We start from the raw sequence: 283,289 nt of genomic DNA, 5'->3' as shown, positions 1-283,289 counted from the left end.
CTAAGCTGGGGGGCTCTCCCATGAGAGTCAGAGTTTGATTGTCCTCTGCAGGTCTAAGAAACCACAGAACCAGGTCTGAAATACAGCTTGGTTTGAGTGCTGCTCCTAATCTCTGCCTGGTGCTAACAGGGTGTTGAGGGATTTTTTGCTTTGTGCTCAGCTAACAACATCCAGATTGTTTTGCTGCTGGAGCAGGAGCTCCCCATGCTGAAGGCTCCGTGCAGTAATCAAACCATGACCTTGTAACAGAGACATCCCCATTTCCCATTGTCTCATGCTCATCCTTCTCTGTCCTGCCCAGGTCATTTAGAGAGCAGGATGTGGCAGGGAATGTCAAGCACTGGGAGAAGCTGCAGGTTTCCCTTTATGTCAGGACTGGGAAAAGCTGTAACAGGCGACATCTGTGGCAAAATGCAAGTTTCTGCCGTCCGAAAATTGAGTGGCTCACTGGAGGACAACAACTCTCCAATAAAGACACGCTATTCACATGGAAAGTTCTGTGCTGAGATAAAAGGTGGAAACTCTCCATGTGTCTGTCCCAGCCTGCTGAACAATTCAGAAGGAGTTCAGCTGGATACTGAACGTGCTGCTCAGGACCTCACACAGAGACCAAGGGAGGAAACCCTTTCTATTATACTTCTTGCAGCACCTTCAAAAGAATTAAGCTATGTCTGACTGCTGAAAGAAATCCCTTGCTGAGCTGAGGAGTGAAATTGGCCAGTACAGAACATCCGTCCTCTTAATTAGGGCTACATACATCCAAAAAAAAATGAATTTATCTGAGCTCTCTTGTGTTTTCTTCCACACTGATTCTTTTAAAATCTGTGTGTCTGCACAGAGGCAGGTGTGGATGTCAGCAGGTAGTTTTGGGAATTTTCTTACAGGATGTTTTTGATTTACATTGCCAGATTGGCATCTCTTGATTTCTGATTTTGAAAAGGGATCTCATTATATCTAACGCCCGAGCCAAGAGAGGATTCAAAACAATGCAAGGATGGAAGCCAGAGCCTGAGCTCTGTCTGGGCACCAAGAGCCAGTGGTGAATGAGATCCAGCCCACTTAGCAGAGATTTGGGATAGGAGAGAGCCTGGATGTCCCCCTCAGGCCAGCTGGGTGACAGAACCATGTGCACTGAGGGATATCAAAGGCAGCTCTTCCAGACAAAGCCCAGTCTTCAATAGTTCCAAATATTGCTGTCTATCTTCAGCCAGCTCTAGATAAGCTTTTATCAGAGGTAAAGTGGGATTTTCTATGGCTTGTTCAACCCTGAACTTTGCATAAGGAAAGACAAGAAAAACTCTTTGCCTTCTCATAGCAAACTCCTTCAGAGCAGCAGCGTCATCCAGCAAATGCATCTCCGAAATCCTTGCAGATCTGGAAATCCAAAACTTTTTAAGGAATTGTGCAGCAGCATTACTGACTGCAGGGATGCTCCCTGCCTGCCCAGATCCCTGCTCAGCCCCTGGCTCCTGCAGAGAGCTGGGGCTGAGGGGGCAGCACAGCTCGAGGTGACACCAGCAGCTATTCTGGAGAGCACTGACATCCCCAGGGCTGTCGTGAGCAGCTGGAGCTATTTCAGAGCTCTAAAGGCTTTTGCCTGGGATATCATTAAACGTCCTTGCCAAAGCGCTCCTGGCCTCAGAGGAGCCTCAGCAGGGCGGGGAAGTTCACTGGTAATGGGATGTGGGATGTGGAGGTTAAAGGGTCCAAAAAGGAAACCCTACACAGGCGTGATGCTGATACACATCTGGCCTTTCCTCTGCCTTGTGCAGGGTTTGCAGGTGTCTCTGACAGGCCCTTGAGCTATGAATTTGGTATTTCTGGAGGTAGGCAGGATATTTGTTATGGGAAACCGTCTGCCTCTGGGGCTACAGGCAGGCAGAGCTCAAACTGGGAGAGGTGCAGCCACAAAATCAAAGTGCTTAGCCCTGGCCAAGTCTTTGTGGGTCAGAGCAGGGCATCAGCCACGAGCTGTGGCTGTTTCAGTGTCATGTGTGAAGGGTGGGATTTGCAATGGCATGTGCCTTTTAGGTGGTTTTCTTGGTGTCCACGCTGACACCTAACCCAAACCCAAACCCAAAACCTAACCCTAATCCTAACCCAAACCCAAACCCAAATCTGAACCCTAGCCCAAACCCAAACCCTAGCATTCTGGAGAAATGGAGGAATAACACCAGCAGCTCACAGAAGCCTCTTTGGAGACAAAAGATTTTGGGGCAGCCACGCCCCGGAGGGAGCTGGCACAAGGGAGCAGCGGGCAAGAACCGCAGCTGGGCAGTCCCGCCCAGAGGAATTGTTTGGGATTTGGGATTCCAGCAGTCCCCTGGGCACACGGCTGTGCCCAAAGAGGAGCCTCTCCCCCAGACTGAGAACCATTCTGCCTCGTAATTAACAGGATCGTGCGTTTGGAGGTTTCCCGGTGATTTTGTCAGTGGGATGCAGCACTCACACGAGTGCTTCCCTAATAGCATTCATCTGCTTCATTTATACCTCATATCCAACAAAGCTGGTTAAGAGTAAAGGCTTTATATTCTTCTTTACAGGCCTTTCCAAATGGTCAGGGGCCACTTAACATTGACCTCTGCCAGGCTTTGCGAGGGCTTGGGGCCAGATGCTTAAAGGGAGTCACCTGTCTGTGTTTAGGGTTGCTTTTGATCTTTTATTTCACTCTATAAATTCCCAGCAGAGCTCGCTGGTAGCAAACATCTGGCACAGTTTTTCCTGCTCAGGCAAGGAATGAATCCAATATTGAAACCCCAGATTTGGTGTCTTCCTGTAAAACTGGCCATAAAATAAGCCCGTGAGTGAGGGGGTGAATCATCTGCATCCAGGGTTGCCCTTCCAGAGATGCTAAAAGTTCTTCTATTTGTTGATTTTCGTATTCACCCCTCAGGACTGGCACACTGAGGGACTCCTTTTCCTGCTAATCCATGTGGGGAGCAGCCCCAGTTGCTGGATTAGGCAAGGGAAGAAAGTAACAATGATAAGATTGCTGTTCTAGGACACCCTACACAGAGCAGAGGTTGAGGGGTGACCACACAGGGACAAAGGATCCCTCACTGCTGGGGAGCACAGCACAACCTGGGGCTCTCCCTGCTTTTCATGGGGCAGGTTCAGCTGAGGGAAGCTGAACCAGGGCTGTGGTTTCTCCATGCTCATATTCACAACAAAACCACTCTGGATTCACTTGGCTTTTTCTGATTTCCTAAGAGTGAGTGCAAGTGGGGCAGATGAGCCCCCGGGCTGAGCCTCTGTCAGGCAGCCAGAGTATCAGGGGAGGAGTTTATTATTAGATCATTTTTTAGGGGGGACACAAAGCAGCTGGAACCTTCCCACTGGATTAGATAACATAAAAAAATCTCTAATAACCCCCAGAAAACCATTGCCCTTTGCTGCTGACAATAGAACCTGTGCAGAGCTGGCAAGGAAACAGCACCCGGAAAAGGAATTGCAGCAACCCCTGGCATGAAGGTGCTGGGATTATATCCAGCTAAAATGAGTCACCTCGTGCTGCTGCAGTGCTGTGCTCTGAGGAAACTCTCTTTGATAGAATCTTTCTTTAAAAGTCAGATCTTTCCTCTGGGAAAAGGCAAGTCTTGACTTAGGCTGACCTACCTTGTTTTTGGCTAGAAAAAGATCTTTTTCCTTGGCTGCCCCGTGACTTTCACTCACAACCTCCTGAGAACATTTTTAGAAATCATTATTTAAGTCATCCCAATCAGGCATCATGAATCCTGGTTCCAAAAACCGGTTTTATTGCCCTAAGCTGATAAAATTCCTATCCTTTCATTCAGATACATCTTCCTGGCTGTAACAAACGATGCTGAGGGCTCCACAGGCCCCGGGGAGGTGCTCAAATCTCGCCCGTGTTCTTGCACTATCATCTGACAGCAATTTATGGTACTGCAGGGTTTGCCTTATTGAAACCATTTGTGGGATGGAAATTTGCAGAGATTCTTTCACAGGGGGTGACTCTTTGCTCAGTGGTGATGTTTGGAGAAATCTCACTCACAATCCTTGAAGGCAGCAGGAATTTGGTGTGAGGAACTTCACCACAAATCTTGAAGCAGAGAAATCTTGACTTAGTAATGCTCTGCAGATTCCTTGGACAAACACATGTTAAAGAATTATTTTAGCTGCTGGCCTGCTGAATGCCCAAGATTTCACATAAGCTGGACCCAAATACAGCTAAGATATTGCAATAATTCAATTATGCCTCATACCATCATCACTTATTGCTCTGTGCAGAGGACAGACACTCCCTATGGATGTACCATTACCAGAGGGAACTGCTCCACTTGGAGTAAACTATTTTAGCCCTACTGCTTTGTGTGGAAAAGATGTAGTTTAAGAGAAAATTGCAATTTTTTTCTTCCTTTTGATAATTGTTTTTAAATCACAATACATCATCAAATACCTGGCATTTGAATTACACTACTCAGAAACCTGCTTACGAGTAAATTTTAAATTTCTAATTATTGCCATTGGCTGTGTTTGTAAGGACCTGTGTCTGATGCCTAAAATTTCTCCACAAGCTGCCCAAAATGCTTTACACTAATGGCTGTAGCCATGAACCTGCCAATGTTAAAGAAGAAATTCTTCAAAAAGTCAAGGCTGTTTCTCTTCTTTTTGTCTAAATGGGCCATCCAAAAGTGAACTTGGTAAGGCAGGAATTGCTCTGTAGTGGACAAAAAATGCCTCCATAAGTGAGGTCTCTCATGTTTTAGGTTTCACTGAACCCCAAATGGAAGGATAAAGTGGATAAGAATGGCAAAAATGATGTCCTGGAATTGTCCTGTGACAACACAGCGCAGCCAGGGACTGCCAAGAAGATGCATATGCAGAAAAGGGGAGAAAAATATTTTTTCCAGCATTGCCAGGGGAGTTTTTCTTAACCTTGCAAAAAAATATACAATGCCTTGCCTAGCTTCCAACAGAGACTGGAGGTAGAAGCATGTGAGGAATGGAGATGGGTGGCAGGAAGAATTCATGAAAGAGGTGTATGCAGGATGAGTTAAATTCCATAAGTGTTATAACATCCACTTTCATTTTGATGTGAAGACCGTGACCAGCTGTTGAATTTTGATCCTGCAGGATTCTCACTTCTTCCATATACAATCCATGGATTTCAAGGCACAGACCCTGTTTTTTTCCCAGATAAATGTCACAACTGTGTATCTGCAAAAATAAAGGCCAGTAAATAGTGTCTGAAGTAGCTATTAATCTTTGGAATTAGTTGCTCCAAGTCCAGATTGCAAGTATATGAAACAACAAAAAATGGAATTAATTTAGGGAGATTTATCGTGAGCAGTTGTTTCACGGTGGTTTGGGTTTCAGCGAGAGCACAGATCAGTGAAATATCAGCACAAAGACATAAATTAAGTAGGAATACTCCAAGGAAAAATCTTGTTTATTCTGTGCAAGCAGCTCTGTCATTTGTCACCTCAGAGCACAGGAGTCAGGGCATGAGTGGGAGCTCCTGGATGTGCCTGAGAGGTGCAGATATTAATACTGAAACAAACCGGGGAGCTGTGTTTGTGAAAGGGATTGGAGGATCCTGCAGTGTCAGACAAAGCCCTCTGAGCAGTAAAAGACCAAGTCAGAGGTGGAACAGGTCGCAGTGTTATGGCAGTGATTCATTCCTCTCTGGATGGACTGAAGCTGTCTGAGTGTGCCTTTCACTAATTGCAGCACAGCTGCCGATTTCAGATGGTGCTTGGATGAGATCTGGGTGGAGGCGACAGTGACCTGCAGGTGCTGAGCTCTGCCAGCATTCAAAGGTGACACTTCTGTCCTTAGGGAGTCACTTTTCCATGGGCTGACCTGTGAGCTGCCCACAGTTACCATTAAATGAAGAGAGAAGCCTGAGGAAAATTACCTCCTTGAAGGAAAACTGGGCTAAATTCTGTTTTCAATGCGTGACTGCAGCTCTGGGGGAGAGGGGAGCTGTGAAATGGGGCAGAGCAGGTGACAGGGACCTGGATCTGTGCTCCCTGCAGGGACAGCCTTCTCAGCAGCCAGGTGCAGGGTGAAGCCTCTGTAGCACAAAATGCTCTCTAGCCCAAGTGCTCTCCCCCTGTCCCCTCCTGTGCCTGAAACAGCCGTGACATGGGGCCACCTCAAACCCTGTCAGCCCCCAAAACCCCGCTCGCACCTATGGGAATGACTGTATGGATCAAGCAGGGACAGGTTTATAAAAAACACAGCAATGCAGGGTCATTGCATCCCCACAGGGATCCCCTCTCAGGCTCCTGCCCCCAGAGCTCCTTTGGGAATCCCCAGACCGTGCAGAGGCGAGGCACTTGCGCTGTCCCACTGGGATCCCCCACCCTGTACCTCTGCAGCTGTGAGGGAAGTGACCATCTCCACTTTAACTCTTCATTCCCTTTCTCTCCATAAGAGTAACCCCTGCTTCTACTTCCCAGCAAAATTCCCTGGCATGAATTGAGCAGATTTTGTTACTAAGAACCTTTTTATAGCAGTAAAGATATAGAGAGGACAGCCCAAAGCACAGTTACTGCTGGAAAACCTTTAGGAACCTTAATTTAAAATAAATCAAAAATATTCCCTTAAATACTGAGCTTTTTAAGGCACATCTTGCTCTTTTTTCAGATTTCCATCATCATATTCTGGCAAGCTTCAAGATTAAATCCTTTGGCTTCGACCTGCGTGCAGCTAGTGACACTTGGGCGTGGATCAAAGTGAATTTCCACCACTTTCAGGTATAAGGAATAATTGGGAGATTTTTTTTTTGTGTGTCCACAGGGTATAACACTCCTCTGCAGACCCATTTTAGATAAAAATTAAATCCAGTGCATCTAGCAAGGCTCCTCTGCTCAGCAGGGCTGCAGCCGGGGTGAAGTGAAGGCAAACAGGGTTTAGTGTCTGTATCTCGACAAGTTTTGTGGTTCTGTTCCTTCCTTCATTCAGGTGGAGGCTCTACAAGCTGCTGGAGGAGAAATTCAGGGGGAATGAGAAAATAAACAGCCCCCGAGCCCTGAGCAGCCCTCCCGATGTCTGTAAGAGTATATAAATGCAGATATACGTATTTATACACATGGATGTAACAGCTGCCTCGCTCTTCTAGCTCTCCTTCTGCACCTGCCTCTGTCTCCATCCCAGGCAGGATGCTGGGCTGCTTTCAGCCTGACTTCACGAGTCCTTTCCCATCCTCCAGGCACTGGATGTCCATGGAAATGTCCAAATCCCCACGTCCACTCCTTCCGTCCCTCCCATTGTCAGGCCCAGCCTGACTCATGTCCCCTTCCTTGCTTTCTCTGTGCTGGTGTAATTTCCAAACCACCTTCCTTCCCTATTCCACACCCCAATTTATATTTTCCCAGCGGTCACGTCTTTCCCCTCCTTCAAAACCGCTTTCAGAAAACCAGCGTCACCTCGGTTTAATGAGAGCCCCTGGATGTTTATCATGTCGTTAAATCATTTCCTTCAAGTGGCCTCAGATGAAGTTATCACTGTCAAAACGTGATGCAAACGCTCAGTAGGAAGCACACAAAGGGAGATCCCAGGCTCTTGGGAAGTTTGGGTGAACTGTTTGCAAAACTGTGCCGAGCCCACCCCTCCGAGACCTTTATTTCCCCCTGCGGCAGCTGTCATCTGATCCCACGCTTTGGCTCTGAATGGGGCTCTTGGAGGATGCCAGATGTTGGGAACAAAGGTCTAAAAATAATCTTTCCAAGTAATCTTCCCGTCCATCACTCAAGGAGAGCGTGAGCTTTGTGTGAACATGTGAGCCGAGAACCTGATCTAACTTAAAGAAGTTCAACAGCAGCCCCCGGCTTCTGCCTGTGGGCTCCTCTCCTTTTTTTTTTTTTTTTTTTTTTTTTTTTTTTTTTTTTTTTTTTCTTTTTTTTTCCTTCTTTCTTTTTTTTTTTCTTTCCCTTCCCTTCCCCTTTTCCCTTCCCAGAAGCTGCGCAGGGAAAAGCGGCTCTCGGAGCGCTCAGCCCTCGTCTCTCCCTCCCTCCCTCCACGTCTCCCTCCCTCCTTGCCAAGCCTCGGAACCGCCCGAATCCCGAGAGCCGGGCTCTTTATTCCATCTCTCCCTGGAAAAAAACACCGGGTTCCAGGCTGCTGCCAGAGATGCGTTTCTGTAGGAAGATCTTGGCTGCAGCCTTGTGTGTCCTGGTTCTGCTGCCGGAGCCGGGCAGTGCCAGGACTCTCTGGAAACGCGCTCTGCTGAAAATGACGGAGAAATACGATGTGAGTAAGGCTGGGGGGATTTTTGAGGCGAGCTGGGGATGCTCGCAGGGAAAGGGGAGTTTTCCTTACGCGTTTTGGGATCAGGAGTGTTTGGATCGGCGGGCTGGCTCTGTGGAGCAGGGATTCCTGAAGTTTTCCCAGGCTGCATGGAACTTTTGCCACCTAGCTGCTGCAGGGGGAAGCTTGGGAAGCGCTCGGAGCAGGGAGAGAGCTTTGGGATGGCACCGCTTTCCCTGGAAACTCCCCAGGGCAGCCAGGGAAAAGTGACCGGGGGGATGGGGGATGCAAACCCCGCGTGTCCGGGGATGGGTTTAGTGGAAGATAATGGGATTTATTGCTTGGAGCAGGGAGGGTTCCCTGCCCAGCCCCTGTGCTGCCTTTTGGGGTAACTTTGGGGAAATGGTGGCATTGCCCACGGGTTCTGTAAGGCACAGAGCCCTCACCCCACAGTGCCAGAGCTGCGTGCCCATCACCCTGCAGGGTGGCGATCCCAGAGATCCATCCCCATGGCTGTGCCGTGCCTGGCACATTCCCTGCGGGCAGAGCTGCTGCCCACGCTCGGTGGCACCATCTGTGCCTGCTCTTGGCAGCCTTCAGGCTCCACAGGGCACTGAGCATAACTCCCAAATCCACATGGATCACCAGTGCTGGAACTGGAACTGGCACAGCCACGAGTTACTGGGAGCCATGGGGATGGTGCCAGGTCTTGCCCTGGGCCAAACGGCTGCTAGAGATGGCCACAGAGGAAATGGAAATTGGAAAAAGAAGGAAAATAATTTGATAGCTTGAATTTTAGGACCTGCTGTTTAAAAAAGAAAAAAAAAAAGGCTATAAATTTGAAATTTTTACTTGATCCATTCAAGTTCCCTTAGAAACCAGCACTGAGCCAAGGTTTCTGCCCCTTGAGTTGCTTGGGTGCAAGCCCCAAATAAGTCTGATTGCATCTTCCAACCATTGCATGTGTGTAAACAGCACCTTGGTATCACAGGCTTATTCCTCCATCTATTTTCTGCAGCTTTTAATTCAAAAAGGATGTTTTTATGCCCATGACTTTTCAAGTGATGTTTGTGCATGGCAACGTTTGGTTTGTGCAATTGCTGACTCAGAATTGTGACACACATCCCTTGCCCCTGATGAGCAAACTGAAATTCTGTCTTGTCTCCTTGAAATTTTGCAGAAAAACATTGTTCTGGTATTTGAAAGTCACCTCAAGATTTTGTAAGAAATCTATATAGTTTTTCTTGGGATAGGGTATCTGGTTTGCATTTGAACTGGAAAATGGTGATATAAAGAGCTGCATTTCTTGCAAAAACACTCACTGGAAAGTGCATTTATATGGATGTTCTTCTGCCATATTTCAATGTGAAGCTCAAATTTAATAAGATCTGTGAGGTGAATGACCCAGGGAGATCGGACAGAAGCAGAACAGGAATTTACATGTTGATCTTCAGATAAGGAGCCCTGCCGAGGCAGAGCCGGCTCCCCTGAGGATATATCCTCTTCTTTCAACCTGCACTTCTTCAAAGGGCTGTTTTTCCTGGCAGCCCTGAATCCAGGTGCTACTGATCTGGCAAGCTCAGCTAGAATTGTTCATATTGACAGAAACATTGATCCAGGGAAAACAGAAAATGCTTTTCTTCTCCTCAAAAGCTTGTCAGGGGGAAAGCGTCTGCTCTCCATCCTCTTCTGCACCAGAGTCCGTTCTGGCAGCCCCTCTGGTTTCTCAGAGGATGTTTTCTTTCCTACCAAATGCTGTGTGTTCCCTGCAGTTGGAAAACCAGAGTCTGGGGGCAGAGCAGCTGATTTGTGAGTCACTTGGATAGAGGGATGACAGATGGAGGTGCTTATGGACACGTGCAGCCACATGGGGCATGGGCCACAGACATCCCTGTGGGACCCCAAAGGACATGGGGGAGGGAGCTTTGTGTGGTCTGAGTCCAGAAAATCTGAGGCTACAGCAGGAGGAGTGTGTCCAGAAAAATGTTGGATGCAGAATGACGGGCAGGTGTGAGGATGAGGAGCTGGCTTGGGGTCTCATTCACCCTGAGGAAGGGTGTTGGTTGGCAAGGAGGGGTCAAGTGTGAATGGAGAAGGGAGAAACAGGGATTGCAGTGAGGAGAAAAACCTGGCAGTCACAATAGGATGCAGGAGCTGGGCTTTAAAAAAATCCATATATTTTACAGAGGGACACTTGTCAAGTTTAGTGATTTGCAGCTGATGTTCTGCAGCCCCTGCACTCCACGGACTGTTCCCAAGGGGCAGAGGGAGGGAGCTACCTGGGAGTGGGCTTCAGTTCATTATAAAACACCCATCGTGTCTGTTGGAAAAAACTGGGCCAGTCTGGATTTCATTCCACTGTCAACTACAGCAAGTGTTTTAGAAAAATCCCAGCCTCCTTTTAAAGTTTTCCAAAAATTAAGAATTCCTCACAGCTGCTGTAATACTCTTCCAACAGTTTATTTACCCTCCAGCAGCCATCTGTCATAAATCAGCCCTGGGGGACCCTCTTTGTGCCCCAGGAGATTTCTGGCCCCCAAATTCTCAGAGTAACCTGTGAGCAGAGCAGCCTCAGCCTCTCCTTTGGAACCTGCACACAGACAAACATTTTTCTGTATTTCCTGCTTTCCAGCCTTTTAATCATTATTGTGCATCTTCTTGGAGCCCACCCCAGCTCTGCAGCATTCTTCCAGCTGCAAACAGCAGAACCAAAGAGACAAATCCCGAGCCAGCAACAGGAGATTATTCCCATTGCTTTGGTCTTCTCCTTCAGATTGTTTAAGCTGCGCTCAGTCTGTTTGCCACTTTGATCATCACTGAAGGGTGATTTTCCAGCTCTTTAATGGAAATACTGAAGGATTCAAAATTCCCCCTGAGTGTGTATTTTTTCAGAGGGAAGGTGTTTTATGACCACTCTTTGGGAATACCTGCCAGGGCCTGAGCTGCTGGTGGGAGGCTGAAATAAACCTCATGTGTCATCTCGAGGGCTCCATGCAGAATATGAATTAGCAGAGAGCTGTGCTTTGACACAAGCTCAGGGACCAGTTCCAGGCACAAATAACAGAATAGATGTGGGAATTTTGGGAGACAGCTGCATCCCCCAGTTACTGTTGAAATTATGGCTGAGACTGAGTGATCCCATCCAGATTTTTCCTCATTTTTGTTGATTTCCATGGTTCCTCACCTGAACTCTGTAGTTTATCCCTTTACTTTGTTTCTGGCTATCTCTAAGGCAGATATTGTCATTAAATGATTTAATGAGTCTCCCTGGGCAACAGAAATTTACCTCCTGCACTGAAAAATGTTAAAGAATTTTTTACTGTCGCCACAATCCGCAAAGATAATAAATCAGAACCAAACTGTGAATGTTGAGAGAGCTTTTAAAAACCCTTGTAACCTAAACCTGGAGATGTCCTTAACCAGGTTATTTTGGAAAACGAGGGAATCTTGTTTTATGCACACATAAACAAGGGGGTTTCATTAAACCAAATATGCAAAATGTTATTATTTTGAAAGAAATGAGTTGTGAGCAATAGGTGACCAGAAAAAATGGGCAGGGAGGTCATGAGGTACAAAGTTATTTGGCTACAACTGTTATATTGTTCCCCAACGGAAATTTCATTCATGGAGCCAGCTGTTCATTGCAACTTTGGCTTCTTGGTTTCTGAATCATCTGTGAAGCAACTGCAGTAATTGTTTGGTGGTTTTTTCATGGATCCATTATTTGCCACTATTATTTTGGTCACACTTCAGTCTGCAGATGACCTTTTGAATAGAATAGTAAACTGTGACCTTCCAGGATGAACACTCCCTCCAACAAGGAGACCTGTTCAGTGTTTGGAGCTGCACAGATTTATTGTTCAGTGCTCCCTTATATCCAAAAATGATACTTGGGCTGATAATTTTCTCTATTTAAAATCCAGCAACATCCACCCCTCCCCCCTCAAAAAAAAAAAGGTGTATTTTCAATATCTTCCATTTTAAAACATGTTTCAAATTTGGAGTGTTTGCAGCTTTTGAGGAATGGACTAACAATGAGAACTTGCACCTTCAGCATGGAAAATATCATCAAAATTGGGTTTTTCCAAATCTTTTTAGTGGTTTAAACTACCTATCAGTTTACAGGAAAACAATGTCATGAAAGGGTTTTAAAGGAAAAAGTAGAAATTATTTCTTGACATTGGAACAGGGCAGGAGACTGTCATTAGTGAAAATATTAGGAATTCTGTCTCTCTAACACTCCATCTCTGTGCAATGGCCTCTCCTTGGCCAGTTTTTGGGAGAATCCATGTGGGAACAGGCTGTTGCAAAGGCACAGATGCTCCAAAGGAGCCATTGGGGGTTACAGCAATAAAGATGGAGCAGGATATAGAGAGGGATGTTAATCTCACCTCAAATTTCTCCAGAGTCTGGTGGTGAAATTTCCTAGAAACCCCTGGGGGGCAGTTGCACCACGTTTATTCTTGGAATAACAACCCCAGTTTCTCACCACTGATTTTGTAACACACCAGTGACTGGGCCAAGTGTATATTTACACACATTTTTCTGTATTTATGACCCTTACTAGCCTGCTCGTCAGGCCATGGCAGCACCCACTTCACGTTTCTGGCTTGATGCTGATCTCTCTTAAAAGTGCAAACCCAGAAACCACCTTTTGATTTCGTTAGAACTTATAAATAGTTGTTAATAAATCTGAGACTTGAGTGCCCTGAGCACGTTCTGCTGCCCTGGGGAGCTGAGCTGCAGCCTAGAGGTGAGTGGTTGAGCCACAGGTGAGAAAGGAGTGGGCTGGGGTGATTCACTTCTCTGCTGGAGGGATTTGGCTTCTTGCTAAAACAGCACCAGTGTGAAAAATATCTGAACGGTGCCTCATAAATGTTCCTGTGCCTGTTAATCCACTTTACCCCTCTCTTGTCCTGTCAGTGTGCAATGAGCAGCTCAGCTTCTTTCTGCTGCAGTGAAACGTGGCCTCATTTTCTTGGGGCTGAAGCTGGCTCTCACAGATCTCACCCAGAATGTCCCATGATTTAGAAATGGTGTCTAATTTAACAACCCAGAGCTCTGTGGATAAACTGGAAAGGCTCTTCCACTGCTTCCCCATCAAAGTGTTTTTGTGTCATCATCATGAGGATGCCTGGAGTCTTCTCTCTGTTTTCCAGACAAGCATAAAAGACTTTAAAGGATTTTTTTTTTTTTTTCTCAATTATAAAACAAGTTCCACACAGTAATTTACTGATTGATTGGTGTTTCCAAAGTGATGCCTTGAGAGGCTACCTGAAACAGAGGCTAAACAGCATTAAAGGAATAAAGTAGGTATTTATTAAAAGGCCTTCAAGGTATTAAAAGTTACACCTTGGGCCGTACAAGAGCCTGGCCATGGCTCTGCCCAAGATGGACGACAGGTCACGAATTTCCACACTTTTATAAGTTTTTGTCCATTTCCACATTTGGGTTAATTGTCCAATTACAGCTTCAGGTGATGCAGTCCCATCCTCCCACACTGCTCTCCTCAATTCGCTGTTGTTTGCACTTTTTGGGCCTGAAGCTGCAACCATGTCCTTGGTTCTGGGGCTGGAAAAGGACTGTTGTGTCTGCCTGAACTGAAAGGAGAACTTGCTAACTTTATATGGAGTTCAGAGTTATACGCTAATGCAGTACAAAATCTGGAAAATATAAAAGCTAAAACTTAAGGCATCAAAAGCGCTTCACTGAGGGGACCATACAGTGCTGGGGGAGCTGGACGGTTAATCCTCCTCTCTGGCAAATACTCAAAAACCTCTTTGAAACCCCTTTTCCCGCTTCATATGGCGGGATGTTCCGTACTCACGCCAAACCTGATTTCCTTTTCTTCTCTTTGCAAAGGATTATGAGTACCCTCTTCATTCTCACAGTTCCCACTACCAGAAGAACGACCGGTGCCCGCCGCCGCCGCAGAGCCTCCCTGAGCACGCCTGCGAGGTGCCCAGCTGCCGCTCCGACTCCGAGTGCGAGCGCCACAAGCGCTGCTGCTACAACGGCTGCATCTACGCCTGCCTCGAGTCCGTGCAGCCCCCGCCAGGTACAGGGACCCCTGGGCAAAGCGGGACAGAGAGGGGCTTGCAGAGATGGGGGTGGTGGCGGTGATCCCCACGCCCGTTGGGTGTGGGGTGTGAGGCTGCAGTGCGAGTTGGGGGTGGAGTTTGGTTCCACGCTTTTGGTTTCTGGGGTTGAAGAGTGACAAAGGTGTCCAAGGCAAACTCCCACTTGGTCAAATTGTAGAAGTCACTCGAGGCCAGTTCTTTTCCTGGGATGGCATTTTCCATGCCCCATCCCTGCAATCACTGTGTCCAGAGGTTGGATGAGTCTTGGAGCAGCGTGGGATAGTGGAAGGTATCCTGCCCATGGCAGGGCATTGGAATGAGATGATCTTTCCAACCCAAACTAATCTGTGTTCCTGTGTTTCTATATCCAGGAAAAGAGACAATCCCAGCCTGAACTAGTGCTGGCAGAAGTGAGGCAGCCACCTCACCATTCCCTGCCATGGGAATGAGAATGGGAAGCAGCAGCTGCTTGGGCCTCTAGGACACGAGATTCTTGTGGCCCCTGGGTAACATCCATGTCTCCCTTCCCACCAGGACAACACGAGCTGCATATAAGTCAAAATCAGATCAATCCATCAGGCAGCATCCTCACAGGCCCTTAGAGGAAATCCATGACTTCATAACTCTGTGCCCCGTGGTTGCTATATCTTGACACTACAGTCTCTTGTTTCTGTCTTCTGCAGTCTTGGACTGGCTGGTTCAGCCCAAACCCCGCTGGCTGGGAGGCAATGGGTGGCTTTTGGATGGCCCAGAGGAAGTCTTACAAGGTACAGGACATTTCTCTGTCTTCTCTGTAATATCCTTAATCACACAAAGGTCCTGGAGAATAAATCCCTCATACAGAGCTTGCCTGGGATGTTGGGCTGCTGGTATTTGTCTGGAGTTTCCACAGGAATAACTCTGTGTGGTGCTGGGGGCTGCTATCTGGTGCAGTAAATAAATTACTTTTTATGGATATGGATTATCCAGCAGAGCAGTAGGAATGCTGCAGGGGACTGGGTTTGTACCCATTCTTCAAATAATTAGAGATATATCTTCCTCTTAGAAAAAGGCTTTGTCATCATACACATAATTTTTTGCCAGCTTCCTGATAGACCGTGGGTGGACTTGGAACAGGAATCCTTTAATCCAGAGTGGCTTCATCACCCAGATGCCTTGGGCTAGGGCTGTGGCCCTTGGATCTGAAGGTGCTTTGGACAGGAGCCCTGGCAAACTGCTGCAGAGCTGTGTCAAGCTGATGTGAACCTGGGGCATCTGAGTTTGGAGACTGATAATGAGGTTGAGCTTCTCAGGTTCATTCCATAGGGAAAGGGTTTTTAGTTAATTTTTTCCAGTACCTAAAATTGAAATAAGGAGGGAGTGGGGAGGTGGGAAGAGAAGTTTTCTTCTATGAGGCATTCCCAGATGCCACCTGAAGATTTTGAGTTTTTCATGGAAATGTTAACCCATCTTTTGATCAGCTTTTATCTGGATCAGTCAGATCCAGATAGTGCCAATAAATTCCCCTCTTTGTTCTTACACAGATGGTTGTAGACTCGCTGAGCCTCAACTCTCATCTATTATAGAAACTCCAAGTTCTTGAAGAGAAAATTCTGCCTCCAGCTCATTGAAGCTGCACAGCTAGAAATAAGATAAAATAGGTTCCTCTTCATCCATCCTTGTCATGCTTATATTATTTGTTCTTATCTGAACACCTTCGTCTCAGCTTGAGGGAGTAATTAGGGAAGTAAGAACCATCAGTCATGGCATGAGAATTACAGCAGAGGTCCTTGAAATTAAAAATGAGAGGGGTGGAGTGGCCCTGCAGAGTCTGTACATGTAATGGCCACAAACACTGCCCGAGTCCTGCTTCACCTTCCCGTTCTGAGCTGCACTTGCTGCCCATCCTGGGTCAAAGTGACAAAACCTCTGTTTGGGACATGGGGTGGCACTGCCTGAGCCCGCAGTGAGTCACACCTGAGGTTTGGATTCAGCAGCAGGTCCATGGGTGTGGAGCAGAGAACAGAGCAGCACACTGCCAGTGTCCTGCTCACGTTCCCAGACTCCTCACCCGGCCCAGAGCCCGCCTGGGACACATTTATCCCTGCTCGGAGGGAGCGGCCCCATGGAGGGATCATCCTGCACGGTGGGCAGTGGAGATGTCTTTTTGGGCTACCTACAAACAGAAGGCAGACAGAGTTAAGGGAGTAAAAACTGGATATATTTATTGAAGGGCCTTCAGGTAGTTTTTGGGCAGACGAAGCTCCCCCAAGGGCTGCACCCAAAAATGGATGATGGGTCATGGGTTTTCATATTTTTATAAGTTTGGTCCATTTGCATATTGGTTCATCTTCCAATTCCAGCTGCAGGTAATGAGGTCATTTACCCCAAGTTTGCTCCCACACAATTCACTTTTGTTTCCATCTCTGGAGGCCTGAGGCAGCGAGGTGTCCTCGATTCCCAGGCCTGGAGAGGAATTGCTGCGTCTGACCAAAATGTGAAAGCAGCAGCTCACAGTCTGTGTGTTTAGAGTTACACACTACAGAGCTGCAGGATTACAAATAGATGAGAAACAGCCAAGCTAGAGTGCTGAGGGATCAGTGGCGGGTGGTGTTCACGGCCCAGCTGGTGCAGGCCTCGCGCCTGGCTGTGGGGAGGCTCCGTGCAGGGCCCGGGCCCGGCTGTGGGGAGGCTCCGTGCAGGGCCCGGGCCCGGCTGTGGGGAGGCTCCGTGCAGGGCCCGGGCCCGAGCTGGGCCAGGAGGTGCCAGCCCCGTGCTGCCCTCTCGGGCAGGCTCTCAGCCGGGGCTGTGGCTGGGTCCCCACGGGTGCCGCAGCCCTGCTGGCTGTGACCCGCAGGCTTCTCTTGCAGCCGAGGCCTGCAGCACCACGGAGGACGGGGACGAGCCCCTGCACTGCCCCACGGGCTACGAGTGCCACATCATCAACCCTGGCAACACGGCCGAGGGCATCCCCAACAGGGGCCAGTGCATCAAGCTGCGGGGAAACCCAGGTCAGTGGGGACAACCTCCCTCCCTCCCTCCCTCTCCTCCTGCATGCTGGTGTTTGGTAGAACTGTTTGTTCAACTGTTTGGTGCAGGGCAGAACCAGAAAGGAAGGGACCAGGATGCTCCGTGCCAGTGTCCTCTGGTGGTGTGTCTGCATGTGCTCTTACTATACAGCACAAAAACCAAAAATATTTATATGTTACTGCATGCTTCAATGAGAAATCTGGGTTTTAAATTCCAGTTTTCTCTTCTGCGTTTGTTTTCTGCATCTAAAACTTTGTTGCCTTTATTCTGCTGACGCATGTACCCAAAAGAGAATTTCGTACATGCCAAAATATTTTCCAGGAGAGCTCATAACATATTTAGATATTCATTGAATGGTAGGATAAGTACACTGGCACTGGGCTACAAATCATCTCAGTGTACAGATCTGAGACATCAGTTTTGCCATTTGGTCATTGTAAAAACCAGGGGAAGCATCAAACCAGGTCTCTGAGCTGCTTCCAAAGCAGATTAAGGAGTTTTTCCAGGACTTTTGGATCATATATTTTATAACCTTCTCTTAAATAACATCAGTAGTAACCAATGTAATGTAGAGCTGTGGGGATCTTAGACATGAAGGAAGGGCTTAAATAATTATATACATGGCAAACAGAATAACCTAGCTGGAACTTGAATTATGTAAAATACTAAATAGATGACCTGAAATGTTACCCAAATTTTATTTAATTTGGGAAAGCCTCTGATTCCTTGACTTACAGCTGCTGAAAAAATTATAAAATGGTAGTGGCATTATAGCCACTCTTATAGCAAGTGAGTTGTGTCCATGGAGCTCAGTAATCTCAGCAGTTTATAAAAGGTTTATAGCAATCCAAATTACTTCAGCTACAGAGGACTTTAATTTTCCTCATTGTGAGGTTATTATTTCCATATCTCTAATTTCTCTGTGCTGTACACAGAAGGTCAGAGTTTAATACAAAAAATAAAGGCTGACTGGGTATGTTCTCACCATGTACCTTCTTTTCCAGATGGACACAACCTGAGACATAAGTATTACAAGGAATATTTTGGTAAGCTGCTGGCATGAAGTGTTTGTTGTTATTATTAAGCTTTATCATTCTTGCAATGCTTACAAGGAATTTTCTCCTTATGAAATGAAGGTTTGTACATAGAAAAAAGAGATTCTTTATCCTCGGCTCCCTATGCCTTGGTCAGAAGATCTTATTTTAAGATCTACAATTTCCTGACTGTGGACTCTTGAGAACCAGAATTTTCAGCTGTGACAGAATGAGTTAAATGGTGCAGTCTTCTGCCATGGGAACCACCCAGTCCAATAATCTTTTTTTAACTTTTTAAGCATATTTTTGGAACTCTGCTCTTGGCTCAGGACTCTTTGCAGAGGAACACAGAGCTCTGTCAAAAGCAGGGTCCTGGACTGTGGTAAGTGATAAGGGATGGCTGGAGCCCAGTGAATCAGTCCCTCTGTGTTCCCTGAGAGGTGTCAGGTCCCTCTCACAAACCTGGGGCTCAAAGAAAGCAGGAGCATCTCCCACACCTTTCCTCACAGTTTCAAAGCTCCTGGTTTCTCCCTCTTGGATGTGGATCAGATTGGAAGTGACATTCAGGTATAACTAGACAGCATCTTTTATCAAAGATTTACAAACAGACAAATTTGGCTGTAAAACCATGAGAGGATTTCCTTTTCTCTCTTCAAGTGTGAGATATCCCAGCTCTCCCAGAGAACTGCTAAATAATGGGACCAATAAAACTGCACTGTTGAGAGAACCTCGAGAAACCATCTGCCAGAGCCTAACCCAAAACCTGACTTTGCTGATATTTGTTTTACAGGGAGCAATTCCAACAATTTGGTCGGCTATGTGAAAAACCAGCAGAAGCATTTAGGCTAATTGAAGGTGTGCCTGGGTAAGTGCCCTGTGAATAAAGGGAAAGCTGTGAGGAAATAGCTGGTGCTTAGAATGCAATTATTCACAGAAATGATTGTCTGAGGGTGATATTTCCTCTGAGCTGGAGTAAGGACAGCACCTTAAAGCCCTGTACAGGTGCATGAAACACTCTTATTCCACCAGACACACCTGATTTCCTTGCAGAACCTTTGCCTTGTAGGTATTTAGAGGATGAAGTGACTTTAAGGATGGAAAATGATTGGTGTTCCTTAAGACTTTAAACTTTGTGTTTGGGGGCTTCTTCAAACACTGGCGTAACTGGTCCTGCCAGACAAACTAAAAAGCTGTTTATTCTGTACTGACTGCAAAAAGGGTCAGTCTAGCAAATACTTCAGCACATGGGGGGTTTTGTGGGATAATTTTATGTGTGTGAACACTTGTGCTGAGCAGTGGGACCCACTCATGTGAGCAAAAGCACATTTATCTGGCCAGAGCCAAGCCAACAGCAAAAGCTCTGTCCTTTTTATCGGCTTGCATTAGGCAAGAATGAAAATATTTATTATACCAAAAGTTCTGTCCCAAGATGGTTTTCTCAACACTTTCAGCTTCACTTTAAAATGAACTTGGGTTTAGCTGGGAGTTATGAAAACAGAGCAGTTCAGTGTCTTTCTGTACCTACGTCAGGCTGGCTGTTAAGATTACTCAGATACTTAAGGAAAAGTTCTGTGCAAATATCCCAGGAAGGATAAATATTTTAATTCCTCTTACTTTTTTTTTTCCTTTTGTTGTTTGGTTTTCACCCAGCTGGACTACTCTGTCAAGGAATGCTTTACCCAGCAGGTTTCTGGCCCCAGATCTCCACAAGCACATCACCATCATCCCCCTGCCCATCAAAAGAAATTCCATTATCCAAGGAACAGGATGAGTCCAGATTTTAACCCCACCAGGAAGGGGAAAAATATGATCTCCCAAAGGAAACCACACTGTTTATCAGCTGTCCTGCTATAAATGAAATGTAAACACCTCCACACTGTAAGCCACAGTGCCATGATCAGGCTGCTGCCACAGAGCCTGCCCTTCATGTGCTTGTTGTGTGACCAATTCAGATTTCAGGCCTGTGAACACAAACAGTGTTACTAAAGTGACGTCAGAATTCTACCTGAATATCATATCTAAGTTGCTTTAAAATAGGTGAGACTAAAGAGGTTCCCTGGATCAAATCCAGTGCCTGCCTGTCTTAAACAGCTCCTTTAAAGAAGCCTTTTCATCAGCTTAAAATTCAAAAAAACCTGCAAGTTTCTTCTTTTCTTATTTATATCCAGACAAAAAACCAGGCTTGACACACCCACTCTAAATGGCTAAACCTGAAGTCTTAAGAATTTGAGGAAGTTTAAGCTAGGAGCAAAAACAGGTTTATAAATGTTTTTAGGTTACTTTTCTCAGTCTGGTGAGCTGCAGATTGAGAGTTAATAATGGAACAAATTCCTTCCTACAATATCCAGGCAGACACACAAATGCATGCCGGGCTTTGTAATGTGCTGGTTTTAGCCAGCACAGTTAATACTCACAAAATCTGTGGCTTTGTACCTGCAAAACCTCAGCAAGAGGCCTGAAGTCTGCATAATTTGTTAAATGAAAAGCAAACCCAGGATAAATTTGTGTGATGAAAAAGATTGTCTGGCAGATGGGCCACGGCTCCTCAGGAGTCCTGTACCTTTGTGTTCCATAAATCCTTAATGTCTGGATATTTGTATTTGGGCCTCACAGCTTCTTTTAGCTGTTTAGCATTATACAGTGGAAAACACATTTTCTGTTATGGTTTTCCTTTCCTGTGGCAGTTCTGAAGGGACAGTTGCATTTATTGTGGCAAATCAGCCAGAATTGTTTGGCAGAAAAGCCACATTTGCTGCGTGGTTTAGTCCATGTCCCATCTGCATGCATGAAATTAGCATTTTAATTTGCACAGTAGTAGCACTGCATATAAATACCTAGTTCACAAATGTAAGTGCCTACTTCCACTCACAAAATACAGGATTTTTTTTTTCCACTCACTAAATGGTTTAAGCTAAACCCAAGACACCTATAAAACTCTTGATACTTTGCACATGACATTTGCAGCTGGAGAGATGGAAAATGCCAAACTGCTCTTCTGTTTCCTATTCTAAACACAGTCCTCGGTGCTTTACAGAGCAAAGAAACAGCTGAAGGGCTCCACATTTTCCCAAATATCTTCATTTGTTGAACTCACTTTTTTTTCAAAGTGCAAGGTATTAAATGCAGCACCGTGTTTGGACAGAGCTATTTCTAGAATTTTATCCTACAGCTTCCTGCAATAAGATTTTAATTCCTGCTCAGACAAGAGCCACAGAACAAGAGAGTTGTGGAATGGTTTGTGTTGGAAGGGAGTTTAAAGCTCATGACCTTCCACTAGACCAGGTTATCCAGGCTCAAATTTGTATTTAATAGTTCCAATCTGTGTTTAGACCAGCACCTTGCCACGTATCCTACTGCAGCCTCACTCCTTGGTGCTTCTCAGTGAAATAGATCTTCTTCAGCATTACTTTCAGCAGAAAAAAAATCAAATTCTGATTAAATGAGCAAAGCCCTCCAGTGATCTAATCCCCAAAGAGTAAATGCCAAAATGTTCAATTTTAAGCTAAAAAAATTCCTAAAACTTGTGAGGAGCTAGTTGAAAAACTAGTGTTGAGCATTCATAAATTTGAAAGACTAAAACTTCAAATCTCAACCTAATCTCTCAAAGCAGCCCAAAATATGCTTAATTTGAGTAGACACACTCACTTCAGTGTCTGTTTTCTTTGTAGCTGCAGAAGCACGTACCTGACCACCAGGGTGGGGCAGTGCAGGTATTTTCTGCTTGCAAAAGGAATTAAAACAAACCCAAGAACATTGATGAGTTAATAATTCGATGGTGAATTTCTGTTTACTGGGTGTTATCAAAGCCATCGTCCTTCTTCGTGGTGCTATAATGCTCAGGGGGGTTTTTCCAAGTTAATTCAAGTTATTAATTGTCAAACTCAGAAACAAAAGCCACAGAAGGGACTTGTCAAAGTACTGTGTTTTCAACAGTGAAATGCTGAACACTGAAATGGGAAACTCAGACACTGAAACGAAAACACAAAGCAGATGAGCTGTCCTCAGCTGCTCTTCTCTCCAAAGACAGATGCTTTACCAGCAGCACAGTAGGAAATACCTGGTGTAGGTTGTTTTGAACATTTTCATAACCACTTTGCAGTGTGTTTGGTGCTATGATCACCTTCCTGTGTGTCACTGAGTGCTGCCGATGCCCACGGCCTCCCACATCCCCGAGGATCTGTGCAGCCCCAGGCAGCCCCTCCCTGGTTTGTGCCCCCGGTGCTCAGATGTGTTCAGGTTCTGCTTTGGTGCTCAATAAAAAGTGACCAGTCTATTTTTTGACCCTGCTGAGTTTCTGTTGTGCCTTCTTGATGGACTTTTGGCTTTGGATTATGGAAAAAAAAGGATAAATCTTCTAAATTTTAGTTGCTGGGAGAACATAACACAAGTGTAGGGAGACAAAAGTCATTTTGTCCAGTGGAAGGGAGGTGACAGACCCCAAAACGCATCCAGCACCCCGTCCCCTTCCAGAGGTGTCACTGTTGTGGGTCAGACCCTCAGTTCTTGGCCCCTGCACTTGCACTGGCCGCAGAGGAGCTGCTGGACAGCCCTGGGGAGGCTGGGGGTGGTCCCCCAGGGGAAGTGACCCTGTTTGCCCAGGCACCGGGTCAGTGCTGCTGCTGCCAGCTCAGCTGCTTTGGGCTGCACCAGCAGCTGCTCAGGCAGCTTTGCAGGAGCCTCAGAGGGTGGAGAAACCAAGCATGGCAAAGGCCAGAGCTGGGCAGAGCTGGCAGAGGAGAGAGGTTGGGCCGGTTCCAATCTCCACCATCCCACCTGCTCCACCCACCCAGTCCTGCTCTACCTGCTCGTCTGGAGCGGGCAGGAGTCCTCCCAGTGCCTCCCTCCTGCCCTGGGAGCACAGCAGGGACAGGAGCTGCCTGGAGCTGAGCCACGGGGGGACAGCAGCTAGTGCTGGCACTTTGGGAAGGTTTGGGGGGGCTGAGATGGCCCCAGCCAGCACCAGGTGTCAGGGTAGCTCCTCACTGAGTCAGTGAAGTGGTCCTTGGGATCCCTTGGACCTCTCATGGTCCTTGGGATCCCTTGGACCTCCCCATTTGGATGGGGGTGTGCACATAAACTCCTGTCTCCTGCTGGCAAGTGTGACAGGAGCCAAGAATCCTGGCTTTCAAGAGAATGATTTGTTTGGTGAGCACCACAAAATCATGGTTTAATTTCAGCTCATTTCCACACCAATACAAGCAAATTGGGTTTCTGCTGCTGTCGTTTGGTAGTGATCTTCGGGGAAAAAGCACAGTGTGACCTGAGGCAGTGTCTGGAGTGACACTGAAATGCTGTCAGTGCATCCCAGAAACCAACAGCTGGATCAACAGAAGGACTAACAAAATAGATCTTCAAGAAGTCTATACCTACTACCAGAATAACCAGAATAATATAAATAATTGCTGTACTTCTGGCATGCCTGGTTCAGAGGTCTGTGAAGCTCTGTGGTGTAGGAGTGTCTTGGTCACCTTCAGGAAGTTTTCCATGGTTTGCAGAGCAGTGAAGAAGGCTCTGAGGTTTGGACAGCCCATAAAAGAGTTTTTGGAGGCTGAAGGTTTCCCTTTGCTCATGACACAGCAGGGGTTGGTTTGTACAGGGGGTTATTTTCTTCTCCCACCTCACACTGGCTGCACAGGCTGGATTCCCCTCTGGAGGTGGGGTTGGATGAGCCCTGATTGTCTGTCTATGACAAAAGGACTTAAGGCATCATTTAGGATCCTTTAATGGTAAATTAAAAACAAAAAAACACCTTTTTCTGGTGAGTCTCCAGAGGTAAGTGCTATTTCTTCCCATTGTTTTCTCCTTCTTGTTACATTTCCATGCAGAAAAAACAGCAAGAACGACAAGAGAAGCTGTGCAAAACAAAAAAAAAGACCTCCAGAAAGTTTCCCAGACAGAGCTGTGAATGGTGGGCTCGTTCTGCCTAGCCTGAGCCCCCCACCAGGTGACTCTCCCAGTTTAAGCAATGGAAACTGTGCAAAAAGAAACCAAAAGCTCTATTTGAATTCCCTCTTCCTTCCCCATTACACACCTGGGGACAGACCTAAGGATTTTACTCACCCTTTATTGGACAAGATGGAAAAGAACCGTGGCTCTAAACTCTGTTCTTTGCTTTTAAAACCAGGAGCAGCAGAAGTTCTGCCCAGGAAAATCCCAGCACAAAAGTGAAGTGTTTGGAGTTTGGGGTAGCAGCAAACTCCATTCTACCCATGCAGAAGAAGTTTTTTTTCCCTCAAGGTGGCACAAGAGGAACAAAAGTGCAACAAGCCCCGGTTCTGGCAGGGAAGCAGGTGGAGGAGCTGTGAGTTTTGAACTCACTGCATCATATTTTTGGGCTCAGGGGGTCTCAGAGAATGGCTCCTTTGCTATGTGTGTCTTTATAACAGATATTTTCTACTTAAAAGACAAAAAATAAAAAGGTTTTCCAAATTTTCTCCTTAGAACTGGAGTTTTATTATCCAATTAAATAGGAAATACTGTTAGGGCACTGTAATTGGGCTGTGTTATGTTTTTAGAGTGTGAAAATGATAGAGTGAAGAAACACAACTTGTAATAGTGTTGTTTTCTTAGCATTATAGTCCTAATTCAGTTTATTCCCAGCATTTTCTGATCCACGGGGTAGCAAAATACATTAATTTTTCATTAGATTTCCTAACACACAGAAATCAACAGCAGCAAGAAAATGAAACTTGAGTCCATTCAGAAATTTCTCAGAGTGGCAAACAGCAGCATTTTTTTTCCTGCATTTATTCCATCTCATCAAATGTAATTTCCCATAACAGAACTGAGGGAACATAAAGGTGAGAGAGAGGGGCGTGGTCCAGATCCCAAACCACGCTGTTCCTTCCCAGCTGCCAGTTTGCTGGATAATAAACCACCCTGCACTGATTGTTGTGGTGCATTATTATACTCGTCAACATATTTTCCTCCTTTTCTGTGTCCTGTTTGTCTTGGAATTTCTGTCAGTCCCACTCAGGGCATTGTTCCCCCTCCCTAACCCAGGGTGGGGCCTCTTGGCCCTCTGGATTTTGCTCTTGGAGCTCCATGTGTCTCTACAAGCAGCAGGTCTGTGCCAAGGGGATGATGCTAAATGAGGAAAGGATCAGCCTGCTGCTCAATTAGCCACAGTGGCTAACGAGGGCCACGCTGGGGCTGCCCAGGCCATGGGCACACCGTGCACAGCACAGCCCCAGGATGCTCCTCGTGGCCAGCATCTTCATGGATGATGGGCGAGGATCTGGGGTGAGAAAAGGGAAACTTCCTTCCTACCTACCTAGAAAGGGGGAAGACGTTTTCTGTCGCTTTGGTGGCAGGAACACGAGGATTTGGAGTGATCTTGAGATGGTGGTGCCCAGAAACACACTCAGGTGGGCAGGGGAAGGGATTGCCTGCCAGGCAGTGCTGCTGTGCCCTGTCAGGAGCTGGCAGAGCCAGCTGGATGTGCTCCAGCTCCTTGGAAAAGCTGCACAAGGGGGGCACCAGTTCAAGAGCATAAATGAGCTCAGAGAGGTTTCACCTCCTGATTCCTGTACGATAAAGTCCAAATCCCTCTGCATCTGCTCCAAGCCCTGGCTAAGCACCTTACCGAAACCCTGGGCAGGGCCTGGATGTGAGATTCCCGAAAAACAGAGCCCAGCAATATCCCTGGCTCCCTTCCCGTGGGAAGGAGCGCTGTTTCGGTGATGCAGGAACTTCCTCCGATGCCTGACGCACCCAGCTCGGATCCTTGCGAAAGCGTTGCTCAACCCAGGGATCCGGGAAGCCCCGGCTGTGCTTTACAAGGTCCCGGCTCCTTCGGGGCGTTTCCCAATCGCTGTTTTCCCTCAGGCTGGGACGGAGCTCCTCATTCGTGGGTGCTCTCTGTAGCTCCCAGGGGCTCCTCAGCTTTTCCTGCAGCTGCTGAGACCCGGGGGATGCAAACAGGATACACTGAGCGTTTTGGTGAGGGCTGGCCACATTTTGGGTACCACAGGATGTCACAGAGGTCTAAGGGCTTGGTCATGATCCAGAGCAAAATAAATGTGTGGTTTTCTGGATATCATCCTTGGAGGAAACTCTTCTCCTGCAGAAAACTGCACATCTATTTTTCTCTGGCTGGGAATGACTTTTATTCCCTCAGTGCAGTTTTTACTGTCAAAAGAGGATCTTAATCTCCCAGTTTACACCTCAGGGACAATTTAAGAGTAAGTGGATCCCACAGTCACGGTGCCTGGGGGAGAATGTCGGTCTCGTGGGGCAAACCAGAGCGCGATGCTCCCTGACAGGCAGCCATAAATCTTCGGGAATGATGTAACCAGTGACCTTTATCCAGCCTAGAATCACAGAACCAGAGAATATCCCGAGCTGGAAAGGACCCACAGGGATTATTCAAGTCCAGATCTGGACACCGAAGTCCAACCTTAGCTGTGTGTTGGGCTCCAGCACGAATGAAACACTGTGGATTTCATAAACGATCATTACAAATCCCCACATCACACATCCATGCCCCCTCCCTGATGTAAACACTTCTAAACGCCGGCGTTGTGCTGACCGCAGCATTTCCTAAGGAGGACTATCCCAGCCTGGAAGTTTACAAACAGGCTCTGCGGTGCGCGCAACCTGTCCTGCCCCTGCTTCTCTCGCATCCCTGGCCAAACACCTTCCCCATCTCCCCGCCGACGCTCCTCCCGCAGCAATCCTTGGGAGGGCGGAGGAAAAGGCCAGGCCGCTGTTGAGGTGCGGGACAGATGTGCCCGTGTGGCAGCCAGGTGTGTCCGTGTGTCCGTGTCCCAGCCAGGTGTGTCCGTGTCCCAGCCAGATGTGCCCGTGTGGCAGGCAGGTGTGTCCGTGTGTCCGTGTCCCAGCCAGGTGTGCCCGTGTGTCCGTGTCCCAGGCAGGTGTGTCCGTGTCCCAGCCAGATGTGCCCGTGTCCCAGGCAGGTGTGCCCGTGTGGCAGCCAGGTGTGTCCGTGTGGCAGGCAGGTGTGTCCGTGTCCCAGGCAGGTGTGTCCGTGTGTCCGTGTCCCAGGCAGGTGTGTCCGTGTCGCAGCCCGTGTCACACCCCGCAGCCCCCGCGGCTCCTGTGCGCTCACCCCGCCGGGCTCCGGGGAAGGCGTGACTTGGCTGCAGGTGCAGGTGCCTCTCCCTGCAGGTAACCCCGAGCTCCGCGGAGCCGGAGCCAGCCCTGCCGCTGCTCCCAACCCGCGGCGAAGATGGGCGAAGGGATTTTCACCAAACTCTTCCAGAAAAGGTCGCTCCTCCGCTTGGTGCAGAAATATCAGCCCCTGGGAAGCGGCGAGGAAGAGGAGGTGAGGATTTCTCGTGCCTCTCGCCTGGCCGTGCTGCAATAGTTTGTGTAATTTGGGTTGGTTTTGTCTGCTTTGTCCCGCCGGTAACTCGGGATCGCTGCGCTCTCGCTCTCTGCGGGCAGCCGGGGATGAGCTGGGTGCTGCTTGCCAGGGTCACGGAGCCACGGGCAGCCCTGTTTGGACCGTATGCAGTTACCCAAGGGCACAGAGCTGAGGCCCGAATCCTGCCCAGGAGCGGTGTTCCCTGCTCTGAGGAGCTTCCAAGAGCTTGGGAGAGCCCTGGAGTGCCTTGTGAGCTCTGGAGGGTGGGCACAACGGGGGGAATGGGGACCCCAGGGTACCCCTGACCCCAGGGTACCCCTGACCCTCAGGCAGTCAGGGCTGGTAACCAGCAGCCAAGGAGAGTTTTGGCTCAGACCTGCAGAGTCCATGTGGAAATATTGCTTCCCTTCCCTGAAAAATGTTGCTCTGCTGTCCACTCCCTGCTCTCACTGCCTGTCCTCGGTGCAGATGGAGTGGCCAGTGGTGGTTTGGGTGACATATTTGCTGTTCTTCTATGGGTTTTGCCACAAAATCTTCCAATCTGGGATTGTCTGATTATTTGCATGGCACAAGGTTTCCATGGCTCAAGCCCCATTTTTTTCCCACGTGGCAGATTAGTTGGGTGCTCTGCCACGTGAACCCCAATCATCTAATTCCTCCAGCACGCGGGGTTAGCCCTTGCTCCCATCCCAATGGGCTCCATCCACACACCTGGAGAGATTCATGTGCTTTTCCTGACTGACTGAGGCTTTTCCCAAGTATCATTTCAGCTAATCCCATTTTTGGGATCTGTCCTGTGTGGGGTGGGTCAGCGTTACAGGGAGGAGACAGATGAGGCATTGAACTCTTACCCTGTGCAGGGCACCGGGTGATGCTGCTCTGCACTGCTCACCCAGAGCTCAAAATCCCAGGAAAAAAAGATCTTGATGAGGTTACAGAAAGTCCCTGTAACCTGGCTTGGTGGGAAGCTGAGATTTCTGATTGCACGTAGGCAGGAGGCCGTTGGCAATTAGGCTGGCTTGTTCTTAGACTGCACCATTTATGCTGTGCCAAAATAAATAGTGACAGGTAATTACTTCCAAATCTAAACCCCTCTTGAATTTTAGCTCTGGTGCTTGCAGAGTCTGCGTATAACAGGAGAGGGAGGTGAGGAAAGCTTTGGCACGGGGCAGGAAGTAGACAGCACTATAAAATGAAAATAAGAACTTGGTAAATCAAGAACTTTTTCTCAGACTATGATTTAGACTGGTAAATTACTCATTTGTTCCCTACTTGATGGCATTTTGCTTCTTTACTTGAAAGTAGTTGCAGAGCACTTACAACCGTATAAATATTTTGGTCAAAGCACTGTGCTGGGCCATAAAGGTGCGATTCCAGGAGATCTGATGGGACTCCAGGCAGGATAAATGCCCAGACTGGGCTGGGAAGGACAGCCCCAATGCTGTCACTGTGGGGTGATGGCCAGTTCACCTGTGGCCATGGTGTTACCTGGAGATGGCAGGGCACTCACCTGGCACATCAAAGCACACACCCAGCCTGTGTCCAGACTCTGCTGTGCATGCTTGAACTCCTTTCCTGCAGTGCCCCATTCAGAACCAGGGGAATTTTTGTGAGGCTGGTTTACAGTTTACAAGAATTATGTGTTTCCTGCAGAAATCTGAAGAACAAAGATTTTTTCTTCCAAGCATCCCAGCGTGTGTGCACATTCACAGTCACACGTGCCTGTGTGTGTGAAAGTGGGAGAAAATCCTGAGCACTGCTTCCTCACATCCCCCTTTCCCTCTGACCACGTACCAGGATCACCCCAGTGGGCACAGTCCAGGGCAGGATTCCCAAGGGGCTGCAGCTGGGTGCCTCAAATCAGCTTTACTGCAAAACCTGCAAAAAGCCTTTTGAACAATCCAAGGGACGATTTTGAATTTTTTGTCTCAAGCAGGGGGACCAGATCTTTGTTTTGTGTAAAAAACATTGGAATTCTGTTGACAGATGTGCAACAGGGGACTGGGAAATGTGTGGGAGGTGCAGAAATCGTGGTGGAGGTGAGAAAGAGCTGGGAGCTTGGATAGAGAAGCAAGGCAGCCCCTCACCTGAAGCACTGAGGGTTGCTCTAGGCTGTGTTCTGGATTTTGCCTGCACCCTTGGAACATGGGTCTTTTTACCTGCCATGTCTACCCAAAATAAAAAAAAAAAAAAAAAAGAAATGTAAAAGGCTTTGGAGAGAATGGTTTGATTTATTTATTGCATTTTTGGCAGGGATAAAGTTTAATGTTTGGAAGGGCTTCATGTAGACTAAATAAACCAGCCCACTCTGGATTGCAGTCCATTAACTGCAAAATCCAAAGTAACCTAAGACAGGGAAAAGAATATGCAAAACCTCAGCAGAGGCAGAGGTGGGGGAAAATCCCGAGAACTGATATTTTGGGCTGTTTGCCAGAGTACACAAAAAGGGCTGTGTGCTCTGCAGAAAGCCCCACGCTCTCTTTCTTCCACATGGGCTGCTGGGCGGCACAATCGATGGATTGTTCTGGGATGAGGGATGCTCAGCTACCTCCAAGGTGGCTCCCAGCCACACCAGCTGCTCTTTGCAGCCTCCAGTATCTCCTGATCTTGAAAAGCAGTAGATAAACCGATATCTCCCCTTTTGTTATTTCTTCCTGCCCTGCTGTATGGAGTCTGTGCTCTTGTGCCGAAAGGATAAAGGTTATAAAAGTAAATGGATGTTGTGGATAACCCACATCTGCTTTACAAGGTAAATACAAAAGCATTTATAGAAGGTAAATACAAAGCATAAATATGAAAGGGAGGAGAGGTGTGCTCATGAAGGGGTTTGCACAGGACACTGCCTGGTGCCCCACATCCTCGGGGTGTGATGGGATTGGGGCACAGGGGCTCTGCAGAGGCAGCACATGCAGAGGAGGAGGGAGACAGGGCCCCACTGATGCATTTCCAACCTGTGCATTTCAGGGGCTGCTCTGGTGGGAAAAGCTGGGCCACGTTCATGAAGGGAAATCCCTAGGCTCAGCAGTGCAAGCTAGCTCATCCCAATAAAGCTGTTCCTGTCATAACAGCCCCTGGCTGGGAGCAGGGAGCTGCCAGCATTTCTAGAGAAACCACAGAGGGCTCGGCCACATCCAGAGTCTTTGCCATTTATTTCCTCCACACCTTTTTGAAGGTAAATATTGCTGATAGAGCTGGGCCCTGTTGCCTTGCTGCCCCTGGGGACTGCAGGCATGTTATCCTCGTGTCCGGGTCTCTTCCTGCCCTCCAGCTGCTCCCATTAAAATTTAAACTCCTCCAGGGCAGAGCTGTACCTTGATACCTGTGTGTGTGTGTCACCTGCAGCACGGAGGAGCCTGGAGAGGCCACATTAATCAGGGTGGCAGTGAATTCAGGGATGTGTCTATCCATGGCAGTCCTCTGTTTTCTTCCCACTTCCATCTCCCTAAGTGGCTCTTGGGATTTCAGTGGCTGGATGTCAACAAAGCTACAGGGAACTGATGAATTTGTACAGCCAGGACACCCAAACAGGGATATAAATCATGAGTTTTAAACATGGAAGGGGTATTTTTGTCCCTTCTCAAGAGGTCTCTTAAGGAGATGTGGAAATAAGGGTGATGTCCAGTGCTAGGATGGCTCCAAAAGGGGAGCAGCTTCTTTGGGCTATATGGGGTTACCAGCTTGAGGGAAATGTGGGAGCAGAAAAATCCGTGGAGATCTTGGGCAAATTGCTGGGGGTTTGGGAAGGCAGGTTGTTCCTGGGACAAAATGGTTTCTAAATGAGCCCTGCCCAGAGCAAGGGGTCCCAGCAGACTCCTGTGCTTTTCCACTGAGAGCAGGGGCATCCCTTGTGTTGGCAGCTGAGCTGTGGGTCAGGAAATGGCCATAAAAAGAGGCTGCAACAGATGGATATGGCTAAAGCCTGTTCCAGGAGCAGGGCTTAGAGATGCTCTGAGCTCTCCAGAAACACCAAGACTGAAACCAACCCCACAGGAGAACAGCCGAGGACATCTTCTGCATTTATGATTTTCTGCATTTATCCTGGGCTTTAGATTGCAAAGCACTGGATGTTCCTAGAAAGCTCCTGAGTATTCAAGGGAGGGCCAAGCCCCCAAATACCACTGCAGGAGGATGGGCCAGACCTGAGTGCATCCCACAGAAACATTCCAGGGTTCTGGGAGCCGGTGCTAAATGCCTGCCACGTTCTCTGGGGCTTCCTTTCTTAATGAACACACACTCTTGTGCTTTATGAATGAAGGTAAAAGGCAATGGAACTCCTGTCCCTTGGGAAGGGTGAGATTTCTCCCTCTCTGTGTTCAGCCTGTCACAGTGATCACAGTGCCTTCAGCGTGGGCCTGGCACAGATTTGGGGAATGCTGCTGCTCTGGGAGGTGCATTTTAGAGAAGGAGATGAAGGAAATTGAAAGGGAGAGGTTGGGATGCTGTTAAGGGCTTGGGATGCCTGGATGGGGCAGGAAGGGTTGATCCTGCCTGGAGGCAGCTGCAGAGTCAGCAGTGGAGCAAAACAGCCCTGGACACAGGAGGGGAGATCTTGCTTTTCTGTCTGGCTCACATTTCCAGCTCACGTTTTCAGTTCAGTTACTGTGTTTTTTACAAGGGGAAAGTTGTTTTCCTTGCTCTGAGCATCGAGTAGGGGCTGTGAGACACTGGCATGGGACAGAGCTCCTCTCGGGCAGGACACCCCAAACATCACAGACCTGTCCTGATCAGCACCCTGAGCTTCTGTCTCTGGTTCCTCACGGCCTCTCTGCCCCCAGGAGAACGTGCCCCTGCCTCGGAGGCTGCCACCAGGATTAATTAGAGCTGGTATTAGAGCGCTGAGATTCGGGAAGTGCTGTAGGGACTGAAGGTGGCGAGGAGAGGGAAGGGAATGGGATTAAGGGAAGGAGCAAGGAATGCTGCAAAGCTTTAATTAACACTGCTCTCACCTAACGATGGCTTTGCCGTGTTCACACAGCCCGGCCAGGAGTGCGAGCTGACAATAATCGAGCAGGAGAAGGAGGTGGCTGTCCTGCCCCCGAAGGACGCCTGTAAATGCCACAAGGAGGACTTGGCAAGAGCTCTAAATGTAAGGATTTGTCTTTGGGAATGTGGGATCTGCCTGTGGGAAGAGGTGAGCTGCAGAATCAGTCTTTAATTGGCTTGTGAATTCCTGGAGTGCCCAATTCCTCTGCCTTTTTGTGGGATGAATCCTGTCCTTGCCTGGGCTCGAGGGTTCCCACCGTCAGGAAAAGCTTTAGTGCTTGGCTATATTTCATTTTCTGACCTCAGTATTTTTTAAATCCAGGCAGAGTAGATTTTATCCCTTCTGATTTTGTTGCCTTTGAATTTTGTCAGGGTGTATTAATTTTTACTTTCTTTTTAAATACACAGTGCAACCAGAAATTACTTTTTTTCTTTTAATGCTTTAGATTTCTAATTTGTCATCTATGATATAATTTCTCCCTTCTGGAAATATAGTTTGTTTTTTTTTTAATTACCCTGTGCTTACTTTATGGGTTTCTGTGGTAGTTGATGGTAATATTTTATAGTTTAACAAAATTACATATCTAAAGAGAAAAACAACAGATTTATTTTTGCATGTGGGACTGAGCCGTGAAGATCTTGCCTAGTATGCTTATAGGGGTTTAATATAAATTTGATATAATAAGTTTTCTAGAACTATAATAGGAACTGTTTGGGTTGGGGTTGGGGTTTTTTCCCCTCTAGGTTGATTTACAGACTGGACTCTCTGAGTTTTCTGTGCTCCAGCGCCGGTCAAAACACGGCTGGAATGAATTTTCAGTAGAGAACACAGAGCCAATATGGAAGAAATATCTGGACCAGGTAAGGATTTTCTGCACAGATCCTCATTTCTTGGCAAAACCAAAACCTGGCTGGGTTGCTCTGAGTGTGTGTTTGCAATGAAATATTCAGGGTTTCTGCTTCCAGAGACTGAGCCTTGGAACAGGCTGTGCCCTGGACACAGGAACTGCTCCTTCTCCTGGCAAAACCATTGTGAGTTCCTCTGCAGCTCACTGAGGGTGCAGATAACATCTTCAAACAGAAATGAACCTTTTTATCTCCACACAACCCACAAATCAAACCCTGCAGATCAGGGCCCTGATTGCTGGAGCATATTTATTCCCTTTAAGGCAAGTGATAACGTCATGAGAGGCTTGAGGAGAGCCAGTGGCAGCTGGAAGATGCTCTGATTTTGGCTGTCCCTCCAGAAAACGGAAAGCTGTGGAGCTGAGGGGAGTTTTAGGGTCTCTATCAGTGATACACCAGTGCCATAAATGGTGCCATGTGCTGTTGACATCCACAACTGCCCCCAAAAGCCAGGCAGAAGGTGATAACTATTTCCTTCTCTTTCCCCAGACAAGTTATTCTTGAATTCTGTTTTTATTATTATTTCTCATCAGTGTTTTATGTATCTTTCACCTCTCTTTGAGAGCTTTTAACCAGACAAGAAGGGCCTTTTGTTTATTTGTTTGGTTCTATTTTTCATTTCCAACCAGTGATTTGACTGATCTTGTTTAGTTGAATCACAAGGATTTGAGTTGCTTTGAAAGACTTCAATTTTATTTCATGGTTTATCCCTTTTTTTTTTTTATGTGATTGATATTCTTTAAGCTTTTGGTAATCATCATTAAATCTTCCCAAGGATTTTTTTATTCCTGATAAAAAATGAGATGGTGTTTTTTCTTCTGCTCAGCCTTAAGAGCCAGTTTCTCCTACAGGGACACCAGAGGGATTCTTTGGTGCATCTCTGATCCTCCTGCAACCTTTTGGTGCCTCTGGTCCTGCACTTGAGCATCAGCCCTCAGCAGCCCCTTGCTGTGGCTTTGTCCAGCTGCTATTTTTGTAAACATCCCCTTTGCCTTGGTTTTCTAAAGAGAAATGGAGGGACTTTCACCTTTGGATCCAGCCAGGAATAAATTTAAGCCCTGGCTTTCCTACTGAGCATCACCACACATCTGTTGCACAAAGCAGGCAGATTTATCTTTTTAAGTCCTTTCCATCAATTCCCACATCAGTTAAACAGAGCTGTAATTTTCTCAGGTAAGAAAAGGGGCCTCAAAATCTCTGTTTAACAGTGAAACAAGTGAGCACCTGATTCCCACAGCCCTGGGTCCAGTGAAGATTTGAGGAGATTAATTAAAGAAGAAATGAAAAAGAAGAAAAAGAGGATTTCTGGTTTCAGATTCTAAAAATACAGTAAACTTTTTGTTTGTCCTTATTGTGCACCTAAGAAGCTTTTGGAATCAGCTCTGTGCTGTGTGCCTGCAAAGGGGAGCACTGCCTGTGCAAAAAGGGGAAAAGTGGGGAGATTGGTGTGTTTTGGTGTGAACTTTGTCCTGCTGGTCCCCAAGGCCACGTGGGGCCAGGAAGCACAGAAACCTGGCCACGATGCAAGGAGTGTCCCTGCAGCCAAACTGCACAGGGACCCTTCCTGGTGGGGTCTGCAGCCAGCTCAGCACCTCTCATCCCACACATTTCTTGTCTTCTCAGTTCAAAAACCCCCTCATCCTCCTGCTGCTGGCCTCAGCTTTAGTCAGTGTCATCACCAAGGAGTACGAGGACGCCGCGAGCATCACCATGGTGGGTATCACCTGTCCTGGGTCACCCTGGTATGTGACACCTGTCCTTTGTCCCCATGGTGGGTGTCCCCTGTCCCCTGTCCCCATGGTGGGTGTCCCCTGTCCCCTGTCCCCATGGTGGGTGTCCCCTGTCCCCATGGTGGGTGTCCCCTGTCCCCTGTCCCCGTGCTGGTGGCCCCAGCCCATCTCTCAGTGCCCACACGTGTACCTTCCCTCTGTTCCCAGGCTGTGCTCATCGTGGTCACCGTGGCCTTCATCCAGGTGGGTTCTGCAGGGCTCTGCTCCGTGGCCATGGCTGCCAGGAAAGAGACCTCTCCTGTAACTCGTCCTTGTCCTTTTGAAAGGAATATCGCTCGGAAAAGTCTCTGGAAGAGCTCAACAAGCTGGTGCCCCCCGAGTGCAACTGGTGAGATGTGGCTGCAGCAGGGGGTCAGCAGGGAGTGGGGCTGAGAGGGCAGGACAAGCAGAAGAAGAAAATTATTCCAGGCTGTTGTGCACACAATGAGAAGAACCCGGTCTCGGGAGGGGTGGCAACGTGAATGGGTGCAGCTCCAGGTCACAGGGAAAAGGGATGAAATAATCAGTATTGATCAGAAATTATTTGTTTAATTATTAGGGAAAAAATTAGAAAAAATAGAAATAAGGAGTAGGCACCCTGTGGAATTGAATAAGTGCTACGAGACAGGAGGGCCCCAGAAAAATCCTGCTGTACATCCCTGCAGCATCCTGTGTGTCGCTGTCTGCCTGGGCAGGAAAAACCTCACCTGTGTATATATTTTTTGGCTTTAGGGTATTTTTTCCCCCCAAGAGATGGGCACAAAGCATCCCCTGAGTGCAGGTGGGATGGGGTTCCTGTCCTACCTGTGCTGCACACACGTGTGTGTGACAGGCACAGCCAGGTCACAGCCCATGGAGCAGCTGCAGGGTGCCTCAGACACCGCTCTCCCCACAGCTTTGATGTTTGTTATCAGTGCTGAAGATGACAAGAAAAGTTTTTCCTATTTGTGTCTTTGCAAATCAGTTTTGTTGCTGCCAACAGAAATAAGTTGTGAGGCTCAGAGAAGCCTTGCCCTGCCAAAGAGGTGTGGGGTTTTCCTCTGGTCCAAAGTTCACCCTGGAGCTTACAAACCCCAATGTTGGGTCTTTGTTTATTTATGATAGGACACCAGAAGCATCCAACTGCCTGGAAGGCTCCACTTTGAATGCAATAGTGGAATGCCAGGGGTAATTCTAGCTTTAAAAAGCCTCTTTTTAGGTTCAAGAATCTGCAATTCATTATTTAAAGCATGAAAGCACAACTTCTTATTGCTCCTCTACTGTATAATGTTGAAATCACTTCTGAAATGTAAATCACCCATAACCTGTTTATGAATTAAAACCGAGCCCAAACTGAACATAATCCTCTGCTCAGTGGTATGAAGATTTTCTGTTCTTATTTACATTGGAAGTTCTCTGGGGCAAGGCTTCTTGCTCTCTTGCCAGCCACATTCCCAAGCTTGCAGAAGGAATAAAAACATCACAGCCTGGTTCCCTTTCTCCTTTTTTCCATTTGCCTCATGCAGCTTAAGGGAAGGAAAACTGCAGCACCTTCTAGCACGAGAGCTGGTGCCTGGAGATATCATCTACCTGTCTGTGGGCGACAGGGTTCCTGCAGACCTCCGGCTCATCGAGGTAAATACAGCTGCAAACGAGCCTGGCTGGGAAATTCCTTGTTTTAACAGTGCCAGAAATGTGTCTTTATAATTAGGTTACAGATCTGCTGGTGGATGAATCCAGTTTTACTGGAGAAGCTGAGCCTTGCAACAAGACTGACGGTGTGCTGCTGGAAGCTGGGGACATCACCACGCTGAGCAATGTGGTTTTCATGGGGACCCTGGTGCGGTACGGGAAGGGAAAAGTGAGTCCTGACATCACTGATCATTTCCTGAGTGTTAATTACAGATTCCTTTGGTGTGGGCATGGAGTGACAGGAAAAGGTGAATGACAGAGGGCAGGGTTAAATGGGATATTGGGAAGGAATCCTTCCCTGTGAGGGCCTGGCACAGCTGTCCAGAGCAGCTGTGGCCGCCCCTGGATCCCTGGAAGTGCCCAAGGCCAGGCTGGACAGGGCTTGGAGCACCCTGGGATGGTGGAAGGTGTCCCTGCCATGGCAGGGGGTGGAACAAGGTGGGCTTAATGTCCCTTCCAACCCAAACCAGCCTGGGGTCCTCTAGATTTTTCCACCTCCATCTCTCTTTTCCCTTTTTCAGGGCGTGGTTATTGGCACGGGTGAAAATTCCCAGTTTGGCGAGGTGTTCAAGATGATGCAGGCTGAGGAGGTAACACAGTCCCTGTCTGGGGAAATTTTGGATGTCCTGGATGAAAGTCTGTGGGCAGGAGCAGTGGCAGGATTCAATGCACTGGGTTCAGTCCTGCTCCTGCCACAAAATGCCACAAAATGTGAGTGAGGGACAAGTGTCTGCAGGGAAGGACAGGGCAGGCTCTGCCTGTTGGAGGGTCGAGGGTGGGAAGAGCCCAAGGCAGCTGCAGGCAGCAGGTATGGACAGCCAGGCCTGTGTGGGTCACTCACTCGGGGCTGAGCAGCTCCTCACCCCACACAACAGCCCAAGGAGAACCAGCAATCTGATTTTTCCAGACTCCCAAGACACCTCTGCAGAAGAGCATGGACAGGCTGGGGAAGCAGCTCACCCTGTTCTCCTTTGGGATAATCGGTGAGTGGGGTGCCAGGCTCACACTGGCACGGCTGGCTGTGGGACCCCTCTGCTCTCCCAAAAGCACTCGTGGGTCTGGCTTCCCTGGGCTTTGCAGTTTGCTTGTACAACAACAGCTAAAACACGTTAGGGATTTTTGAAATTCTTTTTTTGATCAGATCATTTGTCCCCCCCAGGTTTGATAATGCTCATTGGCTGGTGGCAGGGGAAGCGTCTCCTCAGCATGTTCACCATTGGAGTCAGGTGAGAACTGGAGAGCCCTTTTCTCTTTGATTTCCAATAAAATGTCCCAAGGAATTCCCTGTTCAAAACAATGGACATTTCACATATGAGATCTTGAGTAAAACTTTTCATAAATAGATATTTCTCATGCACTGGCAAAATTAATGTGAGGTTTAAACAGAGTGGAGAAAAACAAAACCAAGCTTGTGGGTTTATTTAATTTTGTAAACTGTTATCTTGAAAATCTTCACTGGCATCTCTACCTCATCCCGCTGTGAATGTCCTTTCCTATCTGTGCTATGAATTTAGTGGGAGTGAACCAGCAGCAAATATTACTCTTTTCCTACTGGATTTACATCCCAAGAAAGGAATGCACATCTCATACAGCATAAAAAAACATGCACAGCTTCTTAACCAAACACGATAAAAAATGGCTTTTCAGTAGTGCCCATAAAACCTGTTAACTTGGTGTTGTCATGGCTCTAAAATCAATTCTTAAAAACAAGTGTTCTGTGGAAAGCCAAAGAACAGAGAAGCCAAAGTGACTCAGTGCCACCTTCCTGTCACCCAGGGGGATGTGGTGGCAAAGAAAAGTGGTTAATCCTGAGTTTTGGAGGGCAGATTATGGTTTTGTAAGGTCTCGTTTTGCACATGCCTAGAAGCATTCAGAGTTTACCAAGGAATAGCTAATATTGGATATACAGACTGTGGCTGGATTTTTCCAGCATATCAGGTGTTGCAGGTTTTGGTGGTGGGGACATTTGGGGAGCTGGTTCTGACCCCCCAATGTGGGGTAAGAGAGGAGGTGAAGGCCAGGAGCCAGTGGCTAACATGTGAGCCCTGATGCCAAGGAATATTCAACTCCCATCCTCAGAAAGTTAAATAAATGAAATTAAATCCAGCCTCTAAATCCCTGCTTAGCCAGAAATTACTGCTCTTTGGCAATGTAAAGAAGGAAAATAACCTCTCTGTCAAAATCATCCAGGAAAAGGTCAAAGGGCTGGATAAATATCCCACTTTTGTGTTTGCAGTGTGCCAGGGGTCCCAGTGGTTATCCCCTTCAGACCCTCAGGAAAACTCAGCCCTGGGAATGTCCCTTTGGCACCTTTGGGTCAGTACTCGTGGTCTGGTCCCCGTGTTGAGGCTGTTGTGTCTCTGCTGTCCCCAGCCTGGCCGTGGCTGCCATCCCCGAGGGCCTTCCCATCGTGGTCACCGTCACCCTGGTGCTGGGAGTGCTGCGCATGGCCAAGAAAAAGGTGATTGTGAAGAAGCTGCCCATAGTAGAAACCCTAGGTAAGGCTGCAAAGGGGGCCCAAGGCTTGGTTACCTGCCAGGATCCAAAATCTGAGCTGGACAGCCACAGGCTGGCCTCGGGAGCCTTGGTCTGATCCAGAAATATTAATTTGGAACAGGCTTACTGGGACAGAGCAACCCACTCAGAATTAAATATGTTTTCTACCCTGTGTTTCTCACCCTTTTCCCTTGTTTTGGTGGTATGAACACAAACATTTGCTTGGAACGGTGCAACCCAGCCCACAGCAAGCAGAGCCCCTCTGCAGACACACAGTGGGTTAAAATCTTTGTTCCTCCTTCCTCTCCATGCTCTGGGATCCTCCTGCAGATCCACCTTGTCCACTTCTTCAGTTTTTTTGGATAAAAAACCTCCCAGTCCCTCAAGTCAAGCTTGGCAGCATGAATAAAGCCATTTATCCCTCTGCAGGCTGGGTGGCCATCTCCCTGATACCCAAAAAGTCACGGAGAGAGGAGCAGAGGGGACCTTCAGAAGGCGTCCAGCACATCCTCACAGCTGCAGGGCACAACAAACCGGGATGGAATTGTCCTTCCACCTCCCCTTACCTTTAATTTGTCCCTTACTCCCAGGTGGCTGTACTCCAGGCTTGGCTGCTGTGCCCTGGCTCAGGGTAGCAGGGATCTGGAGGGGCAGACACGGTGTCTGTCTAGCACCACTCATTAAATGCACAATAAATACCAAACCTGCTCCGTGCACCTCCCAAAATCTGCTGCATGGCCAGATCCTGCAGCTAAAACCTGTCCTCGTGGGAACTGCTATTGTTTGAGCTGCCCTTGTTTGTTCTGCAGTTAAGGAATCTTATCACCCTGATTTTATTGTCTCTGCCCTGACCCAGGATATCTGAAACAGCTTTTCCCTCATGAGGGAATTTGTTCTGGTAGGGCTGCGCCCGCAGAGGCGGAACTGCAGGTGCAGAAAAGGCACAGCCAAAACTGTCAGACTTCTGAGAAGGAGAAAAACAATACTTCTTTGATGATTTTTTTATTATTTAATTAATTAAAATTATTTTTTTATTATTTTTATTATTCAATTAATTTAAAAATTAGATATTGTTCTCGGCTAATCCTTCCGAAGTGCGATTCATTTCATTGCAGCCCAATCTGCTTTATTTTCTCTCCAGGCTTTTCCCTGGAGGTCATTGTGCTGATGGGGTCTGTGCCTGAGCACTGTGACCACCTCCAGAGCCAGGGAAGATATTCACACTCAGGAGGGAGCTGGAGCTTGATTCTTGTTTTGTATTAATTTCCCCCCTTCCTGGGAGATGAAATTATCTGCAAAGTGGTGGCTCTGCTACTTCACCCTTTTGTGGTGTTCTGTAAATGGGCTCTGGAAAAGAGTGCTTTACTGGATCAGGACTGGCACAAAGCAGAGCAAAGGAGCAGTTTCTGCCCTTAGATGCCCATCTTTGAGTATTTTTTGTAACAGTCTTTCAGCCATCTCCTGATGGTTGAGGTTGAGGCAGGGAAGGGCTGCTATTCCTGATTTACAGGAACAAGGCTTAATTGGCAGAGTGGGAATTGGATCTGTGTTTTTGGGACACAGCAGCTGCTCTGTTGTGTGATATTGCCACTCAGGAACATTGACCAAGACAATGTGACCCTCTTCAGGTGTGCCCTGCCACACCTCACACCCAAGTGATGCTCACAATGCCCCACTGTGCATCAATCCTTTCCTTCCCTGTTAGGAAGCTCATGCATTCCTTGAACTTTTCTCCCTTTCCCCGGCGCAGTTTAAACAAAATTAGTGAAACCTGCGTTCCTTCTTCTCAATCTGCTTGCTGGGCTGCATTATCTATCAGTTCTGATCAGAGCCATGCCTGCCCCAGGTTGCTGCAATGTCATCTGCTCGGATAAGACGGGCACTCTGACTGCCAACGAGATGACGGTGACCCGGCTGCTGACCTCGGACGGCTGCCAGGCTGAGGTACGGATGAGGAGCTAATCCAGCCTTTCCTGCTGGAACCCAGCAGCACTGAATTTGCCTTTGGTCTGCTTAGACCCAAATGAGGGAGGCTGGCCAGCCCCAAACCAAGCACGTTACATAAAGAGAAGGGATTTTTGCAGCCCTGGGGACAAGCAGAGGCGGGGCTGAGGGTATAAAAACCGCTCAGGTACCACAGAGATGTTCATTGCCATAACCTGCTGTTCCCTGCAGCTCTTATAAATACTGAAACCTGCCACTGGCCCATCTCCTGTAGGAATATTTATTGTAAGAGCAGCTTCCTTCTCTGCTCGGTTCCTTCCTCTATGTGCAAAATGAGGGAAAATGCAAAAAGTGAGGCAGGGACAGGGCAGTCAGCAGGAGGGCAGGGCTTGAACAAACCCAGTGATGCCACTGCTGCCAAAGGTCTGCATCTCTCCCCTGAGCTGCAGGAGACTTCTGGAATCACGACAAACAAGTTCCCTATAGGACAAATTGACTCCTTTTGTCCCCCAAAAGCCATTTTAATGTGATATTGTCACTGTCTGAAGCCTTTCCTTTAAGCATTGCTTTGAGAGAGAAAGAAGAATCCCTGCACTCCTTCAAAATGTAAATTTTCTGGAGTGCAGCCCCCTGCACACATCTGTAGTCCAGCCCTGCCTGGGAAAGGGGAAACTTCCCATCTCTCTCTCCCTCCCTCAGGTCAGTGGGGTGGGCTACAATGGAGAAGGAAATGTTTATCTTCTGCCATCCAAGGAGATCCTTAAAGAGTTCTCCAACATCTCCATTGGGAAACTTGTAGAGGTAAGTATAAATTATGGATCACCTTATCCTAGTCACATTCAATTTTCAGTTGCACAAATAACTTTGGATAATTAGGGGAAAAAAACCACACTTTTGTAATTCTAACATGGACTGTCTTGCTAAAACATTCTCATGGGAAGACTGAGTGTGATGTTATTCCTGAAGCTTAGGAGTGAAAGGCAGTGATCATAAGACATGGAGAGACCAGAGCCATCAGCTTCAGGAGTCAGTGATACTCTGGCTAAAAATACAATTCCAGCAGAAGACAGACCAATACATTTTACCATGTTCAGGTTTTTAATGTGCACAGTTTCTAGACATTAGCCAGCTACACAGTCAGTTTATAAATTTATTGTGATGTTCTCTGGATTTCATGTCAGATTTACATAAAATTTTGAACATTCAGCTGTAGGCTAAAGTGAGTATTTGGTTGGTGAAATGATTTGAGCTGGAATCTCAAATGGAGATTAGGTCTTGTTTTATTCATACTGCACATTACAAACAATAGTAGGAGAGACTGAGCTTTCATTTTCATGATCTATCAAGCTCATTAGCTGTATCTCATGTTTTCTTGATGTTAATTTATCCAAAGCATAACATTTTACCAAAATACTGGTGTGTGTTATGGATTAAGTGGCTTTAGAAAACACAAGGACTGATCTCAAGTGATGCTGCTGCGGGGAAACCTTTTCCCAAAACTTTTGGGATGTGGCTCCTTTCATTCCCCAGTCTCCCATCATTTCATTTAAAGAGATGAAAAAACTGTGACTTCAGCAATGATAAAAACAGCTCAGGCAAACCTGTCCCTTTCTCCAGGCTGGCTGTGTGGTCAATAACGCCGTGATCAGGAAAAACAGTGTGATAGGACAACCCACAGAAGGAGCTCTCATTGCCCTGGCAATGAAGGTAAGATCCTCAGAGTTTAACATTTTTCCTGCAATTCAAATAAATAAATAAACAAAAGCTGGATTTGTGAGGTCTGGCAGCAGAGTGAGACTGCTTTAAATTCCCCCAGACCGGTTTTAGTCCTCGCTTGTCTCCTGTGCCCAAGGTCGCAGATATTACCTCTCCCAGTCAGCCTTTAGTCATGGGCAAACACTTGAGCTCCTGTGCTGACAGCAGTCATTGTCTGGCTTGGTTAATCCTGCAGTTAGGCTGGGTAATGCATTTCTTTTGGGCTCAGACAGGACAGCCTTTTTTATATTTCCTGCACGTGCCAGTGAAGAGTCTCCAGCAGGAAAAGAAGAGTTGAAAAGGGCAGGAACAGATTGCATGGCAGAGGGTCACCCTCATTTTGGGTCATCTGCTGGCTTTTACTTTTTCCTAGCCATGATTATGTAAAACAAGATGGTTTTTTTATGAATATTGCACTCACACTCGCAGGCAGAGCTGTGACACACCTCAAGTGTCACCTCCTCGGTGTCACCCAGCCTGTGGCCTCAGCCCTCCGGTGGGCTGTGAAGCACAGGAGGTCCCTGATGAAATGATGCCCCTGCAAACATCTGGTCTGACCTTCTGCTTTTAAAGCTCATAACTCTCTAGCAGTGAAATCACCATTTTTTAATTTTTTCTTTTTAAACAATGGCATTTAATTTCCCCAAATGCTGAGTCAAAACCTTCCTCCTGCTCTGGAATTCAGTAGCCAAGCAATAGCAGAATATGAGGGAGGCTGTCTTTCCTACTTTTCTTTTTAAGTTTTGGTTTGGTGGGAGCTGGGGACAAAGGTAACCAAAAGCAGCTTCCAGTCTCTCCCACTTCACCTGGAACACCCACACACTCTGCTGGAGCAGGACTGTATTGATTTGGACTGAAAGGTTTTGCTGTGAATTGCTTTCTGAGTGTAATTCATCAGGAAAAAATTCAAAACCACATCCACGATTGACCATTCTGTTATGTTCTGTTTCCTTTCTTCTTTCAAGTGGAGTTGCTGGGAAAAAACCCAGAAAAGAAACCCAGGAATCTGCTGCACCCATTGCTTTGCCATAGGTTTAGGGAATGGACTTGATCCTCCTTTGACCCAAAGCCTCACAAAAAGTCAGGGCAGCTCACTAATTCTTTAAAAACTTATGGCATTTGAAGCTTGATTCAAATGCCAGTTCAATTTATCCTATATCAGGCACACCAAAAGGAAAAAAATGGTTTGAAATATGAATTTTGCTCTCCTCGTGTTTTCTCTTGAGCTCTGTGCTATTTGACAGCCTGGAAAGGCACAGTCAGCAGTCAATCCTTATGATATGGAAAATATATCCAGGTTTTGGCAGTGTCCAGCCTTACAGTGCTCTTTTTGTTTTCCCTTGCATCAGATGGAATTAGCTGACATAAAGGACATTTATGTAAGAAAGAAGGAAATTCCATTCAGCTCTGAGCAGAAGTGGATGGCTGTGAAATGCACACTGAAAAATCAGGTAAAGCAAACAGAGGCAGGGGCTGGTTTCGTGTTTCTAATTGTGCACCTCAACAATGGGCATGAAATGGTATCTCTTCAGCAAATAATGTTTTCAGGAGTTAACTATGTCGGGAGAAAATGGAACAAACCTCAAAATTCCCAGCTTGGGTGGATTTTTAGCTCATAAAACTGTGCTTGAATGGGAGGAGGGAATACTCCTCATACAGTGGTTCGAGCAGGAAAACAAAAGCTCTTCAGAGATAACTGACAGGGAGAGAAAGGCCTAGTGTTTGGGACAAGAGGTTGGCCCTTTATCCCTTACTGGCTTAAGGAGCTCATTTTGGCTGATTTTATGCTCTGGTTTAAAAACTCACCAACCTTTTCATTACCATGCTGTCTGTGAGGGCTGAACATGAAAAATGGCCACAGCAAAAATATCCCATCCCATCCATAATGTATGCTCCTGGGCATCTCTTGAAACAGGTAAAAGAGGAAACGGGATCTTTTCTACCTATAGTTAAAGACTCATTCATTTAAAATGTGCTCCTCTTCTTGGATAAAGCCTACTCTCTCCTTGCTTTAAAGGATCAGGAGGATATTTACTTTATGAAAGGAGCATTTGAAGAAGTTATCCAGCACTGCACTCTGTACAACAGTGGTGGCATCTCGTTGTCACTCACGCCCCAGCAAAAAGCCCTCTACCAGCAGGAAGAAAAGCGGATGGGCTCCTCAGGACTTCGAGGTCAGTCCTTAAGCTTACAAGTTATCTGGCCTAAAACTTTCCTGCTCTGTCCTGGTTAGGATGGGCAGAGGCTCAGTCCTCACACAATCACAGACTGGTTTGGGATGAGGGGACATTAAAGTTCATCTCATTCCCACCCCTGCCATGGGCAGGGACACCTTCCACTGTCCCAGGGTGCTCCAAGTCCCATCCAGCCTGGCCTTGGACACTGCCAGGGATCCAGGGGCAGCCACAGCTGCTCTGGGTAATCTTTGCCAGGGCCTCAACACCTTCACTGGGAATAATTTCTTCCTAATATCCAATCTAAATCTCCCTTGTTTCATCTTAAAGCCCTGAGTTCTTAGGACCACTTTCATGATCTCTTCCCAGCATTTGTCAGAGTGCCAAGGGCTGTGTCTTAGGTCTGCTAGCCGATATTTTTTGTTTTGTTTTGCTGGGTTTAAATTAATGAGTTTGAAAGGAACTGAAAATAAGCCCAGGAAATGTGAATGTTTCTGTTCCATGGAGTGCTGTGGTTGTCTGGGATACGCTCGGGGTGATGCGCTGGAGCGCTTTGTGCTGGGCCCGATCTAAGCACTGCTCTGCCAAGTTTTGGTTTTGGAGAAGACAGCAAAAAAAAGCCACTCTGAAAGGAGTTCCAAACACGGATTTGGGCGCTGAGATTTCTGTTTGAAGCTCGGTTCAATCCTTTGTTAGGCCCAAATCTCTCCATCTCCTGATCCCAACTGCCCACAGGAGTTTTACACGCATGTCACCTCCTTCATCACCAGAAACATCCCCTCAGAACATCTCAGACTTTCACACAGTGACACAAACACCATTCCCAGGTTGTAAGGAGATGAGGACAAGCCTTGGCAGCTGGATCTGGAGGGTGGTGAAGTTAATGGACAGATTCTCCCACCCTGTGTCCTGTGGTTGGGAACTCCTGTGCAGTGCTTGATTTACAATATCCAAATCATCTGCCCTCATGGCAATGGCAAATTACTGCTCTGAAGGGAAGTGATTAATTCAGACAGCTGCTGCAGCTTTTGATTCCATCATCAAAGCAACACTGACATGAACCCCTGGCAAAACATCCTTGAGTGATTTAAGGATGATTGAATGCTAACGGGTGTGCACCAGGAACAGAGACAAAATGTTCAGAGCCTGCATGTTTACATGATGGGAGTTTCACTGGTGTAACTGAATTTACATTTCACATTTTTAGGTTTTAAAAAAAGTGTAAGTTTTTGCAGGAATGGTATTGTTTAACTTACTAGTTTAATAGTATCTGGTTTAATATAACACTGTCCAGATCTAATCTATCTGCATTTAGGGAAGATGTGGTAGACAGCTGAAAATGAGAAAGAAGGAAATCCTAAGAGAAACATGTCAAACAGAAATGCTCTCATTCAGAGAAACTATTATTTAATGGACTGAATTTTTGTGTCTGTCCTGGGGTCATATATATAGACAGTGTCTATATAAGATCTGATTGCAATGACTAAAGGTCTGCTTTTAATGACTTTTTCTGCTGGAAAACGGGCAATTTAATATCTTCTCTAAATATTCCTTTTAAAGCATATCATTAACAATTTACTCTTGTCCTCTTTTTCTCCCCTCTGTTACTAGTCCTTGCTTTGGCTTCAGGTCCAGAACTTGGCAAACTAACATTTCTAGGTCTGGTTGGAATAATTGATCCCCCAAGGGCTGGAGTGAGAGAAGCTGTTCAAGTCCTGTTTGAGTCTGGTGTGGCAGTGAAGATGGTCACTGGAGACGCCCTGGAAACAGCTGTGGCTATAGGTACCAAACTTGTCAGCTTTCCTGGGGGTCTGTGGTATGTCTGTCACATCAGCCAAGTGTTTTATCCCTTAATAACCAACTTTAGCATCATTTTTGTGTGTGCAGTAAAGGCTTTAAAGGTCACTGAGTTTTTGCTTTTGCATTGAAACAAATGTTAAATGGAGTATAGAGCGGCTACGAACTCTGAGCCAAAATCCAGTAAATAGATTCCACTATTTTAGCACCAGAAATGGCAAAATCTCAGTGTAAGGCTCTTAAAATACACAGATAACATTGCTAGGATTATAGAATCCACTAATATTTAGAGTGCTATCTCTTTTCTTTGCAGGACAGAATATTGGTCTGTGCAATGGGAAGCTGAAAGCCATGTCTGGGGAAGAGCTGGACCAACTGGCAGAGGCAGAACTCTCCTCCACTGTCCAAAATGTAATGGCTTTGATTACATAAAAAAAGACCTATTTCCAATAACTTCCATCTAATACGAGATTATATTTTGTCTTTTTTTGTCTTTCAGGTTTCCATTTTCTTCAGAACAAGTCCAAAACACAAATTAAAAATAATAAAGGTACTAAGAGCCTCTGAAATTCATTGTACAGCTCCACAAAAAAGAGAGGGAGGGGAGCCTCAGTTCTCTTGATGATCTGGTCTTCCCCAGCAGCATCAGCTCAAAGTAAAGACCTGTAAAACCCCAACTAGAGCACTGGCACTGTTTCTCTGAAAGTATTAGCTGCGGAATTTGACTTGATGATCCTGGTGGGTCCTTTCCAACTCAGGATATTTTATGATTTTATGGTTTTTCTTGCAAGTCTGGGCCTGGGCATACAAAAGTAAAAAAACTAGTGAGGTATTAGCAGCTATAACATCAGGAGAATAATTTCTGAGGGTTGTATTACCCTCTGCTAACTTCTGCTGGAGTTGTGAGTTTCCCTATACTCCTGAAAAAGCAGTCTCCTAATGGTTGTTCTGAGTTTTGTCCTCAGTGTGGTGCCGAGTGTGTTTTACCCTCAGAGTCAAGCAGAGCTTCTGACCTTTCAGAGCAAAAAGAGCAAAGCAAATAGTACAGACCCTGAAATTGCCAACATGGCTTGTTTGTGCTCTGTGCTCTGCCCACAGGCCTTGCAGAGGGCTGGTGCTGTGGTGGCAATGACAGGGGATGGCGTCAACGATGCCGTGGCCCTGAAATCCGCGGATATCGGGATCGCCATGGGACAAGCGGGGACAGACGTCAGCAAGGAGGCTGCCAACATGATCCTCGTGGATGATGACTTCTCAAAAGTCATGTAGGTTTAGAGATTTCTCTCACTCTTCAGCTCTTTTCTGGCTGCCCACTGCAGAGAGCCTGTTGTGTGAATGGAAGTTCCTGAATGGAAGTGGAGAGCCCCAAGGTGGCTCTGACTCGTCTTTGGTTGCACAAATGACTTCCCTTCCAAGTGGTGCTGACCAAGCCACCTTTCACCTGAAAGCTTTTCTCACTGCTGTAGCTAGCTGGGGATCTGAGAGTACCTAGAAGTCTGGGTAGATCAGGGCTTTTTTTTCTGGTCAAAATTTGGACTCAGTGATCCTGGAGTTTTCCAACCTTTATGGTTCTGCCTCGTACTCTGCCTCATCCAGGAAGCTGAGAGGAAAAACATAATTTGCAATGCTCTGTTGGTTCATAACAACAGGGAGAGTGGGCAGGGTACAGTGAGTATAAAAATAGGGCCCAGGCCTGCTTTATGAACCAGAACCTGGCCACATGACCCAGGTTTTCAGATCTACTCCTTGACAGAGGAATTCTAAGTGAGAAGCTGCACTGACAACCTCCTGAGCTGGGCTCTGAATTTCCACTGAAATAAGGGCTACAAAAGACAATTTGTGTTTTGAGTGTCACGGGGAGCTCAGTGTAAAACAGTGAGTGCTCTTGACTTAATGAACTCCCCTCTCCCTTCCAGGAATGCAATAGAAGAGGGAAAGGGAATATTTTACAACATAAAAAATTTTGTCCGGTTCCAGTTGAGCACGTAAGTTCCTGTTTGCTTCAGCTCCTGTGAAAGCACCTTCGGGGTGAGGCCCTGCAGAATAATATTCTTCTGTGCTTTGCAGGAGTATTTCAGCTTTGAGCCTAATTACCCTGTCAACAGTGCTCAACCTACCAAATCCACTCAATGCTATGCAGATCTTATGGATCAACATCATCATGGATGGGCCACCAGCACAGAGGTATGGAAGAGTTCCATGAGCAAAGTAATCTTGGGTTTAATATGTCTGAATTTGGCCTAGGAACACAAACTGTTGTGATTCCTCATCAGTCATCATCAGTGGCTCAATGAGCTGCACTTTCGTTCCCTCCTGGTCTTGAAAAAAGCACTTCACATTTACTTGAAGTTTTCTGTATTTTCCTGTTTTAAGGTGGAACCATTGAACTGTTCCATTTTTTGGCTAGGAATGGCCTGTTACCCTGAAAATATCAATTGCTGGTAGAATGGCCAGGGAATAGTGGGGATATGCCCCAAAATCACAGGAGTTAGGAACCTCATCCAACGGCTAATTACAGCTACAGCTAAATACAATTACAGAACACTCTCACAGTTAGCTCTCACTCTGGGGTGGGATACTGGTCTGATGATTTAATGTTGGTCCTTATGTCACCTTGCTTGAATATTCATGCTGCATTCCAAAGAACTGCATCCTCCAGCTCCATCCTGCTTTAATTAACACATCCTCCGCTTCTCTTGGAGGCAGTCTGGGGGTTGAACCTGTTGACAGGGACACCATCAAGCAGCCCCCCCGGTGCATCACAGACACCATCCTCAGCAAATCCCTGATCCTGAAAATCTTCATGTCAGCACTCATCATCATCAGCGGAACCCTCTTTGTGTTCTGGAAGGAGGTGAGGGAAATCTGCGCTCAGATCTTGTTTCCATCAGGGTGGGTGGAGCACGAAGTGAGGGCAGTCTCTGAAGGACATGAGAAGGACTTTCTGGAACCCATCCCATGGGGAAGGATCAGTGTGGGTAGAGGGCTGAGAAAGCAGGGTCAGCTCCCAGCTCTGCTCCTGCCTCCCTCTGTTACCTCCAATTTGGTCCTTCCAATCTAGGATGGGAAACCTATTACTAGATGTGACATCAATACTTTAAGGGACTTTTCACCTCTAGCTTTCCATTTTCCCAGCAGAAAATGCCAAGGACAATGGATTGCTGTTGGTACTTTCAGTTTCAGTAATTTACAATGTTCTTTACTCAAAGTCCACATCAGTTTAAGAATTTAAAATACAGTTGATAACATCATAAACTTTAAAATTAGCAGAGAGAACTGAATGCCACCTCTAATAACTAGAACTAGATATACTCCTTTGTTTTACTACCCTTTGATTTGACTGGGCTCATTAAAGGGAACGTTTAATTCTTCTATTGAACTGGCATATTTTTGTAAGGTTAAACTAACCCCTGAATTTTTGTGTGCTTCTAGAATCCAAAAGGAGGCATAACTCCTCGAACCACAACGATGACTTTTACCTGTTTTGTGTTTTTTGACCTCTTCAATGCCCTGACGTGTCGCTCTCAGGTGAGATGGCTCTGTCAGCAGTAATTTCTTGTCTCAAATCACAAACATAAACATTAGAATACCAGCATTTTGCATAGTAAGGGTTTTTCTTAATGTTATTTAAAATAGTATGATTTTTATCAACTTTTTATATGGGTAAAATTATCCATCACAGTTCAAGTGCAACTACACTTTCAATTACATAGCGCTAAGTTTGTGTTTCTGTAACTTAAAAAGTAATGGAGATTAAATGTAAAGAAACAGGGTGACATTTAGCTCCAACAGAGATTGGGAAAAGTTACTTTTTAAACTTTTTTTTTTGGCCTTTTTCTAGACAAAGTTGATATTTGAAATCGGCTTTTTCCGAAACCGCATGTTCTTGTATTCTGTGCTTGGGTCATTTTTGGGACAGCTGGCTGTTATCTACATCCCTCCACTACAAAAGATCTTCCAGACAGAGAATTTAGGAGTGTTAGGTAAGTTGCAAAATAACTAATGGTTTGTTTTGGGTTTTTCTTTTCCTTAAAGTGACTTTAGAAAGCAGCTGCCATTCCCATTTTGCTCTGTTGGCTCCCAACACATCATTGGCAGGGGAAATCGACCAACAACTCCCATCTTTGTATTTACACTTGGCTGTACCCAAATAGCAGTAGTATTTAATATTATCCCAGCTTAGATTCAGAATTTTGATTTACTGCACATAAATGCAAGTAAATTGAGACATGCCAAGATTTTTCAGCTCTGCGTATTTCTCAGATCATTATGAAGACACTCCCTTTGGAAAGAGCTGGGTTCAACTTCAATTTCCCAGCTGAAATGGGACAGATTTTAATTTAAATCCGTGAACTGCACCCTACCACACAGTTACATCTACCTTAGGCTGTTGTAGTGAGCAGGGGGTAGGGATCCCAAATGATTCCTGTTTCCACCCTCCAAGGGGACTGTCCCAGCTGTGGGTGGCCCTTGTGTTGCTGCAGTGGTGTCCCTAATTCTCAGCTGGCAAGGGCACAGCGAGGCCACCACCTCAGGGGTTCAGCAGCACAATTCCCAGCTGCAGAAAGTTCCTGGGCTGTGACTCCTGCCCAGCTGAGCTCACCTCCACTCTCTCCTGTCCCAGACCTGCTGTTCCTCACCGGCCTGGCTTCCTCAGTGTTCGTCGTGTCCGAGCTCGTCAAACTCTGTGAAAAGCGCTGCTGCCACCCAAAGCACACAAAGGGATGTCACAACTGACTGAGACTGCTCTAAAATACACTTGGAACAGAGCTGTGATGCTGGATAATCCCAATCTGTGCTTTGTGACCCACACTTCTTTCCTGAAGGTACTCAAGTGCATCTGCACCCACAGCCCTTGCACCAGAGACTCTTCTACCCACTCCACGTGAGCTGCCTGCAGAAACCTCCAGAGTGGCTCCTGGTTTAAACCAAGAGCAGCTATATTTGTGTAACACTGATCTGTGTTCCAGGAGGCTGTGCTAGTCCCAGGCAAAAGAAGAGTTTCACATCTGTACAGAAAAATCTATTGTGCATAAACTGAGATTTTATTTATTTAAATCAAAATCATTTTGTTAATAAAATTAATGTTAATACATTTTAAAATGTTGCTGACAAGTATCTGAGTGAGACTCGTGATTTAGACACATCCTTTAATGTTTAGTTAGAAGAGTGGATAAGACCTGCTTTGAAGCATTTCTTTTCCTTCAATTTATAGTGTTTGTGGATTCCCAGATACACAGGCCTGACTCAGCAAGGCTTTCAAGGAAGCAGTGGGGAGCTGACAAACAGAGCAAGGAGCTGAAGCGAACCCTCAGCTGTCAGTTTTTGTACCTGTGTGACCGACAGGAGAAAAAGGGAAGGCTGATCAGACCCAACACTCAGCAGTGGATGGATTTAATGGGGAAGGGACTCACTTCCACAAGGGCCTGAGAATAAAGATGAGCCAGGAACAGAGCAGGGATGTGGAGCTTTGCAGTTGGATCACAACTGCACAAAAGGGACTGAGCTGTTCAGATCATAGCTAAGCCCACTGCTCACAAAAGCTTTCTGGACATTTTTAGGTGCATGAGCATGAAGCCCAGATTTCTTAATCGTTAGGTTCAGGTTAAAAGAAAAACTGAGTCTCTCCCAAGCCCATCTTTTACATTTAAAGAACAATTTGGAATAATCCCATCTGCTGGTTGGATCATTAGCATCCTAGTAAATAATGCTTCACTGAGACATTTGCTAAAGTGCCAGTGTCAGTTCTCTTCTTGCCCCAACTTAACACCTTTGAAGAGAAGAGGAAGAGTCTCAGACACAAACTTGTCAAAAAACTACACTTTCAGAGGTCACAATGCTATGCTGATAGTCACAAGATGTTGTTTAAACAGGATTATATTTTGAGTTCATAGTCTAGAAAGAAACAGCTATACTTATTAAAATTCAAAGAAAACCTGGCCATATTGAAATATTTTTGGTGGAGAGTAGCTCTGTACAATTCAGTTTTATTTTTCTTATACCCTTGCAGAGGATTTCAGTTCTCAAAAACAACCTTCTGCCTTGTAATGGAAGCAAAATTAAAGTCTAGCTGTTTATTTTAAGTGCAGAAATTCAACTGTCTCATCCTGTATGCCATCCACATGGGAGTGTTTAATAGGCTTAGTCACTGCTGAGTGAAAAAGACCTTTGAAACTCCTGGTGGGAGTTTGAGAATGTTCAAACAAAAGCTGGTATCACCAACTTACATCATGTAAGACATCATGTACTTACTACTCCTTACACTGTGAAATTTAGTATTATTAATATATATAGAGAACTATACAAAGGTATCAGTGCAATTGAATTGTTCTGATGCTTATTTTTTCCTGTGTGTAACAAACCTGGGAGATGATCTGGTTTCTCTAAGCAAACACAGCATAAAAGGACATTCTCCCAGGCCCTTCACAGCACTCTCAGTACTGGAACAAAGAGCATATAAACGCCCCCAGCATTTGTTCAGGTACTCTACAAAACACACTCCTGAGTCCTAGGATGCCTGGCTGGAGTGCTTTCTTCATGCTCTCCTTTCAAGGCTAAATTCATGTTGTTTAATATAATTTTTAAAAATGAGATCTCTGTTAAGGCACAAGTGCAGATTGTTCAGAAAATTCAAATCTGGCTCCTTATGAAAAACAACAAGTGGGGGGGAAAAAAATCTCATAGAAGAGAACACCAAGGGAAAGAATTTCAAGGAAGGCCACATGAGCAGAAATTACAGAATTCTTTTGTTTTTCTCTGAGGTTTAAAGAAGACAAACGCATGCCAGGACAAAAGGGATTGGACACAGTCCTTTTCCTCAGTAGGAGAAAGACTGACAATCAGAGACATTGATAACCAAACACTTGCTGCTGAGTAGAAATCGGGGTTATTTTTGACAAGTTAATTACACACAGAATTAGCAAGGTTAGACTAATAATTACTGAGAGATGGGAACAATAATTCAAGTAGAAAAAGTCCTGAGTATAAGAGACCTGACAAAACTGGTGCTGACTGGTGAACAGCCATAAAACAGAGCACAAACCCCAACTGCATTTCACATTGTGGGGATTCTTTTCCATCACAGAATAATGATTCATTATGTGGAAATAAAGTGTACAGCAATCTTCTTTAAACATTTTACTGTCATAAAAAAGAGGGTTCTTTTTTTTTTTTTTCCCCCCAAGGTGTCTGCAGATCCTATTCTCAATTAAATGTGGCTGCTTCTCACTCAGCCATTTTTACAGCCTGATCTCTTACTCCAGTCTCATGAAGCTACTAAAGAATGCACCCTCTCTAGAGAATTCTGCTTCTGGAAGTAGGGCCCATTTTTAGGATAAATACGGCTCCAGTGATTCTGGCCTAAGTTTAAAAAGCAGCAGACAAATTTCTACAGAAAGTGATGAAGTGAGATGCTCTAGGGATAGTGTAATACCATAAAACTTGTTGTTGTGTAACTATGTTCTGGACATCCTACAGCTCAGATGGAATTACCTGCTGAAAATCTGACTTAAAAAGTTTGAAAGTTAGTGCTTTAACTGAAGCAATGTAAATTAATAGCACTCTTCATATGGCATCATGTGGACTATTCTGTGCTCACCAGTGTAAGACATCATTACATTTGTAAGCATTGCTGACTAATTTCATTGCATGCAAATAAATATGTGCAGTTGAGGTATCAGCTTTAATCAGTGCCTTGAACAGACTTTATAAATATATGACTATGTACATATCAATTCTCCAGGACAGAAAGCCATACTGTCAATAACTTCTGCTGCTTTTAATTCAGAGTGCAGACATGATCTATGGGGAATGAAAGCAGATTCATATTCAGCTGGAGCTCAGCCATGCCTAATGATTATGACCCCAGTTAATTTTTTTGTCCTCCCCAAACAAAACCCTTCAGGCAGAAGAGTGCTTTAGACCTAAATATTACACAAGTACAAGGCTTAAGCTTTGTCCTAGACAATTAGGTAAATCCAATGGGGGAAAAAATAGGAAAAAAATATCTTCTCCAAGGAACATCATCACCACTTGAAGCAAATAAAAGTAAAGGTTTTTCATGTTACTGTGGCTCCTTTAGTTCTCATCATCATCACCTTCATCCTCCTCCATGGGCTCCCGCAGACCTTCGCTCTGACGGCTTTTTCCAGCCATTTCTAACAAGGCCTGAGCCTGAGGATCCACATCCAGGATACTCTTCTTACCTTTTCTCTTCAAAACAAAATAAAGTACAGTCAATTTAAAATCTCAGTATCAGGCTACAGGGAAGGGACACACTCAAAAGTCTGTAAGTGATGTGGTCTGCAAGCCTGGCACAATGGAGAAGACCTATTTCCAATGTCAAAAGTCACAAAAAAATCTAATTATTTTTACTGCTGCATGTACATAAAATAGCCATAAACTTTTCCTAAGCTGACAGTGAGCTATTTCAAGTTTATTCAGGTTACAAGCCATCCAGGACATCCTGGTTAACTCCACCCCAGTCTGAAGTGCTGATGTGAAGTTTTTAAAGAAGAGATCCAGCTACAATTTGACATTTTCTGTAAACAGTTTGCTCTGTTTGTACTTAGAGCTATGTGTCCAGTGAAGTCAGGGTACATTAATTTAGTACGAAAAGAAGTAAAAATTAAAAAGAAATAAATTTTAAAACCCCAACAAACTGTATAGAGCAGACAGTTTAGTAAGAGAATAAATTGCAGGGATAATGGAGGCTGGAGAGAGGGCTCCTACTTATTCCCAAAAATAAACCAGATGCAGAAGGAAATAGGCATAAACCTATTCACATAAATTTATGACAAAATAATAGTAAATTTAAAGTTACTGATAAAGAAAGCTTTTGGGTGTCTTCCTGAACTACAGATTAGATTTGAGAATTTTCAGTGCTTTTAGAAACTCTGAGTTTTACTGAGCCCCTCCAAGGAGGTTCCTCCCAGAAAGCATTCCTCAGTATCGAAAAGGCCTTCTGAAATTCAAAGTACTGCTATTCTGACTCTATCACCTCATGGCTCCTAATATTTTTTTCTTGTTGGCACCCTCAATAATTCCACTATAGTTTTGCTATTTGGTGCTACAAAACACATAGCACGAAAGGAAAATGTTACTTACTGCAGTGGAGAGACAGTGTTTAAACAGAAAACTGCAACCCTGAGCTTTGCATTCTCATCTTCTGCTGCAACCAGGACACAATTTCACAGGTTCAATTCACAATTTCACCTACCCCTGCACTCTCAGGGGCATCTCCCACCGCCCAGACTTCCATGGCATCCAGTGTAAAATCCTCTTTGGCTGACAGCTGGGGGCTGTTGTAGGTGGTGCATCGAGGTTTGGCTTTGCTGTGGCCCTTCCCATAGTCACTGTCTATCCAGAGCCCAAAGTAGCCATGCTGTCCACCCATCCCCTGCAGAGAAAACCAGCACATTAAACACATCCTGCACAGGGAAAACAGACTGGGAAAGCTAGGAAACATGAGAATAAGCTGCTGTGGTCATTAGTTATGCCACACTTCTGTGGGTAGGTAAAAAAAGGGGATTCTGAGTGAAGCTGGCCCTCTGTACCCACATGTATTATTCCTGAACACAACTAAAAATTTACCTGAGTGGTACTGCCCTACCTCTGTGCTTCACAGAATACAAGTATCTGTGACTTGTGCCAGAAATTAAGCTCCTGGCTTTTGTTTATTCCAGTTCCATTTCAAACAGAGTGGCAGTGCTCAGGTTTGCTGCCTCCTTTCCATTTAGGGAAGTACCTACAGCAACCAATAATGTAACTTTATGTTGTTCACTTTCTCTAGAGCAAATTAATTCCAGCCTGCTGCAATTTCCAAAGTTATGGGCATATAATGCTCCAAAACTGTAAAACATTTCCAAGACAGGTGGTGTGTTGTAGCTCTGCAGAAACTCCTCTGCACCTGGAGAGCTCATTTGTGAACTTGGGTAGGAGGAGCTCCTGCCACTGTCATCACACAGCAGCAGCAGCAGCTACTTGCAACTCCCATTCTGCTGGGCTTTCTCCTCCAAAACTCCAAAAGCAGTTGGTGTGGAAGGGAAAGCAGCCAGTGGAAGAATCCTCATTTACACAGATTGCTGTTTTGTGCTGCTTCAGGCATGCAAATTTCCTCAGAGAATAACAAGTGAAATAAATCTGCTCTCAGAAAGGAAAAAACCCACAAAACACTTCCAAATGCCAGCCACAAATCCAATTTCCAAATCATCATTTCTGAATACTTACAAGTCCATTTGGCATAGTCTGTTGGCCATGGTTTAAATACATGTAGTGGTCATTGTACCCTGTGTATGTGTATACAGCCAGAGTGGGGAAAACAGAAAACAGAAAGCATCTGTTGTCACCTGCAAACAGAGAAACACCTAAGGTCAGACAAGAGATCAAGCAGTAACTTGCCTACAAATAAATTAGAAAAAATAATTTAAGCTGAATAATTCAACGACAGCAGCTGCTATCTCAGAAAGGCAGATGAATCCCATCAAGATTTAGATTTATTTTTTATTCTCAGTGAACTTTGTGCAGTCACAAAAATCAATGCAATTCCAGCCTGAGATCCAAGGGCACAGTCAGAGGCACCACTAGGACATTATGTCACTATGTCACCTACCCCAGACTGCATTATATCACCTAAAAGTGGCCAACTGACAGATCTGTGCAAACTGGTGTGAATGCAGGCATTCCTAGCTCCGACTACATCAATACATAAATCAGTTCAGAGTCGATAATTTGGAGCAATTTTCACCGTGCCCAGTTCAGGAGTCAGAGGCACCTGTGGTGTGCTTGCCCTGTATGCTTTATATGTTTCTCTATCAGGAAAAAATACAAGGAAAGGGATGTGCAATCAGTGTAAAATGATATTACACTAACTGTCTGAAGTGGTAAATTTCAAATAGTCATTTAGGACATGAATTGAGTTTCTAATGTAGCCAGAGTGAGGATTCCCAGCAACCCCAAATACCCACAGCCCATGTTTTTTTCTTCACAAATCCATCACAAACATTGTTTCCAAAGAGTTCTTCAAAAACCCTCTCTTCTCCCCCAGAGTTTTAAGGGAACAAGAAGTTTAGCTTGTCCAAAGAATCCTCTGTCTGTTGGATTTTAGATGGGGAACAAAGACAGTGCACAAATGGCAAGAGGAGGCTCAGGTGTTCCTGATGAAGGACTGCCATCCTGTGGACAAATTATTTAGACACTAATTCATCATCTGTGCTCTACTTCATACATTTTCATTTCATTTTCAACCTAAGCAACTACAGGGCTTGATAGATTTCTCTGAAAACTTGTTCTGTGGTCACTAAGTCCTGCAATTTTAAAAGCCTTATCAAAAAACAAACTATAAATATTAATCACCAACATGCCTGGCTGCCATGCTAAGAATAACTTTGCAAGTGTTTTATACTCTTTGAAAATCAGTGTTCTTTTTGCCACAGACAAATTTGCTTGGAAGTGTAAGAAATGCTTTGGGTCATTAAAGGGACATTATCCATTAAGGGGACAGAATTCTTGTGTTTGTACAAAAACAGGGAATTTACCAGAGATAGTAAAGAAAGAAAAGTGAGTTATACCTTGGAACTGTGGCTTCACCTCCCAGGAGTGAGATGCAAACCCACCAAAGAGGAAACCATCCAAGTCCCTTATGATTACCACACAAGGACCTTTGTTCACTATATGGGCACACAACTGTGAGAAGCTCTCCCCATGGAGCCTGGAGGAAAATAAAAGCTGCCACTTGTGCTGCATCTCTGCAGGCAGGTGGGAGTTGATGTAGATGATGGCTGGGATGTCAAAGAGACTGACAACTCCTCTTCCTTTGATGCCTTTGCAGTGAGGAACCAGGTTGAGGATGTCGTTGGTTTGGTCTGGGAGGGAATGCAGGACTTGAAGGCCTTGCCTGATGACAACGCTGAGGAAAACTGAGATCTGGGGAACTCGGTACACCCAATCCTCAATGACACTTTGGTCAAAATTTGTCTCCAGCAGCTGAGAACCCACGGGTTTTGTCCCATCTAAAGAATAAGACAAGGACAAGAGTAAGTCTCCCTGTCTGGAAAATAATCAGGCAATTTTTAACTGTAAACATAATACTCATTATGATAATGGACAGAAAACCACATGTGAAAGGAGCCAGCAACAGAAAACTGTCAAGTACATTAAACAAATGCAACCACAGAACTGAGAAACCATTACCTGTGGAATTCTTTGGTTGGGTTGTCATGATTTAGAAACACAGATTCCAAACTAGAACTCATGAAAGGTTCTTTACAAGACAGCAAAATCTGTTATTACAACAGTGCAAAGGTAGGTATGCTTTATAAAAGGACATAGTTGAAAGTACATGATAAATTTTATTTAAATAAATATTATTTATTCCTATCATTTGCAAGTCAGGTATTTGCAAAACAGACATGTTCCACAGCAAACTGTGACTTCAGATCAAATCTCACCTGAATTTAGGGGAGAAAGATGGCAAGGTTAAACAAATAAAATTCCAATATCATTTTCTAAGCACTAAGTTTGAAATTTTGGTCTCACCCTTTAAATTCAAAGATGTGACCTAAAAAGAGAAATTCTCATGAGATCAGTGATTGCACAAGCTCTGGGATATGCTGAATCAGGGCTGCTTACCTGGAAGCTTCAATTCTGAGAGCAGCTCAGAAGCCAAAGCTTTGACTCCACTTGAAGAATCCCTCGTATTCTCCAAACTCCAACCTTTCAGCTCCTTCCTGTAGCAGAGTACATGGACTACAGAAGTGATCAGATCCTCTGTGAACTTAAAAGATTAAAACATCACCGTTTTGTTATTTCTTAAGTGAAATTTCTAAGAGCTTTGAAGGATCATCTGAAGATAAAGTCAAGCAGTAGTGATGCTGTAATCCCAAAGGCAGAAACATCTCTTGCCATGACAAGTCAGGAACTACAGAAATGCTATTTCAGTGACATAGGGCTTGAAAAAGATATTTTTTCAATACATTTCATACACGTTACTTCACAAAGCACCTCCATAAAACAGGGAACGAAAGAGGGAAGGGAGGGTCAAGTTTTGCAGTGTAGGAGCTGCTAGTGAATTACTGTTCTGTGATATGTCAAAAGCTACATAGCTGATCCTGCAACTGAAGCTCTAGAAAGCATTTTACTCAGTTCCAGAAGCACCAGCCACACCACAGCCCTTGTGGGGCTCCCTTTAACTATAGCCCTGCTCTCTTACTGTCCCCCCAACACAAATTTAACTGCTCCTTTACCTCTTGGATTTGTTTGCCCTTCAGAGGCCCTCCTGTCTTGGAGATCATTCTCATTATTATGCTAATCTTCTCATCTGCATTCCCTTTTAAGAGGTTTGACATAAAAATTACAAACTGCTCCTTAGCAATCTGCTGACTGAGCCCCGATGATTTGCCAGGCAGATCAATGCTTTTCATTCCATTGTACAAGCGAGCAGTCATTGGCTCTGGCAGCGGCTCCCGGGTGTGTGCCTGCAGTGAGAGAAACAGCAAAAAGCACATTTTACAAACGAGGAACAACTCATGTGTTCCAGTTAATCTGTGCTGACATACAGTCTGTGCAATCAGCAATAAACTTTTGTCAAAGAACTGCTTTGCCAAGATAAAAACTAAAAATCTCTACTTTTACAGTGACTTTTTTAGTGATTTAGGTTGATACTGTTTTTCTAGAAGTGCCACAGACTTCAGAAAACCAACACTGTAAAGTCTTAATAGGATATTAGCAAAGGGTTTCTAGGTGATAACCCTGGTGCAAAGGTTTATAGCTCTGCCAGTAAAACATTCAAAATTGTGTTCTATTTCTGCTTTTGACAGTGGAGATCACTTAAAAACAAAGTGGAGTGTTTTCCATATCTCAGCTTTGTCCTCAAGGCAGTGTTTAACTCTACTAGCATATGTAGAAACAATGATGGAAAATTTCCCCCTGCATAGCAACTAATTGAAGCACAGACCACCTGATTTTTAAAAAGCATCCCTGGTGTTGAGCGAGTCAAAATCAGCACTTATTCATCTGGACTGCATGCTTGGCCCTTTGAATTGAAATCTAGCTGGAATATGTCATCATTCATCAGAGCTCTGTGGGAAAGATCTGACTCTGGATTCAACTTTCAGAGTGTTCAAGATAATTACACAGTTTAAAAATAAATCATCTCAAATGCATGCATACAGGAGGAGGTGATTACCCGGTGTCCTCACTGTGCAGAGATGTGCTCAAGACCTGCCTTGACTCTTCCACACGGGGTGTAGCTCAGTGGGGACTGTGCTGAAATCATTGAAGCCCCACCTGCCTAAAAGCCCAACTCCAGCTCCACTCAGGGGAGCTGCTATTACTGATTCCTGGCTCAATACCACTCTTGGGAAGCCACCTGGGCTGCTCCTATTTGCTGCTAATGGCTGTTGCTGGGCACGAGAGACCCAATATCCTGAGCTCTGTGCTGCTCGCACTGACGTCAGTGCTACAACTCCCATTGATTCCAGCAGCAGCAGAAACAGCAGCCACAGCTTTTCACATCAGAGTGCTCCACAGCGAGGGAGGGATGCTCACAGGGGGTACAGCTGCCTTTGAGAGGCTTTCTAAAAATCCTCCATCAGCCTGAAGTGGGAGAGGCAGCAGGGAACACAACTAAAACATTATACTCAAGGGTTTTTTACTTCACACTGCTGAATTACCTACCCACTCCCTGCCTAATCCCACCACTTCATTGTGCTGCTTCATTTTGCTTCTAGCTATTCCAAAGAGTGGACCTGGGGTGCGAAAAAAGGAGGCGTGCAAAAAAGGAATCCTTAATAACCATCTAACTCACACCTCTGACAGCTTAGAACCCTTGTTTAAAAAGGCTTCATGAAATTACCAAGAGGTTCCTGCTCCACCTGCTTCCCAAGCTATGAAGTGCAGCCAGTCCTGGCCCAGATGTGTAACCTCAGCAGAGCACAGGTGGTAATGCCTGGGGACCTCACCAGTGGTACCAGATTGTTGTTGGATCAAATCTCAGTCCAGGCAAGAGCATTGTCACCTACAAGGTAGAAATGCCATTGCCATTCTCCCTACACCTACAGGAAGTCCTCCAAAAGATTTTCATTTAAGCTGGAAAACAAAAAGGCAGGAAGGGAAAAGGCAAGGATCACACTGATCTAGGGCAAAGTTGGAACTTATGCCAGGTCCCAAACAATTAATAGGCACCAAGGACATTGGATGAATTTGTGATGAAAATCCAGGCAGCAGGAACATCATTTCCAAACTCGGTGTTCCAAAAATTGGTGACAGCTCACGAACAGCCAGGCTGAAGCTGGTCTGTATGCACAGGCATTGCTAAACACCTTAAATTAACCTGCTGCTTTCAATGAGTTTTGACTCCATTATCTGTGTAATATATAGAAAACTGCACTTTACCACTACATTCATTTGGCCACTTAGTTCCTGACTAGCTGAAGTTATTAAGAATCCTAATGACTCATTTTTCTCTTTTCTTGATTAGAAAATGAATTCAAACTTAATCAGAAGCATAATGCATGTTAATTAGCTAAAACAGTGAGCCACAGCTTAATCAAGTCAAATTGAATTCTCTCCTTTTAGTACAAGTGAAGAGATTAGAGACAGTGATATGTCAAGGGAGACAGGCATAACCAAATAAAAACTGACTTTGTGACAGCTTCTCAAGATAATCTGTAAATGATGCCACACTACTCCAGGGGTAAAAATATTCTTCTCATTTTTCACGTTGCTATGAAAATATTTCCGTTCACCCCAGCTTACTTCAGAATCAGGAAAGCTGCAATTGGACCCAAAAGTGCAATTTAAGAGATAAATGTAAACCTGAAAGTCACTACTCTGCTTAAACTGCAAGAAAAAGTTAAATATCCAATCTCCTCCAAAATATGAAAAAATAAATTAAGAAGAGAAATCCTTAAAAAATACTACATCTTTATAGTTTATTTCTGGAATTCCATTCAATGCACTACATCCAAAATATATCATGAATAACAAATTGTCTTGCCTGTAGTGCTGCCAGAGTTACAGTTTTCTTTGCAGCTTTGGGATTTCTTGTTCCAGCTGAGCTGCTCGATCCTGATAAGGTATCGAACAGTCCATCAATTTCAGACTGCTCCTCAGGAAGAAATCTGGAAAGGTGATTCTGATAGGCATTGCTTTCGGCATTCCCCATCTTTTCAACCTGAAACAGAGAAAAAAACATCAAAAGAAACATTAAACACAGAAAGGTATCACAAGGGCCATGAAAGACACATCAAACAGACTAACATACCAGTGCAAGCTTTCCAGGAAAAGAAAATCAGCCTTACAGTAAATTATTAAAACTACTCTTTAGTCTCTGTATTCACCAAGGCTTAATGAACCTGGAGAACATCTGTGAATAGTAACTGTGCTTTAAAAACTGACAGTCTGACAGCTCTTGGCTAAAACCACCCTGGCCACCAATGCAAACCTCAGTCAAGTCTCTATCAGATGGAAAAACCAATATGATCTAACAGTTAAATGAGTTTACACAAAGTGACCGTGAGTTTGACAGCTGGAATACATCCCTAACATGAGGGAAAAGCCTGATAATGGATTAGTTATGACAGATTATGCTGCATCTTTCTGGTGCATTAATGGACTTAAGTTTGCCAATATGATGTGGCACTAAAATACCATCTGGAAAAAGTCTCTGAAAATCCCATGAGAGTGTTGTTTTTTTTTGTGGACACACTACAAAAATAATTTGAAACAAAGGAACAAAAACATTTAGGAACACAGCTCAAGACCCATTAAAAACACACAGATTCATACAAAATCAATAAATCAATCATTGGGAGCTGGTACCCACAGAATTTAAGTTGGCAGTGGAGGTTGGTTTGGAGTTTCCTTGTTTGTTTTACACTTTTAGTGGTACAACTATTTGTCTCAATGTCTCAGGAGTCACCTGCATTACTCAGAGTTGATTTTTAGTGTTGTCTGGGCCATGTCTCCCTGGAGAAGCACAGCACAGACCTAACATCACCTGAAACCCCAAATTACACCATGACCACGGTGACAGCCACCACTGCCAACAGCCTTCCCATCTGTCTGGGGAAGACATAAGTCTGGGTTGACAACATGAAAAAGATCAGATATGGAATAAAAACATCATTTTGTAGGGATTTTCCCTGCAAATTCCATGTCCTTCCTGACAGCTCTCTTTTGTAGACGAGCTCCCCGTGCAGCCCTTCAGCCGCTGCCGAAGGACACACTGCAGAGCCCAATGCAGTATTTCTGTCCTTAACTTTGTTTACCGTAGATAAGAGGCCGGGTTATGTCTGCTTCACCTTCAGGCCTAAAGCCTTGTTTGCCAGAGGAAGATGCCGATCGTGGGGCAAACACCGAAGGGTGAATGAAAACCACTGTAACCTAGAAGACAGACCGCGGAAACGTTGTTAATTTAAGCAGCGAACCGCTGGATAAAGGGGGTCCTCCAAAGCTTCGTTCCCGGTGTGCCCAGCTCTGCTCTGCCCTGCACATCCCTCTGCAGCCGGTGGCAGCAGCTCCCGCCCATCCTGGTGACGAGACGGAGGCTGAGGCTGGGCCTAGCCCCCCGCCCGCCCCTCGCTTACCGGCCCGGCCCCGATAGCCCCCAATGGCCCCGGACTGTGACACCGACCCGGCCCCGATAGCCCCCGATGGCCCCGCGCTGTGACACCGGCCCGGGCCCGGCCGGCGCCATCCGGCACCTCCGCCCGCCCGGCCGGGGCGGAGCGCGGGGCCGGTCCTCGGCCACGGAGAGGGACGGGCGGAGCGAGGCGGGGAAGGGATGGAGGGAGACCGGGAAGGGATGGAGGAAGTGGAGGGAGGCAGGGAAGCAGTGCAGGGAAGCCGGGAAGGCGAGGAGCTGCGGGGTGTCCCCGCGATCCGGAGGGGACGGGCGGGCGGTGCCGCAGCCCGCAGTGGAAGGCGGTGCGGAGGCAGCCTGAGAGCTCCGGAGACCAGCCCGCCTTCATGAGGGGTTCCTCAGCCTTGAGGGGACCCTTCTCTCTAACGGAGCGATTTTCCCTGAGGAAACACTCATTTTTGAGGAAACACTCCACCCTGAGGAAAGTCTCCTTTTTGAGGGAACACTCCACCCTGAGGAAAGTCTCCTTTTTGAGGGAACCGTCCTCCCTGAGACCCTGATTTTCCAGGAACCCTCATCCCTGAGGAGACTTCCTGAGGCATCCCTTTTCCCTGAGGAGACCTTGCTTTCCAGGTAAACCTCCCTGGGGAGACCCTTCATCCTGAGGCATCCCTTTTCCCTCAGCATCCCCGGCCCTAAAACCTGTTTCAAAAAGAGTAAAAGTTCAGAGCTATAGCTGAGACCCCAGCTCCTGTCAGGGCTGAGGTGCCAGGTGTCCTGTGCTGAAGCATTTTTAAAAGCATCCCAAAAAAGTGTCCTGTGAAGGTCCCAGAAAGGTCAGTGGGAGGTGTTGTTGGCCCTGATGTGTGCTGGAAACAACCGGTGGCCTTTGGGAAGGGAAAAGCTGAGAGTCCCTGTGTGTAATAAACACACACAGGTCACTTGCAGGGTAAACACTCAGACTCTGCTGCTGGATTTCAGTGGCAACGGGGAGTGGAAGGAAAGCACAATTTCTCAATGAACAGGCTCAGCTTCTGTCTCCTGACTGGCAAAATCAGGCTGGTCTGAGGCTGAGAGGTAAAAAGGCTGTACATGTGCTAAGGACAAATGCAAGGTCACAGGGACTGGCCATGCCTTCAGTCAGACATGTTAATGCTTGGGAGAAAAATTATAACCTCAGTGGCTGCAAAACTCTGATCCCAGACCTCACTTTTTTTTTCAGATTGGCTACTTTTCATCCCATTTGCATCATTCTTGTTCTTTCAGCCACAGGTGTTGATTCCTGCAGCACACCAAGGCCTTCACATTCATAGCAGTGACACCATTTTTGTCCATGCTTTGCTCTGGTTGATTTTCTTGCAGCCTGAGCTCAGTGTGAAGCCTCCTTCTCCTTCCAAATGGGGGGAGATGGGAAAATTCCCACAAATCTGGTGTTGTGAATATTCCTGCAACGAGGTACCATGGAACAGGTTAGCAGCTTTGACATTTAACTTTTAATTATAGTCTGATCAGTGTGTTCCCAACAGAAAGCAGAAATGTACAAAAGAAAATAATTTAGGGGGAAAAGAATTGTTGCCCAGAGAAGTTATTAATGTCCCATCTCTGATAGTTTTCAAGACCAGGTTGGATGGGGCTTGAAGCACCCTGGCATAGTGTAAGTACAAGTCTGTACTAACCATGGCAGAGCTCTTTTGTTTTGCTCTTTTTCAAGAATGTGTAAAAATCTTGATAAAGTTAAACCACACTTTTTAATTGTGGGGTGTTTTTTTTTAACCTTCAAGGGTGCAAAATTTCATAAAAACCTGTAGAATAGTCTTCTCGTTGCCAGCTCAGGAACAGACTGACCAGAATTCCAAGGGTGAACGCTGTTTCAGATTCTCTCTGATCACCACTAGAGGCACAGGATTACTCAACTCCTGTCTGCAGGGTCAGGACATAGCAAGTGAAAATGAAGGAATTAATGGCATGTTCATATGATGCGAACGCAACTTGCGCTAGAGGAAGGTGTCCCTGCCCGTAGCAGGGTCGAGATGACCATTTTAACTCGAAACAGCTCAAAACATTCTAGGATTCAATGTAATTTCTCTGGAAACTGCTGGAGATGGCTTTGCCCACACGATGGCATCGCATGTTTAGGAAGTTCTCTGTGCAGCCCACACTGCGGGTTTCAACACCGCTCCAAGTGGGTTTAGATTCCCCCGTTTATACACTGTGAGAAGTAAAACCTTGTGTAATAAATCAGTTCGCCCCTTTCCTATTAACTCTGTGTAATGACCATGAGATCAAAACTCGGCTCTTGGTGGAAGTCCCTCCCTGGGCTACATGAACAGGTCCTGGGAAAAGTCTACCGTGTGTTTGGTTTCCATCAGTGTTAATGAACTTCCAGTTGATGCCCAAGGAGAAAAGTGAAACATGCAGAATGAGAAAAACAAAGGTTAACAACGGTTAATCCAAGCTAACTTTTTCCTCTTTAATTTATTTTTAAAGCTTAGTGTTTCTGTGCATGTATTGCTTCACATGCAATTGGATTTTTACATTTGTTTGTTTTACCCGTTGTGTTTCATATTTTATCTCTTTCTGTAGGACCTCTTTTTGGTCTGGAAATACAAGACTAGGGATTCCAGTCCTACTGACCTTGCACTGACAGCCAGCCAGCTAATTCCGATTGACCAGTATCATCTTCACAAACAAATGATGGTTTCATGACCCTTTTTCTCCAACTACTGAGCTCAGAATCAGTCAAAAAGCTACTGAAAGGTACCTGGCCCGGCTTAGCTCAAATTTATCCTCTTTTGTGCGATCCTTGCCCGTTTGTGACAGAGCTGACTGTGAACTGTGGGGTTTGCTTGCCCTGCCCGTCAATCTACCCCGAGCTTCCTTGCTGCTCCTGGATGGCGTTTTGTGACTTGCCTGTGACATTAGGCTGTAACCAGCTCTTAAAGCCACGAGATATTAACACTAAATCGCACAGATTATGTTCCTGCTGCGGGGGAATATCCAGGTCAGAGGCTAAACACCCTTTCAACGCCTTTTTTTTGCACCCAGAGTGTAAAAAGTCAAGCTGGAGGCCTGGTGCATAAGAGCAGCAATTCACGGCTCTCCTTAAATGAGTCCTCACTTCCCCATCTGTATTTTCAGCTACTCAGCAGAGCTAGTTAAGTGTCTTTGTTTTTGCCAGTAAGAAAGAAAGGATACACTAAATGCCTTTTAAGGACATTCAGGAATATACTGGTGTATAAAAAAGAGGAAAAAAACACAAGAAGTTTCTATAAACAATTGTGGGTAATTTTGTGAACCTGGTGTTAGACGTGTGTTTCACTGCAGAGTAAAAAAACAAAGCCATAAAACTCCGAACTATTTTATTTAAAATATTATATACCTTTGACTTTAATAAAATGGAGTAGATTTGGTTTTATTAGTTTGCCAAGACCACAGAAAATTTAGATGACCTTAGTTCCAGGTAATCCTCGTTTCAGTTCAAGTCTCTCAGTTCAGGTTAGTCCCCTTCAGTTAAAATAAATTATTTGAAGATAACAAAATAGAACGTAAATGATGAGCTAAACAGCTGTGCATTTATATCAAGCACATCTGTTTTACCTCAGTTATCTTTTAGTTTCTTTAAAATTATTTTTTCTCCTCTCTTGAGTTGGAACAGAGAAATTTTGCAGCTCATTAGTCTTGTATACATATGTTAAAGTTGTTACCCTCTGGTGTCAGTGATTCAGAATCGTTCTGATTCACCTTTGATATGATTCATACCTCAAACTGAGTTCTCATTGAAGGCCAGCTGAGAAAGGGACCCTGCTGTGCCAAAGACTGTGCAGACAGAGACAGGATCTCTGTTCCAAAGAGCTTATAATTAGCTGCATTCACACATGCAATGAGCAGAACTCCAGCCCTCCCTGCCACAGGCATCTGAGAACTCCAAAAATGGTGTTATCACACCAGAGGCACTCTTCAGCACGGTATTTTGGGGGTATATTCACCTCCTGGGAATGGAAGATTGTAACTATAGGTCAAAATAAGCCGTGAGGTTTCAAGCCTCTTGCAGGCTGGAGTGTAGATAAGCACTGCTGTAAGTCACACGGAGGAAATGTGTCCGCTGCTTTTCACTTCCCAGTTATTACTCAGCATTTCAGTTATGCTGTATTGCAGAACTCTGGCCTTTGCAAAATAGGTCACATTTGAGTTAAAAGAGTTAAATTATGAAAGACCCTCATCCATGTTTTAGGGTCTAGTGAACACAAAAGTCATTTCACCTCTTTTAATGCCATTAGGGTCTGTGTTTCCTGTTTTGATGGAGACATGAAGTTTCACAAGCCATCTGCTTGTCAGTCACAGTGAAATCCTGCAATAATGTTATTTGATGAAGCTAGTTTTAGGCTCAGCCCACTGATCATCTGTAGGGTGACCTCAGCACAAAATTCCTTTGACTTTAAAAGGTATAGTCCAAACTACCCCTGACGCCCTTTGATATCCGTGTTGTTCAGCTCTGCCTGTAACTGGCTGCTGTAGGAGCTGTACCTTCACAATTTCTCACCTGATTTGCCTTCGGGTTTTTGTGGAATTGCCATATAAGGGTAAAAGAAAGTCTGATTCTCACCCGAACTGAGGCCTTAGGTAGTACAAAGGAAGTTCTGGGTTTTGCAAGTCTTTGTACTTCCCTTTACAAACCCCTCTGGCTGCTGGTAACCAACTCTTCTATAAAAGGAGAAAAGGTGCAGTGAGCAGATGAATCTGATTATTGGGGTTGGAACTAGATGGTGTTTAAGGTCACCTCCAAACCACTCTCTGATTCTGTGATTATGGGTAGAGATCAGAACAGTATTTTAGAAAAAGTACTTAGGGGTGGGATAAGATTCATATAAACCACAGCCAATTTAACAAGGCAAACAATCCTTATGAAGAGAACCTTCTCCACCAAATATGCAACCTCTGATGCTGAGAAACCCTACACAGCCCCTATTGTTTATTTTCTGCTTAGCCCAGGCCTAGTTTGAATTCAATTCCAGATTACTTACTGCATTATCCGACTCTTTTGTTTGCAAAGGTTTGTAATCTGTGTTTAGTGAAAACTGTAGAGGTGTACAGCAAGCCTGTAACTGAGTAAAGGAGTCAAATGGTAGAATTCTGTCTTTCACTGAATATCAACAGTCTTTGGATTTGCAGTTTTTTGGGGTTTTTTTTTGTTTGGTCAGATTAATTTTGTTTTTTTCATTTTTCATTTACATGCTGCTTTCGATGAAGGAATTTTAGAATTTGTTGAAGGTATTTTTTCCAATGAGGAAGTCTTCCATAGAAAATACATAACTTTAGCTGTTTCCATATATAGTACTGCAGGACGGAAAGCAGAGGATCCTTTTGCTCCAGATGGAAACAGACGGTCTCATTTCCTCAGAACACAGCCTAATTCCATCTATTTCAATTGTAATGTGGGCAGCACTACACACAATGACACTGTGGCCCAGACTTTTTGTTCTGTTTGTGAGCATGGATCACCTCACAGGCTGTTATCACAGTTGTGTCCTTGGGGTCAGACTGTTTGGTCTGCCGACCCCAAACCCTGGAAGTGCCACCGCCATCAGAAACAATGAGGTGGAAACACAGTGAAAAACATCAAACAATTTTAGAGCACTGCATCTGGCAAACAAAAACATGTTTGAGTATGAGATGGGAAAGTTCTGGTAACATTCCTGAACTCATTTTCACCCTTGTTCACCTCTTTAATGCATACAGACTCTTTTTCCAAAGAGTGGAAGAAAACTCCTTGAAACATCTTAGATTAGTGAGGGAAGGCTTATTCAGCAGGGCAGCTGCATTTCTTGGCAGTCTGCAGTATTGACACTCACCATGGAACAAGAAACCAGTGTTTTGTCCTCTGTTGTATGGAAAACCCTTAAGCTTTGAAAATAAATGATGGAAACATGATCATGGTTTGTGATGTCAAGAGCCATTGAGTAAATAAATAAATTCCTTGCAGTTTCAGGGGTTTGTGCAAATGGCATTGCACTGCTTTGTTACATGCAGCTCCTTTTCCCACACAGCTTCTTCCCTTCCACCTGGGCTGGATTTGTTCTGTCCATTCTGTTTGTACAGTACAGTTTATTTTCCATTGTAGCTCATCTTTTTTTGGCTGCTTCCCATATTTCTTTCCAGGTGTGGAGTGTGTGTTTCAGACAAAGCCTTTGGTTTATCTTTCACTGTGTAACCCAGTGCCCACAATTGGATGCTTATTGCCCAAAGCAAAACCAGTGCAGGCTGTGGGAGCACCCAGTTGTTGTTGACTGCTCAGTGCTGGGATGTCTGCTCCAAGAGTATCCGGGAAAAGGTGAGACACCGGATTAAAGTGTGAGAGAGGAAGCTGTTCCTGCCTCATGCCTTTCCCAGGGGTGTATGTATATATATATATACTCTATACAGTATGCAGTCACGTCCTTGTACACCCCACCCCAGCATTGCCAAATTAATCAGTTCCTGGTTTTTGTTTTTTTTTTTTTCCAAAACTTTGGGCTATAAAAGCCTGGTTCTGGAGCAGCCTCCTGTGTGATCCAGCAGCTTCCTGTGCGATCCAGCTGTGTTGCCTGCTGGAGCCATGAGCTGTGGGAGGAAGTTAGGGCAACAAACTGCTTCCATCTCAGTGTTTATTCCACATGTGGGTACTCCAGTACCTTCATCAAACACGTGTGGCAGATGTGTCCCCCACAGATGCTCTCCAGAGCAGAACACAGCAGCTTTCTCTGTGTTTTCTGTTTTCAAGTTGCAGAGTTTATCACAGGAGAGTGAAACCATCATTATCAACAAGCACTCTAAAACTGCAAATCCAGCTCTTCTCCCCAGTACAAAGAGCTGTTAAAGGTCAGTCTGGCTCTTTAGAGCTTGGGCCTAATTAGGCATTGCAAACAAGCAAGAGGATAACCTGTGCTTTTATACTGAGTAAGGTAGCAGTGAGATCGAGATAGAAACAGTGAGCTGGGACAGCTTTTTTTTTTTTTTTGCCTGTAAATCATCTGCTGCTAGAGGTGACTCAGAGCGTGTGTCCCCAGACAGAGCTCAAGTTGCAGTTTAAAGCAGCAATTTCCAGCACTAAACAGAAAATATGTCACAGGAGATCAGAGTCCAAGCCAGGCTGTGCCTTTAGGTAGGGCTCTGTGCTGGCAGCTGATGTGAGGGAGATTCAAGGTGGTGGGGAAAAGAAGGCAAAGTGGTGAAATGCTTTGTGTGAATGATTGGGATTTAAAAATGAAAAAACCCTTTTTTTTCCCAAGGTGTGTCCCTGTCCTCCTCTATGGCCTCAGGCAAGTTTGTTGTTCACTTGTACATCTCTCCACACAAATACTGGAAGAGTACATGGTGTAACGGCCCTGATTTTATTGCAGTGCTGTAGCAACATGTTTTCTAACAACAGAGAGAGGAAAGGTAACAGCATTGTTTCTACAAGCACCCCTGAGGCCACTTTTTATTCCCATCCTGCAGAAAGTATTTCCCTCCCTTAGGTACCTCCTCTCAGAGGCGCTGCCAAGCTGTGGAGCTGCACAGACTAAAACTGGTCCCAGTGGCTTGAGATGCATCAAAAACACCCCTCACACTCAAAAGCAGCCACAAATCTGGCAGAGTGTGAGGCCACCACCAAAAGTGGGTGTCACACGATACCTTCTGCCACTAAGGAAGAGCAGGCTGTTTCTATGGCTACTACTGCCTTTCTCTCAAATGTATGAACCACTGGTGCTGATGAGATCATATTGTATTATAGAAAAAAAACAAATTACTCACATACTGCCTTACACTGCAGCATTTGTTGAGCTAGTAAATATCTGACTTCCTATGATAAAGACATTTTCCACTTAACATATTTTTATAAAAGGGTAGGATTTTCCTCATCTCTGATTTATAAATGCATCCATTTTGGCCTCGAAATTCCATGTTCTGGTTTCCATGACAACAGGTCTGATTTTTGAGACTATTTCTTCCCCTTGCTTCATCTTGGGTGGGGAAGAGTTGCTGTCCCCTTCCATTCGTGGTGCAGTGGGCAAACGAAATGGTTGTCTTGGAGGAAAATCTGCAGACTTGAAACCAGAAACTTCAGCCAGTTTTTTAAAATCTGAGTGAGAAATGCATGAGAAGAATGGCACTGCTAACCTAGCACATGTTTGAGTCAGATTTTTTGTACATGTAAAGTCAAGTGCATATGTAATTCCAGGAAATTTTAGTCACATATCACTGAGTCATGTGCTTAACAAACTGCTCTGGTATCCCTGAATAGCTCTGTGTTGGCACACAGCAAAATAACCAGACAAAGAGGATCCAGCCAGTCTGGTCATATTGTCACTTTACAGATTAATTAGCACTGAATGCACTTCATTATTTGAAATACACTCTCACCAGCTCTATTTTTTCCCTCAAGACATCCTGTTTTCAGTACTGAACTGCTTGGACTGCTTCACAGATCATTCATGGGTAAGGCATATTCCTTCAATGTGGAACAGTGCGTTTGAGACACACGGGTAGTAAAGGCGCTATAAATAATCCACAGCTGCTCTGCGAGGAGCTTTCCAATGGAATTTGCACTTTTAACGTTGTCAGGAAAAATGAAGATAGACAGCTGCTGGTACTCCATGGCTGAAGTGGTTTAGTAATTGCTCTTCTAAAATGATAAAAAGGCCTTTTTTGCAAACTCCTCAGAAAATCCCTGAAGAGGTCTTAGTTCCTTTTCCCTGAAGAGAAGAAGCGCAATATACCTGCATCCTTTTGGGTAATCGGTACTTTCAAATGTGCTGTCCGCTCAGGTTTCAGATTAAACTTCTCTCTTTTACTTGCTGCAGAGTTTTCTTAATTTATGTGGATAAAAGGCATTATTAGCACAGTGTTTAAGATATCATTGTATTATGGCATTATAATCTCATTTGATTGATAAATCATCTGCCCATTCCTTAAACCAGTATGGCATTGCTCCCAGTGTCTAATCCAAATGCTAGAGATTCCAGCCCTTCTTTTGAATCAGAAATCCAAGAGTGGGTCAGGTATTCTCCATTAAGAGAGGAGTATCTCATTTAGGATGTTTTACCCACTCTATTGTAACCTGTCTGTAATTTACGTTAGAGGCTACTCTGTGACTCTGCCGTCCCCACTGTGCAGTCCCTGACACATCTCAGGGTAAAGTGAGATTATTGCTGAAAGCCAAGAGCAGTTAAGAGTGAATCAATACCAGGCACAACACAAAAGTGATTCAGTGATTGCCTTAAATAACCACGCACAGGTTAGCCTTCTGTCATGACTAAAACATGCTGCCCGTGCTTCGAAACAGCGAATCCCTTGGGGACAATGAAGTCACAGCAGCACCATTTCAGCTGTGCAGCCAGCTACAGACAATATAAACACCCTCCTTTTCTGTGCCCCACCGTGACATGCAAGGGATTAAAATGTGAGTCATCTGCTGAAAAGATACTGATCCTGAGGCTGTGGGATGGCTCTTCAGAAAGGTCTTGCATTCTGTAAATATGGATTATGAGGGATGAAGAAAGCAGACACGATTGAAAACAATGGAACCTATGCAATTCCATCTGCTCTTTAAACTTCTCAGACATCAACATTTCCATCTCTAAATTGCTGTCACACTTAAAACGCTTCAGTGGTTTTATAACCCATTGGAAAATTAATTTTTACCTTTCTGGGTTTTTTCATTTCTTGTGGTACAACTTCATGTGATACTGCACCCCACAAAAGCGTTGTGTTGAAATCCTAAATTTTGTTTGTAGCACTGTCTGAATGGTCCTGCAAATAATTAATTGATTCCTGCTTTTCATATAGCCCAGAGCAAGTTTAGAGGAAACAAATGTAACATGAGTTAGTCATCCTTAAATAATCTCAAAGCAGGGAGCCCTACATTCACAGCAGGCTGCTAATAAACTGTGCAGTGCTATCTCCAGTGAAACTCGTCTCACAACTTCAAATAAATTGATGAGCTGTCATTTAATTGTTTCTTTGCATTTTCTCAATGGGTGAATTTACTGTCTTCTTGCTGAAGTATCAATTATTCTTGTAGAACTGAATAGTACTGTTTTAGGATTATGCTTGTAGAGCCTACGGTGGTTTGAGACATGATAAAAACTAATAAGATACCAACTCTGTTAAGACACCTGTGATAGGTACTTTTTTTGTACTAGGGATAAATATTATGTTACAGGAACAGCAAAGAATGGGATTAAAAAGAATCAGCAGACCTGATCTAACCATTTAATATTTTACTTTTGCAGGCTTCTGCTGTCGACCATCTGCAGCTGCTGTCGGTCAGGCATTGATCTGACCTTTGAGGGACAGAAATCCATTCTGTCCCCTGCCTGATCATTCAAGGCTTTTTATCCTAGCATTTAAATTGGATTTTTTTCAATTTCATTTAAATCCACTGTATCAACGCTTAATGAACAGAAGCCCTCCCACTCTGCTCTGTGGCATCCCATTGTATACCAGCTTTTTATTCTTTTGTGTGTGCTATACATATTCATTTCCCTTAATCTTTCATGCTAATGTACATTTCCCTTTCCCATTCTTTTTCTCTTCTTGATTATCATTAAACAGCTGGATGATACTTAAATGTCAGAAAAGCCCTGAGAAATGCCACATACTAGAGAAAAAGTAGTTTATGCTTAAAAAGCCCTGAACATGGGAATATCTGCTTTTCAGGCAGAGGGACTGTTCTGGCCAGCTCTGAAAAAAATAATAAAAAAAAAAGATCTCTTGAGAGAAATAGATTTATGTTGCTGGTGGTGTTTTGATTTTGAACTTTGATACTGAAATTGGAGGTTCAGAAATTAATCCTGTCTTCTCTCTAGTTCATCTCTGCCCCGACATGATAATGGGTCACTTGGAACAATCAGCTGGCTTCATTAATTATTAATCCTAACACGTGGCAAAAGCAATCTGGAGATTCACTGGATGTGTGGGGGTCTGTTGATGGAAATGTAAAGGGGGAAATTACCAGTCTGAAAATAAATGAGAGTGGCAAGTGCCAAAGAGGAGGGGAGCAATCAGGAGGCTTAGGTATAGCTGGAAGAATTAAAAAATATTTTATTTTACAGTGAGATTTATATCTTAAATTACATTAAAGTGAAAATTCCTACAGCAGGGCATGTAGTTCACATGAGGATTGGGTTACTTGGTTGAGCTATGGTCTGTGCAAGTAAGCATTCATAAATGTGAGAAATGAACTTGTAAAAATTCGTAAAAATCTAAATAAATGTATATAACAATAATGATATAAAATATAAAGTACAGTATGACACACAAGCCCTTCCCAGATCTAGCCACGAATTCCCACTCAAAGGATAACGATCCTAGCCGGCGCCCATCAACAAAAGAATAGACAGGACGCGGCCCATCAAGCTGACAGGAAAAAAAAAATAAAACTCCTCAAACTGACAAGGACAGGCTCGGTGACCATCAACGGGGAAGAATAGGCAGGACACGAAACATCAAGCCAAAACGGAGAGGCACCGACGAGATATTCATCACCGGACCCGAACACCTCGCCTTGCAGGCTACCGTTGGGGGAAGCCATCAGGTAGACAAAAGGAAAAATCCAGCCGAAATATCCATCGGCTTCCAACCCGGATCCAGCCATCCCATCCGGATGGCCTGAACCACAAGAGCCACTCAGAATTTCTTTACATATGAGGAGACTCGGTCCGGACGTCCATTCGTCCCTATTCTCCAATGCCAGGAATCAATTCATACGACAATCAAGGACTGTTGATGAATGTTGCCTGCCTGGAATTTGGCCTCAAGGCTAAAAATCCCTATAAAAACCCCGAACAGTTTTTTACCCTCCTGCGTGGATTTGGGAACAACCTATACCCTTGGGTATAGACCCCCCTGTCCACCCAGCGCTGCGCTGTTTGTTTTATTGTGGTTTTCCCTCATTGTTTATTTTTTTTATAAAATTGTTTTTATAATAAATTGTTTTATTTAACCCAAATCTGCTTTGCATTTATAACAGATTGGTGCCGTGACTCGGATCGGAGAAACTGCGGGAATCTCGCTGCCCAGGGACGGGTACCCCCCGCTGAATTTAGCGGGCTGGGGAGTGAAGAACCCCCGTAGTTCGTTCCGATATCCGAACCAAATTTAGGCGGAGGTAAAAACCACAATAAAAAGGATAAATCCGGATCGGAGAGCTCGGAAGGCACGGAGCCTTCGGGAGCCGCGGCTTACTTTGCTCGTAAAACGTCTAGTGCGCACAAGGGACACCCACGCAGGAAAATAGCTGTAAGTACTGCTGGTTGAGCGGGCGATCGGGCGAGTGTGTGAGACGTGATCTGATCACGAAGCGAGTGCGGACTTCAAGGTCGCGTTTCCATCCTCCCGCGAGGGAATTGGCTGGCCGCGAAGGAAGCGATACAGAGTGAAAGTTTTTTTTTCCCTCGACACACACTCATAAAACCTGAGACCAAAGGGTGTCTCGGGAACTGATCGCAAGGTACTAAGAGGGGAAGGGACGTCTTGTCGAGCTCGAGGCTGGTAAACCCTCTTAGTAACGGACCCAGGGAGAGGTCCAGGGAAGAATCAAAAGTTCCGATTACAAGAGACCTCAGCTCAGCTCGCTGAAAGGTGAGTATCGGCAAATTTTGATTCCTAAGTACACAACGCAGAAACTGATATCGACTCACGGAGAAGTCGAAGAAAGGTAAGAATATATTTGCGAAGTATGGGGCAGAAAAAGAGTAAGCTTCAAGGAAGAAGCACAGGAAAAGATTCCTCCGATCAGGGGGAGGAATCACCAGACATCCCACTGGAAAGTCCCTTGGGGTGGATGCTAAAACACTGGGAAGATTGTCCCCAGAGGAAGGGGAAATCAAAGGAGAAATTAATACATTATTGTATAGAGGTTTGGGGAGGACAGGAGTTGAGAAGTCACCTCACTTGGCCAGTGTTAGGCACATTTGAAAAATGGACGTGTAATAAGTTGTTCTCCTATGTGGAGAACGAAGTCCCCTCAGATCCTGAGGAGAGGGAATATGCTAAGCTCTGGGTAAATGTCAGAGTAGGGCTATTTCCAATAAAGCAAAAAGAAAAACGTGAGTCGAAAACTGAGTCCTGGGAACCCCTCGATCACTTACCACCCCCGTATCGAGGACCAGCGGGACCTTCCTCTGTAGATCAAGAAATGCCCACAGCACCCTTGGGCCCCCGAGACCAACCCACTGAGATACGTGTGTCTCAAGCGGGAGAATCGGGGCCAGCAGCAATGCCGGCAGCCCTTCCCCTTTCCCCGCCTGTAAACACCGTAACCACAGCACCCTCCTCGGAGGTTTTTTCTGCGCAAGGCTGGGGAACACCCTATCCATCCCTGCCGGTCCAGCCGCCACAACCGGGACCCTCCCATACAACGGAGGGGACTCCTCCCTTCAACCGGGTGACGGCAGAATTCCCACCATTAATAACAGGGAGGCAACACACAATCACCAATTCCCCTCCCGCAAGTAGAACCCGTTTAAGAGCGAGAATGACGGATAATGAATGGGGAGAGAGTGAAGAGGGGCACCGGTTGTTCCCTCTTAGGGAAGTACCGACGGCCCCTGGAGTGATCAGTTTTGTGAATGTCCCCCTTAACTCTGGAAATGTAAGAACATTTAAAAAAGAGATGGGGCGGTTGTTAGATGACCCTCTCGGAGTGGCTGAGAGGTTAGATGAATTTTTAGGGAGTAGCATTCATACCTTTGACGATCTTATGGCAATCCTGAGATCACTGTTTAATCCGGAGGAAAGAGAGATGATTAAACAAGCCGGGATCAGAGACTGGGACAGACGCAATCCACAGGGGATGCCAGGTAACCAGAAATGGCCTAGCGCAAGCCCGAGCTGGAATGCACAAACAGAGGAAAGCAGATAGAACATGATGGATTTAAGGAGCATGATTGTACAAGGTATAAGAGAAGCGGTCCCTAGGGGCCAGAATATTAGCAAAGTTTTTAGAGAGTGTCAAGGAAAAAAAGGAACCACCCACTGAATAGATCGAGAGATTACGGCGAAGTTTACAGATTTACTCTGAGACTGACCCGAACTCTCCTGTGGGGGAGGTTCTGTTAAAAAACACAATTCGTTGCTAAATCTTGGGAGAACATTAAGAGAAAATTAAAAAAGATCGAGGAGTGGCAAGATAAAAGCCTCCAGGAGCTCCTAAGGGAAGCTCAAAAAAAAAGTATACATGAGGAGAGAAGATGAGAAGCAGAAATTGCAGGCTAAGGTTTTAGTAACTGCAGTAAAAGAAATCCAGAAACAAGAACAGATGCAGGGTAAGTTTAAAACACTACCCGGAAAAAGTCGAGGTTCTCACTGGGCAGCCCCAGCCCCAAGGGAGAGAGACCCCGGAATGCTACTACTATAAAAAGGTAGGACACGTTCAGCGGAATTGTAAACAAAGAATAAAAGATGAGAAAATTTTTCAAGAAGATTAAGAGTGTCAGGGGCTCTTTAATTTAGAGACCAGAACATCCAAGAAGCCCTTGATAAAATTAAAAGTGGGCCCCTAACGACAAGAAGTAAGTTTTCTTGTAGATACTGGGGCAGAGAAAAGTACCCTGCAGAAATTGCCATACGGATGTGTGGCTAGCAGAGAAAAAGTTTTTGTAATCAGTGCAAAGGGAGACCCCTTTGAAGTGCCTGTAATAAAAGATGTGGAAATATAGAATCTGAAAATAAAATTTGCTTAAGGAATTTGCTATTAGTAGAAGAAGCAGATTACAATTTACTGGGAAGGGACATGATTGTTGCTTTAAGAATTAATATCTTGATTAAAAATTCTGAATTAGTGGTGAAAATATTTAAGTTGACTCCTAAAAATGAAAAGAAAATAAACCCTGAAGTATAGCATCCAAAGAGAGAAGGGAGTTGAAACAAATAATTGATGACCTCCTAAACGAGGGTACTTTAGAGCCTTGCATGTCTCAACACAACACCCCCATCCTAGCTGTAAAAAGACGGATGATAGCGTCCGATTAATCCAGGACCTACGAGCGGTAAACGCTAAGACCCGGACTAAATTCCCGGTGGTGGCCAACCCCTATACTTTACTAAATAGACTCACACCAGAAGATATGTGGTATAGTGTGATTAATTTGAAAGATGCTTTTTAGACTTGCCCTCTGGATGAAAGGAGTAGAGATTATTTTGCATTTCAGTGGGAGGACACAGATACAAACCGTAAGCAACAGCTAAAGTGGACGGTCCTCCCCCAGGGGTTTGTGGAGTCTCCGAACCTTTTCGGACAAGCTTTAGAACAAATGTTAACCCAATTTGCTCTTGAAGACAGGACAAAAGCTTTCACAGTATGTAGATGACTTGCTAATAGCTGGACCGACTGAAGAGAGTGTGAAGAAAAGCACGATTGCCTTGTTAAAACTTTCTAAGAAAGAAAAGTTTGAAAGTATCAAAATCCAAGCTGCAATTCACAGAGCCTGAAATAAAAAATAAAATACCTCAGACATTGGATATCTCAAGGAAAAATTAGACCCGGAGAGGGTAGCAGACATCCTTGCATTGCCTGCACCAAAAACAAAAAGGCAAATTAGACAAATTCTAAGGCTCTTGGGATATTGCAGAGGCAGTGGATTGAGGGTTTCAGTGAAAAAGTGAAGTTTTTTGTATGAAAGATTAAACACTGACAGGCTGAAGTGAACTGAACAGGATGAGTCTAATTTCCAGAAATTAAAAACTGTTTCTTATGACTGCCCCAGTACTAACTCTACCAGATACGAATAAAGAATTCCAGTTGTTCCGTGAATGTGAGTAAACAAACAACACAGGGAGTCCTGACTCAGGAATGGGCAGACAAAGGGAAGCCTATAGGCTTCAAAGATCTTAGATCCAATCAGTCGGGTTAGCCTACGTGTTTTACCCAGCAATTGTAACAGTGGCTCTGTTAATAAGAGAAGCAAGGAAAAATAACTTTTCCTCCCCTAGTAGTTTTACACTCCCCACGATGTGAAAAACATATTGCAGCAAAAAGCAGAGAAGTGGCTGACTGATTCCAGGCTTCTAAAATATGAAGCCATCTTAATCAGCTCACCCGGTTTTAGAATTGAAAACCCACTGCACAAAAAATCCCTGCTCAGTTTCTATTCAGAAAAATTAGTACATGATTGTTCTAAAATCGTAGAGCTGCAGACCAGATAAGTTTACATCAACGCTAACTGTGATTGTTTTCCATTTATACATTTTAAATGTGCTTGTTGTAAACAAATTTGAGTAACCCACTGTTGAGGAGAGTAAAAAGCTAAGAGACTGTGTACCAATTGTCTGACTAAAAGACAGGAGCTGACTAGCCGTTTCTTAATACTTGTCACCCCGGGCGGGGTTTTTAGAACTTGACTCTCCTGAGTGGTACCTGCTTTTTCAAAAGGGGATTAGAGGTAAACTAGACTCCAAAGCAAAAACTTTAAAAATTGAGTGCCAAAAGACAGTCAAGGTACCGTGCAGGACAGACACAATTAAGTCGTCTCGGTGGGCTGCTTTCAAGAGAAGGTACGCCATTAGGACTACAAGGGCCCCTGAAGAATATCCTTGCTGCCGGGAAGATGGTAATCCCCGCCGTATATTTCTATACGGGCGAAGGGCAAGGCAGAGGGATACACCGGTGGGGAATCCTGACTGTCCTGAGTCTAGCCGTGTGCTTAGCCGAGAGAATGATTCCCGAAGTACCTCCGGGAGAGCGTCTCCTGGGGAAGTGTGAGCAGTGTCAGACTGCCACAGATACCAGACGAATAGTTAACTACTGTCCTCCGGAACGTTGTTTGTCTAACAGCACTCAGTATAATCTTTGTGAATTAAAGGGGAAGGTCCAGTGTTACCACTCAGGGGCAAGGCTTAAGAACGGGCAGTCTAAAACTCCTATGAAAAGAAAGACTGAAAATTCCCATTTCAGGTATAAGAGAGAAGTGGAAAATGATTCCCCCCAATTCCAATCTGCAGTCAATGTAACAAAAACGGTCTAGATAGGGGGGGAAAAGACAATCCACCTTTTTGGCATATTATGCGGTTAACCCTTTATGTTTACAATAAAGCGATTTTAAAAATTTGTCCCATGGGAGGGAAAATATATTGGGAAAGTAGAAATTTAAAACATGAAAAAAAGGCTTTTTTTTTTAATAATGAACCGATAATCCTTGATTTGTTAAAAAGTAGTGATGACCGGGTATGTTTGCAATTCAACCAAGTATTCTGCTTCTCCAGGATGAGGAAGGGGTGGACCCTGAAAACAAAATATAAAACAACTAACCCTAGAGTTAAAGAGGCAAGAAGCAGAAGCTCAGAAAAAGACACTAGAAACAGGAGAGGCTTAACTCTCTTAGTGAACATTATGAGCAATTAGAGAAACAATACAGCAATTGGGGGTTTGCCAAACCCCAAACCAGAATCATTTCATAGATCTAATGCAAGAAATAGCCACAGAATTAGGTCTATCTAACTGTTAGATCTGTAGCGGTTTAAAATCAGCTGAAAGATAGCCTTGGAAGGGAGAGGAACTAACCCCAGAGTAACTTCTAAAAATGAGAAGGCTCTAAAATATCAAAAACAAAACAAAGACCAGAGAGAAAAGAATTCACTGATTTAGTAGGCTATACCCCGTGTGTAAGCACACTCACGGTGAATTCGGAAAGCAAAACAAAAACCTGGCAACCTGAACCACCCGCGGGCTATTGGAGTCGCTCCCGGGGGAATAACTGTGAATGGATGGAAATAATTGAACTTTACTGGTACAAAAACTCTGGGGCCAATCCCTTCCATGAGCTAATAAGATTGAAGGAATATTGAGATGATCCGGCAAAGTTGAACAAGGGTTGGGAAGCTCCTAATAGTATATATTAGATATGTGGAAAAAGGCATACAGCGAGCTACCCAGAAAATGGAAAGGATCCTGCACACTTGGAATAATTCGGTCCTTTTTCTTTACTCTACCTAAAACAGAGAGTAAATCATTGAGCCCCTCTCTTTGAGACATTAAACAGACAAAGGAGGGAATTAAAACAGAAACTACCAATAGCGGGAGGCAACCAGAAGTGGAACGAGGAAGAATGACCTGCCAAAAGGATCATTCAATATTACGGGCCGCTACTTAGGCAAATGATGGCAGCTGGGGTTACAGAACCCCCATTTATCTCCTCAACAGACTTATCAAGTTGCAAGCGGTGGTAGAGATAGTTTCCAACCACACTTCAGAAGCCCTAGAACTCCTAGCCAAACAACATTCTCAAATGAGAGCTTTTGTGTACCAAAACAGACTAGCTCTCGATTATTTGCTAGCCGAGGAGGGAGGAGTGTGTGGCAGATACAACGAATCCGAGTGTTGTATGGAAATAGACGATTACGGAGAAACAATAAAAGGATTGGCTGCTGAAATTAAAAAGGTAGCTCATGTGCCAGTCCAAAAATGGAATTCAATCCTACAAACCTCCTGGTGAGACCAGATATTCGGGCAAGGAGCTTGGTAGAAGAAGCTAGTATTTTTCATCACTTGTTCAGTTGCCGGAATCATTTTCCTTCCCTGCTTAATTCCTTGCTTCATCAGACTAATTCACTCTGTTGTGCAAGGAATGCAGATTGCCACACTTCCAATTGATCCTGAGAAAGCGCAAGGGAGACCTACTCCTCTCTCTAAACTAATGAAATTAGAGGAGGAAAAAGAAAACGAAAATGTGATTAAAGCCTTAAAGAATTTTTGAAAATAAATATAACCTGGCACAAGCATATAGTGAGAATTCGTTAACAGACTGGGAAGAAGATGAATGTGAGTAAAAAAATTATAGTCCTTCCCCCGCAGAATTGGATAAAATAACACGAATTTTTAATGTAATGAATTATTAGGCAGGGGACTGTGAGAAATGAACTTGTAAAAATTCGTAAAAATCTAAATAAATGTATATAACAATAATGATATAAAATATAAAGTACAGTTATGACACACAAGCCCTCCCAGATCTAGCCACGAATTCCCACTCAAAGGATAACGATCCTAGCCGGCGCCCATCAACAAAAGAATAGACAGGACGCGGCCCATCAAGCTGACAGGAAAAAAAAAAAAAAAACTCCTCAAACTGACAAGGACAGGCTCGGTGACCATCAACGGGGAAGAATAGGCAGGACACGAAACATCAAGCCAAAAACGGAGAGGCACCGACGAGATATTCATCACCGGACCCGAACACCTCGCCTTGCAGGCTACCGTTGGGGGAAGCCATCAAGTAAACAAAAGGAAAAATCCAGCCGAAATATCCATCGGCTCCAACCCGGATCCAGCCATCCCATCCGGATGGCCTGAACCACAAGAGCCACTCAGAATTTCTTTACATATGAGGAGACTCGGTCCGGACGTCCATTCGACTCTATTCTCCAATGCCAGGAAATCAATTCATACGACAATCAAGGACTGTTGATGAATGTTGCCTGCCTGGAATTTGGCCTCAAGGCTAAAAATCCCTATAAAAACCCCGAACAGTTTACCCTCCTGCGTGGATTTGGGAACACCTATACCCTTGGGTATAGACCCCTGTCCACCCAGCGCTGCGCTGTTTGTTTTATTGTGGTTTTCCCTCATTGTTTATTTTTTTTATAAAAATTGTTTTATAATAAATTGTTTTTATTTAACCCAAATCTGCCTTTGCATTTATAACAATAAACGTTCACAAGAGTTTTGATACTTGCTGAGTGCATAGGAAAAGCAGTGAGCTGTTCACTTTTAGGAACTGATACTCAGTCAAGCAAGAATACAACTCTCATCTGTGCATTGTAGGGACTTCCTGGGCATTTATGCTGAGGGGAGCAAGCAGAAGTCTGGAGACATGGAGTAAGAGCTGCTACATACCATGAAGGCTGTTTGGAGGTGACCTTTTACCTACACAGACCGAGGTAGTCCAGTGAATAACAATAGTTATTGCCACTGTGGAAAGGGAAATGTGTGAATTTGCCCCAAAGTGTGATAAAATGAGAGAGTTTTTCTCCTGTGGCCTCTCCCTCTGTTTGCAGCACCAGAACAGGAGCTCATGTTCTTCTGATTTCAAAAGGGCTGGAAGAGTCAAGGGCAGAAGGAACTCTCTGTACATTTCCTTTCTGTCAATAATACATTGATGAGGTTTGTGCAGAACATCATCTTATTTGAATGATAAGTTTTGGTGAGTTCCAAACTGCTCTGTGATGCATTGCTGAGGTCTGCTGCTCTCCTCTGGATATTGACTGGATCCAGCTCCCAGGTGAGCTCTCCCACAGGCCCCCGTGGCAGCAGATCCATCTGTGACAGCTCCACATACCTCATCCCAGGTTTTTCCTGCATTATCCAGCTCCAGTGGCAGGGGAAGGCAAGGGTAGAAAGGTTAACAATCACCCCTCTCACCCCCAAATTGCTGAGGAGGGCTGGCAACCCACAAAGGGCTTTCTCCTGCTCAGGCTGCCTCAGCTCATGCAGTGCCACAGATTAATGGAGCTCCAGACTGTCTGATGGAGTTTTTCCCACGGAGCAAAATATTAACTCAGTCAATTGATTGCATTTTCATTTCTTGAGGGAGGTGCAGCCCACACATCCATTGTGTCTGAGCACAGGCAGTCTGCTGAAGCAATACTGTGTTATCTCACACGTGCTTTGTGCTGCACCTCCAGCCCTTGCTTCTGCTGTAAAAGGAAATGGAAATTCTTGCTCACAAGACCTATCGGACAAAGAAATAAATTCTTGTAAAGCCAGTGTCCCAAACTTAGGAAATTACAGTATCTGCTGCAGCAAAATGCTGTGATAAATCCCCATCCATCTGGAATGTTTCCATAATCCACTACAGATTGCCAATTAATTGCATACTTAGTTCAATGTAATAAGGACAGATAATAGGCTGTATTAGTGTAAGTCCCTCAGGGGCAGTGGAAATACATCACAATATTCCTAAATAGCGTATTTTTATTAAACCAACGCCTGCAAGCTTCTGTCTGGTGCTAGAAACCTATTGTGTGGGGAGCTGTACATGTAATGAAAGGCCAGATTTACAGCACACACTCCTATTAAGTGAAGCACTTAATTGCTTACTTCAAGTACCAGTTCAAATAAACTGATCTCATCTATTTTCTAATTAAATGTGGGAAATTATAGTGTGGTTGGTTGGGACACAAGGTTTTTAAATCCTCTTCTAGAGCAGGAGGAACTGTAAATAGTCTCTTATGCTATTAAGATTAAAATGAGACTGAAATCACAGAAAGATCCTTTGAACAATGGTGTGTGAAATATTTAGGATTTTACACACATAAATCAATCACTTTTTTATTTTTATTTTGATGTTTTTTGTGTTTTTTTTTTTTGCTAGCTTATGAAAACTCTTTTGTGTCCAGTTTGGATTTAGACTAAAATTCCTATTAATTAAACCAATTACATAATGGGCAGACATAGCTTTTATATAAATACATATAATTCATTTTATTTTGATGAACTGAGTTGTTCTGTGCTCCACTAAACATAATGTTCATGATGACCTTTTCCTGCTTACAGGAGTTTTAATATTTTACAGCAGTGTTTGTGGGAAGCAACTTGGTAAACAGCAATTGTTCTCCAGAGGATAAAAATGGGAAAACTGATTTGGAAATTGAGTCAGATTGTCACAGGATTATTAGGGTCTAAGTAAATTATGCATCTTTATTTTGTTTATTGCTACACTTAGTTAATCTTGCATGTCTGTAACAACTACTAGAGAGTTGGTGTACTTTTTCAATTTAAAATTTTCTGAACATTTTGTGTGTGTGTTGTATAACTGGAACATTTTAGTAGCCTAAGTCCTACTGCTGGGTGTAGCTCTGTCCCTCCATGTGAAAATCACTGCTGTAGAAGCAGAGATGGATACAGAGTGTTCATTTTAACTGGAATTACCTCAGGAAAGTCCTGGATTGCTCTGGAATGCCTGGGAGGGCTCCCACTGAAATGCCTGTGACTGTTACCTGTCCCAAAACCTTCCTGATGGTTTTCATGTGGATCTTTAACACATTCTCCTGTGTGTGTGTGTTTTAGAAAGGAGAAAGCTCAGCACTTTTAGAACTGTTTGCTGCTATCAAGAACCGTTTTGTCTTTGCTGTTTCCTTCTCCTGAGGTCGTCACATGACTGATGAAGCAAAAATTCACTCATCAACCCCTGCTTGTAAGAAGAGGCAGAATGAAGCTGAGCCTCCCTGCCTCCTCATGTATTATACATGTGAAAATCCTGATAATTTCATTGGATTTCACACTCTAAAAATAGCGTGGGGACCCATGACCCAGGGGCTCTGGATCTTCCTCATAGCAGGCACCACATGAATTAATCACTCATCTCCACCATCACTTTTGTGCCATAGACTCAGTTTAGCCTAATTCCCAGGAGTGCCAGGCACTGCATTTGCTGTTTCCAGCAGGGGATATGTTATTTATTACCCCTGGAAACATGAGGCACTCATGTCCACAGGGAGGGTCAGCTTCCATTTAGCCTCCCCCAAGCCCATGTGCAACAGACATTAGGATTTTAAAATAATTTAGCTTTGTTATGCTTCTAGGGAGAAATTACTTCAGTAGATTACAACTAAATGGATGCTTTCCTCTCTCTTCAATGCAAGGTTTGAGGGTTTTTTGCTGTTCACAGATGGGTTTTATACTATCAAACTAGAGAATCTTATTCCTGTAATCAAATCAAAGATTAGAGATATGGAGAACAGTGGTTACTAACCAAATAGAAATCTGCCACTGTTTCTTTTCAGTTCTGATAAGACTCTTTTAGCTGAAATACATCTGGGAAGCATCTGCATCTGCGTCACTTGCCTGCCTCGACAAAAGCTTGAGAAAATACTGATTAGAGCCATTTGATCTGGATTGGAATTAAAATGCCTATAGAAACTCCCTCCCACAGTGCAAGATAGAACTATTAGTAACATCCAGCAGATCTCAGGAAGCTTCTTAACACCTTCAAATACAAGGGGAAGGCTTCCTGAATCTAAAATTTTAATTTTATGACAGAATTCCACCACAATTTCTCTGTGCTAGAAATAACTTGTTCTTAGTTAGTATTTTATTTTTTAATTAACAAAAACTTTTCTGTTTTGCTGCCCCAACTGAGCAATAAGAGCTGACAAACCTTTTGTGTGCATGTGTGTGGAGATCTGCTCTGTATTTAACAAACAGCTCTCTTCTCCCCCCCAGCTCTGCAAACACACTCCTGTAAATCTAAATCAAAACCCATTCAGGACATTTCATCTGAAGTGGTTTTATCTTACTGTAATTACCAAGTCATGTGAGGAGTAGCGAAACAATTGTCTGCACAACAATGGAGATGAAATAAAGATAGCCTCTAATTAATTCCATCTAGGTTATAATTAATTTTGACTGAGTTGCTCGGGACAATAAGCTGAAGTCTCACAGGCTGCTCTAAAAGGGGGCTGATCACCAGCTGCTGCTCTTTGATTTTCAGAGCAGATGGGGCTATTTCCAGCTATTGCTTAAATGGAAAGATGAGGAGGAGGGTGGGCAGTGATGGATTGGCTTTGAACAGGCCTTGGGGTGACGCTGCTGAAGGAAATGCTCTGTCTAAAAAGTAGACTCTGATAAGGTCTTTTTAAGATTTTAGAGATGTTTGAGTTTAATTTATCCTTAATTTTGTAAGGGCCACTCTTCTTTATTAGCAAAAAGTATGATCAGTGATGGGCTGCCATGTCAGTAAATATTTCATTATATGCTATGTGTTAAATAGCATGTAAGCATATTAATTAAGCATATTGATTAAGCATATTAAGTAGCATAAAATGTCTTGGGTCACAGAGTTGATAAAGGTGATGAAGAATGCAAATATGAACTGTTCCAGTCCTTGCTATGTTGTAGAAACAAAAGATGCAAAGTATCTGTTTAGATCGTTACTCTAGTTCCGTCTGTCAACTGAGAATTGTTCTCTGCCTCATTGTACAAGAAGCTTTGATAAATAGCACATTAAAATTAATTTGAGAAATTCTGCCACTTCCTTTGTTTGCTGGCAAACTGCAAAATTCTCAGATGGATTTGTTGTTGGAAATTATTCATAATTTCTGGAATAAATAAATCCTGGTTTGCTGGTAGACTGTACTCATTAGGAGCAATGGATGTATAAATTATCAGCATGGCAGTTTCTCAAACACCACAGTATTTAGGGTTTCTGACTGGAGAGCATCTAGAACTCCCTAATACCTGCCATGGGCTCAGCTTCAAATGCAAAAGATGAAAATAAAGGTTGGAAACCAACATTGTGTGACTATCTCTAGTAAAACACATGTGTAAAAAGAGAGCAGATATGTGACAGCTCCAGAGCTAAATTTTTCAAAGCTAAGAAGTGCCACCTGTAATTGTTAGGGGAGAGGAAAAAGCTAAAATCATTTTCACGTTATGCATTTCAACAGCAATAAATAGGAAGCTTGGGGATTTAAATGTTAAATAATGGCATATCAATGTTTTCTAGGAATTTCATGTTCACTCTGTATTTTCCTGTGCTAAATCTTCTGCTTGCTATCATTTTATTTTGCTGCATTTTCATTGCTGTAGAGTGCACACCATCCTACTAATTCCTGAAGACCAGTGCCATGTGCTTTTCCAGGTGAAAACCCCACAGAAAGCAGTGTTAAAATCTTATATGAAGTTCCTGTTCATATGTGAGAAAATAAATTAGATGAGCAATCTCTGTCTTACCCTGGGGTTTGAAACTGGTACAAAATGCTTTCACTGTAATCATTTTACTGTGAATATGTGGCTCCAATCCAAACCAGTTCTTGTTTCCTGTTTAGTCTGAGGGACAGAAGTCACAGCTCTGTTTTTGGGAAGGCACTGGTGGGGTGTGTGGAAACGCTGCCTGTGTTATCTGTTTGTGTTCCCTTGAATGTGATGGTTCTTGAGTATATTTTATGCTTTTTTTGTTTGTTTTTTTTGTCCCTTCATTCTCTTGTTTTCCCTGCAGGTAATTTTCTGAACCCAATGAATTCATTGTAATGTTTTAATCCGATTTTTCCATAATAGAAACCGCAGAGTTTCACCTAATAATTATTGTATTGAGCCCAATAATTATGTTCCAATTGTGAATTCTCTTTTTTTGCCCTTTAACACAGGTGCCCTTAAACTCCTTGGTTTTCCCAAGTGTATTTTATTAATTTTAGGCATGTAGAAGTACAGCTTGACACTTGCTTTGTGACTTCACTTGCTCAGTATCATTGCTGATTTCTTAGGGAAGATCCATGGCCCATCTCCTCTAGAAAGCTGTTACAATCCAAGTTAATCTATTTCCATGTTTTGAACTAAATTAAGACTGCAAATTTTTTTCCCCATTTCAGTTCTGTCTTTTTAGCAGAACTGTGCTTCCCTTGCTTGCAGTTTTAGGCCCTGTAAATCATTGTAGGGCAGCTTCCCTGCTCTCCTGTAATTCCCAGTCTGCCTGAACAGCAAGAACATTTTGTCTCCTGAGACTCCAATGTGCTGAAGCAGTGGAGTCATGGTTTCAGCCTAATATCTGTCCCCATTAGAGTGGGCAAACAATTCAGCTTTTTTGTTTAAAATGAGAACTTCTTAAGTGACTCACACCTTTGTTCCATTGCTTCAAAGGATTGCTCCATGCTGGCAAAACTTCCCATGGAAAGTTCAAGAGAAAATTCAAGGAAGATCTGTAGTTTTCAGAGTTTTGTGTGGCTTGCTTCTGGCTTACTCAGGTACGTTGTTCTATCAGCCCTAATTCCTTTCTATCTATTCTTGGGCAGCATGACAGGAGGAGAAATCCCTGTACTGAGAAACGGTCAGACATGCCCACGACTCGTTACTGAACAGGCAAAAACCTTTCCAAGGTTTCCAAAATATTTCCTTGATAAACTCTTTGGAATAAAAAAGAGGGATTAAAAAAAACCCCACATGGAACCCTGAAATGCCTCCCTGGCAATCCTCAGTGCTAATACACAGCTTGTGCATCAGTTTGGGATATAAAACTGCAGTTAAAGGGCTTTATGGAGATATGTTAATGTTCTAAACCTTGTTGAGAAAGAGCAGCTGCATGTGTTTGTGCTGGCTCAAGGCAAGTGGGGGTTTTCTACCTGAACCTTCTGAGGGTACAATAGCTTTCCACAGCCACCCATCATCAGTATTGGTACCTAATTCTGCCTAAGGGGTGTGATTTCTGTAGTGATTTTATGACTTTTTTATTCTGTAGTAATGTTGGATTGATGTATTCCTCCCTTCTAGTTTCTTCCTCCAGTTTCACTTTTTCCTGGTTTTGTCTTGCCCTCAGTTTTATCGAAGGAATTTGTTATATAGCAAAGTGGATCAGGGAACTGATCAGCTTAAAAATCACCTGATATTTAAAGCCAGATCAGGCTCCTGACAGGTTCACATCGTGGCCTCCTGGGTACCTTTGAGGAACAAAAGGGTGATACTACCCTGAGCTGGTGATATGAAGTCTTTAACAACGTAAATCCATCCTGAGGGTCATGTTGTGCTGTTGGCTGGGCTCCCTGCCCTGAACAGGGGAAAATACTGCAGCTCTTCTGCAATCTGTGCCAACAGCTGAGCAAGAGGCCAGTCCCTGTAGGAGGGAGCACAGCCCTGAGATCAGCCTAGGAAGGGGTGTTTGGTAGAAAGGTGCAGCTCTGTTTAAAGAATCAGTTTTGTCTGGGAAGAGAGTGAATGTAAAATGTTCACCCTCCTTATTTCCATCGAGCTTCTTGTTCTGGAGGAAAGCCAAAGGCATGTGGGGCTGGCAGTGGGCTGTGGGAGCATCTCTTCTCAGGATGGTGTGGATTTATTGTGGGATGACTCTGCTCTAAGTTTGGTAAGGAACTCAGTCTGGACTGTTGCACGGGGATGTTCATTGGGCTCAGTGGGTTATGGATCCAGCAGGGAATTCCTCTGGTACTTCTCACACAGACCTGTTCCCTCAAAGGAAGGATCTTGAAAGGTGATAAACTGCTGGTATGAGGGCAATGATCCCCTTCTGCAGTGCTTTGAGACCAGTTTGTGCATTGAGTAAATTCTTTTTTGGTTCAATAAGACAAATTTCTTATTCTTGTATATCTGCTCTTTGTTTCCCCTACATTTTTAAGATCTTGTGTCCATTCAAAGCAAACTACTTTTGCTTGTTCTGTATGTTAGAACCACAAAAATGTGGATATAATTCTGGCCAAAATTTCCAGCTTTTCTTCTCCTTTCTACACCTTGAACTATTCACAGCCAGTGGTGGACCTTGGCCTCCAGAGCTGTAGAATTAAATTGGTGTGGTGAGGGATCCACTGAACTTCACTTGGAAGCTGTCTCCAACACAAAAGGCATGGATTCAGATATGGGAATGGCTTTCTGTAGGACAGTGATGAATTCCCTCTGTCACCCAGCTTCTTGTCCTGCAGGACCTCAGGAGCTCTGCTTTTGACCACAAGGCTTCTGAGGGGAATAGTAGTAATTAATAAGAAATAATAATAAAGCTTTAGTTTCTGGTTCTACCAGGATCAGTTTTAAGGGCTCAGGCCAGAATCCTCCAAGGTGATCTTAGTGTGGTTAATTATGAGAGATGATTAACCTTCTGACTTCTTATTTTGGGGGAGTGTGGGGTTTTTAAGGGGAAACTGAGGCACACTGAAGCGACCAAGTTTGCTTGAAATGTAGCCAATAGGAACAGACCAGCAGAGCTGAGCAACAGCATGAAGTCTCTGAATATCTTGCTTAGCTCTTCTTTTTTCACTCTTTTTTTGTGTCTGGACATTTGATTAATAAATTTAGCAAAACAATGGACTTGCTTTCCTTAGCTCCCTTCTCTCTCCCTTTGGAGTAATCTACAGAGCTCTACTGCAGTTTATGCACTGCAGTTTAAAAATGCACCAGGAAGTCTCATTTCCTGTTCTCTGACTTTCTTCAACTTTCCTTTGAACTGTAACTCAGAAATAATTACAACAGAAAAAAAGCCATGTGCCCATCTCTAGAAATGTTTTAGTACTAATGAGACAGTTTCAAAATTACTGGCTATGGAAATGATTCTTCTATAGTGAAGATCTTGATCAGCTTGTAAGTTTTGAGTATTGATGAGAGATACAGAATGGATTTTTCTCAACCCTGTGAATAATTTTTCACAGTTGCTAGTTAGGCTTGAAAAGGAACTTAGCCTGATCAAGAGAGAGAAATGCAGAAAGGAGAAGTAGACAGCCCACACCCTGTCCATGCTTACTCTGCTCCTTGCAATCAGTGGCTGGGTGTTGGTTAGATCCCTCTTGGACACAGAAAATGAGAGCAGGGTGGTGTTTCAAGTTGCAGACACTGAAACCAAAGGCCTTTCTATGGTGTGCCAGTTCTGTCTCCTTTGTCCACTCGAAACAGGTTTTTTTCCAATATAAGAAGCTTACTTAACCCAGGGTTTAAGGCTATTTTTATCCAGTGTGAAATGTGCATGGAAAGAAAGCCTTTGGAGACAGAGGACAGCACTGTTTGTTTTTCCTCAAGGTCTCCTTTATGCTCCAGAAAGATAGAACTATGTTCTGGGAAACTTAGATAACATTCAGATGTCCTGCACACTCATATTGTTTGGGTCAACTCTTTGAGGAGCAAAGCAGCAGATTAATTTGCAAAATCCCACTGTTGCAGTAATTCAGGTGAACTGTAATGTCACTGCTTTGCATGGTCCTGATTTCTACAGAGATTCTGGATTCTCATCTCTGAGACCTTACTGAATCCTCCTATCAAATACATGTGGAAAGTTCTCTTTCCCTGCCCTGTTTGACCACTGCTCCTGCACTGCTTGCAGTAATAAATAAGGATCCTCCTGGGCTCAGCTCATATTAGTTACTAAAATTTCCACAATTTCATAATATATTCAAGTGGAGGATCTTTTTAAAGCACAGCTCCTTAGCACAGTTTGGGGTCAGCACATCCCTTTGTGCTGCTGCTCCTCCTTTCTTTCTTTAAAAGAAAAAAAAAACTTTCTTTTATGGTTTTCTCACCATAAAACCTAGGTGTTTATGTAGGTGCTAATTGGTGGGGTCAAGAATTTAAAATTCCAGAATTTGAAGTACTGGTGCAGAGATGACACAGAGGATTTCACAGGCTTTCCCATGTAACAGCAGCCATGGTATTGTTACAGGACAGTTTCACTCCACCTTAAATGCAAAAGCAGGTCTGTAACCATTGTGAGCTTTTAATCGCTCCAATTACCCTGCTTTCCCCATCCTGACAGCTGGCATGCACATGAGTCCCTTGTTAGGGCTTGCATGAGAGGTGGATTTCTTTTTTCCAGTAATGCATATGACCACAGCCCCAACAACACCCAGCAATTTCCTCAGCTGGAGTTTTCTGATTTTTCTCAGCAGATGCTTAATGCAGAAACCACTATAATGTGCAAGATCACTGCCCTTGCAGAGGATGCAGCAACACAGAGCAAACTGAATCTAGGGGGTTGTTTAAAATAAATGAATAAAATCAATGATACAGAATTATCATTAAACAAGAGCTTGGTTAAAAAGCTGTGTTGGTAACTGGAAGTTTAGCAACCCAAAAGGCACTTTTTAAATGTATGAAATGAAAAGCTACCTTTTAATTGTACTAATCCTTCCCCAGAGTTGCTGTGGCACTGTCTGGGTGATGTTCCAGCAGATGCAGGAGCCCAGCAGAGCTGCTCAGGGTGTTCAGCCCCAGAGAGGGAACAAACCCTGCCCACTCGTGTGTGCCTTCAGCTCTACCTTTACTCAGACAGGCTCATGATTGCTCTCACAAACTGCAAAGGATCATCCTAAAACCCAAAAAGGCTCATGCTTTAAGGATTCTTCTCCATTTTTCCCCCTCTTTCCTATTTTCTCCGTCTCAGAAACTGGTTCTGAGCAGATGGGCCTACAGCAGCTGTATCAGGGACCCTCTGCTCCCTGAATTCTGAGCCTAAGCTAATGCATCTGCTCTTGGAGTCAGGGGCAATATCAGCTGTTTGTTTTCCAATGCCTCAGATCAGAAGGATCCTTGCAATGAAACCACCCAGTCTGGTGGCTCTTGTCAGCTCCAGAGCATCCCAGTGGGGTGAGGTCTGAAACTGCTGGTCCTGCGTTGCTCTGCTATGGAAAATCCTTCCCTTGCTGCAGCCAGAAAAGCATTGGGGCATTTTCTGTGTGCCAGAATTTCAGAGCCATGGGGAAGAGCTCTGTTAAATCCCATGGTAGTGTGAGAGATTTCTTATCTATCGTTTACACCCTGCTCTGAAGGGTCACTAATTTGCTTGCAGAAGTGAGTACTAATTAGCAGTGTGCACACCTCCAGCCTCAGCTGAGATCAGTGTGAGCTTCCATAGATGGGAATTTATTTGGCTGCTTCCTGGGAGGGTTTTGTCTCTCTGGCTGCTTGCTTGGTCCTGTCTTTGATATCTGTTTACAGTGGTATAAATAGAACTTTATTTTTTCTGTCCTTGTCCTACTTGTGCTCATAACGTGTGCACAAAGCTCTGTCCATCAGATGAGCTTTGTCATGAACAGATTTGTGGAATTCCTTGGTGTGCCCTCAGTGAAGCAAAGTAGCTCGGGGGATCTCTCATTATATTTTATTCTCTACATGCTGAATGTGTTTCAGAACCATCTTCCTCTCCCAAACTGAAATGTGAAAAGCAATTCTGCTCCACCCACTGACCTTCATGTCCTTGGCCCAGGTAGAGCAGGAATTCCTACAGAGCTGATATTTTCTCTGCTTCTGAGGAAAAATTTCTTTATTTGCTCTGAGTCACACTGGATGTTATCTGTGGCTTTGTGGTTACACATGATCCTACTCCCTGCTTAGAATTTGCCACAGGATTATCAGAAAGCAGAAACTGGAGGACCTTTATAGGTGTGAACACAAGTGTCCCTGATTTATCTTGGCTTATTCTGTTTGCTGAAACAACTCTCTCTGTGTCCAGCTAAGATTTTGCACAAACGAATGTGGTGTGCAAAATTTAGAGCAACACATTCTGTATTTGCATCCTTTGGCTGAGAGGGGAATGAGCTCTGTCTGGGGAGAGTTCCTGGATCATAGCACCTAAAATGGGAAATAGGGAAAATTGAATAAAAAAAAACCCCTTTTCAGCTCTCTAAAGAATGTGTCTTGGTGAGATCCCACCCAAATCTTGCTTTGATTGCCTCTTACTTGAAATAATGAAGAGTGATCTTGGGGGATTTTTAATTTTATTGTTAAGAAGTAGCAGATGAACATGGCCAAAAGTGAGTAGGAACAATCTGAGGAATTGCAGAATGCTAAAAGAAGGTGAAAGCACTGTGAGGGGTTCTATTATTGCCTGAGCTTTAGAGACAGAATGTGCAGTATTTAATCACAGCCTTACAGGATTGTGCTTTATGAATGCTGCTGTTGAATAGTGAGGTTGGTTCAGCAGTGCCCTCGGTGCCCAGTGTGGGAAGAGCTCCTGTTTGCTTGGATCCCAGGTCTGATCCCAGCAGCTGCAGCCTCTCCAGTGCCAGTTCTGACACTGAATAAATTGCAGTGCATCAGAAATGGCTGCTGCAGCATGAGGGCTCTCCCACAGAAATAGTTCACGAGTGATTACCCCCTCTCTGGCTCCAGCAGACAGCACAGCAAATGTTTGCAGAGTACAGCAATCATTACAGTATCAATCCTATTGCATCTGAATGGAAATGCACAAGAGAACTCTATGTACAAACCCCAAAAATATTTCCTGGGCACAAAGCCAAAGCTGAATAATTTAACTACATTGAAATGCTTCGTGTTTGGGGGAGTGCTTTTTTCATGCCGATGTATGAAAGTCAACATGTTCTCAAGGAAAGCAGAGGTTTAGTAGAAACTAAACCTCTGGTGGCAGAATATTTTTTCATTGAATTTTGACCCATTTTCCTGAGGCATGCTGTTCAAAACTCAGGGGCACATGCAAATTAGGGGCAAAAGTCTAATTGACACATGCATTTGCCATGATGGAAGAACAGAATGGAAGGGATTTGGTGTTAGGGGGTTAATAATACCCTGGGTCTGAACAGAAGGGGAGTGTGAGGGGGTGGGAGGTGGTTTTAGTTCCATGAGTCCTACCAGTGTCAACCCTGGCAGATATATAATTAGCCTACTTGATTAACATCTCAGAATAAAAATATGAATATGAGCGCTATTCTACTCTGGCAACCCCAGGCTGAGGAGCTGGAAGGTGCAGACAGAGATGCTGAGGGTGGGCAGCAAAACCTTGTGGGTAGAACAGCTGGTAATGAACTTCTGCTCACTGGAGGCTTAGCACGACTTCCCTTTTCCTCGTTGATGGCAAAGCTGCTGTCACAGCCTCCCTCCTGATTGTGGGCTCTCAGAACCTTGCACGGTCCTGGCTGTGGCTGCTCTGCTTGGCAGTGTGCTGTGGGACCATGGATTTGTGCTCCCTCAGCCTTGTGTGGCACCAGAGCCCTCCAAGGAACTGCCACAATTCACACAGACAAAACAGGGAGCATTAGCTGCTCTATTTTTCTTCCTCTGCTCACAAACAAAATAACCAAGGGAACCCATCCTTCCCCAGAATGTGGAAGTGGGAATAAGTAGCTGTAGAATCCCACAGGGCAGATGTCTGATAACAAATCCATGCCTTGCTCTCCCTCTTGGAAAATAAAGGAATATAAGAGCTCATTATTATGTGTGCCCCAAGCAGAAGCTTAGCAGCTCGCAGGACTGACAGCTCAGATTATTGGTGTATTTATAATAAAGGCTTTTAAGTCTGCCACATGGATTTGTGAGTCAGCAAAGAGAGCAAATAGGTCTGCAAGGGACAGGCCAGCACAGAAGGGAAAACTGTCAGGAGTTACTCAACCTTGACCATGTCCCAGTCTGCCTCTGTTTCCTTTAGCCATAACCATTGTTCTGGCAATGAGAGATTTGTTTTTAATTTCTGTGAAAGCGAAGTGCAGAGAAGGCAGTGGGAAGTGTGGCAGGAGCTGGCAGCAGCACAGAGGTGAGCTCTGCACAGGGGGGTATCCCAAATCACTCCTCCAAAGGCTGCTGCCCAGCTGACCCTCTTAACCCACAGCTGGAAATACACTGCACTGTCCAGGTGTGTAGTGCAGCAGGTCTGGGGACACTGACTGCATTTCTAATGGGTTTACAGCTGGAGATACCAATTTAGGGCTCATAGGAAGGAGAATCCTTAATCCTGTTCCTCCGATCCTTGCAGGGCTGAGACCATGAAGATCCCAAAAGTAAAACACAAGAGATGACTAATTACCAGTGTTTTAACATTTAGCAGTTTTTATGATTTATATAATGCAGAAGACCTTAATGGTAAGTAATTTTTTCACACTGAAACTTCAGAAAAAAATAAGTCACACTGTTGTGACTGGCCAGAGAGCAGCAGCTGAATGCCATGGCATAAAGGAGAGATTTTAATGAAATGTATGGACAACTCATACCAAAAGTTGGTTGGAATGGAACACTAATTCACATTAGGAGCTTCCAAAGCCTTGCTAAACACAGCTCCTAATCACTCACTGATGGTCCCACTCCGCTTTTTATAGCAGTGGTAATCCAGGTAACCTGGACAAACTCCAACTTGGATAATTATGTTCTCCTGACCTGAATTCTCCTTGGTGTTTCAAATGGATGCTATTCCTGGGCTGATATCCTTAATAAGCAATTGCTGCTTTGTGCACTCTGTGTTTCACCTGAGTGAGGTGTGTCTCCCTGGACACACAGCCTGTCTCAGGGATGTTGTGGGAGGTTTGTAAACTTTGTAAACCCTTTGTAGGAGTAAAGTGGGAGAGGATTTAGAGCATTTAATTTGCAATTTACAGCATCTACTTAAAAATATTTTTGTTGATATATATATCAGAGGTAGTAATTAAATCAGATATTTTGGCGTGCATGCACACTCTGGGATGTGGGCATGGGAGGCACTTTAATAGGCAGTCCTAGAAATTCAGCTTTTCTTGGCATTTATCACTGGCTTCAAAGAATGAATGCTCATAATTCTGCCAAACGCTCAGTAATGAGGATTTCAGCTGAGCATTTCCAGCTTGTTCTTCCCAGTTCCAGCTGGTCAGCCAGTACCTGAAACAGATCAGTGGTTCCTGGAACCACATCTGCTCCAGGAAGGCTCAGCACAGACTAAAGAACCCTTGCAGATAAACCCTCTGGAGTTTCTTTCAGGGGAAAGGAGGCAGGTGGAGGGTGTTTGGGTTTTTTTGTTGGTCGAAAGCTTTTTTTAATAAAGACTCAAATACGAGGCAAGGAAGCTGTAAAGCAGATCTAGTGGATCACCCTGGGGACACCAGCTGAGTCAACATTAGCTAAATTTACCAAACTTTCTTCCCCACCTTGATTTCAGTCTGCTCTGAGTGTGAAATACTTCACTGCTGTCACCTATCTGGTTTGTGTTTTTATCTAAATCATTTTACTCATCCTTCAGCTGGTGCTTGGGCCTTATCTGCCCTCCTTCACCAGCTGCTATTTTCACATTTCTCTGTGGTCTGAGCTCCTGGGGCATTCCTGGACAGGCTCCCTTCACCAGTCAAACAAGAGCAGGCAAAGCAGGACCAACACTCCAGGAAAGGATGGAATGTGTGTAGGAAGGGATCAGAGGGAAAATTGGGATCAAACTCCCAGATTTGAGGAGGATGGGACAGGAAGCAGGAGGGTGGCTGGAAGGAAGAGCAAAGCTGCTGCTGCTGCTAAAGGATGTGTCAGCAGGGCACGAGAAAGAGGGAAGTGGAAAGGTGGAGTGTCAGTGGGTAAGGAGGGAGGCACGAGCAGAAAGGACAAGGGACTGGGAGCAGAAAATTGCACAAAGCCACTGCTCAGAGGAAACAGGCAAAATTCCAATCCTCAGCCCCCCGGCCATGCTGACATTCCCACTCCTCTCAGTGTAACTCTACAGCGAATTCACAGTGAAACCCCACTGGCTTACATCAGGGCACAGTCACAAAGCCATTGCATCTTCATTGTGCAGTAAAATCCACAAATTATGTATGTGTGACTGTGTAAGTCCTGTTCTTTGCTTGGACACAGTTGCTGTTTTAAGCAGTCAAATAAATTGAGATGCACAGAACAGGCCAGATCATCCCCCAGTGCATTAAACATGGATGCACTTGACCTAAAACCTTTTAAAATTGCATGAACTTCCCTCTGTTGCTAGCAAAAACATGAGTTATAAATGCTGGAGCCAGCTGAGGCCACCAGTTCCTTGGAAAAATAACATTATACACATAAAACTCTTTGTGATAGGCACAAGAATGATTGCAGACTTCAGCTCAGTACTGTGAATAAAGCATTCCCAGGATTTTGGGGAGGACTTGGAGTTACTGTGCTGTGCTGCTACTCTGTGGGTGCCTGAGCCCAGAGCAAAGCCCACTGTGATAGTTTCCAGAGATGTTACAAGAATTAAAAAGAGATCACAACATCACTTCCAACTGGCTTCCCAAATGGTTTTATTAATGGTTTCAGGATGTGAGTAAATTAAGCAGATTAACTGGGGGGATTTCTTTTTTGTGTTTCAATGGAAAGAAAAGTAGGAAACCCCTTGCAAATGAATCTGCCATGAACTCAGTGCTTCTTTGTATAAGCATTTTTTGCTCCTTTTCACTTTTGATTTTGGGCTACTTTCATGTTTCAGTCTTGGGAAGTTATTAGAGGTAGAAGGCCCCTGACCTCCCAGGATTACTCTTGTGCTGAGCCCCTTTTTCTGTGTAAGCACAGACTGGAAATGAACTGGGATAGGAAGAGTTTCTGAGAGGAACTGAGCAAGAGGAGAGACTCTGTCTCTAAGGGGAAGAAATAACCAAAACATGATCAAAAGACGAGTGTTGCAGCCACTGTTGAGTGTGGGATAGGAGAACTTTTGTCCATCTGTATCATTGCTTTTAATTAAAAAATTTAATTTTACCACCACCCTCTCCTTCCACCTCTGCACTCTGAAATGGATGTAAAATACCACTCTTGTGTCAGGAAAAAGAGCTGAAGTGCTGAGGAGCTGAAATAAATATCTGCAGATCCAAAAATTTTCCTTGGGATCTACAGAAGTCCAGATGAGTCCCATGAATTCCAAAAACATCCAGTGAAAACTCAAATATGAATATGACAAACTGGAGGCAAAGGCACTCTGGCTTTGGGTAATGCCCAGAAGAAATCATCATTCAGCAAAACAAAATCAACACCTTCTCCATAGATCTGTGCCTGAGACACAGCTCTAGTACACTACAAAAAAAAATTCTTCCTCTGCCCACAAAAGACCTTTTCACTGGAGGGAATTTTCCTCTCTCATTCCTTGTTTTCCCACCGATAAAAACCTGGTTTGTTTTTAGGGGTTTTGGCAGTTTACCTCCAAACTGAAATCTGAAATAAGACAATTCCAATATTTTTGGCACATCTGCTCTTTTTTGTGTGTCAGAAGTCAGTAAAATCCACAGATGCTGGAGTTCATGCAGAAGATACAGGTATTTCCTGTGCACTGCAGATTTGCAGTGAGCAAGTCCATGCAGTGGGTGCCCTGTTGCACAGTTCCCATGGAGACAGCACATTAACAGAGCTGTTTTCCTTATTCCTACCAGCACTGGAGAATTACACACAGCACCTTTCCTGCTCTTTTCCCTTGTGTTGCACGCAGCCAAGGTGCTGCTTCTACCCTTGTGTTTGGGATTGTGAAAAACGAGGTTCACATATTTTTTTTAATAGAATTTAAAAGCTTAATAAAAAGACAATTAGGAGATAAAAAATGAAGTATCTAGATATGGTGTCTCTGCATTCAGCCAAGAGAGCACACCTTACTAACAAAGGATTGTCCCTTAAAAACAGAACCCTACTACATATCCATAAATTCTCATACATATTCATACATTCTTCTTAGGATCTTTGGTGTTCTTCTGTTTAGTTTTCTCTTGCCCCCTTCCCAATAGATCAATCCTCTTGGCGCCATCGAGATTTACATTCCCTGATACCAGAAATGCAATAAATTCCTCCCCCAGACCTCTGGTCACTGCTGTCTTCATCTGGATAAGATAGTTTATGAATGCAGGGGGTCTCCAGCTATCTTTTTCAGTCTTTGGGTTATACAGACAAAAGCAGTTTTTGTTTTAATACTATGCCATAGCTTAACATACATGTATTATACCACTTTTTCTAAGTTTCATCAATAACAGAAATAAAGGAAACTATATTAATACAGCTAAATTTTCTAATCTTATACATATAACATTCATTATAATATTTGCCAAAAGCCAATAAATGTGCATTTATAACAGGATCAATGAAAAAAGCCCGTTCTGTGCATTTTTCTCCGAGCTGCTGAAATGGAGACTCAGTCTCACCACCTCTGGGGTTTAGCAGAGTTCACACCTCAGCTCTCCCCGCTTTGTTCCTCAAACCATGCTTACACAATTTCCTGTTTAGAAGCAAAAAGGGGGCTAAACAGCCCTTGGTGCTTCCTCTTGTAGCTCAGTCGTTTCTTCCCCAGAAGCAGCTGACAGTCAGGATATTTCTCTGATAGGCACTTGAGCTATTTTTTCACATTCTCATCAGTTCAGATGGCTCTTTGTAAGAGCAGTTTCAAACCCTAATTTCAAGAGGCTGGAAAATAATCAGATAAAATAGGTTCTTTGAGTTGTAAAAGCATTAGCTGAGCAGGCTTTGCTCAGTGTCAGAGAAGCACAAGGGGCAGAACTAATACCCGAGAAAAGCTCTGTAAAGAAGGTACAAGAAATCTGAATCACACTTCTGCAGACATTGCTGTTCCTTTGCAGTACTCTCTGCACTTCTCTGAGGTCAAAAAAGGTTTCTGGTAGTTATTAATTCCTTCAATTTAAACATTGTTTTATTGAGTTCAGAGGTGGAAGCTTTGCAGATGAAACCCTCTGGATTTTCGTTATTCCTTTCTGTTTGAGGAAATTGAAGTGTCACGGTGACCAGGGTTAGCAGATGCACCAAAAGGTCAGCAAGACACGTCACATGTGAGCAATGAAAACCAAATCTTTCTCTGATGGGTTTGACTGAAGTCTTTCCAAGATGGCAAGACTGAAGAGAAGCTCTGGAGAAGCAAAGAGGGAGACTTCTGAGGAGAAAACAAGTTTTTAAAATACACAGGGAGGTCTGTGCAGTGCAGGTGTTGGAGGGTTCATATTGCAGGAGTCCTCATAGGCCTGGCTGCAAAAATTGCTGAGTGAAGGCAAAACCCTGTTCCAGAGTGTATTCCTTTCCCCCGGACTGATTATATCCAGGAGATAAAGGGACATCAACCAGGTGACATCATGGTTTTTTACCACCTCCAATATCTCCTCCCCGATGTTAACATCCACCCTGAATCCATGTTCTGCTCTGCATTATTTTGCCACTAATTGCACACCAATTCTTCAATTACCATGGACTGGAGAGCAGGGAAATCCTTCTGTCCAGTGCTCTGTGTCCTTATGACTCTTCCTGGCCTGAATTTGGAAGGGCTCCACTTTGCAGCTCCTTTCCATTCCCTGGGGGTGTTGACTGCCAGGCACCAAGAGGTTAAACTGAAGCTCCAAGCCCTGCCTAACTCCCAGCAAGTCATGGGCAAAGATGATCCAGATATGAAGCAGCATCTGAATCAGGCTGTAATTTGTAGCCCAGGATGTTCAAGTTGTGAAATCAGAGCTGTCTGCCTACACATGCGAGGCCAGAACCTGGTGATGTAAAATTCCCTTTCTGCTCAGAGAAAAGCAAGCTTTGGACCCCAGGGGGTGTCTTTAGGATGAAACAGGGAATCTGAATTAGATGATGCCCTTTTTTTTCCTCACCTGGGCAGTCAGTGGGACTTGGACCATGGGATAAAGAGCAGCACATGATCCAGGGTCAGAAGGACTCAGCATCCAGCTGTGTTGATGAGTCAGGAGTGGTGTCTGGGATTTATTCTTTTTTAATATATATTTTTACCCTGTAACTTTATGATTCTGTTGACTTTTCAAATCCAGTAATAAGCACTTCAACATCTTCAAAGTGCTTACAGATACTATCTCACTTAATCTCCCAGGGAAGGAACATAAGAAAATGATCAGTAACAGATAAGAAAATGATTTAATTTTGTAAAAGAACCTAAAGGTTATGACGAATTAAAGGCCTGATGTCAACTTAATCAAAGCAATGGAAATGAGCTGGAACTTGTATCCATCCAAGGCTTCTGGTATCCACTCTGTGCATTTGGTCTGGGTGTGGAGTCCCTTGTCTGGTGAAAGGGCAGAAGAAAGCAAGACAGAATTACACAGAGAGCTGGGCTGATATCCCTGGGGAAAGGGCTCATGGCTCTGCTCTCAGCAGGATGGTGGGGCTCCAAAAACAGGGAACTTCTCTGCCTCCAGCCTCTTGCAGTGGCCATTGGAGCCTTTCCAGAGGGGCAGGAGCTCGTGGCTCTCTTGGCAAGTGCCCACATTGCCCTGGCCAGAGCCTGCTGCCACCCTTGCCAGTGTCACTGTGCTGGGAATAAATGTCACATGAAAGAATAAATTATAGCTGGGAGTGCCCAAACCCCAGAGAAGCGCCCAGTTTGCAAATTAACACAAAGATTCTGGCTTATTTTGTTATATGGGAGGCCAGCTGGATAAAAATATTTCGTTTTGGATAGTAGTTGTAGAAGAATGGGAGGACTGGGGTCATAGAAAGCCCAAACTCTTTGCGAGTGCCAAGTGTTGGTTTGAATGCACTTTTATTTTTCAAGACCTTCAGCTATTCCCTGCATGCTAAGAAACACATTCTAAAGGGCCATTTTGAAGCAGTACAGCACAAAAAAAAGCATTCCTCCTTCAGAGAGCATGGAATACTAATTTAGGGCTGGCAAGTCCTGGGGAAAAAAAGGCTCCTCATGGTCCCCTTTCACGAGGATGTTTTTTCCCCTGCCCTTTTTGAATTTAATAATGTGTCAAATTAGGGTTAAAGTGCTCTGTTTCCTCAGCTCTGCTCTGACTTTGATGCTGTACAAAAGCTCCCCAATTCTGCTTTTCTCTGGCACTGCTCAGCCATAAGAAATTCCCAAAGTCCCTCTGCAAAGGAATTACTGAGCAAAGGAAAGCAGCAAAGGGAGCATGTAAACAAGGCAGGCATCAGATCCACCCCAGCATCCTGCACTGCTGGGAACACTGGCACCAGTTTGGCATCACTGAGTTTGGGTCTGCCTGGCCAGCACATCCCAGCTGGCCACAGACTGGCTTGGAAAGCCTTTTTTGTCACCTGCTCTTGAATGGATTTTTAGATTTTTAGATTTTTAGATTTTTAGATTTTTAGATTTTTAGATTTTTAGATTTTTAGATTTGGGATATGAAACACCTGAGCACTGTTTGGGTGAGGCATGTCCCTGCTTTAGGTTAGAATCCTGAGTAGATAGCTCGTGTTCAGAATTCCTTTAGAACAAGATGGATTTGGAAAAACAAACAAACAAACAAATGACAAATAAACAACAAACTAAACAAATTTCCTGCACTGCTCCTCAAGCTTTACACAGCTGAAGTTTCTCTCTATCCTTGTGGGACAGGCCAGGGTCCTTTTGAAAGTACCTGATGTGCCCAGTACCACTGCACCTGGGGCCAATAAAACCCCCTTGGTGCAGAGCTCAGACCTGCCCTTCCCCACAGAAATCCCCCCATTTTGCCCCAAACCCATGCCTACCTTGCCTTGCCAATACAGAAACCACGAAAGTCCAGACTCAGGTACAAATTGGCAGTAATTTCTGAACCTGGCTGGGTTTTATCTTGTAATGATGGTTCATTACACCAAATTATGCTCTTAATGACATCTGTGAATCAGTTTATTCTTTCCAAAGAGTTAATTATGAAGACATTCTTGATTTGTGGAGCTTAAGTAGGAAAGTGCATCTACAGATGTCATCCAAAAGCTGGGTTATAGGATTATGTATTAATCTTTTAGATCCATGAGAACACATGGAAATTAGCGTTCAGGTTTTCTCTTGGAGCTCATCCCTACCACACACAGGACAATCCAAATGTGTGAAATGCCTTGGAAAGGCTTCAGAAATGCTGTGGCTGTGAGGTGATTTGGCCATGAGCCGTGTACTGATTCACTGAATAGAACAGATCCTCTGCACTCCTCCAGAAATCTCCAGATATTTACAGGAACAGTTTCCTTTTCTTACCTATGATCAAATGGTGCTTTACAGCAGGGCTGGCTGATACCTGCCACATCCAAACCTTTCACACAGACAGTAAAACTGATGTACTGTGAGAAGCAGAGACTTAAATCCCTTTTTATGAGAGCAATGACTCTAAAGAGCTGTCATTGCCACAGTTGGTGTGACCTAGAGCTGAAGGTATATTCAAAAATCAATCAAACTAAACAAAGCTTTTGGAGGGAGATCAAATGGGAACTGGTGCTTGGTTCATGTGCTGTGCATTTTCCAGATATGGGATAAATAAAAGGTGGAATGGGGAATGATCAATAAGAGAGTAAATTGCAGGTACCAAACTAACTCAATAAATCCAAGGCTTTTGGTTCCATAATTATAACTCTGATGTTATAATCTTCTATCCTGCACAAGCAATGTCAGGAAACACAGACGACAACCTGGTATTCATTATATTGATCTGAATTCATGCACAAAGTATTTCAGATCCTGTAGGTTTTTGGAGATGGGTTGTACACTGAGATTAATGACCCTGAAAATTACGGGGCTCTTTGCAAGCATGCACTGCACACATGGCTGGGGAAAAGTTATCTTGCATTTTTCATCTTTTCTTCTCTGGGGGAATTCCATTTTCACACCTGTGAGGTCAAGCCTGGAAATGCTTCCCAGTTCTGAATGGTCTCATACTGGAACACGTAGCTCTAATGTGCACCAAGACTTCTCTGATCCTATCAGAGAGCTTCTTGTCAGACTGAAATGGGACCAGAAGTTCTTATTCTGAAATTCAGCAGAGCCTCTCCCTGGCCCTTGGCATGACTCCCATGTTTATATTCATGACCATATGTACATGAATGATAAATGTCTTTACATAATTAATATCCACATATATAATCTGGAAGGAATCACAGAGAGCAGAATTGTATCATCCCAGTGTTTAAAGCAGGCTTTTGAAATTATATGTTGTGCATGAAGATATCCTGAGCTGAAAGCAAGGCTCAGCCTGGTGTGTCAGGCTGTGGCCTCAGCTTTGTCCTGCTCCCAAGGACAATTACAGGGGAGTCTGTGGTAGGAATTGTTTGGGTTAAGAAGGTTCTTTTCTTAAAATCAGAGCCCAGCTCTGACTTAATTTCAGCAACTGCAGCAGAAATTCCCTTAACCCAGCAGAGTGTGGAGTGCAGTTCAGTCCTGTTCTCTTCTGTCTCGCATCTCTCAGTGTTACCTCAGATCCTTTGGGACCTTTTGAAAAATACAGAAAAAACCCTTGTTCTGTCTTTCAGCCTTTTATTTAGTAATTTTCTCTTCTTCTTCTCCCAATGCCTCCTCAATCTCATTTTCTCTTTTCCTTCCTCATTTCATCTAGACTCTGTTTCATGTTGAATAAAGCACATCCCCCGTAACAGGCAATTTAATTTAAAAAGAGATAGCACCTATTTCATTTTTCCTTTTTGTAGCAGTCTCCTTCAAGTAGGCAAAGGTTCTCTGCACTGTGTTCTGTAATTAATTTGTCTTTGAGTCAACCCATATGCTCAACTAATGCAAATTATTTTCTAGCTAAGATCATTTATTGGTTGAAAGAAAATTAATATTTTAAAGTAACATGAAAAAGTAACTCAGCTGGTTTAGTGATTCTGAAAATTTGGTGAAAAAAAGGGAAAATTTCCAATGGATGTCCATATTCAGGGAAGCTTTGATTGGATCTGAATGGGGTTGTGTTCTGCATCCCGCAGTTTTATATAAGCCACATTATATTTCATCTACCAAAATATTCCATACTGCAGTAGAAAGGATCTTGGGCCTTTCAAAATGTCTTGGAAAAGAATCTGGGGGAGAGATGGGAGAAGTGGCTTTTATCCAGCTCTGACTACTTAGTCACTGGCTGGAAGGACACCAATGGCAGAACCAGGAGGATTAAAGGAAACTTTTCCAAAACAAGGATCATTTTAGTGTTTCCTGCCTTGTGCTTGAACCAGGCTAAATGTGGGAGCATCAACTGCAGCAGTGGAGCAGAAACACTGCAGAGTGGCTTTGTCAGAGGAGGGGGGAGGGAAAGTTTAGGATGCTCAGGATGCTGGAGCCTGCTCCAGCCCCCATCCCAAAGGAGGGTGGGATGGCCTCTCCATCATTCTGAGACAATGAATATCCTCTCCTCAAAGCCTCAGGCCAGAAATTCAAGCCACACCAAAGCTGCTCCATATGTTCTTACACAAAGTTCACGTTTCAGCGATCAAGTGGGTTTGTTCCAAAAGAGAATACAGGGATTTGCTCTTGACTTCAGCCTGACTGAGGTTCCACTTGTAAACGGCCTTAAAATCTCTGGCACTTGGCTGCAGTTCATTTCTCTCACAAATCCCTGAGGTCATGATTCAACAAAACAATAAATCCAGCTTAAGGGCTCCTTGTGCCAGCTCAGAAGTCATGACACAGAATAACATCGCACACAGCACTGATCCACAGCGAGCAAATTTGCCTATTTGAATGTATTAAAAAGTAATGAGAAGCTTATGTTGGAGCAGAAGTCTCTGTCCTAATGAGGCATCTCCTGCAGCTCCTGCTCCAGCATTTTTACTCTGTCAGAAGTGGTCTGTCCTCCTCCAGTCAGGGAAAGTGAGTGAGTGCTGTGACCTGCACTCTGCATTTCACCAGAAGCACGATCCCAAGCCGATGTCTGATCCACGTCCAGTGGGGATTTCTGGCAGAGCAGCAGAGCAGAGCTATGCTATTATTGATCCCAAAACCAGGGCCTTGCCCAGCAGCCTGGGGAGAAGCTTGGAAAAAGCAGCAGAGCTTTCACAGCGGCACTCAGAGAACATCAGGGCACTCATTTCTCCTGCTCTTTCTATCAGAGAAGTCAGCAAAGCTGCAAGGGCAAAGAATTCTTCCTGAAGCACAGAAAGAGTCCAATAAGAGATCCCCAAATGGGAAAGCAGCTGTGAAACATTCCAGCTGTGGTAGAACAGGGAGCTATTCCTCCCCAGCCCATCCTGTGAATATTCCCTCAGCTGGGCCCTGCCAAACATGCCCTGGTGGTAAATGCCTGAAGTCAGGCCTGAAATAGTTTAAATTCTTTGTTCCAGCAAGGAGAAGCTCAGCAAATCCTGGAGATTCATTGCTAGAAGTCCCAGACTAAGCTCCTTTTGGGAAACAGGATTGATCCCTGATAGCAAATTTGCTTGAGTTTTCTGGATTTTTTTTTTTTTTGTGGCCTGAAGCCATCATACATTTGCCTTAACTATTTCAACACTTTGTGAGCTGTGTTCTTGTGTAGTTAATTTTATTATCCATGGGCACTTTGACTGACACAGGTGAACATTTCACACCAACTGGGCACATTCTTTGCTGGTCCCTGAGCCATGCTGCTAAATCCTCCCAGCTAGAGAAATAACAACTCAGACATCTGAGGTCACATTCACAACAGCCAGAACAATCCCGCAGTCTCTTCCAGAAAACAAGGAATTGCAATAAACAAGGGAGAGGCTTCCCAGAAAGTCATTTCCCAGTGAGTTCAGTGCATCCCGAGCCGCAGAGAACTGGAGCAGTTTGTGGCAGCTCTGCCAACCATCCCTGATGGAGAGTGAGCAGGGGGCTCTGCAAATCTGAAGGCTTTGAGTGACATTTTCAGGGCCAGAGTCCATTCTGAGCTCTGCTGTTATTCGCCTACAGCTGTTTTGGCTTTGTAGCTGTTAAATTTAATCTGTGCTGAAAGGGAAAAAATGGAAATGAATTCATTAGTGATAGTGCTCATTGTTTTCTTGCACAGTTTGTGTGCAGAGCACACAGCAAGCCCCAAGACTTCACCCACTGGAGGAGAGCTCCAGAGAGGAGCTTTCCCATGCCATAACACTGACCCCCTGGAGCACACTGGCTGTTTTGTTCTGCTCAAGCCAAGGTCAGCAGGCAGATAATCCTAAAACCTTTCCAAAAGCAAACAGAATTAAACTCTGTAACAAAAGACAGTAGTTCAATTTCTTAGAGTCAATCAAAATCGCAGAACTCCTGGAGTGGAAGGATTCCTGGCAATGAAGCAAAATCAGAGAGGCAGAAAAAAAAAAAAAAGAAGAGAGAATGACACCTCAACATGTAGAATAATCACAACCAATATTTATTTATTTTTTAAGCAAGACAAATGGAAAGGAAATATTACAGAAACATTGGGCTGGCCAAGATCCCATTGCAGCCTGCAGCTTCCTCCTGGGGGCAAGGGCAGACACTGATCTCTTCTCTCTGGACTCGTGGCAGGACCCAGGGCTGGAGCTGGGCCAGGGTGGAGATCAGGGAAGGTTCATCCCCCAGAGGTGCTGGCACTGCCCAGGCTCCCCAGGGAATGGTCCCAGCCCCGAGGCTGCCAGAGCTCCAGGAGCGTTTGGCAGTGCTCCCAGGGGTGCCCAGGGTGGGATTTTGGGGGGTCTGGGTGGGGACAGGGGCTGGACTGGCTGACTCTTGTGGCTCCCTTCTAACTCAGGATATTCTGTGAATCTCTGAAAACTGCATCCAAGCTGATTGTACTTCCTTTGGAAGCCAGGTCCTCTAGGATACCCATATTAACACCAAATTTTGGGGTCTTGAATGAGTCTGTGATCAATAGTGAAAACAGTAGCCAGGAGTAGGTATTTTAGAAATTGCCATGGAGATATTGTCATGGCAAATCAACAATGCCTAGTGGGCGACACACCTTCGTATTAATACCTCTAATCCATCCAAAATGTCCTTTTTCCGTTCTTGCAGCGTGCTAGAAAAAGCTGTCACATCTTGGATGGGATTCTAATTACCAGCAGAATACTCAGTTGTTGACAGATACGGCTTCCTGTTGGAAATAAATGCAAACTAGAATAGGAAAGCTGACCTGATCCAGCTGAGGTCTCTTTGAGGTGAAAAATAAAACAATCACCGGATGCAGGTAGATAAAATTTTTCCTATGGCACAAAAAATTCTGTGGGACGTGCTGATTTTGCAGAACTGAAACCTTTCCCAGGGGTACATCAATTCGGTTTAGCAGGGAAGAAAAAGAGATAAGTTGAATTGTTTAGATTTTTTTATAACACTTGTTATTCATTGCTCTTTGAAGAATTAACAATAAAAGAAATGTCAGTGGTAAGGAAAAATTTCTTATACATATGCAAACAGTGTATCAAAATCAACACAAAATGGTTTGGTTGTTTAAAAAAGTATTTTGCTTTATTGTAAGCCTCACAACTTTTTGTGTTTTTGTTTTTATTTTCTCTAAACAATGAGTATTTTCTGAAGTTTTGGCTGTGTTTAAAAACTTTCATGGTTTGAAATACAGGCAAAATAGACTAGCCAGTACACAGTCAATAAAGAATATAAGTCCTATTGTGCTTTTATCTTGTGGGTGTAAGGGGCAGAGCGAGCAGGGTGATGAATAAACTGCAAAGACTTCCAGTTCCTGTTTTCTGCTGCTTTGGGCTGTTGGACAGCTCACGAGACCTTGAGCATTTCTCACTTTGTTGATTTTCCTGCCCCTGAAGGGACACAAAAGGCTGAGGGTTTCCTGCCTGACACAGATTGCTGGGGAGAGAGGGGCAGCAGAAGCAGCCCTGGTTCCACAGGCACACCCCTGCTCAGGTCACTCACAGGCCAGAAACAAACACCTGCTGAGGGCAGGGCTCCAAATGCTTCTTTCTGGCTTTTAAGAAAATAAATTCTGAAGGCTGGAAAGAACGTGCCCAAAATCAACATGACAAATCAATTAATAGCTCAATTACCCAAGTGCCTTACATGAACAAGGATAGTTCTCCCTGGTACAGAATAAAAGGAAAGCCCCTACCAGAATGGGATTTAATATTGAATTATTATTATTATTATTATTATTATTATTATTATTATTATTATTATTATTATTATTATTATTCCAATATAGTAATGTATTATATATTACATATTATATATTACATATTATATATTATATATTATATATTATATATTACATATTATATATTATATATTATATATTATACATATTATATATATATTATATATTATCTATTATCTATTATATATTATATATTATATATTATATATTATATATTATATGTTATATGTTATATATTATCTATTATCTATTATCTATTATCTATTATATATTATATATTATATATTATATATTATATCAACTTTAGATACAATTATATATTACTAATTATAATTCTAATATGCTATAATTATATTGTAATAATATAATTATAATTAAAATACATATAATTTATAATTAATAGATAGTATATTATACAATAATATATAATAATATAATAAGAATATATAATGTATATAATATAAAGAATATAATAATATAAAAATATAAATATAATAAATCTAATATATAAATGATATAACTATTTAAAGTATTATAAATATTATAAATATTGTAAATAATATAAATAATATAAATAATATAAATAATATAAATAATATAAAAATTTAAATAATATATATAATATAAATAATATAAATAATATAAATAATATAAATAATATAAATAATATAAATAATCTTCTGCTCAAGAAAGAGGTATATTTAGACACATGAGAAGGCACCAAGAGAGGATTTTCTGTTAAAGTGGAGCAGGCAAAGCAGGTTCCTCTGTTCCTTACCCTGTCATTGCCTTTGAGAGGAGCAGGAAGGCAAAGACAGGAGCTGTAGCACGGGTTCCAGCTCTTGTTCAGGTCCTTTAGCAGCCAGATTAAGTTGACACCACCCTGAGACAGGTCAGAGTAGGTAGGAGGACACTGCAGGGTCAGTGGGAACGGTGTGGAACAGAATAATGAAATTCAGGGGTGTCCAGCTGAGGCTCAGTGATTGCCATAATCACATTTATCACACACCTCTGCACTGTGGTGTCCTGCACCAAGGAGAAGGGGACTGGAATCACCCAAAAGGGGCTTTCCACATTGAAATTCTCTTGTTCTGCTTCCTTTGAAGAGGACTGTAGGTATAGCATTATTTCCACCTTTGTGGAAATTTTATCTTAAAAAGAGTCTTATCAAATAGTGTCCTGCTGGGACTGACTTACAGAGAGGGGTTATCTGAGCACTCCAGAGGGCTCTGAAAATAGAAGAGGGAAAAAGCTTCAGTGAGGAAGAAAATACACATCTGCTCATAAAGATTAATATGAAACATCCCAGTGTGTTGGAGACACAGGGATTTGTGGCTATTGAATTCATTTTCTCACTAAAAATATTCTAGTCAACTCCACGTATTCTCCTCTCCTCACTTGTTTTTCCAAAAGCCTTCTAAAGATTTTGTCTTTGAAACCAACTTTCTTTTCATCTCCTGCTTTATCATCTTTGCTTTTGGGCTCAGTTTTTCTTTCTTAGTTTCATTTTTTTGTGAGGCTGCCTCACATGTAACCACTGCTGTGTCTGCCACTGAAAACACACACTGGTTGTGGAGGAATCTCCAAGTATGAACTGTTGAGAACTTCTATTTTCATTTTATTTCATGTTCAACAGCTTGGGGATCCCTTACTGATCCCTGACCATATCAGTGTCCAAAGAGATTGTACAAGCACTGCATCAGAGATAAGTTCAATGCTAATTTAGAGGCTCTGATTGTGTCCTCTGGATTCAGCTGCCACTCCCCACTGACCCATGTGTGAGCCAAAGGGAATAAAAGCTGTACAGGAAGGTGATCCAGCCCATGCCATCATTTGTCCTCTGCTACACTGGGATGTCCAGGTATAGAGGAACTCTGTGTGTCCTTCCCTTTATCACTGGGGAGCCAGCAAACATAGAAAATACTGATTTATTTAAAAAGCCTTTCCCAGGCAGAGATTGGCAACTGAAGAAAACAAAACCCATCATCACTTCTGCATCCTTCAGTTAACTTCAAGAACGGATTCCTCATGTGGGATGCTGTTCAGGGAGCTGCACCAAAGAGGAGATTTCACTACAGAGCAATCCCACCAGTGGGGCTGGCCCTTGGTCAGTGTTAAGCCTGAAGTTAACATAAAACTGAAGAAAAGAGGGGTAAAAATACAACCACACTGCAGTGATGAAGCTGCCAATGCCAGAGCAGTGGAATACATCCCTTTTAGGGATGGTTTCTTCCTTTTTAGGGATGGTTTCTTCCCTTTCAGGGGTCATTTCTTCCTGAGCTCACCAATTCAGACATCCTGGCCTGGTGACCTTGCAGAGAAACACCATTTCCATTTAATAGATCCCCAGGATGCTCCCCAAGCTCCAGCCACTCCTTCTGCAGCACTCAGTGCTTGAAAAGCAGCTCAGGACCCCTGGTCTGTGCTCCAGATGAACCAGAGCTTGTTTTTAACCAGCACAGCAGCACTGAACATGGCTCTCTGATGCTCTGTGCTTCTCATTAGTGATGGTGAAACCAAATGCACCTTCTGGTGTGAGGGGAGGTGGAGGAAGGATAATGCTATTTCTAAATCAAATTCTTGTTTTTGCCTCTTTATAATTAATTAAGAACACAGTCTCACTGGAGGCTGAAAAGCTTTGGCTGCAGTTTGCATGGATGTACTGTATGTGTCTGCCTGTCCAAATATTTCACCCTTACATTTTACAGCAGTATCTGGGCCTATAAAAATGATGGCAAAAAGCCTATTGATTTCATCTGAACAGGAGCCAGAAGAAGCTGATTTTACCTGGACAGTGTTCTCTCACAGATGTGGATCAGTAAGAACTCATGTTGTTGAATCCAACATAAAGCTATGAACGCACAATAAAAAAAAAAAATCACAGTTCTGAGTCTTTTATTTTCCTCTCTGCTTAATCAACAGGAACAGAGAGAAGATAACCTGTAATAAAAGATTTTTACCATTTCTCTTGCATTTCTTTGTTGAGATGAAATCACCTTTCACTCTGCAAGAGGGAGAGGGTAACACAGCACCCTATCACTATTAATGAGACATTTCCTTTGGTGATGCTTTCACCACACCACTTTTGTAACTGTTGAAACACAATCTGGACTGGAAAGCCTGGTGGAGTAAAAAGGTTGTTGTTCTGTAGGAAAGGAGAGTGAGGTACAATTTCAGCCCCGGGGTACCAGAGCTTATCTCAGGTGATACCAGCAGAGGAGATGTTGCTGTAATTTCCTCGAATGAAGTAATTGGCAGAGGCACATTAATTAATCACTGCAATAACAACCTGCAGTGTGTGCTGCCACAGGGAAGATGTGAGTGTGTGAGGAGACAGACAAGAGTTCTCCAGTTCTGTCCTGGAAAATCCCAGAGGTCCCTGGGAGATTCTGGGTACTCCCACATCCCTCAGGAGGAGAATTTTCAGGGTTCCATAGAGGTTTACCCCAAATCCATCTCGTGCCCCAATCAACCTCGTACATCAGGCTGAATGGGAACTCTCTGTCCCCTCAGCGTTCAGAGAGCTCTGAACATAAACTGGGGATGTCTTTTCCTCCTTTCCCTCAAAGAGAGTGGAAGGGCAGATCTGCCTGTGGATTCAAATTCAGAAATTTGGGCCTATCTGTGATTTCAATGCTTAGAACACGAAAAGTGCTCTGTTTAATGAGAAAGTGGACTCTGTTTCTATTCCAGCTCCCAAACCCCTGATTCCATCTAGACCACGTTTCCCTCACAAAGAACCTTTCAAAAGCAAAGAATTTCAAAAATCGCTGCTATGAGTGGTCTGAGACTCTGCATAGTAAAGAAGTCCCCAAATGATCTGTCCTCACTGCAGACTTGTTTGTGAGCTTGAATTTCTTCCTCCAGCAATGGGTCAATTTTCACACACATACAAAAAGATCTTTTGTTTTCCCAAGTATGTGTGAATTTTGTGGAATTCTTTTAGGATACAGAAAAGCATATCTTTATTTTTAACGTCTAACACGACAGAGCCAATTGTTTTGAAAACATCCTCGTCTCTAACATGTTCTTCATTAGGAGAATGTACTCCCAAACTGAAATCAGTACCAGTTTTCAGTAAACAATCCAGCATGTTCTTGCCTTGACATCTGTTGGCATAAATAATGTAGTGAAATGTGAATTTGGAGGAATTATTTGTGTATATTTGAGAAGAGTTGTAACTGGGTGGTAATTCTGGCAACCTGCTCGTGCAGGCAGAGCTGCACCCAGTTCAAATACTGAACCCAGCCAAAGGGAGCACTGTGATTATTGCTGGATCACTCTTGCAGGTCAGATTTAGAAGTTGCAACCAAATGAAAGAAAGAAGTGTCAGACTGGCACAGAAATGTCACCAGGAGCAGCCTTGGGAACAGTTAAGCCTGGGAAGGAAGTTTGCAGTGAAAGCTGTTCTGTTGTTTGTTGGGATTTACATTTCCAGTGAAGATAAACCCCAGGAGGATTTTGGCCTGTGTGAGGTGTTTGCAAGCTGGTGAAAGCAGAATGGGGAACTTGCTCCACTAAGCAGATTTTAAACTCACCAAAAAATATCTTTTTGGAACAGGAATCTAAGAGGTGTGCACTGATATTAGGGATGGTTGCATTACCTGGGCAATAATTAATTGGCAGTTGCCCTAACTGGACTCTTCTGAGCTCAGTTTGACCTTTATTCATTGTCATTTTGCCCAGGATTTGCCGTGCAGAGTGACCAGTGAGCAGCTCCTCCCCTGGCCTGGTGTGCTGCCGCAGGGATGGGTGAGTAACTCTCATTCTTTCTGCAAACAGAGATGGACTGCTGGGAGCAGTTAAAGCCTTGAATGGAAATGAGAGAAAATTGAGCAAACATTTCACTGCTTTTACTTCAGCTTTTGAGCATGGTGCCCTCCTGCCTTGAGTGAAGGCTCCTGTCTGGAGCAGGAGTGTGGCAAGAGCTCTGCAGACACTGGAGTGGCTGCTCTGCTTTGTGTGCCTCTGCTAAGTGAAGGATTTGTTGTTTCTTGCTGTTTCTCCTGTTCAGAGATTCTCAGACTCTGTTCATGTGCTGAGGGGAACACTCAGTGATGTGCAGGCAGGTTCTGAGCTGTTTGTCACGTGCCAGGAGGGCAGAGCTGGGGGGCACTGGCCAGTCCCATACCTTGTTTTAATCTGTCACTGCTCTTTCCCAGCACATCTGGAAGACTCTTTTCTACATTTCAGTCCAATATGCACTAAAATAAAACTTTCTTGGTTTCTTGCCTGGTTTACATTTAAGGGGATGAGCTTGTGCTGCTTTATTTTAATACAACGTCAGCTCTAAAATGCTTTTTCCACTGGAAGACTCCAGCTTTTCTGGCTGTGCTGAAAGTAGCATTTGTTGTAAGCCATAAACTCTACTTCAGGCAACTTAATCTATTCAAAATGGGGCTGAAAAGGAAAAAGAGCACTGCAGCAAACAAAGGCTTGTGTGTCCTTATTTAAGGCTGAGGATCCCATGGCTCTGAGAGATGAGTTTTGCCTTTGGAGCTCTCTAACACTTAAAGACATTTTTATTCCAGCTGTTTGCCCAGTCTGGAGCAGAGCTGGCTCACTTTTGCCTTGCCACTGAAAATGCATCTGAGCTCTATGAAAATGCACTTTGAATTTTGAATTTGTATTATTGTACCTGAGACAGGGAAGATACTTAAAGTTCATAAGGGAGCTGAGATCAAATCTAATCATCTGTGCACTGCAGACAATTGCATTTCCCATTTGTTAAATCCAATTGTTGGTGTTTCATTCAAGCATCTACTGAAGAGAGTTCCTGCTTTGCCTTGTAGTGAAAAGGAGAATCAGTCAATTGTTTTATTTCTTCCAGAGGTTAATCACCTTCCCTTATAAAATGTTTGTGTCTGTTTTGTTGTTTCAGTTAGTCTGTCTTCAGCCTTTTGCCACTGGTTCTTGGTCTGTCCTGCTGTGCTCAGCTACAAAACACCAGTTCAGCCCCCAGTAAAATTCATCTTCTCTCCTCACCCCCAGCCTGGGTCCCAGTTACAGCCTGGTGTCCCACCCCAGCAGGTTTTAATTGGATAAAATTGTGAGTTGAATCTCCTCTACATCCCAGGTCAGTGATTCTCAGACCATTCCTCCCCATTCTCTGCAATTAAATCAGCAGCAAAAAGTGCTCAATTTGTGACTGACTCCTCTGTGCACCCGTGTAATAATCCTCAGATAAACTGATCATGAGATTGTACTGCTTAAAGCCAGTGTTTATCTTTCCAAGCACTTAAGGCATTAGGTGTCAGTATGAGAGGAAAATGAAATGTTGGCAGAGAGTTTTCAGAAACAAACATCAACTGGAATATTAAGAGGCTTGATGCAAGGAGCAGATTTATGGTTTCATCTGACAGGTTTGAGCTCTTAAATAAGGGAGATAAAGATAATAAATGTTGTGGCATATCTGATTTACAGTTCTGATATGAGATAAGCTGACTGCTCTATACAATCACCATTGAGAATCCCTATCAAATCACTATCCATATTAAACCAGTGAGAACCCACAAGGGGGATTCTCCACAAACTTTGTGTTTTAGAAGGAAGACACAGCCAGATGCAGGATGCTTCCTGGCAAACAGCTTACAAGAGAAGGAAAGTGCTGGTTTAGGATTTAAAAATTATTTTTTTCATTCAGCCCAAAAAGTTTTTCATCAACCCTGTCATTCCAACTGAACTAAAAGTGTTAGGGGGAAAAAAGGCAAATCATTCTCAAGCAGAACGTGGTGACAGGCAGCTCATGGATGTGGAAAACAGCTTTTTGTCTGGTAGTGCAGGGAATACTGACACACAGAGATATGGGCACTGGAACCCTCCCACTGCAAAACAGACAAGAGTCACTTGGCATCTAGAAAAGAGAACAGTGCTTCTCTTACTCTTACAAGGTATTTCTAATAGCCCACAGAATAATTTGTGACTTTGTAGTAGGACTCTATTTTATGACCAAGCATTATGGTTAATTTTTGAAAAAATACCAGGAATTTTTGCATAAAACTTTAGGGATTTTTGCAGGTTTCTTGCTCTCAAGAATTGCACAAGCTTTTAGTTTTGTCTTGGTTTGGAACTGAGCAAAACTGAAACATTGTCATTTTAAGTTAAACACACTTCTGGTGCTCTTCCTTATGGTAACACACCCTTCACTGCTACATTCAAGGGGAGAGCTGGAAATTCACACTTGGCCACAGCACGCTTCAAATCTTGTCTGAGCCCTGTATGCTGCAGTCAGACTTCATCTGACTTTCCTCACGTGGAACTTTTCCAGGAATCCCGGAGAGGAGGCAGCGTTTGCACCTCTGCTCTGGGCTGATCTCGCCACAGCCCCTTGGCTCCCAGCCTCGCCCTGCTCAGCACACCCCTGAGACCTCTCTGGTTCCTGCTTTTGGCAAAACGCTTCTTCCCACGAAAACCTCGGGATTAACTTCAGTGGGACAAGATTCAACTCTTATTACTTTTAAATCATGTCACCAATATACTCACTGGAGCCTTGCCCCAGTGTAATAAAACCGAGTTTAAATTGCTGAAGGGCTCAGCTGCTGCCTCCAACAGCTGCATGGCTGTAATTTGCCAATAGGATGTATTACATCCTGATTACAGTTTCTTTTGAGTGATAGGCCAAAATTACAAGGCAGAAATGTGGCTAATCATGATAAAGGAGATAAGTCCATTCATCTCCTGCCCGTATTTAATATTTGCACAGCAGATGCTGTTTGTTCCCTTCAGCTGCCTTTCACGGAAATTTGCTCTCATTCTGAAGAAGTCTTAAGGTTAATGAAAAACTTTATTGGACATTTTGATGGTGGAGAGAGGGAGAAAGGTGAAATATCTTGGAAGGTTTCTCTTTGTTTCCCAGCCCAGATAAACTTACACAAATCACCCAACCCTTGAAAGTCAAGCAAAGTGAGCTACTCCAGTCCAGAAACAGATGAACATCTGGGAAAGATGAAGAAAACAGGGATGAAGGCCTGAGTGGGCTGTGAATGTCATTTATTGCCCTCATTCCCACCAAGCCATACACAGGCTGCAATTAAACCTCCTCTGGTGGTTTGGCTCACTGGGCCATAAAGCCAAGTCTGAGATCACAGAATCCCAAACTGGACTGAGATTGAAAGGGACCTTAAAGCTCATCCAGTTCCTCCCCTCCCATGGGCAGGGACACCTTCCACTGTCCCTGGGTGCTCCAGGCCCCATCCAGCCTGGCCTTGGACACTGCAGGGATCCAGGGGCAGCCACAGCTGAGAGCTGCAATAACACACTGCACACTTCTGGACCAGAGAGCACCCGAAAATGTGTGATTTGGGGCAGAGGAGATCTCACTTCATAGCTCAGTAAGAGATCCCCTTCCACAGGCCCTTGGCTCCAGGCTGGGGAAATCTGTGGGAGATCCCCCAGTCCCTGCTTCCAGCTCCCCCTGCTCTGTTGGAGATGCAGTGCCAGATGAGAGTCCCTGGATTTGGGCAAAGAAATGAGCCTGGAGCTGAGCTTACAGCCCCTGTCCTGCCTGGAGCTGAGCTTGCAGCCCCTGTCCTGCCTGGAGCTGAGCTTGCAGCCCTAACCCTGACTGGAGCTGAGTTTACAGCCCCTGTCCTGCCTGGAGCTGAGTTTACAGCTCCTGTCCTGACTGGAGTTGAGTTTACACCTTGAAACAATGTCCCTATTTGTGCCGTGTGGTAGAGCACTAAACTGAGCTGAACTGAGACAAATTCTAATTTATGTTGTGCTCTTGTGATATGCCAAGCGTGAGATCCCAAATGCACTACAAATAACTGATCTTGAGCTTTTGCTCTTCGTGTCTCCCAGTCTTCCTTCTGCTCCATTTTTGCCAGTTGTTTCTTGCATTATTAATTGTAAGCCCACTCCCCAAATATCCCACGTGTCCCTTCACCCCTCTCTGCTGGGTGCCCTGTTGTAAACCACTGCACCCCCTGGAGCTGGGGAGATGAGATGGGATGAGAAGGGATGAGATGGGATGAGATCCCCCTGGGATGCCCTCGGCAGAGCCTCCATAAAGCCCAGGTTGATCTGGCATTGCACAGCCCTGGGAACAGCAGGCTGTAAAACCCCTGCTCTTTCCAGGGGCCAGCCTCAGCTCTTTTCTCATCTCCAAAGGTCTCCTTCCTCCTCTGAGTGGGAATTTGCTGCTCACATGTTGCAGGCTGCTCTGACTCACTGCAGCCTGGTTTTCTCCATGCTCCAAGCACAAACTTTTCCCTGGGTACCAAAGCTTTCCCTGGTGTCCTAAACTCATCCTGGGGTGTCATCCACTCTCCCTTCCCTTCCCACATCTGCCTGCACTGCAGAAAACCCCCCAGCCAGGGCTGGCTGGAATTAACTCATCTCTTCCTGACTCTACTCAAGATTTTTGGAGGCTATTTCACCCAGCCCTGTTGCATCCTCCCTGCTACAATTGGATTCTGCATCGGATCTGCCGCACTCCTAATGGGGAGGGATAGCAAATCCTTCCGTGGTGCCAAATATAAAGCAGCCACTGATGCATTTCCATCTGTTCCTTGCCAGACACAGCCCCCAGGGCGCTGCTGGCACTGCTGACACTGTCCCAGCCCCGGGAGAGGCACAGCCACGACACGAGGGACACCACAGAACACAGCCCTCGAGCCTCTGTGCAGCAGCAGGCCCTTAGAGCCTAAGGAAAGGGCTGATAAACCAGGCCTTGAATACTAAATGGACAAAAACCAGGGCACCTGACTCCATAAAAAATGCCTTAAAAATGAAAAAAAGGGAATGAAGTCTCATATAGGGCTAGCATCAATCCCAGGGCGCAGTGTTGTGCTGTGGTAAGGGGAGGAGTGCACACAGCCAGAGCTCAAACTGCCAGGGCTGCTATTCCTGCTCCATGGTGAAAGGACCCTCCTGAACACAGATATTGTGCTCCATGAGGAACATTAGTGCAGTCTGGTTTATGTCAGTAAGTAAAAATACAATTTTCAGGCGGAATTTCTTCACTGAAAGGATTGTCAGGCGTTGGAAGTGGTGGAGTCACCATCCCTGGAATTGTTCCATGAACAGCTGGAGATGGCACTCAGTGCTCTGGTTCAGGTGACATGGTATTGTTGGGCCAAACGTTGGACTTGATGATCTTGGAATTTCCAACCCTAGTGATTCTGTGATTCCAGTCTTCCTGAAACACTCTGGGAGCTCCTGATGAGCAGTGTTACAGCAAAAATAGGCATTATCGATTCCTTCTTTGTCTCCACCACTCTGGGTTAAAATACAACCCACAGCAGAGTCCCTGATGCATCTGATCAGAGCAGCCACTCAGCTCCCCTGGGGTCTCAGAACAGAGACAAATTCCAATTTATTTTCTGTTCTTGTGATATGCCAAGCGTGAGATCCCAAACCACCACAAATAATTGATCTCAAGCTTTTGCTCTTCGAGTCCCAGCCTTTCTGCTGCTCCGTTTTTGCCAATTGTTTCTCTCATTATTAACTGTAAGCACAGAAGGAGAATGCCTGCAAACACTGTGGGGTAAGGACTTTCCCAGCCAAGCAGGAGAAGACCCCAGAGATGAGTTTTAGGCTGCAGAACAGACTGTGAGTTACCCCAGGCTTGTGCAGCCCCTGGGCCAGCTGAGCTGCTCCTACCAGCAGTGTAAAGGCTTGACACAGCACCAGTAAAGCCACTCTCCTGAAGGAAATGAAAGCCATTCCCAATACTGAAGTATAATCAACAAAGCCGTTTAATGGCTAATTCAGGTTACTCCTCAGGAATGAGAAGTACAGAGAGAACGAAACATTTAATTCTGGAAACACTTCTTGTCCCAAACTCTCCCAAGCATCCCCCCTGGGATGTGCATTCATCAGCTCGGGCTGGGTGTGTTTCCAGGACATTCTTTGTGACCAAGACAATCTTCTGTTCCACTGAGGCTCTGACAAGCAGGGACTTGATTAACTTGGCTGTTGCAGTGCTGGCAAAGGGACAGGACTGCACAAACAAGAACTCCCTGGTGGGTTTTCAGCACTGACCCAGCGAGCCCAGAGGCAGAGCAGCAGCAATGCTCCTGTGCATCTCCTCCCAGCTTTTCCCCACAAAGTTCCTCATACCATCAGCAGGGTGGTATCCCTACATAGCCTGCCTTAAAAGATTAAACTGAGGCTGGAAAAAACTGTTATTACTCTCATTCATTAGGCTACATTATTTTTTTTTTCCCCCATAAGGATTTATCCTCATAGCACAAATCAGTAATTCCTACTCATTTTTCTCATGTGTTGCTCATGCAGTGCTGCACTAGTGCCTGCAAACCTGATATTCCTGTGGTCAGCATGAGAATCCATGTGCCAGTACACCACAGAGGTTATTCAAAGAGGGAATATGGGGTTTTTCACCTTCTAAGAACTGGGTTAAGGATAACAAAGCAACCAGAGCCAGGGTAATGCCTCCACTTCCTCCATCCCTGGACCCAGCACTCCATTGGTCTTGCTGAGATGCCTTTGAAGGCTGAGAAGGCTGATTTGCCTCTGCTGAGCTCCCTCTTGAGCTCCCACCACAGCTGGTGCCGATGAATTTCTTGTGATGGTGCTGCCAGGCTTCAAAACAGGCTGAGATTTGTGCCACAGGATGTCAAATTAAAGTTTATCACTGAGCCAGTAAGGGAAAGCCTCAGAGCATCACAGGCTCTCTTCAAAGCTCCTTCCCATTAGCTTTGCCTGTCCCTGCTGTCATTCCTGTAAAAAACAACTATTTCCCTTCTTTCAGGGCAAGGTTTAGGAAGTCCTGTCCAGAATTGTAATGCCCCATGTAACCCTGTACAGGAAGCTGCAAAACTTGTCTGAAAGTGTTGATCTTGTTCCCAAATCTGTTCCTGACCTCTCTACACTTATTTTCCCTGGCTGTCAAATTCTCTTTGACCTAATTACAATTCCCACTTGGTATTTTGGCGCTGGAAATGGAGATGTAGAGCTGCTGAACAGAAAGTGTGTCAGGTGCACTGTGCTCACCTCTGCCTCTCGGAGCAGAGATGAGCAGACAAGGGCTGCAGGCACTGGGATCATTTTACATCTAAGCCAGTGTTTAATTCTCCTGACAGCCCCCAGATTGCAGGAGCTCAAAGCTTTACACCAAGGATTAAGAAACCTCCTAAATATGGGCTTATTGCAGGGAAGGTAAATGAACAACAGAGTTGCTGAGTACTGTTCTTGAAAAACATTTATTTCTGTAATGGATTTATAGCGCTGACTGCCAAGCCCCACAGTCTCTCCCAACACGTAATTCTGGGGACAGTCACTTTTGATGGAGAAACAAAAGCCATACAAAGAAGCCCCCACAAACAGTTTGGTGCCAAACTGAGCCCAGGTTCTCTCTGGGCCTCTGCTGATGAATATTTAACCCCAGCTGGGATGGAGCTGCCCTGCTCCATCTCTTGGTCCCAGCTGGAGGATGTTCACTGCCAAAGACCCCAAAGAACTGAAGATGTTGTGTTTAACTGCAAAATAACCTGGGGGGAGACGGGCAGGGCAGGATTCAGCAGCTGCTATTTTTTTCAGACATCATTGAAAAAGGAAATCTATGCATTTCAGTTTCACCTCCTGAGCCCCAGCATTAGGAAAGTCAAATACAAACCCAGAGACCCACATACACAAAACAGTGACCAAGTGTCCAGACATTTCTAAGCCCCTCAGTTTACTGTGCTGTGATACCTCCAAAAAGCAACAAAACCCACTTTAGGATTGTGGTGGATCTTATTTTTAAGAGGGAGGGACAGAGATGCAGCACAGAGCATAGCAACTGTCAAGCAACGTTTAAGGCAAATTTATTCCCATTTATCAGGAGTCAAAGAATTTTTTTTTGTTTGTTGGCTTTGTCGTTTAAGCTGTTAGATAACATCTCAGCTGGACATTTCTGCTTAGATGATTTAATCAAAGATTGAGGGAAGTCATCTCAAGCTGAGCCTAGAACAGCAAATAATGTTATTCCCAAGAATATCAGTCAGAATAGATTTTTCAAAAATTAAAGTAATCAATGTTCAGAGCTCCCCCAAAACTTTCTTCCCTCAGAGACCATGTTGAGCCCAAGTAAAACACACAGACATGAAGAAGGACACAGTGGCAAGCCTCTACAAACACAGGGCTGAATAGGACCAAAGCAGAGCCAAACCTAAATTCCACAGGTGCGAGAACATGGACAGAGTTATGAGTAAAAAAAGGGGGGAAAAAAAGAAAAACAGAGCCCCAGAGAGGAATGTTTCATGAGAGAGAATGAAAATAAAAATCCACTGTACGCAAAAAAGGGAGTTCTTAGGTGCAGCCACAGAAAGCTGGGGAGTTCAGTTGCCTCATCTCTCAGGTGTGTTAGTTTGTTGTGCCTTTGCCCTCCCTTTGAGATCCAGGTGATGGTGCCAGGAGGTTCCTGCCTTTACTCAGTCTGTGCATCATAATTAGCCCCCCCTGCTTTCTTCAGCTCATTCTTGATGTAATCCTCATCCAGCTCTTTGTGGTCACTGATCACAAATTCTTTGGCAAAGTTCTGCAAGAGAGAAAGAAAGAGCCAGTTAAAAAAGGGGGATATTTTCTGCATAGCTGAATGAAGATGGGTTATCCAACTCCCCTGGGTGTCTGGATACACTGATCTCCTGTGGCTGGGATGAGACAGAGGGCTAGTGAAGCAAAACCCAACACTTAACCTGGAAAAATGTTATGTATTTACTCCCAGAGCCACTGGCTGCAGGACCCAGTGCAGGTGCAGCAGCTCTTCCTGGAGATGCACAGGCCAGGTTAGGTCAAGCTCCCTAAGCAGTATGTGAACTAAAACACCTCAAATTATTGACCTCCTGACCGCCACTGACCCTCAGCATAATCTTGGGCAAGTCACTAATCCTCTCTGTGCCCTTTTTAGGGCCCCTTCTCCTAAAACCAGAGCAGCACAGTGTCACACCTGCCAGCAGCGGGGAGAGTGCCTCTCTGGGACACTGAGAGCACAGGACTGCTGCCAGGAGCACACACAGTGCATTTAGTGCCTCCTGCCCTCATCTCCAGCTGTGGCCAAAGCCAGGACACTGCCCCAGACACTGCTGCTGCTGCTCACAGGCTCTGCCCCGCGCTTTGTGACCTCTGAGGACACGCTGCTGAATGCACTCGTGTGCTCAGGGCAGCTTTCTGCCTGCTGGAGAGCTCTCTGCAGCTCCTGGGAGCTGGGCAAACCCCGGGCAGCGTGCTGGGATGTGAGGCTGTGAACACACAAAACCCTTCTGCCAGCAGAATGGGATCCCAGGGTGTCTTTAGGGCTCTTTTCAGAGCAGTGGCACCTCGGGGATTTTTTCCCTTGTGGGGGCTGTCCCTCCTGCCTCCCAGCAGGGCTGGCACAGCATCCATATGTGTGCACAGCCATTTCACAAACAGGCTGCTTGCTTTAGCATTTTCCTCCCCTTCCTAACCACAGCTGAGAACACTGCAGGAGTCTCCCTTCCCCCAAGCCCACAGAGCTTTAGCCAGCATGACAAGCACAAGCATCCATTGCTCTCCACCAAAAACATGAATTAAAATCCCAGCAGCTTCGCTTTTGATGCCTGGGGAAATCTGCGATGCCTGAGCCCCGGGGCAGCGAGCTCCCCGAAAGGTGATGGGGGAAGGAGGCACCGCTCTGGGAGAGCTGCAGGCACCTTGTGTGGGTCCCCTGGCACTGGGACAGCCCTGGCACAAGGGGAAGGGGGGGTCTCATTGGCTTCAGACTCTCAGCCACGGCAGAGCTCTTTATCTGGCAGCATCTCAAGGGTCTCCGTTTGGGATCGGAGCCGGGTACAGGAGGGGGTGGAGGAGGATGCAGAGGGAAAGAGCCTCAGCACCTCTTTCATGTGCTGGGAGAAATGGAATGGAGAGGAAAACAGCTCCTCCTCCCCCTGCTGTGGCTGCACAGCTCCAGGAGCCTGGTGTGCCCTGCTCTGGCTGATGGGCAGCTGCACAAAGCGCAGGGAATAACAAGCCTGATCCACTGCTCGGCTTTCTGGCCGTGAGGACAGCACAGGCACTCAGCCACACCTTGGCAGAGTCCAGGGAAAATGGGAAAGACTTCGCTGCTTTTTAGAGAAAAACAAATCCTTTTTTTTTTTTTTTTTTCTCCTGAGATGGGAATAAAGAGGCAAACTGCCCAAACCATCAGATTTAGTCATGCTCACGAGTGTCCTACTTCCAGGTCTCCAGGGTGAGATCGCTGCAAAGCTCAGCTCTTGCTAAAACCAGCTCCAGGATTTTCAGCTGTTTGATGCTCACTGAGGTTTTGAGCTGAGCCCTTTCAATTCCTTTTCTGTGGTACCATGTTTAACAAATTTGCCTCACCTTGGGAAGCAGATTACCCAGGACTACCTGATTTCAGGGTGAGTCTTTGCCCTGCTTTCGTGAGAACTGAGGCAGGTCCATAAAACCATTTCTGAGAGGGATTCCATGAAAAATGTATTTTATAAATGTGGGGAGGGCTTTCTTCAATACCCGCTCTGCAGAATCCAGCTGATTCTGAAATTAAAACTGCAAGTGCACTCATGCCCAAACGGAGGAGAATTAATTACATGTGCCACAAAGTAAATATAATTACTCAGCCTTCTCAACTAGACACTTGTCCAGATGACTCCTGGGTGATGATCCGTGGGCATCAGCCACGATTTCACATCAGCACCACCAAGACACCTTGCAAGGAATGAACAGTATCCCCCTTGCAGTGGCCAGATGGGTTCTGCTCCCAGCCACTCTTAAATATCCTCTTAGCTGACTGGGCCACCTCTTGTGCCAGATTTGTACCCTCAGAGTGCAATCTGGGTCACTGCTATTAATAACTGTGTTTTATTCTGTTCTCTCAGGGTGCACCTCAGTTCCTGACAGCGGCTCTTACCCAGCACGGTGTCTCCTCAAGCCTGGCCCCAAGGAGGGAAGATGCTTTTGGTGAGTTTTGTGCCTGGAATTTCTGATTTTAACATCCTGCTTGACCTTCTCCAGCCACAGCCTCCCTCATCACTCTGAATTTACTGTCTGAGCTCTCTGGGGCTGAGCTTTTGTTCAGGGTGCAAATCCTGAGGCACAGTGCATAACTCTGATGCTTGGGCCCTTGATTTGCTGACATGTGTCTTCATCTTACATCCTCCACTTCCTTTTCCCTTCTCCTCCCCACAACTCCAGGCTTTCTACAACCACAGCAAGCCCTGCCAGTGAATTCTAGCCTTTGTCTTCACCCCAGTCACCAGCAGCCTCCAGATAACAAAAACAATGATGCCATTTATCTTTATCACTCTCACAGCACAACAGTGAGCACAGTCTCTTTGCTTTGCCTCTCAGATCAGTGAACAGGACACAGAAATGCTGAGGTTCACTCGTGGCTCTCCAGTGCACCTCTCTGACACCAGCTCCTCTTTGTGCCTGAGCAGCAAAGGATCACAATTTTGGGATTCCATCCCCCCCTGTCAACCATGCAGGAGCAAAGAAGGAGCCTGCATCCCTCCCTGGGAAGCATGAAATCTGTGCAGAAAGCTCGATCCTTCTCTTCCAGCCAGCTAAAAGGGGGAAAAAAAAGGGTGGAATAGATTTTCTTCCTCTTCCAAGCCCTGAATGTTTAGCATATGGGCCATAAAATTTCCCTAAGTTGCCCAAGGGAAAATCTGTGTGGTGCAGATATTGTACCAAACTAGGTCTGCAGAGGCCCTTATAAATCCCAGCCAGGGAAACCTGAAGCCAGGAGTAAAACCCTTGTGTAGTTTACAGACACTTGGGTTCTCAGCAGCTACAGATGGTGCCAGGTAGCTGAGCAGCTTCTTGCCATTTTTTTATTTTATTTTGACTGGGGCTTGGAGCAGCTTCTGCTGATGTTCAGAACCCTCAGTTCTACTGTGCTTAATGTCAGCACTCCCATGGTCCCCCCATCCTCAGTGCAGATGCAGAACAGAGGAGATGACATCTCCCAGGTTTCTTTTCCAGCGTGGTCTGAGTCCCAGGCCTACAGCAAACCTGCTCCTGCTCTCAGCTGTCAGACTCCAAGCTCAGCAAAAACCCTCTCTTCAAATCTACTCCCTGCCAATTTTACATGGACCAGTTCCAGACACTGAGAGAAGCCAGTCCAAACCTCTGGCAAACACTTGTCTCAGCGCTGGGAGCTGCATTTCAGCTGCTCTGCAAATTCTCCCTGTCTGGGCTCCATCCCACTGGAAGAGTCACAAGTCTGTGTGTCAGACACAGGGCAATGAGGAGCTGCTGATTCTGACCCTCTTCTCTAGACTGGGAGTTCTTGTGAATCCAAATCCATTTGGTATGGTCATTATAGTAAACCAGAACAGGAAAAACAGTCAAAAAGCAGAATTTAGTTTGCCTTCCCAGCAGGATCTCACTCACCCTCATGAGTAACTCTCAAAGCCACCGTGACATAGCTGCTCCCTGTGAGTTTGATTTCCTGACTGCCTCTAACAAAGCTATTAAACCTTCTGGTTTAATTTAGCTATTTAATCTTCTGGTCAGGACTCTGTACTGATACGAGAAAACCAAAGCACATACAGGGAATTCTGTGTGATCAGGGACCCCATCAGTGGGTGCTCCCTCCTGGGACCCATCATCAGTGCAGTGAGGAATCCAGAGGAAAAGGGAAAGGTAAGCAAAAAGAATATCTGGGTGTGAGCTGCAAAGCAGGAACTCAGTAGAGCTGTTGACATCATGACAGCCAGATGAATTCCTCACCAAAAATAATGATGAATAAAATGCCTTGAATATTTGCTCACAGAAACAGAGCTGTTTTACCCTGAATATGAATTAGGGAAATAACAGAGCACATGACTTTGTGGGGGAAGGAGTGCTGATGAGAACAGAAAAGAGTCAAAATCCATGGAAAATCAGACAAACTGGCAAAGGCTGGGCAGTCCCTTTGCTGGGAGAGTCCTGCAGGACATGAGTTCAGTCCTGTCAGGAAAAAGACCCCTGCCTAAGGAAGAGTTAAAATCTCCTGGTAGGAAATGCAGCCATGAAGGGCACGGAGTTCACAGAGAGGAAGGAACACTCAGAGGAAAACCAACTCCTGTTTCCAGTTCCTTGGTGTTTACATCAAAACCATCCCATTTCAGCACTCCCTGTGCCTGGGCTCATCCTGTGGGGTCTGGTGGCCAAAGTGCCGTGGGGTGGCTCTGTGTACACATCTGCCAGGTCACCCTGGGCACAAGGTGACACACGGCTCCTGCTGCTGCCAAACAGATGCAGCCTGGCAGAAGTCACTGCTCCATAAATTCCCACTTGTTTAGATTTTTCTAGGGATAGGTTTAGGCTCCACCCCAGAAACGATCTCCCAAACATCTTAAACAACCGCCTGCAATGGGAAATTTTGTGCCTCTTCTTCCCCCATTAGATCTGTCCTTGGCATGGAGAGAAGCCCAGTGGATAAAAGATGGAATTGTGCGTCCCCCCACTCCCTGTCTCCATTTGCACAGCAGTCTCACACAGCAAGGCTTAGCCAGACCCTTAAGAAGACACAGATAAATACTTGTTCCCCATCCTGGCCTTACTTCTAATTTGCTCCCAGCTGAACTACTTGGACCAGGCTGCAGGCTTGAGCCAAGATTTCCAGCTGAGTTAAGGAGGAAAGGATGGAAAAATAAATGGATGTGGGGAAAAAAAAATAAAAATGCTCCTGATAGTTCCTTAAATGGATTTTTATACAATCCAAAAGAAATACAATAAACCCAAAACCCATTTTCCAACAACATTAAAGAGGAAATAAGCGTAGGTCCACATGGGGCCAGAAGACCTGACTCTCATCTAGCAGAGATCAGAAAACTACAGCTATTTGTAGCAGATGAGATCCATCCCTGTCATTTTACAGTTATTACAGCTAAAAATCAATTGTCCTTTCTTCCTGAGAGGTTTTCTGGCAACCTCCTGCACTCACTATCAGCACTGCTTCCCAAGCCACCTCCCCACGGATTTCACAGCACCTGCTCCCCCTTCCAAGGGAGGAACACAAAAGCCAGGGCAGCCCAGTTCCTCTCTCTGCTTCCTAATATTTCATCCCTTTGCTCATAATCCACTCCTCACCAGTTAATGTCCCTTGTGTTTTCCTCATGGCAGGTGCTTCTGGGAGCCCATTAAGGATCCCTGCATGGCATCCTCTTTATCCCAGGGCTGGCAGGAGGTGCCTGGGCTGGCTGGCTTTCACTTTGTCTCACAGGAGCAGCAGCATTTCATGGTGTTTGTTCAGCTCTGAGAGCTCAGCCCCAGCTCACCAGCATGGCACAGGAAATAAAGCAGGCATGCCCTCACACTTTGGTCTTAAATAAAGACCCACAGCTGCTTTGGCAAATGGAACAAGATGGTGAGAGCCCTTCAGGTTTTACTGAGGGCTCTCAGAGTGAGGAGCTGCTCTTCTGGAATCCCAGCTTGTTCCTTGTGTGGATCAGAGCTGTACAAAAAACCTCCTTGTGCCACCTTTCCACAGGGTCCAGCTGCAGAGAGCCCAGCCACACCTACATCCTGCTCAGGGACCAAAAACCTCCCTTCTTAGGGAGGTTTGTTTTTTTTTTTATTCCAAATGATGAACCAGCACTGACTCAGATTTGTAGTTTATCATTACAGAAAAAAAAAACCCAAGCATATTTATGTATAACTAAGTACAACTCACATCTCAAATAATCTCTGTAAAAAACATAAGATTGAGAATGTGCCTGAAGGTCAAGGGAGCTACTAAGAGCAATTTCACTAAGTATTTCCCTAAGAGTGAAATAGCTTTGGGATAAATTCTCTCCATTAGATTTCAGTTGGATTTTCTTGTCCTTGTTTATTTTGACAGATTATCTGCAAGGTCACAGGCATAAAAAGAAGAAAATAGTTCTGCTTTTATCTCACTCCACTCAGAGGGATTCAGTTGCATATCAAGAACAATTCAAAATACTTGTCATGATAATTTCTTCTGGACAGGAGATCACCATTGCTGTGACGTTCAGAAATGCTTTGCAGGGGTTTATAGACAAGGTTGCTCAGTAAAAGTGCATCAAGCACCAGTTGTATTGGTTTTTATTTTAGTACAGACTAATTGGAATATGAAAGCTTTTAAGTAACAGCCAAGAATGGTTAATGCTCCACCAGATTATTAACTTGTACAGACTACTAATCAAAGATGAAGCAAGTGAAATTGCAAATTATATGTAACAGACCTAGGGACAGATCTGAGCACAGTGCTCAGGAATGCTGTTCAACTCAACAGGAATACATTGTCTAAACCAATTTTAAAGAAAATCTTGGGCTTAGTGACTCACGTAAGAGTCATTCTTTAATACTCTATAATTTCATCTTCAGCTACTATTACAGTTTCAGCTGCTTCCCATGAGCAGAAACTTGCTTTCCTATCTCTCAGGTGTCATTCTGGAAGTTTCTTTGGAGAACAGACCCCTCTGAGTCGTTGTCATTCTGAAAGATAAACCAGAGTTTATCTTCTGGAAGGACAGGAATGTGTTGTCTTCTTCATTCTTCTTATCAAAATGTAATCTTCTGTATCATATAAACTACCAGAGAGTTGAGGGGGGCTTCATTCTCACCCTTCACAGTGTCCTGTTGGGAGATTTCTTTACAGAGGCAAGAGCTCAGTTATTGAGGGAGATGAATTTAATCATCAGCCTGTCCTCCAAGAGCATAAACAAAACCATTTCCAAGGCTCTGGTGAGCCGGTTCTATGTTCCATTGGAAGAGAAAATCCTGCTTTAAATACTTCTCCAGAAGAAACATCCCATGCATCAGCATCCTCTCCATCACAGCCAGGTTTCAGCTCTGGTTCTGTGCAGCCTCCCTGGAGTCACTTCTCTGCTGTCTGTTGTTTGTTCTCACTTGGACTGAGCACATTTCTCTTTCCCCTGTTACACCCAAGGCCAAACAAAGCCTGTTCACATCTAGTTAGCCATTAAGAGTTAGTTAATTGGTACAATAGGGACTTCAGACTTTGGGTGATTAACTCCACAAATTCACTGGGCAAAGACAAAAGGCCTCCAGAGAAGTTTAAACAAGGGTGTGGGTTTTCCTGTTTAATTTTACCTGCTTAATACTGCTCATGATCATTCAGTGCGGGATTGTTTCCATATGAAGGAAGGGGATGTGAGACATCTCAGGGGTGACAAGGAGGGGAGTGCATAAATTCCCTCCTCATGAAATAGCTAAGGCAGCCTTAAGCTCAAAAGGTGCTTCTTTATGCCTGAGTGCTCCAAGGGCAGATGTTAAGGAATAGGAAACTGTCTTCTTTTTCAAAGGATTAACTCCTAAATTGGAGGATGAGCCAATCCTTCCCTCTCCCTCCCTCCTGCTGGTGTTTGTACAGAAACAGCGATGGGAGCTGCTGGGCAGGAGCATAAGGAAGAGGTTACCTGTACTACTTCCTTGACCAGAGTCTTGTCAGTCCCAGTTTTGGCTCTCTGCAGGCCACTGACATCCTCTCCAATCCAGGTGATGAGGGCAAACTTGACTCTCTTGCTCATGGCATCGCCGGTGGTGAATCGGACAAAGCCGAACAATCGCACATCATCTGCGGAGGCAAAAAGGGACAAACTGATTAAAACCAGGAGCATCCATGCCTTCCCCTTTTCCAGGGGGAGTCTATTGCTGGCAAACACCAAGGCAAGGCACTGATGCCGTGATTTGGGAATCAGGGGGCAGTACAGGGCTCTGCTCACACACCCTGTGCTAGCAAGGTGTGCTTTGCCTGTGTTAGCCTCCTCTGGGTTCTATGAGTTACTGGGAGGAAACTGGCTGTGCTGGACACCCCACATCACAGTGGAAATGGCTAAAATACAGTCAGCAGGCAGGTCAAGAGCACAGAGCTAACCCCAGTTACACATTCAGCCAAATGATTCATCTGTAGGTCTGGTGAAGGAGGGAGGAAAGTGATACCCTGGTGTCTCTTACAGAATAGCAGGATTAGGGTCACATTTTATAACATTACCAGAAACTGGCCATTGTGCAAATCTGATCTTTCTCCCTCCTTCCATCCATTTCTGGCTCACTTGTAGTAGGAGTTTACAAGAAGGAAGGGAGGAAAAGGAGGAAAAGAAAAATCTGCAATTACTTGCCCAGGTGTGTTTTTCTACTCCTTCCAAAGCCCTGGAGGGAAAAGTCCTGGATTTTAGAACTGTGCTGATCTTTGTTTCACAGCAGGTTTGTGCTGCATCACACCAAACTAATTCAGCCTGGCCATATGTGTGACAGCCTTGTAGACTTTTATCTCAGAGAGCTCTTTCCTCCATCTCCTGGTGACTCACAGAGCCGGGCTGGAAGCCTTCCTGATCAGGAGCACCGTCCCCCTGCATCCCCAGGCTCCAAGGGATGCTGGAGCCTCCCACCAGGAGGGGCAGAAAGCAGAGAAGATGGACACTTGTGCAATTGTGGAATATTCCTAATCATCCTAATCAATTCTTCATCTCTCAGAGGTTACTCGAGGCCCTTGAAGGGAGGTGACTCAAACCAGAAGAACAAACCTGCTGTTTGAGCAGACTCCTGGTAATCCTGGCACACTTGTTGTGACCAGTTCAACGTGCCTCAGAGGGATTTGCAGGGTTGATTAATTGCCAGGTGAAAACGTGGGCTCCAGGTGTAGGAATGGCTGCCAACATCCCCAGCACGCTCCACGAGCAGCCAGGACAGCCCCAAGAGCTCTGGAGACAGGGGAGAAGCAGCTCTAAATCGCTCATCCCCAGAAAATAAGCTGCTAGAAATCTGTCTTTAAAAAAAAAAATAAAATTGGGATATTCTTCACAAGCTGACGTATCTCAGAGCTTCTTTAATGCTTTGATTTGCCAAAGTGTGGACAAAGACAAACTCCCCTTGGTAAAAGAGAAGACTTTTTTAAATCTGAAAAAAAATCTGCCTCTGCTCTCCCTGTTTCGTTCACCCTGATCTTTTTTATTTTTTGGTCACTGACTGAGTAATACTGGGCAAACTGGAAAATGGATGTAGGGAGGTGTGTGAGCCAGTGCAGTGTCCAGAACAAAATCCTCTGAAGATTTCAAAGTTGAAACAAAGAGAAAGATCTTATTCAGAAGAAAAATCCAGATGGATCTTTGGAAGGAGAGAAAGAGTCGTGTATCAACAATGCAGGCAAACAAAACTTCTCTCTCAGTTACCCTGCTACTGTAAGTGTAAGAAATGCACGTGGAGACTCCTGATTCTGACAGTAAATCCTCTTCCCAAGATTGATTAGAACCACAAATGAAGCGACAGCCAGGAAATACCCAAGGTGAAGCGAGACAGTAAATCCCCTAACGTTACAATTAACAGATCCAGGAGCAAGCCTTGCTTCCCCAGCTCTGACAGCAAAGGAGGCCACGCTCTGCCCAGAATTGCTCTGTGAAAATTGCTCTGTGCTCCCAGAAAATCCTCTGGGAACAGTCTGGGAAGGCCCTTTAATGTCATGGAGTGCTCCTGCACTGCAATGGTGTCTCTGCCCTTCCCACGGAGCCCTGGGTCCCACCTTGAGCCTGCAGGCTTTCATCCCTGCCCCTTGTAACAAAGGCTGTCACAGAGCCATGGGATATAAATATATACATATATACACTGGGATGCAAATATGTCACTGGGTATATAATAATATACCCAGATTATAAATATCTTTATAATTAAGATAATAGAAAAATATAATAAATGTGAAAAAACATTGCTTTTTCATAGCAGCACAGAGAGGAAGTTCCAGGGATGCCCCATGCCTGGAAGTGTCCAAGGCAAGGTTGGATGGGGCTTGGAGCAACCTGGGACAATGGAAGGTGTCCCTGCCCATGGCAGGGGGAGTGGAACAAAATGATGTTTGAGGCCCCTTCCAGCACAAACCATTCTGGGATTCTGTGAATTTGTCTGTCAGAATAATTTCAAATTTACATGAACCCACAGCTCACTGGCAGCAGGATTTGCTTCTCAGCAGAACTTCCAGTGCTGGCCCATCCTGGTTAAAGCAGCTCTGTGACACTAAAGAGAGCCAAATCCAGCAATTCCAGCTTTTATCCATGAGATCACCTGAGCATGAACAACTCTTACTTCACCGTGTTGAGTTCCAGTAAGTTTAATGAGCAGCTGAGGTTGGACTGGGGCTCTGAGTCACCTCTTGGGCAGACTTTTGTGCTGCTCCACTTGTGGGGGCTTGAAGGGGTCCCACCCCAGCTGGGTCCTGTCTCCTCCTGTCTCCCCATGGAGTTTTTATCCCTCCTGGAGGCAGAGCAGGCTCTTCAGCTGCCACAGCTCTCAGCCCAGGCTGTTTGGCACAAATGTGATGCCCCAGCTCGCTGTGCCGTGTGAATGGCACTGCACACAAAGCCGAATCGCAGCCCTGAGCAATTAACATCTCTCTGTTCCTAAAAGGGCATCAGGGATGGATGGAGAGGTTTTCAGCTCAGCCTGGGTATAAGCCTCTCCAACTGCAGGTCAAAATCCCCGAGCAGAAGTGGCTGGGTTTCACAATTAGTCTGAAGCGTGTTCGGAGTGATAAGGGGATCAAAACGCAAGTTCTTCCCTACTCCCAGATTTCCTCTTTCACAGTTAATCAGTTCTGCCCTGCCAGATCGACTCCCCACGCTGGAAGTCATCAATGCCATCAGTGCCAATTCCCTGAGAAATCTCAAGGCATTACCATCCACCACCCACTCCTCACACAAAACCCCTCCTGGTGGATTTAGGAGCTTGCTGGGAGTGAGGGGAGCAGAACAAATCAGGGAGAGGCAGCGTAGATTCCCCTGAAAGAGGAAATCCTGCCCAGGGCTGTGCAACCCCTTTCCCAACCACTGAGACATGAATTTCAGGGCAGAGAGAAGTGAATAACTGACCTGGGGAGAATGGAAATAGCAGCTTTGAGATTGCACAAGATGCAAGCAGCAGAAATTAACAATGTTAATTCAATTAATACCACGACTCCTTTCACAATGGCTGGACAAACAATGAGCAGCTCAATGAATACCTTAACGAGCATCACTTGGTATTTCTCTCCAAACTCTTTGTTTATCACTAAGGCAGGATTTTCCAAATATACTGATGAAGCTGCCCTTGGCTGTCAACAAAGCTCGATGCCAAACTACAGAGATTTCCTTCATGGTATCCTTCCCTTTTTCTACCTCCACTCAAGTGCTTTGGTTCAGCTGCACTGAAAAATTTCCCCATTAGGTTAAAATGCAGTGAGTCATCAGTAAAAGATAATAACTGCAGGAAAGAAATACCCTGTCAAACCCTCACGGTTCCCAGGCTGAGGGCTCTGAATGGCCAAGGCAGAGATGTGCCACGATAAAATCACAGCTCCCAGCCTCACCTGCCTGCTGAATCAAGGTCACAGGCAGCAAGGCAGGTGATGGCCTGACCCGCTTTTGTCTTCTGTCCAACATGAATTACTACAGCACGTGACAGGTTCCACGAAGATTTAATTTGTTTGCTTCAATTGAATTAATTTTAGATTAATTTGTCAATTTTCCACCTCTTCAGTCAGCCTCGTGATCACGCGGCTACAAGTGCAGACAGAAACGTTCCCTACCTCTTCCTACACTGCTTTTTCCTCTTAAACCCAGCACAAATCCCACAGATCTCGTGCAGGGCTGCCTTGCTCCACCCCAACATGTTCATTAATGTGAATTAATCCCAGATGTGGCTGACCCCAGGGCCACCCCAGGGCCACCCCAGGGCTTTGCTGGGGCACCAAACCTTCTCCAGGTGACTCGGGGTGGCTGCTGTGAGTGCAGGGACACGAGTGCACGGGGAAAATGACCCCACAGTCATTTCACACCCCTTCTCTGCTCCAGTGAAGCACCAGGGGGCTGCTGGTACCCCAGTGACAGTCACGGCTTCTCTCCTGACCTGGGGGGACACTGGGGGCAGAGTGGGAGCAGAAGGGGACCCAAGTCTCCCCTGAAGGGAGGAATGGTGGTGTTGGTTGGCCAGAAGGCAGGCCCCAAAACAAAGGGCAGGCAAAAAGTACAAAGCTCTTCTTCCCCTGCTCCTGTGCCCCCCACGGGAGCACAAAGGCAGAGCCACAACCAGGACATTTTAATTAAACATCACAAAAACAAGGAGCTGCTGAGTTACTCCCACCAAGATCAGTGAGAATATTCCCCAAACCCACAGGCTGTCCCAGCCTGGGCTCCAGCTGGTGGCCAGGAGAGCGCTGTGACCCTGCCAGGAGCACTCCTCACAGGCAGGGAGGGCACAGGGGCACGGTGACAAATTCCATAAGCCACCCGTGGCCCCAGGTCTTCCTTTAAATAGCCAGTAAGGGAAAGCAGGAGAGATGAACACTGAGGAGGAAAAACAAAAGCAGTAGGAGATTGATTTACAAGGCCCATTTTAGCAACTTAAGATGCAGCCAAATGCAGATAAGCACCTATCTCATTATATGTCCTCGTGTGTTTTTACAAATCTTTCCTACAACCGCAGGTGCCAATGTAACCTTGGTGATCTCTCAACTCACAGCTCCTGCATTTTTAATGTGCAGCCCAGGCTTTCTGGGACAATTGGTCTAAACCCCAAAAAAACTTGTATTTTTATTAGGAGCCAATTCTATTTCTATTTTCTAATACTTTATGTCAACCCCCAAATTATTTTATAGGGGATTTAATTCAGACCAAAGATTTTCTGTTCTTCCTGCTGCTGAATGCCCAGTGTGGTTTTGGGCTGATCTTTTCAGACACATGAATAACTATCCCATTTCATGCTGTCATTGCAATTATTTATCTGGACTGGGGCTTTCCAAATAAAAGGCTCATTATTTCTTTTGTCAGAGATGCATTGAAAACAGCTGTTCACATATGGCATGGGGTGGGGTGGGGGGGAAATACAGTCTTCCCACCACTCCATTGCTTAATGGCAGAATACACATTAAAAAAAATGAAATTAAACCACAGACAGAGCCAATGTGATGCTCTGCTGCTTCATAATACAGACACTGAGGTGATGTCCAGGGCAGTCAGGTACAACAGACACACACAAAAGTTCCACAGGATGTCATTTCACTTGTAACTCATTCCACTCTTCTCAGCAGCAGCATCACCAGCCCAGTTATAAGACGTTGAAATTAAAAACATTTAAAAAAAAAATCCTAAGAGCTGTCACATCCTTCCATACAATAACCTTCAACTCTTTATCTCTTTCTGGCTCCAAATGCACCAGCTCAGCTGCTTTTTTTCAAAGTGTACTGATGGCACGTCGTGCTAACCACCAAATTAATGCTTCCTCTGGAGCCAGGCCATCTGCAGAGGCAAGAGCTGGAACTGGGAAGTAAAATGGATCAGAAGCCTTGAATTAAGTCCTTGTTTAATGCAGAGGTAATCTGTGCTGTTAAGCCCAACCAAAACAGTCCTCAGCCAGAAGACACAGGGGGTGTCTACAGAGTGTTTAATGACCCTGACACAGGGAATGTCCTCGACTTTGGGCTCCAGACCCTCTGGGTCAGACAAGGGCCAGCACAGGCAGGACATTGGCCATGGGGCAGGACTGCAAGAGGAAGAGCCCCCAGCAGCCACGTTCCCAGTCACACAAGGATGTGCCAGGGGCTTAAACCAACCTCCCTGGCTTTACTTTGGGATGGGCTGGAGGAGAGGTGCTCACACGCAGGGGGCTGGCCTTTGGAGGACAGAGAAGATGAATTCCTGGCTCTACAGCAGGGTCTGGTCCTCCCAGGCAGTGTTTGAGTTGTCTTGAGACAAACAGACCTTGACAGCAGCAGCACGACAGCGACTGACGCACAGAAGTCCAGGGTTCGGGCTGGGTTTGCAGCATCACCCCAGGACCCTGAACAAAGGGCCACTGAAGAAACTCTTCTTCCCATGTTTCCTTCCTCTAAGAGTGGCAATTGCTGACCCCAGACGGGGATGGGAAAAGCAGGATAGTTTAGTGATGCTGTTTGTTAAACCTTTCTGATCCTACACAAAGCTTAGTGCAGACCTAAGGAAGAAAAGTCCCCCACAGCAGATCTGTAGGATGCAGGTCTGATGTGGGACGTGTCTCTGAGAGTTCAGCACAGGAGGAATGAGCCCACAGCAGGGGCAGCAGCAGCTCCTGGCTCAGGGCATGGGCCCCACTGCCCCAGCTCAGCAGCTCTGCCACGTGTGCTCCTCCACAGCCCCAGAGCAGGGCTGGGAGTGTGCAGAGCTGCTTTCTGCTACGGCCTCCCTCAACTGCTACTTCCTCTAAAAGAAGCAATTTCAGTTTCCCTCCTTTCCCTTTGTCCCCAGCCACTCTGGTTCCCCGAGGAGGTTTGCAGAGTCAGTGATGGGCATGGAAAGGGTTATGGACAGGGGGGAAAAAAGCAAAAATACAGCCCTGTTACCAAGAGCCCCTTCCAGCCCCCTGACCTCTGTCCCTGCACAAGGCAGGACATCCACCACAGGCAAACATCTTCCAAACTGGTACCAAAGCCCTTCCCTGTGCCAGAGCCACAGGAATCAGCACACAGGGACCCGCCCAAAGCCAGAGCAATGTGTACCACTTGATTTAATAAGAATGGTTCTTAAAGAAAGGAGGCACAGGGATGTTTGCAGCTCAGAAACAGCTGGTGAAGAAGGTGGAACAGAGCGAGCTCTGACGGTGACTCTCTGCACGCTGAGATTTGCAATCCCAGCTCCTGCTCTCACCTCCAGCCACCAAATGATGCTCAGCTTCTACCAGAGGCAGCTGCAGCACTTTGTGGCTTTCAGGGCAGTGTTTCTCACACAACAGGAATTCAAAACAAGATAGTTTATTCTGATATCAAGGTTTTTTAAACTTTTCATCTCATTTTCTGAAGCTGTTTGCATTGGTAGCAGCTCTTCTCCCCTCCAGTGAAATGTAAAAGGAGATGGAAGAGACCAGGAGAAAAGAGATGTAGCATCAAGAGGAAATAACGTTTAACAGCATTTCCCACCCCTTGCTACTCTTCTATACTGACTTTGTTTCAGTAGAAGTATTCCAACCAACTCTACTACTTTCTTCCAGATGGGAAGGAAAGCTCCAACTTCACTGCTGGCACAAGGTTTGATTCCTGACTATTCCAGCAGGCCAGGTGAAGGTTTCTGCACAAATGGAGGCTCCAAAACTTGCATCTCTTCCTTTCCCAATTGCAGCAAACTCGTGGGTGGAGGAAGATCCTTTTCAGCTCTCAGCCAAGGAGCAGGCACCTCAATTTGCCTTTTTTTTTAAAGCCTCCAACAGCTGTGCTCCAGAGGTGGCTCTGGCCCTGGTCTGCCAGGGAGCAGCCCTCAGCAGCTGCATGCCAAGGGAAAGTGAAAGAAGGGAAAGGGAGCAATGGAGCAGCTCTAAGGAATTTATCTCCCCATTAAAGGGTAGCAATTAGCCACAGCCTACCCCACAAGTGCCCTTTACTTAACTCTTCCCTTACTGGGCTTATTTCTAAAATATAGGATATTTCCATTTTTTTTCCCTGCAAAAATGTTTCAGTATTGGGTTCAGCATGGTTTGAACACCATGTTTATAAACCCTGTTATGCACACAGATGTGGCCACACTCGAGAGTGCAGTGTGTGCCCCCACTCTTTGTCATCCTCATCCTATCCAGCCCAGCTCGTGCCCAAGCTCTGCCAAAGCCCCTCTGCCTTCTCAGCCACTCCAGAAAAGGGTTCCTTTCACCACAGAACGGAGGAGAGGAAGTTCTTAAGGGGGTCCCATCCAGAAAAAAAACATTAAAAATCAGCTCAGACAAAAAGAAAGACATGGACAGTATAAAGGCAAGGAGAGAAAATAAATGGGGACAGTTTCCCTGCAAGCCTCAGGTGTCTGGAGACATGGGGGATGCTCAGTTATCTTGGCCAGGAGAGGAGACAGAGAGCATGGTACTCAGATCCTGAAGTCGCTGACCTCCCAAGGGAGCAATTAACTGCTGCCATGAACTTCCAAAGTGCTGAACCCAGGGATTCCCTGGATTCCAGGTAATTGCTTTTCCCTTCTGTTGCCCACTGAAGAGAGTTGAGTGGGAAGGAGCTCCTGCAGTGCAGTGATCAGCTCTTCTGACACCAACCACAACAGGACCGTACTCAGTTCTGAGTTTTCCCTGCAGGTTCTCAAGAAAGCTGGAAACGAGTGGCTGCGTTGATCTCAGTGAGACCCCACTGCCAACATCAGAGCAGAGCCTAAATCATCTTCATTTCACGGCTCCTTTCCAAGGACTAAGATACACTTTTCTCCTGTGATTGATCAGACCTGTCCCACCCTCAGTTCCGTTCCTGGGAATTCTCTCCTTCCCCTCCATAAAGCACAGCCAAGCCCTGGGGACAGGCACTGCTGTTTCCCTGAGATGTTCCTGGGAACTGCCCCACCTTCAGAGGGCAGAGACTGCTCAACACAATTCCTCCACAGTTCAGACACGGAATTCTGAAAATACAGGTGAATCATAGCATTTGACTGCACTTGATGCTGGCTGAATGAGGAAGGCTTCTTATAATCCAGTATTATTAAAAAATAATATCTCACCTCACTTGGTGACATTGTTAACTAGCAGCCAAGACAGGAGAAAAACAGAGATAAAAATCAAAACTCGCTTTTGTGAAACTCATCAAAAGTCACGACCAGACGAAGTTAAACACTCCTCAATTCATTTTCATTTCCCCCAGGCTTTGTTCCTGCCCTGAATGTTCCACAGCCGGCAGCTCAACAATCGAGTGCCACGTTTAAACCTGGAGCCGCAACAGTTGCGGTTGTGCAAGGCCACATCTGCGATTGTTTGCAGGGCTGTATTGTTCCAGCCCGGCTTCGCCATGACCACCCTCTGCTCAGGTTTCGTGCTCCTAAAAATCCCCAGCAAGCCTTCCACCTGCAGCCACTGTAGCGTTGTGATTTTCAGAAGAATTTTATAAGTGTTTCATTCTCAACGATCTGTATGACCGCATCTTTCTAGCCACAACTCGGTTTTGCTCTGAAATTGCGTTGCCAAACAAGGCGGCCGGTGCTTATCACGCGTTTTATCTGGTTTATAACCGAGCTCTGAAAGGTTGTGCAAAGAGGGGAGAAAGAGCCCGAAGGACTTTAAGTCTAAGGGTGAGACAAAGGACCCGCTGGACTATGGACTTGAGGGAGTTGCACTCTGTGGAGCTGGAAACGCGATCCTGCAGGACAGGGCGGGCACGGGGAAGCAGCAGCACTAATCCCGATTTTCCCAAGTTTCCTCCCATCCTTTGCCCCTCGGGAAGGGTGGAAAGGGGCCGAAGCATCCGAGACGGAGCTTACCTGTGCACTTCCTTTTAAAGGCTTCATAGTCTACCCCTTGGTCTCCAGGGACGATTGTAGAGCCATTGTACTTAAACGTCACCCTTCGAGGAGGGAAAAGACAAGGGGAATAACAGAGTTAAAAGTCACCTTTCCGGATGGAGGAAAGGAAAGGGGAATAAAGTCACCCTTTGGAATGGCGGAAGGGAAGGCGAAGAATACACTGAACACTCACAGTCTTTAGGAGAGAAGGGAGTGGATGGGGAAGAATAGATTGTAAAAAAAACCATCCTTTAGGAAGACGGGAAGAGGAGAAGGGGGCAAGGTCTGTGGAAGTCACCCTTTGGGGAGCGGGGACAGAGGACGGGGAATCCCAGCGCGCCGCTGCCCGTCCGGGGGGATGCCGGGGGCCACCTACCAGTTCACCTCGGTGGCATCGTCCCTGACGAGGTTGTACGCCTCCCTGCACGCCTCCTTGTCGATTTTGGTGGCCATGGGGGCGAAGGGGAGGGGGGCAGCGCGGAGCGGCGCGGAGCTGGGGGGGCCGCGGCCGCCGCTGCTGCCGCTGGGCGCTGAGCGAGCCGAGCCGAGCCGAGCCGAGCCGAGCCGAGCCCCGCGATCCGCGATCCCGCCCCCGCCGCCGCCGCCGCCAATGGCTCTGCCGGGCCCGGCCCTGCCCCTCCCGGCGCGGGGGGCCCGCGGTGATGCAATAGCCCGGGGACGGGGGCGCGGGGCCGCGGGGCTCGGCCCGGCCCGGCTCCGGCTCGCCGCGGGGATGCTTCTCCCGGGCGCCGCTGTGCCGGCAGCCCCCCGATGCTGCGGCAGCCGCTGAGGGCCGGGAGGAGGAAGGAGGCAGAGGCGGCGCCCGGGATGGAGGAGCCGGCGGCGCGGCGGGGCCGGGGGCCGGGCCGGGAGCACGGGAGGTAGCGCGGAGCGGAGCAGGTGAGCGGGGGGCGAGGGCTGGGGATGGGGCTCGGGGCTGTGCCGGGGCCGCGGAGCATCACCCGCATCCCGGCCCCGGCCCGGAGGGCGGCCCCGGCCTCGAGCGGCGGCTCCGGGGTGACTTTGGGTGCTGACAGCCGCTGCGGGCGGGCGGGCGCTGGGGCCCGGCTGTGTGTCTGTCTGTCTGTCTGTCTATCTCTCTGTCTGTGCGTCTGTCTGTGTGTGAGCGTGGCCGTGTCTGCGTGCGAGCGGCTCGGCCCGTTCCAATGCGGCGATCTCCCCCTGCCGGGCTCCCGGCGCTGCCCGGGAACAATCCCGCACCTCCGCGGGTCCCTGCGCTCCGGGAGATGAGGCTGGGAGGCACAGGCTGCCTGGGAGGCTGCGCTTCAGCCCCACACAAACAGACACAGCTCCCTGCTTTGCAGAATCGGACTGGAAATGAACAGCGCCGGGTGATGTCGTGCCCTAGGACTGGAGTTTTACAAGCCAGTCCTTGCGCATTTTAGTGGGTTTCTACCCAAAAACCGTGGGGCTGGGTTTGCAGTTTAATAAAAGCTGTTATGATAAAAAAGTATCACATTTTGTTTATTTTAAAGTTTGCGGGGGATGATCGATGCTTGTTTCACATCGGTGCTGTCCGTGTGAGCAGTAGCATTACAGACATCTCAAGGAGCAAGGCCTCCAGAGCCAGTCCTCACTGCCAGGGACCCTTTAGTGCCACAAAGGCCAGTCCTGCCCGCAGCTCCTTCCCGCTGCATCCCCGGCCCTGGGTGACGCCGGGCTCCCGGAGTGCCCAACACGGCCATTGCTGCAGTGCATCTCTGATTCGATGAGGTCATAGGGAACAGGGAAATATTTCTGAAGTCGGTACAAGTGTAGGACACTGGGTGAATCACACTCAGTATCTGTAGGCTGCAGGCTGTAGATGATAATATAATTACACATTAATATTTCTGGATTTATATTGATTTTCTTTGCTTTTAGGAAGAGTTTCATTTTTCAAAAGCCTTTATGCTGACCATTATCTGCTCATAAATGTATTTTTTGTAGTCTGCATTTATCCACTGGCACTTGCTGCAGTTTATACCTGTAACGCTGCTGCTTGTCCTTGTCCTTGTCCCTTCAGTCCCTGATCCTCAGCTCCTGATGTTTCCTAGAGCAGAGGTGGGTGACTCCAAAGTCATCCCCTTAGGAGGAGAGAACCTCATCCTTATGCAGGTCTCTGTGACCCAGTGGCTGGAGAATTAATTCTCTTAATTAGGGACTTCATGCCTCTTTTCACTGCCAGATCCAAACATCAGAAATGCACATATTCCTTGTGGGACCAAACCTCTTCTCTTTGCTTCTCTGTCTTGTCTTTCTCACTTTTGCATGGATTTTTTTTTTTTTTTTTTTTTTTTAATGCATGGAGGGATAAGTATTGTGCTCATTTTCACCAGCCTGTAATGACTTAGTGAACTCTGATTTGCTTTTCATATGGCAATTCTGAGACCTCCAGAACATGGGGCTTTTCATCCTGCCAGGAAGATGTGACTGGCCTGGCAGAAATACCTGTCCATGTCACAGGAGTCCTTGGAGAGGAAGCACAAGAGGAAGTAAGGACTTATGGACCTCCTCAAAAAAACCATCTCCAGCAGGCATGAAGTCCTGGGAGTCTGAGCTGACCTTCAGCTGTCTAGACTGTACCATGAGGTTCAGGAAGGGTCTTCAGAGTATTTGGAGGGAGCTGAGCAAACAGGATGGTTCTGCACAGCCACGGGCAGAGCCCATAACATTCTCTTTATCTTAAAACACACCCCTGCAAGTCCCTTGTCCCTTTGTCTCTTTGCCATCTTCCCCTCTTTTTGCTTCTTCTCCAATCTTTCTATATGCCCATCCCATTCCTGCTTCTCCATCCCTGTCTTTTCTGTGCAGGAGCAGAGAAAGGAATGGAGAGAACAATGCTCTCCTTCAGGAAGAGGCTGCTCTGAATTTTCATGTTACAGTTGGCATTGGGGTTGTCAATTTACAGATTACAGTTAGCACTGGAGTTGTTAATTTACAGATCACAGCATTTGGATTGTCTTTAAGTCACAGTTGACATTGGGGCTGGCAGCAAAGTGGGATTTCACTCAGACAGTTGAGGGCCTTTACCCAGGTCCTGATAGTCACAAGGGCTGCAGGAGAGACCTGGCAAAGCCACTTTTCATCTCCAGACTCAATAATCAGTTGAGTACAGATGAGTACAAGCCCATCATCCCCTGTGGTTTCCTGTTCCTGGAGTTGCCTGGGTGCTGCTGCCCCAGCACTGGAGCCCTGCCTGCAGTGGAGGGTGGCTGGGGCAGGTGGGGGTGCTGGCACCAGGCAGCCGTGGTGTCACACCCTGCACATCATCCTCTGCCAGCCACAGCAGCCCTGTCACCACCTGGGACACGTGTCCAAGCTGGGCTGTCCTTGGTGAGAGCAGCTGGAGCCTGGACACACACCCAGCCTCCTGCTGTCCTGGCCAGCACCTGGAGGAGACCCAGGAGTGCTGGGTTAGCAAAGGGCTTTTTCCCTTGGAGTGCTGTGGGACGGGGGCTATTGCACTGAAACTGGACCCAGTGGGTCTGTGCAGTGCCTTTGCTTCTGATTTTCCCCCCGAAGCAGGGAACCTTCAGTCTGCTGCTCTCCATGGAAGGATTCTTAATTTTAGTTTTCCTGGGCTGTAATGGGTGAGGGAAGGTCCCACAGAAGCAGGGAAAGCCCCAGTGGGGAGGTGAACTCCCGAGGTCAGGTAGTTTCATGCCAGGTAAGCAAGAGGAGATGCTGATGGGGTTTCTGGCTGCACCTCCCGCACCCACTGCACAGTTCATCACCTCTGTACAAACCAAACACGCCGCGTTCCCTGCAGCCAATGCCCCTGGCACGGGTGCCAATGTCTGCCTGGCCTCAGGGCCTGCCAGCACCATCCCTGAGCCGGCAGGAACAGCACCGAGGGGTCCGAGCATCCCGGGACAGGGAACAGCCTGGAGCTCCCGGGATGTGCTGTCCGTGCATCCCGGGCCAAGGAATAGCCCCGAGCTCCCGGGACGTGCTCTCCGTGCATCCCGGGGCAGGGAACAGCCTGGAGCTCCCGGGATGTGTCCGAGCATCCCGGGACGGGGAAGAGCCCGGAGCTCCTGGGATGTGCTGTCCGTGCTTCCCGGGACAGGGAATAGCCCCGAGCATCCCGGGACAGGGAACAGCCCCGAGCATCCCGGGATGTGCCCTCCGTGTATCCCAGGGCAGAAAACAGCCCGGAGCTCCCGGGATGTGTCCGAGCATCCCCGCCCCGGTGCCTCCCCCGCCGCTCCCGGCCCCGCTGCGGTCCCGCCCCGCTCGGGTCCCGCCCCGCCGGCATTTCCTGCCCCGGGCGCGGGGCGAGGGGCGGCTGCAGCCTCCAGGAATTTGTCACCGCTTTGTTTCCCTCGCTGTTTTCCGCCCGGATTTTTTCCCCGCGGTCGATGCAGCCGCCGGAGCGGGGCCGGGGCCGGTGGGTCACCGCGGCCGGGGGGCTCCGGCCGGCCCCGGGCAGCGCTCCACCGGGAGCCAGCGCCGACTCCGGAGCTGCCTCCGCTACCGGGGCTGGGCTGGGCTGTGCCCAACTTGTTGACACCACCGACCTTTGACAACACCGGGGAAGACCACCGAGGAGGGAAAAATAATATTTTTTAACTGGGACATTTCCAAGGGGCGGATCAGCACGTGCCGGGCCGGGAATTGCGCTCCGTGCTCAGCACAAGATGCGTGCGAGCGCTCAGGAGGGGCTGGCGAGCTGCTGAACATCTCCCTGTGCCTTTGTTGCAGAAGTGCTGCGGATCGGGCGGTCATGGAGGGAACCCGGCAGAGCAGGATCTGCCGCCCGCACAAGATTAGTGAATCCTCGAAGGTTCGTACGATTTGTGTCGCCTACCAAAAAAATCCCGCTGCGGAAAGCGTGGTGAGGGGTAGAGGGTGTCCTTTGGGCGGACTGGTTTGGGGGAATGGGAGTACTCTGAGCTTTTGAAAAGAGGGATGGAAATGGTGGTTTACCTGCTCAAGTATTTTTGGTAGAAGTTGCTGCCTAGTGATTAAGGGAAAAAAAGGAAAAGCAGCAGCAAATGGGCTTCTGCTCATCATGACTCATAACTAAGAAACCCACATCATTGCAGCACAGTAGTTTCTCTATACTAAAAATTCAGTTATGAAATGTGATGTGTTTATTTTTCAAACCAATCCGTGTCGTAAAATCCAGCAAAGCTGGGATTACTCTTTAGAGTCAGTCTTGGTTTTGTACAAGATGGGAGTCTTGATCCTGCCAATTGTGGTGAGCCCAGTGAACTCACAGAACCTGGGTTGCTTCCTTAGGTTTGTGGGGTTTTATTTTCTTTGTATCAAATCTGTTCACACAAATACATTGTTTTTATTTGTGAATTCACGGAAATCCATCTCGGTCAGCTCTTTATGCAGGTCCTCAGGATGATTTAGAAGATGTTAAAAGCAGCTGTAATTATTATGCTTACTTTGTTTCATGCCAGTGCAAGCTGCTTTTGTGCTGTAGTTACAGGAACTGCAGAACAGGTACCTTGTAATACCAGAAAAAAGAGCTGGAAAAGGGAAACTTTTCAGTGCTTTCATCTGTTTTACCAAAGCTGAATGAGCCAGATCTCATTTTCTTTTGCACCATTGATGAGCAGCAGGGCTGCATTAACAGTCTGAGAGAAATTAGATCTTTGAATTCAAGAGAAGACAAAATTCTGCTCTAACACAATTGATGAAAGATAAATAGGACTAATTTTTAAATGCATCCCTACCAATATAATCTTTCCCTCAATGCTGATCCAGTCTGCCACTTAAATGGTTTAGTCTGAATGTAATGATAATTTATCACATTAAAAATTAATTAACTTGACAGCATTGTTTTATTTGCTTGCTTAGACGGCAGCTGTCACTATCTGTTAAACTTAGAATTACTGGATAATGCAAAGGCTGTTCTACAGAATATAAATAGCTTGAGAAAGATGTTCAAGTTCAGTGTGAAATTAGTCCTGCTTTTGAAATGTGCAGCTCTCAGCTCCTGTATCTTGCTCCCTGAATGAATGAGCTTGCCAAGTGGCTGAAATAATTTGCTGTGTTCCGAGTGCCTCCAGTGCAGCGTGGAATGGGTTGATTCCTGATTCCTGGAGCAGCAGCAGTTCCACATGGCAACAAGGATTTCAGGAGTGCGAGTTGCCAGGCGTATCTGAGGGCAGGATTACGCTGCTGACTCAACATCCAGCTCAGCAGAGAGGGATCTCTGGCAAATCTTATATTCCACTGTAATCTTGTTATGCATGATGGTGGTATTAGGGAATATTAGAGAGAAATGATCAGCCAGCTCCCAGGGATGAGAGGGAGGATGGGTTTGCTTCAATCCAAGGATTCGGTTCATTCCTATTCCTCGTGAATCCTGGGGAGAGGGTGCTGTAAGTTATTTCTTGTCATATTCATCTGCCACCCTCAACTACCCCTGAATACAGATGCCACGAAAGTGTGGTTTATCCTTTGCCATATTTATTCTTCTCTCTCTCTCTTCCACCCCTTGGTTTCTGCTTAGGCTCCTGTACAATATCAGCTTTTCCCAACCTCAAGAAAAGGCAGATAAAAAGCTTTACAGTCCTTAAACACCCTTTTTTTTTTTTTCTTTTTTTTTTTTTCCTCTTACAGATCTCTGTCAGTTTTATTCCTCAGTGGAAGCCACTTTGTTGTCTATGCCATAGATCCCTTTTTAAGTTCAGAGGTGTGATGAATATAAGGCAAATTAAAGAGTTTTGATCCAGAAACCTTTTAATTATTGAAGCCTCTTGCCTTAGACTGGTTTAACTCTGCACACTTGAATGTTCAGAGCCATTCCAACAGCAGGATTTTTGGCAGCTTGGCCTCCATTGTTTAGAAAAGAACATAAGGAAATAAAGAGAATCTGCTGGGATGTTACACTAAGAGCAGCACATTTGGTTGTTAATTTTGGTCTCAAAAAACCTTCTTGCACATTTGATAGTTAATTTGGGTCTCAAAAAGCCCTCTTGGCTCTAAGAATCAAACCTTTTCCACCCAGGTGGGTAGAGGAGGTCCCGCTGTGGTTTAACCAAGGCAGTAATGGAGTTTTCAGACTGCTGTGATGATGTGCTCTCTGCTTGGGCAGCCAGGGGAGCCACAGGTAATTAGGATTTCTAGGAGAAGCAGCAGTTTGGTGGTGAAGGGAAGGGGGAGTGTCTGGGAGGACTGAAGAGACCTCAGGTCACCTGTGTGACCTTTTCAGGTGTCACCTCTGGGAACGCAGCCTGGGGGTTTAGGAGAGGGCAAGACTCAGACAGGCAGGATTGTTCAAAGCTGCCTTAGGTAGGATACAGGGATGTGCTTCCATTCCACCCCTTCTCACTCCTCTTACAAGTTCTTGCAGGTTCTTTCTGCCTGGTTTGAATTTGGTAATTAAAGTATTTGGTATTTGCATTTACCTTAACCTGGCTTTTATTAAGAGACATCACAAGGTACCTGAGTGTGCCATCACACATTAAATTCCTCCAGAAGATGGTCCTAAAACTTCACTTGACATCCTGGACTGAGCAGCAGTGTTCAGTTCATGTTCTGCAGGACATTTGAGGCGTAACAAAACATTTCCATCTTGGTTCATCCTAAGGCTGGTGACATGAGTCTGTGAGAAAAGAGGCACAAGCTAGTCACCTCAAAAGCTCAGCCACAAGTCCAAAGGCGGTGCTTAGAATGTGAGGACCAGAGAGATCCCAGAAGGGCACTTAATGGATGTGTCCTGAGGGCATTTTCCCTTTTCTTTAAAAGAAAAATATCTGCTCCTATTCATTTAAACAAAACCTACCTCAGCTTCTGGAAGTGAGGAGAAGCCTTGTGGGAATCAGTTCTCCACATGTGTGGCTTTGCACATAAATAAACAGCTATTACTTCTGAGTGCAGTGTGTGTGCCTGGAATAATGTGGGAAGAAAGAGAGGGATTTTACCCTAACAAGCTTAGAAATGCAGAGTTCTGGAAAGATTTAAGAGGGGGTAGCTGTCAAGCAAGCAGTAACCCAAACAATACATGAGCTGAATGAAAATTCAGAGTACTGCTGCGTGTGTGTCTCCCACTCCAAATGCTCTGTGAGTAGTTTAGCTGGGAGAGCTCTGTAAGGAGTCATTTGGGGGACAAGGAAGAAAGGAAATGTCAGCAAGATGTCTCTGAGACAATGAGTGGAAGAGTTTCAGAAAACTGTGCCTGTATAACTCATCAGGGAGGAGGTTTCAGTGCAGCATTGTGGGGGAAGGAAGAGTAAATTATAAAAGAAGGGGAGTAGGAAGCAGTAAAAGTTTCCATAGGCCTTTCAAAGTGAAGGTGAGGAGCTCAGGCTTGTACTGTGTCACTTGCCAACTATTCCATGTCAGAATTTATTATAAATGCGAATGAGAAACACCAAAAAAAGCTGTCTCTGACTTATGTATGACTGCACCTAGTGGGAAAACACATTCCACTGTGAACTGATCTCGGTGGAGGTGCCACCTGCCTGAAGCTGTTTGTGTTTTCCAGGTGTACAGGTGGGATGACCACTCCAGTCTGGTTTTGCAGAGCCTGAACGAGCAGAGGCACCGAGGCCTGTTCTGCGACATCGTGCTGGTGGTGGATGAGCAGAGAGTCCCGGCCCACCGGAACCTCCTGGCCGTGTGCAGTGACTACTTCAACTCCATGTTCACCATCGGCATGAGGGAGGCCCACCAGAAGGAGGTGGAGCTTTTTGGAGCCTCCTACATCGGCCTCAAGGCCGTGGTGGATTTCCTGTATGGCAGTGAGCTGTCTCTGGATGGAGGGAACATCGACTACGTGCTCGAGACAGCTCACCTGCTGCAGATCTGGAAGGTGGTCGACTTCTGCTGTGAGTACCTGGAGAACGAAGTCAGCGAGGAGAATTACCTGTACCTGCAGGAGCTGGCCTCCATCTACAACCTGAAGCGCCTTGACTCCTACATCGACTCCTTCATCCTGCAGAACTTCGGCACGCTGTCCTTCACCCCGGACTTCCTGCAGAACATTTCCTTGCAGAAGCTGTGCCAGTACCTGGACAGCAGCGACGTGCAGCAGGAGTGCGAGCATGACCTGCTGCAGGCCGCCCTGCAGTGGCTCACGCAGTACCCGGAGCGGGAGAACGAGGCTTACCAGGTGCTGGACAACATCCACTTCCCCTTGATCCCCAAGAGCGACCTCCTGCACCGAGTGAAGCCTGCCGTGTGCTCGCTGCTGCCCAAGGAAGCCAACTGCGAGGGCTTCATCGAGGAGGCAGTGAACTACCACAACAACGTGACGGCGCAGCCGGTGCTGCAGACCAAGCGCACGGCCCTGCGCACCTGCGAGGAGCGGCTGCTCTTCGTGGGCGGGGAGGTGTCGGAGCGCTGCCTGGAGCTCTGCGATGACACCTGCTTCCTGGACACCAGGAAGGGACAGTGGGTGGCAGAAACCCCTCTGCCAGCCCGGCGGAGTCACCACTGTGTCGCGGTCTTGGGAGGTTTCATCTTCATAGCCGGGGGCAGCTTTTCCCGGGACAATGGAGGGGATGCGGCATCAAATCTCCTATATAGGTATGATCCCCGCTGTAACCAGTGGATAAAGGTGAGACTTGAGCTGTATTATTTCTCTGTTCAAAGTCCTTAATGTTTAGAGTGTTTTCTCCTTTTCTGGTGGAAGGACGGGGCTTGTTAGAATAGTCAACATGGCAGCACTTCCAAATGAAAAGTCAAGTTGGTTAAGTTGAAGCAGCTAGTTGAGTCCTTTGTGGGAATGCTTAAATTGCACAAAGAGCAAAAAGAGTTTGGGGCAGATATTCACCTTCATTTGGGATTTGGGCATCTCACCTGAGAAATTCCTGATCAGCATCTGCCCTCAATTCTTTAGATTACTTCTGGGAATAATTCTGGAATGGACTCAGATGTGATTGCTTGGTTCATCTTCCTCAAGCAGTACTACATATAAACCAAAAATGGGTGTGATGTAAAATGGAAATGTCTCTGACAATTGTCAAGTGTCTCTGAGCTAAGTGTCCCTTAGAACAAGCTTTTTGCTCCCAGTCCTGCCACAAAACCCTTCATCTGTGTGGGTTGCTGTATCAGCCACTCCTTGTTCCTTTATAGACCAGTCATGGTCCCTATATGGACCAGTTATGGTTTCCATATGAGCCAGCCATGATTCCTCTATGAATCAGTCATCCTGGATGGTTCACTTGTGGTTTTCAATGATTCCAATACCTGTTCTTGCAGACTTTGGGAAGGAGTTCCTATAAACACAAGTGTTTATAGAGTAACCTGTCTCTTAGGTGTTTCCTGTTTTCCCCCGTTTTGAAAATGGATGCTACTGCAGAAAAACAGAAGTGTTTTATGAATGTAATGGTCAAAACCAAAATCTCTCCTTATCAAATCAAAGGGGAAGGAGCAACTGCCCCGTAGTCCCTCAAGTCCTTTGCTTACCAGACACTGGAAGATGCCAGCAGGTTATTTTCTTTGCCAGGTTGCCTCCATGAGACAGCGACGAGTAGATTTCTACCTGGGAGCGATCACTGACATGCTGGTGGCTGTTGGTGGCAGGAATGAGAACGGGGCCCTGTCTTCAGTTGAGACCTACAGCCCTCAGAAGGACTCCTGGACCTACATAGCAGGACTGCCCAGGTAACTGAGCTGTTTGGAAGCTCCCCTGTGTTTGAAGAGGGGTAACAGAGGGAGCTTGTGTGATTTTAGCTGATGAATGGGAGCCCTGGAAGGGAGGGAAGGGGATGTAAAACCAGTGTGGCATCAGCCATCTCAAACCACAGCAGCAGCTGGGATTTGAGCAGGCAGCATGTGCCTCCTGTCAGTGAGGTTTTCATTTTCATCCCAAGGTGCATCTGGAGGATGGGAGGGAGAGCTCTGATCATTTCATTCTACAATTCTTAAAAAGCTTTTCCTGAGGCCATTTGGAGTTGAATATTTTCAGAAGCACTTTTCACATCTTGGCCAAAGGGGTTTGTCATTTCTTTGGCCTTACTTTGCCACCTTGGTGTGATGGTTTTCCTTCCAGGGTGTTTCTCTATGTTGGGCTGCTCGGGTTGGCTGTCACAGCTAAACACAATTACCTGTATTGCAAATACAGAACCCTGGCAAATGTGAGCTCTCTCTCCCTCTGTCTGAGTTAAAACTTGGCTCTTCTGCTTTTGAGAGGTTTAATCCCTGCAGCTCTTGTGGTAACAGACAGGGCATTTCTGTGTCTTGAGTCGACGTCAGAGCAGTGACTTTGTAAGGACAGCACTTCTTTGCTAGCAGTGACTCCGATTTGATGTCTCACATTTGTGGGAATCACAGGGACTCTGGCTGTGGGGATGGTGTTTCTGTGATGTCTGAAACCTCAGCAGCAGTGCTGGCTTTCCTGGTGCCATCACAGAGCAGGCTCCTGCAGTTTGGTTTGAGAGTTCAGGGTTTTTCCCTGGTCCCTGAGCTGCAGAGCTGCAGAGCCAGAGGCAGCCACTGAAGGCACAGGAGCCTGTTGACCAATTCTATTTTGGGCAGGTGCTGCAATGCAAGGCTGATCCAGGCCAACAGCTGGGCTCGAGTGCTCTTCACAAGCAGGATGCTTTTTTATTTCTGCTCACACAGGCAGATCCAGCCTATGATCCAGGGGCTAAACACCACAGCCCTTCCTGGGAAGCTGTGTAGGAGAGTATCTTCAGGTTCTAAATCCTTCTGTTAACTGGGGACACCTGGGAGGTGAATCCTCTATGGATATTTTTGCTCATAAATGATCCTGGGGAAGTTCACATGGGTGAACTTAATCCACCCAGACTCTCTAAGAAGGGGCAGTTTGTCTGCATATTTCAGCTGCTACCTGTGTGCTGGCTTTGGGAATTCTGCAGCTGCAGTATTTAAAGTGAACCTTAACTTGTGAGTGTTAATTTTTTATTAGATTGCCTGGCATGTCTGCTTTGACAAGGCAAAAGTCACCCGTCAGGAGACAGACCCCTCTTACACTGTGGGGAGTAGGATGAATTATTCCTGCACCCAAAGAAATGATTCTGCATCCTCTCTTCCTGTTGCTCTGTCCTTGTGTCAGCTCACCCTGTGTAGTGAACTAGACAGCCTCACACTTTTCCATGCAGCTGCTGTTTTGCACGTTGAAGAGTCTGGAGTTACATCTTAGTGGACTTGGCACCTTTGGATTTTTTGTCTTTTCAGCTCTTTTTTTTCCATTTAGTGCTGGGCAGTGATTTATTTGTGTGTTTCTGCACAGAAGGAATAAGGCAAAAAGAACTTTATGCAGGTTGCAAAAGGAGGTGAGCAACCTTTCCAACACACATCCACTGCTTGAGCTGGGTGAGCAGTGGCTCTGGCAGATTTGGGGCTGCTGAAGCCCTTCCTTAAGGTACTTCAGATCGGAGCAAATCCAGAGGAGGCACCAGGATGATCAGAGAGGTGGAATACCTCTCCTAAGAGGAAAGGCTTGTAGAATTGGGATTGTTCAATCTGGAAAAGGAAAGCTTCACTGTGACCCAAGTGTGGCACTCCAGTGCCTGAAGAGAGCGCATAGGAAAAGTGGAGAGAGACTCTACAAGAGTCTGGAGTGCCAGGATGAGGGGGAGTGGCTTCCCACGGGCAGAGGGCAGGATTAGATCAGATATTACGAAAACATTCTTTGCTCTGAGATGGTAAAGCCCTGTCAGAGGAGGAAGGATGAGAGAGGATTCTGTGACCCATTTAAGACTAAAAACATTTTAGCTACAGTTCCTGCTGCCTGCTCCAATCTTCCCTTCAGCATACTCCTCATCTGATCTGTTTTCCTCCTGACCACATGGTTTTGTTCCTCAAACAGATTTAAGTTCTTGTTTCCCTCAAATAACATCTCCCCCGGCCCTATTCTAGCAGAAAGACTTTCCATGTAGAGGAAACCAGAAGCTCCAGTCCTCTGCTTCCTGATTGCCTGATCAGACAATGTATCCCAACAAAACCACCTATTTTCCTGAGTTTTTCTGTCTTCTTCCCTCTGAAGAGAACACATGCAGGTGTTTTGGTCCTCTTGGGAGCATGACCACCAGAAGCAGGCTTTCTTGGTGCCATTCCTGACTGCCCCAAGCCAGCAACTGCCTGGAATCCTGTTCCCTGGAGTGACAGGCTCATGTTGAGGTCATTCGGGGGTGTGGGTTTGTGTTGTTCGACTGGAGCTGTTTGGGGTGGGACACTCAGAGGTTGTTTGTTGAAGCTCTGATGCTGAACATCCAGAAAATGGGTTGGTTTTGGTGCTTCCCAAGGGTTAGAGCTTGGCACACGTGTGGAGATTTGCAGGGGGAAGGCAGTGGCTGTGTCCTTGAGCACACATGCCAGCACCAAATCCCGTGTCCATGCTGCTGTTCGCAGTCTCGCTCCTCTAAGGAGGAGCTTTACAGGCTCTTCTTTATCTCCTCTTACCCCGTCTCATTCCCACCCTATATGGTCAAAACAACAAGTTGTTTTCCCTAAGCACTTTCTTGGAAGGAGCTGAGCTGTTTTGACGGAGCTAAGGCTGTCTTGCTGGAGAAGCAAATAGAGTCTCAGGGCAGAGGCTTTGCGGGGAAAACTTCAGCCAAGTTGTCTAAAGGGTGGACCTGGTCCAAGCCTGCTAGAAGGGAATTCATTTTGCCTGACGCTCATTAGGGTCCTTGGTTGTGGGATACCTTTCCCTTTCTTCAGAGAGGTCCTATATTTTTGGCCCCATTTCCCAGAAACTGGGAGCAGTTTCTGTCATAGTTTCTAGCCCGGCAGGGAGCAGCGGTGGCTGATGAGCTTGGCAGAGCAGGAGGAGGGGCAGTGTGTTCTCATCCTGAGCAGACCATGAAAAGGTCTGCTGCAGACAGCAGTGAAATTAATTGAGTGGCCCTAGGTAAAAGTTTGGCAGAACAACTGAAAGCTGTTGTGTGAGGAGCTGTTGGAACAGGTTGGGGAGTGATGGTATCTGCTCTGCCGGTTGGGTCATGAATGATCTTGCAGGGCTACAACAGGTGGACATCGAGATTCAGAGCAACCACAGCTCACCTGGACTTTGGTTGGAGTAGGGGATTCCCAAAGCTTTATTGAATTCTGTGGTCTTCTGTCTCGGACAGTAAATGGTAGGTTTTCTAGCATCTGAATGGTGTTACTGGGTCAGGAACTAATTTTTCAGCACTGTATCTGGGTTAAGGCATTCAAAATCAGCACCAGGCTCCAGTAAATGTTAAAATCAAATCTCCTTTCTCTTAATGCCTCAGCTTTTTTCTGGCCACTCCTGCAGATAACACTGCCAAAATGCTCAATGCTCTCTGTTGGAGGATGTCTGAACCCATTTTATTGATGTGCCTGTTCTTTTGAGCATTTAGAAATGCCCCTCTCTCAATCACAGGGCTTGTAGAAAGGATTTGTATTGATTTGTTTCAATTTATGCATCTATTTCATGCAGTTCCTATGAAAGTGATGCTATTTTGGATGAGCTTTCAGAAGTGAGGCAAAGTGAAACACCTCTGGTGTATTTCAGCAGGTAATTGTCCTATACTGGACAATAACAAATCAATGGTCGATTTGGTGCTTCAGATCTGATTGTTTCTGTCAAACCATTCTCTCTCTCAGCTGTTGCTGTTCCCTGGACACAGACACTGACTGAGGCAAAAGAACCAGATCAGTGCTTTTTCTGCAGCTGCCTGTGCTGGGCTGCATGCCTGTGCTTGAGAGACAATGGATATTGCTTGCTTACCTGTACAGAACACCAGAGTAGGAGAATATTTAACCTACTTCTCCAAGAGCCAGGCAAGTTTTTATTAACTTAGGGTCATTTTTTCTCTGGATGGTGAATGCAGTGTGGTTGCCAACAGCAGTGCAGTAACACCAGGCTCTGGGGTGGATTCGATGTCCTCGTGTTGTCCTCTTCCTGACTCCTCCAAACTCCCTGGTACAGCACAGCCTCCAGGCAGCTTGGTTTCATGTGGGTTTAAAGTCTGCTGCAGCTTGAAATGAACTGAACTCAAGCTGTCCATCCCATCCCCAGACTGAACATTTTTAAACCCATTCCTGTGCATGCAGAGAAATGCAGGCTCTGACAAGCAGCCCAGGAGCCACTGGAGATGGACAGTCTTGGTTGTTGTCTGGAAGAGACCTCGAACAAGGAGCAGCATCTCTGGCCGCTTCATCTACCATGGTATTTCTATCAGGGGTGAAAGCCAGGGTTCATGTGCTCAAGGTACATCGTGTCCACCAGAAGCACTGAGCGTGAATTAACTGCTTCTATCACGAGGCACACTGAGAGCTGTGGAAATTTTGAGTTGCCTTTCTGGATAAAGTCCGTAACCGTACCAAAGTTCTCTCCTTTTTAATTCCTGTCTTTTCCCTGAGAGGCCAAGAAGCAGAACAGCTGTGAAGTCACCTCTGTAAGATCTCCAGGCCTGATGCTCCAGCCCCCGTTGTTGAAGAGACTGTCCTGGTCACTCAGCACTGTCAGCCCAAGCGTGCCAGGGATTTTTCTGTTTCTTGTAGCAGGAACCTATTAAAATATCTGATTCAGACGGGGATCAGAGGTTTCGGTAGGCATCTAGAATAATAACCACCTTTTAGCTCGTCTCAGAAGTGTTGTGCTTTCAGGGTAAATGTGGGGTTTCTTTTCTAGTCCATCTTTTCCCTTGGCACAGAAGTGCTGGCACTCAGGTGTGTGGAAGATGTTCTGATAGCATTTGTGTGGCTCAGAGAAACCATTAGCTGGCAAAATAAAAACAGCTCAAGGTTCTCTCCATAGAGAGCTCCAGCGTGTTCAGGCACAGTTCAAAGGCTAAAGCAATGCTAACGGAGTTTTGTCTGCCGTGGAGGTTGCGTTGTCTCGAGTGCCCGACTACAAAGGATGGTGGTAGAGGCAGTGTGATGAGTACACTGCTCTGTGCCCTGTGGGTATTGAATCGTTCGGGCTCCTTGTGAGAACCAATTTGCTGTGCTGCTGCTGCATCTTTTGACAAGCCAATTCCCCCAGAAGAGGAAAAAAAGATGTGCAGGAACGATATGTTGAAAGCAGCTGATGCTGTTCATCACCTTGGCTGTCCGCTTCTGAGAGCTCAGAGGGGTTTGGTCAGGAATAGCCTAGTGTGAAATTAAGAACAGCCTGGAGATTTAGGTTTGTAGTGGCTTTATTATAGATGATCAAAGGGGGTTTCTCTCTGCCCTGTGGATGCAGCATGTATGGTGTTGCTTCTACCATCTCATTTTCTCTTACTTCACCATGATCTGTGATGGACTGGGGTCTGCTGCCTTGTCCTGGGGTGACCAAAGAAGTTCCCACCTGTAGGGCAGCGGTGGTAGAGCAGACAGGTGGTTCATGTAAAGGACACTGCCTGTGTTGGGACTGCAGGTGAACCGGACAGAGAGTGCCCGTGGGCAAGAGATGTGACCAGTGACCCTGAAGCTGTGCAAGGGCAAGGCAGCAGCAGTTTTCTTGTTGGTTTCTCTTGGTTTATCCCTACTGGTAAGTCTGAGAGGTGTTATGGTTATTTCACCTTTCTGTCACAGAAACCCTTACTGAGATGTGGATTTTTTCCTTCTCTGGCCCTCTCAGACTGATGCAAGCCAATGGAGCAGGAAAATGGGAGTGAAGGTCATGCCAATAGAGCTGGATGGGCTATTTCTGTTGTGTGACACACTCTAGAGGATGCATTAAAAAGTGATAGTCATACCTTAGCGCTCTGTAGCCACCAGCTATGGAAAGAATGATTTAAAAGTGGTTGTCAGGCTGTGCACTCTGCAGTGCAGGCTCTGGGAAAGAGAGGAGTTACTGGGTAACCGCCAGATCAGGGATTTTTCTGCCTTTAATTACTGTTTATTTGCTTCTTTAGCACAGTCCCTGCTGCATGCTCGTGTATCTTGACAAAATCCATAAGGACTGTTCCTGTTTGCCTGCCCCAGGTTTACCTACGGCCACGCTGGCACAGTCTACAAGGAATTCGTGTACATTTCGGGAGGCCACGATTACCAGATCGGCCCCTACAGAAAGAACCTGCTGTGCTACGATTACCGCACGGACGTGTGGGAGGAGAAGAGGCCCATGATCACTGCCAGGGGCTGGCACAGCATGTGCACCTTGCAGGACAACATCTACTCCATCGGCGGCAGCGACGACAACATCGAGACCATGGCTCGGTTTGACATCCTCAGCGTGGAGTCCTACAGCCCCCAGTGCAACCAGTGGACCAGAGTGGCCCCTCTGCTGCAAGCCAACAGCGAGTCAGGGGTGGCAGTTTGGGAAGGCAAGATTTACATCCTTGGAGGCTACAGCTGGGAGGAAGCTGTCTTCTCCAAAACAGTCCAGGTCTATGATAAGGAGAAAAATAAATGGTGCAAAGGAACGGACTTGCCCAAAGCTATTGCTGGAGTGTCCGCGTGTGTCTGCGCCCTGAAACCCAAAACAGAGGACAAAAAGAAAAAGATAAAAACAAAAAAACATCAAGATCGAGGAAGATGACAACTCCTGGATAGCCACCATTGGATGGTGGACTCCGAAGGGACCTTGTATTTAGACATTTCTATCTAACCTTTATTCCTTTTGTTTTTAAACAGGGTGGGGAGGGCATCTTCTGAAGCCTCAGAAAATGTACACTTGAATGTGGTTTTTGGATTAAACTCACGTTTAAGGTAAAAAAAACAAAAGAAACCAAAAACTCCCCCTCTTGCTGTACAAAGGGTGATGTGGCCAGAGAGGTTCCACTGCTCTCCTGAATGTTAAGGCTTAGGCTTTTCCTTCTGTGGTTCATGGCATTTCCACATACATCGTATTATATCGACGTTTTAAGGAAGTTTTTAAAAACAACTTTTATACTTTTTTATACCACATTTTGCTAACTCAGTCTCTTGTTTGCCATATATTACGTTGTTGACTATAGAGGCTGCTGCTCTGTGCTTGTGACCCCGTTGTTGGCGTCAGGAACTCCTCGTTTGATGATCTTTCTGTGGCTTGGCCAGGACGTGGTGCAGCTGTTGGAGCAGCACTGGCATTCCCAGCATTGTCAGGCAGTCAGCTGGAATTGGGACTATTGTCACAATTCCAGCTTCCCCAGAGCCCAGCTCACCAGCCATGCTCATAAACACGCTTTATTTCAGTGACTGCTGATCTGCTGAGTGGATTTCAAGGGCTTTGGTTTAAAGTTCAGCTGTTGATCATTGCTGTTATTTTTTCCTCAGTCCTCCTCTCCCATCTCCCTTTCCGTGTATTTCAGATTTGCCTTTTCTTCCATCTGGTGTATGTGCAGGTGATATCCTGCTACCCTCATTCTTTTGTCTTTTTTTTTTTTTTTTTCCCCCCCAACTACTTACCTCAACAATTGGAAGAACACTAAGAAAACATTTTTGCACTTAATTTCATTTGAAACTCTGGTAAATCTAAGACCTATTACAAGCACACATGTATTGAAAGAGGTAACAAATTTCTGGAGTGCAAGGAGGTTGTAGGTTGTTTCTTCAATGCTAAGAAAACTAGTTAGAATTAATTTTCTAAAACTCTTTGAGGTTTTTTTGGTGTTTTTTTTAATTTAAAAAAAAGCCTCAGGAGTCAGTCTTTCATTTGCATTAATGGGTTTATTTTAAAGCCTTTGTATACTGCATGAGGTAATGCTTATTCTTTTTTAGCCTAAAAATAAATTTAAAACAAAACCAAAAAAACCAAAATGAAACATTTTGGTTATGACAAACTCATTGACAAGTTTTTGGGGTTATTTTTTTTTAATATCTGAAATCCTTGCTATGTCAACTGACAACTACTTAACTTTTTGGGGACATTTTCATGTGTAAGTATAGAACAAAAATCTCAAAGACTTGCTTTTTTCCTGTTACTGGGTTTCTTGTTACTATATCCCCTCTTTAATGTGTTTATGTATTACACAAATGTCTGAGAACAATAAATCCAGTTTAGAATATTCTATTCATCACAGTCTGATGTCTTGTGTATTGATTTCACTGAGGTTTTCCTTTTTGATAAATTGGAAAAAAATTATCCTGTAATCATTTTTCAGTGAAATTCATAATGGTGGAAGCATTTTAGTAGGAAGGTAAATTTAACAGTATGAAATAAAAATAGAACTTATTTAGATAATTCATCTTTTCTGCATTTTTCTGCCCCAGACAGTCGGAAGAGAGAAGGGGGAATGGCTCCCCACAGCCAAAGGGCAGAGTTAGATGAGATTAGATCTAATCTAATTTCTTAGAAGAAATTCTCCCCTGTGAGGGTGCTGAGGCCTTGGCACAGGTGTCCAGAGAAGCTGTGGCTGCCCCTGGATCCCTGGAAGTGTCCAAGGCCAGGTTGGACAGGGTTTGGAGCAGCCTGGGACAGTGGAAGGTGTCCCTGCCCATGGCAGAGGGAGAAACAAGATGAGTTTTAAGGTCCCTTCAAGCCAAACTATTCTGTGATTCTATGAAATTCCTTTCCATATTTTTGCAGATCTGACAAAAGATTCAATCCAGTTTGTAGAATGGTTTCAAAGACGGTATTTAATGGAGTGTAGATACACAATTTACAATTTCTTTACGTTAAACTTCATTGCATGAACAAAAGACAGCTTCAGTGCTTATCAAAGCCAGCCTTGTGGCTGATCACCCCTGGATTTGGGATGTTGTGGATCCAGATGTGGCTGATCACCCCTGGATTTGGGATGTTGTGGATCCAGATGTGGCTGATCACCCCTGGATTTGGGATGTGGTGGATCCAGATGTGGCTGATCACCCCTCAGGAAGTGGCAGCAGAAGGCACAGGGCGCTTGGAGATCACCCACGCTCCCCCAGTGCTGCATGGCTCTGGGGAATTGGTGTGCTGGACCTTTTGAAAAATGAAAGGGAGAATCTGTGTGACACAAGTGGATTTCTGCTCTGGTTTTTGAGGTCTGAACAATCCTCTTGGTGAGGAATTAGGGTTGGTAGAGGACAGGTGTATTCTCTGGGTTTGGCCTGGATTTTGAACCTGCACATCCCACCTTCATCCCTGAGCTCTGCAAAGCGTTTTACTCTTGCCAGGAAGCACAGCTCTTTCTTCCTGCCCCAGGGAAAAATAACAACTGCTCTACCTCATTTTTAAAAAGGCTTCCATTGCCAAGTTCTGAGGAAAGCTCGTTTTACCTGAAACAAAGCAGCTACCATAACCCTCAGGTTTACTCTTCCCACACTTCCATGCCTGTATCATGGCATTGGCATGTCAAGGAGCTGCTGCCTGTAACCCCTATGTTAGATAACCCTGAGGAAAAATTACAGCCTGCTATGAGATGCAATTGTTTTGAAATCTTGAGAAAGAGGATGGAAATATTTTTGTTCTCAAGTCAAAATTTTAAACTGAGAAAAATGTGCTGCTGTTTTTCTATGTAACAGATCAGACTACTTTCAGTGGTTTCTTCCAAATTCTGCTGATTTTCTGGGCGCAGTTGAGGATTCCAGATTCTTGCGTGACAGCAAAAAAAGGGGTTGTGTGTCTAGGGAATGTAAAGAAATAATTTAACATTCAGTACTCTTTCTGAAAGCAATTTAACTTGCAGAAAACAAGTCCAGATTTGAATTGTGATTCTTCCCTTGCTGGTATGTCTTAGCAAAGCTCTGACCACTGAGACCAAAAAAAAAAAAAGCTGGCATGACAGGTTTTAAATATTATTTTATTTCAGCTTCTTGAGCTATTTCAGTTCTCATGAATGTAATAATGAATGTGATGCTAATTACTCCTTCATGAACTTATGGCTTTGGGGTGTCTCGGGGATCAGGTCAGGGCAGACGGAGAGGTTCTGTCACTGCGCTGTGAGAGTCAGAGCACAGCTCAGCTCCTCACAGCTTCCTCCTCCCTCCTGGTAACTCCATGCAGGGAGGACACAACCCAGTCATGGCGCTGCTGGTGCTACACACATTTTTTGTTCCCCCTGGAATTCAGAGTAGCTTTGGGAAAAAAATATACCTTTGCTTTCCTGATGATGGATTTGGTGACAGAACATGAGGGGAAGGTGAGATGGAGACTTGCTGGTTCTTTAGATGCTCCACAGCTGACAGAGATGATTGAATGAGGGAAGACTTATATTTAAGATAAGGATGAATAAGTCACAATTAATTAGCCAGAAGTTCTGCATAGATAATTGAAACACTGAGTCAAGCATCCACATGATCTACTAAAGGCTTGTCCACACTTCAAATGTGTTTCTGCTTGAACTAGTCCATGCTTAAGCTTTTTACATCAGCAAATCTTTTACAAATGTCCAGCAAATTTAGGAATATGGAATTTGAAGTGAGGTTTGCATTAACCCATTTTTGGAATTAAATAGCTGTTTGTGTCCCGTGCTACCTGTCTAAAATATTCCACCTGCAGAACCATTCCTGCCCTTCTGCTCTCAGGTTGCCTTTGCCCACTCCCAGTGCCTGCAGCTGGCCTGGGACATTTGGGGCTCAGAAAGTCCAAAAAATATTACAAGGCTTGATGCTGACCTAGAGCTGGGTGGTTCTCTACTGAAAACTTAAATATCCTATTTTTAATATGAGCCAACTGACCCTCCCTGAGATCCAGCCAGGGAAGGTGACTGCTGCTTGCAAATGCTTTATGTAGGCAAAGCCCTTATTGGACCCAGAAACTGTTGGGATAAAGGTTCTGCACCTCTGCAGAAAAATTCCTGGGAGCTCCTGAAGCTCTTGGCACCAGGACGAAGCTCTATGAGGACAACACTAAAACTCCTGAAGTGCTACAGTATTCCCTCTGTCCCTGAAAAAGTGGGTATGAGGGTCCTGAGTGCTTCCACTCCCCAAAAGTCGTGCTCAGAAATGCTCAGAAGCCACGTGTACACATCTCCCGGGCACTGTCATGAGCACAGATCTCATGACCTTGTGAAATCCCATGGAGTCCCCAGCACTTTGCATTTCCAACAGGATAAGAGCAATTACAGCAACACCTGGAGCCAGATACTCTGGGAGTGGTTTATCCAGCTCCTGGCCTGCTATCAGACAATCCTTTATTTCCACAGCCATGGACCTCATTTGTTTTTGATAAATTCACATGTTGTTAGGAACATTACTCCAGGAATCTTAAGAACGTGGATAGGGTAGAAAGAAAAATACAACACTGGTTATTTTTTTTTAATTTGGAAAAGCAACTTGTTGATTTGGAGGGATAATTCACAGCCACTGGCATAAAGGATGTAAGAAAATACAACTGATTTATTCAATGAAAGCAGTAATGAAATAACAGGCCACTAAGACCGGCAAAAATTAATAAAACAGAACCGAGGTGGAAACTTTGCAGCCGGTAAGTTTCATCTAAGCATGGTATTACAAAAAAAACCCTTAGATTATTAAGAAAGATTATGGTAAAATGTTAGCAGACTTTATGACTGAGCTATACTAAGATGAGATAAAATTGAACGTGGTTAAAATGTTGCTGAACGAGACAGTGACATCCTTTCTCAGTTTTCACCCTCAGCTCTGGGTTTTAACAGTTTTGGTATTTGAATTTTCTGCTTTCCAGGCTGAAGACACTGTGCTCATTTGTATTTTGAAACAGTCAGTTTACTCAGGCAGCATTGTGGGCAGAAGGGAATTTTGCCTTCAACCAGATGAGCTACGTAAGGGTTTTCACTCCATTATTTACCTTGTAAATTAGACTCCCGAGGGGAGAGGGGCTTTCAGACGTTTGAAATGCTGTATGCAAAAACCCTGAACATTTGTCTCCCTTTTTTGTTTCTCCCTTTTAATATTAACCAGCCATTTTCACCGCTGATTCTCTGCCTCAGGACAGCACAGCAACACTTGCGAGAGACAAAAGCGAGGGAGCGGCAGCTGGGTGTGTCAGCTGGAAGGGTAAAGGCTGATAGAGAAAATCATTTACTGTCATCAGCACACGGTAAGTGTTGCACTTCACAAAACAGGAGGGACGTGTCCTTGTCGTGGAGACGGGGAGGAATCTTCTCCCGTCTTTCCATCAACAGCCAAAGACACAAAGTTCTTGTGTCGCGTCCTCTTCCTTTTCTTCTCTTCACCTTTACTCAGTGATACTAAGTTTCTCTATCACTCGCTTCCCAGCCGAAGTGGACTTTTGCAGGACTTGGTAGTTTGTTTAAGGAAAAAAATATGGAGTAAATTAGCGATTAATTTGATGGTTTCAGTATTGTTATGACTCAATCCTCTCAAAATCATGAGATTGGCTTAGTCATTCCTTTCCATTTTTTTTTTTTTTGTCCTAGATACAAACCCTGAACCCTTTCCCACCCTGGTTATGTGAGACAGAGGTGGGGAGAGCTTTGCTCTGGCATCATCTGGGCACACAGCCTTACTTGTCACTTGCCAGAGTGACCCTTGGCACTTGCACTTTTACAGACAGAATTTGGACATTAGGAGGAATTTCTTCATAGAAAGGGTGGTTAAACATTGGAACGGATGAGGGATCACCATCCCTGGAGGTGTCCGAGGAATGCCTGGATGTGGCACTCACTGCTGGCTGACAAGATAGGGATTGGTAACAGGTTGGACTCGATGGTCTTGGAAAGCTTTTCCAACTTAATGAATGAATTGTGGAATTATTTGGGTTGGAAAGGATCTCTGGAGATCACCCAGTCCAACGACCTTGCCAAGGTAGGGACATCTGGAGGAGGTGACACAGGAATGTGGCCAGGTGGGATCGAAATGTCTCCCAAAGGAGAGACTCCACACCCTCCTTGGGCAGCTGTTCCAGAGCTCTGCCACCTCCAGAGAACAGAAATTCTTCCTCATGTTGAGCTGAAACTTCTCATGGTTTAGTTTATGGCCATTGCTGCTTGTTCTGTTGTTGAGCACCACGGAAAAAGGTCTGGCACCATCCTGGCACAGGTGTCCAGAGAAGCTGTGTGTCCTGGATCGCTGGAAGTGTCCAAGGCCAGGCTGGACAGGACTTGGAGCAACCTGGGATAGTGGAAGGCGTCTCTGCCCAAGGCAGGTGGTGGAACTGGATAATCTTTAAGCTCCCTTGCAACCCAACTCATTCCATGATTCCGTGATCCTTTTGGCACCCGCCCTGGCGATATTTTATAGGCATTAACGAGCTCGCCTCTGAGCCTTCTCTTCTCTAGAAGCTCCCTCAGCCTGTCACAAGCGAGATGCCCGGCGCGGTGTTCCAGGGACGCTTTTCGGGCTCCTCGCCCGCCTTCCCGCCCGGCTCCCCTCAGGGAGGCGGAGCCGCCGCCCGCCCTTTTCCCTCGGCGCCCTCAGCTCCCGCCCCGTGCGCGCGCAGCGGGCGGGCGGGGCCGGCGCATGCGCGGTGCGGCGCGCGCCCGCCCGCCCGGCCCGGCTGGTGCGTGCGAGGGAGAAGATGGCGGCGGCGGGGGCGGCGGCGTGAGGGGCCGGGACCGCCGAGCTCCCCGGGGACGCGGGGCGCCATGGCTCTGCACGGCGCGCAGGTACCGTCCGGGCCCGCGGGCACCCCTGCGGCACCGCGCCCGGACCCCGCCGGGCTGCCGGCGGCGGGCGGGCCCCGGGGTGGGGGGGGAGCGTGGTGGCCGGGAGTAGGCCCAGGGTGATTGTGCACGTTCATTGAATGTGCTGAGGGCGGTGGGGCGGCCTCACTGCCCGTGGGGACGGCGGATCCGGCGCTCCCGGGGCGAAATTCCCATCCCGGAGGGGTCCGGAGTGCGGGGGGTCGGCCCCACGCCGGTGTCGGTGTCACCACGCCGGGGCCCGGGGCGGGGGGTGTCGGTGCTGAGCCCCCGCCCGAGGGTGGCTCGGACAGAGCCCATCGCTCCGGCTGCTCTTTTTTATTTTTTGGAGGGAGGGAGAGGCAGAAACGATTCTATAACGAGAAGGGAATAAGGAGATTTGTAAACTAATCCTCCCCCCTCCCCCCCGCCCAAACACTCGATAAACCCCGGCGCATCGGGGTGCAAAGGGCTGAGTGTTGCAAGATCGCCGTGCACGGGGATGCGTGTGCGGATTCCCTGTATCCCACTGGCTGAACCAGCCGAGAGATTTGTGCACCGAGTGGAAAAAAAACTGCAGTCGTGGTGGTTTTTCGCTGGAAGTTTACAGCTCGCTTCCTGGGCTAATCCAGTGTATGCTTAGAGCGAATGATTGAATGGGTTCGCTTCGCTGTTTCTTTCCCTTAAGGTTTTTCTCCCAAAGAGCTTGAAAACAGGAACGCCAAGAAAAGTGCGTGGAGCGCTGAAGTGTTTTATTTGCAAGACTTAGAGAAACTTCGTTGTTTAGCAAATAATAAAGTTTAGAAAACTGTGGTGGCGTTAAACTTAATTTAGTTAAGTATCCGTGTTTTCTGTCATAGAAAGCACATTTCATAAAATGTAAGTCATCTCGAACAGGGTGCTGCTTTATTATGAGTTCTGTGGGTTTTGGTGGTATTTTTCTGAATGAAGTTAAGTTACACATCATATGAAGTTGTGCACTGGTGGCACTGACACTGATTTTTCCATTAAAAAAAGTTCGTAATCGGTGAAAACTCTACCAACATTTCTTGTCCAGCTTGATTTATTTATGTTGGAGAGAAAAACGTGAGTGTGTTTGTTAATGTGGGTGTTTTAAAGGCAGCTGCAGTGTCTGGAGTTTGTTTCAAATTTAAGACTAATTTTTTGTAAAACTTTGTGTTTTTCAAGTTTCATTTCAAAGTGAAGGAAGCTCACTTTTGGACCTTTTTTTACTGTCCCAGTGAATGATTTTTGGAATGCAGATAAATCAGAAGGAACCAGTGTCCAGCTCAAGAGTTGTTTCACTCCATGCTTTCTCCTCTCTCAGCAGTGCATGTGGTCAGTTTGATAAGTTTGGGGTTTAAAATGCAGCTTTTTTCACGACTTAGAGGAGTTAAGGACATGTTTTGGTAGGTACATAATTATGCTAGTGTACTTCAAAACAGAAAAAAAGTTAGGCTGATGATTTAGTTTATGGTGAAGTGCTCCATAGCTGAAATTTAAACTTCTGTAAATTCATCTTTAGTAGCAACTTGAGCATAGACTATTTTAAATCATCCCCCTCTGTAGGTAAAGGTGGATTTTTAGGTCTCGTGAGGTTGCTGCTTAAGGTATTCTTTGTATTATAGTTTTTATTTAATGTGGAACAAATGTATTTTGGAAACATACTTGTAAGACATTGTTTAGCTAATGCTCATGTTATTAAACACAACCTGTTTTGGGTTTTTTTTTCAAATTTAATTTCAAATTAAAAACAAATTTCAGTTTATTGAAATGCTGTCTGGGATTTATGTTAGTACATCTTCCAGAATAGTGCTGTGATGCTGAATTAGGGTAACAATGTTTTGAACCCTTTGGGATGGAAAGCCTGAAGATAATCTCAGGGATGCAGTTTTAGATGTAGGTGTTGCCTTTTTGTTTTAGGATGGTAATGCTGTAGATAAGTAGGAAAAAATAAGAAAGTTTTTATGAAAGTTGCCTGTTCTCAGTACAAGATAAATAAGGTTATTGAGTGATTATGTTCATGTCATGACGCAGAAGTAGACAAAAAGTGTGTTCTTCCCTATCTCTAAATTTAGTGTACCGTCATTGAGGCATTTTTTTGTCACACAGGAGAAAAAAAATCTTCAAGAAAATCCTGCTGCTCCTCCAGCTAAAATGCAGAGTCAGATTTCTGCCAATGTATGAATTTATGGAATAGCGGGCAGAAATATTTCATCAGTCAGTTTGCACATTGTGACAAATGAATCCCGAAGCACCATCATATCGAATATTTCCAAAGGGACATTGATTTTGGGTGGCCAGCTCAGCAAGCAAAGAAGTGTTTGATGGCACAGTTGAGATATTGCTGGTGGTTTGTACCTCTATTCCATGTCACTATTTCATAATCATCTCATGAGAGGTTTAAGTGTTGCTGTCGGTCTGCTGGGCGTGTGCTGACTGTATTCACAATCTGTCCTTTTTTAAGGTGAGCTAGAAGTAAACCTGCTGTATCACTCCATGACACTAAAGATGTTAAGCTGATCTAGTTAAAACCACTTGTCATCAAGGGCATCTAAAAATCTCTTTAAAAAAAAAAAAAAAGACAGCTTAAAAACTATTTCGCTGTTTGGAAAGAATAAAACTCTGTAGGACCTGTATAAACATTTGTTTTAGCCATTTTTTCTATTGTTTTTCATAGAAAGAATTAATACGGACACATCATTAGTAAATCCTGTGAAAACAAGTTAAGCAGAAGAAAGGATACCATAGCAGAATGAATCATTTATGCTTGTTTTGTTCTTTCACCATTACTGTGGTGTCAAATGTACTCGGTGCCATTTTAAATGTACCACGTTGTCCCCAAACCCAGCTGAAGCGAAAACCAGGCGAGTTTGAGCTGAGAAAAAAAGCTGAACAAGCTCCTGAGCTGCTCATCTTCACCCAGGTTGTGTCTGGCCTGGCAACCAGAAGAACTGGAACTCGGAACATGGCATGCAACCTGACTCCCTGAAATACTGCACTGCAAACTGCCTCTTTTATGGCTGCTTGGAGGGCTGCTCCCTGGCAGGGTGTAGTTTGATGTTTCCTTAAGCCAGGGCTCTTTCTAGAAGCCAAAAAAAAAAAAAGAAAAAAAATCCAACAGTGTGCAGGCATTTGTGCTGTGCTGCCTTTGCAGTGCCTTGCCTGATGTTTGTGGCGATTAGGAAATCGATGTCTTGAAAATAATGTCCAAAAAATGGTTGTTATGCAGTTGGATGAGTTTCTTGTGCACATATGTGTAACGCTGGAGTGTCCTCACAGGTAGAAAGAAGTGTTTGGGGATGAGGCAGTTGGATTCTGTCAGGTTTGTGAAATCTCTGAAAATATGGGGGACACCCTGAACACAGAATAAAAAGGTGGCCGTGTGAAGGGCTGCTGAGGAGCGGAATTGGAGGGAGGTGTGTGAGTGCCCATTTTGCCGCAGCTGCTCGGTTGCTGTCCTGTGTTTTAAAGGGCTGAAGAAACCGCACTTGTCTCTGCCCACTTCTTTTTCATTGCTCAGAAGGGTCTGGGCTCATCTTTTGCCCATGGAGTGAGTAGTTATTCCAGGCTTCCATGATCTTGGGAATTCGGGCTGCAGCTGAAGCTGGGAGTTTCGGTAGCCAGAAGGGATCATTTGCCTTTCTAAAATGTGAATGGTGATTCCACAGAGAGTAAAGTGGGTGAATGTGGGTTGGTTGACTTAAAAAAAGGAAGTCTGGGAAAACTGACATAGAACTTAAATTTGGAACTATATGGCAGCATGCAAATAGGCTAAAACCCACAGGTTTTGTGAATCACTGCTATTTATTCTGTGCATTCTAGACTATAGCACTGATCTGGAGACTTCTTAGAATGGATCCAGCCATTTACCTACTAATAAATCCAGTTTCTGTAGGCAGTTGCTGAGACATACTGGTCTTTCCATTCATGTAGCTGTTAAAATACTTGTAAAGTTAAGTGGGGTTTTGTTTATAGGTAAACTGAGCAGTCTGATTTCTGTTTAGTGATCGACACACAACATGCTGTGTCGTACAAAACTGCCAAATCTGTTGTAATAGAAGTTGCTGGCCTTGGGCCATTGGATTATAGTCATTTGTCACTCTAATGCCATTTCAGCAATGTAGATGTTAATTTCCAAAGAATTAAACATGCTGGAACTGCGGTTTTTCTTTCTGATGCGAGTGTTTTATGTGTGATCATTAAACATACAACTGGGGATTAGGGAACAAAGGGTTATGCTTCATGGTGAAAAAAGTGTGTGTGTGTACATGTGTATGTGTTTGTGTATTCAGACATTCTGTAGTACAACAGTCTGATATTTTAAAATCAGGGTTCTGAACTCTATTTTTCTTTTATTAAATTGTAACATAGGTGTTTAAGACTGTTTTAAGTATTTCCAATAATGGGGCTGTGTTGGTTATTTTTAAAACACTTAAAAGGATTCTGTTTTGTCAGTGCTCATGTTAATATATTCATTACTGCTTTAATAGACTAAAACTTTGAAGTACATTAGTATTTTCATTTTGTATTTGACTGTAATACCTAATTTATTTCCAGATGTTCTTGATATTTTAAATATGTGTAAGAAATTTTCCTCCTTGTTTAACAGCATATGATTTATTGATCTTCACAGTGTGCTTCAAGGTCTGTTTTTCTTCACCTGTAGTTAAGCAGGAAGAAGATTAAATCACAATAGCTGTAACAAAGTGTTTGTGTAAGGCTTCTTTGAATGATACACTTTGTGAAAAAAACATATGTTCTTCAAATAACAAAAGCTTGTTGAGATTCTGTGGTAGCCACCAATGTCAGTGCCGTAGGAAAGAAATGTGCAGGTGCACTTTGGGGAATTTTGCTGCTTGTAGTATTGTATGTGAATTCATATCATGGATGGAAGCTTTAAAAGAAGCACTGTGTATTATTTGCATTGGAATTATAGTAGGAAAGAAAGGGATATAGATGAGGTGCCATCAAGGGTAATGTTAACACAAACTGGAAAACCACTTAAGGGATCTTAACTTTTTTTACTTTGTTAAAAAAGTAAATACCCCAAGTGAGGCTCAGCTTTGAGGTGGAAGAATGCATGATCTGTAAGAAGCTGTAAAGAAGAGCATGTCTCTAAAGGTTGTATGAAAAGATGCATTTAAAAAAACATACAAGAAAGTAGGTTTTCGTCAAAGAATTCTGTGTATGAAAGATTTCTTATTTTGTTTGAACTCCACTGAGCAGACCAGCAGAAATAGCTGAGTTATTCCCTCAGTGCACTGGGCATATTTTTTCATACAACATTTAGAGTCTGCTGTAGTGATTCACAGATTTCCTGCCTCATTTTTCCTGTGAAGGCTTCTGGTGTGAAAATGTTTTGTCTTGTTGGAATGGGGTGACTTTGTAGGCACTATAGCAACCTGTTACCAATAGGTAAGATACTGATAATCCCTTGAATTCTTGGTGCAAGCATTAGGCTGGATAGAGAGGGAAATGGAAAAAGTTCAGTTAATTTGTTTAATGGTAGGGACAGGCAATTTAATTAGTTGTATTCAAATAATGGTTTTGGACCATGTTGCTTAGGGAGGGTATTCAGTTCAAAATGAGGCTGGTACATAGTGTGGGATGGCCTTGTCATTTTAAATATGAGTATATAGGGTAAAAAGGAGAGGGAAGTCAAGCAGAAAGAAAAAGTCATTGTCAGCACAGGTAACAGCTGAATTGCAAAAAGAATCAAGTTCTCTTGAGTTCCAGTCTACTTAGTCTATCCATTAAATCTTACAGGTTCTAATAATAGCTAGCTGACCAAAGAAAGTAAGAAAAAGTACTCTGATGTCCTTACAATATGGAAAACCTCACTTTTTGTTCTGCTGCTGATTTGGGGTACAAAACCAAAACTACAACTGTTTGAAAATGTCTGTGGATCGCTTTAGTTAATTGGTATAAAGTAGGGAAAAAGTCAAAGATAACTTATTGAGGTAATTTCCACTTATTTAGGCAGAACTCACTTTCTCCTCAGTTAAGGGCTGTGACCTAGACCATGGTCCTTAGCAGGTAATTTAAGCCTCCACATTTCACACATAGTGAGAACTCCCTTACAGAACTTAACAACAAGAACAGAGTTTATGCAGTTATTGTGCTTTCAGAGCAGGCAAGAATGAGATACACAGACTTGTCATCTTGGCATTGCAAGCAACAGAAAATGTAAGTGCAGCAGAATCAGAAATGTGAAAGAGGAGCAGTCAGCTCTCAGAGCAGAAGAAATAAAGCTGTTGAGTTTGTTGCTGTCAACAGCTTCATGGTGTCACTCTTGAACTTCACCATAGTCCAAACACAGCGCTGGGCTGTGGTGGTCACTCTTGTGAGTCCAGCCAGCAGATGCTGCCGTGGTGTTGCTACAGCTGAGTTTCACAAATTGGAGAAGATAAAGGCAATCAATGTGTATTACACATGGCACTAATGATTGTCACATTAAGGCTGATGTGATTTTCTGATTTGATGCAATCACATCCTTGAAACAGACATTTTCCCGAGTTCTCCTCAGTGTTGAGCCCCGCAGTGGTGTGGTGGGGCCGTTGAGTGCATCTTTTCCCCTTTGCTTTGTGCTGCTGGCAGTGGTGGGTACCAGGGGTCCCTCCTGCCCAGCAGCAGTGCTCCACAGGGGGCTGAGCTGCATAGCCTGTGTACTTTTGTAGTAGTGACTTCAGAGTTGGTCTGAATTCCTCATCAGTTTTTATAGTTAGAAAAGAGATAAGCTAAGAGTAAAGGTGGTTTTTAGCCATTTGGTTTGCAAACCAATTTTTTTTAAGTGTGCGTACCCTAAGTTTATTTATTTTGTGACAGCTTGAAATAAAAAACACTTGTAATTAGTGAGCAACTGCTCATTGGTCGGGTCTGGGTGTCCAGCACATCCAGTGTGTTTACTGAGTAGCCAGCAATATTGATAATGGCAGACATCACTAGTGTGAAACTTAAATCAGTTTGTATTTTCTGGTTCAGTTCGTTTTCTGCCTTATTTGCAAAAGAACCATTTTGAACAATCGCGTGAGTAACTCATTGCTTTATACCCAATGTCATTATGATTTGCAAGATCTCTTAACTTGATTTGGGACCAAAGGAGGCAATGTACAGACCCATGAGAAACATGTTCTTCCAAAAACTGCCTAAGTTGGTGTTGTTTGAAAGTGGAAAGTCTTATAGGTTCAGAGTGTGCAGAAGTGTGAGGGTTGAGGGTGTGGTTTCATGGCTGTTGCACAACCGTGCCTGCATTGTGGGTCAGATGACAGTTTGATTTTACTTCTGTGGGCTCTCCAAAGCTATGGATGGATGAGGGAGAGGGGAGCAGGAGGTGCTGGATTCGAGCTGGTGGAGCTGTGGGTGAGAACAGGGACACTGCAGCCAGAGCTGCTCCTGCCTCTGTCCCTGCACTGAGAATGCTGAAGAGCCAGTGCAGAGCTGCGTGTGCTCCTGCTGGGTGTCGATATTCCTGTTCTGAGATGCCTGGATGAGCAGGCCAAGGAAGTGGTGACTCAACTCCTGTCTGCACAGAGGGTACACGAGCTAGCAGTGTATTCTGGTCTCTGACCATTGGGGGCTTTATCAGTTTGCCAGTATATTCTGATTTAATCACTTTTTTACCTTCAGAAAGCAAAAGAATTTCAGTATCTTTGAGACTGTAAATGTGTTGGAAAATTGTTTTGTGTGTTCTGTTCATTCATATGTGCAAAAGAATGCTGACAGATCTTGTACAAGGAATGAAATAAAGTAGCAGCATTATCAATGTTAGTCTTGATATGAGTGACTTAACTTGGACAATTTTAAGACTTTTTTTTCTCGCAGTATACCTACTGCCATACTCATACCCAGTTTTTAATGCTGTCACTTAAAAATATGAATATTTAGTATGCTTCCCATTTGGGGTTTGGTGGCAGCAGTGCATTGATCTGTGCATTTACTTTAACAGCTATGTTGCATCTAAATAAAATTGTTTTGCAGATACTTAAGCTCTAAAACTGTCTCGGAAGGCGGTGGCATACGTGTGGTGTCCCAATTTTCATTTTAACTTGCAAACCCCTTCAAAACACAAAGTTACTGTCACGGGCTTTGCCAGATCCTCGCAGGTTTCCACCTGCCACGTGTTGGGCTGATAGAGGAGGTGGATGGCTGAGAATTTCCTGGGAATCAGAGCATGAGATGGTGTCCTCGCAGGACACCCCACATCCATGTGTGGCTCCTGGTGAAGCCCTGGAAGGGGCTGGAGTTCCTTCAGGAGAAAACACAGCAAGAACCTCTGCAGAACTATTACTCCCAAACTTCAGCTAATACAGAACTTAAAATATTGATGACTTTATCATGTAGTGGTAGTTGTGTTTCATTTCTGTGATACCTGTGAGTCATTTACCAATCATTGTGTTTTTCATATATTCTTTGGTTTATTTTTGGCCGTTTCTCTATGAGATAACCCATTTTTGGCAGGTCACAACTCGCAGAGGGCAAAATCTCATTCTTCCTTGTTCCTGGCCACTTGTATATTCTGCTTGACACTGGTTCCTCACTTCTTTAGCACTCCTTCCACCAGTGAAAAAAATAAATAAATCATTCAGATAATTTTTTGTCAGTTTGATAGTAATCACCTCATCACCTCGTTGATCATTCAGCCTGCGGAGAAGAGATTGTGAGTCCAGCAAAATGTTCTAAGCATTCAGATCTTCAAAAATTTAGGGTTGAGATGTGAAGTTAGGCCATCAAGAGGTGTATGAGTCCTGGGCAGGTGGGCTTAGATGCTTTCCAGAAGTGCTAATCTGTGTTTCTTCTCAGGATGGAGTACAGATAGCTAATTTTTGCCTCACCTAATCTTAGCCATCCTAAACCCTGCCCTGAGTAATTGCTTGTGAAAAGCATTGTGTGGGTGACTCAATTGCTGAGATGCTGTTAGAGATTTTAGTTTTCCACGGTGTTTAGCTGCAGTAATTCAGAGGCTATGCATTCTTTTCCCACTTTTCTTTATATTCCAGTGTGTTTTCCAGTTTGCCTCACAAATAGGAACAACAGTCTCCTTACTGCCCAGGCTGGAAGTGTTCTCTAGGATGGGTCTGTTGGATCCTTTGAGATACTTGTCCTCTGTGAAGATGAGAGTAGTGGAAATAAGTGAAGAAAATACCAGACATACACAGACTAGTGGGAATCTAATGAAGATTCCTGACAAGCAGTCTGAATTTTTGTGCAGTTTTGCTTTCGATTGCTGTATTTTAGAAGTATAATTTTTAGTGTAATTTCCATATTTAAAATAATAGGGTGCCATCCTGAATATTGGCTGCTTTATCTGCAAGATTGGCACCTTCACCTGTGTGGAAAAGGGCACTCACTGTCATGGAGCAGCTCACAAGAGAGGGAGTATGAGATACAAACTGCTGGAATTGAATTAAAGAGATTCCTCACAACAGTTGGATTACATGACTCCAGAATTTTGGGTGATAGTTCAGCTTTTGGAAGGGTGAGTGGTCTGGCAGGCACAAAACCCATTCTCAATTTCTTTTTTTCTCTTTGCTGTCTCTATCAATAACTTCAGATTCTCTGTCAGCTCTTTATCTAACTCTTACTCCTCATCTTTGGCCTCACCAAGCCAATTGTAATATTTTTGAACTACTTATAGTGTGCCCATATTTAATCTGTTTCATTTCTTAAAACACAGATTCTTGCACTTTTTACTCCTAGAGCTCTACTTCTGATTTTTTCTTCTTAATAACCTCATCCAAGTTTAGATCTGTTACTTTTACTTCTTTAAACCATGGATTTGAAGGATAAAAGCAGCCTGTGAGGTAAATTCAGATATAGTAAGAACAGAAGAATGGGCTTTGCTGTGGCAGGACAATGCCAAGCAGCTCTGCAGTTTTTGAGCTGGAAGCCGCTCTTTGTTCCGGCAGCCCAGAGCATCCTGCCTGGCCAGGGTAGGAATGTGCTGGCTCCTGGATACTGCAGACCTTGGGGATGGCAGGAAAGATGCATGTGCTGGTTTTTCACCTTGAAGAACTGAGAGGAGCTTGTGGAAAACAATACTTCAGGATCATAGCTGCTGGAGTATCTGCTAAATAAAGATTCTGTAAACCACAGAAAAAGGTGGATTTATGAAGCATGCCTGGAACTTGGGTAGACACCTATGAGGTGTTCAAGGCAATTTGCTATTTAATGTGGCCCAAGCAGTGTTCTCCAGATGCAGAACTGATTTTACCACCATGTTCTTAGAACTTCATCCCACTCAAGGTGTCTGGCACTGAAGATTGCAGCCCTAATGATTTTAGTTTGGCAGAGAAAAAAAAAAAAAAAAAAAAAAAGAAAAGGGCCAAGACTAAGGGTTTTCTGCTGGGAAGTATTAGATAAAATTGCTAAGGGATTGTTTTGCCTGCCCCACCTGTAATAAAAGAGTAGTTAAACTGGCTGTGTTCTTGAGGAACTTCATGTTTCGACTTCTCTCTCCTCAGAGCTTATCATGCAGTGGTAAATCAGAATAATGCAAGTCTTAATTATTTTTGTTCATTACAGGGAGAGTTTCCAATTTGCACATAGGCTCAATAACTAGTTCAGTGTAAGAGGAGCCTGCAGAGCTTGAAGTAAATGTGTTTGCTGAGTTATGAGCAATCAGCCTGGAGCTGGTGTTTTCAAACTTTTAGAGGGTGTGAAGAGATAGAGCCTTGGCCAGAGGTGTTTTACCAGCCACTGTGCTTGAATTCACTGAGGAAGGACCAATCTCCCCATTTGGGAAGTATTTCTTTTTCAGCTGATATTTGTGAGGACTGCCAGCTTGGAGATTATGATAGGAAAGTATTTTTGTTTGGCTTGTGTTTAGATTTAACATAGCAAGAAAACAGATAGGAAAATGTTACTACTTCTCTTTATCACAGGCAGATGTTCTGTGGGTTTGTAGTGGTGGTGGAAAGGTGTCAGAAATTCCTTCTTTTGCTCTCTAAAGAGCCAAGAGTCGATGAAATCACCTCTCACAATTCAGTTTCCTCCCTCTCACTCTTGCCTGGAATGCACTTTTCAGGTATTCCTGCTGTAGTCCCCAAATGCCTGCTCTTCAGTGCAGCTCTTGTTTATAACATGTGTTCCTACCTTGGGTCCCAGGGGAAGATGCAGGGAAGGTATTTTCTCCACAAGAACACCTGATGGTGTGCCACAGGATGCAAATTAAAGGTTGTATATAAAATGTGGATACTGTTCTCCTGTCAGGAGCCTTACTTTATGATCATGTACAAGTGCTACAGTTGCATTGCCCTCCTTATGCTGTGATTATTTACAAAATAAGATCATACCTGTTTTGGTGGGCTTTTTCTCTTATTTTGTGGAACAGAAAAATATCAGCTGCGGAAAATCTGCAATGTACAAAGGTTTTCTGCTGGTGCAGTCCTGGACATGGTAAGAGAAAGAGTCTTTCTGGAGCAGCTCACTCAGAAATGCAGTGGTGTCTGTGTGAGATGGGTTGGGTTTTATTCTTCCATTCCCTTTTTCTCCCCCTGCTAACTACACTGACCATTTTATAGACAACTTCCTTGGGCTGGATGCCCTTTGTGGCAGCTGCTGTTTGAAATAGAGGAGTGCCAACAGGCATCTCATTATTGGGAATAGAATGAGGAGCATACATAAATAGAACTTGTTTGGGTGTAAGAAATTGGCTTGTCTTTGGCAGGATTTTCTATGGTTATTGTTCAGTTTGTTGCTTTCATTTGAAGTACGTTATATAATTGATAAAAAGAGAACAACCTGCTCTGCTTTTGTGAGTTACAATATTCAGGATAAACTGCTGAGATCCACATTAATTGTGCTCCCTTAATTACATCAGGCTGTAGGGGTCATTGGGTCATGAAACCTGTCCTTCCAGTAATGTGACAGTCACAACTGTGCTTCCCCACTAGCCAGAGATCTGGCTTTTCCTCTGACCAGAAAATGACTTTTTGAGGATGATAAATCTTTTTCTTTTTTGTGAAGGAACAAAACCAGTCAGATTAATTCATGCGAAAGCTGTAGAAAATCTGTAACTTCCTTCAGCTGTAAGAATTCTATAATAATGTCCAAAAAAACCCCTGAATTGGGGGGAGAAGAAAAGAGGGAAATTTTGGTCATGCACTATATTTTTGAGCCTTTGATAGCTTAAATGGTGGGCAGGCGGAGTTGCATTGACTCATGGGCTTAGGTGACCTACATTTACGTAGCTCTGATCTTTCTGCAGGTACTATGGAGATGTGTTAATGTTCTAGTTTTGAGCTGCAGGCTAATGATAAAGAACTGGCAGCTTCAATGAGAGTTTGCTCGTGATTTGTTGCATTTTCAGTTGTTAAAAGTTTTAATATGCAGCTGCTCCACCTTCAAGTGTGGCTTCATTTGCATATGTTTGTCTTTATAAAAGTTGGCTTTATTTTTTCATAGAGAGGGTATATTGACATATGCTTTGCCTAAAATACTATTTAGGCTGTGGTACAGCTGTAAATACATGGCCAGTGGTTTTCATAGCTCCTGGTTATGGGATGCTGGTTGCAAATTCAAAGTCTAAAAAAAGCCCAAACAGCAAACCTGTTTTTCAGTTTCACAGTTTTGTCTGTGCTTTTTAAGGCATTTTAGTAATAAAGTTTATTGAGATTTGTTAGTTTGTAAAACCTTGTCTCCAGTTAAGTAATCATCTGTGTAATTTCAGGTCAGAGGAAAGAACAACCTGTGGGAAGGCTTCTTTTTCCTACATTTTCCATAAAAAAGCTGATAAACCTTGAGAAATTGAGAGAGAAATAAAGGGTGAGGAAGCAATGCCTTGTTTGCTGCGGGGATGACTAATGGGAGAGTGTTTTCTCTGCTAATAAAACCCGAGTGCAGTCATATGCATGTGCCCTTTTTTCCTTGCCAGAAAACACACTTCTGTCTGAATGCTTCATTTTCCTGCTCTACTCCAGCCTATCCCAGAGCTGTAAGAGCAAGTCCACTTTGTAGGAGTAACTTGGTGGGTAAGATTGTATATGTAATATATATATATCTATGTACAGCTTAGGGTATACACCATCTATTTCATCATTTCAGCTCAAATGTGAACTAGTTTGACTTGTTCAACCTTCTGCTTAGACATTTAATGGTGGCAAGGAATAATCCAGCTGTAAAAGCTGTATTCTTAACTCCTTTATGGAAAAGCAGTTGAAGTGGGAGTATTTGCAGCTTAAACTAATTTAACTGAAGATCTGAAGCTGTTGGGTGGTAGATGAAAGCCACGTTAATGCTTTCTGAAAGCCAAAGTTGACACTTCATTTTCCTGGCTTTCTTGTAGCACAGGTGATCCCAGGATGATGATGCAGCAGCAGTGCTATTTCTACCTATTTTTCTAGGACAAGCAGCTGTGGAACACGTAGTCATCCTCCTTTTATTCCTCCAGGACAGTGTTCGTGCTGCTAGACAGGAACACCCATGGAGATTTCATTACAGGCAGTGGGGTAGCATTAGCATTTGGTTTTTAAAGTGGTTAGGGGGACCACAGCAAAAACCAGTCAGCATGGAGAGAGCTTGCAGGTCAGGTATTTTAACCCTTTGGGGTCTTTTTCCCCCTCCTGGGAGTTAGTTCTGTTGTTGCTGCTTTTACCTGCATAGTTAAGATGCTGCTTGGTGATCAGAGTTATTACACAAATATATAACTATTTTTACATTCATTCCTGAGTGGCAGAACACAGATCTTGGATAGATTTGATTAATTAATTTTATGTAATTTGTGTTAAATCTAGCTGCAGATAATATCTTGAAGATGTGAAAGGGATATTATTGATGAAATTATTTGTTCCAAGTGCTGTAGAATCTCCTGGAGTGCAGCTGGATGTTACACTGCTGTAATCACATTGGAGAGATTAAGTTAGAAACTGATTCCAGTTTGGTTGTGACTGGAAGCACCAGTGACTGACAATCAGCAGGATTTGGGATTTGCTCTAAGGAAGGTGTTTAACATGAGTATTTTTCTAAAGAGAATTAATGTTGGGAGGCAGCGATTCAATACAGGGAACTTGATTCCTTGCAGCACATCAGGCTGAACATGGAAATTGGTGACAGAGGCTCAGGAGTGAGCTGGAAATACTGTTCCAGCTTTAATAGTCTCATCCACTCAATATTCCTAACTTGTATTATAGAAAAAATGTATTTTCAAAATGCTACACTTTTAAGAATATTATCTGCAGAGTATTTGTGTAATAGTCTAGTCTTAAAATTTTAACTTCAAGAGGAGAGACAAGATGCAGCTCTTTTTTATCCTTTCTTCAGTTGTACAGGAAGCAGTTCAGAACTACAGTTTTAACTGGTTCTTTAATTGTTTAAGAATTTAGTTGTATGGGGTTTTTTGTAGTCACAAGACTATGACAGTGTTTTGCATTCAGTGCCCAAACTTAATTGCAAAGTCTTGATAAGGCAAATAAATCTGAAGTACTGGAGCACCCATATCACCAGCAGCTTCAAGAGGAAGGATACTGTTTCAGAATTGCATAAAGTATGTTTAATTTTGCGGTTTTTTTATTTAATTAATGTGCTGGTTGTTAGTGTCAGTATGTGAAGGGAAAGATTTTAGTTAACATCCTTTGTAAAGCTACCTCATTTTTAAGGTTTATTTAAGCATTGTCAGTTTTGTTTTCATCCTTGGTCTCATACATGTGACATCCGCAAGAAGGCATTCACATTTGAAAGCTCCCAGAAGTTCCGAACTTGTGTATGTTGAAACCAATGTTTAGAAACCAGAGTGGAAAGCAGCCCTTGTGAATGAATAATTGTCTCTTTGAAGTGATTGGTTATGGAACCTCAATAGGGAAGATATGGGATGGAAAATACATAAATACTTGATTGTATAGTGTAAGCAAAGCATGTTATTATGTTGGTGTATGTTTGCTCACATTACTTAAATCATGGTAATTTTAGTGTGTTAACACATCTCTGGTAAATGCTCAAATTGGGTTACTGCTGAGAATTGCAGAATGGAGTAGATCCATCAGTATGGTTTGGTTTTGGTGGTGTTCTTCCACCCCAAAGGAGAAGTTTGGTAGCCCTGAAGAGGAAAGGTAGCAGAGATAGAGCTGTCCTGTGTATCCCCTTTTCCCTAGAATTCCACAAAGCCTCATGCTTCCCACACACACCTGTCTCCCCCCAGAGGAGGTTGTTATTTTCCCCTCTGGTTTTTTATACAGTCGCAAGTGGCAGGTCATTGAGATCTGTTTGATACTGTTCTGATCCTGCTTTTAATGTGCGACAAAACGAAGCTCCCCAGGCTGAGGTGTCCTGAGGGACCCTTGAGCACACTCAGTGCAGGGCCAGTGATGGCTCTGCAGAGTTAAATCACCCGGGGAGGAGAGCAGCGTGAAGTACGTGCTTCTAAAAACACCAGAGGATTCCTTCCCGGGAGCCAGGACAGACAGAACACTCTTAGAGAGGTTGTGGAGAGGGTTTGAGAAGGAGAGGGAGGGCAGATGGGACTGAATTAAGCCTCTTAGGGATTAGGTATCTTTAAAAGTAAGTCTGGGGGTATCATTACATTTGGTAATTTTCAGAACTTTCTCCCAGTGTTCTATTCAGATTTTCTTCCCCATTCAGTCTTGGTGTGACACTGGATCTCCTAAGCTTTATCTGTGCTCTCCTGTGAGTGAACACTGACACCATTGACTGCTGTTTAATGTGCTTTTCAAGCAGCTGCGTTTTTGTCTGAGGCTATAAATCAAAATCAGTTTTCGAAATCAGCAATTGAATGTTAAACAGTGTTGGAGAAATAATGATTTTTATTTTTTAATTTTGTTCTTTTTTTATTTTGTCTTAAAATGAAATTTGTGTAGAGATATTAATTAAACCTCAACTTTTCACAGGTAATATTTTTTAATGTTTGGGTTTGTATGTTGCCAGACTCCCTGAGTTTGTGTTATTGGTGGGAATAGGCCTGGCTGTTGCTGCCTGGGCCAGGTGAGCTCTGTGCTCACGTGCAGTGTTCGACCTTCACTCAGGGCTGTGCAGGTGAAAGGCTGTTGCTGTCTTGGCACAGCGGTGATGGAGCAGGACAAGCAGCTTATGAGCACAGCACAATCTCTCACCTGCTCCAAGGCTGACCCTGAGCTGTCTGTGTCTGACTCCCACTTTTCTTTGGAGCTTGTGAAGTCCCGTCTGTTATCCCTGATTGGGACCTTGAAGTGTTGTGACAAACAGGAGCAGAGATTGGGACAGCCTGGGGCAGGTTAGCTGGGCATTAAAGGCATCCGTTTGATGGAGTTGTAATGGGTGTGTGTTTCTTACACACTTGAAAATACTAAAATTGGAATTGAAATCATCTGAAACACATTTGGCTGAGCTTTAACACGTGCTGATGTATTTCTGCCATGTGTTAAAATGTTATTTATAGAGTGGGGGAGAAATTAATGCTGATAGTGAGTAGCTTGGTAAGTTGTCTAAGTAATTTAATTAAATGTTTGGTGTTCCAAGCATTAGATTTTATTGTATATTTACCTGTTTGGAAAAGAAGGCAACTTTGAGAATTTTGAGGTTAGGTGGAGTAATTTTGAGGGTGCAAACAAGCTAGGGCCCCAAAAGCTCATGCTGATAATGAGGTTATTCTTGTGCTGTTTTTTATGAGATCTTAGTCTGCTCTTGCTTAAAATTTCTTATTACCTGGGCATTTAAAATGCAGGAAAACCTTTGAGATTTGAATTAATGGTGCAGGGTAAGTACTGCAGCTGTGCTAATGCTGATTTAGAGCTAAACAAGTATTTCCTTACACAGGTGACTTGTAGAGTCCCAGGTACACTGATTCCTTGGAATGGATGCATGGATGGATGGACAGCAGGCAGGGAGTTACAGCATCTTTCAAATTGCTTAAAATACATTGGGGTTTTTTTCCCCTCTGAATCCTTTTTTTGGTAGCAGTTGTTATACTTGCCAAGGGATGTGATATCACGGTTCTTTTTCACTCAAGTGCGTAGTTGTGTCTCAAAAAGGGTAGAAAATTCTGTCCAGCTTGCAGAAGTTATTTCTGGAGAGATGAGGCTGACTGTAGGCAGAGGAGGTTGGTTAAACTGGGCAGGTTTAATGTCATCAGTCCTGTGGCCTTAAATTTATTTTGAAATGTTATTTCTCTTGGTTATCATGCAGGGATCTTTTAACTGGTGACTTAATGCTGGTGTAAAGCATTGGTAAATAAAAACAGATCAGATCAAATTCTTTTAATTTCAAGCTCAAATGGGATGGGTTTTTTGCGCTTTAGACTGGCTAGGATGAGGTGTTGGTAAGTATTTAAAGTCCTGATTTAAATTATGCAGGAAGAGTTGCATAGACACAAATTTCTTTATATGAACACACCATTAAAACAGTTAATTTATGATCACTTTGTTCAATTTTTGTCTTGTGTTTCCTCATTGAAAAAGCTCAGAAGTACCAGGCCTGTGATACTTTGCTTAAAAATGTTGTTTAATGAAATTATTATATTACTAGATGGAAAAATTAGGGTTGGATTTATATAACTTTTAATAGACTACACTTGAGATGATTGTTTTGTTCTGTTGCATGACAGCATCAAAAATACCTCCTAAAACGTTTTAGTGATGAGTCAGCAAGTGATTTTCTTAGGTTAGTTCATATGTTGCTGAATAAAAATGCTTTGGTTATATTGAAAGTACAAACTGAGCCTGAGTCCTGTGCCAGGAACTGTGAAGCCACTGGGTACAATTTAGGGATCTGTTGGGTTTGGGTGTTGGATTCTCCCTTGGTGGGCAGCAGTTGGCTGAGGGAAGAGTTTTTGAAGCATTAAATGTTTAACTGTTCTTCACCCTTTGAATCACAGATGTTCCAGTTTGTTTTGACTGTTAGAGTTGTTTGTAGTCTAAACCAGATTACATTACTAGTTTTTTTAAATCCCTGAAGGCCATTAAAATGGGCACACTCTGCCACATGTCAAAGTGGTGTGTGTATAAATCACTTTTTGTGTAAGAAAACGATGGTTTGTAATTGCTGTGGAATTTGGCTTTCAGTTAAGCTTTGAAATTTATGAATGTAGATGACTGTGAGTCGTGTAAACAGCAAGTTCAATTAGAATAAACCACCTAAAGCCTGGAAAAAAATCCTGTGATTGGGTTATTGTGTGTGCAGTGTGTGGCAGCAGCCTGCACTTCAGCAGAGATGATTTCCCAGATTTTAGAAATTCTTTTCTCTGGCTCAGCTCCCACTCTGGTTTGTTGTGTCTCAATACAGCCAAGCTAAGGATTTGCCACGAGCAAGACTCCACACTGCTGAAAAAGCTTTTCTGGTGGGAGGGTGAAGGAGGCAAAGAATTGTCCAGAATGACCCTGGGAGAACACAGAGATAAATGGGAGTGGGGGCTGTGATGTACTGGGCCAGGCTTTTATCCACATGGCAAGAGTGGTGTTTTTCATTCCTCTTTGTCTATTTTGTCAGTTTATTCAGCTCCTTGTTTAACTTCTTTCTGTGCTAATATCACTGTCCTGAATGTTTGGGTGCTGTTCAGTCAACTACACTGGAGGTGGAAGTTTATAGAAACTTCCAGGTGCTGCGAAATGCTGACAGCTCAGGCCTTTTTGTTGGGAATCTTTTGTTTTCTGTAAATGAAATTTCTCATTTTTGTGTAATTTTCTTTGTGGTCTTGTTAGGTACTTTTTTCCAGAGAGTATCTAGGTGCAAAATATCTGAAAAGCTACAGAAGATAATGTTGGGGAAAGATGATTTATCTTAGGTTTGTTATGGAGAGCTTCAGGCACAGGAATAACAGAATTGATGATTTTTGTGTATTTTCCTACACCTGAGCAGTTTAATTTCTTTGTGCCCTCAGGTGCACTTAGTCTTGTGTAACTCCTCAGTTTAGCAGAATTCTGGAGAAGTAATTCTTTGGAGAAGTAATTCTTGGTTTGTTTCTTTTTTTTCCTTTTGTGAGGGGTGGGTTTAGAAGGCAAACCAGCCTTTGCCTGGGGCTTGTATGAACTGATGCAACTCCTCACCCCACATGATGGTTTTAAAGGATGAGGAGCAGTTTGTGATCACCTCCAGTGGGAATTTGAAGGAAAATGCTTTCCTTACAGTTTCAGAGCTTAAAGTTCTTTGCTAAAGATTTAGGAAAGAACAAAGATGGGAGTTGGGATGCAAGACAGAGTTTCTGACACCCAGCACATAGGTATTTTTGAATTCAAGTATCCTAATGGATTTCAATATTAATTTAATTGTATTGAATATAAATAGTTCTTTAACAAAGATCCTTCTCTTTTATTTTTAGTATATTTTTGGGGAGTTCAGCCCTGATGAATTTAATCAGTTCTTTGTGACTCCACGATGCTCTGTTGAGGTAAGATCTACTACTTTAAACTTGTTTTAGAAATAACATCTGAAAGCTCCTTCTCTTTGTATGAATTTGAAATACACCAATACAAATATTGATCATTCACTTGGCTTGCTAATTTACAAACTGAAAATTTTATTCAGTAGTCTTCTTTCCATGTATGTGGATATTAAGTCAATTTTTAGACATAAATTAATGGTTCCACCTTCTGCTTGTCATGTTTCAGAGCTGGACTAGCTGACAGTAGTGGTGAGATGTTGACAGTGAATTTTCCAGCCCTGTATCACAGCTTTGGTGGCTTTTTTTAAGGGTGGATACTGAGAGCTTTCCCAGCAGAATTCTTGGTTGTAAGGTGGGCTTCTTAGTCTTGGGAGCCTTTTGAAGCACAGGGGTTGTTACTGTTTTTGGCCAGGTGGAGCCCTGCTGACCCTCAGAGCTGTGCTCACAGGGAAGGCTGTGTGTGAGGTCTGAGAAGTGCATCAATAATGAGCTAATTAGTGACAGGGAGAACCACAGAGTGGGAACAGTTGTCTTTGTATGTTGGAGTTCATTACATACTCACATAGTATTGTAGGCTCTTATTCTCTGTAGTTCTTGGTAGAGAATGACTTTCCTTCATAGGGAAGAGCTTTATCCCATTGTCCTCATCTCCAGACTTGAAAAATAATTTTCCTCTGGGTCAATTTCCATGTATTTCCTCCAGACATTTCCATTCAAACATTTCAGTCATGCTTCCATCCTGCCCTCTCAACATAAAGGAAACAAACACTCGAGCTGTAGATGGGGAAATCCTTTTGTCACAGTTTACAAACCATTGTTAATGTGACTTAGTTTCCTGTAGCTTAATTTTCCAAGGATAATTAGTGTAATAAACTGCTGAACAATGAAAGGGCATGAAGGGAACGGGGTGGGGTGGGAAGTGAGGGAAGTTCAGAATGGAAAAAGAGCATTTTTGCTTTTTAGAGGGGAGAGCTGTGTCTCTGGTCCAGGGGAAGCAGAAGAGATCTTTAGGTAATATCTGTTAGCTGTGATGATCCTGCTGTTCTCCCACCATAAATGCAGTCATAGCAGTGGGACATTGTCATCATGTGTAGTGTCACCTGAAGTGCCCCCATCAGCTGTTCCAACACTTACTTTAGGGATGATGAAATGTCATATCTTGACTTCTGTAAAGGTGTTCTCAAAGTATGAACCTGCAGCACAAGAACCAGTGTAACTTCATTTTCTCAGTGTACCACTTACTGGTTAGCTGTCCAAATAAAGAGCTGTTGAACGATGTTCCTTAAGTTTGTCCTTGATCTGGTTCAGTTCAATGTTTTAATTACCTGGATGATGAAATAAAAATGATGCTTATTAGTTTTATACTAATTGGTGTAAAAACTTGGTCTGAAAAAGGCAGGGTGAAATTCAAGAAGGACAAGCCAGAGATGATAATGCTGCAGTGATGTTTGACACACATCATGCTGGGGACAGTCCCCACATGTGCTGCTGTCCCTCTGAGGTCCCTTAACCACAGACCCAAGGGGAACTCTGGCAAGGGAGTAGTTAAAACTAAAGGGGAATGTAGGTTGGATATTAGGAAAAAGATTTTTACAGAAAGAACGATAAAGTACTGGAGTTGTCTGCCTGGGGAGGTGATGGAGTCACCATCCCTGGATCTGTTTATGAAAAGACTGGATGTGGCACGCAGTGCCATGGTTTAGTTGAGGTGTTAGGGTATGGGCTGGACTCAGGGATCTTGAAGGTCTCTTCCAGCCCAGTGATTGTGTTATCCTGTTGTCTAAAATGTCCCTTTTACATGTGACATTTTTTGACATGTTGTTCTGCCTCATACCTGTTGGCTGTGATGGTTCACATGACCCAGTTGTATGGAACAAATCAGCTGTGCAAAAGTGCTCTTGATTAATCAGATATGTTGGGGACCAAGAGGCTGACTACTTTTTTAAAAATTGTTTTATTTTCTGAAGGTCTTTGCTTTAGATAAAAACAAAAGTTGCAAAGTTTATCATTAACTGTTTGCTGTAGACATTTAGAGTAATATTGTTAGCTCTAACTAAAATCATATTGAACCTATGTTCAAAGTTAATTTGGAGCTTGACCCAGTGATTCTAATTTTTTACTTGAAAAGTGATATATTAAGATGTATTGAGGTTCATAAATGGATTTACAGCATGTTTTCTTTTATATACTTTCGCAGTGGAATTTCAGGAATATTTTTCATGCCATTTCTGGTGCACTGGTGTCTGCAGTGCATTAAAAAGGCAACATGTGAGTATCTGTAGCTTTAGGGAATTGAAAACTTCAATAAAGCACTTTTTTATTTGTTACACCATTGGAGTTACTATTTAGAATAGCATTGTAAAGCTGCACTGTGCCCTCAGTGTTGTATCTCCCACTGCAGAACCAGTTGCACTTTCTCCAGGAGCTGCTGGAATGCAGTGTGGCAGTGCTGCCAGTTCTGCAGGCACAGGAGAAGCTCTCAGCTGCTCAGGGGCTTTAGGGGCAGGCAAGGGGAGTTAGAAATTGCCCACCTGTGGTTGCACCATAGGGTTCTGTCAACCCTGAGGCCATAAAATGATGCCAGTATTTATAGGGGATGTATTTCCAAACCCTGTGCTGTGAGTACGTTATGGTTAGGCTGATCAATGTGTTCAAGCATCCACCTTAGCTGAAACATTTCAAGGGCTACACTGGAGAAGGTTGAAAGTCAAAAGGTTTAGGTGTGATAGGTGGCTGAGCAAAAGTTTGTTTTATCCTTTCCCAATTTGGTCTGTCTTCAGCTTCTGTGTAAAAAGAGGATATGTTCCTCATCCTAAAATGAGTTATGAAGAAAGATGCTGATGCTGGGAGGTGAATTGCTTGAGAGGTTGGTGAGCCTGTAGTGTGTAACCAAGATAATCTTTATCTTTCAGTACTTGTGGTAATCTGCAGGGACGCTTGAAGCTGCAGTGTGGGATTTGATAAATATAGAAGCATGAGTTCAAGGCATCCTCTCCAAAAATCAAATCTCAATTATGATGTTTTTAAAGGATTCGGATGTTTCATATGAAACTGCTATGAAATGTTCATAGATTTGCTTTGCCTTTAAATAAGTTTCATTTCTTTTTTGTACAGCTCCCCCCATACAATGAAACAGTTTCATGTGGTATTAAATCCACAGGTAAGTTTCATGATGGTAAGAAATCAAGATTTTTTTTTATTTTATTTTTTTTTAAACTTCAAGGTTGTGACACTTTCCTGAGATTTACTTTAACCTCTCTTAAATATAATTACTAGAACTTGCTCAGCACCTACACAGGCATATATTAGGCAGATTGGTTTTTTTAAACTTGAATGAATGATATCTGTGAGAGGTTTTTAAAATTCTGCATTGAACTTCAGCTAATTACAGTGGGCATCTTATTCCTCCTTCGCTGTGCTGCCACACAGTTAGAGTCCTGTGGAAACACTGTAGGATGTGGCTGTGAAAATGAGGGGGGCTGGAGAGCCGTAGTATGAGTATTTTCTAACAGTTACAGCAAGACTGCTCTGCAAGCAGTGCTCTGTTCTGTGCTCCATTTGACTCTTGTTTCTGCCTGGCTTGGCTGTTTTCCTGGAGAATCCTGGTTTGGGTTTTTTGGGTTTTTTTTTATCTCTTGATGAAAGTGTGACTTGATGTAAAAATAAATTGGAGTTCCCCTTTTAAAGCTGTAATGCTCAGGTCTCCTCTGCCTCAGCCCATACCTCTTACAGCCTGACCTTACTTTGGAGTTGCAAGAAGTGGACAGGTAGATAGGAGCTGCCCTGGGATCCTCACTGTAAATAGTTTTAACCAAACTTCCACAGTGTTTTAAGCAGCAGGTAATTTAGTTTTTGGTTACCTCCCTGAAGCAGAGGAAAGCCAGGAAGCTGAGACTTAGACAAATGTATATGACAATCACTCCAGCTCTCCTTAGAAAATCATGGAAGTATCTGAACATTTCTCAAAAGAGAACCAAGCTACACATTAGTGTTTAAGAACATCTGATTATTTTGCTTGGAGACTTTGGCCTTGCTTTTGAAGATAAACAAGACAGGCAGTCAGAAAGAAGGACTACACGTCTCATTTGAGAGCAATCAGCAGCACTTCTGACAATTCAGGTTTTTTTAGTACAGGACCACTTTTAGGACCCCGAGTAGTTCTAAATGGGGGTTAGAAAAGTTCTTTAAAAAGACCATATGGTGTGAATTGTCTGTTGGTGACAGGGGCATCCAGTCATGTATTGCTAAGTCTAACTGGATTTAAGTTTTGTTCTTTCAGACTGAGATTTTAATGTTCACAAGCCATACAGAAAGATGGTTTGTACAAATGTCTTTCAGATCATTCCTAGACCTTGAGAGAACCCCTCCTAGCCCTGAGATTAGGTAATGACAGCAAATTAGGTTTTGCTTGTAAAATGTCTTTAACAAGCTTGCACTGTACTGTGCATGCCCAGTATCACTGATGGCTGAATAGGAAGCTGTGCAAACTAAACTGGAATGCTTGGTTATGCACAATATTTATATTTATATACGATGATACACACTTACCATGACACACACCTTACCATTCCCCATAGTCTTCATTTTTTTCTGTACTTATATTCAGTGTTTAACTTTATTACAGAATCAGAATATTAATATTAATACCTATTAGGAGTAATCAAATCATGGCTTAAGCTCTAATCTGCAGAACTTTGTTGACACTAATGAGTACTGTGCATTCACAGATTCTGGAGTTACACATAGACTGTCCTTGGAGCATCTGTTGGTGCTTGTTTCAATATGTGTGCCATGTTGTTCATGGCACAAAGATCTGTTTCAGTCCGTTCAGAAATGGAGCTGTGAACTAGATTGAAACAAAGATGCCCTGAAGCAAAGTGCAAAGTCAAAACAAATAAGAAAAAAAAATTACCTCTTATTTTTCTCGAATGAACTTGACACAATCTTACAGCAAATGAGCTTCTTCCAGTCATTCCATAGACCAGCTGAACAGTAGCTACTGGTATTTATTATTCTAATCCTGCTGTAAGGTGCAATGATTAATTGCTCACCTGTAACTTCCTAATTTATGTGTTAAACACTACAACATCAGTTATGCTCTGGGCAAGGTTTCAGCCTATGGTGTTCATTGTGCCATGACTGCAAGGAATGTGTTCTGTTCTCTGCTCCCCACTAGCCCTGAGTGGGCAGTTGTGGTTGTTTAGTGTACAATAAGCTGATAAATTCACCAAAACTAGAGAAAAGGCTCCTTTAGGTGATGTTTTTTTGCCAGGTTAGCTTTGGGTCACACAGGAGTGGGGAGCTTGCTGGTGAGAGAGGAGCAGGACAGGGCTACAGAGGTGACAGCTTTTACCTTGGGCTCTGATAGGCTTGACTCTTCCATGGAGGGAAACCACGTTCTTTGTTCTGAAGCAATTACTATTATTTTTTTTTTTTTATTTTGGAAAGTCCTGGATTCTTTGAAGTGGTAAGGACTTGAAATATGCCCAGTAATTAATTTGTATCAAGGTAGGAGGAATATTGTGTGTTACCAGTTGTTGCCTGTGCTTTGTGCTGTTGCAACAGAGGGTAGGAAGAACCAGCTCTTGGTTCATGGCTGAGGAGTCACTCCATGAGCAGATGAACTGATGAAGAATGGTTTTGTTGTGGATTTTTCAGTGGCTGGTTTGGAGCTGTGTGTGCACAGACAGCCTCTAGAACATGAAGTGCTGCCTGAGCTCTCCCAGCCCTTCCCTCTCCAGTGCAGATCAGGCACAGCTCCCCCCCTCCCTGGCTCCAGGCTGCTGATTTTTTTAAAAATGAACTTCAGCCCTCTCTTCTGGGTGGTGATGGCTCATCAGTGATTGCAGAAGTGGTTGGTGAATGGCAGACAGGGTGTCAAAAATGCTGTCTCACAGGGAGAGGGGAAAAAATTTAGAAATTTGAAACTCACTCTCTTCCTAAGATGATTTAGAGAAACCAGATGTGTGTGGAATTTTTACCCTTTTATTATTTTTAAAAAGTCTTTAGTCTGACTGGCAGCAAGATTGAAGCTGATATGTGATGTGTTTGCTGCTCATTTAGTCAGGTTAATAGATCAAAGCAGAAAAGCAATTAACATCTTTATAATTTGTTCATTAAATCATAATATGTTGGAATTGCATGGGTAAGTCAGACCTCAACACACATTGAATGTTTGTTACTCTTCATTTGATATTAAAAAATGCAGATTCTTATTCCTTTCACATTTTTAAATCTAAAATATTTGTAAGAAGATTTTTCTAGAAAATAATCCAGAATTGCAGAACTTTTACATTGACAGTCATAAATCAAAATATTCCCTACTAGACCCTACTAGGTCTGTAAACAACTTATTTTCTGGGAACTGTTGGTTGCTTTTTGTTGCGTTTAAAGAAAAAATTCTACCTCATTTTTAGTGAGCCTGCGATGTACTTGAAAATATGTATTTGTTGACATGCATAATGTAAGTTGCACAAAATCTTAAAAGTTTAGTGCTGTATCTACTTTTGAATTAATATCTAATGTTATTTGGTTCTGTAATAAGTCAAAAAATTTGAAATGTGTGTTTTAGCCTCCATCGTTGAGGAAACAAAATATTAAAATGCAATGTCTTTGAAACAGTAACATATGCATCATAAAGACCTGCAGAGCTTTAAAATGTCAGCTTAGCTTCAAAATTCCTGAAACTGTTTCATTAATTTTATATCTTTACTTGATAGTTACAGAAATAGTTGTAGCTGAAGTGTTCAGTGTTACCAGTTAGCACACATTATAACAATAAATAAATTCCAGGAAATTGCAGAACTTGGTGACTGAAAATATATTGTGGTACTGCAGCCTGCCATGAGAATATTACTTGGTGTTTCTTTAGTTCTAGGGCAAATAAATAAATCAGTAAAACAACAAAAAAACCCAAACCTTTTCATAAGTTCCCAGTGCAATGCCTGTGTACAAGTTGAACACTGATTTATGTTGAGGAATATCTTGTATTTTGTGTCATAAAATCCTGGACTCGTATATCTCTCACACAGTAACAAATTTAATTGTGATAAAATTCAAGAAGTTATAAATGAGCCTGGAGGCTCAAAAGCTTTAATTGCAGTGTTCCGTGCAATTAATAAATATATTTTTAGTTATTAAGGATTATGGTAAATGTTTGATTATAATGAATCTCATCAGGAAATCCATACCCAGCCCCTCAAAATGCAAACCTCACATATGGGAAAGTTAAAAAGGCAAAGGCTTTAATTGTCAATTGAACAGACTGGCTTGAAAAAAGTGTGGAATTAAGTACTACACCATATTTTACAGGCAATTATCCAGTAATTAATTTACTATAGACATTGGACTTTATTAATTTTTTTAAGAGGTGAATTTATGTTATGTGCAGGGAGCTGTGCGTTGATTTGGAAATTACGTAACTCTGGTTAAGAAAACCTGAATCATGCTCTGCTATGTTCAAGAAAATGATCTTTTGAAAGTCACCATGTTTGAGAATGAGAATCTCTTTTGTTTGGGGAGCGTACCTTCTTTTCTGAGTCACTGGAAAATAGAAGAGTGGTTTTCTTGCTTTTGCAGCTTTTTGATTCAATGTGATTCTCTAACTGAGATTTGCTTTCTCTTGTCCAGGGGAAGAGTATCAGAGAATTGAATTTGGTGTTAATGAAGTTATTGAGACTCAGTCATCTGTCCTAAATAACACCGACTACAGTATTTCGAGTACTCTGAATCCTCAGGCTCCAGAATTCATTCTCAGCTGTGCACCTGCTCAGAAAACCCCAGATGATGCTCTCAGCGACACAAACTACAACTCCATTGACTGCCAGTTCAGTGACCCTACCCTGGCTCTGGACAGCGGCTCCAACGCTGAAAACGACGGCTTGGCCGGAGGCCTCGGGCAGAGGGAGCGGAAAAAGAAGAAAAAAAGACCCCCTGGATACTACAGTTACTTGGAAGACGTCCCTGACGGCGTGGCTGCCCCGGAGGCGCTGGTGAACGGCCACGCCACGGCCGCGGGGCTCAACAGCCTGAGCACGGAGGACGCGGAGCTGGCAGGAGACCTCCCCTCCCTGGCCACGCCGAGGACTTGCAGCAGCCCCGCCAGCTCCGTGGACTTCCTGGCCGGAGCTGCGTGTGCCGAGCCCGGCGCCGCAGCCCCCGGCAGGACTGCCGGGCAGCCCGAGGTATGCCGCCTTGCTCACTCTGAACAGTTCTGCCTCCCCTCGGAGGCCGTCAGAGATAGCCCCCTAAGGACAGCTGTTGTACAGGCTTATGCTGGTACTGATACTACTGAAACTCTTGGCGTTACTAATGGACAAACACTTGAATCCTCTGGTGAGGACACAGCTGCCAATGGGGTAGAATTGCACACTGTGGAAAGCACTGACTCAGACCAAGCTAAGCCTGAGGAAGCTTCACCTACTACTGAGGCAACGGTCCCGCTTGCAGGATCAGTCCCCGTTAATCAGCCTGCAAAATCGTGGGCTAGTCTTTTTCACAATTCCAAGCCCTCTGCTTCCACATCTGTGGTCTATGTTGAGACTAAGTATACCCCTCCTGCCACTTCTCCTCTGGTCCCTGAAAAACAGGTTGAAGTCAAAGAGGGACCTGTTCCAGTTTCAGAGGATCCCGTAGCCATAAAGATTGCAGGTATAGTTAATACACACGAGTGGATGTTACACTGCAAGGGTATTAACTCTGCTTGTAAACAGGAGTGTGCAGTATTGATAGAGAACATTCCTCTGGTAATGAGCTGACTGTTCAAACACTGCATGAAGGATGTCCTTTGAATAAGCCAGTTTGTATCCCCCCGAGTAAACATTCCAAGCAGGCATTGCCATGTCATTATCCCAGATACGGGGAAACTATTGCTGCTTGTCAAACAACCTGTGAAACAGTCTGTTGAAGTGATCTGTGGTTTCAAATAGGCTGTGTGCTGTTATATAAAGGAGAATATGTTAGGTTTGTTCAGAAAATGGTGTGTTACGTTATCCAGTATTTACAGTTTTGTAGTGTATTCCATTACAAGAAGACTATAACTATATTTATACCAAAGTAGCTGAAATTACTGGGCACTTAACAGCAGTTAAAGTATAATGGCTACATAGGTCTTGCTTAAGAAATTCCAATTCAGGAAATACCATATTGACTAGTATGCATTTTGAGGGGTCTGTCCTTCCTTATTTAACCATTATAAACAGTATTGCTTTATCCATAACCAATGCCAACTGTTGCCAGTTCAAGAATAACCCCAAGGAGCTATCCGGAAGGGACATCAGGACAGGGAATAAGTGGTAGAAAAGCTTTGACTCTTGGTCCTGGCATATCTGTGGTCCTAATGGGAAATGCTAGAAACTGCAGGAAGTTGGTTCAGCCAGAAATTGGGAAGTTCTCCCAGCTTGGGTGCATTTTGTGTCATTGACTCACGAGTGTTGGAACCAAAGTAATTATTTTAAATCTCTGAAGTGGTCCATGTGTGAGAAGGCTTTGTGCAGAGTCCTGCTGTTTATGCTACAAGCTAATTTACAGGTACAATGTGAATGTGACAGCTTCAAGTCAGATTTCTACTCTGAACAGAAGCTGACCTTCTGTCAAGGTGGATGATGTTCAGAGCGTCCAGAATTGTGTGCTGCCTCTCCTCCCCTTGTTACTCAGCAATGGTTTCGTTACTCAGAATTGTCTGTTGAGAGAAAAGCTGTCAGAATAATTTATATTTCGGTGTATTTTCCACTTAGGTGTCACAAACACTGTATTAAAGCTATATATATATATATATATATATATATATATATATAAAAGCAGGTGATTATAGTCTGTATGAACCCATATGGAAAATGTTGTCATAAAAGCTCAAGCTATCATTTGGTAATGATTTTTAACTTAAAACTATTTTGTGACCGTCATAAAGCTAAGATTGCTTTCTATAAACAGGAAAGGTTTTTTTATCTTGTCCAAGTTGTTCCAGCTGTAATTTAACTTTCTAGACTTTCACTGTTTCTGTACTATTCTTTGCCACCAGGTGGGAGCAGAGCTTTTTATTTTGTCCTCAATGTAGTAAAACACAAATGTAACTTTTACCTAGTTTTCTTCTTCCTTCGTTATTAGCTTGCTGTTTTGGCAGAGGAATAATCTGAGTATAGATAAAAGGAATTAGTCTGCTCATTGTAGGTGATTTAGGTAGGAGTTAATGCTGCAATTCCTGTAATTCAGATGTTGCTGATTGGTGTAAAATGTTTACTTGAAGATCTGAATGCCATGTGATCAGTTCTTTGCTCTGTGGAAAAAGGTGTTTTTCTTTTATTTTCTTCATGTGTACTTGAGTGTTCTCTGTCCTGCTTGGAAAACAAGTACCTGAGTGCGTTGTTCATCTACCCACATTCAAAAACGTGTTACAAGAATTTCAGTTCCTGATTTCCAGACAGATCATTTTCTCTCTTCTGGATATATTTAATTTCAAATCTCCTACCTCGGTGGTCACTCTGTGTGAGGGTCTGTGTGTTTGTCAGGTGTGTTCCTCGTTTTTCCTGTGGCTGAGTTGAGATCCTCCTCTTGGATTTACTGTGATTTCAGCAGCTTCAGCTCATGCCAATGGGAATGAATTTTTGACCATATGTGTGCTGGACACAGATAAACTCTACACCTGAAGTACCTTGAGTTAACAGAGTTAACAAAATGAACAAATCAAATTAACAAACAACCCAGGGTTGGAGTGCTGAGGTCCTTCTGCACAGTTCTTGCTGCTCAGCACACAAGAAGAGATGCACAGAGGACATCTTTGCTTTTCCAGGGACAAATTGTTGGTTTGTACTTCAATTTCAGCAGTTCTTACAAGGGAGGTTAATGATTCACAGGCACCCTGAAGATAATTTAATGCTGCTTGATTCAACCTGCAGAGATCTGTAGTTCCTTTAGGCTCAAAGACAGAAGCTACACAAGATAAGGAGATGATCAGGACTAGAAAATAAATAGAACAGGCAAATTTCATGTTAATCTTGTTGAGAATCAAATACTGAAGAGGTAATTTTAGCAAGTGTCCCAATATGTATCTGCTGTGCAGATAACTGCTCTTATGTGTTTAGAAAGTAGTAATTATGCACTGCAGCCTTATTTAGGTGCTAGGACAAACATTTTTAATAATTAATATCTAGGGGATAGTAAGGTTATAAATGATACTGGTAAAAAAGAAGACTCTTCAAGGCTTTACTTGCCACATTTCACAGTTGGTCCCCTAAGATTGGAACCTGATAATTAATAATGCCTTATATAATATTAGAATAAGCTGAGGATGTAGGTGATTGGAAAAATATTAATTCTCTCTGAGTAATCTTTTAACTGTTCTTGGTGATCTTAAAAAAAATGCAGTGAGAGAATCTAAAACAATTTTCTGAATCATGTTCTCTCTGTGGATGATGGAGGTAACAGTGCCCATAAAATCTGTTTACAGCAGGCAGGATTTCAGATGAATCAAAGAGCAGAAACTTTAAGATCTGACTAAATCTGGAATGATTTTAAATTTAGGAGGAAGGGAATCCAATAAATGCAAGTATGGAAGGCACCAGAACAGAAACCAAATGCAGGTACAGTGGTAGAAGTATTAGAGAAAAGGATCTGGAAATTCTAGGGAATTGATGAGTGTCTTTTGTACAGCTGAAGAAGACAGGTTTTTTCCCCCCCAGTGTGTGTTATTACCAATTTACATGGAAAACACTGAAAATAATTAATCCTGCTGTTGCTGTTGAGGACTTGATGCAATTGCCATCTTTGGGCATTCCTTCTGAAGGAAAATTTCATAGTGCAGCAGCAAAAATGGAAATAAGATTTAAAAACCATATGGTCAAACATGGGAAATTCAGAGTTAATTTGTCTTTCATGATACTGTTGGCATGGCCGTTGTAAATCCAAATTTACAAAACAAATTCACAAAGATGGTGGCAATTCACAGTTCTGCTAACACTAGTGATAAAATGAAATTAATTCAGATTGTAAGAAAAGTGTTTCAGTGTTAGAGAGTAGATTTTTTTTCTCATTGTAAAGATGGGTAAATGCTAGAGCAAGGAGTAGTGGAGACATCCAGGGTCTGGTGGGTTTTATAAACTTCAGAAATGCAGTCTCTTGTACACTCAAACTGCATTCTTAAATATTCTTGTTTAGGGTTTAGCAATGATCTCCTGGATCATTGTCCGTATTTGAGGAAAGATCAGTGACATTATTCTCTAAATCAGGGCCTTAAACCAAGTGTTCAGTTCCTAAACTTGTAGCCACCCTTATCCCTTCAGCATGGACACCATTGCCATGGGGCTTCTCTTTCATTAAACTTAGCACTTGCTTTCATTAGAAAATCACCTTGTTCAAAAAAGTTTGAGAAGTAATTGTAATAACAAAACCCAGTGAATGAACTTCATCAAAATACTTTCTGTTTACCAAATGAAATATCTAAACATTTGCTCATTTCACAAATCAGTACCCTCCAAAAGAAATGAGTTTTCTGGGTGCTGACATGAGCCTTCCAACAGGTTTTGAAATTTTAAGATTTTCTCACGGTTGTAAGTGTATTTTTCTTCTGATACACTTGTAAAAGTTCTTCTCATTACTGTGTGTTAGATGTAAGCTGGAAATGTGCTTCTGAATATAATTGCAAACCCAAGTCTTTGATAAAAAAACCTAAATTCCCAGGAATTGCACTGAAGCCTGTACAGAAAGCAGCTTTGTGACCACAAGAGGATGCTAAAGGTCCTCTAAATATCTTTATTTAGTATGATGCAAAAATGGGGAAGAGTTAATGTAAAAAGTTATTGATAGACAAAAAAATAGAAACTTTTTCAGTTACTTTTATGCTTATTTTCAACAATTACTTATTTTAACAGAAATATTATGTGTGAACACAGCTCAAATGTTGCTGCTCTAACAATACATTCTGAAGTGCTCTAGCAGTAATTTAATAACATATTTTAGCCCTCAACAGAAACTTTTTCTGCATCTGTGCTACTTCATCTTCCATTTTGCATTTTTTTGCTGTCTGCTCTTTCAGATGACACATTCTATATGTAATAGACAACCAAATGAAACACTTTCTTTTGTTTTTGTCAATTTTGTTTGCTTAGAACTGATGTTACCTGCAGGAGATAGGATGTTATAGATAGGGAGATAGCTTGGCATTAGAAGGATGTGGATTTTGTTTGCAGTTCTGCCTTCCTCTGCTTAGTTACAGCTTTGTACCTCTGTTTTTGTACCTATATCATATTATTTTATCTTTTGTCCTGTAGTGAACAGCTGAAATTCTTTTAAGTTTATAGCATATAAGAGCTTTAGAGCCCCTCACATTTATTATAAAAATAAATAACCCCACTGGTACACAATTGCTATATTCACTTGCAGTTTGTACTTTGTCTTGTATACAACTTACTTTGCAAATTTTAAGTTTATGAACTCCAATATTTTCTTTAAACATTTCTTATTTAGGTATCTAAATAACAGGTCAGGATTCCTGGAAAAGCTCCCTTTGTTGCTCTTGGTTTCATAACTGGGACAGACTAATGTGCAGTGGTTTCCAAGTTTTAAACTTGGGCCATTGCTGAAAGTTCTGAAAGCAGGAAAGAGTAGGAATTACATTATGTAAGGCTGTTATCTCGTAGGTTTTGGGAGTGTTAAATAAAACAGCCTGTTCTGAAGAGCAGAGCACATCTGTCTGTATGTTTGCACTGAGATGATTTTGTTGTAAGATAGTGGATGGTGAAACTTCTAAACTGAGACTGCTGCGTTGGCTTCATCCCTCCTCAAAGCAGAAAAATGTGGGAAATACTTCATAAAACTGGTGACAAATGATTCAGTGATGGTGTTTTATATCTGTGTATGTATCTATGTAGCAATATAAATAAAATATCTGGATTTAGGAACACAAACATCCAAATCAATAGGTCTTGTTTTGGAGTGACAGTGATCAGTTTTATATCAGCATCTCCTGATCCGAGTCTGGGATGTCTTCGGTGGAAGAAAAGCATCTGATTTGGAATGTGAGCAGTGGTTAAATGGAGTGGAAATCATTTGCTGAAGTTTCTGGGAATCTTGTTCATTGATTTGAATTACTGCGTAATGCTCAGCAGATATTTGTTTGATGGCCGTAAGAGTTTTGTTGATGCTCAATTTGCTGTTTCTCATTCTGCAGAAATACTGGAAAATGTAAGACTAATACATAAACCAGTGTCTTTGCAACCCCGAGGGCTGATCAACAAAGGAAACTGGTGCTACATCAATGCTGTATCCTTCCCTGGGAAAAAATTAATGCTCTTAAGTTGATATTTTTATATTCTATCTGTCAGAGTTTTTCTGGATTGTTCTGGTAAGTATTTTATAAAAGTGCTTTGTTTTCCCAGATCCTGCTCCTGTGGTTAAAATGTTGAAGTGTAGCAGCCAGAAATCCAGGGGGATTTTGGATCATTGAACCTGGTGTGCAGGTTTCTCCTGCAATCCAGTTTGCAGTTTGTTACCTGTGTCATAATATTTTAGAACTGTGACTTCTCCTGACTGAAACCATTGTCATTTCTAGCAGTGTTTCCTCTTGCTCTGTGCATCCATTTAAATGGTTGTTTCTCTTTTGCACTTGAGGTAACTGTTCTTACACTTTGGCTTTGTTTTGCAGTTTTAAGTGGATCATTTGGGTTTGTGCTGAGCAGGTTGTCACTCTCGTATCATTTGTGGAAAGCAGCATTTAATTTAAATTAATCCTACTACAGTCTTACATATGGAAGATGAACTTGCTCTTAATTAATTGGAGTTGTATTCCCCTGCAAAAATAACTTTTACCCTGAGGACAGAAAGCACCTTCCCTCGGTGCTATATTATGATAGTAATAAAAATATTAATAATTAAGAAAAATTGTTTCCCATGTCAGCAGGGCTGACTGCAGGTGACACTTGGGATACTTCAAGTGCTGGTACTACCAGTGAAAAATGTTAACACCAATTTCAAGGCTGATCATGGCAGATCCTAATAAAGCATTTCTAGGCCAGTGACTGTGCTTTAAATAAAGCTTTTATCGTATATAGCCAGTTCTGCACTTGTTTGGTTATATACACTGTGCATTGTAGCTCCCATTTTTTCAATCCTGAAGTTTTACTTTGGAATTTAATACTCAATTTTTGCACCCTGTAGGGATCAAATTAATCTCTCTCCAGCTGTTGAGATTGATCCCTGATGTTGTCATTTCACTTTCCCTCCAGTTTTTTAGTGCATTTCCTCTGTTCACTGCTCTCACCAAGGTGTGATGTTTTTAAGAGTATTATTCTTCCAGCATATTGGAAGTTTCTGGAGTTTTCCAGGTTGCTCCAACTCTGTGCAGTGCAGAATGTCTCACAGCTCAGTGGGTTTTGCTTTGATTGCAGGTGTGACTCAGCACCTTTAAGTTTCAGCCGGTTTCTTCCATTCTTCTCAGAAAATGTATTCCAGGTTATCTCCTGCCGATTTTCAAATGGTTAATTCTCTAAAGTCTTTCCTGTGAAAGTTCTTTTCCTCTCCTGCTCCTGGATGAAATGTTTCCTTACCCATTAATTAAAGATTTTACCATGTTTAAAATGTCAGTTAAATCATTGCATGTTACAAGTTGCTGAGTTTTTTAAAAAATACAACTTCTGTACGTTATTGGTTAACATTGTGATAAAGCTTCATCCTCTTTTCCAGTTAAATTCTTGGATTGAGCTGCCTAATAAAAATACAGCTGTTTTTCATATGGTTTTGTATATAATAGAATATTTGGTTAATACACAGATGCCATTTTCTGCAAATTTCCTTAATACCACTGCATAGACCCTGCAAGCCTTGGTTGCTTGCCCTCCAATGTATCATTTAATGAAGTCCATTCCAATGTATTCCAAATCGCAGAGGCCGTGCACCTCCACACCAATGCTAGACAGTTTGTAAGTAGCTTGGGAAAAAAGGAATAAAACTCTGGGATCTGGCTAAACTCCGTAGAAATACCTAACAATGGCTGTTGTTAGAAGCTGATATATATCCAGAAGTTTTTCATGTGTTTTTGGGTGGCACTTCGATAATGAACTTGGTGTTTTGCAAGTGCTTGGCTTGTCAAGGAAGGTAATTCCTGTTGCCTTGGAAGTATCAGTTTTGTTTAGTGTTTCATGTGAAAAATGAACTGTGAGAGGTGCAAGGACCAGCCCAACACCTGCAATGATCAGGTGGATTTTCATGTCTGAACTTTACTCAGATTTCATGCTGATGTTCTTTGATTTCATTTTGTTTTGGCAGTCAGAATGACAATTACCTAATTTTATTATTCGTTCTTCTAAGTCTTAAATTGCTGCTCATGTCTAATTGCTTCCCTTCTGTTTCAGTGTTCGTTTAATGAATGAGTTCACTAATATGCCTGTACCTCCTAAAGCAAAGCAAGGTGAGTGGGAGCAGGGGCACAAAGCAGAAAATGGTGGGGAGAAGCCTTTAGGGTAAAGATCTGCATGGGGGGAGATGTTGCACCTTGAATTTTTTTCTTCTGTTTGGTGGACCAAGTGTACAAGTGCAATAGGGACAGCTTTTTGTTGAAGATCCACTTAATTATGAGGATGCCTTCCAAGAACATGCCCTTTCTAAGAAATCGATACTCCCTGTATTTTCCTCCGCATCCTTCCTTACATTTTCCCAGCTGTTTATTTATCTGATTGCTCAATTCTGTTCCTTAAATCCTGAACACACTGATTTGGAACAATTTGGGGCCATAACAGATCACTTACGCAGCTGGAGATTGCCTGCAGGAATATTATCCTGGCTTCTGATTCCAGTGGGAAAACTTCAGATGTGTTTGATTTCTCCTAATACGTATTTAGGCTCAGTGATGATTATGGAGTGAGGAATAGCATATTTTTTGATGCAAATAAATTATCTTAAAGGTTTCAGTTGTTTAATCTTAATTTTAAACCAAGTCTGTTGTATTGCAAACTTGTAGAAACAAGCACATTCCTGAAACTATTCTTTATGTAACATGATAAGGAAATATCAGGAGGAGCTGGTTGTTCCAGTGATTTCCAAACAGTTCAGACATTTCTGTGGTTTCTTTCTGTAAAACAAATCTTACTGGCTTATGCAACTTACTTTACTTGTAGGTCATTTTCTTGTGTAGTTTTCAAGTGTAGTTCCGAGGTCTTGTCTTGCCATTAGGTGGAACATTCTGTCAGGCTGTTCTTGAGGTTTTTATTCTGCAGTGAGCAAAAGTGATCTGTTAGAATTGCAAATACACAAAAGGTTTAAAGACAGTACGAAAGAAATTCTTCGAGTACAAAAGAAATGCAAAAATGCAAATAGCACTAGAAGTGGTTTTTTTTATTATTATAGCTGTTGATATTCTTGTTAATCTTCTTAGAACTTTTCCTGACTATCTGTAAGTTTATGCAGGAAAATATGTTTTAAAACAATATTTACAGTTAAGAGTTGTGGCTTATAGCTTCTGAGCTGAAGACCCCAAAATTACAATAAAAATATTAGTAAAAAGTAGTGCTAGACTCCAAAATTAGTGATGTTTGAAGAGACTGCTAAGGCATAATGTAAAAAAACCCTTTTATTTATTATTACTTAGATTAATTATCTTTCGTTTTGCAGCTTTAGGTGATAAAATAGTGAGAGACATCCGACCAGGAGCTGCCTTTGAACCAACCTACATTTACAGGCTCTTGACAGTTATAAAGTCAAGTCTGTCAGAAAAGGTGGGACTTCAAATCCTTGACTTGAGGAACTGCATTGCAGGGCAGTCCTTAAAACTGCAAAGCCAGACCTCAGGCTCTGCTCAAATGCCACTAAAATCAGCTCATTGAGAGTTCATGGTAATGAAACTTGATTGTATTGGGACCTGAATTACAGGAAAATGTTAATTACAGGTTTGGCAGTTTGATATGTCAGAATAATGGGAAAATTACTGTTGGAATGGAACATCTCTTTTTATAATGAAGTTAGCAACTGATTTACATTTAAGAAATGAGCATTTTTTAATTTTTATGAGGAATTCAGCTAAGACTGATTGAAGGTCCAGAAACGTCAAAGTACCTGTTCAGGTTAAATTTCAATATAAAGAAAAGATAATAAATCAAACCATCCTTTGATTTGGCCTTGGCTTGACAGACATTTTTAATAGTGGTTGTAAAAGAAATGGTGGGAAAAAAATTCAACTCACATGTTAAGTGGACTTTGTTTTGATAAAGATGAAGAATTGTTGTAGCCATTGTTGAGCTGATGTGTGTGTTTACTGCTTAGCACAGTTTGGGTTTAACTGGCTAAAAAAGAGTTTGTGTTATAGTAAAATTTAAACTTTATTTCACATAACTTCAGACTGAGTAGTTGCTAAATTAATAGGAAAAAGCTGAATTCGTTCAGTGTCATCAATTTTCTGTTAAAAGGAAGCCATGAAAATGTCATTGAATTGACTGAAAAAATTATTTTGTTTAGGGCAGGCAAGAGGATGCTGAAGAATACTTGGGATTTATCCTCAATGGACTACACGAAGAAATGCTGACCCTCAAGAAACTTCTCTCTCCACATAATGAAAGTTAGTGGATAAATTGTTTAAAAATTCTTACTGACAAAGTTGGAAGATAATTTACTTTGAAAGAATTACTAGAATTTGTATGCAGAGTAAAATGTAATTTTAGTTTATGTTCAAGCTTTAGCTTAAATCCCCTTTACAAATAAAATCCTGCAAGCCTTAGCCAAGTAAGAATTCAGTTACCTAATTTCTCTGTAGCAAGGTAAATTTTTTTTACATAAAGGCATACCATATTTTGTTCCTTAGCTGTGTGCAGTTTATAACCTCCTGACTTTGGCACTGGCTGGAAAAATATTTGCTAAGCCTTGGGTTCCCTGTAAAATACCTGTGCAGAAAAGGAGTTGTATTTAATAATGGCATAATTCTCTTTCCAGAATAACACTTGACTTTCTAATTTTCTACTCCATAAATTTACTACTAAAAATATACCAGACTTTGCTATTTACATACAGTCATCAGTGAGCTGCCTTCTGTTAATACGTGGATGTGTCATGCTGGGAGCAAACCTGGAATATGCTTGTTCTCTTTAATTAAAACTATGACACATTAAAACATTTTATCCTCAAAAAAGGTTTTGGGGTTTTTGCCTTTTGTATTGTTTTCTTTTTGCCTTTCAAATCCTTTATCTGCCTGGATGTCTTATCTATCAAAAACCCCAATGTGTTTTTTTCCTTATGCCGTGAAGAAGTGTCGGTGTCCAACGGCCCCGAGGCTCAGAGTGTTCCCAAGGAGGAGGAGCAGGAGGAGCAGGGGGAAGGCAGCGAGGATGAGTGGGAGCAGGTGGGACCCCGCAACAAGTCCTCAGTCACCCGCCAGGCTGACTTTGTCCAGACTCCCATCACTGACATCTTTGGTGGTCACATAAGGTACAGTGCTTTTTCCTACAAGTTCTTGACTTGAAGTGGCTGAGCCTTTTTAAATGTCTTAAATGACCAGCCTTGTTCTGAGATCCCAGCCCTGAACTGCATGTGGAGAAGGAGTTTGGAATATTTATGCTTTGAATATTGTCTAAGAATTCCAAAACATTTTGGAGCTACCGAATTTTTATGACCTCTAAGGAGTCTCATCTCATGTTATAAATGAGGATACTGAGAGAGAACTCATTCTCACATTTACAGAGTTAAATCTTGACAGTAAAACAACTAACTAAAACATAAAATTGTGAATTTTAGGTTATTCAGACCCTTTGTGCTTCCCAGAGAAAGCCGTGTTTAATAGTAAAGAAATGTTAAATGCAAAAGAAGTCTGGAAGAATGTAAATTGCTACAAGATGCTGCTGGAATGAAAAGAATGTGGGATATCACTTCTATGCAGGTCTGATATCAGACAAAGGCAGAAAGTAGAATCTGAAAGAATATTTTTTGGAAAGGAAGCCTCGTGACTTGTTTGGAGAGATGTATAATTTAAAATGAAAGCAAAGTAAACACTTACTAAAAACATACAGCTAAACAAAACTGCTAGACTTGAAGAATTATTTTTAAATTGGAGACAGACACTTAATTGCTGGTGTTTGACTCTGTGTTGCCAGATATTCAGTCTAGAAGTGTGAATAATGTGGGCTAGTGCCTTCTGCCTTGGAAATGCTCTGAAATTATTTATTCTTCTGGGTTTTGAGCCAGACAGCTGGTAAATAAAATTATGTTTTCCATAGAATTTGGCAGACAGATGTTTGTAGGTATTGATGGAGTCCTGCATTAATGGTCCACATAGCCAAAGTGGTCTTAATACTCCAGGTATATTTACCAGAATGTCACAATTGTTTAGATCTCTACATGATTCCATCAGTTTTTACATTAAGAATACTGAGATGATGCAATTTTCTGTAGAAGTCTACAGAAAATGGTACAAAGTAATACTGGGAAAAGGCAAAAACTTGCACTGAGCAGGAGAACCACAGGATCCAATCCAACATCTGCTGGCTCCACATCCACTTTATTTATTCACACCAGGGCACAACTCACCGCAGAAACAGCATCCCATGGGATGTTGGAAAGCTTCATCCTCGGGGGTGGAGATAGGAAGGACTGAATATAAAACTGCCAGTAGAATTCCACTGAATGAAAGCATCAGAAACTGGAAAAATCCAATGGGAAAAACAGTGGGGAAAAGATGATTTGAATTGGCATCTTTTGCACGGGGAAACTTCAGGCTTAGGAATTTTTAGACTGTCCTTGAGAAGCTTGAATCTATTAAATGTCTATTTAGGCATAATTACTTCAAAATCCCAACCTATAAAGTCTTTCTTAGCAACATGAGGCTTAAGTGGGAAAGTACAAAGTTTTCCTGAGAATTCTTGCAGTGCTGAGTCATTTTTCATTGAAAATGATGCATTTCCCCATGTCCAGCTGAGATTTGTAATTATTCTAGTAAGGGACATGGTTAGAGTGAAATCATAGCCCAGCGAAGGTTTTGCTGTTAAATCAATATCTGCATCTATCGTGAAGAGTTGTTAAAATACAATTTCTGTTTTTTAAAATAAAGGTGCTTTTGTTTTTCATGCATTCTCTTCCCTCTAAAGGATATGTATTTGCCAGTATTAAGCTGCACTGGCTTTCTGTTGGTGCTTAAGGGCTTTGCCTGAGTAAAAAGGACTCTTTTGATTATCCTAAACATTAAAATTAACCTGAACATTAACATTTCCTTCCTGACCTGGAAATATTCCAACATGGCCAAATGGGTCAGAGCTGTGTTAATTATAATTTGGTTTCAATAGATGACAACATTATAATTTATATACGTGGATAAAGTCTGGATACAGAAAATGATGGGAAGAAAATCATCTATCAGTGCCAATCCTCAGTGGAGCACAGTTTATATTTCCTATGGCAAGATTTAAGCAAACAATTTCAAATCACTCTGAAATTGGTCTTAGAAATGTGACTGAAAAAAATGTGTATTTTTACTGGACAATCTGGAATCAGCTGTGATTTTTACAGTACAGAGATACATATATATGTATATATGTATATATATATATATGTACATATATATATATATAATAAGCACTGGCACTTTGCACTTGTAAAGAGCTGTTGGAAAACTAAACAAAAAGAGCCAGGAGGTGAATTTTTTTAAATGCTTATCAAAATTTTCAGTCTTTTTCTTTAAACTTTGAATGCTTATCAAATAACTTTGCATAAATAAAACAATTCAATTACAATCCCATTCAGAATACTCTTAGTAGATGTTAAAATCATTTAAATTGGGGTAAATCATTAAAACTTGATGTTTAACCTGTATATTTATATGTGTTGCCTTGAATTAAATATAAATTGAGTTACTGGAGTAACTCATCCTTCCTTGAAAGTTCTGTCTGGTTGAAAATCCCACTTTATTACATTTTGATTTCTTTTTTTCTCCCCAGATCTGTTGTTTACCAGCAGAGTTCCAAGGAGTCTGCCACGCTGCAGCTTTTCTTCACCCTGCAGCTGGACATCCAGTCGGACAAGATCCGCACCGTGCAGGATGCCTTGGAAAGCTTGGTGGCAAGAGAGTCTGTGCAGGGATACACCACAAAAACCAAGCAAGAGGTGTGTTCTGTTCACCCCTTATCCACAGCCAGGTGCTGAACTTTTAATTTAAAAGGGTTTTCACAGAGCTCTGGCTTTTACAAGGAGTTGTTGGAACACGCTGTAACAAAAGAGGTACAAACCTTTTTAGAGTGTCCTGCAGCAGTGAAATGTCAGCTCTGAAACAAAGCCAGGCCTGTAAATAGCTGGGGTTTGGGTTGGTGTAGTATTTTATTGGGGATTTTAATGGAGAATATACTAAATTAGCAGGCTGAATTGTGGTAAAGATACATAATATTATGTTCAATATCATAACTTACTGATTCCTGGGGATTGCCAGATGCTGTTAGTAAAGGAGCAGCTCTATAGAGTAAATACTTTTTTATTTTACAAATAATACATTATGGTAATAATTGCAGGAGAAAAGTACTTACAAGGAGGAGAAGCATGCCTTTGGTTTGGCAGTTTGAGAACTTGTGATAGAGGATGATAATTAAACTTACCTCACTAAGGCCTTGCCTTGTTTCCTGTGGTGGGAGGTAGTAAAGGCGTCTCTGGCGTGCAGGGATCGCTCACATGGGAATTCTGTGTGCACTCTTGGTACCTCTGGAACTGTAGCTGTTCCCTCTGACATTCATGTCTCTAAGTTCTCAAAATCCTCCAAGTGAGAACAGGATTAGATGAAGAATGGATGGTTGATTCCCTTGAAAAGCTAAAGACGAATAGCAGAAATTTGTTTACCTTGAATACCCAGAACATACATTTCTCCAGCTGTTTTCCATGTGAAAGAAACATTTGCAAGCTGATTATGATTTACCACAAAGATCTTGTTTTGTTTGCCATTCTTTTTTCTTTGTTTTTTACTGCGAATGGTTTAAAGTTTTTGACTGACAAACCAGTGTTGGGTTGGAAGAAATGGTGTTCAAATTAGGTGCTGCATGATACTTCAGAGTTTGGATGGAAGTACAAGCACCCACAGTGTCTTCTGGATTTTTTTTCAAAAGAAATTCAAAAGGAAATAGTTGGATTTGTATTAAAATTGTAGTAAAAATACTGAACACATTGCCTGTAGAACCCTGGAAAGAGAAAATACTTTTTCCCCATGACTTTCTATTCAACATGTAGGTTCTAGCAGAATCAAACCATGTATTGAAAAATAATAATGCTCATAGTTACCAATAAGGAGATTTTTCTCAATTAAAAGAGAGAGAAAAACCTTAGGCAGTTCTTTTGAGAAATATTTTTGTGTCTTTATTTCTAGGAAGGCAAAATATTTTTTGTTCTGCAATTCTGAGCTCGTCTCCTGGTTTCCAGGCAGAGATTTTGTGGATTGTTTGGTTATAATTATATAAAAATCACTATTTAGTAGAGAAAAGTGTGGTCATAACTCATGTTTTTCTCTTTGAATATACTGAGTTCTCCTTTGAAACAACATTAGGATTGAAGATCCAGTGGGCTTTAAGCCACGAGCAAGCGATTATCATAAATTAATACTGCAATAATTACAAATCTGGAGGGTTTGCTGCTAATGTATTTAAAATGAAATACTTATTCCTTATTTAAAGGAGGAATTTTGAGGGGGTAACAAAAAAATGACAGATTTCTTCCTCTGGGTGTGTGTGTCAGGTGGAGATCAGTCGAAGGCTCACCTTAGAAAAGCTGCCCCCTGTTCTTGTTTTACACCTCAAACGCTTCGTGTATGAGAAAACAGGTGGATGTCAGAAGCTGATCAAGAATATTGAGTACACTGTTGATCTGGAAATCAGTAAAGGTAAAAGATTTATGAACAGAATTTCCCTCTCTTCATAGGAAAGATAATGTTTTATTTCCTATGAGTGTCTATGTTTTAATCTTCTCCCACACAAGATTTTGTCTTCATCGTTGTCTGAAAATTTGGTCATTTGGGTGAATATTTTTGTGGTTTTTTTGTGTTGAAAGCATAAATATTGGCACTTCCTAGACAATGGGCCAAATGAGAGCTTCCTGTGGATTGATGGAGTAAAGATATAGGCTGCTGAGGGCAAATATGGGAAGTGATCCTCTTGGATCTGTGCCCCTGTCTGTAGAAAACTGTTGCCAATATTGGATATTTTTAATCACAAATTTAATTCAGAGAATGTCAGATTGTTTCATTAATGAGTGTCTGGTGGAAGGAAAGTGGTGTTTTATTGAGAATGCAGCCTGAAGGTAGACAATCCATAGTGCAGAGGTTAAACAAGGATCCTTTATTTAACAAGTATCCTAGGAGATACTGAGTTTAAATAGTGTGAGGTTGGAAATTGTCCAGCATCTGAAGTTTGCCAAAATAATGCCTTTTGTTTTGAGCTGACAGATGGACTATTAGCCAGCCAGTAGCTCAAACAGGAATAAATAAAATCAATGTATACTCATATCTCAGCGGAGATCTGGACCTTGTCAGGCAGTGCCCTTTTATTTTACTTAATATTTTATTTTGTAATTTTCCTTTTGGAATGTAAGCATGACTTGGAATCTAAAATTGGTTCTGTCATTGACAGCAGGAATGAAAGGGGGAAAATGGAATAGTCTGATCTACTCTGTCTTCTATTTCCCTTCATTTTTTGGTGGTATTTTAAACCTTTCATAAACCACAGTGTTCAGCAAACCTGCAAATTCACTCCCTTGATTACCAGTTAGTAGAACCATGACCATTCTTGAAAGGCTGTGGAAGAAATTTCAGTTAAATATTCTCCTCTGTGATAGTGTTGGTTTCTCTGAAAAAGAATTGAACCTCTTGATATGGAATTTCTAACATGTGACTGTTTTTCCTCCTCCAGAGCTACTGTCTCCTGGTGTGAAAAGTAAAATTTCAAAAGGCCAAAGAACCTACCGGCTCTTTGCAGGTATTTTATCCATGTGGTCCCCTTATTGCAAATGCAGATTCTGCATGGAATTACAGAAACACTGGGTTACATCAAGTGTTTTCTTTTAAGTTGCTTGTGGGTGTGAAATTCTTGTGTTTAGTGGGGCTTGTTTGGAATTGGGAGGTTTGGTGTGCTGGAGAAACACTGGTTTGGACAAGGGCTGAGAATGCCAGGACAAGGGGAATGACTGTGCAGTGCCACAGGGCAGGGTTAGATGGGATGCTGGGAGAAATCCTTCCCTGTGAGGGAGGGGAGCTGCCTGCTGTAAGGATGGGGTGGGGCACAGGGACCTAAAGCAACTCCTTGGTTTTACAGCCAAATCCCAGGGCACTGTCCCAGTTTCCTTCACTTCTTCCAAATATTATTTGAGCCATACAAAGCGGAGATGTTCATCCCACCCAAGCCTCTGGATGTCACCCCATGAGGACTGACATGGGCATTGACTGCAGGCAGCTGGAAAATCCCATTTTCCACTTCCCTATGGGCAAACCAGTCCCAGTCACCATCAGAACTACCACCGGGGGAATATTTGGGATGAAGATTTGTCTCCTAGGACACATAGATACTTTCTTCCCTGGGAGGCTGGGCAGTCCCTGGCACAGGTTCCCAGAGCAGCCCCTGGATCGCTGAAGTGTTCAAAGCCAGGTTGGATGGGACTTGGAGCTGCCTGGGATAGTGGCAGGTGTCCCATGGCAGGGAGTGGGATGGGATGAGCTTTAAGATCCCTTCCAGTTCCAAACCATTTCATGATCCTGTCTGTCCCACTTCCCCCTGCTCCCTTGGCCCAGAGCTGGGGCTGCCCAAGGCAGGGCGTAGAACAAGCCGAGCTTTAGCTGCCGTTCTCTGACCTGCACAGCCCAAACCTGGTGAAGCCCTAAACCCTGTTGGGGGGATCTCTGGGTACCATTTAACCCCTGCTGTGGCACCCCCACCCCTCCGTGTCCCCACAGTTGTGTACCACCACGGCAACAGCGCGACGGGCGGGCACTACACGACGGACGTGTTCCAGATCGGGCTGAACGGGTGGCTGCGCATCGATGACCAGGCCGTCAGGGTCATCCACCACTCACAGGTGGTCAAGGCGGCGCTGGAGCGCACAGCCTACCTGCTCTACTACCGCCAGGTGGACCTGCTGTGACCCCTGCCCCGTAGAACGCCAAGATCACTAACTTTTCCTCCTGTAAATGCTCTTCTGAGTGAATCTTTTCTCTTTTTTTTTCTTTGGTTTTTTTTGGTGGTTTTTTTTTGGTTTTTTTCTGGGTTTTTTTTCCCCCCTTTTTACTCATTCTTTCCTTTTTTTCTTTTTTTTTTTGTCCCCTTGCAACTATGGGATAGAGAGATAAAGGAAGCTGCCGTTTGTGCACAACATAGTTTGTGTTGACTTTTGACTTTGCAGAATGAAGTCGCTCGGTTGGAAGCCTCGTGAATCACAAAAAAAATATTAAAAAGAAATAAAGTTCATCCGAGTTAATGCTGAATCCTAAGATAATAAAAAGGGGATTTGCATTTAATTCCCACTTTCTAATTGCGTAGTAGAACAAAACCCTGCACCAGCAACAGAACTTGTAGATTTCTGTGAAAATGTTTTATCTTTACTTCAGTAAAAAAAAGAAAAAAAAATTAAAAAAAAAAAATAATAAAAAGCTCTCTCTGCTTCCCCAATAGTTTTTTGATAAGTGGTAAAATATGAGCCGATGTGTATGAGATGGGAATGGTCCTTTGTGCTTCAAAACATGTACAAACTGCAGAGTTGCTGGTTCCTGATAGGAAGACACATTTTAATAATTGTGCGATGAGAAACTGCTTAAGTACACATTGCAGATCAAATATTTGGAGTTAAGATGTTAGTCTATATAGATGGGTGATTGTAACTTTATTGCTATTGAGAAATTTCAAACTGCATTTATGCTTCTGTGTACATGAAATTAAGAAAATGGGCAAAATAATTAAGATTGATATTTCTTTAAGTCTGCTTTGTTTAATTTTGCTGTCTGCTCTCCTACAATGTTGAGTTCCTAATTGTACACAGTTTAGTGATACCTAGAAGTATAAAGTTGTCGCCCATCAATAAAAGTCACAAAGTTGGTTTAAGGTGTGTGTGTTTGTGTGGGTTTTGTTTTTCCTCAAGTGTGAATCCTGCCCTTGGAAGCTCCAGCGGTTTCTGTGTAGCACTGCTCAAGGTGTAGGGAGCCTTCCCCAAATGGAGAGGATTTGCCTTTGCTTTTACAACTTTGTGAAACTTCAGAGATGTTCCTGTTTTGCGTTCAGGTGGACCTGAGCTTGGAGTGGGGAGGGAAGGGGATGTGGCAGCCCCAGGGCTGAGCACTGAGCAGCCAGAAGGGGTGGAATTCCCTCTGTGTCCTCCTGCAAACCCTGCACTGTTGTTTCTGAAGCAGGTGAGGTTTTGTTTGTCTCTTCTTCAGCCAGCTGACATTGCCCTGCAGAAGTTTTGCTAAAAATATTTCCTTGATCAGCTTCCTGTTCCTTTCTCTAAAAATCTCCCATATATTATTTAATTCTTTGATGATAGTGGTGTAATGTCTTTGTCTCATCATGGGATGGTGGGAGCTCCCTGGCTTGTCCTGACTCCTCTGCTCTCTCATGTTGTGCCACACAGAGTTTCCTGCGCAGAGCTCCGGCTGTAGGAAGGAGCATCCCAACCCTGTGGCTCTTTGGGATGCTCCTGCTCTGCTGAGGAAGTTTAATGATGCTCTGGAATTGTTTTGGGTGTCCAAATGCATTGTTACATTTTTGCTGCTCATGCTTTATTAGTATTTTCTGATTTACATATGGTGACTGCATGTGATTTTGGTGACATTCCACTAATTCCAGAACAATTTTCTGTGCAAAACTCACCTGGATTTTGGCTGTTTGCAGGGAAAACCTCAGTTCCTGGAGCTGGGGCTGCTGAAGGATTGGTGCTCCCAGGGCATCCCTGTGCTGGAAATTGCCCCAGAGCTCCACTGGTGAGAACTTGGGGATTGGGAGATTGTTCCAAAACAGAAAGAAACCATGTTTTGAACTTACTGTTCTCTGCTGTTTATTATTTACATCCTGTTTCTGAAACCTGGCTGAAGGGGTTTTCTGTACAGCAGAAATCTGTTTTTAATTAGTCCTGTGCCTGTGTTGGAACTCTGTCTCCAGTGCATTGTGAAAAAGTGCATTTCTGATAGTGCAGGTTAACCTGAATAGTCCAGAGAAAACTTCAGGTGATCAATAATTAATATATTACCTAACAGAGGTTACATATGTTATTATTTTAAGAAATCACAATGAGCATTGTCTGTTTAAAAATCAAGTGTCGAAATTCTCTCAAGTATGACTTGGAATTGTCTCAGTATCACTTAAAGTGAATTTTTGCATTTTTTACTGAGGATATTACAAACGTATTTGTCACTAAAGTTCTTCTGCAGTGTATTAAAAGGGAAATAAAAGGATGTGGCAACAGTGATGTGGACACACAGCCACAATTTTTATTTTCTGTTAACACCTCTCATTGTTGCAAAACCAGGGGCTTGCTCTGGGTGTGATTATGTAAAAGAAAAACCCCAACACCCACGATGATACACCGTAAATCCGGTGGTTTACAGATTTTGAGAAATGGGGGTGGTTTTTTTTAATGCACATTAAGACCTGAAGTTTTTGAAATGAGAAACTGGTTGTGCAGATCCAAGGGGCTGTGGGGAAAACCTTGTGCCATGAGCCAGGTGTGCAGGGGAAGGGCTGGATGGGCTGGGGGAAGGAGGATTATTAAAGCCACGAGATGTTTGGGGCTGGGGGAAGGTGTTTTAAGGAGGAAACTGCTGTTTTCCACAATATCCTCTGGAGATGATGTCCCTTGGGGCTGGGCTGCAGCAGAGGGCAGTGCTGGGCTGGGCCGGGTGCGGGGTGTCCAGCTCCAAGGCTGCTGCCAGGATGGATCCTGAGCTGTCAGCAGAGGGTTTATCTTTGTAAATGTGCTCTAAATCTGCTGCTTTTCACTAGGAATGAAGAGTGAGCCTTGCATGGGTGCAGGGGATGCTCCCAACATGTTGGAAATCCATGCAACTGGAGGTTTATTCCAAGCTGTCTTAATGACCCAAAGGATTTTTTGGAAATAATTTATATTGGTAAATAGCCAGATGTGGTGGCTGCAAAGCTGGTGATAGCAGTTCACCTTCTAGTCTGGGATGAAATCCTCAAAGATGGGTGCTGGGTTAGAAGTCCTGTTGCAGTCTGCAGATGTGACCAGGGAATGTGGGGAGCTGTGGAAACAAGGCAAGAGGTTTTCGTGGAATCCCAGACTGATTTGGGTTGGAGAGAACATTAAAACTCATCCCACCCCCTGCCACGGGCAGGGACACCTTCCACTAGGCCAGTCTGCTCCAAGCCCTGTCCAACCTGGCCTTAAAGTCCTCCAGGGATGGGGCAGCCACAGCTTCTCTGGACACCCTGTGCCTCAGCACCTTCATAGAGAGGGACTGTGTAGATTTCAGGTCACATTTGACTTACTTGTACTTAGTGCAGTCAGTGGTGCCCCTAAATTTTCTGAAACTGCTGCAGCTTGTGTTCTTATTTCACTGTTTTACAGCAGCTTTTTCCTGGTCACCAGTGAAACAGGACAGGTTTATGGGGAGTTGTTTTCTTGCTCATCATCAGTTGATGAAGCATTTGGGGAATGCTCTTTGGTATGAGAAGGTGAAGCTGTAGATGAGCCTGGGTGGTCAGTCCAGGCTATCCCAAAACAGGAGAGCAGCAAGAAAGAACAAATAGGGGCTCACAGTGCAAAGTAATAATTGTGTTTGGGAATAAATCCATCAGTGCTTGGCTTTCCCTTCTGGGATTTGGATCCCCATGCTGTTAATTCATCTGCTGGAGTGCATCGTGGTCGGGAGGGACATCTCCACCCTGCTGGATGTGGCAGGGATTCCTTGGCTCCCTCAGGTAAAGACACAGCCCAGGCAGGAGAGGGATGATTTCCCCCAAACCTGAACGTGTTTGTCCAGTCAGGAGCAGCTCAGGGCTCTCACAGTTTGTGATCACAGACAAGTTCCTGCATGTTCCCTGCTGCCACCGGGTTCTCTTCCCCCTGTTCATCCCCTTGTGCTCCCTCTGCTCCAGAGCAGGAATCAAAGCAGGGAATCCCCTGCAGCTCTGTGCCTCTCTCCCGTTCCTCACCCTGCCCTGCTTTGGGGCCAGCCCTGCCTGTGTGTCACCAGGAAATAAAGGCACATTAACTCCAGTGCAGATCAGGACTCGCTGTCTGCCTGGTCAATTAGGAGGGCATGGGGAAATCTGTGTCTCTTCCCATTCATTGGCTAGTCCATGAAAGGCCTCTCTGCTAATATATACTTATATATGCAGCCTGCTTTATGTGGCTTTTACCACATATGAAATGGAGACGTTATAATCAAGGCAGTAATAACGAGGAATGATTAAAAGTAACTTCTGATTGTTTTGGCTTTGGTGGAACATATGACCCCAAGCTGCTGACTCAAGACAAAATGAGGTGGGTAAAAATCCTCGTTCCAGGCTGTGCTCATCCCTGAGCACAACCAGGCCCTCTGTATGTCTTGTACAGTGAAACCATCCTGGTATATATTAAAAAAATAGATTAAAAAATCAAATCTTTGTAAAGCAGCCAGGTTGATGGAGCAATCAGACAGCCCAAACCATCCTACAGGGATTCATTTCCCATAGGGATCTTTGTGGAGATTACAAAATACCAAATTCCTCTGAGGTCTGGAAATTATTTGTATGTCGGTATGCGAGATTTAAAATGAGTTAATTCAGCTTTATGGTAATTGGAGTGAGCAGCACCTTCTGAAGGCTGTGATCAGGGCCGGGGAGCTGCGTGGTGTCAGGGTGGCAGCCTGTGTGGGGGCATGAGGGTTCACTGTGTTGGGGTGAAATTCACTGTGTTTTGGGAAAATTAGGAACTGGGGGGGCTGAAGCATTTTTCAGCTAATTAAATAAGCCTACAGCAAACTCATAGATCCAGAGGAAATCATAAGAGCAAGGGAAAAAAAAAAAAAGATACAGTGATTTTACAGTAAAGCAGCGCAGAACCTTCTGTCAGCCCAGTTCTGGGTGGTCCTTGAATTGCCTGTGTTGGTGTCAAAAGTGAGCTTTTTTTGGGAGCAAACTGCCCAAACTGCACTGAATGGCTCCTGGCAGGGCAGAAGTGCCAGGTCCAACTGCTGGACCAGGTGTTGTTGGTTCCCAGACAGAGTTTGTTTGGAGGTAAATAGAAACTCTTTGTAAATACAGCTGGGAGAGTGTGGGCTGAGCAGCCAGAGGGGCTGGTGTGGCTCTGGGACTGGTGAGGACTGGCTGCCCATCTCAGCTTGAAATGGGCTGGAAGATAAAACCCCAGTAATGACAATCTGTTCCTTCTTAAAAAGTTCTCAGGAAAATGGTGTCAGAGATGGAATCAGCCTTGGTGCTGACTCCAGAGGGTTCTTTTCTTTGCTCGGAGCAGTGCTGCTCTCCCAGCTGCCAATATTTGCTCCTCTGCTCCTGCTCTGCTGAACGAGTTTGATAAATATCCCTCTGCTTTCTGAGCACTGCTGGGTTTAAACAAACCTCTGGGAATATCTTGTAAACTCCCTCCTAGTAAACAGTAAATAAAAGTGGTTGGTGTTTTGCCTGAAGAAATAAATATTGACTGGTTAGAAGAATGGAAGGACTTCCCCCCGCCCCCCCCCCCCCAAGAACTTTGGAAAGAGGACGAGGTGGTGGATTTGGAAAAATCACAGCTGCTTTTCTTGGCTGTGCCAGCTCCCAGGAGCTGGGTGTGGCTGGTGTCCCTCCTCAGGGGGACATCCCTGGGGACAGGCAGGATGGGGATCCCACGGGAATCCCGTGGATGCCGATGCCTGCAGCAGCACAGAGGTGCCGTGACACACTCGCGTTGTTGCTTACGGATTGTGGTTTGGGTTTTCCCTGTTTGTTTACTTCAAGAAAAAGGAAGGAACTTTTAGCTTGTCTTTTGCTCAATCGTTTCCTTTCACAGTGAGTAAAACCACGGGGCTGGATGCCAAAGCTGGAGCTGTTGGGACACCGGCAGGGAGGTGAGTCCTGCCCGCGTGTTTCAGCCGATTTTTGCGCTCCCTGTTCCTGCAGCTCCCGCTCGGAGCTTGGGGAATGTCAGCGCTGGGACAGCTTTGGCAGCAGACTCCAGAGTGCCATTAATCTCCCAGCAAAAGTCCAGCTCTGTTAAAAAAAGGGATGCCATGGGGTTTACTGGGTTGGAGCTGGGAAATCAATTCCCTGTGAGGAGCAGGAGTGGCTGAGCCGGCAGCCGGGAGCAGACAGCTGGCTTTAGTCCCTTACAGAGAAAATTCCTCTCTGGAATTCCCGTCCCGTGTCACCGGAGCCCCTCACCGGGGCGTCGTGGTCCCCCCTCGGCGGGGAGGATTCCCCGTGCCCCGGGAATCCCTGGATGCGAGTCCCAGAGCCGACAGCTGGGGACAGCGCAGAGAACACTTTTATAGGATCAGGGGCTGCCCTCCTCCTCCTTCCTCCTCCTCCTCTTCCCTCCCGCCTTGGGGAGGATGGTCCTGCCCCTCTGAGCCCCAGTGACTGCCCTTGAGCTGCTGCGGTCCCAGCCCACACCCCTCTCCTCGTGGCTTTTTTCCAGCCCCTTTTCCCCTCCCTCTTCTTTTCCCTATTGCTCCACACCCGTTGTCACAGGGGATGATCCAGGGTTCTCCCCTCTGCCTGGAGAGCATAAATACCACTGGGGAGCTCTGTGAGGCTGCAGTTGGTCCGAGTTGCTGAGCCGAGACCTTGCACATCTCGCACCTCCTGAGGCTTATTCCATCCTTCCCCACTCCTCTCCTCGTTTAAATATTTCAGATACATTGATTTATTTTCCACAAGCAGGCTTGGAGGAGCTGCAGCTGCCTGGAGACTTGGAAGTACTCAGCAAGGTAAGTGTAAAGTTCGGTCCTGGCTTCTGAAATGTGGTTTTGGGGGTGGTGTGAGTGCAAGAAATAACTCTTTAAGAAGACACAGTTTTAGTAACTTCTCCAAAAAGTTACCTGGATGGTCTAAAATAACACAGTACTGTCTGAGCTTCCCTCATCTGTGCTCTGCAGAATTTAGTGCAAGATTAACAAGCATTAATCTGGAATGAATGGGGAGGAGTTTGTAAGTACAGCAGTGGATTTCTTTTCAAATAGAAAATATCCAAGGGATGCTGTTGCGGTGCCCAGGAGCTGATACCTGTGGGCACATTTGTGTGCTCCAGGCTGCCTGTGTTTGTGCAGCTCTGCTCTCAGGTCCTGTAGGAAAGGAATTTCAGTGTCACCACACGTGGTGTCTGTTACCAGTGGGTTTTCTGTGTGGTTTTATGCAGAAACTCACCCACCTGGGTTCTGTGGGACTGGACTGAAATGGAAGATCCAGATGTTTTGGCCCATGGCCTTGAAGATGCTGAGCCTGTGGTGTGTTCAGTGCAATGTGCCACTGTTGTCCTGTGTCTAGGAACTTGTCATCCTGCTTGTCGTTGGAAGCCAACACAATTCTGCAAAGCTTGCAGGGAAAGAGATGACCTGCAGTTTAGTGCATCATGTTGTGGCTTTATCCCTGGATTTCTTTGCACAGGTTAAAGTTGATTCCAGGCTAACCCAGGCTAAAAGCTCATCTCAGGCTGGCTCATCCTAGATCCCAGGCTAACTCAGGTTAGAAGCTGATCCCAGGCTCAGTTTAGAAGCTGATCCCAGGCTCAAACTCCCCTCTGTTTTGCAGTTTTAAATGCTCTCCTGACATCCTGAGCTAACTTAGCATTTTCCTTCCTTGTCAGCTGGTAACTCCACAGGCCCTGGGATTCTTTAGCTGCAAATGTCACCCATAATAATCCAGGAGCAGGCACCCACCCGTGTGCTCCACCAGGAAGGCAAAGCTCAGTGTCCCTCAGGAACAAGGTGACACGGGGACATGAATGCAGGATCAGCCTGCAAGTGGCTTTAGCAGCGTCTCTGCCAGGCTTCAGATGTGACCAGCTCTCCTGCTTTCCTTGCAAAGCAGACACCATCCATTAGCTGGGGAAATAGCTTTCTAAAAATAATCTTTCCCAAAGTCCAGTGCTGCACTTTAACTCCCTCAGACCCCAGAATAAGGCCTCCCCACTTCTCCCCACTCTGGGGAGGCTTTACAGCGCATTCAGGAGTCCTTTTCTGCTGACTCAGTCATTTCTGATGGCTCCCAGATGTTCACCTGGCACCAGTGTCAAGGGCCTGATGTGTTTAAAGGGAGTTTGTGCTCCTCTTGAACCCTTGAAATCAACAGCAGAGGTTTCCTCAGCTGACTGTCAGCTGATAATTTTCAGTGAATAATGTCAAACCCCAGCTCAAAGGCAATGTGATTTCAGCCTCCCTGCACGAGGAGCTGCTGCTGCAGCCCCAGGACATCACCCCAGCCCTGCAGGGCCCCAGGACAGCACACATCTGGAGCTGGAGCACACATCTGGGTGTTTCTTTGCACCTGGGCATGAGGCTATTGAGGGGCAGATGGATGGGCATCTGAAATCCGTGAGAGCTTTCTGAAACGTGGGCATCTTTGAGCTGCTTTCAATCAACCTGGCCAGAGAACTCTCTGCTCCCTGTCCCTCTCTGATCCCTTTATCCTCCCTTGGGATGCTCAGTGCTGAAGCAGAGGAAGGGACTTGCACACCCCGAGTGAAATAGAAGATAAAGCCAAAGTGACCTAATTTTAAAGAGGTGCTGGTATCCTTTTGCTGGCAAGTGGGACCCGGGGAAGCACATCCCGAGGAATAATGCACCATCTGTTGTGAGGTTTTGGCCAGCCCTCCGAGCCAGACGCGCTGGCTTCGCCGCGGAGCCGTGAGCGGGGCAGCTCCTCTGGCTCTCAGATGCTACAGCTGATTTTTTCAATCTGCCCTTTCTGAAAGTTCAGTGTTTGCCTTAGATGGGTGGTGGATTTGGGCTCCTGTTTAGCAAAGGGCAGCCGGCCAAGCGAGGGGTGCAGCGGCCGCCTCTGAGAGCCGGCTGCTGCTGCAGGGAGAGCTGCCGCGGCTAAATGGCCACATTGTGAATGGCAGCGGCAGCGCAGCTATTTTTAAACTCTCAGGGAAGTGCCTCAAAGTAGGAATTGTTCCCTGAATTTGGGTCAGACAGTCTACAAAAGCAACTGCTCCTTTTTGCCTCCCCTACCCCTCTGCAGCCAGGTTAGAAAGTCGGGTTCCTGCCTGGGGGAAGCGAGCGCCGCAAGCAGGGCTGAGAAGAGGATGAGGTTAAGGGAGGATGAGGTTAAAGGAGTGTTTGTGCCCGTGCCATCGAACGTCCTGTCTTCCAGGTGTGCCCGAGGCTGGGGACAAGGCATGTGTGTTCTCCTTGAGCTGCAGAGCAGGAAGTGATGAGAAGCTGTTACCGAAATGGAGCAAATTATTGCACTGCATTGTTGTACCCAGGCAAAGGCTTAATGCGCTGCCTGGAGAGAGGCTGAGGGCAGCTGGTTTTCATCTGCCTCAACGTTCAGTCCAAGAGAGAAGGCTCAAACAGGGACTCTGTGTCTTTTGTGCGGTCAGCCAACAAGCTTTCAGGGGTTCTCAGTGTTCTCAGAGTTATTTTGGGGTCCCTGCCTTTGGAAACACCTCGTGCTTGCCACTGCTCTCCTCAGATGCTGCTGTGGAGGGTTGGGGGAACAGGGGTCTGGGGCTCTGTGCCCAAGCTTTTCCAGCCGGGACTAAGATGGCTCTTCCCTGTTCTGGTTGGCTTCCAACTCATCTGGTCTCAGAGTGTCCAAATCCCGTGTCACTGGATGGAACTTCTCGAATAATTCCCGCTAATCTGAGGTTTGTTTCCTGCCGCTGCAGAGGAATGCTTTCAGCGTGCCTTTCAGCAGCGCTGCCAAAACCAGATCCCCACCTCGTGTTGGAGACAGGGATGGGGGAAGCTTTCCTCCAAAAGTTCCCTGGGGAGGGAGATCCTGTGCTTGCGCTGTCTGTGCAGACGCTTCTTGCTCCGGAAGGGTTGATGCTGCTCCAGGGGCTCCTGGATCCCGCTGGATGAGCTGCACAGCCCTGCAGCAGCAGCAGCAGCACATCCCTCCTCCTGCGAATCGCTCCCGGTCCAAATCGAACCGGCCAAGACGCTCAAGGATCGCTGGACGGATGAGCTGGAGCACGGAGGGTGGGAGTGCTCGGGAATTGCAGGTGGAGCAGGAGCACTGTGGAGCAAGGGACGGGGATTAAAGCTGCCCAAAGGCCGAACGAGAGCCGCTGCCGGGAACACCTCGTGCGGCCGGGGGAGGGCGGCTGCTCCTGTCTCTCCATCACTCACATCCCTGGCTCGGCTCCCGCAGCCGGGAAGCGTCAGCGAGAGCCGCGGTGCGTCAGTGCCCGGGGGATGGGGCTGCTCGGCCCCGCGCTGACATTTCCCAAAAACAGCTTGCACAGAGCCTCACAGCGGCTCTTGCTGCTGCCTGACCTCCTCATCCGGCTCGCCGGGGATTTTACTTTCCCTTTTATTCATAAAATCAAAGCGCTCTCGGCTTTACCAGCTGCTCTTTGGGAGGGATAGCTCCAAATGTCCCCCTGCCTGTGATGGAGCTGGGGCTGCTTGGAGCTGCTGGGCATTGCAGGGTGGCAGCTCCACCAGGGATGCCAGGGGTGCAGAAGGTGTCCTCCTGCATGCCTGGGAGTTGTTCACTCCCAAATCAGCACCAGTGGAACTCCCAGGTGCCAGAAGCTGAATCCCCACCTCTTGAGGTGCTGTTTGGGTCTTCCTGTCTTTGGGGTGAGCAGTAATTTTAAGCACTTTTTAAGTGCTTAAAATTAATTTATAATTTTAAGGAGCTGTTTTTTCCAACTCAAATCTGGGCTGTGTGACTTTGTTGCTGCACCAAGAGCTCCTGGTTTGATTGTCTGTTTCTCCTCAAATTCCAGACCTGCACTGAGCCACGGGAGTCCCTGGGAAAACCCAGCATCACCTTCATCTCTGCTTCTGCTGGCAGCATGAATCTTGCCCTGCCTTGGATCATCCCTCTCGGATGTGTGCTGCTGCTGACAAAGACAGCTGAGTGCTTTATCTTGCCCAACTCGAGTCACCTGGAGAGCATCCTGAGTAAATATCAGCATGGGGAAGCTCACTCCAGGTCCAAAAGAGCCATTTTATTCTCAGATAGACAGGAGATACTGATGCTCCACAATAAATTGAGAGGTCAGGTGTATCCAGTGGCCTCTAACATGGAATACATGGTGAGTCCAGAGCCTGATACATCACTTTATTACCAGTATTTTTTTTTTCCCCTAACTGTATTTTAATTTTCCTTGCGGTGCGAGAGGTGTAGCGAATTTCCTCTGAAGTAAGTTTTCCTCAAGAGGTTTCCTGAAGCCTTTCATCCCAGAGTGAAGAATGCTTTAGATGAGTGGCCTGTTTTGGTTGGAAACTGATGGGTCATCGAATCCATCCTCTGCATAGTTTCTGACTGGTTCCATTATTCATAAAGGAGCATCTGGCCCAGCCCTGGATGCATCTCCGGTGATGGCAATTCCCCAGCCTGCCTCAGCAGGTTCTTCCATTACCTTCAAGTCATAAAAGCAGCAAATTTTCCCCAGTGTTTAACCCCTGCTCTCCCTGTGAAAGCTTTCAGGCTGCTGTGGGGACACCACAGCCTGCTCAGGGGATCTTCTGGTGGTTTTTGGGTTGCCAACCCAATGCTGGAGGTGACACCTGCCCTCAGCCACACACTGATCACCTGAGCTTGGCAATGTGAGCCAAACCTCCACCGTGCTCCTGGGAATCTGCACAGGACCACAGGGAAGCGGAGCCTGAGGAATGTGGCTCTGTCTGCAAAGAATTTTGATCACTGGAAATAGCTGGAAAGGCTTTGGGAGTTCCTGGGTGGATTGGTCAGTGCTGTTGGGTTTTGTAGTTCAGGAAACAAAAATAAAAGTTTGGTCAGTGTATTCTCCCACCTCAGAGGGAGAATTTAAAAGTTGGAGGAGTGTGAAATACGCCTTTGCCATCAACAATTCACATGATATTTTTTTTTTTCCACCGGATGCCAGAGACCCTACTTTGAGCTATTTTTGCCATGCCATCAAAATATTACAGGGCCACAAAATGATGTAGCCAAATAATTACTTTTTGTGTGCCTTTTCCCAGTGTGCAAATATAATTCTGACCAAAGCTAGTCTGACTTCAACCATGTGCTCCTGCTGACGGATCAAATGATGGATGATTTGTTAAGACCTTGTTTAAAAGGGTAAAAGAAAAGTACACTTAAATGTAATATAAAATTGTTTGCCAGCTGTGCTGAAGTGAGGGCTGCAAATGGAAAATCCTGCCTTTTGTGACTGCAGGGAGAAGGGAAAGAGAAGGGAGGGCAGGGGATGGTGAGGAAGGACAGCTGTCCCTCGGTCCCTGCACACCAGCTGGGTTTTGGTCCCGCTGCTGCCAGCAATCCTGTGCCTTTCTAAGAACCAGGGATTGTATCCCTTTCTCAGCAGCTCTCGCGTTATCCTGCAGGGAAGCACTGCCAGAAGAGGCAACTTGATTGATTTCCAGAGGGTAAACACAAAGCATGAGCAAGCCCAAGTGTTTTGGTTGGCCCTGGGGCCGGCAGAGCAGCCGCTGCCCAGTGTCCACGGCCCGGCCGCTGTTTGCGCTCGCGGCGCGGTTGCACTTCTGTGTTTGCCTTTGCTCAGGGAGCTTTTCTAGTGGTTTTTATGGGTGATTGAGGGCAAATGAAAGGGCCTTATGTGCTCTGAAGAAAGGAGCTGAGTATGAGATGGTGCTGCTTGGAAGGGCTATAATCAGCCTTTCATGTGCTCGTGTTTACCCAGTATGACTTGGAAATGCCATGTACATGCTGAACGGGATTTCTCTTTAATCCTTTGTCCTGCAGAGGACATCTCTCATTTGGACTCGTTTAAGTGGATGGACTGTCTTTAGAACCACAGATAAACTTTCCTCTTTCCCTTTGGTGCCAGAGTGGAGTGTCACTGGAGATGTGCTGGGATAATTTGTGAATGAGTAGGTAGAGCTTGTTCTTGCCCATCAACCTCCAAACACTCCCTTGTGAAAATCCTTTCTCCCAGCTCCATATCTGATGTATTTAAGTGGTCTAAAAGGGAAATGGGACCTAATATATTCCAGGAAAGGGACATATTTAACTGCTACTGGAGGGACTTGTTGGACACTGTTAATAAGAAACCAAGAGCACAGTGAGTCCTATGACTTATCTGGAGATCAAAAGAATTGTTATATACATATGGGATAAAGGCAAAGTGGACTGAAAAATGAAGAAAGAAACAGTTTAGCTGCTGAGTCTGCGTGATTAACTGAAAACTGGCACAGATACTCGGTGCTAATGGAAAATGAGTTACCAGGGCACAACTTCCTGACAAAGCTGGGCCAGTTCAAAATTACCTTAACCCCTCTACCAGCTCCATGATCGACACTTCCAGAGTGACTTGGACTGTTTACCAGAGGTGGATGGGTGCCAAGGCCAAAACAAACTCCTTGTTAACAGAGTAAAAAGGACATAACGGACTCAGAGGAAAAAGGACATAATAGATCCTAAGGCACGGTGACCTTTTAAGATGGCTTAGTCAGATGCTTTCAGCAGTGATGAAAGGCAGAAATCTTTCCTCTTGCGGCGGCCTCAGAGACAGCTGGATAAAGCAGAATTGTTCTCAGTGCAGATTGCTGGAAGGAAAATTGTTTTCATGTATTAAGGTATGCATCCTTCCTCTCAACTGTAGAGTGGTGGCTTTCCCTGTCAGGATGGGTTTGTGTTTCAGTGGGGGTTAGCAAAAAGCATCTCCAGACCTCTGCCAGGACATGTCAGTCCTGGAGCTTGATGCCACTTTTAAAAGGAAGCTGCCATTATTGCAGAAAGTCTGAGCTGGGGAGGAAAGTGCGTGAGTAACCTGATCACTGCAATTCAGGTGTCTGGCTTTGGGTTTGCAGACCCGTCAGGCTGAGTGAGCAGACTCCTTGTGGGATGCATTATTAAATCTGGACCTGCAAGTTGTGGTATGATGGGTGTATGCCATGCATATATTTTACATATACACTGTTCACCCTGCTTTGAAAGACCATTAGAAATTTGCAGGAGCAAAAAACAAGAGTCCACATGTTAAATCACTTGGAATCACACACAACCAAAATTTTTTCAACCTCTGCTTCTGAAGGAAGCTGAGCACAGGCTCGTTGCCCCTCTGGCTTCAGGCATCTTCCTAGATACTGCTTTGAATACTGCCATAAGGAATTCTTGCAAGTATAGCTGGGAAAGTCTGAAATCTCTTTTTTCCCCCCCTCCTATGTTTATTGCTCTGAAATAATTCCAGCCTCCTGACCGCATTCGTGTCTGAGAAGCAAGAGGCAAATAACTGCTCTAATTTAGATGGGATGGCTTTGTAATCTGATGCCTGCAGAATCGAGCTTCTCTCTTCATGCAGCAAAAGGCCGTGCAGAGATGGAGCTCCTTCCCAATTACCTGTTTAGTGTCTTTTGTCCGAGTTCATTTATTTTATCCGCAGGCACCAAAGGGAGATGTAACGTGTACGCTCGCGTTAATTCCCATTTAATTGCCGGTTGCTCAGGATGTCTCTGTATTAAATTAGGAGATTTGGAACATCTCTGCCTCTGGGGCTGCAGGGAATAAAGCTGGGTAGAAAGTCTGAGGAGCTCGGAGTGCAGAACATCTTGGGAGAGTTTCTGTGGCTTTTGTGCTGGATGGGAGGGCAGCTGTGGCCGGTCACCGCCGAGCCCTCAAAGTGGGAAACCACAAAAAGCTGTGTCTTGGCACGGCTGCAAGAGGCTGCCTGGGCAGAGGGTTGGGGATGTGTGGTGGGTCTGGTCCCACTTTCAAGGAGCTGGAGGGCTGAGAATTAAAATTGGTTTTGTTCCTGTGTCAGAGCTATGTCCACACGGGGTTTTGCAGACTGATGTGAATTTGCTTGGTCACTGCTCAGTCCAAAGCTGAACTGGTGAGCTTGGGGCAGCTCTGGGATGCTGCTGGGATCTGGGTTGCTGAGAGTGCTCCATGATAAGCTGTTCTGGGAGGCCTGGGCTGTGAGCTCAGTGAGGTGAGGTCATGTTTGTCTCACTGAGATAGTGGAGATGCACCAAGTCCCAGGAAACACTGTGTTTTCCTGTTGTCTTATCCAGGGATGCACAGTCCTTCCCCATCCCAGCTATAACTGCCCGAGACTGTGTCCAGATAGGCTCAGAACGATCACTTGATGGTTTTTAAATGTGCTTGAGAGCCTGGATGCCCTGCAGCCCTCCAGGCTCTGACAGGTCCTTTGAAATGTTTGAGATCAGAAGCTGCTTTTCTTCTGGAGAAGATGGGACTTGGAAAGATCAGCTGGTTGTGATGGTGAATGTCCAAAGAGGACAGTCTCGTGCTGGCACGTGGATGGGCTGGATACACATTACAAGACCTCTCTTCTCTTTGGTTTTATTTGTAGGAATGTGTGGTAATATGTTAATCCCAATGAATTATCCTCTAAGGGCTATTCTGAATAGAGCAGCTGTCAGTAATTACACCATGAATTCAGGGCACTGGCTGCTGGGCCCAGTGAGTCTGGCCTTTAGAACAAATGCTCTCCTGGGCAGCAGAGCTGCTTTCCTGTTTGCCTTTGTGTCATGTTGGAGCTCTCCTTTGGCTCACAACCGTGTGATATTTGATGAGGAGTGATCTCACCCCAGCATCCTGCCCTCAGTGGGAACAGAATCGGGATTTGTCACTTCTAACGTGATGCCTGTTTCAGTGAGAGTGGAAAAAGCTCAAAAACCCTGGGATTTTGCCACCTCCGACGTATTTGACTGGATCCACTGGTGGCCTCTCATTTATTCTGGAGGGAGAAGGGGAGCTGAGGCTGAGAGACTCAGACCCACACTCCTTGACTAAGAGGTTGGATCAAAGATCTCCAGCTGTGTGGTGGTGGAGCTCTCCACTCCAACAGCCCTCCACTGCTGGAGTTCCCCTTGGTGGCAAAGCCTGGAGATATCCCAACAGGATATCTGTTATATGTAGGGACAATGGGTGAAAAATCATGATGAAATACATCAAAGCACTGAGTGGATGTCAGAACTCTTGCAGGACTCAGAAATATGTGTCATGTTGGAGACCATGGGATTTTAATTTTTTAATGCAGATTAGAAAAACAACTGCCAGGAATATCTTGTGGTTTAGGGTGGGATGGTCTGGATGTGGTCTTGAGGTCTTCTCACGTGGGTTTGTGTGTTTTCTGATGACCTGAGCGAAGCATTTCCTCAGAAGCACAGCATCATCTGGGGAAGAACATAGACCCTTTAGTACCCTGGACTTCCACCACAGAGCAACACGTTGAAAAATGTGATTTTAGCACTGAAATGTGGTGGCTTCACCAGGACAGGCCGGACATGGCGGGGGGTGATCCCTACCTCAGTCTTTCTCCACTAACTGCTGTTGGATGAATCTCTGGATCTAGCGAGTTTGAGATGAAAATCTGACCCGTTCTCTTCTCTGCCCACACCCTGCAGACCTGGGATGAGGAGCTGGAACGGTCAGCACACGCTTGGGCTCAGCAGTGCATCTGGGACCACGGGCCCAGCGACCTCATCAGGTCAATTGGGCAGAACCTGGCGGTTCACTGGGGCAGGTAAGACCTGGGGTGCTACAGGATGATTGCAAAGGGTGATTTATGGATTCACAGCTGGGAAGATTTGCTCTGATGCTTGGTAGAGCACTGGGGAGATGGGAGAAAAGCTGGGGGTCATTAATTGTGATGGCTTCAGTGGGATGGTTATCGTGGTAACGCCTGCAGCCACCTTCCACTGAGACTTGCCAGGAAACCAGCACTGATTTGGGCTTCTCCATCCATCTAGATCTCGGGGTAGCACCTCTGTAACACACTTAAAGTCACTGCTTCTTGGGGAGAACAGGTACAGAAATCTGAACCTTTGCTCCTGTTTCAGGGGGGTGGTTCTGGCACCATGCAGCTGAAGGCTGAAATTTCTCAGGAGCAATGTCTGGATTCAGCTCAGAATTTGTGTCTGGATTCAGTTCAGAATTTAATTATCTCTTGCTGTGTTTTCCATAAATATTTATCTGGCTCCTGATTTTTCTTTACTGAAAACACTTTGCAGGGTTTTTTTTCAATTCCTGGGACAAGTTGTTAAACTAGAGTCATTAACCCAGTTAGGAAAGCTGACATGAAGGCTTCAAAAGGGATTTTACTCTCCATCTCAAGGTGAAATTTGTTTATTGTTAAGGCCCTGTTTTTAAGTTTGTTATAGGTTAAACTGCAAATACTTTGTACTTGCTCAGGAGCCCTGAGCATTTTCCCCCCATTTCCTGTGTGTGAATTCAGTTATCTTTGTTGTAAATCAGGTAGAACTTGGTGGAAAGCAAAGGAAATTTGCTGGTGTGAAATTAGCCTGATGTAAAAATTTGGCCTATTTTAATGTTTGGAAACTAGAGTGGTTAATTCATTGGAAACAAAGTCAAAAGATCGTGCTGTTCTTGGCTGTCCTACAAGTGCTGAGGATGGCCATGGGTTCCTGATGGAGGAAGATCCAATCTTGGTCCCTGAGAGGAAAGAAAAATCAGATTTATCTCAGCTTTTTCAGGAACGGGCCATGACTTGATTGCCTCCATTTCCTCTCCTGTAAAATAGGATTCGGAAAGTATTCGCTTCATGACATCATGAGATGGATGTTTTTAAAATACTTCTAATGAACGATTTTTAATGAAGAGTTGGCTGAAAGGATAAGCTCCAGTTGGTAATGATATCATTTGGATTGCTGGCAGCTTGCTTCGTGTGAGCTGTTGAAAGCAGTGGGTTTGGGACAGTTTGCAGATCGCTCTGTTTGCTCACTGTGTAAGCAGTGTGTAAAATGTGTGTGAGTTTCTACAGGTGGTTCTGACACCACTTTTGCTCCCCAAACAGCACAAACAGCATCAGCACTGCCTCAGGCCGTGGTATCTGAGGCAGATATTACACAGGGGGTACAGGGGGACTCGGTGCAGGGGAAAATTGCTGCCAAAAAAAGGTAGGACAGGAGTGCAGTGCACCAACTCCACACCAACCCCTGGTGGGGTGAGAGAGGAAAAACCCACTCACTTTCAAAGCTCCTAAAGTACTGGCTGCAAGTTAACTTCCAGATTTAGCAAATTGCCCCGTGGTAAAATAGGTACATGATGGCTTTTGGTTTAAGATGTTTGGCAAAGCCTAACTTCTGTTTACTTTCAAAACACAACTTTCCTCCAAACTAGAAGTTATTTTGTAGTTGAGGGGAAAAGTGAGAGGGCATTTCAGGTCAGCAGCGCTTGAGGATCATGTCAAACCTATAAATAATACAGAGCCAGGTCAGGCTGTGAATCTAGGGAAAAAAACATAGAAACACAAAACAGTTTGGGTTGGAAGGGACCTCAAAGGTCTTCCAGTTCCAGCTACCCTGCCATGGGCAGGGACACCTTCCTCTATCCCAGGATGCTCCAAGCCCCATCCAGCCTGGCCTTGGACACTTCCAGGGATCCAGGGGCAGCCACAGCTTCTCTGGGCACCCTGTGGCAGGGCTTCAGCACCCTCACAGGGAACAATTCCTTCCCAATATCCCATCTAACCCTTCATCTTTAATATTTTAATAAAATAAAATAATTATTTATTTACTTTTTTTTTTTTTAATTTGAAAACTTCTGCCTGATTCCAACTGCTTCTTCCCCCTCAGGTATCGATCTCCAGCATTCCACGTGCAGTCCTGGTATGATGAAGTGAAGGATTACACATTCCCATATCCTCACGAGTGCAACCCGTGGTGCCCAGACAGGTGCACAGGTGCCATGTGCACCCATTACACCCAGGTAAAGGACTCCAGGGGGTCTGCACCCACACTCCCCTCATCCCCCCCACCTCTAGATCGGGGGAATTTGCTTCTTTTCAATAACTGCGTTTCCCTCACAGATAGTCTGGGCCACCACCAACAGGATTGGCTGTGCTGTGAATGTCTGCAAGCAGATGAATGTGTGGGGAGAGATCTGGGAGAACGCTGTCTACCTGGTCTGCAACTACTCCCCCAAGTAAGGCAGAGCAGCTGGGCTCCCTCCAGCTCTCCCAAAACTGACAGCTTGCTTAACTAGCTCAGGAGCTGGGGAAGAGATCTCAGGCAGTCTAGACTGGTGCTTGTGGCTTTAATTTTTTTTCTTTAGACAGCAGCACAGGGCTGAAAACTACTGAGAGCTGCCTGGAAAACTGAATGAGAGGCTGGGGCCAGGCTGGAGCTTTGAAGTTCCTGCCACGGGAAAGGAAAGGAGGAGCAGGAGATGGCCGGGATGGAGCTGGCATGTGCTGCCAAGCAAGGATTGCTCTCTGCTGTCAGAGGGTGGGAAGGGATGGGGGTGGTGGTTAATGCCAAAAAAACCCTGAAATAACTGCAGCAGTCAAGATTTCACTAGCTCTACGGTCTGATTAAATTTCAAAATGAAAATCATATTTCTTGCCTACTACATCCAGGAGAAGTTTACTACCTGGCAATGGCACTTAATATTTTCTGGTTTAATGGCTAATAGGAGAAACATTCCCACTCCAAGCCCTTGGCAATTTTAAACTTCAAAACAAAATGAAGTAGGGAAATCTCTCTCTGCAAACAGAGTGGCTTAGGAGCATCCCACTCCATGGGATCATAGTGCACAGTAATTCAAAGGAAAAAAAAGTGTGGGGCTGCAGCTGTCATGTCCCAGGCAGAGCTCTCAGGGTGGGTTCTCTAAGCCCCTCTCCCCATGTCAGGTGAGCACATTTTGCTGGTGGTTTGGTGGGATTTAACAGCCTGCTCCTCCTGAGGGATAACAGCATCTCCCACAGAGCCCCCACAGCAGGCTGGGCCATTCACACGTCATCCATTCAGAGCTGCTGGATGGAAAAATGCTCTATTTCTGCACTTTCTGCTTAATCTTTTCTCTCTGGCATCGCTGCACATTGTCCTCGTGTAGCCTTATAGGTAGAGACAGCTGAAAGAGCATAACCCAGGAGTTTATGGCCAGAGCTTAACTCCGGCTCCAGCCTCCTCATCCCCTAAAACTTGCAGGACAGAATGCCTAAATTGGCTGTTGTTTCTGGGGAGTTTCTTCAGCAAAATTCAGTAATCCACTGATTTACTTCTGTTTACATAAGACCCTGGTGTTTATGCTGGAATGTAATATAAAAGTGATATGGCACACGATTTACGTAAACCCCTAAAAAATGTCATTTTGCAGATGAAACGAGGAGGTACACCTTTCCTACGAGGCTGCCTGTTTAGTCTTTATTTTTTTTGCTCTAGGCCAGGATGATGTTTCTGGTTTTGGAGGCTTGGAAGGGTCTTTGGGTGTCTGATGGGTGCTGGTTTCTCCTGTGCTCCCAGGGGCAACTGGATCGGAGAAGCTCCGTACAAGACCGGCCGTCCCTGCTCCGAGTGCCCGCCGAGCTACGGGGGGAGCTGCCAGAACAACCTCTGCTACAAAGGTACCTGCTGGGGGCTTGGGGCACCTCTGGGGTGGGGGGCAAGGCTGGAGCAAGCACGTGGAAGCTCCTCATTAGAACCAGCCACAGCTTCGTGCTCCTTTTTTAATTAGCCATCCTCAATATTCCAATGTGGGAGATCGTCAGCCACTGAAAGCCAGAATCCCTGAGCTGGTGAAAATCTGGAGCTGGGATTTGGCACGTTTTCCTGGTGAAAACAGAGAGCTTGGGTGGGGAGAAGCAGCTCTGAACTTCCATGGGTTTGGTAGGGGAGCTGCAGGGGGTTTGAGTGCTGGCAGGCTGTGGGCAGGAATGATTCCATCCTGGTGGGGGTTTTTTGGGGTAGAGAACGTTCTCCAGTGCTCAACAGAGGCACCATGGGTGGGCAGAGCTTGGCTGCCTGCCCTGCTCCTTCGGGGGACATGGATGGAGCCTTTGCATCCCTCCCCACCTTGGTTTTCAGGGATGCAAAATGAATTTGTGTCCCTTGGAGGAGAGGAGGGGATCCTGAAGGGAGGAATTCCTGACCTGTGGAATACTTTTGGAAGAGAGGTCAATAGAATGAACCATATTATTAGAGTGAGCCCTCTGGTGCAGCAGTGCCACCCCCAGCACCCAGGATCTCCTGGGCTCATTTCTCTCCTCCCAAGTGTTTTATTTCCCAGGGAACTGAGCTCTTTGAAAACAGGGAGATCCCCTGGAGACTTGCCCAAAGCAGAGGCTGATTTTGCTGCCACCATGCATTTCTCATTTTTCATCTGGTGGGGTTTGAAGGAGGCACCCAGGGTGCAGGTGGGCTGCAGCAGGGAGAAGGAAGGGGATGGAATATGAGCCCTTCAGCAAAATTGTGTTTTCCTCCAGAGGGAAGAGCTCAGTGGGAAACAGAGGAAGGAATATCAGCACTTTTTTCACTAACCAGTGGGGATCCCTTCAAATCTTTATTGTGAGGTGCTGTAAATGCTGCTTCATGTGCAGAGGAACAGGAGAGGAGTGTCCTGGCAGTAGCCCTGTGCTGAATCCAACGAGTATTTTTGATTTCCCGGCTGTTTAAAAGCAGATCCTTTTCCATCTAAATCATCCCCACGAAACACGAACCTGTCTGTCTTGCCCACCAGCGTGAGCACACCGTAATTGTTTTAAATCCCCTCTTGTACCAAGATCACCGTTATGAGGATCCCATCATTGCTGAGACAGATGAGACCAACGAGGTGGAGATTCCACAGGTGGCGGAGCAGAAGCCGGTGCAGTTCCACCTGCCGGAAAACAAACCCAGAAAAACCATCAAGTCCAAGAAAATCACCCCAGAGTCCTACATGAGTAAGGCACAGCCTTTCTCTTTTTCAGCTCCTATGAGTTTTGAAGCACCTCTGTGGGAAAAGGTGTGGGAAGTGAGGAGGAGGCTCAGGGATAAGGAAACTGGGAAGATGTTTGAGTGGAGGAAGAGGTGATCTGTGTGAAAATTCACTGCTAATTGTGCAGAAAGCTGCCAGAAGTGGTGAGCAAAACTCTCAAAAACAACTTGTAACTTCTGTACATCGACCTGCAGAAGTGATGTGCTTCTTTCAGTCATTCCATAGAATCCTGGAATGGTTTGGTTTGGAAGGGACATTAAAGCTTAAAGTTCCACCCCCTGCGTTCAGGGAACATCTTCCACCGTCCCAGGCTGCTCCAAGCCCTGTCCAGCCTGGCCTTGGGCACTTCCAGGGATCCAGGGACAGCCACAGCTGCTCTGGGCACCTGTGCCAGGGCCTGCACACCCTCATAGGGAACAATTCCTGCCCAGTATCCCATCTAAATTCACTCTCTGGCAGTGGGAGCCATTCCCTGTGTCCTGTCCCTCCATCCCTTGTCCCCAGTCCCTCTCCAGCTCTCCTGGAGCCCCTTTAGGCCCTGGAAGGGGCTCTGAGCTCTCCCTGGATCCTTCTCTTCCCCAGGTGAGCACACCCAGCTCTCCCAGCCTGGCTCCAGCTCTCAAAGCAGCTCTGTGACATCCTCTGTCTGACTCCAGCAGTCCATATCCTCCTTATCTCCATAAAATATCAATGTGCAATATGTAAAATAGCAATATCCAAAGTCCTCTCAATCAGTAATGAAGTTAGGAAATATTGGTTTTATTTCTCCTTTAAAAATCTGTACACCCAGCACTTACCCTTCTTTACAACTTTTCTGGGGTTTATAGATTGTTTCCTCTTTAGTTCTTGCTTGGGAATATTGAAGTTATTTGTGGAGCTGCTGGTACTTCCTGACTTGTTTTCCAACCGCTGTTAATTAAAAGACACTTATTGAGAAAACAAGGTGGGGCAAGCCAGCGGGTCCTTTTCAAGTTTATCTGCCAGCATCTGGAGAGTCTGTAATTAACAGGAGAATGAGAGCTCTGACTGCAGACCTGGGGCTGTAAATCAAAGCCCTCAGCTGCATCTTCCTTGCTCATATTCCAAAGACACCTGTCTCAGGTGAAGGGCTAAAGAGGCACCAACTGCTCCAGGCTGGATAAAATCAGATTTTATCTTGCTGCACTAAAGACCTTCAGGAAAGCTGTGTGGAGGTTGCTCATTTCTGCAGCTCAGGAGCAGGCTGAGCAATTTCCTTTGTAAAAAAAAATGTATTTATTTGATTTTTATTTTTTCTGCCCAGCACAAGTCATTACCTGTGAAACCAAGATGAGAGACAAGTGCAGAGGCTCAACGTGCAACAGGTAGGGTTTTGTTGATATTTCTTGGAGTGCTGAGGGAAAAAGTAAATAAATATTTACTTTCATTACTAAATATTTTTAACAAATATTTAATAAATATTTATGTTTTATTACTAATTATTACTCAGTTCTTGCAAATATAGGATAGGTTGCACTATATATTTTTTGTGACTCTCTAGGTAGATCTCTTCAGGAAAACCCCCAAAACCCAACAAAAATATCCCCAAAATTTCTCCTAATTGAAGCCTTCAGCCAAGCCTAGCAATAAGGTGATTTGGCTGATTTTATTCAGCCATGATGGCCCACAGTTTCAGGTGTCCAAAATAATTTAATAAATTTTGGCACAGAGAGATTTTTCGAGCCTTTTTTAATGCATTCCACTGCTGTCCAAGCCAGACCAATAATTCATGGCTTGTCCCTTCCCAGCCAGTCAAGAACTTCTGGTTAAGGTTTCTGCAGAGAACAGGACAGTTTATCACTTGGAGAAAAACCAAATCCACAGAACCTAAATATTGGTCGGGCTCTTGAGGAGGGTGGAGCAACTGTTTTAAAAAGTAGCTATTTTGCAATCTTGTTTTTAAAACGGGAGAGCTACGTGAAATGAATGGAATGACTATTAAATGAAGTAGAGTCAAAGTCTGTTTTTCTTGAATTGTTTTTCGCCACCCTCAAAAGATACATATCTTTACTAGGTATTTGTGCCCAGCTGGCTGCTTGTACAGTAAGGGAAAGATCTTTGGAACATTTTATTATGAAAGTGTAAGTACCTTTTAATAGCTCCTGGATGTAATTTGTGGGAGTCAGTGGTAATGACAGAAATGGGAAATGCCAGCCCTTCTGGTGTCATTTGGCTTTTCATATCCCCTGGTTGTGGTGCTGTAAAATGGTGCTAATAAAGATTATCTGTGTTTTCCTCGCCTTGGTGTTGAAAAAAGGGACAGACTCTGGGCAGGCAAAATGGTTCCAGAGGTGATTTTATCAGGGATTGTCCTTAATGTGGACACCCGTGGAAAGTGAGGGATGAGGATCAATAGGAGCTCCTACAGAGGTCCCTTTGTTCATGTGGGCAGCTGCCATCTGAACAGAAACTTTATATTAAAAAACACTGTTAAATTTTGTAATTAAATAATATTTTGGGCTGATTGGCTTGATCTTAAATTAGTAAGATAATTTATAAATAAATCATGGCACCATTTTCCCATCAAAACTACTTTTGGGGTGAAGGAAGTTGGAAGATAAAAGGGGTTTTTTGGATAAAATCAGGTTTTCTTTCCCTATTGCAACTGTTGGTGCATGACTGCATCACCCCTGATGTGTCTTTGCCCTGAAACTTCTGTGATTGCAGACACCCAACCCCTCCAAGTGGCGTCAGCAGAAATATTTTGGGTTTGAATATTTTGTCGAGAACTGGAAATATTTCAGAGTGGTCGTTCACTTCCAACGCTGCTTTTCCTCTAAATTGTATTTAAATGTATGGTTTTGTTATTTAAAAAAAAAAAAAAAAAAAAAAAAAAAGCAAAGCTCACCATTCAACCAGGCAGGGCTTAAAATAATAGTAATAAAAGAATCAGGCCGTGTTGGGAGAGGAAGATTTAACAACCAGATTCCAAAGGAGTGTACTCAGCTTATTTTCCACTTGGTGCTTTTGGTGGTGGTTTCATTTCTCCTCTGTTTTTCACGTAGCAGTTGGGCAGCGTTGCTCTGTGGATGAGATTTGTTTGATTTATTTCACACCCCACTTATTTATCTCTCGCCAGTCCTCCAGCATTTGTCGTGCTGCGATCCATTACGGAATCCTGGACAACAAAGGAGGGCTGGTGGATATCACGAGGAAAGGGAGGACACCTGCTTTTGTCAAGTCCACCAGGAACGGTGTGGAGTCATTCAGGTACTGCCTGCACCAAAAACTGTTGGTGTTTGCTTGAAACACAATCAGATGTTCAGTCATCTTTGTTGCTCTCATGTAGACACAGTGATCCAAGTAATGCTACTCTGCTTATTTTTTTTTTTTTAATTAATTTTTTTTCTGTTTCTTTGCTTGTTTTTACAGGAAAAGCAAACCTTCAAATGCATTCATGGTTTCTAAAGTCACAAGTAAGTTTTAAAAGTCGAGGGGAAAAAAAAGTATTGTTTCTGGGGTTTTACTGGGTACTGGAAAACATCATTCATTTCAGGGCTCTTTTTTGATTTTCATGGTTGTGTCAAGTGGTTCTGTGCCACAACCAAACCCTGGAGTGGTGGTCTGGGGTGGGATAGAACACCAGCCTTGGGTAGAGAAATAGGTGATAATGGGCCAATTCCACAGCATCTCCTGCTGCTGGGCCATGGTGGGGTCCAGACTTCAGCTGCTGATAGCAAAGGGATTAAAGCTGAACCATCCATCTTTAAAAGCCTCTGTCAAGTGCCAGCACTTACAAAAACTGAAAAAAATAGTGGCGAATGTCCTAGGGCAGTAATGTAAGGAAAAACACAATACATGTGAAATCAGTTTTTAACAATGAGTCATCACATTTCTGACAAGCATATAAATAAACACAGCTCTGCTTTTTAAACAATTCCTGCTTTCTGAATATCTTTGAAAAACCCCTCCAATGCAGAATCACCCTTTTGATTAGATCTGCCTGAGCCCCTTGCAGGGAGAACTGTAGGTGTCAGGATATTTGGGCTCCACATCTGGAGCTGTAACAAACCCAGGTGTTGTGGATCAGCTGCTTGTCTCTTTTGAGAGCTGTGACCTTTTTCAGCCCACGTTGTAGGGTGGTTGTAGGATTCCTGCTGCAGAGCTGCTCAACCCTGTCCTGGAGCAGCTTTACTCCTGGTGCTCTCAGCTGGACAAGGGTCTCACCAAATGCATTGTGTGGCTCTGACTTGTGTTTTCTGCAGCAGCCTGGGCCTTTGGGTCTAATAATTTGCCTTTCCACATTTATCTTGGCAGCACAGACTCTGGATTGTTACACCACGGTAGCTGAACTGTGCCACTTCAAAAAGCCAGCGAGCCACTGCCCAAGGTAACACAAATCTCTTTGGTTTAAACCCTCTGTCCTAATGAGGGGCAGCTTAACTGAGGTGCTGAGGGCCCTGAATTTGAGGGCTGGTGGGAGAAGAGCTGACCATGCTGGTTGAACTGGAGGAGGGGGTTTGGAGTGGTGTGCTCTCTCCTGCCACCACGATTTTCTCAGCATCACTGTGGAAAATTCACTTTATGTTTTTAGATGGCTTCAGTAACATATCAGCCAGGCTGCACAATCCTGTCCCAGCACACTATCATGTGTGAGAGAGCAACTGCACACTCTTTGTCTTCTTGCTTCTACATTTGCTGGGTTTTGGATGTGGTTTTCCTTTACACCTTAAAACATGGAAGAAGTTTGTTCTGGAAACTGTGCAGGAGTAAGTGACAGGGCAGGGGGGCACAAACACATGCAGAGATTTTTGTGCATAGAATTGATCAAAAATACAGGTACTTCCCCTTGAAAAGGGTCATAAAAGACAAATTCCTCTTCCAGTGGTCCAAATCCCTCTATTTGCAGTTCTGCAGCAGCAACCAAATGTCATCTGAGGGGAGTGAGTAATCAAATTCACTGTTGCCACCTGCAGACCAGATGCAGGCACTTGAAATCTCCCAGGAATGCAGCTCGCCTTCCTGTCCAGCCCTGATCTGGAGAATAAACCTGAATCCATTGTTTTCTAGGATTTATTGCCCAGCCCACTGCAAGGACGAGCCGTCGTACTGGGCACCGGTGTTTGGCACCAACGTTTACGCGGATGTGAGTACAAACCTTTCCCTGCATATCGTGATAGTCCCGTCCCACAGCTGGGGTCACACTGGGCTTTAGGGGAGAAATTCAAACTCTCTTGTGGTTATTCCATGTGGGGATGGGCAGGTGGGGGTGAAAGATGGGGTGAACAGGCTCGGGGAGCCCTTTTGCTCTCCAGCTCTGATTTATTCTGAAAGACTTGCATGTGTCACTCCGCAAGTCCTTGAGTTGTGGCCACTGGGTTTGTGAGCCCTCTACTCTCCAGCACTGATTCCTTCCTGGAGATTTGGTCATGTCCCTTAACCTCCCCAAGCCTTTGGGCTCTGGCTGTGAAATCATGGTTGCACTTTTTTCCTTTGTAAAGCATTTTGGGGTTTATAGATGAGCACAAAAAGGCTTTTATTCCATCCTATCACACTATAGAGTTGACAGAAAAAGACCTGTCTCCCCTCTCCCCCTCTGTCTGGGAGATGAACAGTTTCTGAGCAGCCAGGACAGAGCTCAGAGCAGCGGAAAGAAAGTGTGTGAGCTGGTTTTATGGGTTTGTTTTTCTGAGCTCTGCTCATGGGGATGAGCAGAGACTTGATGCTAAAACTAGGCAGTGTCATTTTCTTGAAATCTCTTAATATTAAGCCTCTGAAAACTGGGTCTCAATGTTTTTCCATTTGCGGGTGCCTGGTTATTTTGGGTTTTTTCCTCTTTTTTTTCCACTGGGGACTGTGTTGAGGAATGCCAGCTCCCTGGCTGCCCTGTAGCCTGTGGGATTGTGGCTTTTGAAAGCCTGGGGGAAGCAGGCAGCAGGTTGTGGACCCCCAGCTTTGGGTCACCCTGGAGCTTTGTGGTCTTCCGAGAAAATCCATCCTGCAGGAATCATACAGCAATTTGGAGAAGCAATTTTGAAAGCAATTTAAAAAAAAAACAAACAAAAAACAACAAAAAAAACACCCACACAATTTTTAATTTTGCTCAAGACCAATTTTTTTGAAGGTAGAGCTGCACAAACAGGTTATCCTGGACTAGCTCACAGGCAAATCCACAGAGCAGCTGCCTCCCTGCATTACCTGCCTCCTGCATGCTCCCACCTGCAGGAAATGGGAAATAGTTTTCTCTTTTTTACAGAGAACAAACCTCCCTCAATCACCCCCGAACAGGGTCTGTGATTACAGAGGAATTAGGTGAGGAGCAGCAGCCCAGGCTGGCACTGCACTGACGCAAAAGGATTAGTGTCCTTTAATGAACCCGTTTCCTACCGTCCCTCCTGGGTATTGTTTCATAAACGGGGCCATGGGTGGTGGCTTGGGAGAAAAACAAAAAGCAGTAATAAAAAAAAAAGTATTTGGCCACTTCCTCGAGGGTTTGGTTGACCTTTTTTCTGACTGCTGTGCTAACAGGGTGATGTGGAGGTGCCAGGAGAGCACTCCACATCAGGAGGTTGGCTTGAGGTTGGTGGCAAAGCTGGTGAAACCAGGGACAAAGAGTTTGAGGTGGCTCTGGATGGTGCTGCAAAGGGAGAGGTGGAGATGCTGGGAATGCTCAGAATGGGAACTTGAGAAGAGAAACAACCACACCACGCAAGGAGAATTTGGAGAAAGGCTTTTCCTAGGGAAAAAGGCCTGTGCAGGATGCTGGGAATTAACCCAAGCTCACTGCTGAGGAATAATTAAAGCAGGCAATGAGCTGGATGAGACAAGTGCTGGTCTTCTGGGAGGGTTTTGGGAATCCAACTTCATGTCTAGTGCGGCACCTTCATGGCCCTGGGAGCGTTTGGGCTCCAACTGAGTCCTCTTAAATAAGTTATTTGAAAGAAAATGAAGCCTTCAGCCCCATTTCCAGTCTGTGCTTTGTTTTAAAAAGCACTTCAGGGACTTGTTTGTGGGGAAATTAGTAAGATTGTGGAACAGGCATGTAGAGGAGACTTGAATTTTGGGGTAAATGAGTAAAATACAAGAAATATGCAATGGTAAAAGAGGACAGGCCTGGTTCTGGGATGATCATAGAACCATGGAATGGTTTGGGTTGGAAGGGACTTCAAAGCTATCCAGTTCCATGGGCAGGGACACTTTCCACAGACCAGGTTGCTCCAAGCCCTGTCCAACCCAGCCTTGATTCTGGACCTGTGGGAACAGGTTGTAAGAGAAGGTTGTGAAAGAGCTTTTGACTTCCATGAGATGCTGTCATTTGTCACCCTGCCTGGCTCCTGGTGTGGCATAATCCTGCAGGAGAAACCCACCACATCCTTGCCCAGGAGCCCTGCAGAGCCAGGAGAGAGAGCAACTTCCCCACTTTTGAGATAAGGTTCTATCCACAGCTGTGCAGTGATTACTAGGTGGGTGGAGGGATGGATGGATGATGGATGGATGGATGATGGATGGCCCACACAGAGGCAGGAGTTTGTCACCAGAGCAATCTGAGTTGGGAGTCATCTCTCAGGAGATAGGAACTTAATGATTGAACGAGTCACACTAGTGAGGAAATTCTGATTAAGCTCATAGTCAGAGAATATTGTTAATAACCCACTGTAAAGTGTGTTGTCATTTTATGGTATGTGCCCCAGGGCTCATTTCATCAGGAATTGGTCTCAGAGCATCCATCCCAAGGGATTTCACCACAGAAAATGTTCTATTGTCCATACAGCTGTACTCTTGAACCTTTCCTGGAAGGGAAGGCTTTATTTTTGTAATATCTCATCTTCCAAAAGCTCTACAATCAATTCATCAAAGCACAGCCCGGCCTGGGACATGAGAGGGCTGCAATCCAACAGTGATAAGAGATTTGGAGTAAGTCTGTTGGTCAAAGCTTTGAGTGAGCGGTGGAACAGCAAGTCCTGGAAAAAAAAAAATAACAGGAATGCTTTGAAAAGAACATTGTTCAGGATGTCTCCCAGTGGAGAGTGTTGCAAATTGATCTAGGAGAGTTTTAATTTTATGAGCCAGTTTTAGATTTATAGATTTCCCACCACATATTAGGGAAAATTCACTGCATGTCTTCCGAACACAGCATTCCTTTGCTCCCTAGACCATATATAGAAGCAAAACACCAAACTGGCACTCAAAACTCCAAGGGCTGCCAAGAGATAGGCCATCCAAAGTGATAAATATATAGGGAACAAGGCAAAGCTGCCATATATGGCTGTGAGAGGGAAGCAGCATGGGCCGTATCGTCCGTATGAAACGGGAACCGTTGCACTTGGCACTCGTTTTGTGGTACTTGGAGTTTTAGCAGTCAGGGCATTTCTGGGGTTGGGATTTTCACCTGCTGCAATTTGCTGTACAAAGTTGGTTTTTCCTTTCTGTTCTTCCAGCTTGCTGCATGTAACCCCTGCAGAGAGCTGATGGCCAAGTTTGCCCAATCCCTCAGCCTTCTTTTGCTCCCTTTTCCTGGATGCTTTGGGGGCTTAGTCATCAGTTGTTACTGGTTTGTGTTCCTCCAGCTCTTCTGACTCTGCACATCTGGGATGTGCAACAGAGAAACTTCAGTTTTTCCAGGAGTGTAATCTCCCTCCACATTTGGTGTTCTATGGGGTAATGCCCATCCAAAAACTACTCCAGTCAAAGGGGGCAGGCCTTCTGTCCTTCCTAGAAAGAAGGATGTGAACAGTCCCAGATAATTAGTGGTCATTTACCTTAATCCAGGAGAAGCATTTCCTTTTCATGCAGCTGTGTGAATAACCTTTGCTGAGGTGAGAAGCACAGAGTTTCACCTCAGAGGTTTCTCTGGTGCCGCCCCAGAAAAAGGGAGGAACTTCCCAGGCTGGAAAGTTGTCCTCAATTCAGACTTGGCCCTGGATAAGATGAAGAAGTGTGGGTTTAGACTGGACATTGGGAAGGAATTGTTCCCTGTGAGGGTGTGGAGGCCCTGGCACAGGTTTCCCAGTGAAGCAGTGGCTGCCCCTGGATCCGTGGCAGTGCCCAAGGCCAGGTTTGATGGGAATTGGAGCAGCCCGGGACAGTGGAAGGTGTCACTGCCATGGCAGGAGTGGAACTGGATGAACTTTAAGGTCCTTACCAACCCAAACCATTCCATATTCCGTGATGATCTCACAGGTGCAGCTCCACCTCAGAATGATGGAAAATCTGCTTGTCCTCGGTAGTGATGGTGGATCTTCTTTCACCCAGGGATTATGACATACCTGCAAGATCTAGTCCCTAGTTTGTCCAAAAGAGGGACAAAATCCTTTCATAACTTCTTCTTCATCTGTTCCCTGTTTCTCTTGGTGTTTATGGAATTGATAAGCCTTCCTGTATAAGATATAGACAGTGCGTAAGTCAAAACAATTAAATATTTTTCAGAGCTCCAGTATCTGCAAAACCGCAGTGCACGCAGGGGTCATTTCAGATGAAAGAGGCGGCTTTGTGGACGTGATGCCTGTAGAAAAGAAGAAAACCTACGTTGGCTCCTTAAAGAACGGCGTCCAGTCAGAGAGGTGGGACTTTCCTTTGTGCTTTCCTCTCCTATTCCACAGTGGGCTCAGCTGCCTGTGGAAGTCAGGAGATATCAGCTGGATGGGCTGGTGGCTTGGAAGGAGGTGACAGTGTCACTGTGAATTGTGACACCCAAAGAAATGGAGCGTGGTGTCCTGCTCTTCCCCCAGCCAGGAGCTGCGTTCAGGCTGCTGTGGAAGGTGGGAGATGTTGTTAAGTCTGGTTAGGTTTTGTTACAGCACAGGTCCAGATTAATGGGTTTTGCTCTGTGCTTAACACGTCACGAGATAAGCACAAGCATTTTCAGTTTTCAGCCCAGGTCATGGTTTGGGTTTCATAATTTGGATTTCCATTCAGTCCTGGGGTGTGGGATTAATTTGTATTTCTTGATTCACGTCCTCTATTCTCTTTGAAAGAAGCATGAGTAAATTAACCTCTTGAGACACGATCAAACACCTTTTGAAGATGAATTTGCCACCCTTGTAGGTTTTTTTTGTTAGTTTCTCTTGGGCCAGCCATGATGGTTTCAGTGACCAATTGCAAATGTGCACTTCCAAAATCCTGCAGCTCCTCAGGATCACAAAAATCCAGTCACAGCTCATCCAGTTGTTTTTAGTTTGAGACTTCACTTTCAATCTGTTATGTATTTTTTCAGATGTTGGTGTGATGGCACTGATTTCTCTGGGCTATCTTTGCAAGTATAGAATTTCCCACATTTAGGGGAGTTTTTGGTCACTGCTAGCTCTGTCTGCTCTCTGCAGTTTTCTTTTATAAAGACCATAAGAAATTCTATCAAGTTTGCTGGTTTTATTCTAACAATGGATATTCCAGAATGCTTTAGAGCTCCTCAAGAAATAAAAACAGACTAAGACAGGAAAGCTATAGCTGTTAAATATGGGGGTTTTAATATAGATTAGCGTCAGCATTTTCCAGTTTGATACATTAGATTCAGGTGAAAAACCTCCTGTTCCTTTGAATTTTTTTTTCTCAGTCTTGCTTTCACTTATCTTTTAGTATAAAAGACAACTTTTTACAGAGATGGCAAACTGTGCCCTAGCTAAGAATAAATCCCACCACACTCAGGGATGTGCAATGTGAGCAGCCAGTGCTGATCTGAGAGGTGAGGGAAACCAGAGAACTCCTCACAGTGGGGATGAAGATTTGGAAAGTGTTATTTACACTCAGCAATAAGGAGCAGCTTCATGCTGTGAGATCCACCAGAGAGTGAAATAACTTTTCTAAGATTAAGGTGAACCCTTACACTTTGGGACACTGGAAATAACCTCGGATAAAGATACACGCCCAAACAGGTATGGGAGAAGATTGCCTTGAGGATTTGCTGGATCCTTACCCTTGTTGCAGTTTATTTTGTGAGAATATGAAATTTTGTATTTTTCCTGTGTTTTTTCAACACAGTGGGACCTGGGAATAGAAACACCCCCTTTCTCCATTCACACAGCCACCCCAAGCAGCTTGGAGTCAGAGCATCTGGGGACACCTCTGCAGACTGAAAACGAATATCCATATTTATTGTCATTTAACGTGAGCTGATCTGGCCATTCCCACTGCCAGCACTAGGAGCCAAGCCAGACAGACCCTGGGAACCTGCCAGGCTATTTGACAACTGTTTTTTAAGGAAAACATATTCCTCTTTATGCCTGAATCGCTGCACAAGGGAGCATGGTGTTCCCTGGATAAAAGCTAGGGCTGTAAGAGAGTCTGTTGTCTTCCAGCTCCTTTTGTTGGCATTTACACTACAGATCTGGGTTGAAAACATAAAAAAAAGGCGAAACCTTTTGGATTCGTGCCACTTCTTTTTCATCCTTTATCTTTCTTCTGCTTCTGGTAGGAAAGAGATAGGAGAAATTCAGGGTTCCCTGTTTGGGTTCTGCAGTGTCTTCATTTGGTTCATTCCATGTTTGTTTTCCTTTCCTCTTTTCTTTGTCTCCAGCTTGAAGAATCCTTCAGATGGGAACGCTTTCCGAATCTTTGCTGTGAAGCAGTAAACCCCCAGGGAAGGTGCAGGTTTCTTTGGGAGAGCTCTCTGTTGATCTCCAGAGATGCCAAAGCTCCTCTGAATGGCATCAGCTCTGCCCGTACCCTCCTTGCCGATCTCCTTCAGGGAATTCCAAAAGAAAAGGGGAAAAAAAAAACCCCAAAAAAGACCCCAGGTTCTGACTCAGCTGTTGGCATCTCATCGCACCCATGCAGCGTTGTATCTTTCCGTCTCGTGTTTTTGTTTCTCTAGGGGCATTCAGCGACCATAAACTGTTCAAAGTTTCATTTTTACCAGAGGTGTTGCTACACAGAACGGCGGTGGCTCCATGTGCAACAGATTCAGGGATCTCAGCCTGGGCCTGGATGGTGTTTTTAGGGTGTGAGGCTTCTCCTGGGGTGGGTGTGAGGATCAGCAGACTCGGGAGTGAGCGGCTGTCCAGGCGCTGGACACTTTGAAATGAGAAACTCATTGAAAAATTGCATTGTTTGGGGAGAGGATGGGCTTTTGACAGAGTGCTTTTGTGTATGTTGGATGGTTTCTGTGCAAAAGAGGGTAAAAAGTGGTGTTTCCCCACTGAGGTGGCGTGCAGCAGCACTGCTGTGTGAGGCTGCTGGGTACCTCGAATGATGGTTTTTCGGGATGTTCTTGGCAGCCAAAATTGAGGTTTTGTGGGCCTGGAGCAGGGTGTGAAATGGTGGCAGAGATCCTCACTGCAGAAAATGAGGCCACCAGATCATCCAAAGAGCAGGTTTAGTGTTTGCTGGTCAAACACTCCCAGGTAATTTGCAAATCTGGCAAACCTCTGAGCAGTCAGAGAATTGGGGCTCCTGTGCTGGCACATCTCATCGTATCCTCCACGCCATAACTCCAGTTAAATGCAGTGTATTGGTTTATACAGCAGTGCTGGTTGTTTTATAGTAGTTAAGTAGTGATAAAATTAATCTTATTTCTGCTAGGAATGGTTGCAGCTGTAGGAAGCAGGTTCACTTTCCCTTTGTGAAGCTCCTGGTGGTGAGTGCAGTTCTGAGACTTTAAAGATGAGGCATAAATTGGGGTAGATTAATTTTTCCTGTCCAATTTGTGAAGCCAACAGATCCCCACTGTCAGTGCAAATGCTCATTTGATACCCAGGACAGTGGGTTTTGCAAAACCCATAAGGTGTTGTAGTGAAGTTATTCCATATTTTGATATTTTTGTCTTGACGTGCACCCAAATGCATTTCAAAGCCAAGAGAAGGGCTCAGCATGAGCTGCTTTTTAAGGCAGAAGAATATTCTCTGCTGCACATTGGAAATGAATTTTTAGGATTGGTCTAAACACAAATCTGTTGGGTTTTTGACACACATACATCCAGTAACTTCATCAGTCATGAGAAGACAAAGTCAATAGTAGTTCTTCAGTTCTTGTAAATGTGCAGTCCTCCTGCTCAATAACTGAATTGTAATATTGGAGAACAAATGGGAAAATATTTCCCTCTATTTGGCAGATGTTTCACAGCTGCTCTTATGCCCAGAACATGTTTGGTTTAATCTAGACAGATATAAGAGCCATCTCATCAAGCTCCTTCAAAACGCAGACCAAAAGCATTTATATGATTAAACGCGTCTTTAAATCTGTAAACACCATGAAATCAGCAAGGAAATGACATTTAAATGACATTTATCACTCAGTTTGTCCCATCGCTGGGATTTATTTCTCTGTAAAATCTGAATTTGGAAAGAAACCTTTTGTAAAACCTGAAATTTGAGCTGCTTTGAGCTGTCTCCAAAAATACTGCACGGAAAAGCTACTTTTGGGGCGGATAGAGAGAAGTGACTCTTCATGTCGTCTTTGTTTATGTAGTATTGTAGTCCAAGGTGTACAGTATTGCCTTTAGATAGGAAAATTGAACTATTTCTTTTCCTTATTAAATAAATTTGTGTTAAAAACAGCTGGAACACATGCTAGAAAAGCTGCTGGTTGGGAGCGTTGGAGATGTTGGCAGTGAGGAAAAGCTTCCCCGTTTCTGCCCTCTGTGAAGGGTGTGCGTGGTCTGGTTGGAGCCCATCCAACACCGCAGCAAGGATCTGAGACATCCTGGGCTGGGAATGGAACTGGAGAGAGTGAGGGATGCAGTCAGGCTCATGGGGACTGCCAGAGCACATAAAACACCTTGGGGGAAACCCAGGATCCATGAAAATTGCGGCTGGAAGGTGATGGAAAGGAACGTGAGGGCTCTTGGAGTAAAACCCAGGGGATTACTGTGAGCACGTAACAATCCAAACAGCTGGGGATGTACCTAGGTGATGGAAAGGGGACAGGGGAAGGGTTATTATCCCAACAGAAATATCCTAAAATGCTTAATCCAAGTTACAATTGCGTATTTTTATCTTCAGCCAACTGGTTTGGATTTTTAGAAACTGATGTTAATTTAAGTCTGTATCTGTTTATTTTTGTATTTGTTGTACAAAAGAGAAATTGTGACTTTACTACACAAATATTTTTTGAGGTCCTGGGTGCTATTAATTTAAACATACCTCCACCAGAATTAGGGGTGATCAGGTCCTCCAGGGCAGTCATGACCTATCAATGACTTGCAATCGTGTGTGCTAGCTATTCATGAATAGGTGGGACAGTACCAGTTTTTTAGCCAAATATTGACAGATTTTATTTCTGATACCAAGATGCTTCTCAGCCTGCTATATTTCAGTGCAGCTTAAAGATACATCACATCTGTATCTCACCAGGCCTGCTCCTCCTCAGCCCCAGCTCAGCAGATCCATGGGCACCTGAAGCATCCAGGTGTAGCCAAAGCTGGTGCTGCCTGGTTGTTCTTTTCCAATAATTTGGGATTTTGAAGCAATGGCATGGTCATTGCAGGGCATCTGGCTCAGCCAAATCTCCAGGAATCACAACCAGGGTGAATTCCAGAGCCTGTGCTGGTGGGGCCTCATTAGCTCCACTCATTCCTTCTTTTAAAGACTTTCAGCCAACAGCTGGTTGAGGAGGCTCCAGTTGGTCACTTGTGCAGTCTAAATATTTAGGGCCAGTTCATAGAGTTGCTTTTCCTTTTTTTTTTTTTTTTTTTCTATGAAAAATGGTGTATTTTACTTCCTATGTATAAAAGTTACTTGTAAATTTTTGTGTGCCTTTGCATGTTTTCCAAGGGGCCGTGGTTGTTTATAAACTAGATTTTTTTTTTCTAAATGCAGAATTGTAAAATATCTTTTCCTCCCTACCCTTCCATTTTCTTTTGATTTCTGAATTATTTGTGAAATAAAACCTTCCTGGAATGAATGCTTCCCTTGTCTTTAATGCTGAGCCAGAGTTGGGTTTGTGTCCAGAAGAGTTATTTGTGTTTAGAAGAGTTATTTGGGATTAATCCTGGGGACTGGAGTGTCCCCTGGAGACTCCAAATGAGATTGGGATGTGCAAAGCCTGTTCCACAGACAAATAAACTGCCCAGTACCCAGACACTAAAATTCAATCTTTACCCCATAAAAATAAGAAACATCCTTAGTGAAACATACTGAGAGTAAAGGAAAATCACTGCCTGTCTTTGAATCTCTGCAACATAAGGGCTGAATTAGACTAATGGGCTGGAAATAGTGTTTAATAATTATATATATAATTATATTATTAGTAATTAATATTAAATCAATAATGTAATAATTAATATATAATTATATTAATTATGATAATTAATAGTATTATTTCCAAAATACAAGTGAGGTGAACTCCTCCCAATCTGAGCAGGCTGCTGTGAATTGTACCCTCAGTTTTTGAAAGGAAAAGTATTCAGATTTTGTAATTCCCTTTGAAATATTCTCCAGGCTCGTCCTTGCTGACAGCACCACAAATCAAACCAAGTTTTTTCCTGGTTATCCAACCCCATTTGGTTAAAGGAACAACACAGGGAGGTTCATAACTCATCCTCCAGACAATGAGCACCAGATGGGTTTTGACCAGAAATGTGGGCTGGGTGGTGGGATGGGGTCCTGATTGACCAGGCCATGAAATTTGTCTTTTTTCATCACCTATACAAGAGGATTAATGTTAAATCCAGAGATGCTTGGTTTACTTCAGGGCTGGGCTGATGCAGTTATGGTTGAACAACATTTCCCTGTAAATCCCAGCCTAGGACTGATGAGATAATATCATTTTTGCCCTGCCAGTGATTTCTGTCAAAGGGAAGTTTTGTGGCTCCTGCATGCTCTGCAATTCCAAACTGCCCATTTGAATTTACTTTGTGCTTTTGTTCCCCCATTCTCACTGCTGCAAAAATAGCTCCTTCACTGGAAATATTTGGGAAGATTTTCCTAAGCAGAGGGGGGAATTCAGGCTAATGGTTATTGTGAGGCTGCCCAGAGCATCCTGTTAATGGCAACAGTTCTTTGATACCCTATTTGTTGGTGTTACAAAATGCCCCTCTCTGTGATTTGGAACTGGATGATATTTAATGTCCCTCCCAACTAAATCCATTCTATGATTCTGTGAGTTCTGTGGTAAAATTCAGGTCATGGTTGGCCTAGAGAGACAAACAGCGTAACACTCAAAATTTAGGGCTGAGCCTAGCCCATCCTTTGGGTTACTTTCCCATTTTTTGACACTGTCTCTGGCTTTGTCTCCCCCTGCTCGAGCCCTGGGCTTTGTCCTGTGCTCATCCAGCAGAAACTGTTGTTATTACAAGTGCTGTGTGAGAGCAACGTGACAAACAAAGCTGTGCCTTCTCCCTGTACAACAGGTATGAAAACCAGGTGAGTGGAGGCTTAGGGTAAAACACACAGGCAGGAGAAAAAATGAATTCTTTTTTCCCCAGCTGGGGTGGGGTTCAGATTCTGCTTTAGCTGTGAAGGCATAGAGATTGGAAGGTAGAAGGAAAGTGGAAGGGAAAAGAAAGAGAAACCCACGTGGAGCTAAGTGAGGGTGGCAGATGTGATATTCCCACATTGCTGGGAATCCCTGGGGATCAGCAGTCAGCCAGGCTCCCTCTGCTTGCTGCTTCAGGCACAAATATCTCGTTGCTGGTTGTTTTGCCTTCTGCTGGCTGCTCCTCAGCCCGTGCTGAGCTCATCAGAGCCTATGTATAGCACGGGCATACCTTGGGGTGGGTGTCCTTCCAAAAACCCACAGTCATTTATAGGATGCAACCCACGGTGGGGCTGGCTCTCATTTACACTAAGGACCTACTTTAGGGCACTTAGGAGGCATTTATGCCGCTTTAGGGTGTGGAGAGAGCAGCGTCAAGAAGCCTCAGTGTAAACAGAAACCACCCTTCTATCTTGTTGACAGTGGTTAAAATTGGGTTAGGGAGTTAAGTCAACAGACAAGGTCTGCCTTATGCAGCTCCCTGTGCTCCTCACCCAGGGGAGGGCTGTCCACTCAGCCACTGCACAGCCCAGCACATGGCAGGGGGATTCGGTGTCTAAAGGAATTTGAGGATATTTATAGCGGGTGAAAAGTCAGGAGGCGCAGGTGGAATGTGAGACCTGAAAGCAGAAGGGAGCAAAATAAATCAGGAGCTTTGGGATGTCTTACAAGGGCTGACTCTGTGAGGTTTGGGATCCTGTGGGTTAGGGGCTGTGGGTGACCACCACCCCAGGGGGGACATGTCAACATTTGCAACTGGCCTGAGGAGTGCTTGACTGATATCTGAAGATTTAATTTAGCAGCTGCCTCAAGGCTTGTTTCTGCACATCTGCCTTTTGCACATGTGGAAGCTGAGAAAATACCGCCTATGAACTGACCCCAGGGGCCAGAGGACAAGTTTGTCAGAAACATGTCTCAAAAGCAGCCTAATTTCCCTTTTCACCACCTGAGCAAGCTTTGTAAGTTTGAAAAAAAAGAAAAAAAGAGTAAAACCCAATAGATTGACTGTAGGAGGGGTATTCATACCATTGTAGTTTGATGTGTTTGTAAGGAGAATATTATTTATATTAATGCAGGGAGCTCCAAAACTGCATCAGCACCTGTGCTGGAAGAAACAGGCTGAAAAATCAGATGACACTTGGAAGGGAAGAGTACAAGGAATAATAAAAGATGGAGCCAACCAGTAGGGAACAGCTCAGCCCAGCTGAGACAGAGAGCCAAAATCATCACATTATGGTCAAGGGGATAAAAGTCATATCAGGTGTGAAAGGATCAGCAAGGCAGGTGAGAAACCTTTCAGCTTTGCTTCCTCTCTTCAGGTCTCTGGTGCAATATGACAATGCCTGGGTTTGTACTGTTACTGCATGGAAAATATTCTGCCACCTGTGGGAAGTGCAGGAGGAAAGAAAGAGAGGCCAGAGAGCTAAAACAACTCCTGAGAAAGAAGGAGAGGTCTCTGAGGACAAAAAAGGTGAAGAGGATGCCTGAAGTGTGTAAAGGTACAGTCAAGGAAGAGAGGGTTCTTCATGTCCAAAGGGAGGGATGGGCTTAAAATGTAGCAGGAAACAGCGAGACCATTAGCAAAGGTTCTGGCTGGAGCAGATTTTCTGTGTGGCCTTTTCAAGCCACCATTCCAGGTTTTTAAGATTATTCTGGATGGCAGCTCCTAAAATGAGATCCTGCTTTGCGTAGGGAATGGACTAGAAAATGTCTTGATGGTCATGTCAGGTGTTTTTTTTCTATAGTTTTCAAAGTTGAAGCATTCCATCATATGGGATGGGCTATCCTCTGGACCAGGATGGTGCACAAGAAGGGACTGTCATTTTCCTGACACAGATACATCTATCTATGGCATTTTCCTGACACAGAATATGACCTGGCAGAAGAAGCCTAGGTAAAGGTGTGCAGTGTCATGGCAGATAAAAAAATAGTCATTGCTCTTATAGCTCTTGTTAAAGAAACTCTCAGGGTTTTTGGTTGGTATTTTGAGGTTTTTTTAGGTCTTTTGGCAGACAGATGAATTCTGAGGTACAGCTGCAGATGGACCCCTGCCTGAGATAAAATGGTGGGGACAAGCCTTCAACAATGCTGGCAAGGAAGGGGTGAATGAGGGCATCCCCTGGGAGTGTCACCGAGCCAGACTGAGCACAGGCAGGGACGGCATCTCCTCCCAGCACCATCCGAGGACAGGCTTTGGATGGGGAGAGGGAGACCATGGAAATATTCTCATCTGCAGAGTCATGAAACCATCTCAGGCGTCTGAGGGCTGCTGGCCAGCTCAGCAGGCTGTGTGTGCCTTTCCAAAGACACCAGGGAAGTGGAGCTGTCTCAAAGCCTTACAGCAAAACAGATGCGGGGAGCTGAGCAGCCCAGTGCTGGACAACGCTCTCCTTGGGAACAGCTTCATTATCAGCAAACAATGAAATCTGCAAATCCAAGGCACTAAGTGGGGATTTGTTTGGACACTGACCATTTTAACGAGAGCCATAAAATTAAGAAAACACCCAAGTTTTCATGAGCTCCAAAGTTTCTCGTCTAGACCAAGAAAGGGACTTTAGGAGCCAGCTCTAGTTGGTGTTGTGGACGGCTCTGGATGCAGTTCCAGAAAGTGCTTGTGATCCATTTTTAAGGAGAGTTACTGGAAAAATGGTCAAGCCCTGTCCCCTTGGCCATGGGCACGGGGTGGCACAACAGGGGGGCTTGGAGCAGAGGATGTCCCCGTGCCACGGGTGTCCCGCACTGACGCAGGAGATTTGTGTGAGGTCCCTGCTCTTCTCTTGTATAATCCATGACTTCAGATAAAATTAATGCCAAGTACCCAAAAAAGGGATTGTGTGTGCGCTCCCTCACAGCCTCTTCCCGTAATCTGAACACAGCGTTCGACTGTGACAGTTTTGCCAGTAAAATCGAGGTTTTTCCTTTGCCATGGGATCCAGGTTTAAAATTAGCTGTGTCCCAGCAGGGCCATCCCTGCCAGCCCCAGTGCTCAGCTTTGGAGGGTCAGGGCTTCAAAAGAGCCCAGCAGCCCAGTTTAAACAGTGGCCAGAAAAGTTTGTTCAGGGAGGGCTCCCTGGCCTTTAACAACAGGAGCCTCCGTTAGCTCCTACGTCGAGAAAACACTCAAACTTTATAAAAATACCTCTTAAAGTAAATATCAGTGAGTCACAGATACTAAATATTAATAATTCATACATTGGGAGCAGAAATATCAGCAGGACATGTAAGGCAGGCCTTTTTAATGTGAAATATTACAGAACTGGGTAAGTGTTCCTCTGTTTTTTTTCTTTTTTTTTCTTCTTTTTTGGTGTGCCAACCTTTCCCATTTGAGACACAGGCTTGGAGCTGCTCCGAGGCCTTGGGTCAGTGAAACTGGTTGGAGTCTCAGTCCCACGAGGGGAGCAATTTCCCTGGAAGGGACCCAAGCAGGGAGGGCACTGAGCAGCACTCCTCATCCAAGGGTCAGTGGTGGGGCATTCCCAGGGAATTGGAGGGTCTGACTCCATAATTGCAAATTACAGATAGATAAGGGGGTTTTTTGGTTATTTTTTGTTTTCTGTTTTTTGGTGTTTTTTTTGATTGACTGACCTTTAGGAAAAAAAAATAAAAATCAATATCAAACCAACCACATTACGCAAAATTTATGCAACTACCCAAACCCCTCATTTTTGTCTCATTAAGGGTCAAAATGGAGTGAAAGCCAGTCGTCATTTTTGTACTGAGGCAGTTTTAAGTGAAAAGTGGTTTTGTTGATCAAAATATATTAAAAAAAATATTAAAAATACGCTGAGTTTTAAAAAGTGAAATTGCAGTTATTTCAGTAATTTCTTTTCATGTTCGAAAGTGTGGCTTCTTAAAAGCTTGTTGGAGTTGAAAAGCACTAATGAAAAATTTTAATTAATTTTGTTGTTTGGTTTTTATTTTCCCATGGTGTTTCACTGGCATTTGCTGGCTCATGTTGAGACTGAGATACTATCTGGGTGAAGAGAGGAGCAATTTTTTTGTTGAAATTGAGAAGGAGTGTCAGCTGAAAAAACTTAAGAAGTTCCAGACAGAACTAAAGGAGAAAGGCTTTTCTTGAGGAATGGAGCTAAAGGAGGAGTGAAGAGCAAGGGGCCATGACAAGGACTCAGACTGGAGCTTAACACCTTATTTTTGTGAAATCTGAGGGAAGTTTTGCTGTGCACTTTGAATGAAAGCCAGTCCCCAAAATCCAGGGAGTGAGTGGAAGTCAGGGTGGGAGGTGATCCTTACGTTCCAAACCCGCTCATGCTTATTTTCCTTTTCTTCCCCAAGAGAAAAGTGGTTTATTCTGCCAGCTATGAAAGACCCGGTAATTCCACGACGCTGTGTCCTGGCTCTGCAGCCCATCCTGCCAAACCTGCTGCAGCTTAGGATGTCCCAAATTACTTCTTGCTTCAGTTCCTCAGTGCCTTTAAGCCAAACCCCAAGTTTGGAAGGACTGTGAGAACTTTTAGCTCTGAGCATTAATTCATTAATTAGCACACGCATTAGCTTGAAGGGTAAGGGCTTTTTGGTCCCACATGGCTGTGTAGGGTGGAGGTTCTTTTTCAGGGAATGGATGCTCCTCTTCACGTTTCCTGTTTGAGTTGATCCAATGGAAAGAGAAAAGGGACACTGGCTGTAGGGACAGTGTTTCCTATGGAGCTGTGGTGACACTGAGATACCAGCACGGACACAGGGAGCCAGCTTTCCTTTCCTTTTAACCTGAGGGGCTCAGGAGTGTAGGACATGAGTGCATGTCCTGCAAATCTTCCAGGCAGATTCTCTCATGGTGCTGAAATTGCCCAGAAATGATGAGGACACATTTCTCCCTTCCCCTGAAAGCGCCTGGAAGAGTTTGACTACAGGCTCTGCCTTCTTCCAGGAAAGCCATCTTCTGTGGGATGCTAGAGGATGTCATTCTTCCAGCTAAATGCAATGTGAAAGAAATTTTCTCACTAGGAAAAGATAACCACAAGCAGCCTTGCTTTTCCTGAGCTAACATTTGGTTTTTCTGGAAATTGTGGGCACCATTCCAGCTCCAGTGGCTGGGCAGACAACACCGCCGTTGTCTCTGCCTCTTCATATCAACGGCTTCCCAGTGGACTTTCCTCAGGGAAAATTAATGGAACAGCTCACTCAGCTGGTCAAGCAGCACAGGCAGCCTGGGAAGCTGCCAAGGAAGACAAGCCTGGATGAAAGCCCAGCTCCTGTTGTTACAGCAGCGATGGATACCGTCGGTTTTGTGCTCGGTCACTGACAACTTGATGGTCCCTTCAGCTGCTCCTTTGTAGGCCCAGCTTAACCTCAGCCCTGTGCTGAGGGCTGCAGTGAGATTTTGTATCTTCATAAGCTGCATCCCATCCATGGGAACATCTCTGGTTTGGTGGGTGAGCAAGGAGTCATTCCCGGAGCTGGGGGTGGGTAAAGGAGAGTGAAATCCCATTTCCACCCACACCTCTGACCTACCAGCCCTCTGGGCACAGTGGTTTTGGCAGATGTGAGCTTCTCATCAAAGCCCCACTTTAAGCTGAGCTCTTCTGTACCTTCTCATTATCTTCTGTCATCTCTGCCTTTAATTACAGGCAGACCTGAGACCCCTGGGACTTGCACAGCCACCCCTCTTTACGTTAGCCCTCCCTTCCCTGGTGGCACAGAGGGGAAGGCAAGGCCCTGCTGGGTACAGGGGTTAGAGATGGCAGCAGCTGTGGGCACAGACTGAGCTCAGGGAACCCCCTCTCGCTGGTGGTGGGGGAGGTTTTCCCTGGGAGACAAGGGAGACAGGAAAATTATTGGAAGAGGAAGCAAAAATGAACCACAGACTTGTTTTTAATGAGTGTACTGAGGATTACTGTAGATTTCAACATTTGTTTTGACTGGACAGGAAGAGAGTATTGCAAAGGGTGCAAGAATAGAGACCCTCTTTGGAAAGAAAGGCTCACAAAACCCTGTCAGGATCTCATTTATGGATCTCATAAACCAGGGCTTGAGCTGATCATTGCAAATCTGCTCCCAGTTTGCACAAGAACCGCAGTTCTGCACAAATCAGAGGCTCCAAACCAGCCATGCAAGAAAACATAGATTTTCTGGAGTGGTGGCACCTTTGCGAGGGTGTCTTTAGAGGTGAAAGATTTCCACCATGGCAGAAGCAGGACGAGAGAAGGGGTCAGACCGTGGCTCTGGCTGTGGATAGCTGTGCTGTCCCCTCTGGCATTACAGAAAAAAGGTGTGGCAATGCCTGCTGTGAGCCCAGGAAGCTGTGGGAGGAGGGCTGTAACACTGGCTCACCAATTTTCTAATTAAATGCCATGAGTGGCCCTCCTGATTTGTCAAAGGATATTGCACAGAAATTAAAAAATAGGCAAATGTGTCACAGGAAGCCCAAAGGCTGGAGCCACAGCTGGGTAATTCCTCCTCTGGAAGGTGCACTGTGGATTTTAGGTTCGTGACGCGCCTCTTGGTCACAGCTGCTCGTTTCCTTCCTGGTTTTATTGAGCTTCAGGCTCGTTGTTGGAATAGCTGTGGAGTGCTGGTGGGCCAGTGTGGGGCAATGTCTGGCAGTGTCACAACTGGATGAAGTGTCTGGCACAGACGACGCCCTCTGGGCACGGCAGCACCTCTTCCCGAGCATAATCAGCCTCGTTAAACTCGTTATAAACCTCGTTAGTGCCAGCTGAGCCAGCGGGTGATGGGATGGCGTCACACCTTCTGCTGCAGTCTCATCCCAGCTTTTGGTGTCTGAACCTGTTTTATGGCAGGAGCAGGATTTGCAGGAAAGGCGGTTCCCAAATCCAAAACCGAATCATTGTGAGGTGAGGCCTGTGATGCACAGCAAAAGCGAAAAGGACGTTTCCAAGTAAGTCTGGACTTTGGGGCACAGGATATGACAGTGAAGGGGTTGATGGGATGATCTTTAGTCACTCTCCTGCCCACACCAGTTGGGAGAGTGGTCCACACACTTGTCACTGTGACAGGTCTTGGATTTAGTCCTTTAGGGACATGAGAATATATTACTCAGTATTGGGTATCTGCTAACAAGACAGGAGGGAATAAAATAAGCTTTCATGAAGAGAGACCATGTTTTCACAAAATATGTATTAGAAAAGCAAGGAAGGCTCGAGGGAACATAACAGAGCTACTGCAGCTCTTGATTGTGTCTAGAGCAGACATGAAAGCCTTCATGGCGTGCCAGGAGGTGAAATCAGCCACCAAGAAATGCCTGTCAGCAGGACAGTGTTGCTCCAGGTCAGTGAGTTATGGATTCTGGACAGGAGGGTTGGGAAGAAGAAAGGTTGTGGACATCTTTCCAATGACGTCAGGGATGTTGTTGCATTGTTTGCAGCCCTATTTGGCTGACTCAAGATTTCCAGGGCTTGTGCCTCATCACAATAAAAGCAGGAGCTGCTGACATCCTTGTCCACCCAGAGGAACCAACCTTAACCAGGAGCTTTTAGCGCCAAAGAAAGGAGCTGGAGCCATGTCCTGAGCCACAGCCACGCATTGGAGCTTGCTGGATTTTCCTTCATTGTGCTATTGCTCACGTTGGATCCCTGTGCACAGCCTGAGTCATGGCTTTGGGAAAGAGAGAAACCAGTCTTGCCTGCTCAGAAATCCAACTGCTTTCAGTTCACCCAAACCATCATGCTGGACTCTGAAGTTCCTTTTGTGGGTGGTTTCCAGCTGAAATTTCCCATCAATAGTCACCAAAGGATGCAAACAACAAACAGTTCCACATTTCCCTTTGCTGCTCTTGTACTCTGCTTTACCCCTATCTTGTCCTCTTTGGCACAATGTCTACTTGCATCAATCTGAGGTTTATTTTTGGAACGAACATGAGATTGCCTGGAACCTCTCCAAAAACTTAACTCGGGCCACTCTTTTGATCATGGAGCAGATAAACGCAATTCTGTGCTCGCTTTTATGAATTATTTGCCCTGAAAAATGAAACTGGGATTTTGTCCATGGCTAGCAGAGCTTGCAGTGTTTCTTTGGATGACCTGGAACAGGGAAGCCCAGGACATGTGAAGGGTTTTGGTGCCTGCTTTAGCAATATTGGTCTGAGGTATGGCCATTTTCTGATCAAACCTTTTTTTTTGTGGGAAAGCTGAACTTGTGACATTTGAATTTCGTGGCATTTTAAGTTGGGAGTTGATTTTTCCTATGGAAAGTTTTAGTTCTCTCGTGGGAAAGTGAGAGCATGGCCAATGTAAATACTAAATAAAGTCACATTTTGCTTGAAACAGTTTTTCTGTGCTCGGTGAAGTGGCCAGTTGCTCTGTTGCTTTACAGAAAACCCCTCCACCCTGCCCTGTAGCTGTGTCATCCTGAGTTCTGACATTACATGGTCTGGATTTGGACAGCAGGAACCAAAGATTTTGGATTGTGCTCTGTGCTTCTGATTTTAGAAGAATGTCCTTACAGACACAATTTTTCTGCCTTGTGGTAAATCTTTTAATCTCTTTTGATGTCTTGGAGAATCTGGTCCCAGGTGTCTGGGAAATACAATTTGTAATCCTACCTCAACTTCTTGGCCAAATGAATGAGAATCTTGAGGAAAGTTTCACCCCAGAAATTAATTTTTCCCTAATGAAAGCAGGCTGGTATTCTGTGCTGGGTTTGCAGCAGGGGAACACAGGCTGGTTTATCCATGAGGCTGGAACTGTAAATGGATTTTTTCAGGGTGTGAATGGGACGCTCAGTTTTTCAGGCACAGCAAACCCTCATCAGCAATACCCGAGGGGGTGTAAATTGGCACAACCTCACTGCTGCTGCTGGAGCTGCTGAGCCTCCAAAGCCCCACACTGCTGATACCAACAGGGTGAGAAGGGGAAAGCCAAACACTCCCAACCCACCCTGAAATTCAGAGGCAGTTGGCCTGGAGACAGCCCCACCACCAGCCAAGCTTCAGAACAGCCCTTGGAGGGGCTTGCAGGTCCCAGCTGTGAATGGTGACATTGCTGAGGGTGGTTTCCTTTTAGAGTTGGACAGACTGCATGGATTTGGGCAGAGCTGGCCTCTTCCAGAGAATCACATGGGCCTGGAAACAGAAATAAACTTCCCCTGGCATTTCTTTTACGTGCCTGCTCGCTCCTCTGAGGTGTGTGGTGCATGCAGAGGCCAGCGTCAGCAAATGCATCACTCCTGCCTTGCTGCAGGGCTGTTTCTGGACCCTTGCTTGCTTTACAGAGGACAAAAATTATGATCAAATGCCTGGATGAAGCACAGGACAAATCCAGCTGTTCTACAGATGTGAGAGGACAGAGAGCCTTTCTGTCTCTTTTTAAAACAAACCAGCTCCTCCACTTCTTCAGCCTCTTAAGCACTGTCACAGCCTGTGCCCCCCAGGGAAAAGAGCAGATATCCTCCCCATCCTTCACGGCTGGAAACCCATCTGCCAGAGGCGTGCTTGAGGCTTTGCACATGGAATTATTTTTCATGGTCCCAGGGCTCTCTCTGTGGGTAAAATGATGTGACTAAAGCAATTATGACGAGCATCACAGTTGTCAATAAAATGAGGAGCAATGTTTAATTTAATGGTGGTCTTCACTTTGTTGATGTTTTGTCAAGCTGAATTTCTGTGGAGTGGTTGTCAAAGAAGTTTAAGGATTTCTTACATGCATTTGTCCATTAGATGAACTCAACTCTTCTCTTGGCCTTCAAATTTCTTCACTTTTCCTGATGTGCCCAACTGGAATTGCAGGTAAATTGCACAAGAGGCTTTCTTCAGCTGTTCTGATGGACAATTGGTACCTGTCTCATGTTTTCTGTGCATTTAAAGCTGAAACACTTTGTTCTTTACCCTTTTTCCTTGTTGCAAAGCTTTTTGGAAATACGCTCTATTTTCTCCTCTGTTCTCCACATTGTGATATGCTGGAAGATCTTAAAACAACAAAACAGCAAAGAGGATATGTTTTACATTATTTTGTTTATAAGAGCACTCTGGACTGGTAAATAGCTACACCCTTCATAAGTGTTTTCAATTTTCTCTTTGAAATAAGAAACAAGTAATGCTTTCAACAAGCAGTTCTTTTTGGTCAAGGATTTTTCTCATTTTAGGGTACACACATAATTTGAAAATCAAAATATTTCCAGAAAACATGTTTGGGGCACGTGATTTTATTTTATTTTTTTGTTTGTTTGTTTGTTTGTTTTATTAGTTTTTTTATTTAGAGCCATGTGAAATCCAGGCTGTGACTATAAAGACGTGACTGCTCATGATGCTGAATGCTTTGTGCTGAACAGAATGTCTTTCAGTGTGGGAACCTACAAGGCATCTGTAAAAAGACACAGCAACCCCATAAAGTCACTTGCAGGAGAGATTTCACTTGATTTATTTCTTATTAATTCTGCAAAAAAAAGTGTCCTGTATAACAAGCCAAGAGCTTGAGCTTGAGTAGGGAAGAGTTGTACCTTCAGACACAAGTCAGTGGCCTGGATTATTCCTTGGAAACAAATGACCAGGCCATGGCATTTCAGTTCTCCTGCTTTGTTACTCCCAACACTGTGGAATGATCAAAAACTATCTTTTTTTCCCAGGCCATTCTTTTTCCCTGGAGAATTCCTCAGGGCATGCCAGATACTTGGTCCCTTTTCCCAAGCTGGGTGCAGATGTGGGATTCTCCTTCACTTCATCATGAGAGAGCTTGAAAAATTAGGTCTCAAAGTGAGATGGCCCAGACCCAGCTTTTTCTAGGTTGGCGTTACATCCTCACAAAGGATTTTTGGTCTTGCTGAGGCTGGGATTGTTTTCTCTAAATGTGCTGTATTGTTCTGGACTTGCAGAGACTGTTTTTGCAACCCTGTTTAAGGTCACCTTGAGAGTGGCTGGGCTTGGCAGAGCTGGTTTCTGGGCTCAGGCCTTGCTGTTGATCTCGAGCTTTTGACTGATTGCACAAAGCATTTTATAGATGAAATCTGAATAAACCCTTCAATTAAGGTCATAGTAAATAAAATTCTAAGGTTAAAGCACTTTATGACAAGCAGACTTTTAGGAACTGGTTGTATTAAGAGGAGTGATTTGATTAGAGAATGAGAAACAGGACTGGGGAGACAGGAACCTGACCTCAGCAATAAAATGCACAGAGTTGCTTTTATTCCTCCTTCTTGGAATCTGGCGTACAAAGGTACAATTAAACAACATGGCCAATGTTTCAGCAGGCCAACGCAAACCATTCGTGCTTTTCCTGACCCTGGGCATCTGCACAGGGCTTTGCTTTAAAATCCTGGGCCAAATCTGCTTCCTAGCATTGCAAGGTGGGAGCTGGGCTGGGACCCTCAGGGGGCTGGAGGTGTCCCTGGAGCTGAACTGACCATGTTGAACTCAGGGCTTTGGGGCTCCTCCAGCTCAGAATCTGAGACACCACCAAGCAGCACGAGCTGAATTGAAGGATATCTGCAGGCAGGATGTAATTTGGAAGAGCAACCAGGGCAGATAGTCTGGGTCACATTGTTGGAGTCAGCTCAAGCTGGAATAGCAGGGAGCGAGGGGAGGGAACACAGGAGCAGCCAAACACCCACACGACCCCAGTGCCAACCTTCATTGCTTTTGCAGCATTTGATTTGTTGTTTCCTTAGAAAACCAGGCTGAGCTCCCAGCAGCAGATCATTTTCAACCTCTCTGTCTGAGAAAGAAAAGGCTTTGTAGCAAAAATGGATATTTCCAGTATCACTGGAAATGCCAAGTGGTGTTTGCATTCTTCTGTTCCTCCTTATCTTTCTGCAGGAGAAGCCTGTCCAGGAGCAGGACTCGACACTTGGAAGCTGCTGCTGAGGTGAGAATGGGATGGCCTCTGGTTTGCTGGTGAGGATACAGCTAAGAGGGCTGGGAGAGAAGGGGATGGACACAGGGAGGATCAGCACCTGTGCCTGGTCACCTTTAGCCAAGTTTGGGTGTTCTGCTCCACAGGATGAGTGTGGTCATCCCAGTTCACGTGGTGGAGCTGCAAGGTGAGACCCACTGAGCCAGCAAATATTTCCATTTACGTCACTCAACTCCTTCATCCAAGTATTGAAGGCCTACGTTGGAGGTAACACAAGCTGAAGAGACTTAGACAAAATTTAAACATGTGCTTTTTCACAGGCAAGCACTGAGTAATGATTGCACTGGCTCAGGAGAAATGGCCTGGTGTGAAGGCAGCGCTTCCCAGCTCCGAATCAGCTCGTGTTTGTGGAAGTTTGATGCCGTTTTGCAAAGTTTACTTTCTCAAATAAGAAAGGAGCAGCCAAAAATATTATGATTTCTACAAAAAACAAGTTGGAATAGGCCAAATAAAATGACAATCTACACTTGGCAGGGAGAAGGGGTGATGTAATTAGCTGATTTTTATTAAGAAATGAGTAAAAAGGTGTGAATTTGATACATAACCTATTTCTGGCCAGAAATACTGTGGCATGGAGAGCAGAAAAGATAAACAGCTAAATGTTTTAGCAAAAAATAACCTGTGTCTATAGACAGATGATGCTCAAATATAAGACTTAAGAAATGAAATCATAGACTAAAATAAATCTCCTTAATTTATTTTCCTTCTCTTTTCTGCCAGTTTCAAGTTTCCTTCAAATCTCTCCTGTTTGCTGAATTTTTATGTGGCAGAAATCTGGCCTGGTCTCTTGCAAACCAGAGCAAAGGGAATGCTTTCAAATATCCCAGACAGATCATTTTCTCTTTTCTGTTCTTTTGATGATGTTAGAAAACACAAACTGCTTTCGTGAGGCCTCTGCTACTGTGACCATGGAGAAAGAACCATGGTATTCTCCAGGAGATGACATATAAAATTCAGAATGAGGAAAAATTAAAAAAAAAAAATGCAATCTTTTGATGCTTTGAGAAAACCATGTGTCTCTACATCAACCTCTGGATTTGGGTTTTGGGGTTTGTTTTTGTTTTCCCCACAGGGATCCATGAGACCTTAAAGCACCTCATGAGAGGTCTTTGCTGAGCATCTGGGCTGCCTCTGCATCCCTGGAGAACAACAAACATCCCTGGAGACCCCACAAGTCTTCTATTGATGGCTGAGAGACTGGAGAAGGAGCTCAGCCCTTAATTGGGGTGAGGAAATTCTGTGTTATGGGAGGAGCAAGGAGACTAACCCGCTTTAAACTGGTGCTGAGGGCAGCCACCCCTGAGGTTAGGGTGTTGGGCTTGGCTCTGTGAGAAGCACCAAGGGACACAGAGGGTTTGGAGGGATCCCACAAACCCCTCCAGGTCCTCTGAAAAGCAGGATTTGATATCTCCAGGTGTCAACATTGCTGCTCTTTCTCACTCTCCAAACCCACTAGCTGTCCTGCCTTTATTAGGGAAGTGTGGGTTTAATTACGTGTCTTTATGCCCATTTTTCAGGCCGTGGTTGACAAATCATCGTGTGTGGCTGACCCAGCCAAGCTCCACCTCTCTCCATCGCTGTGTTTTCCATGGGAGCACATCTGTTCTGGCTGCTCCACCTATTTTTGAAGGTATATCAACAAACTCCCTCTGGCTCTGACCTCCCAGCAGGCCAACAGTGCAGCCCTCACCTCTTTCATTAATCAGCCCTGCGTCATTAGCTCGATTTAGTGGCAGTTTTGGCCTTTTTCTCTCTTTCATTGCTGGAGAAATGTCTGCAAAATATTTGGGTTGCCTGGGGCAAAGCGTGAAATGTCCCTCAGGATGGAGCCCAGGCTGGCAGGGCCTGGCTGCTTCAGAGGCCTTTGGCATGCAGCTCCTGGTGTAAAAACCAGAGTTCTCTGGGGTGACGTGACCCACAGAGTTATCTAATATTGAGGCAGCTTCTTGCCTTTATTTTAGGGGTTTTTTGGGTGTCCCTTGGACTATTTCTGGTGGCATTGTGCTGGGGTCTCCTCGGAGCAGAGGTGGCACTGGTGGGGCTGGCTGTGTGGCTGCAGAGCTGTGCTGACACAGGGACTTGTAGAGAGATTGCTTGAGAGTCTTTTTCCCACTTGGCAGCTGAACAGAGCAAACTCACACAAAACATCATTCTCCTGAAGGTTAGAGCTGATCCATCCACCACAGGCTGTCAGAAATGAGAACAAGCCCATTGTCCTGAATGTTACTCTGTTTTAAGCCTGGAGAACCAATATAATTTATTTCCCATATCATTTCTTGACCAAACCATGCTCTGCACTAGATTTTATCATTTCCTCATACAATAATAACCAAATCTTTTCAATTAGAGCAACATTCCTCTACCAGTGCAGCCGACATCCTGTTTTGCCTTCCGTGCTGCAGCTGCACATGGAGTATAAAAGCTTCAGGAATATTTCCTACAATCTCCTAAATCTCCAGTGTAATTTTCTAGCTCCAGCCCCTGTCAGCTGTTACAGCACTTCCCATCTGGACTGTGGGATGGATTGCTCCAGGAAACATTGCCCAGGCATGGTTACACGTCACAAGAGTAAAACCTTGATTATTTGCATCCTATCTAGGCCAGCAGAGCTTGGAATGTCCCCTGAGGTTTGCCTGGCACTGCAGGAGTGCAGGTGCTGCAGGAATTTTGCTTCCACAAAGCTCAAGCAGAACAGGAGACAAAAAGGAGTGGTTTTGGGTGAGATCTGTGCCCTGAACAAAGGATCCATTGGAGGCTGCTGAGGTCAGTGGTGGGGCTTTGGGGGAATTTCAGCTCCTGCCTCAGTGATTTGCTTTGTGGCCATTGAGTTATTGAGGGTGCAAAATGTCACCCTAATGCCACTGTGCCCCTCAAGGGCAGTAGCAGGATGGGCTGCAGGGCAGCAGGAGAAGGAAAAGACAGTGGGCAACTCTTAAAGTAAATGGTGCTGGGTTCTCCCCCTTTTCTTTTAATTTCCTGAAGTCCTAAGGCAAATTAAACCCATATTTTAACAAAAAATCTGATTGTGAAGTACAGTTTAGTGCTGCTTGATGCTTTAGGGCCTAATGTTCTGTATAAAAGCAGCCTTGTGTGTTGATGGCAGAAAACCCAACGTGTGACCCACTGCTCCTGTTTCTCCCAGGGGTTCAGGTGTCATGGTTTTATGGGCTTAGTGCAAAAACTGCACGGAAAACAGAGTCCTTGTGGCAGAATCAGCCATGTTTGTGTGCCAAATTGAAGTTTTCCCAAGGTTTCTGTGATGTGCAGTTAATATCTATAATATATATAATATATATAACATATATACACTTATATATGTGATATATAATAATATATATGTTATATATTTTTATGCTAAGATATATTTGCTGCGTGTATTTATTTTATATTTATATATATATATTTTCTGCTGCCTTCAGGATGTTTTGTGCCAAGAAGGGAGAAAGAAATCCTAACAAATAACAAGTTCATAGAGTGCTTAAATCTGAAGACATGTTCAAGTTATTTGCTGCAAATAAAGCCAAAGGCCTCATGTGCTCCTTGGAGCATTCCTGGAGAGCTGCTGGCTGCCTTTGCCTTGATAATGATCTTTATTGTGTTTAGCTGTGAACACACATTTCCCATCTCCTGTTGCTGCTTTTCTAGGTTAGACAAAAAATTCTTGTTCATGCACTGTGTTTTCCAAGCTTGGTTTGTTTTTTCTAACTCCATCTGTTCTCTTCTGCCTCCCTTTGATTTTATTCCCATCACCTTTCCCATTTTCACACCCCCTCCAGCCCCTGTTTCCAGCCCCTCACTCATAATTGGTTTCCCCTTTCTATGTACAATCCTTTGCTCCTTTCTGTGCAATTTGATGATTTTCATTTCAGCGGTTTTCCAAGAATATTTGGAATTTAATCCTGTCCTGTAAAACCCTTCCTACTGCAACACAAGCTCAGCCTTTTGCAAGTTTTCTCCTTGTTCCTTTATCCCAGCCCTGAGCACAAACACCACCCAGAGCAGACTCATGGGTCTACCCAAAGACCTGGCTCTGAGCTGATGAAGCAGAGCAGGATGTTTTAATTAGTTCCACATTCACATTTAAAGGGATTTTGTCTCCACCACACTCACCCCCTTACTGCTCTGAACACCATGCAGAGCCACAGTCAGATTCCCAGGATATAAATCTCCAAAACTTTGTCACTGCTCCAGGCTCGCTGGTGCCCTGCTATGAGCATTATCCAGCTCTTAGCTAAGGAATGCCATCTTTTTTCACCCCACTTGATAAAAACAATGTTCTCAGTCCAGCTCTTTTGCCTTCACAATGCTGGTTCTGTGCTTCTCCCCTCCTCCCTTTTCCCAACAAAACCTGTTTTTGCTGTGCTCAACACAGGGTTCTACAGAGAGAGTGAATCCCCTTGCTTTTGTCAGGGAGAGAGAGAGATGAGAAGCCTCAGGAAAACAGGAAGAAATGACAAGATGTGGGTTTATTGGGTTATCAGCCCTGGGGCACGAAGATTGCATGAGATGGTATTTTTAAAGCAGCAGCATCCAGAGGTCACTGAAAGTGTCAGGCCTGAGACATGGGTTGGTGATTTCTGTAAATTCAGGTGCCTGATCACTGAGAGCCAAATGTTGGGTTACCCCCATGGATTATGGTGGCCTGAACTGGAGGGGTTTGGTGGAGAGTTTGTTCTTGTTGTGCAGAATTTGTTGTGTAATTTTCTTTGGTAATTCAGCACCTTGCTGCTGCCAGTCTGTGAACTTTTGCACAGAGAAAAGTTAAGGACATGGGTTGTAAAGGCTTTGACTTTTATTTTCTGGGGTAGAAATCCCTACCTGGGTAAGAATTGCTAAAATGGGATCTGCATGTGAGGTGCTGTACAATTAAACAGGATCAGAGCTCAGGCAAAGAGAGCTTCAGCTGCAACACTTCAAACTCTGGATGAAGGGAATTCATTTTCTGGTCCACAGGTGTAGCAGTTAGAGAAGTTATTCTCTTTATTCTACTTCACTGAGCCTTGTGTTCCCTCTTATCATGGGAATAAGTTCTCAGAAATACTTGACATATATGAATTCTACTCAGTTTGGCCTAGAAATTTCTTGAGTAAGTCGCAAAATGAAAGAACTCCCAATTTGTACTTCCATTTCTTAATTATGTTTTATTATATAAATGTTATTACGCTTCATAGCAATGGAACACAACGTACCAAACATCCAGGGGAAAAAATGAGATTGGAAAGAAAACAGGCTTCATCCTTGAGTCGAATTTGGACCTTTTACCTTTTAAATAAAACCATCTGTATTTATATTTAAAAGTTTGTCAGGGCCAGATGTTGACAAACCCTACTATTTCCTAATCAGTAACCTGGAGGGTGACCCCTCTGTGCAGCCAGGCATGTCCTGAGCCTTCCTATACAACAGAGGGTGTAAGAAGCCAGAGATGAAAACTATTTGCCAGAGATATTTGGGAAGAAAGAAGAATGAAGGGATGTATACTATTGCTGTTGGAGCCTTGGGAAAAACAATCATTCATCCTTGTTGGAATCAGGTAGATGCAGATAAAATAAAAATGGGGTAGAATATTATTCTGTAGACTAAGAAGCTCTTCTCTCCAAACTGAAATATTTTTTCCCTGATTTCAAGCACAAAATTTAGATTGGAGCTTGGGCTTTCCTTAAGCCTGGAGTGTGTTTGGATCCATGGCTTAGTTCCTGCCTACATCCTGATTCTGTTTTAATTTCAGGCAGAAAGAGGAAAGTTTGTTTTTAGTACCAGTTAACCAATTCATATTAATTATCTCTAATGAAAATAAGGGTAAAGAGAAAGAAGGAAAACCCACATAGGATTTCATTAAATTCAGCAATTTTAATTCAACCCCAGCCTAAACCCAAATGGCCTCTGGGCTGTTGCTTTGACCTGAAGGAGCTGGGGTGCCCACACAGCAGGTTTAAATCAGCTGAGCAGCAGTAATTTGTCCCACAGCCCATTCTCCAGCCCAGGAGCTCATTTCTGTGGGATATGGTGGAGGCTCAGCTGTCGTAGGAAGGGTTGGCCCACGAGAGGCTCACCAACGTGTCCAGCTTGGGACCTGCAAACCCTCCTGAAGCTGTGGGTTTCTGAGGGCTGGATATGGTGTGGGAATTAGTCACAGCTTCCTATGCTTGGGTGTTCCTCCCTGAGCACATGAGGACCTTTGATCTGACCCAGTCCATCCCTCTCCTGTTCCTGGAGTCTGTTCACCTCTATTTTAGCCCAGGTTAGCTCATGGGGCTTGACCAAACTGAAATGGAAACTTTTTTTTTTCTCTTTTCAGTTCAGACATAACATCAGGCATCCTTGTTCAAACAAAATCCCCTTGGAGTGACTGCAATTAAACCCAGAAAGGACGTGGGCCTGGCCTTTATTTTTGAGCTCTTGCCTCTACAGTGATTCAGGTTGGCTTGGATAATAAAAATAAATCTCTCCTCCACTTGCCATAAATCAGTGTATTCTGGCTTTTGTCCCCAGGATGAGCCTGTCTGTTCTATTGCCAGTGTTCTTCCCAGTTCTTTGTCCCAGCTCTAGGACTGGATTATCTTCAGGGACAGGCTGTTGCCTCGTGGTGCATCTCACAGCTTTCAGAGGACTGAGGAGATCTTTGTGAGTCACCTCCTTCCTGTCTCTTCTCAGAGCAAGCTGTCCTCCACACAAACTGAGCTGCAGAAGGTTTGTGTTCTGGACATTTGGCGTTTTTTACCCAGATTTACTGAAATGTGGGATGGATGGGACATGTGGAGCAGAAGATGGGGCAGGTGATGTCCTTTGGTGCAGAAACACCACCGGTGCTGTGTGTGCATTCATGCCCAGACCACCCACATCCCCTCTCCCTTTTCAAATCCTTCTCCATGTCCCTGTTCCCTTTCCCTCAGCCTCCATCCCTTCCCAGCACCCAATGCCTGGTCTGAAGATTTTACCCATCTTAAAAGCCTTCTTTTGCTAAGGATACAACAATATTTTCCCCTGGAAACACCAAGGATGCTCATTCCAAATTTCTATCAAAATATTGCATATCAGAACATGCAAATTTGGGGTTTGCTGTTGCCAAAAACTGGGCACCAGGTGTAGAAGACTTGAGGTTCTTCCTCTCTGAGGAGGGTGTTTTTCCTCTGGCTTTTTTTTTTTTTTTTTTTCCCTGTTGGATGTCATCTGTCTGAAGGCTTTAGAAAGAATCCACAGGAGTTGCACAATTTCAGCAATTGGTGCAATAAATTAAATAAAGAAGGTGTGTGGTTTTGATAGGGAGAAAACAAGTAGGAGCATGACAGTTCCACTGGTAAACAGAGGACTTAAGGAGCTCATGCAGAGAAATCTATAAAAAAATAAATTAATTCCCAGACCAGGCTTGGAGTTGCATCAAATATAATTGAAACATTTCTCAGTTTTACTCCATGGCTTTATCAACAAGTTCCCCACTAATGCTATGTTCCAGGAAAGCACATAAATGAACATTTCAATATAGTAAAATTCAAAACAATGTAAAAAATTATTTGAAAATCACACAGGATATTTGAGTTTGGAGGGAATCTCTGCTCAAAGCAGGGTTTACAAGAGCAGGATCTTCAGGTGCAGTTCAGGCAATGATTTTATTTAATATTTTTTTTCCTGAATTGTGACTTCAGTTTTTCTATCGTATTTCTTACGATATGGGACACCAGGGAAATTGTGTTTGTTCCTTTCATTTTGAGCTGCCAGGTCTGTGCCTAATGCAGTTCTGATGATTTTCAGGCTTTCTGCCTTATTTTGAGATGACACTGCAATAATATTGGAGGATGAATCACCATGAAAAGAGTCACTATAAAAAAACAGCATAGTCCTGGCTTTTGAATATTTTGAGTCCACCAATGAAGGCATCATTTCAAATTTCAGTTAATTCTATCCCCCTAGGAATAGTGGCCAGTGCTGATGCTCCTATGGAATGTGTCTAGTGGGAATATGAACCTGCAGGAACTGATGAGGCTGTGGCCATGCAGGAGTCAGCTCAGAGGGGAACCACTCAGCTGTGCTCAAATGCTGGAACAAAGCCCAAGGGAGGCTGTAAAATCCCCTTTTTTTGAGATTTTCAAAGCTTGGCTGGATGAGGTAATGAATAACCTGATGTAATTCCTTCTCATGGAAGGTATCCCTGTCCATGGAAGGATCTAGATCATCTCCTTCCAGCCCAAATCATTCTGTGATTCCATGAATTTAGAAGATTCCATGAGTTTAGAAGCCCTGCTTCAGTCAGAGTTGGTCCCACCAGAGCCTCGTTAGAGCCCACACTGCCCGGTGACTCTTGGCTTCTTCCAGCTGGGGCTTGGAGGATCTTGTCAGCCTCATGGTCTCACACTTCCTCATCAGTCTAAGACTGCCTAACACCTGATTTTTTTCCCAGGATTCCTTTTCTTCCTGAAAGGACCTGCTGGCACTTCTCTCCCCAGCAGTCTCTGAGCGAAGGCAGGCAGGCTGGCAGCTGGACAGGGTTGGAGGAGCAGAGCATAAACTCCAGATGATTGTCTGGACTGGCTCAAGGGGCCATCAGGTGTGAGGTTTGGATGGAGATCTGTGGAGTTTGACGCCTTGCCCAGACAGAGCTGGAGTTCAATCACTCAAAGGCACGTCCGGCCAGACACAGCCATTGTGTCGGGTCCTGGAATGGGAATATCCTGAGATTTCTATCAGAGACACAGAAGGTTTGGCTTCACAGGTCACTTCACTTCTTTCTGGCCCCTGCTGCTGATAAACAGCTCCAACTCCTGTGCTTGCAGAGCTGTTTGCTGGTGCCTGCAGGTGTCCAGATCTACCTGAGGGGATTTTTGCCTTTTGGCCTGGGTGTTCCAGCCCCTGGGCAGGGAAGCTGTGCTCTGTGAGCTCGGCATGAGCCAGATTTATTTGAGTCTGCACTCTTGCTCGTTGGAAAAAGCCTGAGATGGAGAGGGTGTATCTTAGTAATGGCATCAAGTGTGTTTATTTGGAGACAGGTTGAGATTTAGAGTGTCACTTTGGATTGTTATAAATTGAGCTGTTTACTCTTTGCCCGGTTATTTATGCTGCCATGATATTGCAGCAGTGAAATCCACTGCTCTGGCAGGATCAGCCCCTGATCCCACTGATGTAGGGCCGTGGCCAGAGCTCCTCTGTCACTCCGTGCCCAGAGCTGTCACTGCAGTGTCTCCTCTTTAATCTTTACGCCGCAGCAACAGCAGTGACCAGACAGCCCATGGTGACTCCCAGAACGGCAGCAGCAAAAATATTCAGCTTATTTTATCTGTGCCAGATCCCAGACTGATCCATCATCCTCCAGAGAGCAGTGAGACCACCCCAAGAGCTGAGGGACAGCATCCACCCTCTTTCTGCAGCACATCTGAGGGGGCTGGTGGCCTCCTGCCTGCTGCAGAGCTGCTTCTGTCAGGAAAACCAGGTAGGGAGCAAAATATGTCTGTTTTTAAAGGCCTGGAGAGGCCAGAATAATCCAAATTCAGTCTTGGCAAAGCACAGCATTGCAGCACATTCCTCCACCACTCTAACTCCAGGCTGGGGCTGTACAGACAGACGATACTGGCAAGGCAGCAGGAGTTGAGTTTGTGTTTTTTTGGGGGGGCGGGAATAAAGATTAATGCAGCAAGTGTTAACTTAAGGTGGGGGAATTTCAGGAGAGCAAAGAAATGAGTTGTGCCAGGAATTAATATCCCAATTCTTGTAAGAAATACAGTATTGTCTTTCCAGTACAGCCAGGGCTGAATAGTTCCTTCTGATCTGAAAAGAATAATCCCTCTCAGGCAGCGTATCCGACCAGACTTGGATGGCTTTGCTTTTAGGTACAGGTGTCCTGACTCTGCTCCTGAATCCACAGGGTGGAAGCAGTCCAGGGCTGAATGGAGCATCATTCCCCAGCAACTCAGAGCAGCTGTTGGAGAAGCAATCAGAAGCGAGAGGCATCGAGGTATTTCCTAGGATTTAGTTTCATTTCTGGAAAGCTTCAGTGTGTCCAGTGCTTTGGTTTTTAATGGATTTTCACTTCAGTCTCAGGGGAGCAGGTGGACACCTGGCTGGCTCTGATTAATTAAAATGAACTTAAATGGGGACTTTAAAACCAAAAAGTGTGAGTGCAGGGGAAGGAAAAGAGGGGTGGTTAAAGCTGAATTCTCTGTTTCCTGCACATCAGATCTGTCGATCCCAGCTGTGTCTGTGCAGGCTTGGACAGTGATTGCAGGGGGTCAGTGCAGCAGCTCTCCCTCACAGCTCCTTTTCACCACCACCATCATATCTTCATACAAATCATTAGTTTTGTAAAGCTGTCTTGTTTTCCATGGTCCTTCTAAAATAATTGTTTTTCTGATCTTTAACTGGCTGTTGGAACCTTGAGGTGGCTTTTTGTGGGCTCAGAGTTGCAAGGCGCTCCTGGTCCCATCGTCCATTCAAATCAACCAAAAATGTTTGGGAGAATCTTGGGTAGAATTTGCTTAGGTCTGGACAAACATGCCATGACTACCCTTAAACATAAATGGCTTAAGAGTCTCCAAACCAGAATAATCCTGGCTACAGCACCTCCCCAGCATATGGAGGAGGAATGTATTGACTGTGAGTTAAGAACCCAAAAATGTCCCATTGAATTCTCTATTGCGATTCAGTTACCATAAACAATAATTAAAATAGTTATTGGGCTCTCCACTGGCACGAGGAATGTTACATACTGTTATGTTTTCCACAGGCAAACAGCCAAGCTCAGGCCAGAGTCTGTCTTGGTGTCTTTTATGCAAACCTGGGGCTTTCCCTCAAAGCCCTGCAGTGAGCTCTCCCAAGGAATTCCTCACCCCAAACTGGGATGTCTCCAGCTCTGGAGAACTCAGGAGGATCCATGTGTGGACAAGTGACAGCTCACCCAGGCCTTGGGGCACGTCTCTGCAGCCTCAGACCCACCAAAGCCTACTTACAAGTTTACTTAAATATTTCTTATTTTAAAAGTTTTCTGAATTTTTTCTTACTTTCATAATTTACTTATTTTTTTCTCTTCTCTTACCTGCACAGGGAGGGCTCTTCCCATGCAAGTGTCCTTCTCCACAACCCAGCTCAGACTTGCAGAAGTGACCTCAGGAACTCTGGGTTGAGAAAGAAGGAGGAAAAATGTGACAAGCTCTGCAGTGCCCCTTTGGGAGAAGGGAGCTGAGGTTATTAATCCTCTAATCTGAATTTTCTGAGCCTCATGTTTCCAACTTTAAGGGTACCAAGAGCATCACCAGCCCCCAAAAGTAATGCATTTTTGGAATCTAACAGCTTTCATGTTCTAACTAGATAGTGGTTTTTCCCTGGGGATCTGTTATCTTCCCTTTTTCCATGCTTTTGTTTTAAAGTCAAGAAAGAACCTTTGCAAAGGAGTAAAGCCCCAAAATGAAAACAGAAAATGACAACTGATTTGTTCCCAGAACCTGGGGCTGCACCCATGTGGGAGAGGTCCCTCATGAGAAGTGGTGCCAGGGGGAGCTTCTTGCTCCTCCTTTTCTCCAGAGGATTTTCTTCCTTGCTGCAGATGTTCCCTGTGGCACAGCCATTGGATTTATAAGAGTGTGAAGGGTGAGGAAAGGCTGGACTGAGAAGATTTTGCTCTCATGGGGGCACCTGAAAATTGAGTCTCAACCTTTCCAAAATCTGGTGTAAAGTGCTGAGATACCTCCCACCTCTTAGCCTCCTGCAGAGCAGATCCAGCATTTGCAGAAGCAGCAGGCAGTCCTGAATCCACAAAATCCAGCCTTGAGAGTATTCAGGGACCTTGCAGGGAAACTGAGGCACTGGGTTTGGCCAGTGGTGGCAAAGGCCCAAATCTCCTGTAGCTGCTGCATCTCCTGGTGCTGCATCTGTTGGTGAGCACATCTGCAAGGTTTGCATGCCAAGGTTCCTAGAGATCAGATAGAGAGCCTCGTGTAAAATCACCCACCAGGCTCTGCTGGGTAGGAGTTTCCAGCCTGAACAACTGTCTGAGCATCCAGCTCTCATAAATCTCAGCTCCATGTTCAGCTCCACCCCAGCTGACACAGGCTGGTTCTTCATTCCAGCAGATTGCTAGAGAAAAGCTTGCTGAAAATTAAAAAAAAAAAAAAAAAAAAAAAAGAAATAGGCAAAAGGACAAAAAGAAACAAAAAAAAAAAAAAAGGGAAAAAAGCAGAAGATGCAGCCAAGACTTCAGTGATAAAATGGAGCAGAGGAGACTTGGAATGTGGTGCAGGACATAGCGTGCTGGAATCAGGAGCTGCTCCTCAGAGATGAGCATTTGTTGCCCTGATGGTCCAAATGTCAAAGCACTGTGTCACTGAGGGGCAGAAATGCATCCTGGAGAGGGAGTGATGGGATGTGACGTGCAGGCAGCAGGGGATAGTGCAATGAGCCTGGGAAAGGAGATCCACACACCTTGTACTCTGATATTTGGTGGCTGCTGTTTCTGCCTTTGCCTTCTGTCTGCGTTCCTGCCCTTTTCTTCCATGTCTCACCCTCACTTTACCCTCGGATTTCCTGGGCCTTGCAAGCAGAATTGTTGTCACTCTGGGTGATCATGCCAGCCTCTTTCTAGGGCCTGCTGAGAGTCACCTTTTGTACCAAGCAAGGGACCACAGACCCATTTGTCTCCTCTCCACCCAGGTTTTTTCAGTGGGAAGCAGAGCCTGGGAAGCTCCTTTGCTTTCTCCCGTGTGTGGGCAGAGGTGGATGAAGGCTGGGAAGGCTTTGTCTCCAATTCCAGACTGAGAAGCTGAGCAGGGGATGAAGGTAACATCTGCTCCTCCTCCACTTGTCCAGGAGAAACCTCGGGCACCAGCCTGTGAGGTTTTGGGTCACACAACTATCCCTGCTCACTCAGGGGTTACAAAGGCCTTACTGCCCACCTGAATTCCAGAGTTCTGCTCCACTTCTTGTACCTCTCATTAACTCCAAATATCATCTGGGCTGCCCAGCAGCAGCAGCAGCAGTGTCTGGCTCAGTCTGGAGATACTCAGCAAAATTTATTTCATGTGTCACATGTTGATAACAGCTCAGGCTTTAGCAGCTTTGGGTTGCCTGAACACAAACATGGGTGTTTGTTTTTGGCCCCAGGATGAGCTCACTCACAGTTTTTGTGTTGTCTGGTGAAGGTTTCTGTACCGCTCTCTGGCCTGTGAGCCTGGCTTTGGCAGGGGTGATGAGGTGGCAGCAGAGGTTTCTGTTTGCTGGGGAGATGATGGCAGTGGGGACACAAACTCGTGGCTGGGAAAGCAGCAGGCTGCAAGCTACAAATCAGAGTTAAACCCAGCCCAGCCCTCACTCACAATCTGCTGGGAGCAGAGGCAAACATGGGGTTCCCTGCAAAGCAGAGTCCCTGCAGGACTGTGGGTGAAGGTGGCAGCAGCCTGCTGCAAATCTAGGCCACATCAGCTCTTGCTAGCCATGAAAGCTGAGCCTCAGCAAAGACCTGACGTTAATTTTGAGAGTGTGTTTGGTGTCCAGCCAAGGAGATTTTTTTCTTGCCCAAACTTTTCCACTACAACTGGCAGAGCTGCAGCAATGGGGGATTGCACAATGCTGGGTCCCAGGGCTCCAAAACACAGGGAAGAGGCACAGAGCATCCCAGACTGCAATAAGAATTAAGATGAAACAGTTCAATAATGTAAATATATGGCATGAGTTACTCCAGGTGTAAGGACTGTGGTTCATTGCTTCCTCTTCAAGAATTATCAGAAACATCAAGAAGCTGCCAGAGATATCAGGGAAAAGATGAGCCTTGATTTGTTTCAGAAACTGCTCTTATTTTGTGTTTCTTCAGTGGGCAGGAGAATCTTCCCCCCTTTTCTCTCTGCAGCCTTTTCTTGATGAATGATAAGAGATTAAGAGAGCTCCTGTAGATTTGTGCAGGGCAATTTGTTGGCTGATTTGTAGTGCAGAGAAATTTAGGTGAGATAAACCTCTGGCCCCATGTAATTTGGAAGGATCATGACCCCCACCCCCTTGGCACAACAGTAAAAACAAAAGAACAGTTTTCATTAGGCTTTAGAGAGTAATTCAATGATTTAATTTTGATCATGCTTACCCATACTCACCAGGCACAGGAAAAATTCAGGTAGACACCCAAATCTTCATCTCTCCCCTTTATCCTCCCCATCTGGTTTTCATCTGGTCACAGAAAGACAATAATAGTCTTTGGGGAGATGAAGAAAGAGAAACTAACACCAAGGAGATGATTACAGTGGGGTTATGGGGGTCAGAAGGACATCTTAAAGTAATAAGGAGAATGGGGAGCTGCATTAGTTGAGTCAACAAAACCTTTGCAGGAGAGGACAAATCCTCTGTTTCATTATTGAGCTTTATTTTCCCCCAAAGTTTAAACCAGGGATGCTTCTGCTGTAGCTCCCTTGCTGTGTCAGGTTTTGTATCGACTTTCAGATTACAGAGTTTTCATTGCTGAATTTACAGAGTAGTGTGGGGATTTTACTGCTGAGAGCTGGTGCAAGGAGAGGGAAATAAGAGAAAGGAGTTCTGTGCTTGCAGGAATATACAGCTGAAGAGCATTTGATTTAAAGTTCAGACATGTGACGCTCTCCCCAAGTTACCTACCATAAATTTTAAGCTGATCTTATAGTTTCAGTGGTATACTTTTTATGATGCATTTCATGCCTCATTTCCAGGCAGATTTACAGCCCTTACACAATGCTGGATGAGTGACTCCACATGCTTCATGTCAACAAGTTCTTTTTCTTTTTTTTCAATCCCCCTGAGACTCCTGCTGGTTAAAATTAAGCCATATTGCAGTCAGGGTGCATTTGCTCTTGTCATTTTTGAACTTCTTTTGGTCATTGTTTAGTGGAAATGGCCCCAAGAGCTTTGACTTTACAGACTGATGGCAATAAACAAGGGCTGGCATCCCTAGAAATTCCAAAATTGAAACTGGGTCTTTCTCATATATATGTATATATATATAAAATTTAATTTTTGTTTTGACCACCTGAGTTTTGACACGATTAAAGGGAGAGGTGAGCCCTATCCTACACCTACAAGGTGCCTTTCCCAAAACAATCTCACCCACAGAAACAGACAGAGATCAATGTCACCTTTTACAGGCTTACAGATGTGAAAATATCTGCAAACGCAGAGTGGCCAACAATAACTTAGCACAAATCATGAGCTGTTGGAAAGAAAAATACCCTTACACTGGGCTTGGAATAAATGCCGTGGCTTGGAGATGAGCATGGATTTTGCCCAAATGTCCTGGCTGATGCTTTGCCTCTCATGGTCCCATCACCAACCTTGTACCGCCCCAAAGCCTTACACCTGTCAAAGCCAGCAACAATAACCAGAACACCATGTTTATTTCTATTTATTCCTGAAAACACACAAGTTTATTTCTATTTATTTCCAAATATATATATTTATATATATATATATATATAATATATATATATTATTTCCAAATAAATATAATATATTTCTTTATTTATTTCCAAAACCCTGAAGAGCTTAAAGGTACAAACCTAAGGCTGCCAGGACAGGGTTGCCTTGGCACGTTGACAGATGTGGGGCAGCAGGAATCTGCAGAAGCAGGGGGAATCTGCCCAGGATGTCACATCACAGCATGATGGAACCACAAGGACATTGTACCTGACTCACTCAGGATGTGGCTTTTTTTGCCAGCTTGCCCTGAAATATGGAAATTAAGGCCATTAATCCCCAAAGGGGAATGAGCATCTGTGCAGGGTGTTGCAAGGCTGAGAGCTGTGCCCACAGCACCAGGAGAGGAGAGGCTGAATCAGAGGAGGAAGGGATGATGCTGGGATCATCCAGGCAGGTTATCCCACAGGGGTTTTACAGCCTGGTGGCACGGTGACCCATCTCCTGTCCCTCACATGAGGACAGACACAGGGACACTGCTGAGATAATTAATCCCTGCTGTGTCCAGCAGCCCTGCAGAAGATTCTGGTTGCAGGGACACTGCCTGGATTCCATCCAAATTTTGCCTCATCAGCGAGGCAGGAATCATTCCAGGCATGGAAAAGCACCTGGTTCATCCTGGGTGCTGTCCTTGTGTCCCAAACCCGGAGGCAGCAGCAGTGGAGGGACACAGTGCACGGGCTGGCAGACGCACCTGATGCCCAACATTCCTGGAGCCAACATCCCTGGCCCACGGTGGGGATGCTCCCTGCTCCCACCTGTGGGCAGGGCCAGGAGCAGCTGCTTTCCAGGGAGCTGCTTCAGGAGCAGAGATTTTCCTGTTTGACAGGAGCAAAGGCTGTTCCAGCAGCTCCTGCTGGCACTGGGGGTGTGCAGGGAGGTGGCCACCCTTCCTCAGCTGCTTTTCCAGCCCCACACGTTTGGCTCTGGGGATCGAGGGCTCCAAGGCACAGGGAACAGCCTCTGCTCCAGGACAGAACATCTTGTTAAAATATTTTCTCTCTATAAAAATGACACTGACTTCTTTCAAGCCTCTGCCCGAAGAGGCATGAAGGAAAGCTAAGAACAAATTCCTCATGTGCAGCATATTTCTCTTTACGACCTGAAAAGCAGTTTATGGCTTCTCTTTAGGCAGAACTGATTTATCTCACACCTCCTTCCACTCCCAGAAGAGGTCTGTCTTCTATTTTTTATTTCTTTAAGCCTGCCCTTTTCATATTGTTCCTTTTAGCAGCCCAAACACTGCCTGGGCATCCTCTCACTGTTTTGGACCCAATCACTGCAATTAGGAGCAGTTTTATTGTCTCCCCTGGTCCTCGTGTTGCTTTGATGATGGGGTTTTAAGCAGCAAAGAAAAACCCAGCCAGATATCCCCAAAACTGAATTTTAGGCCTTTTTTTTTTCTCCATGTCACAAAGAACCAAGTGCTTGATCAGTCCCTTTCTGCCTTTTCCTGTGGGATGTTTCCATGTGTGAGCTTATCTTGTTGTGGAGTGGCTGGAAAACTTGCTGTGGGGACAACTCACATATTAAAATTTTAAAAAAGAAGAATTAAGACAATTTCTGTACTCCAAAGATAAAAAAACCGGGAAAATAAACTTAGACTGTGGGTGACAAATGTCACTGGCCTCACTCCTGGTGTCACCTGCAGTTCCTCACTGCTGCCCCCAGCAATGGCTTTGGACCCCAGCACCTCTGCTCTCCTTTATCCTCTCACCTCTCTTCATATGGGATTTGCCAAAACCTTTTCCACAAAAGATTGTTGAAACCTGGGAAAGTTCTTTTGACACAGCTTGAAAACAAAAGTTCCTTTGTTTTAATTTCTGTTTTCCAGCAGAGGTCCAACATCCTTTTCCACAGCAGGAAGAAATGTTTTCAGTTCATTTCTCTGATGGCTGTTATAGCTTGTATATTCTCCTTTCCTTCAAATCCTCTCTTAACACCACTAACAAATCTTCCCAGTCGTGTTGTCCCCAGAAACTGCTTGTATTTGTTTGTACATTGTTAATTTTCTTATTTTTTTCCTAATCTAGTTAAAAAAAAAAAAAAAAGCTATAAACTCTTCAGGGTGAAGAAAAGAGCTACATTTTGAGTTTCTCTTTGAAATCATTGACTTTATCTGGGTTAGATCACCAAGAAAAAGGGCAGCAGAAGCCTTGTCTGCTCCATGCAAGTCCACATTTAGAGAAATTTTGAGTTTCAATATTTTGCATTTTAAAGCAGAGGATGGTTTAAGGACAGGATTATCTGGAGTTGCTCAGCCCTCTTCCACTCAGCTGTCCATCACCTCCAGATGTTTTCTTGGCATTATTCCTTTGCAGCAAACAGCCAGCTGCCCAGAACCAGCCAAATGCCCGAATGTACTGAGACTCCTGTGGTTTGTCCCTCGTCCAGGAAGCCTTTCTGGGGCACCTGAGTGAGCTGAAAGTGCAAATTCAAGGTTGAGTTGGCAGCAGTGTGTGCAGGACAGGGATGAGATCTCCAGAACAGACTCACCTCTTTTCCTGCTGATCTCACTGAGTCTGTCACGGTTTGTTATCCAAAAGTGATGCTCCAGAGAGCTGCTATGGCTGCAGCCTCTGAGATGTGCAGAGAAAACAGCCAAATTTGTCTGCAAAGTGTGTGTGAGTGCAAGCAAGCCAAGAGTTATGGGAACAGGCAGGTATTTGTAAAATATTGGTCTTTGCAGTGTCTCCTTCCCTTCAGAGAGGGGTTTGGCCCTTTGGCGGTGGTAGCTCTGTGCACATTTATCAGGTCCAAGAGCTCACATGATCCTAAACTTTAGAGTTTGTGGAAATTTTTACGTTTTCACTGTTTTCTGTTAGCTACACTGACAGAAAAACCGATAGAGAACTCCAGCAGTAATGAAAGCAAAGGTGGTGTTGGTATCTAGTTCAGCTAAGATAAATTTATTTCCTTGCAGTGGGTGTTCCAGGAAAAGCAGCAACAACGACAGATATAAAGATAATTTTGCTGATTGTTATGTGATGACGATCCTATTCCTAACATATCACTAATATTTCAAGCCTGCTTTTCCACAAAGCTCAAGCAGGGTTTGATTATTTCCAACTGGAGGAATACATAAAATAACAGAGAGCTGCTACACTCGATAGTGCCTCATGGCTGGTGGTCTGGCAGATGATCCATAGGAATACTTAGAGGAAAAGCATCTTGGAGAGCTTTAAAAGCCTTTCTTAGAAATGGATATATGTGTGATTCCATCCACTCCTCTGCCCCAGCCACGAAAAATAAACGCTACCAGTGTCAGGAAGAGCAGTCCTGGTGAAGGGCAGCAGCAGCTCTTTCAAAAAAGGGATTACAGCTAAAATCTGGATGCAAAACTCTGCCTGCCCTGCCCAGGGAAGAGGGAAAATGTTCTCAGGGAGAGGGATGTCACAGAAAAAGAAAACCCAAAGTGTTTCCTGCCCTCATGCCAAGTTTTTCTTTCTCTCCTGGGGAAAGATTGACCCCTTTTCCTTAGGAGATGATGTGCAACCCCATAAAGAAGCAATAGATCCCTCATCCCTCAGCCATGTCAGACCAAAGCCCTTGCTTTGTCTATGCAGGTTTTGTCCAGGAACAGAGGAATTAATGAGCAGTATAATTAATTTCATGTTTGCATTTTTCGAATCAGCCAACGAAGACTGTAAGTAATAATTGCATGAGTAACTGCAGAAGAAAAGAGATACATTGTGGTGTCTGCTGCAAGCTGTATTTTTCTGGAAACAATGACTAATCCCACTTTTCCAGCCGAGGATTTGATGTACATCCAGGCTGTGTGCATGAATCAGTGCTGACAACCAACAAACTGCAACTCTTCCTGCTCCTGGAACCCTCTGACTTTGCTTCTGCGCTGGGAGGATGTGATCTGCTTCCTCTTGTATCCATCCAATTCCTGCTGCTGCTGGGCGAGGTGACACCAGAGGGCTTGTCAGGGCTCTGCCACGGTGTCACCCCCCTGAGGGGTGGCAGATGTCACCTGAGCTCCACCTGCAGTCTGGGGCAGCGCTGGCTCACCTGCTGAGGTGGGACCGTGACACATCCCAGACACCAAGCCCAGGGTGAGCACCGCCCTGTGATGTGCTGCTAATGCTGATCACAGCCCAAAACTGCATACAGAACTGCACATCCAGGTGCAATTCCAGGGAAATCATCCCCCTTTATGTCTGTAACCCTGGATTTAATAGGAAAGTTAAGGCTGTAGTCACAGGCATGAAGGGTTGCTCATGCAACAGCAATCCCATCTTCTAAACAGCTCCAGGAGCAGCTGTGTTTAATAGAATTAACCTTGCTTCAACAGCTTCCCCAGCTGGAAGAGTCTGAGATTACCCAGAAAAATAAAAATGACCAGGGAAGAGCTGGGTCATAGCCAATATCTGCCCTTTCAGCACCACATTTCCACAGGGAGCAAATGGGGGAGGCTGGAGCTGCAGGAGGGTGGACACAGCTGGGAGCTGCTTTAATGATTTTCACCATTATTAATGTCAATTCACGTGCCTTTATATTTTCTTAAATTCTATTTTTCAGTATGGTGCACGAATCTGTCAAGGACTTCAGTTTCCAGTGGTTTTTCAGTATAAAAAGTGCCATTTCCACCCAGCCTGTTGTTCCCAGTGTAAATATGTTTTTAGGCACAGAGCAGTATAATCCTACAGATTCTCAGAGAAGCTGCAAACCCTCCTGGCAGTGCCTGAGGCAACATAAAGGCTCTGTCTCCATCGTTTATTTATGGAAAACCAAAGGCCATTTATCTCCTCAATTCCCCTGAGATTTTCTATAGCTTAGTCAATAACCATGAATTACTGCTTGGTCGAGTTATTTTAGGGAAAATAGGGTAGGATGGGAAGAGGATGTGCCTCAGCAAACAACCAGTGTCTCTAGCCTGGCTTCCAAATGGGGCCATAGTGAGGCCCTCTCCCCTTCCCTAAGAAATAATATTTCACTGCAAAAATTAGACTTCCATTTAAAACTTCTTTGATTAGAAGTGAGTTTAGAGCTTACACTGCTGATCTCTGGCTCCTGGAAGGATCCCATCCTCACCCCCCTAAACCTGCTGGTCCTGCGTTGTTGCCATAGGGAATTTCAGCCAGAGGTGAAGGAATTACCTGGGACCCCTCTGTGGCAGGAGGGGACCCAAATGGGGACACAGGACAGGGAGAAGATGCAGGAACCTCCCAACTGCTCAGTTCCTGCTCAGTGTCCCTCAGTCCTGCCAGGGACAGGCACAGTTTTTTTTCCCCATAGACACTCCATAATTGCAGAGCTTTTATGGAGCAATTCCAGCCATAGAGGGAAAAAAAAAAAACCTACAAAAAAAAACCCAAAAACAAAAAGAAGGAAATATTCAAATCTTCCTGGTCGGACCAAGAAAAATTCCTTGTGGTTTAACTGGTTAGACTTCAGCTATGTCCTGGCAGAGGGCCCAGCTGGAGGAGTGCTGGGGGATGCATCCATGGCACTGAGACCTTCTGGAGCGTCCTGGGTGTCCCTCAAAGTGCTCCAGGATCCTCCAGGGAACACCTCACGGTGTTAAACCTCAGCTGATGGTTGCTGCTGCAGTCATCACCAGATTTGCCCATCGCCAGAGACACTTTGGCAACCCCAGAGCTGGCATTTGATTGATGTTTACACTGCAATA

The 283,289-nt window shown here is 44.6% G+C and overlaps 7 protein-coding genes and 4 long non-coding RNA genes across 16 annotated transcripts; 9 read left to right on the top strand and 2 right to left on the bottom strand.

Moving 5' to 3' along the window:
- The first annotated feature begins 7,829 nt into the window (after nucleotides 1-7,829).
- Nucleotides 7,830-22,610, top strand: WFDC1 (WAP four-disulfide core domain 1). The gene is made up of 7 exons (XM_088062405.1): nucleotides 7,830-8,217; nucleotides 14,077-14,272; nucleotides 14,978-15,061; nucleotides 17,144-17,284; nucleotides 18,308-18,349; nucleotides 19,128-19,202; nucleotides 19,988-22,610. Exons 1-6 carry the CDS (start codon nucleotides 8,098-8,100, stop codon nucleotides 19,184-19,186), a joined length of 642 nt encoding a protein of 213 aa, XP_087918531.1. The 5' UTR covers nucleotides 7,830-8,097; the 3' UTR covers nucleotides 19,187-19,202; nucleotides 19,988-22,610.
- A 4,881-nt stretch (nucleotides 22,611-27,491) lies between these two features.
- ATP2C2 (ATPase secretory pathway Ca2+ transporting 2) lies at nucleotides 27,492-52,275 on the top strand. 3 transcript variants are annotated; one of them, XM_005528169.3, is made up of 27 exons: nucleotides 27,492-27,623; nucleotides 32,641-32,751; nucleotides 33,393-33,509; nucleotides 35,178-35,267; nucleotides 35,492-35,527; nucleotides 35,611-35,672; nucleotides 36,829-36,937; nucleotides 37,014-37,163; nucleotides 37,516-37,584; nucleotides 37,902-37,977; nucleotides 38,154-38,220; nucleotides 39,368-39,492; nucleotides 41,337-41,434; nucleotides 42,134-42,235; nucleotides 43,052-43,141; nucleotides 44,539-44,640; nucleotides 45,207-45,363; nucleotides 46,975-47,145; nucleotides 47,474-47,571; nucleotides 47,660-47,710; nucleotides 48,259-48,425; nucleotides 49,077-49,145; nucleotides 49,228-49,344; nucleotides 49,867-50,014; nucleotides 50,593-50,688; nucleotides 51,002-51,143; nucleotides 51,785-52,275. In XM_005528169.3, exons 1-27 carry the CDS (start codon nucleotides 27,528-27,530, stop codon nucleotides 51,895-51,897), a joined length of 2,829 nt encoding a protein of 942 aa, XP_005528226.1. In that variant the 5' UTR covers nucleotides 27,492-27,527; the 3' UTR covers nucleotides 51,898-52,275. The 3 variants fall into 3 exon arrangements, with proteins under 3 accessions (XP_005528226.1, XP_087918302.1, XP_087918301.1); XM_088062175.1 differs by lacking the exons at nucleotides 27,492-27,623; nucleotides 32,641-32,751 and having other exon boundaries at nucleotides 33,396-33,509; nucleotides 37,021-37,163; XM_088062176.1 differs by lacking the exons at nucleotides 50,593-50,688; nucleotides 51,002-51,143; nucleotides 51,785-52,275 and having other exon boundaries at nucleotides 49,863-50,008.
- Nucleotides 52,276-54,027: 1,752 nt separating this feature from the next.
- On the bottom strand, nucleotides 54,028-64,873 carry MEAK7 (MTOR associated protein MEAK7). Its single transcript, XM_005528168.3, has 9 exons — nucleotides 64,793-64,873; nucleotides 64,428-64,542; nucleotides 63,155-63,331; nucleotides 60,402-60,632; nucleotides 59,788-59,932; nucleotides 58,728-59,168; nucleotides 57,388-57,506; nucleotides 56,378-56,557; nucleotides 54,028-55,371 (listed from the first exon to the last, which is right to left on the bottom strand). The coding sequence occupies exons 3-9, from the start codon at nucleotides 63,320-63,322 to the stop codon at nucleotides 55,237-55,239; spliced, it is 1,419 nt and encodes a 472-aa protein (XP_005528225.1). The 5' UTR covers nucleotides 63,323-63,331; nucleotides 64,428-64,542; nucleotides 64,793-64,873; the 3' UTR covers nucleotides 54,028-55,236.
- A 51,002-nt stretch (nucleotides 64,874-115,875) lies between these two features.
- On the top strand, nucleotides 115,876-128,741 carry LOC148183127 (uncharacterized). The gene is made up of 3 exons (XR_015773808.1): nucleotides 115,876-116,179; nucleotides 116,294-116,359; nucleotides 127,411-128,741. It is a non-coding gene; the product is annotated as an uncharacterized LOC148183127 (long non-coding RNA).
- Nucleotides 123,756-143,282, bottom strand: COTL1 (coactosin like F-actin binding protein 1). Its single transcript, XM_005528167.3, has 4 exons — nucleotides 143,129-143,282; nucleotides 142,732-142,814; nucleotides 132,925-133,082; nucleotides 123,756-125,090 (listed from the first exon to the last, which is right to left on the bottom strand). The coding sequence occupies exons 1-4, from the start codon at nucleotides 143,203-143,205 to the stop codon at nucleotides 124,980-124,982; spliced, it is 429 nt and encodes a 142-aa protein (XP_005528224.1). The 5' UTR covers nucleotides 143,206-143,282; the 3' UTR covers nucleotides 123,756-124,979.
- Nucleotides 143,283-143,544: 262 nt separating this feature from the next.
- On the top strand, nucleotides 143,545-161,578 carry KLHL36 (kelch like family member 36). 2 transcript variants are annotated; one of them, XM_014257170.2, is made up of 5 exons: nucleotides 143,545-143,652; nucleotides 147,460-147,541; nucleotides 151,205-152,278; nucleotides 153,170-153,327; nucleotides 159,571-161,578. In XM_014257170.2, exons 2-5 carry the CDS (start codon nucleotides 147,482-147,484, stop codon nucleotides 160,124-160,126), a joined length of 1,848 nt encoding a protein of 615 aa, XP_014112645.1. In that variant the 5' UTR covers nucleotides 143,545-143,652; nucleotides 147,460-147,481; the 3' UTR covers nucleotides 160,127-161,578. The 2 variants fall into 2 exon arrangements, with proteins under 2 accessions (XP_014112645.1, XP_014112646.1); XM_014257171.2 differs by lacking the exon at nucleotides 143,545-143,652 and having other exon boundaries at nucleotides 147,032-147,541; nucleotides 159,501-159,939.
- A 5,347-nt stretch (nucleotides 161,579-166,925) lies between these two features.
- USP10 (ubiquitin specific peptidase 10) lies at nucleotides 166,926-213,368 on the top strand. Its single transcript, XM_014257146.2, has 14 exons — nucleotides 166,926-167,036; nucleotides 186,292-186,360; nucleotides 189,469-189,514; nucleotides 193,984-195,003; nucleotides 200,516-200,607; nucleotides 202,153-202,262; nucleotides 202,695-202,750; nucleotides 203,950-204,053; nucleotides 204,790-204,889; nucleotides 205,572-205,752; nucleotides 208,251-208,416; nucleotides 210,022-210,166; nucleotides 211,191-211,256; nucleotides 212,228-213,368. Exons 1-14 carry the CDS (start codon nucleotides 167,016-167,018, stop codon nucleotides 212,413-212,415), a joined length of 2,364 nt encoding a protein of 787 aa, XP_014112621.1. The 5' UTR covers nucleotides 166,926-167,015; the 3' UTR covers nucleotides 212,416-213,368.
- A 5,623-nt stretch (nucleotides 213,369-218,991) lies between these two features.
- On the top strand, nucleotides 218,992-248,858 carry CRISPLD2 (cysteine rich secretory protein LCCL domain containing 2). Of its 3 annotated transcripts, none has more exons than XM_014257149.2 (15): nucleotides 218,992-219,190; nucleotides 223,168-223,479; nucleotides 228,761-228,879; nucleotides 230,951-231,083; nucleotides 231,184-231,299; nucleotides 232,619-232,719; nucleotides 233,875-234,033; nucleotides 235,351-235,411; nucleotides 236,101-236,167; nucleotides 237,166-237,296; nucleotides 237,459-237,502; nucleotides 238,344-238,416; nucleotides 239,097-239,172; nucleotides 243,453-243,586; nucleotides 245,536-248,858. In XM_014257149.2, exons 2-15 carry the CDS (start codon nucleotides 223,237-223,239, stop codon nucleotides 245,588-245,590), a joined length of 1,512 nt encoding a protein of 503 aa, XP_014112624.2. In that variant the 5' UTR covers nucleotides 218,992-219,190; nucleotides 223,168-223,236; the 3' UTR covers nucleotides 245,591-248,858. The 3 variants fall into 3 exon arrangements, with proteins under 3 accessions (XP_014112624.2, XP_014112625.2, XP_005528222.2); XM_014257150.2 differs by lacking the exon at nucleotides 218,992-219,190 and adding an exon at nucleotides 221,984-222,075; XM_005528165.3 differs by lacking the exon at nucleotides 218,992-219,190 and adding an exon at nucleotides 222,786-223,018.
- An 8,308-nt stretch (nucleotides 248,859-257,166) lies between these two features.
- Nucleotides 257,167-262,442, top strand: LOC148183126 (uncharacterized). The gene is made up of 3 exons (XR_015773795.1): nucleotides 257,167-257,286; nucleotides 262,153-262,201; nucleotides 262,336-262,442. It is a non-coding gene; the product is annotated as an uncharacterized LOC148183126 (long non-coding RNA).
- A 918-nt stretch (nucleotides 262,443-263,360) lies between these two features.
- On the top strand, nucleotides 263,361-264,945 carry LOC148183125 (uncharacterized). Its single transcript, XR_015773794.1, has 3 exons — nucleotides 263,361-263,475; nucleotides 263,767-263,879; nucleotides 264,849-264,945. It is a non-coding gene; the product is annotated as an uncharacterized LOC148183125 (long non-coding RNA).
- A 6,608-nt stretch (nucleotides 264,946-271,553) lies between these two features.
- On the top strand, nucleotides 271,554-275,224 carry LOC148183124 (uncharacterized). Its single transcript, XR_015773814.1, has 4 exons — nucleotides 271,554-271,667; nucleotides 272,100-272,189; nucleotides 273,275-273,414; nucleotides 274,877-275,224. It is a non-coding gene; the product is annotated as an uncharacterized LOC148183124 (long non-coding RNA).
- The last annotated feature ends 8,065 nt before the right edge of the window (nucleotides 275,225-283,289 follow it).

The sequence above is a fragment of the Pseudopodoces humilis genome, chromosome 14, assembly GCF_049639895.1.
Source record: "Pseudopodoces humilis isolate 2021_Gansu_Grassland_sample_001 chromosome 14, ASM4963989v1, whole genome shotgun sequence".
Lineage (NCBI taxonomy): Eukaryota > Metazoa > Chordata > Aves > Passeriformes > Paridae > Pseudopodoces > Pseudopodoces humilis.
Note: the sequence above shows the minus strand (reverse complement) of the source record. Positions and strands in the feature narration are given on the sequence as shown.

Coding starts and splice junctions, on each gene's coding strand:
- WFDC1 (XM_088062405.1), top strand. CDS start 8,098: ATGCGTTTCTGTAGGAAGATCTTGGCTGCAGCCTTGTGTGTCCTGGTT. Junction 14,273..14,977: donor GTCCGTGCAGCCCCCGCCAG/GTACAGGGACCC, acceptor TGTCTTCTGCAG/TCTTGGACTGGCTGGTTCAG. Junction 18,350..19,127: donor GTATTACAAGGAATATTTTG/GTAAGCTGCTGG, acceptor TTTGTTTTACAG/GGAGCAATTCCAACAATTTG.
- COTL1 (XM_005528167.3), bottom strand. CDS start 143,205: ATGGCCACCAAAATCGACAAGGAGGCGTGCAGGGAGGCGTACAACCTC. Junction 142,815..143,128: donor GATGCCACCGAGGTGAACTG/GTAGGTGGCCCC, acceptor CCCTCCTCGAAG/GGTGACGTTTAAGTACAATG. Junction 133,083..142,731: donor CTTTAAAAGGAAGTGCACAG/GTAAGCTCCGTC, acceptor TTGCCTCCGCAG/ATGATGTGCGATTGTTCGGC.
- ATP2C2 (XM_005528169.3), top strand. CDS start 27,528: ATGGGCGAAGGGATTTTCACCAAACTCTTCCAGAAAAGGTCGCTCCTC. Junction 37,585..37,901: donor AGATGATGCAGGCTGAGGAG/GTAACACAGTCC, acceptor TGATTTTTCCAG/ACTCCCAAGACACCTCTGCA. Junction 50,689..51,001: donor CCCTGACGTGTCGCTCTCAG/GTGAGATGGCTC, acceptor GCCTTTTTCTAG/ACAAAGTTGATATTTGAAAT.
- USP10 (XM_014257146.2), top strand. CDS start 167,016: ATGGCTCTGCACGGCGCGCAG. Junction 186,361..189,468: donor CTCCACGATGCTCTGTTGAG/GTAAGATCTACT, acceptor TTTTTTGTACAG/CTCCCCCCATACAATGAAAC. Junction 211,257..212,227: donor AACCTACCGGCTCTTTGCAG/GTATTTTATCCA, acceptor GTGTCCCCACAG/TTGTGTACCACCACGGCAAC.
- CRISPLD2 (XM_014257149.2), top strand. CDS start 223,237: ATGAATCTTGCCCTGCCTTGGATCATCCCTCTCGGATGTGTGCTGCTG. Junction 231,084..231,183: donor TGTGCACCCATTACACCCAG/GTAAAGGACTCC, acceptor TTTCCCTCACAG/ATAGTCTGGGCCACCACCAA. Junction 232,720..233,874: donor GAACAACCTCTGCTACAAAG/GTACCTGCTGGG, acceptor TCTTGTACCAAG/ATCACCGTTATGAGGATCCC.
- KLHL36 (XM_014257170.2), top strand. CDS start 147,482: ATGGAGGGAACCCGGCAGAGCAGGATCTGCCGCCCGCACAAGATTAGT. Junction 152,279..153,169: donor GCTGTAACCAGTGGATAAAG/GTGAGACTTGAG, acceptor TTTCTTTGCCAG/GTTGCCTCCATGAGACAGCG. Junction 153,328..159,570: donor TACATAGCAGGACTGCCCAG/GTAACTGAGCTG, acceptor TGCCTGCCCCAG/GTTTACCTACGGCCACGCTG.
- MEAK7 (XM_005528168.3), bottom strand. CDS start 63,322: ATGGGGAATGCCGAAAGCAATGCCTATCAGAATCACCTTTCCAGATTT. Junction 60,633..63,154: donor TAACTCTGGCAGCACTACAG/GCAAGACAATTT, acceptor CTCTCACTGCAG/GCACACACCCGGGAGCCGCT. Junction 55,372..56,377: donor ATGCCCCTGAGAGTGCAGGG/GTAGGTGAAATT, acceptor TTTGTTTTGAAG/AGAAAAGGTAAGAAGAGTAT.